General features: G+C 48.6%; 3 protein-coding genes across 7 annotated transcripts; 1 reads left to right on the top strand and 2 right to left on the bottom strand.

The window, feature by feature from the left end:
- Positions 1-2,092: 2,092 nt before the first annotated feature.
- Positions 2,093-41,946, bottom strand: mpp4b (MAGUK p55 scaffold protein 4b). The gene is made up of 20 exons (XM_078227741.1): positions 41,893-41,946; positions 40,073-40,150; positions 37,964-38,044; positions 36,948-37,079; positions 34,043-34,124; positions 31,197-31,282; positions 29,520-29,594; positions 27,833-28,029; positions 25,365-25,429; positions 23,524-23,541; positions 23,396-23,434; positions 22,075-22,095; positions 19,916-19,930; positions 17,160-17,201; positions 16,439-16,609; positions 11,933-12,013; positions 10,349-10,442; positions 6,915-7,023; positions 5,380-5,514; positions 2,093-2,284 (listed from the first exon to the last, which is right to left on the bottom strand). Exons 1-20 carry the CDS (start codon positions 41,944-41,946, stop codon positions 2,093-2,095), a joined length of 1,767 nt encoding a protein of 588 aa, XP_078083867.1.
- Positions 41,947-54,233: 12,287 nt separating this feature from the next.
- On the top strand, positions 54,234-67,775 carry LOC144503936 (tripartite motif-containing protein 3-like). Its single transcript, XM_078229083.1, has 3 exons — positions 54,234-54,315; positions 61,560-62,881; positions 66,453-67,775. Exons 1-3 carry the CDS (start codon positions 54,279-54,281, stop codon positions 67,161-67,163), a joined length of 2,070 nt encoding a protein of 689 aa, XP_078085209.1. The 5' UTR covers positions 54,234-54,278; the 3' UTR covers positions 67,164-67,775.
- Positions 67,776-67,809: 34 nt separating this feature from the next.
- Positions 67,810-191,125, bottom strand: als2b (alsin Rho guanine nucleotide exchange factor ALS2 b). 5 transcript variants are annotated; one of them, XM_078229079.1, is made up of 36 exons: positions 190,987-191,065; positions 187,434-187,487; positions 180,715-180,799; positions 179,498-179,652; positions 177,482-178,786; positions 170,680-170,848; positions 169,697-169,793; positions 167,786-167,863; positions 165,671-165,856; positions 155,600-155,771; positions 154,160-154,349; positions 152,781-152,846; positions 148,627-148,789; positions 144,610-144,741; positions 138,206-138,232; positions 133,063-133,191; positions 130,252-130,322; positions 128,799-128,865; positions 127,173-127,372; positions 126,548-126,613; positions 121,159-121,257; positions 115,786-115,950; positions 109,006-109,119; positions 100,780-100,891; positions 99,468-99,545; positions 96,976-97,109; positions 94,581-94,745; positions 91,089-91,206; positions 89,645-89,802; positions 89,100-89,198; positions 87,013-87,192; positions 85,840-85,885; positions 83,960-84,021; positions 80,270-80,419; positions 73,137-73,233; positions 67,810-71,908 (listed from the first exon to the last, which is right to left on the bottom strand). In XM_078229079.1, the coding sequence occupies exons 3-36, from the start codon at positions 180,732-180,734 to the stop codon at positions 71,870-71,872; spliced, it is 5,109 nt and encodes a 1,702-aa protein (XP_078085205.1). In that variant the 5' UTR covers positions 180,735-180,799; positions 187,434-187,487; positions 190,987-191,065; the 3' UTR covers positions 67,810-71,869. The 5 variants fall into 5 exon arrangements, with proteins under 5 accessions (XP_078085205.1, XP_078085204.1, XP_078085206.1 ...); XM_078229078.1 differs by lacking the exon at positions 187,434-187,487 and having other exon boundaries at positions 190,987-191,125; XM_078229080.1 differs by lacking the exons at positions 138,206-138,232; positions 187,434-187,487 and having other exon boundaries at positions 190,987-191,125.
- Between the last annotated feature and the right edge of the window lie 39,230 nt (positions 191,126-230,355).

Consider the following 230,355-nt stretch of genomic DNA (forward strand, 5'->3'; position numbering starts at 1 on the left):
CGCATCTAGGTTTCTACATGACATTTTGGTCAAAATGTTTTTACTCATCAGGGGAAAGTCACTCAGCTCTGGAAAATTTCCATTTGATCAAACAATGCCACCATCAAAAAATACAGAACAAAGCTCCCTCTACACTGTCCCCATCAAACACTTCCAGGACAGGTACAGCACGGGATTAGATACAGAGTAAAGCTCCCTCTACACTGTATCCATCAAATACTCCCAGGACAGGTACAGCACGGGGTTAGATACAGAGTAAAGCTCCCTCTACACTAAGCCCTTAAAACACTCCCAGGGCATGTACAGCCCGGGTAAGATACAGAGTAAAGCTCCCTCTACACTGTCCCCATCAAACACTCCCAGGACAGGTACAGCACGGGGTTAGATACAGAGTAAAGCTCCCTCTACACTGTCCCCCATCAAACACTCCCAGGACAGGTACAGCACAGGATTAGATACAGAGTAAAGCTCCCTCTACACTGTCCCCATCAAACACTCCGAGGACAGGTACAGCACAGCGTTGGATGCAGAATAAAGCTCCCTCTACACTGTCCCCAATCAAACACTCCCAGGACAAGTATAGCACGGGGTTAGATACAGAGTAAAACTCCCTCTATACTGTCCCCCATCAAACACTCCCAGGACAGGTACAGCACGGGGTTAGATACAGAGTAAAGGTCCCTCTACACTGTCCCCATCGAACACTCCCAGGACAGGTACAGCACGAGGTTAGATACAGAGTAAAGGTCCCTCTACACTGTCCCCATCAAACACTCCCAGGACAGGTACAGCACGGGGTTAGATACAGAGTAAAGCTTCCTCTATACTGTCCCCATCAAACACTCCCAGGACAGGGACAGCACGGGGTTAGATACAGAGTAAAGCTCCCTCTACACTGTCCCCATCAAACACTCCCAGGACAGGTACAGCACGGGGTTAGATACAGAGTAAAGCTCCCTCTACACTGTCCCCCATCAAACTCTCCCAGGACAGGTACAGCACGGGGTTAGATACAGAGTAAAGCTCCCTCTACACTGTCCCCATCAAACACTCCCAGAACAGGTACAGCACAGCGTTGGATGCAGAATAAAGCTCCCTCTACACTGTCCCCAATCAAACACTCCCAGGACAAGTACAGCACGGGGTTAGATACAGAGTAAAACTCCCTCTATGCTGTCCCCCATCAAACACTCCCAGGACAGGTACAGCACGGGGTTAGATACAGAGTAAAGGTCCCTCTACACTGTCCCCATCGAACACTCCCAGGACAGGTACAGCACGAGGTTAGATACAGAGTAAAGGTCCCTCTACACTGTCCCCATCAAACACTCCCAGGACAGGTACAGCACGGGGTTAGATACAGAGTAAAGCTTCCTCTATACTGTCCCCATCAAACACTCCCAGGACAGGGACAGCACGGGGTTAGATACAGAGTAAAGCTCCCTCTACACTGTCCCCATCAAACACTCCCAGGACAGGTACAGCACGGGGTTAGATACAGAGTAAAGCTCCCTCTACACTGTCCCCCATCAAACTCTCCCAGGACAGGTACAGCACGGGGTTAGATACAGAGTAAAGCTCCCTCTACACTGTCCCCATCAAACACTCCTAGGACAGTACATTTGGGTTTAGATACGGAATAAAGCTCCCTCTACACTGTCCCCCATCAAACACTCCCAGGACAGGTACAGCACGGGGTTAGATACAGAGTAAAGCTCCCTCTACACTGTCCCCCATCAAACACTCCCAGGACAGGTACAGCACGGGGTTAGGTACAGAGTAAAGCTCCCTCTACACTGTCCCCCATCAAACACTCCCAGGACAGGTACAGCACGGGGTTAGGTACAGAGTAAAGCTCCCTCTACACTGTCCCCCATCAAACACTCCCAGGACAAATACAGCACGGGGTTAGATACAGAGTAAAGCTCCCTCTACACTGTCCCCCATCAAACACTCCCAGGACAGGTACAGCACGGGGTTAGATACAGAGTAAAACTCCCTCTACACTGTCCCCATCAAACACTCTGAAGGCAGGTACAGTCTATTTTCTACAAATTCACTTATCCACCCCTGACATCTGATTGAGAAGGAATTAAGCACCGGTGTCTGTATCGAGCCAAGCTGCTGGTACCCAATGTGGCTCAGCCTGGGCTCGCTGTACAGCACACAGCAGCTGCGTGTGTGTCTCTGGGAGCTCATCATTCACAATCACACAGTCAAACAAGTGTCCAAAATACTCCAGCATCTTCTCAGAAACATCCTCCATCTCTTGTAATTCTTCTTCCTGTGAACACAAAGTAAAAGCTTTTATCTTCATAAAAAATAGATATGGAGAGAGCGCATGACAATGGTACGGGGGAGTGAGAGGGAAAGATACAAGGAAAGCGAGAGTGAGGGGGGGAAGGCGGGATCAGGCTGTTGAGTTGGGTAATCAGCCATGATCGTAATGAATGGCAGAGCAGGTTCGAAGGGCCGAATGGCCTCCTCCTGCTCCTACTTTCTATGTTTCTATGATACAGGCAGACAGAGAGAGAGATACAGGAAAAGCAAGAGTGATACAGGGAGAGAGAGCGAGCGGGGTGGGGGGGGGGTTGGTGTGTGGCGGTAGAAAGAAAGAGATACAGGGAGATGAGAGTGATATGGGAAGAGAAAAATATAGAGAGAAGGGGAGAGAGTGATACAAAGCAACCAAGAGTGATACAGGGAGAGAGAGCGGTTCTTTTTTAAATTCATTTGTGGGACATGGGTGTCGCTGGCTGGCCAGCATTTATTGCCCATCCCTATTGCCCGAGGACAGTTGAGAATCGACCACATTGCTGCATCGAGTGAAAGATACAGGGAGGGAGAGAGAGGCATGGAGAGTGAGGGATTAATGCAGGGAGAGAGACAGTGGCACTGGTATTTACAGGAGGGCAGTGTTGATGGTATTGGGGGGGGTGGGGGGAAGGGTGATGTAGTTTGAGAAACGTGGATGAATGGATATACCCCAGATCCTGCCGAATTTAATGGCAGACCTGAATTAACATTCCTATTCTCTGTTTCCTGGCCACGTCCAGCCAGACTGAATGTTGGGTGGGTAAAGGCCTCAGATTACAGAGGTATCTTTGACTATAGTGCCTGTGAATATAGTCAGCTGCCCAGGATCAACTTCTATATTGGAGATTTAGTTTCAAAATCTCCCATGTTATAAGTCCTCGGAGGCGGAAGTCCCTTCAACAAGATTCCTTTATTTACAAGATCCAGCAACACTATACAGAGCGCGCTCAGTGTACAGTCTACATCCGGAGTGCCAGAAGAACTGACACTCCTGTTTACCTACAGAGCATGGGGCTCCCTGATTGGACCATCAATTTGGCCCATTTTTATTATCCAAACAGTTATAAATACAAAAATGCATTACGCCAGTGTTAATAACAAACATGTCATTTAAATACAATGGTACATAGAAACACAGAAGATAGGAGCAGGAGGAGGCCATTCGGCCCTTCGAGCCTGCTCTGCCATTCATCACGATCATGGCTGATCATCCAACTCAATAGCCTAATCCTGCTTTCTCCCCATAACCTTTGATCCCATTCGCCCCAAGTGCTATATCCAGCCGCCTCTTGAATACATTCAATGTTTTGGCATCAACTACTTCCTGTGGTAATGAATTCCACAGGCTCACCACTCTTTGGGTGAAGAAATGTCTCCTCATCTCCGTCCTAAATGGTCTACCCCGAATCCTTAGACTGTGACCCCTGGTTCTGGACTCCCCCCACCATCGGGAACATCCTCCCTGCATCTACCCTGTCTAGTCCTGTTAGAATTTTGTAAGTCTCTGATGAGATCCCCCCCCTCATTCGTCTGAACTCCAGCAAAAACAATCCTAACCTAGTCAATCTCTCCTCATACATCAGTCCCGCCATCCCCGGAATCAGCCTGGTAAACCTTCGCTGCACTCCCTCGACAGCAAGAACATCCTTCCTCAGAAAAGGAGACCAAAACTGCACACAATACTCTAGGTGTGGCCTCACCAAGGCCCTGTATAATTGCAACAACACATCCCTGTTCCTGTACTCGAAACCTCTCGCAATGAAGGCCAACATACCATTTGCCTTCTTTACCGCCTGCTGCACCTGCCTGCTTCAGTGACTAGTGCACAATGACACCCAGGTCCCGCTGCACACTGCAAATAACATACCACAATAACAAGCAGCTCACAGCCACAGTAAACCAGCGAGATGCTATTTAAACATTACTGACGGCTAACGCAGTCCTTTAACCAATAACGAACAACTACTCCCTTGCACTAAGGGTTGGGGTTGTCGGTTATCTTTGAATTTCCAGGGCATTGAACAAACAAAGAACAAAGAACAATACAGCACAGGAACAGGCCCTTCGGCCCTCCAAGTCCGCGCCGCTCCCCGGTCCAGGATTGAATCCTGAATCCAGGATCCCCGCCCAATTTTCCAGCCTATCTACATACTAATATCCTATCCACCGAGCTGTCCCTCACAGCTACGATGCTTTGTTCATCACAACCTTGCCCTCCATATTTTCCCCTACCGAGGGGTCCACTCTCTCTCCGAGGCTGACCCTTGGAGGGTCACTCCACAGTACAACAACAAACATCTCCATCACAATACAATGACCATTGTGAGTCATCTGCAGCCCTCCAGGGCTTCACCCTCCCGGATCTTTGCCCTAATTTGGCCCTTAATCAGGGACATCTTTTGATGCCAACCAAATAAACAAAATCAAATTAACTTAAGGACAACTCGAAAAAGGGGCAGCTCCCTAAAAAGGAGGGGAACCGCCTGAAACAAAAGACAAAGTGGAAAGGAAACTTAAAACATCAAATTAAAATGTGATTAAAAGGTCAATACACCCCAGTCCCTGCGGTGCCCAGCGGGCACGGAGAGTATCAACTGTGCCCTCGGACACCTCATGCCCCCTCTCCAGGGTTACCCAGCTGCAAATATAGCCGCCGTCGAGGGGCATACAGTCGGGTTGGACGACCCCCTCGATTGCCCGCTACCTGAACCTGTAGATGGCACATCTTGCCAGGCCCAGGAGGAGGTCCTCCTCCTTCCCCGCCCCTCCTCTGCACCAGGTGGCCCTTAAGAGATGTCTTTTCACACCAAGCAAATAAACTAACTCAAATTAACTTGGGGACAAATTAAAAGGGGCAGCTCCCTAAAAAGAAGAGGGAACAGCCCAAACCAAAGGGTGGCCCTTAATCAGGGAACTCATATTCAAGCAAGCCAGCCTCAATTGCCTGATTAAAACCGTTACACACATTCGCTCTTAATCATTAGGGTTAATTGGACTTGCAACATGGAAAGGTTATTTTTATGTTGCTGTCGTGGCAGGACCAGGGATACTGGGAGGACTCACCTTGAAAGACCTGTTTACATAATACTCAGTGATGATGTGGCTTTTCGCTCGGGTTTGCTGCAGGCGCCAGATGCTTGGAGGTTTGATAAATATGATGAAGGGTTTTAATTCCTTTGTCCATGCCTCTGGGATTCTCTGTGAAGGAAGAAGTGGAAGCACTTATCAGTGCATGGGTCAATCTACCCTGTGGCAGCAAACCACCCAGAACGGGTAAATTTACACTCCCAACCCAGCCAGCCCAGCGCTGACATAACCAGCCCACCATCTCACTCACGCTGTTCGTGAGGTTTGTATATTATAAAGCCTCACCATAACCTCTGTAGATTATACTGCATTAAGGGTGGCACGATGGCACAGTGGTTAGCACTGCTGCCTCACAGCGCCAGGGACTCGGACTCAATTCCAGCCTCGGGTCACTGTCTTCGTGGGTTTCCTCCGGGAGCTCCAGTTTCCTTCCACACTCCAAAGATGTGCGGGTTAGGTTGATTGGCCATGCTAAATTGACCCTAGTGTCAAGGAGATTAGCAGGGTAAATGTGTGGGGTTACGGGAATAGGGCCCTGGGTGGGATTGTAGTTGGTGTGGACTCGATGGGCTGAATGGCTCCTTCTACACTGTAGGATTTTATGATTCTATATAAACTCATATAGCTCAAAAGGAGGCCATTCGGCCCGCTGTGCCGGTGCTAGCTCTTTGAAAGTGCCATCCAATTAGACTCACTCATCTGCTGCTTTCCACAGCCCCGATTTTTTAGCCCACTTTTAAAATATTTATCCGAATCCCTTCGGGGTGGCACAGTGGCACAGTGGTTAGCACTGCTGCCTCACAGCGCCAGGGACCCGGGTTCGATTCCTGGCTTGGGTCACTGTCTGTGTGGAGTTTGCACGTTCCCCCCGTGTCTGCGTGGGTTTCCTCCAGGTGCCCTGGTTTCCTCCCACACTCCAAAGATGTGCGGGTTGGGTGGATTGGCTGTGCTAAATTGCCCCTTAGACTCAGGGGGACTAGCTTGGGTAAATGCATGGGGTTATGGGGATAGGGCCTGGGTGGGATTGTGGTTGGTGCAGATTTGATGGGCTGAATGGCCTCCTTCTGCACTGTAGGGATTCTATGAAGGTAATGACTGGATCTGGCCCCATCACTCTTTCTGGTGCTGCCTTCCAGTTCGAAAACTCACTGCATGAAAAATAATTCTCCTCAGACCCTGACATCTTATTTGGCCTTTCCAATTATCTTCACATTGAGATGCACACCTTGAATGCTCCATTTTGTTAAATATTCTACTCATTTTTCAACAACCAGGATGTTTGAACGCAGTAAACAGTCTCAGAGCAGCGGGTTGAGCAGACGGCAAATGGGCCCGGCAGCAGAGACCACGGGTAACGAGTGGGGACCGGGCTAAAGAGCTGGCTATCTCGAAGGCTTGGTGAGGTGTACCCGAACAGGCGCCAGAGTGTGGCGACAAGGGGAATTTCACAGCAACTTCATTGCAGTGTTAATGTAAGCCGACTTGTGACACTGATAAATAAATAAACTTACCTGTGCTTCCAGGTCAATGACACAAATCAAACCCAAGTCCAGAATCAAGCGCACAGCCTCCCTGCTGGTGCCATAGAGGTGACCTTTGTATTCGCCGTACTCCAGAAACCTGCAGCGAGAAGGACATCCTTCACAAATTAGAATGATTTCAGTCACAGCTTTCATCCAGCTTTCACAATCAGTGTCTGACGACCAGAATTAGATTTGATTTATTATTGTCACATGTATTAACATACAGTGAAAAGTATTGTTTCTTGCGCGCTTTACAGACAAAGCATACCGTTCATAGAGAAGGAAAGGAGAAGGTGCAGAATGTAGTGTTACAGTCATAGCTAGGGTGTAGAGAAAGATCAACTTAATGCAAGGTAGGTCCATTCAAAAGTCTGACAGCAGCAGGGAAGAAGCTGTTCTTGAGTCGGTTGGTATGTGACCTCAGACTTAGAAACTTAGAAACCCTACAGCACAGAAAGAGGCCATTTGGCCCATCGAGTCTGCACCGACCACAATCCCACCCAGGCCCTACCCCCAAATCCCTACATATTTACCCACTAATCCCTCTAACCTACACATCCCAGGACACTAAGGGCAATTTAGCATGGCCAATCAACCTAACCCACACATCTTTGGACTGTGGAAGGAAACCGGAGCACCCGGAGGAAACCCATGCAGACACGAGGAGAATGTGCAAACTCCACACAGACAGTGACCCAAGCCGGGAATCGAACCCAGGTCCCTGGAGCTGTGAAGCAGCAGTGCTAACCACTGTGCTACCGTGCCGCCCATTGTGCTACCGTGCCGCCCATCACTTTTGTATCTTTCTCCCGACGGAAGAAGGTGGAAGAGAGAATGGTCGGGGTGCGTGCCCCTCCCCCGCCCCAAACAGCAGAGTGGCACAGTGGTTATCACTGCTGCCTCACAGCGCCGGGGATCTGGATTCTGGGCTCTGCCACACTATTCTATAACTTAAAACCCTGGTTAAAAACCTCACTGTTCTGACTGAGGGGGTCCGTCCCTTGCTTGGGGGGGCCAGGTTGTCCACTCTGAGCTCCAAAGCTGTCAGCACAAACACATGTTAGGGGTGGCACAGTTGTTAGCACTACTGCCTCACAGCGCCAGGGACCCGGGTTCAATTCTCGGTTTGGGTCACTGTCTGTGCACCTAACCAGCACGCCTTTTGGACTGTGGGGGGAAACTGGAGCACCCGAAGGAAACCCACGCACACATGGGGAAAATGTGCAGACTCCACACAGACAGTGACTCAAGCCGGGAATTGAACCCGGTTCCTTGGCGCTGTGAGGCAGCAGTGCTAACCACTGTGCCACCGTGTTGACCGAAGATACTGAAACTCAATTAATAGAGAATAATGAGGTTGGCGAGGTTTGCTGTTGTCCTGTGCAGAATGACTGATTTACAGGCTGATAATCAAGCTGTTTGGCTATGCTATGCACATTCCTTCCATGGATATTCATGGGGCAGCACAGTGGCACAATGTTTAGCACTGCTGCTTCACAACGCCAGGGAGCCGGGTTCAATTCCCGGCTTGGGTCACTGTCTGTTTGGAGTTTGCACGTTCTCCCCGTGTCTGCGTGGTTTCCTCCGGGTGCTCCGGTTTCCCCCCACAGTCCGAAAGGCATGCTGGTTAGGTGCATTAGCCATGCTAAATTCTCCCTCAGTGTACCTGAACAAGCGCCGGAGTGTGGGCGACTAGGGGAATTTCACAGTAACTTCATTGCAGTGTCGATGTAAGCCGACTTGTGACACTAATAAATAAAATATTCAAGTATATGGGACAAGTGCAGGAAAATGGGATTAGCGCGCCTTGAGTGGTAGATATTGTCAGTGCAGACTCGATGAGCTGAATTGCCTTTTCTGCACTGTATGACTCTATGGCTATCAAGTCCTGAAGTGGGACTTAAACCCAGAGTTTGTGGCCCAGAGGCAGGGACGCCAGTGTTAAGCAACCCAAAGACAGATTTCAGGGATTTGTATTGGGATGGGTAAAACATTCAAAGTAAGGTATAGTTTTAGGTAGGTTTAATTTCATATCTCTATGACTGGAGGGATTGAAAACCCCAGAAGCCCAAAGATGTGCAGGTTAGGTTGATTGGCCATGGTAAATTGACCCTAGCGTCAGGGGGACTAGCAGGGTTATGAGGAGTTATGGGGATAGGGCCTGGGTGGGATTGTAATCGGTACAGACTCGATGGGTCAAATGGCCTCAGGGATTCTATGATTCTATGAAAAAAAAACAGTTCCTGTTGAAAACCAAAGCGATCTACCCCGCCGACAAGTTTAGAAGTCAGGGAGGAAGTGTGGGGCCGACGCACTCTGTGATGCTGTGTGACGGGGTGTTTGTTTTAGTGGGCTGTGAGGGAGCTGGGGGAAAGGTCTGCCTCTGAGTTCTGCTCAAGGCGGAGAAAGGCTATAGCAATGGATTAAACATAAGCCAGACAGACCCAGAGAACGGTGAATAGAAAATAGACTTCGGAATACTGAAGTTAAGTTAGTCGAGAATAATGAGGGGGGCATGTTGGCAAAATGGTTAGCACTGCTGCCTCACAGTGCTAGAGACCTGGGTTTGATTCCCGCCTTGGGTCATTGTCTGTGTGGAGTCTGCACATTCTCCCCGTGTCTGCATGGGTTTCCTCCGGGAGCTCCAGTTTCCTCCCACAGTCCAAAGATGTGCAGGGTTGATTGGCTGTGCTAAATTGACCATTAGTGTCAGAGGGGTTTCATAGAATCCTACAGGAAGACGTTGTGTCTGCACCAACCACAATCCCACCCATGTCGTATCCCCATAACCCCATGCATTTACTCTAGCTAGTCCCCCTAAGGGGCAATTTAGCTTGGCCAATCCACCTAACCAGCATGTCTTTGGACTGTGGGAGGAAACTGGAGCACCCGGAGGAAACCCACACAGACACGGGGAGAACGTGCAAACTCCACACAGTGACTCAAGCTGGGAATCGAACCCAGGTCCCTGGCGCTGTGAGGCAGCAGTGCTAACCACTGTGCCATCGTGCTGTGGGATAAATACATAGGATTACGGGGATAGGGCATGGGTGGGATTGTGGTCGGTACAGACTCGATGGCTGAATGGCCTCCTTCTGCACTGTAGGGATTCTATGATTGTATGAAGGTATGCTCCAGAAGAAATCAAGGATGAGAGAAACAAGAGCTTTAAGTTAAATTTAACTAGAGTTAAAGTTAGGAGAAGAGTTTCGGAGAAGAGCAACTGAAAGTTAGGGTTAGAGTTAGAGCTCTGATGAAGGGTCATCCTGACTCGAAAAGTTGGCACTATTCTCTCTCCACAGATGCTGTCAGACCTGCTGATGTTTTCCAGCATTATTGCAATGGGCCTCACTGGTTGCCCCACCAGCACCGCCCAGCCTCCAGTGTAAGCCCAACCCCCAGTCACTGAAGTGCCTCCTCACCTGTGGCTGAGTGCCATGGCTTCAAATGTTTCCCGGGAAACAAAGTAATATTCTCGCCCATCGTCCTCGTAGCTGTTTGGTGGCCGGGTGGTATCTGCAAGGACAGAGGGAGGCGAGTCACTAGGCTGAACCCAGCTGAGCATGTGTACACACTGAGTGTGGACTAGTAAATCCAGCATCTGTTTGAGGGTCATTCTCCCCCCAATCTCATCCTCTTACTCATTCTTTCCACAGAGCTGGAGTATTGTGGACCGTCATGGTCTCCTTAACTGAGGAAGGGTTTACCTGCCCGAGAAAATAATTCACTGGATTGATCCCTGGAATCAAAGGGATGTACCTGCGTCAAAGCGATGGGAAGCCAATTGAGATGGTTCGGCAGGTGCATGCATCTCTTGGGATCAAGTGAATGATGAATGGGTATCAGGGGCTAACAGATTCCCAACCAGTGAAAGCTGGCAGTGTCTTTCCAAGGTGATGGTCAGTCGCTTTGCAGCTGCTTTCCACAGGAGAACAGAAGGAGTTTGGAAAGATATAGGCTGAGGGGCGAACATTGGAGGGGAGAGGGCCTGGTGCAATAGGCTGAGGGGCATTCATGGGGGAGTGGGGGGGGAGAGGGCTTGGTGCTAGAGGCTGAGGGGTGTACATTGGAGGGGAGAGGGGCCTGATGCTATAGGCTGAGAGGGATGCATTGGAGGGGAGAGGGCCTGGTGCAATAGGCTGAGGGGCATTCATGGGGAAGGCGGGGGGCGGGGGGGGGAGAGGGCCTGGTGCTACAGGCTGAGGGGAATATGTTGGAGAGGAGAAGGCCTGGTGCTACAGGCTGAGGGGTGTACATTGTGGGGGGAGAGGGTCTGGTGCTATAGGCTGAGAGGGATATGCTGGAGGGAAGAGGGCCTGGTGCTACAGGCTGAGGGGCATTCATTGGGGGGGAGAGGGCCTAGTGCTATAGGCTGAGCGGCGTTCATGGGGAGGGGGAGAGGGCCTGGTGCTATAGGCTGAGGGATGTACATTGTGGGGGGGGGAGGGCCTGGTGCTATAGGCTGAGGGGCGTACATTGGGAGGGAGGGGTGCGGGGGGCCTGGTGCTATAGGCTGAGGGGGATACGTTGGAGGGGAGAGGGCCTGGTGCTATAGGCTGAGGGGTGTACATTGGGGGGGGGGGGAGGGCCTGGTGCTATAGGCTGAGGGATGTACATTGTGGGGGGGGAGGGCCTGGTGCTCCAGGCTGAGGGGTGTACATTGCCACTTTAAACCCAGAGGCAGCAGCTCATGAAAGGGCTAAAATCAGAAGCTCGGAGATCACCCACACCCACAATATTGTTTGACACGTGAGCGATGGAGGAGCAGCGCCGAGGGAGGGATACCAGGGAAAAGGGAGCGGTGCAGTTGTTAGAGGCACTATTATCAGAGAGGGCAGGAGCAGGGAAAGGCCTCATCACTGCCACGAGTCGCTGTCCCTAATTACCCAGCAGCTGTGTGTTTGCCCAAATTAAATCCCCCCTCACCCCCGGCGTGCACCAAGCAGCATCCCAGCCAGTTGTGCAGAGACTCAGATTGTGCTGCCGCACAAGATATCCTGACTTACGTGGCACTGGACTTTGGAAGCGACGTGGATCAGACTCGATCAATCTTCTTCTCAGTTCATTCACCCCGACTCCTGAGGGACCTAGATTGTCAGGAAAATAAGGAAACCAAGCTGGTCTCTGGGTCTTAAGTTCTTGTCACAATGTTCCCAATTATCCCAGGACATTTTTCCCCAATTGTATGCACTGACTGAGTAAAGTAAATGTTAAAGTTTATTTATTAGTCACAAGTAGGCTTACATTAACACTGCAATGAAGTTACTGTGAAATTTCCCTAGTTGCCACACTCCAGTGCCTGTTCGGGTACACTGAGGGAGAATTTGGCACGGCCAAATAACCTAACCCGCACATCTTTGGACTGTGGGAGAAAACCGGAGCACCCGGAGGAAACCCACGCAGACACGGGGAGAATGTGCAAACTCTGCACAGAAAGTGACCCAAGCCAGGAATCGAACCCAGATCCCTGGGGCTGTGAGGCAGCAGTGCTAACCACTGTGCTACCGTGCCGCCCATGTCACACTGCTAACACTGTTAGCTACCTTTGGAAATTCAGAAGCATGCTAGGGATAAACATTCAAACTCCTGCTCATCATCATAACTTTGGTTGAAGGATCATAAGAACTCTTGGGGGAAAAAAGCCTCTCTTTTCTCATTTCACTGAAAAATGAGACATGCTGTTGAATCTTTTCACCACACACTCATCAGGACAGACACAAGAATGCCAAATTTGAAAGGGAGCTACAATTTCTTCCGCGTGAGGGAAGGGTGCTGATTGGTTGGCAAGTTGATTGGTCGAGGCATTGGCATGGAGAATGCACCAGGGAATTATTGTCCCCCGTGCTTTTGTTTCATTCAAAGAAAATGAAATGCTTGGTCATGTTCTTTCTGCTTGCTGAACAACCTGGCTAAGAATTACACTAACAGCCAATTTAAGATTATCAGTCGGGCTTGCAACATGGCTCACTACCGTGAGGATGGAGTTTAAAAACAGCGAGGTTATGTTGCAGCTGTATAAGGTGCTGGTGAGGCCACACCTGGAGTACTGTGTGCAATTTGGGTCTCCTTACTTGAGAAAGGATATACTGGCACTGGAGGGGATGCAGAGGAGATTCACTCGGTTGATTCCGGAGTTGAGAGGGTTGGATTATGAGGAGAGAGTGAGTAGACTGGAACTATACTCACTGGAACTCAGAAGAGTGAGGGGAGATCTTATAGAAACATTTAAGATTATGAAGGGAATAGATAAGATAGAAGCAGGGAAGTTGCTTCCACTGGTGGGTGAAACTAGAACTAGGGGGCATGGCCTCAAAATAAGGGGCAGCAGATTTAGGACTGAGTTGAGGAGAAACGTCTTCACCAAAGAGTTGTGAATCTGTGGAATTCCCTGCTCAGTGAAGCAGTTGAGGCTACCTCATTGAATGTTTTTAAGGCAAGGATAGATACATTTTTGAACAGTAAAGGAATTAAAGGTTATAGTGAGTGGGCGGGTAAATGGAGCTGAATCCATGAAAAGATCAGCCATGATCTTATTGAATGGTGGAGCAGGCTCGGGGGGCCAGGTGGCCTACCCCTACTCCTAGTTCTTATGTTCTTATTAAGATGTGCAGGTTGGGTGGATTGGCCCTGGTAAATTGCCCCTTAGAGTCCAAAGATATATAGGTTAGGGGGATTAACCTTGATAAATTCACAGGATTGCAGGGATAGGGCAGAGTTGCTGCAGACTCGATGGGCTGAATGGCCTTTTTCTGCACTGTAGGGAATCTACGGTTCTATGTTTATGGTTCCCAGCCGCAAGTGACCCTTACATAAAGGATACATATATGTTTATGCTGGTACCTGTCCTCTGCAGACAAAAGGAACATGTCCAGACATTGCGCCTTTTTTGAATTAAACAAAAGGTTCCCTGATCCATTCTCTAGGGCAATATCTCAGCCAATCAGAGTCCACTTGCCAATCAATCGCACCCATATCTCATGCAGTATAAATTGTTGCCCCTTTGAAATTTGGAATTCTTGAGTTTGTCCTGATGAGTGCAAGAAGCTTGTTCAGCATGTCTCTCTTTTTAGCAATACTCAAGTTTGTACTACCAAGCCAGTACTTTCTTCTCTGTTGTCCAGCTCAATGGGACTGGGCTTGATTGGGTCCACTCTTATCTATCAAGGTGAGTTCTCCCAATATCCCTGGTCCTGCGGCTACAGCAACATAAAAATAACCTTTCCATGTTGCAAGTCCTATTAACCCTAATGATTAAGGGCGAATGTGTGTAACAGTTTTAATCAGGCAATTGAGGTTGGTCTGCTTGAATATGAGCTCCCTGATTAAGGGTCAAATTGAGGCAAAAATCCAGGAAGTGAGAACATCCAGAGGGCTGCAGATGACTCACAATGGTCATTGTATTGTGATGGAGATGTTTGTTGTGGTACTGTGGTGTCCCCCCCAGAGGGTCAGCCTCAGAGTGAGAGCAGACCCCTCGGAAGGGGAAAATATGGAGAGCAATGCCCTGGAAATTCAAAGATAACCGACAGCCCCAACCCTTTCTTAGTGCAAGGGAGTAGTTGTTTGTTATTGGTTAAAGGACTGCGTTAGCCGTCAGTAATGTTTAAATAGCATCTCGCTGTTGCTGCGAGCTGCTTGTTACTGTGGTATGTTATTTGTACCATTGTATTTAAATGACATGTTTGGTGTTGATATTCATGTAATGTATTTTGATTGGTCATGCTAAATTGCCCCTTAGTGTCAGGAGGACTAGCTAGGTTAAATGCACGGGGCTATGGGGATAGGGCCTGGGTGGGATTGTGGTCAGTGCAGACTCGATGGGCCGAATAGCCTCCCTCTGCACTTTAGGATTCTATGATTCTTTGATTCTATCCAATTTTAGCCACAGCAACTCGAACACGTGAGTTAGGTTTCACATTATAAATTCTCCCAACATTTACCCTGTCTCATGCCCTAAGAATCTTCAATGTTTCAATTATATCACTTCTCATTCTTCTGATTTCCAAGGAGTACAGACTCAACCAGTTTAATCTTTCCTCATATGGCAATCCCTCCATACCCGGGATCATCCGAGTAAACCTCCACTGTGCTGCCTTCAGTAACAGCATATCTTTCCTTAAATATGTGGGCAGCACGGTGGCACAGTGGTTAGCACAGCTGCCTCACAGCACCAGGGGCCTGGGTTTGATTCCCGGCTTGGGTCACTGTCTGTGTGGAATCTGCATGCTTTCCCCGTGTCTGCGTGGGTTTCCTCCGGGTGCTCCGGTTTCCTCCCATAGCCCGAAAGACGTGCTGGTTAAGTGCGTTGGTCGTGCTAAATTCTCCCTCAGTGTACCCGAACAGGCACCGGAGTGTGGCATCTAGGGGATTTTCACAGTAACTTCATTGCAGTGTTAATGTAAGCCTGCTTGTGACACTAATAAATAAATTTTAAAATAAAATAAGGGGAACAAAAGTGTGTTCCACATGGGGCCTCACTCGTACCTTGTACAGAAATCATAGAAAATCATAGAAACCCTACAGTGCAGAAGGAGGCCATTCGGCCCATCGAGTCTGCACCGACCACAATCCCACCCAGGCCCTACCCCCACATATTTACCCGCTAATCCCTCTAACCTACACATCCCAGGACTCTAAGGGGCAATTTTTTTTTTAACCTGGCCAATCAACCTAACCCGCACATCTTTGGACTGTGGGAGGAAACCGGAGCACCCGGAGGAAACTCACGCAGACACGAGGAGAATGTGCAAACTCCACACAGACAGTGATCTGAGCCGGGAATCGAACCCGGGACCCTGGAGCTGTGAAGCAGCAGTGCTAACCACTGTGCTACCGTGCCGCCCAAATGCTTCTTTGTTTTTATACTCCAGCCCCTTAAAATGAAAACCCCTTGTCCTTTTTTAAAATTCATTTGTGGGACCTGGGTGTCGCTGGCTGGTCAGCATTTATTGCCCATCCCTATTTGCCCTTGTTCAGAGGGCAGTTGACAGTCAACCACATTGCTGCGGCTCTGGAGTCACATGTAGGCCAGACCGGGTAAGGATGGCAGATTTCCTTCCGTAAAGGACATGACTGAACTAAGTGGGTTTTTCCTGACAATTAGCAAGGGTTTCATGGTCATCAGTAGATTCTTAATTCCAGATATTTTTTATTGAATTCAAATTCCGCCATCTGCCGTGACGGGATTCGAACCCGGGTCCCCGGAACATTAGCTGAGTTTCTGGGTTAATAGTCTAGCGATAATACCACTAGGCCATCGCATGCTGTGGGTCTGCGTACTTCCCCGGGTGTCCTGTCCTGTGGGACTGGGTCTTTCCCCCGGTGCCTTGCCCTGTGGGACTGGGCCCTTCGCCTCGTGCTCTGTAGGGATTGGACCCATCACCCAGTGTCCTCCAACCGGGACCCAGTCTGTCCCCTGGAGTCAATGGGGAAATGGCCACCCCTTTCAGCCCCCCGCGAGTTTAGGAAGCCTCCACTTGGGAAGGGTTTCATCTGGATGATTAGTTACTCACCCACCAGGATGACGAGCCTGTGCCTGTCGGTGTGGTTGCGCTGGTATCTCATCACCTCCTCGTACGGTGACACCATGCTGGTGTAACAGCTGCTCGGGCAGCGGGTGGAGCCCAGCAACTGGCTGCTCTTGGACTTCCTGCGGCAGAGTCTCATACTCCTCCTGAATCCGGCTGCGAGGGGGCAACGGCAACAGGTTAACGGGCGGGAGGGTAAGTCTCACGGAAAGATGTTAAAGGCGCTATAGCAAAGCAAGTCTTTGCCCCTGGTGACAGCGCCAGGTAATGGGGTGAGTCCCAAACATGCACCGACCCACTACAGCCCCCACCATCCCAGCCAATGGAAAGATAGTCGCTTTGTCACGTCAAATGGGGAGGCAGACAATGGCCTCCTTTCACATTCTCCCTCTTTCCCAGACAATATTTGTGTGGGGGGGGCATCTCTCCACATTCCCCCACCCCTCTCCACTACCCACCTTTCCCAGACCAATATTTGTGTTGGGAAAGGGCAAATTTGAGATTAGAAACAAAACCTTGGTTGAAGAAGTTAAGGGTGCGCGTGTTGAAGCCAGAGGGAAGCAGCGACAGTCTGGGTGAACGTCTGATCCCTCTGCCCGGGGACACCCCATCCAGCCGCAGCGAGAGTGAACTGAAAGACCGGAAGCAGAATGGGAGACAAACGGAAAGCAGCCACACAGAGGGGAGTGAGCAAGCAAGGACCCACCAATGTACAATCCTTGGTTATATCCATTGAATTCAGCATCTTCTGTACACCAGGAAGATAACACCAGGAGAGAGCAGAACAGGATCAATGTTAGCATAGAAACATAGAAGATAGGAGCAGGAGGAGGCCATTCGGCCCTTCGAGCCTGCTCCACCATTCATCACGATCATGGCTGATCGTCCAACTCAATAGCCTAATCCTGCTTTCTCCCCATAACCTTTGATCCCATTCGCCCCAAGTGCTACATCCAGCCGCCTCTTGAATACATTCAATGTTTTGGCATCAACTACTTCCTGCGGTAATGAATTCCACAGGCTCACCACTCTTTGGGTGAAGAAATGTCTCCTCACCTCTGTCCTAAATGGTCTACCCCGAATCCTCAGACTGTGACCCCTGGTTCTGGACACCCCCCCCACCATCAGGAACATCCTCCCTACATCTATCCTGTCTAGTCCTGTTAGAATTTTATAAGTCTCTATGAGATCCTCCCCTCATTCGTCTGAACTCCAGCGAAAACAATCCTAACCTAGTCAATCTCTCCTCATACATCAGTCCCGTCATCCCTGGAATCAGCCTGGTAAACCTTCGCTGCAACTCCCTCGAAAGCAAGAACATCCTTCCTCAGAAAAGGAGACCAAAACTGCACACAATACTCTAGGTGTAGCCTCACCAAAGCCCTGTATAACCACACATCACTGCTCCTGTACTCGAAACCTCTCAATCAGAGCCTAAATCACACGAGGTTAGATCTCAAATTCCATATACAAAAACCTACTTGCGTACGTTAGACCTTGGAGACCCAGCAAGTATCAGGGGTAACTGGGACTGTGAAGATTTGGATCAGCTGATCCCATCTCAATACTGATTCACTTGATTAAGGAACCAAAGATTTTTATTCTCGGCCCATTCCCCATATTTTCATCCCTCCACCTCCCCTCCATCCTCTGCCCCCACTCGTCCTTCCTGGAGGCACCCACGTCTGTGGGTTTTGTCCTCAGATACTGGACCACCCATCGGGTGCGACCATACAACTGACCCATTGTGCATTGGACTGGTCACACAAACCAGCTTCCCATCCATTGACTCCGTTTACACTTCCCGCTGCCTCGGAAAAGCAGCCAGCATAGTTAAGGACCCCACGCACCCCGGACATTCTCTCTTCCACCTTCTTCCATCGGGAAAAAGATACAAAAGTCTGAGGTCACGTACCAACCGACTCAAGAACAGCTTCTTCCCTGCTGCCATCAGACCTTTGAATGGACCTACCTCGCATTAAGTTGATCTTTCTCTGCACCCTAGCTATGACAGTAACACTACATTCTGCACCCTCTCATTTCTTTCTCCCTTATGTACAAAGAACAAAGAAAAGTACAGCACAGGAACAGGCCCTTCGGCCCTCCAAGCCCGTGCCGATTATGATGCCCTAAATAAACAAAAAAAACCTTCTGCCCTTACTTGATCCGTATCCCTCTATTCCCTCCCTATTCATCTACCCATCCAGAAGCCTCTTAAATGTTACTAATGTGTCTGCTTCCACCACCTCCTCTGGCAGCGCGTTCCAGGCACCTACCACTCTCTGCATGAAAAACATCCCCCGCACATCTCCCTCAAACTTTCCCCCTCTCACCTTGAACCTGTGCCCCTTGTAATTGACAATTGACACTTCCACCCTGGGGAAAAAGCCTTTGATGAAGGGTCATCCAGACTCAAAACGTTGGCTCTATTCTCTCTCCACAGATTTTCCAGCATTTTTCTGTTTTTCATAGAAATCATAGAAACCCTACAGTGCAGAAGGAGGCCATTCGGCCCATCGAGTCTGCACCGACCACAATCCTACCCAGGCCCTACCCCCATATCCCTATACATTTACCCACAAATCCCTCCAACCTACACATCTCAGGACACTAAGGGGCAATTTTTTTAGCATGGCCAATCAACCTAACCCGCACATCTTTGGACTGTGGGAGGAAACCGGAGCACCTGGAGGAAACCCATGCAGACACGAGGAGAATGTGCAAACTCCACACAGACAGTGACCCGAGCCGGGAATCGAACCCAGGTCTCTGGAGCTGTGAAGCAGCAGTGCTAACCACTGTGCTACCGTGCCGCCCCTAACTGTTTTGTTTCTAACAGGTTTGTTTCAGATTCCAGCATCCGCAGTATTTTGCTTCTATCTCTGACTATCCACCCTGTCTATGCCCCCCTTATGTACTCTATGAACGGTATGCTTTGTCTGTATAGAGCGCAAGAAACAATACTTTTCACTGTATCCCAATACAGTAAAGTAAAGTTTATTAGTCACAAGCAAGGCTTACATTAACACTGCAATGAAGTTACTGTGAAATTCTCCGAGTCACCACACTCCGGCGCCTGTTCGGGTCAATGCATCTAACCGGCACGTCTTTCAGACCGTGGGAGGAAACTGGAGCACCCGGAGGAAACCCATGCAGACACGGGGAGAACGTGCAAATTCCGCACAGACAGTGACCCAAGCCGGGAATCAAACCCAGGTCTCTGGTGCTGTGAGGCAGCAGTGCCAACCACTGCCACCGTGCCACCCTACATGTGACAATAATAAATCAAATCAAATCAAATCAAAATGACTGGTAGCGTCAGAACGCCAGCATTGTTGGTACCAGTGTTGCTGTTGTTATTTTTACTGGGATTTGAGCTTTTTGAACTGGTTTTACCTTCTGTGAATGACTGTGTGGTTTTAAAGTGGCCGCAGGGGCACAGATAGAGTTTTGTAGACTTACCTTCTTTTAGTTCCTCTTCAGAAAGCAAACAAGAGGAGGAAATTAGGAAAAATAATAAATCAGTTAACGATAGCATTTCTGCCCACCAACTAAAGACCGTTTATAAACACTGTTCCTCCCCAGTCTCAACAGTGGCCATATGTTTTGAGTAACACGTTGGGGAGGTGATGGCCTAGTTATATTACCGCTCGACTATTAATCCAGAAACTCAGCTAATGTTCTGGGGACCCGGGTTCGAATCCCGCCACGGCAGATGATGGAATTTGAATTCAATAAAAAAAATCTGGAATTAAGAATCTATTGATGATCATGAAACCATTGTCGATTGTTGGAAAAACCCATCTGGTTCACTAATGTCCTTTAGGGAAGGAAATCTGCTGTCCTTACCCAGTCTGGCCTACATGTGACTCCAGAGCCACAGCAATGTGGTTGACTCTCAACTGCCCTCCAAGGGCAACTAGGGATGGGCAATAAATGCTGGGCCCAAACACCAGGGACGTACTTTCTTCCGTTGGGAAAAAGATTCAAAGGTCTGAGGACACGCACCAACCGCCTCAAGAACAGCTTCTTGAGTCGGTAGACTTTAGCAACCCTGCTGCTGTCAGACGTTTGAAAGGACCTACCTTATATTAAGTTGATCTTTCTCTACGACCTAGCTATGACTGTAACACTACATTCTGCACTCTCTCCATTCTCCGATGTAATCTATGAACGGTATGCCTTGTCTGTATAGCGATAAGAAACAATACATTTTCACATTTTCCCAATACATGTGACAATAATAAATCAAATCAAAAAACACTCTGTTCAAAGCACTCCGGTAAATCAGTCTGGAAAGGCTTCTCGGGGTTACAGGCTCTACTTTGAACTCTTTCTACTATCATGGGTGGCACTCATTACTCACTAACTTGCCGCTAATTGTCTTTGGTGTGGACTAGTTTGAGTTGATGGGCAGTCCTGTGCCAGCGTCTGTGTGCACACTGATTCTGCACAGACTGTAAATGGCAGTGAGGTTGTTACGGAGGATCAGATAGAATGTACATGACATGTAGAGGTGATTCAGCGTAGCCAGTCCATGCCAGCGTTCACACTCCAATCCAGCCTCCTCCGATCCATCCCCATCTAACTCCAGCATCACCCAGGAAGTGGTACTGAGTGAATTGTGGGCTGACAAGTCCCCAAGCCTTGATAGACTTCATCCTAAAGTCTACAGCAGATCCCAGATATAGCGGTTGAGAGCTTTGGAACCATAAGTCCAGAGTCAGCTGTTCTACCCAAGCACGGTACACTCACTATGACTTTTCTTCAGCAAGCTTACCCCAGGAAAGTTCTCCGGGCTGCTGAGGGTACCATCAACCTTATTATCTGGGCCACTAGGACAGGGGGGAGAATAAAGAAGAACAAAGAACAAAACAAATTACAGCACAGGAACAGGCCCTTCGGCCCTCCAAGCCTGCACTGACCATGCTGTCTGTCTGAACTAAAACCCCCTACCCTTCCAGGGACCATATCCCTCTATTCCCATCCTATTCCTGTATTTGTCCAGATGCCCCTTAAAAGTCGCTACCGTATCCGCTTCCACTACCTCCCCAGAAAGCGAGTTCCAGGCACCCACCACCCTCTGTGTAAAAAAACTTGGCTCGTACATCTCCTTTAAACCTTGCCCCTCACACCTTAAACCTGTGCCCCCTAGTAATTGACTCTTCCACCTGGGAAAAAGCTTCTGACTATCCACTCTGTCCATGCCCCTCATAATCTTGTAGACTTCTATCAGGTCGCTCCTAAACCTCTGTCGTTCCAGTGAGAACAAACCAAGTTTCTCCAACCTCTCCTCATAGCTAATGCCCTCCATACCAGGCAACATCCTGGTAAATCTTTTCTGTACCCTCTCCAAAGCCTCCACATCCTTCTGGTAGTGTGGCGACCAGAATTGAACACTATATTCCCAGTGCGGCCTAACCAAGGTTCTATAAAGCTGCAACAAGAGTAACAGGATGGAGTGGGGAGAGGAGCAGGGAACCTGACATGCCTCCCTATCATAAAATTGCGGCATTAACTACGACCCCAAAATATAGCTTAACATTGGGAGACGTTGGGCTGTTTGCAGTTTATGGGAAGTGTGGTTGATACTGTAAATGAAACACGTGAAGCTCAGTTACCTGATTCAAAGGTTTCTTCGTCTGCGGAGATAAGAAAGAGGATTTTAACACAGCATTTGGAAATGCATATATTTGGATGATGTTCTAACTCGGGGCCGCTGGCAAGAACACTGACTCTGGAAGTTTTGGAATTTATGCACGTATTTCCGATATTCAAACCCATAATGCAATCAACACAAAGCCAAAAATCTCCCTCCCCAAAGCACCACCCCCCCCCCAACCAAACCACCCCTTCCACCATCAGCCATGATTGGTTGGTGGCTCTTAACTGTTGATGCTCCAGTAAGATGGGCACCCAATTGACTCACAGACTCATCCTCCAGGTTTGTTCACCTTTCCTGGTGGGTGGCACAGTGGTTAGCGCCGCTGCCTCACAGCGCCACAGACCTGGGTTCGAAACCGGCCTTGGGTGACTGTCTGTGTGGAGTCTGCATGTTCTCCCTCAATCCCATCTACCTACTATCTCCCCATATCCCTCAATCCCACCTATCCACCCTCTCCCCATATCCCTCAATCCCACCTACCTCCCCTCTCCCCATATCCCTCAATCCCACCTACCCACCCTCTCCCCATATCCCTCAATCCCACCTATCCACCCTTTCCCCATATCCCTCAATCCCACCTATCCACCCTCTCCCCATATCCCTCAATCCCACCTACCCACCCTCTCCCCATATCCCTCAATCCCACCTACCCACCCTCTACCCATATCCCTCAATCCCACCTATCCACCCTCTCCCCATATCCCTCAATCCCACCTACCTCCCTTCTCCCCATATCCCTCAATCCCACCTACCCACCCTCTCCCCATATCCCTCAATCCCACATACCCACCCTCTCCCCATATCCCTCAATCCCACCTATCCACCCTTTCCCCATATCCCTCAATCCCACCTACCCACCCTCTCCCCATATCCCTCAATCCCACATACCCACCCTCTCCCCATATCCCTCAATCCCACCTATCCACCCTTTCCCCATATCCCTCAATCCCACCTACCTCCCCTCTCCCCATATCCCTCAATCCCACCTACCCACCCTCTCCCCATATCCCTCAATCCCACCTATCCACCCTCTCCCCATATCCCTCAATCCCACCTACCTCCCCTTTCCCCATATCCCTCAATCCCACCTATCCACCCTCTCCCCATATCCCTCAATCCCACCTACCCACCCTCTCCCCATATCCCTCAATCCCACCTACCCACCCTCTCCCCATATCCCTCAATCCCACCTACCCACCCTCTCCCCATATCCCTCAATCCCACCTACCCACCCTCTCCCCATATCCCTCAATCCCACCTCAACATCTTTTGATTACCTGTTTCAACAAACTTCTCAGCAATTGCCATGTCTTCTTCTGAAAACCACAGAAATGAGACATGAATGAGTTGGGATCTTCAGGACAGGAAGCGCAGTGTGACAGTTCAGCGTGTGATTGGTACTCACCCTCTTCTACTGGGCTCACTGCACAGACCCCGGCCGCAGCAGGAAGTGAAACAGATCACACTCAGTACACAAGCTCTTACAGACAGTGAGCACAACAAGACACAAAGTCAACACCACCCTCAGCACCTTGAAAGGAGATGGAGATCCCATAGCCAGGACCCACTCCTCAATCTTAGGGGAAATCTTTATGGTCAACGTGAGGTCTATGTATCTGAAAACAGCAAAGTGAGGGTATAACCGAGAGGTGGTGAGAGCAGACACAATCGGAACACCCTTTGTCATTTATTGGAGAGAAACCAATGCCTAAGAATGCTGTACCATCCCCGCACTGACTGTAACACCCTCGCACTGACTGTAACACCCTCGCACTGACTGTAACACCCTCGCACTGACTGTAACACCCTCGCACTGACTGTAACACCCTCGCACTGACTGTAACAGCCTCGCACTGACTGTAACACCCTCGCACTGACTGTAACACCCTTGCACTGACTGTAACACCCTCGCACTGACTGTAACACCCTCGCACTGACTGTAACACCCTCGTGCTGACTATAACACCTTCGCACTGACTGTAACAGCCTCACACTGACTGTAACACCCTTGCACTGACTGTAATACCCTCGCACTGACTGTAACACCCTCGCACTGACTGTAACACCCTCGCACTGACTGTAACACCCTCGCACTGACTGTAACATCCTCGCACTGACTGTAACACCCTCGCATTGACTGTAACACCCTCGCACTGACTGTAACACCCTCGTGCTGACTATCACACCTTCGCACTGACTGTAACAGCCTTGCACTGTCTGTAACACCCTCACACTGACTATAACAGCCTTGCACTGACTGTAACACCCTTGCACTGTCTGTAACACCCTCACACTGACTATAACACCCTCGCACTGACTGTAACACCCTTGCACTGACTGTAATACTCTCATGCTGACTGTAACACCCTCGCACTGACTGTAACACCCTCGCACTGACTGTAACACCCTCGCACTGACTATAACACCTTCTCGCTTACTGTAACACCTTCATGCTTACTGTAACACCTTCATGCTTACTGTAACACCCTCCCACTGACTGTAACACCCTTGCACTGACTGTAACACCTTCACACTGACTGTAGCATCTTCGTGCTGACTGTAACACCCTCGCACTGACTGTAACACCTTCATGCTGACTGTAACACCTTTGTGCTGACTGTAACAACCTCGCACTGACTGTAACACCCTCATGCTGACTGTAACACTCTCATGCTGACTGTAACACTCTCGCACTGACTATAACACCTTCGCGCTGACTGTAACCCCCTTGAACTGGCTGTAACACCCTTGAACAGCTGTAACACCCTTGAACTGGCTGTAACACCCTCACGCTGACTGTAACACCTTTGAACTGACGATAACACCCTCGCACTGACTGTAACACCCTTGAACTGGCTGTAACAACTTCATGCTGACTGTAACAGTCTCACACTGACTGTAATACCTTCGTGCTGATTGTAACACCCTCGCACTGACTGTAACAACCTTGAACTGGCTGTAACACCTTCATGCTGACTGTAACACCCTCCCACTGACTGTAACACCCTCGCACTGACTGTAACACCCTTGCCCTGACTGTAACACCCCCACTGTGACTGTAACATTGTCACGCTGACTGTAACATCCTCGTGCTGACTGTAACACCCTTGTGTTGACTGTAACACCCTTGCACTGACTGTAACAATCTTGAACTGACTGTAACACCCTTGTGCTGATTATAACACCCGCATACTGACTGTAACACCCTCACGCTGACTGTAATGTCTGTTTACTGGTGCTACTCACAGAGTGTTGATTTGTTACAAGTGTGCAACGGGAAAGAGTGCGACCACCAGAACTCTCTCTGTTTCCTGGGGAGACAACGAAGAGGAGAGTGAGGAAAGTGCACACAGCAAACAGAATTTCAACGTGTTCACGGGCGAGCAGTGCAAGTTTTAGCTGTCAAACCAAAACTGTGACACAAAATAATTCCAAATATCTGGGGCATCAGGCGACGACAGGAGAATGAATGTCAGAGAGGATGAGCTTTGATGGGAGAGTTAATATACCAGAGGGATGGGCTTTCAATATTTGCCATGAACCCAAGTGGAACTCCCCTATTCTTTTTGAAATAGTGCCGCAGGATCTTTTAGGACCACCTCAGAGAACAGGTGGCTCCTTGTTGATGGGAGATAGTCATGGAGGTCCTACTGCACAGAAAAAGGCCCATCAGCCCATTGCGTCTGTGCTGGTCAAAGACAAACCACTTAATTATTCTAATCCCATTTCCATCACTTTGCCTTGACATCGCAAGTGCGCATCTAAATATTTCCTAGCTGGTATGAGGGTCTCTGCCTCCACCACCCTTTCAGGCAGCAGGTTCCAGACTCCCACCACCCTCTGGGTGAAAAGGCTTTTCCTCACATTCCCCTCTAAATGTCTTGCCCCTTAAATCTGTGCCCCCTGGTCATTGATCCCTCCACCAAGGGGAAAGGGTTCTATCTAAGCCCCTTCATAATGTTGTACATATGAAGGTGAGTCTTTCTTGCTCTGTTAGCACAGGGTAAAACGGAGCTACAAACATATCTGCTTTATTTTTCTTCTTCCTGAGTTCCCTGCCCGAAGGCAGATCACTTTGGAAGGAGGAATGGAGGCATAGACTATTTTCTAAATGGGGAAATGCTTAGGAAATCAGAAACACACAGGGACTTGTGAGTCCTTGTTCAGGATTCTCTTAAGGTTAACGTGCAGGTTCAGTCGCCAGTTAGGAAGGCAAATGCAATATTAGCATTCATGTCAAGAGGCTATAATACAAGAACAGGGATGTACTTCTGAGGCTGTATAAGGCTCTGGTCAGACCCCATTTGGAATATTGTGAGCAGTTATAGGCCCCGTATCTAAGGAAAGATGTGCTGGGCTTGGAAAGGGTCCAGAAGAGGTTCACAAGAATGATCCCTGGAATGAAGAGTTTGTCGTATGAGGAACGGTTGAGGACTCTGGGTCTGTACTCATTGGAGTTTAGAAGGATGAGGGGGGATCCTATTGAAACTTACAGGATACTGCGAGGCCTGGATAGAGTGGACGTGGAGAGGATGTTTCCACTGGTAGGAAAAACTAGAACCAGAGGGCTCAACCTCAGGCTAAAGGGATGATCCTTTAAAACAGAGATGAGGAGGAATTACTTTAGCCAGAGAGTGGTGAAACTGTGGAACTCTTTGCCACAGAAGGCTGTGGAGGCCAGGTCATTGAGTGTCTTTAAGACAGAGATAGATAGGTTCTTGATTAATAAGGGGATCAGGGGTTATGGGGAAAAGGAGAATGGGGATGAGGAAAATATCAGCCATGATTGAATGGCAGAGCAGACTCAAATGGGCCGAGTGGCCTAATTCTTCTCCTATGTCTTACTGTCTTATGGTCTTATGGACCCACAGTGCCACGGGTAAGGCAGGGAGGCAGGTCCTGAGTCCACCCAGCCAGAAGAGGTCTGATCCTCCCATGTTGTCCACACCAATCTGACCCACACCAGCCGAGCAGCCAACTGAGCCAACCGAACCCTTGGAGACTCCAGGTTACTGTGGTAACAAACGCTTTTACAACTTGTTGCCCGGAGCTATGGATGGTGACGGTGGAGGCTCAAATTTATTTTCTGTCAAGTGACCAGGAATCTCTCAGACCCTCTCGGGAGTGGCACGATGGCACAGTGGTTAGCACTGCTGCCTCACAGCGCCAGGGACCCGGGTACGATTCCTGGCTTGGGTCACTGTCTGTGTGGAGTTTGCATGTTCTCCCCATGTCTACGTGGGTTTCCTCCGGGTGCTCCGGTTTCCTCCCACAGTCCAAAGATGTGTGGGTTAGGTGGATTGGCCATGCTAAATTGCCCCATAGTGTCCTGGGATTGGTGGGGTAAATGTGTAGGGTTGTGGGGATAGGGCCTGGGGTGGGATTGTTGTCGGTGCAGACTCGATGGGTCGAATGGCCTCCTTCCGCACTGTAGGGATTCTATGATTCAATGATTCTCTCCCATTCTTACTATTGGCCATTGGTGTGTTAGAAGGGTTTACAAGTTGATAATCAATCTATTACCTTGGACATTAAGTCCTGGAATGGGACTCGAACCCGAAATTCCTGGCTCAGAGGCAGGGATGCTCCACACTGCGCTACAAAACCTCCAACGCTGCTTACATTGAGCAGTAAATCAGTGAGAGGGACTGAGAGGCACCAGTTGTGCCTTTCCACCAGTCCTGCTGTCACCCATTCGGGGATGGTGGCCTCACCTCTTCAGCAGGTTGTTGGAGGGAACCAGGCCGGCGCATCTCGAGGGGGTTGTGATATTCTTGGCCTGCCACCACTGCGCATCATTCTGGTCGACAATCTGCAGGATGTCTCCCCTCCTGAAGGTCAGACCGGCTTCCGGGCAGGGAATTACGGGATCGTACTGCGGGCAGTAATCCACCAGGGCTCTGACATAAAGCTGCAGGAGAGGAGGAATTGCAAATGTGTCTTTAAAAAATATATTTTTAATCATGTTTCTTGTAAGGGGCATGTTTAAATTTCAGCTTTGTTTTACACGGTGCCAATGTGTCTGCACCAGGCAGCTCCATGCTGAGAATCCAGGATAATAATTGATCTTGGCCAATAGGATGTTTGTTTAATCTGGGTTAATGCATTTTTGTTTGTTTTGGTTTCTCTCCAGGGTTTTGAGAGGACGGTTTTGATTAAGTTGATTGTCAGGGACAGTCATGTGTTAATGGGCGGAGGTAAACTTGCAGGAAAAGCACACAGATCTCTATTTTAGAACAGCCTGGAGCAAGAGGCATCTTTCTGTTGCTCTCTCTCTCTCTGGAGGCGGCTGTTTGGAGCTGTCAGAAGACAGGTGTCTCTCTGTTTCTCTCTCTCCTCTCTCTCTCCAGAGATGTTCAAAGGCTCTAGGACTGTTATGAAGTAAAAGCACGTAAGCCTGTGTTGTTTGCTAACTGATTTTGAAGAGGAGTTTAAGTCTATGAGAAATATTGCTTAAATTGGAACTAATAGAGATAGGTTAGCACTTTAGAATTGCATCTTGTCATGTTTAAGTATTTCAATTGGTAAAAGTTACACTAATTCATTTGTTATAGTTAAACTGTACTGTTAAAGTAAAGTTTGTTTTGAAAAATGCTCCCTAGTGAGTCAATATGACTGTAACACTACATTCTGCACTCTCTTGTTTCCTTCTGAGGATCGTGGGATTATATTCATTGGAGTTTAGGAGGTTGAGGGGAGATCTGATAGAAACTTACAAGATAATGAACGGCTTAGATAGGATGGACGTAGGGAAGTTGTTTCCATTAACAGGGGAGACTAGGACGCGGGGGCACAGCCTTAGAATAAAAGGGAGTCACTTTAGAACAGAGATGAGGAGAAATTTCTTCAGCCAGAGAGTGGTGGGTCTGTGGAATTCATTGCCACAGAGGGCTGTGGAGGCCGAGACGTTGAGCGTCTTCAAGACAGAAATTGATAAATTCTTGATTTCTCGAGGAATTAAGGGCTATGGGGAGAGAGCGGGTAAATGGAGTTGAAATCAACCATGATTGAATGGTGGAGTGGACTCGATGGGCCGAATGGCCTTACTTCCGCTCCTATGTCTTATGGTCTTATGGTCTTCTCTATGAACGGTATGCTTTGTTTGTATAGTGCGCAATAAACGATACTTTTCACTGTAAGTTAATACATGTGACAATAATAAATCAAATCAAATCAATAGGATCATACCTGGAGTTAAACACCTTATCCTTACACTAATAGAAAATCTTTTGAGATCTAGTCAGGCTTCATAACATACTTTGGGGTTTTGGGTTAGAGGAGAAGGCAGAGAGAAGACAGATTCGGGGAATAGGGTCAAGGATGATGTAAATGCCATCTCAGCACTGGGTACCATAAAATAAACTGGTCTCTGAGGGGCAGTCAGTGCGACACAGGCCTTACCATGTTTTGGGAGGAGCTGGTTAGCCGATGCGACACTGGGATAAGCTTGAACACAACGCTGGCTTCAGACTTTGCCTACCGAATAGACAATGGATTAATGGTCGCTTCTATCAAACACGGAGTACAAATGTTACACAACAGGAATAAAAACAGTTCCTCAGTAAGGTTTTGGACAAACAACAAAGTACAGCACAGGAACAGGCCCCTTGGCCCTCCAAGTCTGTGCCATCATGATGCCCTTACTCGGTCCATATCTCTCTATTCTCTCCCTATTCATGTACCCATCCAGATGCCTCTTGGGGAGGCACGGTGGCACAGTGGTTAGCACTGCCACCTCAAAGCGCCAGGGGCCCGGGTTCAATTCTGGCCTCGGGTCATTGTCTGTGTGGAGTTTGCACATTCTCCCCGTGTCTGCGTGGGTTTCCTCCGGGTGCTCCGGTTTCCTCCCACAGTCCAAAGATGTGCAGGTTAGGTGGATTGGCCATGCTAAATTGACCTTAGTGTCAGGGGGATTAGCTAGGGTAAATGCATGGGGTTGTGTGGATAGGGCCTGGGTGGGATTGTGGTCGATGCAGTCTCAATGGGTAGAATGGCCTCCTTCTGCGCTGTATGATTCTATGATTCTATAATTCTCTTGAATGTTGCTAATGCTTCCACCGCCTTCACTGGCAGTGCGTTCCAGGCACCCACCACTCTCTGTGTGAAAAACCTACCCCGCACATCTCCCTTAAACTTTCCCCCTCTCACCTTGAACCTGTGCTCCCTTGTAAATGACACTTCCACCCTTGGAAAAAGCCTCTGACTATCCACCCTGTCTGTGCCTCTCATCATTTTGTAGACCTCTATCATGTCTCCCCTCAGCCTCTGTCTTTCCAGTGAAAACAATCCTAGTTTATTCAAACTCTCCTCATAGCCAACATCCTCGAGACCAGGTAACCTGGTGAAACTTCTTCCACATCCTTCTGGTAGTGTGGCGAACAGAACTGCACGCAAAGCTCCAAATGCAGCCTAACCAAGGTTTTATAAAGCTGCAACATGATTTCCCAAATCTTTTACTCAATGCCCCGGCTGCTGAAGGCTCAGCCTTTGGAGGGGGGAACCTTTGTCCAACTCTATCCAACCCCCAAGTTGTTGCTTGCCTCCACTGACCCTTGTCCCGTCATCCCAAAGATTCTGACTCTCACTGGGGTGCGGGTCTCCCTCCTCTCCTCAAGGTGCTGACTCGCACTGGGGTACAGTAGAAGTTCCCCGCTCCCTTCCCCCCGGCTTGAGTTCTGTCTCGTGGGGATAGGGGATTAAGATCAACGCCAGTGAGGTAGGTTTTCACGGCAGTGTGTTACTGAGACGTAAGACCAGGTTGTACCCAGTAGAACAGCAATGAGTTATCTCCAATGTCAGAGAAGGATTCGGAGGAGCCAACAGGCTTCAGGCTGGGCCCCCCTCCCACCCCATCGCCCCACCCCCGAGACTCCTGTTGTGGATGAGGAAGGGATTGGCAGGGACTTTACAGTTGGAAATCCAGCCTCACGGGTTCCACATGTCGAGACTGAGTGGATTACTGATGGATAATCAGTGCTATGGGAATGCAGGCAGTGCCCTTTGGAGAGGGGGTAATTGTGGAAGCCGGAAGGATAGCCAGCAACACAGAGAGCTATTCAACTCGCAGGAAGCTGTTACCAGGAACTGGATGATATGTTCAGGCTCCAGCCCAGCGACCGGTATCCCGTTAACTTCCACCAGCTGATCGCCAGCAAACAGCAGCCCTGGAACAACAAACGGCAAATCTGTCAGTGCGGAGCGGAGGACAGGGTATACAGCACTGGGCCAAGTGTCTACAGCCAACATCACAACCCACACCCCAGCCCCCCCCCCCCCTCACCCCATCCCCCCCTCTCACACCCCGACTCCCTCCTCACACCCCAGCCCCCCCCTCACACCCCAGCCCCCCCCCACACCCCAGCCCCCCCTCACACCCCGACTCCCTCCTCACACCCCAGCCCCCCCCTCACACCCCAGCCCCCCCCCCCACACCCCAGCCCCCCCTCACACCCCGACTCCCTCCTCACACCCCGACTCCCTCCTCACACCCCAGCCCCCTCCTCACACCCCAGCCCCCCCCTCACACCCCATCCCCCCCTCTCACACCCCAGCCCCCCCCACACCCCAGCCCCCCCTCACACCCCGACTCCCTCCTCACACCCCAGCCCCCTCCTCACACCCCAGCCCCCTCCTCACACCCCAGCCCCCCCTCACACCCCGACTCCCTCCTCACACCTCAGCCCCCTCCTCACACCCCAGCACCCCCCTCACACCCCAGCCCCCCCTCTCACACACCAGCCCCCCCCTCACACCCCAGCCCCCCCCTCACACCCCAGCCCCCCCCTCACACCCCAGCCCCCCCTCACACCCCGACTCCCTCCTCACACCCCAGCCGCCCCCTCACACCCCAGCCCCCCCTCACACCCCAGCCCCCGCTCTCACCACCCCAGCCCCCCCTCACACCCCAGCCCCCCTCTCACACCCCAGCCCCCCCCTCACACCCCAACTCCCTCCTCACACCCCAGCCCCCCCTCTCACACCCCAGCCCCCCCCTCACACCCCGACCCCCCCTCTCACACCCCGACCCCCCTCTCACACCCCGACCCCCGCTCTCACACCCCGACCCCCCCTCTCACACCCCGACCCCCCCTCTCACACCCCGACCCCCCCTCTCACACCCCGACCCCCCTCTCACACCCCGACCCCCCCCTCACACCCTGACCCCCCCCCCCCACACCCCAACCCCCCCACACACCCCAGCCCCCTCCTCACACTCCAGCCCCCCCTCATACCCCAGCCCCCCTCTCACACCCCGACCCCCCCCTCACACCCTGACCCCCCCACACACCCCAGCCCCCTCCTCACACTCCAGCCCCTTCCTCACACCGCAGCCCCCCCTCACACCCCAGCCCCCCCTCACACCCCAGCCCCCCCCTCACACCCCAGCCCCCTCCCTCACACCCCAGCCCCCTCCCTCACACCCCAGCCCCCCCTCACACCCCAGCCCCCCCCTCACACCCCAGCCCCCCTCACACCCCAGCCCCCCCTCACACCCCAGCCCCCCCTCACACCCCAGCCCCCCCCTCACACCCCAGCCCCCCCTCACACCCCAGCCCCCACTCACACCCCAGCCCCCCCCTCACACCCCAGCCCCCCCTCTCACACCCCAGCCCCCCCCTCACCCCGACCCCCCCTCTCACACCCCGACCCCCCCTCTCACACCCCGACCCCCGCTCTCACACCCCGACCCCCCCTCTCACACCCCGACCCCCCCTCTCACACCCCGACCCCCCTCTCACACCCCGACCCCCCCTCTCACACCCCGACCCCCCCCCTCACACCCTGAACCCCCCCCCACACCCCAACCCCCCCACACACCCCAGCCCCCTCCTCACACTCCAGCCCCCCCTCATACCCCAGCCCCCCCTCTCACACCCCGACCCCCCCCTCACACCCTGACCCCCCCACACACCCCAGCCCCCTCCTCACACTCCAGCCCCTTCCTCACACCGCAGCCCCCCCTCACACCCCAGCCCCCACTCACACCCCAGCCCCCCCCTCACACCCCAGCCCCCTCCCTCACACCCCAGCCCCCTCCCTCACATCCCAGCCCCCCCTCACACCCCAGCCCCCCCCTCACACCCCAGCCCCCCCTCACACCCCAGCCCCCCCTCACACCCCAGCCCCCCCCTCACACCCCAGCCCCCCCCTCACACCCCAGCCCCCCCTCACACCCCAGCCCCCACTCACACCCCAGCCCCCCCCTCACACCCCAGCCCCCCCTCTCACACCCCGACCCCCCCCTCACACCCTGACCCCCCCCCACACCCCAACCCCCCCACACACCCCAGCCCCCTCCTCACACTCCAGCCCCCCCTCATACCCCAGCCCCCCCTCTCACACCCCGACCCCCCCCTCACACCCTGACCCCCCCACACACCCCAGCCCCCTCCTCACACTCCAGCCCCTTCCTCACACCGCAGCCCCCCCTCACACCCCAGCCCCCCCTCACACCCCAGCCCCCCCCTCACACCCCAGCCCCCTCCCTCACACCCCAGCCCCCTCCCTCACACCCCAGCCCCCCCTCACACCCCAGCCCCCCCCTCACACCCCAGCCCCCCCTCACACCCCAGCCCCCCCTCACACCCCAGCCCCCCCCTCACACCCCAGCCCCCCCCTCACACCCCAGCCCCCCCTCACACCCCAGCCCCCCCTCTCACACCCCAGCCCCCCCCTCACACCCCAGCCCCCTCCTCACACCCCAGCCCCCCCTCTCATACCCCGACCCCCTCCTCACACCCCAGCCCCCCCCCTCACACCCCAGCCCCCTCCTCACACCCCAGCCCCCCCTCTCATACCCCGACCCCCTCCTCACACCCCAGCCCCCCCCCTCACACCCCGGCCCCTATGACTGCCCCCACACTGCCCACACGCTCTCGGACAATTAACCCACCTCCACGCTTTAGTCCTTGTGAGTTACTCACCGCTGCGATCAGCGAGGCCTCCACGGATCACTCGAGCTATCACAATGGATCCCGTCACTTCGTGGCGTTTAATAGTTGCGCCCTGCATTCAGATACACAAAGGAGATTAGAAATTTGGGGCTTGCTGCAGATCTCTCCCAGATTCACTGTAGCCAATTAACACCATGTGGTCATTGCAGAATCTAATGCACTCGCCCAGCAGTACAATCACCCAGAGCTCCACAATCACTTTAGAACAAAGAGAATTACAGCACAGGAACAGGCCCTTCGGCCCTCCAAGCCTGTACTGACCATGCTGCCCATCTGAACTGAAACTCTCTACCCTTCCGGGGACCATATCCCTCCCATTCCCATCCTATTCGTGTATTTGTCCAGACGCCCCTTAAAAGTCACTATTGTGTCTGCTTCCACTACCTCCCCCAGCGGCGAGTTCCAGGCACCCACCACCCTCTGTGTGAAAAACTCATCACATACATCTCCTATAAACCTTACCCCTCGCACATTAAACCTGTGCCCTCTAGTAATTGACTCTTCCACCCCGGGAAAAAACTTCTGACTATCCACTCTGTCCATGCCCTTCATAATCTTGCAGACTTCTATCAGGTCACCCCCTCAACCTCCGTCGTTCCAGTGGGAACAAAACAAGTTTCTCCAACCTCTCCTCATAGCTAATGTCCTCCATACCAGGCAACATCCTGGTAAATCTTTTCTGTACCCTCTCCAAGGCCTCCACATCCTTCTGGTAGTGTGGCGACCAGAATTGGACACTATATTCCAAGTCCGGCCACCCCAAGCCTCCAACCGATCTATATCCTGCTGTATCCTCTGACAGTCCCCATCGCTATCCGCAAATCCACCAACCTTTGTGTCGTCTGCAAACTTACTAATCAAACCAGTTACATTTTCCTTCAAATCATTTATATATATTACAAACAGCAAAGGTCCCAGCACTGATCCCTGAGGGACGCCACTTGTCACAGCCCTCCATTCAGAAACGCCCCTTCCACTGCTACCCTCTGTCTTCTATGATCGAGCCTGTTCTGTATCCATCTGTATTTAGCTGTCTCTTCTTCCCGATTTAATGGGAAGTTTGTGGATGTCGGCTTGGGATGGGGTGAGTGATGTGAGGGCGATCACCTTGAGGTGAAATCAGCAGCCAGTTTGCTTTGCTGCCTCTGATGCACCCATGGCTATATTGCTACACTGAAGATTGCTCACATATCAAAATTCCCAGAGCCAGCCTTTTGCTCAGGATCTGGCCAAAACCCTTTAGTCCCGGTGAGGCAATAGGCAGGTCAACGGCTGAGACTCAGGCCTACTCTCCCTCTCACTATCTCTCCCTCAAGTGGGGAATAACCTAACTTGGAAAGACGGGCAGCACGGTGGCACAGTTGTTAGCACTGCTGCCTCACAGCGCCAGGGACCTGGGTTCGATTCTCAGCTTGGGTCACTGTCTGTGTGGAGTTTGCACGTTCTCCTCGTGTCTGCGTGGGTTTCCTCCAGGTGCTCCAGTTTCCTCCCACACTTCAAAGATGTGCGGATTCGGTGATTAGCCATGTTAAATTGCTCCTTAGTGTCTAAAGAAGTGCGGGTTAGGTGGCTTGGCCTTGCTAAATTGCCCCTTAGTGTCAGGGGGGCTAGCAGGGTAAATATGTGTGGTAACGGTATAGGGCCAGGTGGGATTGCTGTTGGTGCAGGCTCAATGGGCCAAATGGCCTCCTTCTGTACTATGGGGATTCTATTCTATGATCACATTGGCCCATAAGGTCCTGGTCCCCCAGTGTCACATTTGGTGGGGGACCCCAATGATGCTCTGGGTAATCTCTCTGGTAGGTTCCCACAGAAGGATTTACCCAGCAATTGCCCAGAAATGTTAACTTCCCCTGGACAATTGTGCTGGGCTGGGAACCATTGACAGCAGAGACTTAAATCACTAACTTTGGGTGGTTCTGCCAGTTTTACCCTGATCATTACTCTGAAAGAGTTAGAGAAAAAAACCACTTGTAACTCCAGAGTAACTATCTAAACACCCAGACCCAGCTCCACACAGGACACCAGACACAGTCACAACCCCCTCCACCCCCCCAGCGGATCCCCCATACCAAGCCCACCCCCACCCTCCCTTCCAGTCCACCCATGCATGTGACTAACACATACATGTAACCATCCCATATATGACTAACCCACACATGTGACTAACCCATGCACATGACATGTGATGCATACATGTCACTAACCCACACATGTGACCACTAACCCACACATGTGACTAACCCATGCACATAACATGTGATGCATACATGTCACTAACCCACACATATGCCTAACACATGCATATAACTAACACATACATATAACCACCCCACACATGAAGTTAAAGCAGAGAATGAGGGTATGAGAGTGAGACTGTGCATTTGAGAGAGAGAGAGAGAGATGCTGAGTGAGAGGATGAGAGAGATTAAGGTGCTGAATTTGAGCATTTTTAAAAAACATATTTTCTTGTTGATACAAGACAGTAAATCATAGAAACATAGAAATCCGACAGTGTAGAAGGAGACCATTCGGCCCATCGAGTCTGCACCGACCACAATCCCAGGCCTTATCCCCACAACCCCACATATTTAACCGTTAACCTACACATCCTGGACTAAGAGGCAATTTAGCACGGCCAATCAACCTAACCCGCACATCTTTCGGACTGTGGGAGGAAATCGGAGCACCCGGAGGAAACCCACACAGACACGGGGAGAACGTGCAGACTCCACACAGACAGTGACCCAAGGCCGGATTCAAACCCAGGTCCCTGGCACTGTGAGGCAGCAGTGCCGACCACTGTGCCCCCGTGCCGCCACCCTTAAATTAAAGTAGTACAGTCCTATATCTCCTTTACATCACACAGTCTTACCAAAGGGTGCTTGTTTTTCACCAGGCACACTATCCTCAAGGCTTCCTCATCCTCCGGGATGTTATCTGGCAGAGGGGGCAGGAGGGGCTCATAGTCTTCCTGAGCCACTGTGTCGTGGGCAGAGAGGAGGGCCTGTCAACCAATCAAACAATCAGCTGTTAACCTTTTGCGGCAACATCAGCAGGCACTCCACTGCGCCCAACGCAAGAAGCAGAACTGAAACTGAAGAGGTTATGTTAAACTTGCATTGAATTCTGAGTAGATCATATCATAAAAATAATGGAGCATTTGTTGCCCATCCCTCATTGTCCTCAGAAATATTCTAAACTCCTGATCCCCATCTCCTTGATGTCAATCCAGCTGAGAGAGAATGCTTCCTCTTTGTGGACAGAAACACAACTAGAGACCATCAAAAGAAGAGTGACACCCAGAAATACAGGTTAAAATAATCTAACATCAGCAAAGACTGGTTGGATGGAAGGGCCTGTTGTAACTCTGTGTAAACCTGTGGATGTGAGTTTGTGTAAGAGTGTTCATGAGTGTGAAAGTGAATTGGAGTAAGTATAAATGATTGAAAATTAAAATAACCTTATCGATACGACCTACAGTAAACATTTCAGTCAATCCAAACTGGTTGAATAATAGAATCATAGAATCCCTACAGTGCAGAAGGAGGCCATTCGGCCCATCGAGCCTGCACTGACAACAATCCCACCCAGGCTCTATCCTCGTAACCCTACATATTTACCCTGCTAATCCCTCTAACACTAAGGGGCAATTTAGCACGGCCAATCAACCTAACATGCACATCTTTGGACTGTGGGAGGAAACCAGAGCACTCGGAGGAAACCCACGCAGACACGGGGAGAATGTGCAAACTCCACACGGACAGTGACCCAAGCCGGGAATTGAACCCGGGTCCCTGGTGCTGTGAGGCAGCAGTGCTAACCACTGTGCCACCGTGCCGCTCATAATAAATCATTTAAAGACAGCAAATTAATACCAAAACTTCCTACCTGAAAATCAGGTTTTCCAAGGAGCCAGTGTAGTTCTCGGATGTCCATGGAACGAGATGTTTCTCGAAGCATCTCTGTCACCTGTAAAGGTGAACACAGGATATTCACTGATACACACAGAAACCCAAACAGACCTGTCCATACACAGACCCAACGCACGCGCGCACGCACACACATATGCACACACACACATACATACTCACACACACGAATACACACACACTCTCACACACATACACGCACACATACGTGCACACACACAAGCACACACACATAGACCTGTGAAAGGTCAATTTTATGCATGAACCCGGAACCAGCCCCATATTGGTGCCTGGGATTCTTCCATTCATCTGGATAAGCAATATGTGCTCCCCAAAGCAGCCTGCTCCTAATCTGGATTCCATTTAGACTATCAGATCAAACACTCCCAGGACAGGTACAGCATGGGGTTAGATACAGAGTAAAGCTCCCTCCACACTGTCCCCCATCAAACACTCCCAGGACAGGTACAGCACGGGGTTAGATACAGAGTAAAGCTCCCTCTACACTGTCCCCCATCAAACACTCCCAGGACAGGTACAGCACGGGGTTAGATACAGAGTAAAGCTCCCTCTACACTGTCCCCCATCAAACACTCCCAGGACAGGTACAGCACGGGGTTAGATACAGAGTAAAGCTCCCTCTACACTGTCCCCATCAAACACTCCCAGGACAGGTACAGCACGGGGTTAGATACAGAGTAAAGCTCCCTCTACACTGTCCTCATCAAACACTCCCAGGACAGGTACAGCACGGGGTTAGATACAGAGTAAAGCTCCCTCTACACTGTCCTCATCAAACACTCCCAGGACAGGTACAGCATGGGGTTAGATACAGAGTAAAGCTCCCTCTACACTGTCCCCATCAAACACTCCCAGGACAGGTACAGCACGGGGTTAGATACAGAGTAAAGCTCCCTCTACACTGTCCCCATCAAACACTCCCAGGACAGGTACAGCACGGGGTTAGATACAGAGTAAAGCTCCTCTACACTGTCCCCATCAAACACCCCCTGGACAGGTACAGCACGGGGTTAGATACAAAGTAAAGCTCCCTCTACACTGTCCCCATCAAACACTCCCAGGACAGGTACAGCACGGGGTTAGATACAAAGTAAAGCTCCCTCTACACTGTCCCCCATCAAACACTCCCAGGACAGGTACAGCACGGGGTTAGATACAGAGTAAAGCTCCCTCTACACTGTCCCCATCAAACACTCCCAGGACAGGTGCAGCACGGGGTTAGATACAGAGTAAAGCTCCCTCTACACTGTCCCCCATCAAACACTCCCAGGACAGGTACAGCACGGGGTTAGATACAGAGTAAAGCTCCCTCTACACTGTCCCCCATCAAACACTCCCAGGACAGGTGCAGCACGGGGTTAGATACAGAGTAAAGCTCCTCTACACTGTCCCATGAAGATGCCTCAGCGACTGTTACATCGTGTCTGACCATTCCCCATGCCTCACTCCACCATAATGACTGTCCTATTCCTGCCAATAGGACAGAATCTGGCACAGTTTTCCACTGTGGGTTAACCCTCAGTTAGTAGCGTGTGACTGCCCCAATGAGGATATTACTGAGTGATATCTGGCAGTAGCTTCACTGTGTGAAAGTCCCGGGAATCCTTTCACAACAGAATGTGTCAGATGAGATGAAGATGAAGAAATCCAGGCGTTTTGTGATTTTGTATCTGTGTGGAGTTTGAACATTCTCCCTGTGTCTGTGTGGGCTTCCTCCGGGTGCTCCGGTTTCCTCCCACAATCCAGAGGTTGTGCGGGTTAGGTTGATTGGCCATGCTAAATTGACCTTAGCATCAGAGGGATTAGCAGGGTAAATATGTGTGTATACGGGGGATAGGGCCTGGGTGGGATTGTGGTTGGTGCAGACTCGATGGGCTAAATGGCTTCCTTCCGCACTGTAGGCATTCTATGACTACATTCAGGGGATTTTCACAGTAACTTCACTGCAGTGTTAATGTAAGCCTTACTTGTGACTAATAAATAAACTTTTGGCTTTATTCTTGGCCCCAAGAATTGTTATGAATTGTCTTAAAGAGCTTTTCCTCACCTCTTGGCAAAGTGCAGAGGCCTGGGGCATGACTGGGGGAGGTCTTCTTCTCCGGTACTGATGCAGGCTCTCATAAACCTGGAGAAACAAGGAGAAACCATCGAATATCCAAGGAATTTCCAAGACTTGTGTACAATCAGCCTCATGACTGTTTTTCATTTATCTCCTTAAAAGTGTGCCGTTTAGTGGGTACTGTGCTGCCTTCCCTTGTTCTTCCTACACTTGTTGCACTGGAGGAGATGTAGGGTAGCGGTAAATTCACTGTGCTACCAATCTTGAGGCTGATGCTCTGGGAACTTGGGTTCAAATCTCACCACAGCAGCTGGTGGAATTTGATTCAATTAAAAAATCTGGATTTACAAAATTAATTTCAGTGTTGGTGACCATGAGGCTGTCACCAATTGTTGTAAAAACCCATCTGGTTCACTAATGCCCTTTAGGGAAGGAAACCTGTCATCCTTCCCCAGGCCTACAGGGGCAATACGGTGGCACAGTGGTTAGCACTGCTGCCTCACAGTGCCAGGGACCCGGGTTCGATTCCCGGCTTGGGTCACTGTCTGTGCAAAGTCTGCATGTTCTCCCCGTGTCTGCGTGGGTTTCCTCCGGGTGCTCCGGTTTCCTCCCACAGTCCAGAGATGTGCGGGTTAGGTTGATTGGCCATGCTAAATTGCCCCTTAGTGTCAGGCGGATTAGCAGGGTAAATGTGTGGGGTTACGGGGATAGAGCCTGGGTGGGATTGTGGTCGGTGCAGACTCGATGGGCCGAATGGCCTCCTTCTGCACTGTAGGGATTCTATGATTCTGAAGGTTTACATTAACACTGCAATGAAGTTACTGTGAAAATCCCCTAGTTGCCACACTCCGGTGCCTGTTCGGGTACACTGAGGGAGAATTTAGCATGGTCAATGCACCCTAACCAGCACGTCTTTCAGACTGTGGGAGGAAACCGGAGCACCCGGAGGAAACCCACGCAGATACGGGGAGAATGTGTAAACTCCACACAGACAGTGACCCAAGCTGGGAATCGAACCCAGGTCCCTGGCGCTGTGAGGCAGCAGTGCTAACCACTGTGCCACCGTGCCGCTCAAAGTACAAATTCAAAACAACAGCATGTTTTATGGTGACATGATTAAATTATCCATTGGATGAGACAAGGGGCAGCATCATTAACTCTGCAATGGGGCTGCTCACTTTAAAAAAAGATTCTTTCATGTGGATGTCGCTGGCTGGGCCAGCATTTATTCCCCATCCCTAGTTACCCTTGAACTGAGTGTCTCGCTGGGCCATTTCAGAGAGGCTGTTCAGTGTCAACCACATTGCTATGGCTCTGGAATCACATGTAGGCCAGGCCAGGTAAGGATGGCAGATTTCCCTCCCTAAAGTTCATTAGTGAACCAGATGGGTTTTTCCGACAATCTGTGGTTCAACTCGTTGATTCAACTCGTTCATTCCTCGTTGAATATGTTTAAATCACGGGTAGATAGTTTTCTGATCAATAAGGGAATTAGGGGATATGGGGAGCAGGCGGGTAAGTGGAACTGATTCGCTTCAGATCAGCCATGATCTTGTTGAATGGCAGGGCAGGCTCGAAGGGCCAGATGGCCTACTCCTGCTCCTATTTCTTATGTTCTTAACTCCACCAGAGGTGCTGAGGTAGGATTTGATCCTAAGATCTCAGGTTAACGTCTGCACGAGCAGTTCAGTGACATTACCACTACGCCACCATCTCCCCCCCTGGTATCGGGAGGGCAGGGCCACACTGTAAGTGGGGAAACTCAAACAGGTTTTTCCAACGCTATGGTTTCTCAGTGAGCTTTTTACCTTTAGCAGTGACTGCAGCAATCGCGTGTTTAGCAATCCGTGCAAGACATCCATTGCGCGACTGTTACCGTCCGGAGAGATCGGTTTCTCAACTTCTGTCCTCCGAGGAGCGGAGAAGGATCTGCGGAGAAGGGAACAGGTTGAGGTTCATTGTGGGAGACCCGATTTGTATTGTCTGAACTGTTATCCGTCGCACACTTTAACCAGATGTTTCTCTTGTCCTGTGTGACCTCCAATGAGTGAAACTGACCCTTTATACACGGGGACTCCCACTGTAACTGTGACAGGAAACTGACTGACCCCTGACTCTGAAAATGATGAAAGACTGGCTGTTCTTGGTGTTACGATGCAGAGATTGTGCCCCTTTTGAGAAGCCACACCGAATCCCCCAAAGAGGAATCGCTCACCTCGTAATCTGTTAAAAGTGTGTGGGAAGGTGTGAACTGTTCTTCATTAATGTTAAGTGGGTAACTCACAGAAATACCCCACACTCACTTTAAGTGAATAATTAACAAGTTATTTATTTAACCAACCGGGAACTTTAACTAAACAAGTAGCATATTGATTGAAGTAAGATACTCCTGGAATGCTGTTCAAATAAATGCAAGGATCATTCATTACCAAAAAATAATAATATTAACTTAGTCACTCTCAAAAAAATATATACAACCAGGTGTTTTGGCTTTTTTTGGCACAAAGGTTGGTGGATTTGTGGATAGCGATGAGGACCATCAGAGGATACAGCAGGATATAGATCAGTTGGAGACTTGGGCGGAGAGATGGCAGATGGAGTTTAATCCGGACAAATGTGAGGTAATGCATTTTCGAAGGTCTAATACAGGTAGGAAATATACAATAAATGGCAGAACCCTTAAGACTATTGATAGGCAGAGGGACCTGGGTGTACAGGTACACAAGTCACTGAAAGTGGCAATGCAGGTGGAGAAGGTAGTCAAGAAGGCATACGGCATGCTTGCCTTCATCGGCCGGGGCATTGAGTTTAAAAACTGCCAAGTCATGTTGCAGCTTTATGGAACCTTAGTTAGGCCGCACTTGGAATATAGTGTTCAATTCTGGTCGCCACACTACCAGAAGGATGTGGAGGTTTTGGAGAGGGTACAGAAAAGATTTACCAGGATGTTGCCTGGTATGGAGGGCATTAGCTATGAGGAGAGGTTGGAGAAACGTGGTTTGTTCTCACTGGAATGACGGAGATTGAGGGGCGACCTGATAGAAGTCTACAAGATTATGAGGGGCATGAACAGAGTGGATAGTCAGAAGCTTTTTCCCAGGGTGGAAGAGTCAATTACTAGGGGGCAAAGGTTTAAGGTGCGAGGGGCAAGGTTTAAAGGAGATGTACGAGGCAAGTTTTTTACACAGAGTGTGGTGGGTGCCTGGAACTCACTGCCGGGGGAGAGTGGAAGCAGATACGATAGTGACTTTTAAGGGGCGTCTTGACAAATACATGAATAGGATGGGAATGGAGGGATATGGTCCCCGGAAGGGCAGGAGGTTTTAGTTCAGTCGGGCAGCATGGTCGGTCCATGCTTGGAGGGCTGAAGGGCCTGTGCTGTAATGTTCTTTGTTCTTTTGAAAAACCTTTGGAGTCCTTCTGTCGATTCCGCTGTCTGTAAGCTCTTTCTGACTTTGTACCCTTCGTTAGGTAGATGGAGAGTTCTCTCAAGGGATATTGTAAGCTGGCAGGGAGCTGCTCTTGTCCTCTCTGCGGTGGCAGCCCTTCAGTTCAACTGCAGGCAGGCAGTTGAGTTCCTCTTTAAACCCTGATCATCTAATCAATTTTCCTACACTCGGATTGGTCTGATATTGTCAACAACAGCAAATTCAAATTTGATAGGTTCCGATAGCTGAGTGTCTTCTTTAAACTGATAGGTTGTCCAAATTCAAAAGCCTGCAAAGCCTGTTACCAAAGCAACCCTGATGCTTGGTCTTTGTCACACTCTGTGTACGCCGTGTCCACCTGCATTTTAAACATCCAAGCACTGACACAAAACTAGCTTTTAAAGGGATCACACTTCACAAACTTAACTTCACAACATTGGTCTTTGCCATCTTTCTTATTGACACTGTGAGAGTATCAGAGGTAATGAGAGTAGGAGAAGGCCGTAAGGGCCTTTGAGCCTTCCCCATTCTTCATGACTCATCAACATCAGCTCTGCAGTCCCGAAATTCCTCCATATCCCTTAATTCCTCAATATCCAAAAATCTCTCGATCCCTGATTGAATTTACTCAACGAATATTCGTCCGCAGGATTAGGACATTTCAAAAACCAGGAATATTCCTCTTCATAAAAGCAAAATACCGCGGATGCTGGGATCTGAAACAAAAACAGAAAATGCTGGAAAATCTCAGCAGGTCTGACAGCATCCATGGAGAGAGAATAGAGCCAACATTTCGAGTCTGGATGACCCTTGGTCAGAGCTGAGAGTGAAGAGAATCAGCGGAGATTTAGACAAACGGAAATTCTGTCGGAGACTTTTGAGAAAGGCTAAGCATATTGGGCCTGTACTCATTGGAATTTAGACAAATGATAGGTGACCTTATTGAAACCTTATCTCCAAGGCACAAGTCAGGAGTGTGGTGGAATACTCTCCACTTGCCTGAATGAGTGCGGCTCCAACAACACTCAACAAGTTCTCACCATCCAGCACAAAGCAGCCCCACTTGATTGGCACCCTATCCACAACCATCCACTCCCTCCACCACCGACGCTCAGTAGCAGCAGTGTGTACCATCTACAAGATGCACTGCAGCAACTCACCAAGTCTCCTGAGGCAGCACCTTCCAAAACCATGAACACTACCATCAAGAGCAGCAGATACCTGGGAACACCACCATTTGGATGTTCTCCTCCAAGTCACTCACCATCCTGACTTGGAAATATATCGGCCGTTCCTTCACTGTCGCTGGGTCAAAATCATGAAGCACTCTCCCTAACAGCACTGTGGGTGTACCTACACCACATGGACTGCAGTGGTACAAGAAGGCGGCTCACCCACCACCTTCTCAAGGGGCAATTAGGGATGGGCAATAAATGCTGGCCCAGCCAGCGAAGCCCATATCCCGTGAATGAATAAATAAAATTAAGATCTGGGGAGACGTGACAGGGAAGATGCTGGGAGGATGTCTCCCCTTATGGAACGTTAGCAGGGACATATATTCCGAATGGCTCACACACCACACCAACAAGGTCCTTAATCCCAAAGCCAGTTTTACAGATGCATCATAGAAAGCATTCTTTCTGGTTTTATCACAGCTCCTGCTCTGCCCAAGACCATCAGAAATTACAACAGGTCGTGAATGTAGCCCAGTCCATCACGCAAACCAGCCTCCCATCCATTGACTCTGTCTACACTTCCCGCTGCCTCGGAAAAGCAGCCCCATATTAAGGACCCCATGCACCCCGGACATTCTCTCTTCCATCTTCTTCCGTCGAGGAAATGATACAAAAGTCAGAGGTCACGTACCAACCGACTCAAGAACAGCTTCTTCCCTGCTGCCGTCAGACTTTTGAATGGACTTACCTCGCATTAAGTTGATCTTTCTCTACACTCGAGCTATGACTGTAACACTACATTCTGCACTCTCTCCTTTCCTTCTCTATGAACGGTATGCTTTGTCTCAATAGCGCGCAAGAAACAATACTTTTCACTGTATGTTAATACATGTGATAATAATAAATCAAATCAAAATCTAATCCATCAGCCTCTCAAGGAAGGTCCAGATATCCAGTGAGCAGTCAGAGGGTGATTTGGGATTGGACTCCAGGATGGGATGGGATGGGGCGGCTCAGTGTACATTTTTGAGAGAGCGTCCATCATTTTGTCATCAATTCGGTGACCCCAGAGGGGTGACTCCTTTCCGACTAACGCTAGCCAACCAGTTGGTGAAATCCAGCTGCCATAGCAACCACGTCCAAGGCCTGTTTGACAGCACAGCTGCTCTAATCCTTTGAGTAATTAATCCCGACACAGCCTCAGCTTCACATCAGTTAATCAACTCAATCTCACAGAGGCCTAATCGATGAACTAATCTCACCAGGCGTTAAGGTGGCTCAGTTATTGCCGGAGAGTTCTCCGTCTAAAGGAGGAATATCATTGACAAAGAGCGCGCGGTGACATGGGAAAGACGTCAGGATCCAGAGATCACATCAGCGTAATTGTTACGTTGCTGGACCAGTCCACAGGTTCAAATCCCACTGCGGCAATCGGAAAATCGGAATTCAGTGTAAAAACCTGGAAATAAGGTGCTGGGCCAGGTGGGAAGGAGAGTCACAAGATAGAGCCAGAGAATGAGGGAGTAACGGAGGTGGTGGAGGACATTTGAGACATTTAAGACCATAAGATATGGGAGCAGGCACGGTGGGACAATGCTTAGCACTGCTGCCCCACAGCGCCAGGGACCCGGGTTCGATTCCCAGCTTGGGTCACTGTCTGTGTGGAGTCTGCACGTTCTCCCCATGTCTGTGTGGGTTTCCTCCGGGTGCTCCGGTTTCCTCCCACTGTCCAAAGATGTGCAGATTAGATGGATTGGCCATGCTAAATCGCCCCTTCGTATCAGGGGGAATAGCTAGGGTAAATGCATGATGTTACGGGGATAGGGCCTGGGTGGGATTGTGGTCGGACTGTGGGTGGGACTGTGCCTCAGAAAAGCAGCCAGCATAATCAAGAACCCCACACACCCCGGACATTCTCTCTTCCACCACCTTCCGTCGGGAAAAAGATACAAAAGTCTGGGGTCACATACCAACCGACTCAAGAACAGCTTCTTCCCCGCTGCTGTCAGACTTTTGAAGGGAATTATCTTGCATTAAGTTGATCTTTCTCTACACCCTAGCTATGACTGTAACACTACATTCTGCACCCTCTCCTTTCCTTCTCTATGAACAGTATGCTTTGTCTGTATAGCACACAAGAAACAATACTTTTCACTGTGTGTTAATACATGTGACAATAATAAATCAAATCAAGTCAAATAAAGTAACTTAACTGAGAACAGAGCAAGAGTCACTTGTTGATGAGCGTTCCTCTTCAAACTGTCCCTCTCTAGTTAAACCGCTACCAATTCAATTGTGCTCAGACTGGGAAAAGCACCGGGACACGGATAGGGGGACAAACCAACTGTAATGTGGCCGCAGTCCCTCCCTCCTCACGCTCTCTCCATTTACCATCCTGCACACATCACAGATTTTTGACTAAAAGCTCAGAACTACTTACCAGCGACAGGCCCCGGGTTAGGTTATAAACCTGATTGAATCAATATCTGCTATTGCTCTCTTACTGTGTTCCTGCACACTGCTTTCACCACAGCTGCACAGAGACTGCAGGCACAGTAATCCCTTAATGCTCTCAGGATCCTCAATCCTTTCTCAGATACACATCCAACATTAGCTGGCTGCAAGTCAGCACAACTTAAAGCTAACAGACTCCCCTGCTCCCACACTCAGCACGCTGAGCGCAAATACTCAACAGTTTCTAAAGTAGAATGAAACACAACTCTACCACTGAGATTCACACCATTGCTATCCAACATCCAACCTTTACTTAAATAGGAGTGTTTGATGGGGACAGTGTAGAGGGAGCTTTACTCTGTATCTAACCCCGTGCTGTACCTGTCCTGGGAGTGTTTGATGGGGACAGTGTAGAGGGAGCTTTACTCTGTATCTAACCCCGTGCTGTACCTGTCCTGGGAGTGTTTGATGGGGGACAGTGCAGAGGGAGCTTTACTCTGTATCTTCGTCCTTGACGAAGGAGCAGCGCTCCGAAAGCTAATGGTATTTGCTACCAAATAAACCTGTTGGACTTTAACCTGGTGTTGTTAAACTTCTTACTGTGTTTAACCCAGTCCAACGCTGGCATCTCCACATCGTGTTTGATGGGGACAGTGTAGAGGGAGCTTAACTCTGTATCTAACCCCGTGCTGTACCTGTCCAGGGAGTGTTTGATGGGGACAGTGTAGAGGGAGCTTTACTCTGTATCTAACCCCGTGCTGTACCTGTCCTGGGAGTGTTTGATGGGGACAGTTTCTGTCTCCACTGATGCTGTCAGACCTGTTGAATTTTTCTGGCACTTTCTGTTTTGATTTTAAAATATTTGCCTGTCTTTATTTCTCCTCAGTACGCTACAGTACGTTACTGTGCTGTCCAACATGTCAGTTGCTTCATCTCACAATCACTCTGTTGAAAGTAGTCCAGTAAGAAGTTTAACAACACCAGGTTAAAGTCCAACAGGTTTATTTGGTAGCAAAAGCCACACAAGCTTTCGGAGCTGCAAGCCCCTTCTTACTGTGTTTACCCCAGTCCAACGCCGGCATCTCCACATCGAAAGTAGTCCAGGCAGTGATTCTGGGCAAACTTCAGCAATTGTGTCCCAGTGCAGCAACCTTCACTTGTCACAATCTACAGCTCAGCCTTCAACACTATCATTCATACGAAACTCATCTCCAAACTCCGAGGCCTGGGCTTCGGCTCCCCCTTCTGCGACTGGATCCTGAACTTCCTAACTCACAGACCACAATCAGTAAGGATAGACAACAACACCTCCTCCGCGATCATCCTCAACACCGGTGCCCCACAAGGCTGTGTTCTCAGTCCCCTACTATACTCCTTATACACCTATGACCATGTGGCCAAATTTCCCTCCAACTCAATTTTCAAGTTTGCTGACGACACCACCGTAGTGGGTCGGATCTCAAACAATGACGAGACAGAGTACAGGAATGAGATAGAGAATCTGGTGAACTCGTGCGGCAACAATAATCTCTCCCTCAATGCCAACAAAATGAAGGAGTTTGTCATCGACTTCAGGAAGCGTAAAGGAGAACATGCCCCTGTCTACAGCAACGGGGACAAAGTAGAAATGGTCGAGAGCTTCAAATTTTTAGGTGTCCAGATCACCAACAACCTGTCCTGGTCCCCCCATGCCGACGCTACAGTTAAGAAAGCCCACCAATGCCTCTACTTTCTCAGAAGACTAAGGAAACTTAGCATGTCCACTACGACTCTCACCAACCTTTACAGATGCACCATAGAAAGCATTCTTTCTGGTTGTATCACAGCTTGGTATGGCTCCTGCTCTGCCCAAGACCGCAAGAAACTACAAAAGGTCGTGACTGTAGCCCAGTCCATCACGCAAACCAGCCTCCCATCCATTGACTCTGTCCACACTTCCCGCTGCCTCGGGCAAAGCAGCCAGCATAATCAAGGACCCCATGCACCCCGGACATTCTCTCTTCCACCTTCTTCCGTCGGGAAAAAGATACAAAAGTCTGAGGTCACGTACCAACCGACTCAAGAACAGCTTCTTCCCTGCTGCCGTCAGACTTTTGAATGGACCTACCTCGCATTAAGTTGATCTTTCTCTACACCCTAGCTATGACTGTAACACTACATTCTGCACTCTCTTGTTTCCTTCTCTATGAATGGTATGCTTTGTCTGTACAGCGCGCAAGAAACAATACTTTTCACTGTCGGCGAATACATCTGACAATAATAAATCAAATCAAATCAAATCGTGGCTGCCCCCAATGCCTGGACAGGTGACTCACTCAGCAGCAGATCGCTCTGCATCCCCTCCTCAACACTGAGACCAGTGGAGAAGTGGTTTCAGCTGCGTGGCTGGAGTCTTAGTCTAGGTGAACCAGGGCCGCAGCAGGCTGCAGAGTGACCCATCATGTGTGTGCAGAATCCCTCCAAGCAGCCTCTGAGCTGGGTCAGTATCCCTGTCCCGAGGCGGGGAAAGGCCAGTCTTCGATCCATTGCACTGACTCTGCTTGCCAGGAGGACCCTACCTTGGGACAGCTACCAGATGGGCGGCACCATAAGACCATTAGATATAGGGGCACAATTAGGCCATTCAGCCCACCTGCTCCGCCATTCAATCATGGCTGATATTTTTCCCATCCCCATTCTCCTGCCTTTTCCCCATAACCCCTGATCCCCTTATTAATCAAGAACCTATCTATCTCTGTCTTAAAGGCACTCAATGACCTGGCCTCCACAACCTTCTGTAGCAAAGAGTTCCACAGATTCACCACTCTCTGGCTGAAGAAATTCCTCCTCATCTCTGTTTTAAAGAAGCGTCCCTTTAGTCTGAGGTTGTGCCCTCGAGTTCTAGTCTCCCCCATAGTGGAAACATCCTCTCCGCGTCCACTCTATCCAGGCCTCTCAGTATTCTGTAAGTTTCAATTAGATCCCCCCTCATCCTTCTAAACTCCATCGAGTGCAGACCCAGAGTCCTCAACCGCTCCTCATATGACAATCAATGCTGCCCCACAGTGACAGGGACCCGGATTCGATTCCCAGCTTGGGTCACTGTCTGTGTGGAGTCTGTAAGTTCTCCTCATGTCTGCGTGGGTTTCCTCCGGGTGCTCCGGTTTCCTCCCACAGTCTGAAAGACGTGCTGGTTAGGGTACATTGGCCGTGCTAAATTCTCCCTCAGTGTACCCGAACAGGCACCAGAGTGTGGCGGCTAGGGGATTTTCACAGTAACTTCATTCAGTGTTAATGTAAGCCTACTTGTGACACTGATAAACTTTCAACTTAGAAAGAATGTTTTCTCCAGTCAGTTCTAGAGCTTGTCATAACATACCCCTGACAACAACCAATAGAGTTGGCCCTGGGACATCGGGTAGCTCGCTGTTTCACAGTTTCTACTTTGCCATCTGATGTGGGACATTTCTAACCAATTAATAAGATTTTTAAACAGAATACATTAGGGCACTAACAGGACTACCAGATAAGAGTTAAATGATTTTTGAAACATGTTAATAAGCTAATGAGAAAATAGTTTACGCATATGTTAAAGCAGAAAGAGAGTTACACAAGTAATTATGACTTTAAAACATATATACTGATATTTTAATGCATTTTAAGTATTGTGTGAATCATTTCAGCCGAAAGCAAGGCATGATGGTAAAGGCGAATAGTTCAGAGCCAAAGGCCTGGGAAGCGTCTAGGGTAACCAGGCAACAAGGAAGCGATTTAGTCAAGATAGGAGTTAGCATCCGGATTTATGGATGAATGAGATATCATTATGCTGGATGGTAGAATGCAATTGGCTGAGGTGAATGTCAGGGATTATTATTGCTGTACATATATTAAATGTAATTGATTTTAAACTAATATAAAGCAGGAATGATTGGTAAGAAAAACTATAATCGATCTGTTTTTGATTGTATATGTCAGATTCATTGGGGAGGTTCTGTCGCTCTATCTCAGAGCGACTTAATCCTTTTGGTGATCTCCTTTCAGCTGCTTGTTTGTCTTTTAAATAAATGTTACGTCTCTGTACAGAGATATCTGCCTCTTGAGTTTTGTATTGTCTAATGTTAAGGCAGTACCGGTCATCTTGATTTACCCCTCTCTGGAATCCCTCCCAGGGAACTCCTCTCCCTCCGAGCTTTTTCTCTGGTACCCCTTTCTGTCACAACCTCTCTCACTTCACCTGCTGTACGAACCCTGCTCCATTTCTTAGACTGTGTGGCCCTCTCTCGCTCCCTGAATTTCTATCTGTGTCTCTGTCTTTCTCTGTCTGTGAGTCCCTCTGTCTAGATTGCTGTGTGCAAATAACACAAAACTTGGAAGTATTGTAAACTGTGAGGAGGACGGTGTGGAACATTAAAAGGACAGAGAGAAGTTGGTGGAATGGGCAGAGAGGTGGCAGATGAAGTTTAATGTGGAGAAATGTGAAGTGATTTATTTGGTAGAAAGAACATAGTGAGACAATATAAAATAGGGGGCAGGAGCAAAGGGACCTGGATGCAGATGTTTTGATTTTGATTTGATTTGATTTATTATTGTCACATGTATTAACATACAGTGAAAAGTATTGTTTCTTGCGCACTATACAGACAAAGCATACCGTTCATAGAGAAGGAAAGGAGAGAGTGCAGAATGTAGTGTTACAGTCATAGCTAGGGTGCAGAGAAAGATTAACTTAATGCGAGGTCGGTCCATTCAAAAGTCTGACAGCAGCAGGGAAGAAGCTGTTCTTGAGTCGGTTGGTACGTGACCTCAGACTTTTGTCTCTTTTTCCCGACAGAAGAAGGTGGAAGAGAGAATGTCGGGGGGTGGGTGGGGTCCTTAATTATGCTGGCTGCTTTTCCGAGGCAGCGGGAAGTGTAGACATTGCCAATGGATGGGAGGCTGGTTTGCGTGATGGATTGAGCTTCATTCGCGACCCTTTGTAGTTTCTTGGGGTCTTCGACAGATCGGGAGCCATACCAAGCTGTGATACATCTGGAAAGGATGCTTTTTATGGTGCAACTGTAAAAGTAGGTGAGAGTCGTAGTGGACATGCCAAATTTCCTTAGTCTTCTGAGAAAGGAGAAGCATCGGTGGGCTTTCTTAACTATAGTGTCGGCATGGGGAGCATTGAAGGTGACAGGACAAGTTTAAAGTTTAACTTTAAACTTTAAACTTTATTTATTAGTGTCACAAGTAGACTTATATTAACACTGCAATGAAGTTACTGTGAAAATGCCCTAGTCGCCACACTCCGGCACCTGTTCGGGTACACAGAGGGAGAATTTAGCACGGCCAATGCACCCTAACCAGCACGTCTTTCGGACTGTGGAGGAAACTGGAAAACCCGGAGGAAACCCACGCAGACATGGGGAGAATGTGCAAAATCTGCACAATGACCCGAGGCTGGAATCGAACCCGGGTCCCTGGCGCTGTGAGGCAGCAGCGCTAACCACTGTGCCACCGTGCCGCCCCTGAAAGTTACAAGCGCAGTTAATAAAGCAAACAGCATCCTTGGTTTTATTAATAGGCGCACAGAGTACAAGAGCAAAGAGGGATTTTGAACTTGTATTAGATATTAGTTTGGCCTCATCTGGGGCATTGTATTCAGTTCTGGATGCTGCACTTTAAGATGGATGTGAAGGCATTGTGGAGAGAGCAGGAAAAATTCATGAGAACAGTTCCTGGGATGAGGAACTCCAGTTGTGATGATAGATGGTCAAAGTTCAGACTATTTTCCTTCAAGAAGCTAAGCTACAAGGAGATTCGATGGAGGTGGACAGAATCACGATGGGTGTGGACAGAATAGAAAGGGAGAAACTTTTTAAAAATTTATTCATGGAACGTGGGCATTGCTGACTGGGGCAGCACTTATTGCCCATCCACAAGGACATTCAAGAGTCAACCACATTGCCATGGGTCTGGCAGACATATAGGCCAGACCGTAAGGATGGCAGATTTCCTTCCCTAAAGAACATTCGTGAACCAGATGGGTTTTTCCAACAATCGACTCGTAATAGAAACATAGAAAACTACAGCACAGAACAGGCCCTTCGGCCCCACAAGTTGTGCCGAACATATCCCTACCTTTTAGGCCTACCTATAACCCTCCATCCTATTGAGTCCCATGTACTCATCCAGGAGTCTCTTAAAAGACCCTATTGAGTTTGCCTCCACCACCACTGACGGCAGCCAATTCCACTCACCCACCACCCTCTGTGTGAAAAACCTACCCCCCAGCACCTTAAACCTGTGTCCACTCGTAGCAGCCATTTCCACCCTGGGAAAAAGCCTCTGAGAGTCCACCCGATCTATGCCTCTCAACATCTTATATACCTCTATTAGGTCTCCACTCATCCTACGTCTCTCCAAGGAGAAAAGACCGAGCTCCCTCACCCTATCCTCATAAGGCATGCCACTCAATCCAGGCAACATCCTTGTAATCATCAGTAGACTTTTAATTCCAGATTTTTGTTATTGAATTCAACCATCTGCTGTGGTGGGATTCGGACCCGGGTCCCCAGAGCATTTACCCTGGGTCTCTGGATTAATAGTCCAGTGACAATATCACTACACCACTGCGTCCCACTCGTGAAAAGATCGAGAACAAAAGGGCACAGATTTAAAGTAATTAGCAAAAGAAGCAATCGTGAAGGTCTGGAATGTTCTGTCTGAGGGTGCAGTGGAGGCAGTTTTATAACAGTTTTTAAAGTTTAATGTTTAGTTTATTTATTAGTGTCACAAGTAGGCTTACATTAACACTGCAATGAAGTTACTGTGAAAATCCCCTCGTCGCCACACTCTGGCGCCTGTTCGGGTACACTGAGGGAGAATTTAGCATGGCCAATGCACCTAACCAGCACGTCTTTCGGACTGTGGGAGGAAACCGGAGCACCCGGAGGAAACCCACGCAGACACGGGGAGAACGTGCAAACTCCACAAGGACAGTGACCCAAGCTAGGAATCGAATCCGGGTCCCTGGCGCTGTGAGACAGATTTAATCAAGCGAATTGCGAAAGGAAATGACACTGTTGCCTGAAAAGGAAGAAGGTGCAGGGTTACGGAGAGAAGGTGGGAGAATGGCACAAGGTGCATTATTCATTTGGAAAGCCAGCACAAGACCGGATGGTCCGAACGGCCTCCTCTGTGTCACAACAATCCGGTATTTCTCTGTTTCTCCCCTGTCTCTCTCTCTCTGTGTTTCTCTCTGTGTGTCTCTGTCTGCTGTTCTGTGTGAGTGCATGACTCTTTTCGACATCCTCTCTGTGTTTCTCCCTCTCTGTATGCAGCCTCTCCCTCCCCCTCTGTTTGTCTCCGCTCCCTCCTCCTCCTCCGTGGGAGGTGATCCGTGGAGGAAGCAGATCTGGTGTCTGTCGGTCGGATCAGGTGTAAAGCTTCTCCTCTTACGGAATAGGCTCACCAGCGAATACTTGGATACCGGGAGCAGGTCGAGGTACAACAGGGAGGGTTGGAGAAAGCTCGCTCCCCCGACAGGCTACAGGGGCAACAGCATAACCAGCCCGAGGGCAGCGGCGAGTGGCATTTACATTTCTATTTGAAGGAAGGATATTTCCTTTGGTTGGTGAATACATAATTTATCTGTGAATTGGTTTTGTACTCGTGTGTGTGTGTGTGTGTGTGTGGGAGGGATTAGCAGAGTTCTGCTAGATTTCACACTTTTTATTTCGAGCCTGGTGTGATGGGTTGGCATTTTTCTCAGCACCCGGCTGTGTTACACCTCCTCGCTCTGCTCTTAAAGGGACCAACGTCCCTGTGAAGCATTCTGAAGTTGTTCCAATGGATTTTTACCCCTCGTCAGCCCGGCTTCCTTAAATTCGTTCTCACATGTCAACCTGTAGAGTTTTACAACACAGAAAGAGGCCCTTCGGCCCATCGTGCCTGTGCCGTCCATCAAGCACCTATCTATTCTAATCCCATTTTCCAGCACGTGGTCCATAGCCTTGCATACTATAGCTTTTCAAACGCTCCCTGCTAAGGTCGGCATGTTTAACGGCCTTAATCATTTTTATCCCTTAATCATGGAATAGAATCATAGAATCCCTACAGTGCAGTGCAGCCCATCGAGCCTGCACCAACAACAATCCCACCCAGGCCCTATCCCCGTAAAAAAAAAACATGGTGGCGCAGTGGTTAGCGCTGCTGCCTCACAGCTCCAGGGACCCGAGTTCTATTCCCGGCTTGGGTCACTGTCTGTGCGGAGTCTGTACGTTCTCCCCGTGTCTGCGTGGTTTTCCTCCGGGTGCTCCGGTTTCCTCCCACAGTCTGAAAGACGTGCTGGTTAGGGTGCATTAGCCGTGCTAAATTGCCACGTATTTACCCTGCTAATCCCCCTGACATTAAGGGGCAATTTAACACGGCCAATCAATCTAACTCGTACATCTTTGGACTGTGGGAGGAAACCGGTGCACCCGGAGGAAACCCACGCAGACACAGGGAGAATGTGCAAACTCCACACAGACAGTGACCCAAGCCGGAAATAGAACTCGGATTCCTGGCGCTGTGAGGCAGCAGCGCTAACCACTGTGCCGCCATGTCTTTTTAATTTATCAGTGTCACAAGTAGACTTACATTAACACTGCAATGAAGTTACTGTGAAAATCCCCTAGTCGCCACACTCCGGCACCTGTTTGGGTACACTGAGGGAGAATTTAGCACGGCCAATGCACCTAACCAGCACGTCTTTCCGACTGTGGGAGGAAACTGGAGCACCCGGAGGAAACCCATGCAGACATGGGGAGAACGTGCAAACTCTACACAGACAGTGACCCAAGCCGGGAATCGAACCCGGGTCCCTGGCACTGTGAGGCAGCAGCGCTAACCACTGTGCCACCGTGCCGCTACTTGGCCATGGATTTGATAAAGCTGCGTCGCTGGCACGGCCGTCTCAGAGGTCGTTTAGGAATCAGTCACCTTAGTGTGGGACTGGAGTCACACGCAGGCCAGACTGGGTAAGGACGGCAGATTTCCTTTCCTAAAGGGACATGAGTGAACCAGATGGGTTTTTTAATACAATCTGACCACTGCACAGTCACTCTTACTGAGACCAGCTTCGTACTGTATCCTGACATTTCAAACTCTGAATGTGAGTCTGATTGCAGGATTTGAACTCAGGTTTGCTGAGTTCAGTCCAAGTCTCAGGGTCACTGGGTCTTTGAACACAATCGCAGCACCACTACCCCCAGATGGGGCTGGTGACAATGCCAGGAATTTGCCCTCTGCCAGCCTGGTAAAGGTGTTGGTGACTATTATTTAAATTCCAGCTGGACAAGAGCAACAACAAATTTCATTTTCTAGCGCCTTTAAGATCATAGACTATCCCAAGATGCTTCACAGGGCTGAAATTTGACACAAAGTCACGTAAGGAGTTTTGGTCTTCTTACTTGAGAAAGGATAAGAACATAAGAACTAGGAGCAGGAGTAGGCCATCTGGCCCCTCGAGCCTGCTCCGCCATTCAATAAGATCATGGCTGATCTTTTTGTGGACTCAGCTCCACTTACCCACCCGCTCACCATAACCTTTAATTCCTTTACTGTTCAAACATTTATCTGTCCTTGCCTTAAAAACATTCAATGAGGTAGCCTCAACTGCTTCACTGAGCAGGGAATTCCACAGATTCACAACCCTTTGGGTGAAGAAGTTCCTCCTCAACTCAGTCCTAAATTTGATCCCCCTTATTTTGAGGCCATGCCCCCTAGTTCTAGTTTCACCCGCCAGTGGAAACAACTTCCCTGCTTCTATCTTATCTATTCCCTTCATAATCTTAAATGTTTCTATAAGATCCCCTCTCATTCTTCTGAATTCCAATGAGTATAGTCTACTCAATCTCTCCTCATAAGCCAACCCTCTCAACTCCAGAATCAACCTAGTGAATCTCCCCTGCACCCCCTCCAGTGCCAGTATATCCTTTCTCAAGTAAGGGGACCAAAACTGTACACAGTACTCCAGGTGTGGCCTCACCAGCACCTTATACAGCTGCAACGTAACCTCGCTGTTTTTAAACTCCATCCCTCTAGCAATAAAATTCCATTTGCCTTCTTAATTACCTGCTGCACCTGCAAACCAACATTTTGTGATTCATGCACAAGGACACCCAGGTCCCTCTGCACAGCAGCATGCTGCAATTTTTTACCATTTAAATAATAGTCCATTTTTGCTGTTATTCCTACCAAAATGGATGACCTCACATTTATCAACATTGTACTCCATCCGCCAGACCCTCACCCACTCACTTAGACGATATCCCTTTGCAGACTTTCAGCATCCTCTGCACACTTTGCTCTGCCACTCATCTTAGGGTCATCTGCGAATTTTGACACATTACACTTGGTCCCCAACTCCAAATCATCTATGTAAATCGTAAACAATTGCGGTCCCAACACTGATCCCTGAGGCACACCACTAGTCACTGATCGCCAACTAGAAGAATACCCACTTACCCCCACTCTTTGTTTTCTGTGAGTTAACCAAACCCCTACCCATGCTAATACATTACCCATAACACTGTGCACCTTTATCTTATGCAGCAGCCTTCGGTGCGGCATCTTGTCGAATGCCTTCTGGAAATCCAGATACACCACATCCACGGGTTCCCCATTGTCCACTGCACATGTAATGTTCTCAAAGAATTCCACCAAATTAGTCAAACACGACCTGCCCTTCATGAACACATGCTGCGTCTTTCCAATGGGACACTTTATATCCAGATGTCTCGCTATTTCTTCCTTGATGATAGATTCAAGCATTTTCCCTGCTACAGAAGTTAAGCTAACCGGCCTATAGTTACCCGCCTTTTGTCCACCTCCTTCTTTAAACAGTGGCGTCACATTTGCTGTTTTCCAATCTGCGGAAACCACCCCAGAGTCCAGCGAATTTTGGTAAATTACCACTAGTGCATTCGCTATTTCCCCTGCCCTGTCTTTTAGTGCCCTGGGGTGCATTCCATCGGGGCCAGGAGACTTGTCTACCTTTAGCCCCATGTACAGGCACTGGAGGGGGTGCAGACGAAATTCACTTGGTTGATCCTGGAGTTGAGAGGTTTGGCTCATGAGGAGAGACTGAGTAGACTGGGGTTATACTCATTGGTATTTAGAAGAATGAAGAGGGATCTCATAGAAACATATAAAATTATGAAGGGAATAGATAAGATAGAAGCAGGGAGGTTGTTTCCACTGGCGGGTGAAACTAGAACTAGGGAGTATAGCCTCAAAATAAGGGGGAGCAGATTTAGGACTGAGGAATAGAGTCATAGAGGTTTACAACATGGAAACAGGCCCTTCGGCCCAACTTGTCCATGCCGCACTTTTTTTTAAACCCGTAAGCTAGTCCCAATTGCCCGCATTTGGCCCATATCTCTCTATACCCATCTTACCCATGTAACTGTCTAAATACTTTTTAAAAGACAAAATTGTACCCGCCTCTACTACTACCTCTGGCAGCTTATTCCAGACACTGACTACCTTCTGTGTGAAAAAATTGCCCCTCTGGACACTTTTGTATCTCTCCCCTCTCACCTTAAACCTATGCCCTCTAGTTTTAGACTCCCCTACCTTTGGGAAAAGATGTTGACTATCTAGCTGATCTCTGCCCCTCATTATTTTATAGACCTCTATAAGATCACCCCTCAGCCTTCTACGCTCCAGAGAAAAAAGTCCCAGTCTATCCAGCCTTTCCTTTTAACTCAAACCATCAAGCCCCGGTGGCATCCTAGTAAATCTCTTCTGCACTCTTTCTAGTTTAATAATAGAACATAGAACAGTACAGCACAATACAGGCCCTTTGGCCCTCGATGTTGTGCCGAGCTTTGTCCGAAACCAAGATCAAGCTATCCCACTCCCTATCATTCTGGTGTGCTCCATGTGCCTATCCAATATTCGCTTGAAAGTTCCTAAAGTGTCCGACTCCACTATCACAGCAGGCAGTCCATTCCACACCCCAACCACCCTCTGAGTAAAGAACCTACCTCGGACATCCCTCTTATATCTCCCACCATGAACCTTATAGTTATGCCCCCTAGTAACAGCTACATCCACCCGAGGAAATAGTCTCTGAATGTCCACTCTATCCATCCCCTTCATCATCTTATAAACCTCTATTAAGTTGCCTCTCATCCTCCTCCGCTCTAAAGAGAAAAGCCCTAGCTCCCTCAACCTTTCCTCATAAGACCCTCCAAACCAGGCAGCATCCTGGTAAATCTCCTCTGCACTCTCTCCAATGCTTCCACGTCCTTCTTATAGTGAGGTGACCAGAACTGCACACAATATTCCAAATGTGATCTCACCAAGATCCTGTACAGTTGCAGCATAACCCCACGGCTCTTAAACTCAAACCCCCTGTTAATAAACGCTAACACACTATAGGCCTTCTTCACGGCTCTATCCACTTGAGTGGCAACCTTCAGAGATCTGTGGATACGAACCCCAAGATCTCTCTGTTCCTCCACATTCCTCAGAACCCTGCTGTTGACCCTGTAATCCGCATTCAAATTTGTCCTACCAAAATGAATCACCTCGCACTTATCAGGGTTAAACTCCATCTGCCATTTTTCGGCCCAGCTCTGCATCCTATCAACGTCTCTTTGCAGCCTACAACAACCCTCCACCTCATCCACTACTCCACCTCATCCACTACTCCACCAATCTTGGTGTCATCAGCAAATTTACTGACCCTCTCCAAGTCATTGATAAAAATCACAAATAGCAGAGGACCCAGCACTGATCCCTGTGGTACACTGCTGGTAACTGGTCTCCAGTCTGAAAATTTTCCATTCACCACCACCCTCTGTCTTCTATGAGATAAACACAGTAAGATGTTTAACAACACCAGGTTAAAGTCCAACAGGTTTATTTGGTAGCAAAAGCCACACAAGCTTTCGGAGCTCCAAGCCCCTTCTTCAGGTGAGTGGGAATTCTGTTCACAAATAGGGCATATAAAGACACAGACTCAATTTACATGAATAATGGTTGGAATGCGAATACTTACAGCTAATCAAGTCTTTAAGATACAAAGAACGTGCTGTACCTGTTCTGGGAATGTTTGACGGGGGACAGTGTAGACGGAGCTTTACTCTATATCTAACCCCATGCTGTACCTGTCCTGGGAGTGTTTGATGGGGGATAGTGTAGAGGGAGCTTTACTCTGTATCTAACCCCGTGCTGTACCTGTCCTGGGTGTGTTTGATGGGGACAGTGTAGACGGAGCTTTACTCTGTATCTAACCTCATGCTGTACCTGTCCTGGGAGTGTTTGATGGGGAGAGTGTAGAGGGAGCTTTACTCTGTATCTAACCCCGTGCTGTACCTGTCCTGGGAGTGTTTGATGGGGACAGTGTAGAGGGAGCTTTACTCTGTATCTAACCCCGTGCTGTACCTGTCCTGGGAGTGTTTGATGGGGACAGTGTAGAGGGAGCTTTACTCTGTATCTAACCCCGTGCTGTACCTGTCCTGGGAGTGTTTGATGGGGACAGTGTAGAGGGAGCTTTACTCTGTATCTAACCTCATGCTGTACCTGTCCTGGGAGTGTTTGATGGAGCCCCAATTGGAAATCTTGGGAAACAGAAAATAGATGTTGAAAAATAGGTTTTGTGTGATGTTTTTTCCCAGCAATACTTTGCTGCCCTTTTGAAGGCACTGCTTGGGGTTCAGGTCCCTGTCTCTCCTGACAATGCTCTCACTGAGATATTCAACCAGGAAAGCATCACAGGTGACACAAAAGAGAAAGTGCTGGAAAATCTCAGCAGGTCTGGCAGCATCTGAAAGGAGAGAAAAGAGCTGATGTTTCGAGTCCAGATGACCCTTTGTCAAAGCTAAAAGGCACAGAAAGTGGGAGGTATTTATACTGCAGGGGGAGGGAATGAAAGATGAATCATAGCCACAGAAACCAGGGGAAAGGCTGCTAATGGCAGCCCATAGAGAGAATAGAAGGTGTGAATGGCCAAACGGCAGAGAAGCTGAAATCAGAGGGTGAACTGTGACAGATGAAGATGTGGGGGGAGGGGGAAGATGGGTGGGAGAGAGGTAAAATTGAGAAAAAGGGGGATAAAATAGGGGGAAAGAGTTGGGGGGAAGAAGAAAAGAAAGACAATAAAGAAATAAAAGATGGGGAACAGTTAAAAATGTTCAAAACAGTGGACACAATCCTGCCGTCAGCTGATGTTTGCCCCCGAATGGTTTGGGTTCTTGGGTACCAATCAGCTGTAGGACCCCTGGCCTGCCAGCCTGAAGATGCTGAGATCAAATACATCCCCCACTGGAAGAGATTCGCTCCTTCGGAATTCCTTCCTGGGTGTTCCAACCTTTCAGTTCAATTGGGCATTGTGTGTGTGTGTGTGATGGGAGTTACAAATCAGCTGGGGGCAAGTTGCTGTAATTCTGCTTCTGTCCTCTGCAGGATACAAGGAGCGGGAAATGAATCCTCACCTAGTCGAGCAGCTGTTGACCTGTTCAGTTTGCCTGGAGCGTTACACCAGACCCCGGTTCTTGCCCTGCCAGCACACTTTCTGCCAAGAGCCCTGTTTGAGTGGCCTGGTGGACCCAGACGGCCGCCAGGTGAAATGCCCCCAGTGTCGGAGGGTCCACGCCATCCCCAGGGAAGGGGTCACCGGGTTCCCGAGCAACAGGACCATCCTGGGATTCCTGGACATCTCCATGGGGCAGGTCAGCAGTCAAGCCAACATCAGGACCCTAACCTGTGGTTCCTGCAGCCTAGGAAAGGAGCTTACCACCTGCCACCACTGCCAGGATCAGCTTTGCTGCTCCTGCCACCGTGCCCACATGAAGCGGGTGCAGTGGGACCTCAGGAGCCTGGTGTCCCAGTTGAGAAGGTCCATCCCTAAACTCTCTGATGCCCTCGGGTCCCTAGAGCGGAGGTCCGCGTCACTCCAGGAGAACGGAGAGGCTGTGCGCACCAAGATTCGCCGCAGCGCCGAACGGCACATCACCGAGCTAAAGGAGCGGGAGCGGGCATTAATTCTGGAGGTGGACAGCATGGTACGGAGCTCGGGTAGGGCCCTCCAGAGCAAGCAGGAGGATCTCGAGCTTGGCTTGGCCACGGTGACCAGCCACTGCGACTGCGTCGATAGCAGCCTGGCCAGAAGCGGCAACCTCTCGACCACCGAACTCTGGCAGCTCCACCAACAGTCCAGAGAGCTGATCGACCAGGTGAGGCAGTTGGAGAAGCCCCAACTGGAGTGGCCACAACTGCTGACGTTTGTACCCAGCACGGCTATCTACCCTAACGGCATCAACTTCGGAACTGTAACCTGGGTTATGAAAGACTCCATACCAACGCCAATCATCTCTTCCCCTTTGCCTAGGGGTCAGGAAATTCAGAGGTCATACCCAAGCGTCACCTCAATGCCAAATAGTGTGGAAATGTTTCCGCCACTGCCTCTTACCAACTCTTCCGGCCTCCTCCTCAAGGCACCCACTAGCATTTTAACCTCAAGGACACAGTTAGGCCAAAGGCCTACCACTCTCGGCCCCACAGACACCCCGACTCTGGCAATTGAACCTCAGGGCATTGGCAGCCACCTGCCGGCCTTCAGGCTGACTGACCACAGCCTCCTGCTCCACTACCAAGGGAAGGGCCACATGAAATGCAAGATTGGGTCGAAGGGCAGTGACCTGGGACATTTCACCTGGCCCCGGGGGGTGGCTGTGACCCGGGGAGGTGAGCTGGTGGTGGCAGACAGCAGTAACCACAGAGTTCAGGTACGGAGCCGCTGACTCGGTCAGACTGTCAGGCAGACAGGTAAAAGGAGCGGGTGGGTGAGGGGAAATAATGTGAACCAATTCTTACAGAATAGTGGCACTCACCTGAGAGGCCGTGTGGCCAATTCCTGATTCTATATCTTATCGTCTTATGTACATGTAAAATGGAGACATACGGTACACATAATGGCCACATAATCTGGTATATGGAATTCAGAGTGAGCTGAGAATTGGTGGTACACGCAGTGTATACAGTCTCAATGGTACACACAGTGTTTACGGTATGAATGGTACACAGTGTATACAATATCAATGGTACGCACAGTGTATTCAATATCAATGGTACACACAGTGTATTCAATATCAATGGTACACACAGTGTATTCAATATCAGTGGTACACATAGTGTACACAGTATCAATGGTGCACACAGTATCCAAACAGAGGAAGTAGTAGAGGTGGGTACAATTTTGTCTTTTAAAAAGCATTTAGACAGTTACATGGGTAAGATGGGTATAGAGGGATATGGGCCAAATGTGGGCAATTGGGACTAGCTTAGTGGTAAAAACTGGGTGGCATGGACAGATTGGGCCGAAGTCAGTTTCTAGGCTGTAAACCTCTATGACTCTAATATCAATGGTACACACAGTGTATACAATATCAATGGTAGAATTTCAATGGTACACACAATGAATACAGTATGAATGGTACACACTGTGTATTCAGTATACACTGGCATTATCAGTGGTAAACACAGTAAGAAGTTTAACACCAGGTTAAAGTCCAACAGGTTTATTTGGTAGCAAAAGCCACACCTTTACCCCAGTCCAACGCCGGCATCTCCACATCATGATTATCAGTGGTACGCACAGGGACAAGATTTATGAGCATTTAGAGAGGTTTAGTATGCTCAAGAATACTCAGCATGGCTTTGTCAAAGGCAGATCGTGCCTTATGAGCCTGGTGGAGTTCTTCGAAAATGTGACTAAACACATTGACGAAGGGAAAACAGTAGATGTGGTTTATATGGATTTTAGCAAGGCGTTCGATAAGGTCCCCCATGCAAGGCTTCTAGAAAAAGTGAGAGGGCATGGGATCCAAGGGGCTGCTGCCCTGTGGATCCAGAACTGGCTTGCCCAAAGGAGGCAGAGAGTGGGTATAGATGGATCTTTTTCTAAATGGAGGTCGGTCACCAGTGGTGTGCCCCAAGGATCTGTTCTGGGACCCTTGCTGTTTGTCATTTTCATAAATGACCTGGATGAGGAAGTGGTGGGATGGGTTGGTAAGTTTGCCGACGACACGAAGGTTGGTGGGGTTGTGGATAGTCTGGAGGGAAGCCAGAAGTTACAGAGGGACATTGATAGGATGCAAGACTGGGCGGAGAAGTGGCAGATGGACTTCAACCCAGATAAATGCGTCGTGGTCCATTTTGGTAGGTCAAATGGGATGAAGGAGTACAATATAAAGGGAAAGACTCTTAGTACTGTAGAGGATCAGAAGGACCTTGGGGTCCGGGTCCATAGGACTCTGAAATCGGCCCCGCAGGTGGAGGAGGTAGTTAAGAAGGCGTATGGTGTGCTGGCCTTTATCAATCGAGGGATTGAGTTTAGGAGTCCGGGGATAATGATGCACCGGGGATATAAGACCCTCGTCAGACCCCACTTGGAGTACTGTGCTCAGTTCTGATCGCCTCATTACAGGAAGGATGTGGAAAAGATTGAAAGGGTGCAGAGATTTACAAGGATGGTGCTTGGATTGAGTGGCATGCCTTATGAGAATAGGCTGAGGGAGCTCGGTCTTTTCTCCTTGGAGAGACGTAGGATGAGAGGAGACCTAATAGAGGTATATAAGATGTTGAGAGGCATAGATCGGGTGGACTCTCAGAGGCTTTTTCCCAGGGTGGAAATGTCTGCTACGAGAGGACACAGGTTTAAGGTGCTGGGGGGTAGGTACAGGGGAAATGTTAGGGGAAAGTTTTTCACACAGAGGGTGGTGGGCGAGTGGAATCGGCTGTCGTCAGTGGTGGTGGAGGCAAACTCAATAGCGTCTTTTAAGAGACTCCTGGATGAGTACATGGGACTTAATAGGATGGAAGGTTATCGGTAGGCTAGAAGGTAGAGATATGTTCGGCACAACTTGTGGGTCCGAAGGGCCTGTTTTGTGCTGTAGTTTTTCTATGTTTCTATTATGCCTCTTCCCATCTTTTCTCAGCTGAATCTCCTTTCAGAAGCGGTGATTTCCTTCTCTCTCACCATCTTCTGCAGTTTGCTCCTAAAAAGCTCGATGTAATCTGAGGGAATTCAGCCCACACACGAGAGTTTGATTTCAGTGTGTGATCTTTAATACTGTTATGGTTCAGATTAGAAACTCCCCAAAGTGAGTTATGGAGCCCGCACAAACCATATGTTTTGCAGGTTGAATTTGGCTAGGATAAGCATGATAAATTTCACTTCAGGTTTGATTCAAATGACCCACTAGGGAGCTTTTATCAAACAAATTTTATTTAAGAATATAGTTAACATGTATAAGAAAGAAAATTAGCAAGAACTTTTAACAATTACAAACAAGAAAACAGAAAGAAAGCAACCACAATAATGTATTAACCCATAATTGAATATTAAAGCTGTTCCGACAAACCAAACCCTTTCAGAGCCAAAACCCTTTTCACAGGCTTAACGCAGCATAGATTAAAATCTCACTTGACTGGATTTGAGTCTTTTCAAAGCCTACACTTTCCTTCCAGAAGGCAAAACATTGCCTTGAGATAACCAGCAGAATTTCCAAATAAAACAGGGAGCGAGAGAGAGAGAGAGAGTTCAGCTTTTTTCTTTCTTGATGCCCCTGCTAAAACTCAAAACTAAACTGCAGCCTCAGAACTCTCAAAACTGAAACCTTAAACTCACTGGAAAGAAAAAAAACTGTCCATGTACACATGATCTTTTCTCCTAACAATGCAGGATCGTAAAACTAACCCCAGAGTAAACACAAATGTGGACGTGGAAAGGATGTTTCCACTAGTAAGAAAAATTAGAACCAGAGGACACAACCTCAGACTAAAGGGACGATCCTTTAAAACAGAGATGAGGAGGAATTTCTTCAGCCAGAGAGTGGCGAATCTGTGGAATTCTTTGCGGCAGAAGACTGTGGAGGCCAGGTCATTGAGTGTCTTTAAGACCGGGATATATAGGTTCTTGATTAATAAGGGGATCAGGGGTTATGGGGAAAAGGCAGGAGAATGGGGATGAGAAAAATATCAGCCATGATTGAATGGTGGAGCAGACTCGATGGGCCGAGTGGCCTAATTCTGCTCCTACGTTTTATGGTCTTATAACTCCACTTAAGTAGCAATAATAGGACAATTCCAGTCAAGTCGGCAACAGTGAGATCACTGAAACTGTAGCTAAGAAATATTGTTTTAAAAAAAAACTTTCTTAAAGGGCCACTAACATCACAATAGAGAATCAAGCTTTGTAATAAAGTTTGAGCTTGTTGTTTGTAATTCCCGCCCTGCCTCTCTGCCACCCTAACCCGAGGGAAGCCCTGTTAAGCCTCCTGTTATTTTCTCAAACAGGTATTTGACCGGAGAGGCCGTTTCCTGCGAAGCTTTGGGTCGTACGGTAGTGCCGAGGGGGAGTTTGATTGCCTGGCGGGCGTGGCTGTCAGTAACCAGGGCTGGATTGTGACCGCTGACCGTTATAATCACCGGCTGCAACTCTTCCACGGATCCGGCCGCTTTCTCCGCGCCTTTGGCCGCGAGGGTTCCGGTGATGGACAGTTGAGTTACCCGTGGGGCGTTGCTGTCGATCGCCGGGGCCTGGTCTACGTCTGTGACAAGGACAACCACCGGTTGCAGCTCTTCACGCTGGACGGCCGATTTGTGCGTACGTTTGGCCGCCGCGGGGCGGGCGACGGACAGTTGGAGCAGCCCCACTACGTGGCCCTCGGTCCAGCCGACCGGGTGGTGGTCAGCGACAGCGGCAATCACCGTGTTCAGATCTTCGACATGTCCGGGGGATTCCTCGGCAAGTTTGGCAGCGAGGGCACAGCCCTTGGACAGTTCAAGTACCCCCGCGGCGTGGCCCTAGACCACCAGGGGAACATCCTGGTGGGAGACAGTGGCAACAACCGAGTCCAACTCTTCCGGCCGGATGGAACGTTCCTGCAGGCATTCGGGAGCTGGGGAACCAGGGACGGACAGGTCAAAGGTCTGGAGGGTGTGGCATTCTGGGAAGGGGACATCATTGTCAGTGACCGTGAGAATCACAGGATCCAGATATTTTAGACGGAATGTGGGGGGCGTGTGGCTGAGGGAATGTCTGCTGGGGGAAGGGCTAAAGCCATATCGGAGTTACTGGATTAAAGAATAACTTCATAGACCAAATCTGAACTACCTTACCTCCTGGAACAGAGTACACAGCTAACTTTTCCCTTCCTGATACATTATAGTATCTGAAGCTCCAACATCCAACTCACCAACTTGGAACTGACGTTTCTCCAGCTGCAGATGTGGTTGCTATTCATAGAATCCCTACATTGCAGAAGGAGGCCATTTGGCCCATCGAGTCTGCACCAACTCTCTGACAGAGCATCTTGCCCAGGCTTTCTCCCCCATGCTATCCCTGTACCCCACACATTTACCATGGCCAATCCACCTAACCTGCACATTTTTGGACACTAAGGGGCAATTTAGCATGGCCAATCCACCTAACCTACACAACTTGAGTGTCCAAGGAAACCAGAGCACCCGGAGGAAACCCACACAGACACGGGGAGAAAGTACAAACTCCACACAGACCACAATCCCACCCAAGACGGAATTGAACCCCGGTTCCTGGAGCTGGGAGGCAGCAGTGCTAACCACTGTGCCACCCACAAATGGTTCTTTTTTGTTAATGTTCTTTTAAAAAAAATAATAGAACACTAAAATGTAAAGGCTAAAATGATTATAATTATCAAATGACAGAAAAACACAAAGCAATCTTTGTCACAAGTCGATTGTCACACAAATTAAAGAGACATAAGTATTTGCAGGTACAAAGCAGCAAGATGTCTGAGAAGGTGTGAGTTACACTTTATTACAGCCAGTTTGCGTCACAATAATCCAATGTACTGTGAAACGCCTCAAAATACAGTCAATTTTAAAGTGGATCTCTGTACATGTATTAGATTTATATTTCATTTCTTCAACAATCTTCACAAGACTACAAAATATTAAACCATTTATTAATAAATAGGACACTGCAATACAATTTGACAATATCTTACAGGACCGACTCTGTAAAGCTTTCTCACTGCATCAGTATTAAAAGCTGGATTCCTGTGACCCAGAGATTCTGTATGTGCTTCATATAGTCTGGCTTTTCCTGATCAAATCAAACAGGTTTGCTTTTTCAGTTATTTGCCCCACTCATTGGGGCTACCTTCTCGTGCCGTCTCACCTAACAGACGGCACCTCCGGGAGTGCAGCCGTCCCTCTGAACTGTACTTAAGTGCCAACTTGGATCAAGGGCTCTCGAGGGAGACTCGAACCTACAACCTTCTGACTTGAGGGAGCTATGCCACCCTCTGCGAAACAGTTACAACACTGAGGTGTCAGTTCTATGGCCCACTCTTCCCAAGGGGGATTGAAGATTGGAGAATTTGCTTTTAAATTTTTGGTACTCGAAAGTACAGAGGAAGAAAACTTACAGGATTCAGGAATTGAAGTGTCTCCCACACACCTCGCACAGAGAAAGACTGAAACAGAGGGCAGGCAGGGCAATCTGGGCAGGGAGTTTGAACAGGCAAAGAGGTTGAACTGGTTGTAAGCCGTCCACAATCCCCCCTTCGGTCTTTTCTTAAAAAGAAAATGGGAGATTCCACGACTTTACATCTCTCACCAGTATAAGTGGCAGGACACAAAGGGAAAAGGGGAGAGAGAATCACTTCGCATTTCCAATCACAGAATCCCTAAAGTGCAGAAAGAAGCCATTCGGCCCATTGAGTCTGCACCGACCACAATCCCACCCAGGCCCTATCCCCATAACCCCATGCATTTACCCTAGCTACTCCCCCTGACACTAATGGGGCAATTTAGTATGGCCAATCCCCCTAACCCGTACATCTTTGGATTGTGGGAGGAAACTGGAGCACCTGGAGGAATCCCACGCAGACACAGACAGTGACCCAAGGGAGGAATTGAACCCAGGTCCCTGGCACTGTGAGGCAGCAGTGCTAACCACTCGTGTGGATTAGGAGTGAACAGAAGCTGTTCTCTATGGAGGGGGACCAGTCTGCCTTTAGGAGATATCGGACAACCTATTTCCTCAGATGGGTATTTAGCCTTCCCACACCTTGCTTTGCGCGCACACACAGGTGGCAGCCTGTTCCCGATTGGGGAAGGGGATTAACTGTGACCCGCCTCTCCACATTTACACACACTGGGCACCCTGTTCCCTATTGGACAGATAATCACGTGACTGACGACAATGGCGATCTTTCAGTGCAGAGGAGATTCACAGCGACGAGCATATTGAAGGGAGCTGCCACCCTGAGAGACAACAGCACCCCACCAACCCCCCGAAACCCCAAGAGAGCTCTGACAACTCTGCACCCCGGGGAGAGAACAGCACATAATTTCAGACTTGTAAAGTAAAAATAAAGTATATTTATTAGCCACAAGTAGGCTTACACTAACACTGCAATGACGTTACTGTGAAAATCCCCTAGTTGCCACACTCCGGTGCCTGTTCGGGTACACTGAGGGAGAATTTAGCATGGCCAATGCACCCTAACCAGCACGTCTTTCAGACTGTGGGAGGAAACCAGAGCATCCAGAGAAAACCCACGCAGACACGGGGAAAACATGCAAACTCCACACAGTGACCCAAGCTGGGAATCAAACCCGGGTCCCTGATGCTGTGAGGCAGCAGTGCTAACCACCGTGCCACCATGCTGCCCTTTGGTACATGTCCAAAGCATAGTTGGTAGCACTTGGCATGGCTCAGTCCCATCTGCCGCAGTTCAGATAGCAAATCACAGGAAGGGGATGGTTGCCTTTCAGGACAGCACGGAGGGTGAAGCAGAGAGTGGCAACTTAGAGAGAAAACTGCTTTGGGAATTATGAAGGGGATTCGTGCAGTTGATCTCAGGAAGACAGATGTTTGAGGATTCTGTGAAAGATAATCAGGAAACTGAATAAATAAGGAGCCCTGTTACAGTCAACTTTAAGAGAAAATCTCTCATTGAGTGTCTTTAAGAGATGGATAGGTTCTTGATTAATAAGGAGATCTGGGGTTGTGAGGAAAAGGCAGGAGAATGGGGATGAGAAAAATATCAGCCATGATTGAATGACAGAGCAGACTCGATGGGCCGAGTGGCCTCATTCTGCTCCTATGTCTTATTGCCTTAAAAGGCAACTGACATCTGGACCTAACCCAAAGGCCCCTTAGCAACAAACCTCAAACAGGACAGATGTGTTCATGGGGTAACACACAGGGCGAAAGAGAGGGGTCGAAGCAAATTGTGGACAGGTTTTAGCATATTTTCTGGTTTCTAAATTTCCTCTCTTGTCACCCCCCCCCATCCTTCCCCGTTTATACTCGGAGCAGGGAAGGGGAGAGGTGGGGGAACATGACAGGAAGAGAGTCTTACCTCAGCCAATCAATAATTTAAATTAAACCACACAATCTGTTCTGGAAATGTTTCAGTGAGTGAATCCCACAGTTCCACAACCCTGTGCGAAAGGGTCGCCGCTTCTCTCTGTATAAATCGCTCCCAGTTAAACCGATACCTATGGCATCCCATACCCTCAACATTTGAAGCATTGAGGACAATCTATCGAAGGTGCAGGTTTTACCAAGAAGCTAGATCATTGATGCCTCAACATTTTCCCAATGCTGGGGGGCCCCAGACTGTGCATGGTATCCCACCTGTGCTCTCATTCTGCTTTCATCGTGATTTGCTGATACATTTGCTGTCCGAGGTCCTACATGGACAGGTGTGTTGGGAAATATTAATCTCCCCTTCTCACCAAACCCCTCCCCTACACCGCAGGGGGCTGAGAAATGTTCGTCCCTAACAGCACGCGGACTGTCCCCTTGGCTCCGGAACAGGGATCTGGGCTCATTTCCCCAATCAGAACATAAACACAGTGCTATCAACCACTTCATTCCTCAGTTCAGGTGGATTGGATAGGACGTATTCTAGAGTAACAACCTTCCTTTATTATCCAATGAAGTGCCACATTAAATAAATTCCAAGTAAAACAAGTCGAAAAGTCAACCACAATTCTTCAGTTTTAAAACTCTGCGGATCAAATGTTGTCAGGTTGGGAGCGTGTCCCCGTGCAAGAGAATGAGAGAGTGCGGGAGCGAGTCAGCATGCAAGTGGATGAGTGTGAGGGAGAGCAAGTGAGGAGTGAGTGGGCGAGCGAGGGGAGAGAGAGAGAGAGAGAGGAGGGAGGGGAGAGAGAGAGAGAAAGAGAGAGAGGGGAGAGAGAGAGAGGACGGAGGGGAGAGAGAGAGAGAGGAGGGAGGGAGGAGAGAGAGAGGGGGGGGGAGAGAGAGAGAGAGAGAGAGAAAAAGAGGAGGGAGGAGAGAGAGAGAGAAAGAGGAGGGAGGGGAGAGAGGAGGGAGGAGAGAGAGAGAGAGAGAGGAGGGAGGAGAGAGAGAGAGAGAGAGAGGAGGGAGGAGAGAGAGAGAGAGAGGAGGGAGGAGAGAGAGAGAGAGAGAGAGAGGAGGGAGGAGAGAGAGAGAGAGAGAGGAGGGAGGGGAGAGTGAGAGAGAAAGGGATGGGGGGGGAAGAGAGAGAGAGAGAGTGAGCGCGAGACAGAGAGAGAGGGAGGGAGGGAGGGAGAGTGTGTGCATGCAAGGGTGAAGATTTATTGTGTGTCTGTGTGTGTGAATTTGCACAGTCTGCACCCAGAGGCCACTGATCCAAATGTGGCATTGGGTCCATTTGAGTGCGAGAGGGGAGCAGAAGTGGGGACAGAGGGGGAGTTGCATTGTCCTATGTGAGCTTCTCATGTTGAATTTGATAATAACAGGCCTGTAGATCAAAACAATAACATTCAACTGTTAGTTACAAACATTCTCTGAATAACTGCAAACCTCCCAGCTCCATTTCCAAATCCCCCCCATTCACAGCAAGTTCCCTCAGGTCACTTGCTAGCGCTGAATGGGTAAGTTCTATTCCAGTGTGTTAGCCCCAGGGGACAGGCTCCCTCCTGGCAACAGGCACCATCTTTCCCCCCCCCTTTCACCAGCTGACACCCTCACTCGCTCCCTCCCTCTCCCGGCGACACCCTCACTCCCCCCGCTCTGTGACAACCTTGCTTGCCCTGACTGACATCTTTTCCCCCCCCCTCCCCCCGTCCGGGACACTCTTTCCCCCCCCTCTCCCCCCGTCCGGGACACTCTTTGCCCCCCCTCTCCCCCCGTCCGGGACACTCTTTGCCCCCCCTCTCCCCCCGTCCGGGACACTCTTTGCCCCCCTCTCCCCCCGTCCGGGACACTCTTTGCCCCCCCTCTCCCCCCGTCCGGGACACTCTTTGCCCCCCCTCTCCCCCGTCCGGGACACTCTTTGCCCCCCCTCTCCCCCCGTCCGGGACACTCTTTGCCCCCCCTCTCCCCCCGTCCGGGACACTCTTTGCCCCCCCCTCTCCCCCCGTCCGGGACACTCTTTGCCCCCCCTCTGGGACACTCTTTGCCCCCCCTCTCCCCCCGTCCGGGACACTCTTTTCCCCCCCTCTCCCCCCGTCCGGGACACTCTTTCCCCCCCCTCTCCCCCCGTCCGGGACACTCTTTCCCCCCCCTCTCCCCCCGTCCGGGACACTCTTTCCCCCTCCTCTCCCCCTCCGTTCCCCACCCGGGACACTCTCCCCCCCCCCCCCCCCCATCCCCCTCCGTTCCCCACCCGGGACACTCTTTCCCCCCCCTCTCCCCCCGGGACACTCTTCTCCCCCCCCCTCTCCCCCCAGGACACTCTTCCCCTCTCTCCCCCTCCGTTCCCCACCCGGGACACTCTTTCCCCCCCGGGACACTCTTTCCCCCCCCCTCTTCCCCCAGGACACTCTTCCCCCCTCTCCCCCTCCGTCCCCCACCCGGGACACTCTTCCCCCCCCTCTCCCCCTCCGTTCCCCACCCGGGACACTCTTTTCCCCCCCCTCTCCCCCTCCGTTCCCCACCCGGGACACTCTTCCCCCCCCTCTCCCCCTCCGTCCCCCACCCGGGACACTCTTCCCCCCTCTCCCCATTCCCTGCGATACGGCACTAACCTTCAGTGTTGTGAACATGATGCCTTGCTCTCCGTGTTGTACCGAAGGATCCATCAGATCCTCAATCAGGTGAACTTCCGAGCCTAGATTCCGGATCCTACAGGAAGATAATGCCAGGTTAGAGAGCAACTTCCAGCCTTTTCCAACATGGAGCGTGAGGGAGCTCAGACTAAACTAATCCCTGGTCTGATGCAGACAATAGCAGGTTTGGTTTGATTTATTATCGTCACCTGTATTAGTATACAGTGAAAAGTATTGTTTCTTGTGCGCTGTACAAACAAAGCATACCATTCATAGAGAAGGAAATGAGAGAGTGCAGAATGTAGTGTTTCAGTCATAGCTAGGGTGTAGAGAAAGATCAACTTAATGCGAGGTAGGTCCATTCAAAAGTCTGACAGCAGCAGGGAAGCAGCTGTTCTTGAGTCGGTTGGTATGTGACCTCAGACTTTTGTATCTTTTTCCCGATGGAAGAAGGTGGGAGAGAGAATGTCCGGGGTGCGTGGGGTCCTTGATTATGCTGGCTGCTTTTCCAAGGCAGCGGGAAGTGTAGACAGAGTCAATGGATGGGAGGCTGGTTTGCGTGATGGTTTAGGAGAATATTCCACGCAGCACAGACCAGACTGTTTGGGACCAATTTAAATATCCTCCTCTCATGCTGGTGCACGCGGGGGTGCACGTGCGTGTGCGCAGGATGTGTGCACGTGTGTGGGAGTGCGCGTGTGGGGTATGCGTGCGTGTGTGGGGTGCATGCGCTACAGGGGAAGCGGTATGGGGGCCACAAAACTGCTGAAGGTTGAGTTTGGGCTCAGTGGGAAACTCTCTGATCTCAGAGTTAGGAAGTTCAGATCCCAATCTAGGATTTGTACACATGATCAAGAGTGCAGCACTGTTAAACCAAAGCCCCCTCTGCCTTCTCAGGCACGTGCAGAAAAATCCAGTGGCTCCATTGCAGAGAGGAGCTGGGGAGTTATCCTTGGTGTCCGGGCCAACATTCATCCCTCAATCAACATCACCAAAAAACAGATTGGTAATTATCAGAGTGCTGTTTGCGGGACGTTGCTGTGCGTGAATCGGCTGCCATGTTTCCGACATTACAACAGAGACTTTACAGCCAATTAAACAGAGGTGTTTTGGGACATCTGAGCTTGCCAGTGACTGTGGCAAAATGTACGCTTTCTTGCAACGAGGGTAACTGCCGGAGAGAGAGGATGGCGGCGAGAGTGTATCCGGCAGACTTTCTGCAGTTAATCCCCACCCAGTGACTGTAGAGGGCAAGGATAAGAGTGAAGGGCTGGGAGGGTACCTGCTGGAAGGATGGGGGCCGTGACAGAAGGGAGAGAACAGGATCTATCACTGCAGCAATGCCCCACTCTCCTGCCCACATCTATCCCTCGCGGGCACAAGAGGAAGGAGCAGCTCGGCAGAGACCAGGCAGCTTCTGCTGGAACTATGTTGTGACACTTTCCATCCGGGGGAAGGAGAGGAAGCGAGCACAAACACAATGGTCTCACGCACCTCACGAGCTGCCCCCAGACAAGGACAAAGAATAAAGAACAGTTCAGCACAGAAACAGGCCCTTTGGCCCTCCAAGCCTGCACCAATCACATTGTCCTATCTAGATCAACCGCCTGTATTCCTCTACTCCTCGCCTATTCATGTGTCTATACAGATAAGTCTTAAATGTGGCTAACGTAACTGCCTCAACCACCTCACCTGGCAGCGTATTCCAGGCCCCCACCACTCTCTGTGTTAAAACCCCCCCCCCCCCCGCATATCTCCACTGAACCTTTCCCCCTTATCTTGAACTTGTGCCCCCTTGTAATTGTCCTTTCTGCCCTGGGAAAAAGCTTTCAATTTTTCACCCTATCCATACCCCTCATAATTTTATAAACTCCTATTAGGTCGCCCCTCAGCTTCCATCTTTCCAGGGAGAACGATCCCAGGAGGGGGTAGGATGGTCTGTACAAAGCTTCGAGTGGCACTGACGGAGGTTCTGGATCTATCTCTGTAAGAGGGAGAATCCTAATAGCTTAGTAAGATTTTCAAACCATTAGACATTAAGGCATTGATAGAACTACCAGCACTGAGTTAAATGACTTTTAAACAGGTTTATGAGCTAACAAGAAAGCAGTTTACATACATGAGATGTAGTAAGAGATTTAAACAAGTGATTATGATTTTAAAGCACATATGCTGATATTTTGAATGTACTGTGTTTTTTAAGGTACATTGTTCACTTTAGCCAAGAGCAATTTGCTGCAAAGCATCATGGTAAAGGGCATTAGGGCAAAGCCATATTCTAAGAGAATGTTTAAACCTCGAGAATATGCAAGATTTATCAGTACAGTTTCAGATGGAGAGAACTTTTAAAACACTTAATCTTATTTCATGAATAGGGTTTATTCACTGTCCAGATAAGATGGATATATGGCCAGACATGGAGTCATGTGTTAATCTGGTTTGGCAGTGACCTACAGGGGAACATTCATTTGAACTTTGGGCTGAGGCTACTAGTCAAACAGGGGAAGTGGGGTCAGCCAAAACAGGAGTTCGCTTCTGGATTCTACGGAGTAATAGAATGCCATTATACCAGAGGTTAAGATGCGATTGGCTAAGGTACATGACAGGTATTATTGTTGATTTATGTATATTGATAATGATTGATTTAAAGTTAATGAAAGACGGGAATAATTGATAAGAAAAGCCTATAATTGATCTGTGTTGAATTGTATATGTCAGATCTTCATTGGACAGTTCTAACTGCTCTGCCCTGACCCTGTGATGGTCTCTCCTAGCAGCTGCTGGTCTAAATAAAAGTTACGTCTTTAAACTGAGACACTGAACAAAGAACAAAGAACAAAGAAAATTACAGCACAGGAACAGGCCCTTCGGCCCTCCAAGCCTGCACCGACCATGCTGCCCGACTGAACTAAAACCCCCTACTCTTCCAGGGACCATATCCCTCCATTCCCATCCTATTCATGTATTTGTCCAGACGCCTCTTAAAACTCATTATTGTATCTGCTTCCCCCGGCAGTGAGTTCCAGGCACCCACCACCCTCTGTGTAAAAAGACTTGCCTTGTACATCTCCTTTAAACCTTGCCCCTCACACCTTAAACCTATGCTCCTAGTAATTGACTCTTCCACTCTTGGAAAAAGCTTCTGTCTATCCACTCTGTCCATGCCCCTCATAATCTTATAGACTTCTATCAGGTCGCTCCTCACCCTCTGTCGTTCCAGTGAGAGCAAACCAAGTTTCTCCAACCTCTCCTCATAGCTAATGCCCTCCATACCAGGCAACATCCTGGTAAATCTTTTCTGTACCCTCTCCAAAGCCTCCACATCCTTCTGGTAGTGTGGCGACCAGAATTGAACACTATATTCCAAGTGCGGCCTAACTAAGGTTCCATAAAGCTGCAACATGACTTGCCAATTTTTAAACTCAATGCCCCGGCCGATGAAGGCAAGCATGCCATATGCCTTCTTGACTACCTTCTCCACCTGCGTTGCCACTTTCAGTGACCTGTGTACCTGTACACCCAGATCCCTCTGCCTATCAACACTCTTAAGGGCCATTTACCGTATATTTCCTACCTTTATTAAACCTTGTGTATTTCCTATCTTTATTAGACCTGGCTTCGTGAGTCTTGTGTTGTCTGAAGTTTAGGCAGTACCGGCCACCTCGGAAACCCTACCACCAACTCTGAGCACACTGCCCAAGCCCGAAGCTGCGCTTGCCACCCAATAGCAGCAGAGGTAGCCCAGTCACACTTCCTGCTCCAGCCCAGAACCCTGCAGCAATGCTTTCCACTCAGGGGACATCACCAGAAGCTTGGTCCGATCCTGTACCACACTGCAGCCTCATTTGATATCGCCCCCAAGGGGGCTTGGTCTTCAGAATGACAGATAATTCATGCCTGAATGATGATGCAGCAAGTTAGAGAGAGAGGCGATGGCCAAGTGGCATTATCACCAGACTATTAATCCAGAAACTCAGCTAATGTTCTGGGGACCCGGGTTCGAAGTAGATGGCGGAATTTGAATTCAATAAAAATATCTGGAATGAAGAATCTACTGATGACCATGAAACCATTGTCGATTGTCAGAAAAACCCATCTGGTTCACCAATGTTCTTTAGGGAAGGAAATGTGGTGGCCATTACGGAGACTTGGATGTCTCAGGGACAGGACTGGGTGCTTCAGGTGCCGGGTTTTAGATGTTTCAGGAAGGACAGGGAGGGAGGCAAGAGAGGGGGGGGGAGTGGCACTGTTGATCAGGGATAGAGAAGGTGGACGCCGTGGAGGGATTGACTACGGAGTCTCTGTGGGTGGAGGTTAGGAACAGGAAGGGGTCAGTAACTTTGCTGGGTGTTTTCTATAGGCCGCCCAATAGTAACAGAGATGTTGAGGAGCAGATGGGGAAACAGATCCTGGAGAGATGTAGGAATAACAGAGTTGTTGTGATGGGAGATTTTAATTTCCCAAACATAGATTGGAATATCCCTAGGGCTAGGGGTTTGGATGGAGAGGAGTTTGTTAGGTGTGTCCAGGAGAGTTTCCTGACACAGTATGTGGATAAGCCTACTAGAGGAGAGGCTGTACTTGATCTGGTGCTGGCTAATGAACCTGGACAGGTGGAGGATCTCTCGGTGGGTGAGCATCTTGGGGATAGCGATCATAATTCTATCTCCTTCACGATAGCATTGGAAAGAGATAGGATCAGGCAGGCTAGGAAAGTGTTTCTCTGGAGTAAAGGGAAATACAGTGTCATCAGGGAGGAAATTAGACGGGTAAATTGGAAGGAGGCATTCTTGGGGAAAAGTACCGAAGGAAAGTGGAGGATTTTCAAGGAATGTTTGTCTGGAGCTCTGCATGACAACGTTCCGATGAGACAGGGGGGTGTTGGTAGGGTACGGGAACCGTGGTGCACGAAGGTTGTGATGAACCTGGTGAATAAGAAAAGAGAGGCGTACAGAAGGTTCAGAGAGCTAGGAGGTGTTAAGGATTTAGAGGAGTATACGGGATGTAGGAAGGAGCTTAAGAAGGAAATTAGGAGAGCGAGAAGGGGTCATGAGAAGACCTTGGCGGGTAAGATTAAGGAGAATCCCAAGGCTTTCTACAAATATGTCAAGAGTAAAAGGATGAGATCGGAAGGCATAGGGCCCTTAAAAGGTGAAGGGGGAAAAGTTTGTGCGGAACCGTTAGAAATGGCGGAGGTGCTTAATGAATACTTTACCTCGGTATTCACGGTGGAAAGGGATCTGGGTGGTTGTACTGCTGGTTTGCGGTGGACAGAAAGGATCGAGCATGTGGACATAAAGAAAGAGGATGTGTTGGAACTATTGAATGGCATCAAGGTTGGTAAGTCGCCGGGACCGGATGGGATGTACCCCAGGTTACTGTGGGAGGCGAGGGAGGAGATTGCGGAGCCTTTGGCGATGATCTTTGCATCGTCGATGGAGACGGGAGAGGTTCCGGAGGATTGGAGGATTGCTGATGTGGTCCCTATATTCAAGAAAGGGAACAGGGACAGCCCGGGAAATTACCGACCGGTGAGTCTAACCTCAGTGGTTGGTAAGTTGATGGAGAGGATCCTGAGAGACAGGATTTATGATCATCTAGAGAAGTTTAGTATGATCAAAAGTAGTCAGCACGGCTTTGTCAAGGGCAGGTCGTGCCTTACGAGCCTGGTTGAGTTCTTTGAAAATGTGACCAAACACATTGACGAAGGAAGAGCGGTGGATGTGGTCTATATGGACTTCAGCAAGGCGTTCGATAAGGTCCCCCATGCAAGACTTCTTGAGAAAGTGAGAGGGCATGGGATCCAAGGGGCTGTTGCCTTGTGGATCCAGAACTGGCTTGCCTGCAGAAGGCAGAGAGTGGCTGTGGAGGGGTCTTTCTCTGCATGGAGGTCAGTGACCAGTGGAGTGCCCCAGGGATCTGTTCTGGGACCCTTGCTGTTTGTCATTTTCATAAATGATCTGGATGAGGAAGTGGAGGGATGGGTTGGTAAGTTTGCCGACGACACCAAGGTAGGTGGTGTTGTGGATAGTTTGGAGGGATGTCAGAAGTTGCAGCGAGACATAGATAGAATGCAAGACTGGGCGGAGAAGTGGCAGATGGACTTCAACCCGGATAAGTGTGTAGTGATCCATTTTGGCAGATCCAATGGGATGAAGCAGCAGTATAATATGAAGGGTACCATTCTTAGCAGTGTAGAGGATCAGAAGGACCTTGGGGTCCGGGTCCATAGGACTCTTAAATCGGCCTCGCAGGTGGAGGATGCGGTCAAGAAGGCGTACGGCGTACTAGCCTTCATTAATCGAGGGATTGAGTTTAGGAGTCGGGAGATAATGCTGCAGCTTTATAGGACCCTGGTTAGACCCCACTTGGAGTACTGCGCGCAGTTCTGGTCACCTCATTACAGGAAAGATGTTGAAGCCATTGAAAGGGTGCAGAGGAGATTTACAAGGATGTTGCCTGGATTGGGGGGCATGCCTTATGAGGATAGGTTGAGGGAGCTTGGTCTCTTCTCCCTGGAGAGACGAAGGATGAGAGGTGACCTGATAGAGGTTTACAAGATGTTGAGAGGTCTGGATAGGGTAGACTCTCAGAGGCTATTTCCAAGGGCTGAAATGGTTGCTACGAGAGGACACAGGTTTAAGGTGCTGGGGGGTAGGTACAGAGGAGATGTCAGGGGTAAGTTTTTCACTCAGAGGGTGGTGGGTGAGTGGAATCGGCTGACGTCGGTGGTGGTGGAGGCAAACTCGTTGGGGTCTTTTAAGAGACTTCTGGATGAGTACATGGGATTTAATGGGATTGAGGGCTATAGATAGGCCTAGAGGTAGGGATATGATCAGCGCAACTTGTGGGCCGAAGGGCCTGTTTGTGCTGTGGCTTTCTATGTTCTATCTGCCGTCCTTACCTGGTCTGGCCTACATGAGACTCCAGAGCCACAGCAATGTGTTTGACTCTCAACTGCCCTCGGGCAACTAGGGATGGGCAATAAATGCTAGCCAGCCAGCGACGCCCATGTCCCACGAATGAATAAAAGGAGGTCAGGCTGGGATGAGAGTGTAATCAGGGTGGTGTGGAAAGGGGTTACTTAACACAGAGTTATTGAAAAGTCTCACCTCGCTCGGAGCACCACATACAGAAAGACAGGGAAAAGATCATCCATGGACCAGAGGAAGTCTTCTTGCAGCATATTCAGGACCTCCTGCGTGATCTCCTCGAAGGTCTGCTGGATAACATTCAGCTTGTCCGCGGGGGTGAAGGTGGTGCTGTGGGGAGAAAGGGCAGGTTGACATTCCCCATGTAAAGCCAGCCACCCAGTTATGAAACCCAACCACCCTCCATGTTGTTTTACGATGGAGACCAGTCCAGGAGGTGACACTGCGACCAATGCCTCAGATGCAGCACAGGAGGCGGCCGTTTGGCCCACTGTGCGGAAATGGGCTCTTTGAAAGAGCAATTCGATCCATCTCATTCCCCTAGTCACCTTCTTGTAACCCTGAAAATTTCTCCCCTTCAAGCATGTTCAAAATTCCTTTTGAAAGTTCCCATTGAATCTGCATCCATTGGCCTTGTAGGCAGCGCACTGTGTAAAATATTCTCTCATTCCCTGAAGGAAGGTAGTATAAAAAGTTCTCATTCTCTAATAAGTAGACGAGGTTAAGGTGAAGATTACAAGGTGCCTTTTATATAGAATAAAGATTCACCATGTGCCTAGTACAACATGTAGAGATATTGTCTGTATAACCACGTTAACCAAGTATAATGTAATTAAACTGTATTCTTGATGAGTGCCTTGTGAACCTTGGCCAACTGATGATCTAACTGCTCAGAACGACGGGAAGTAGACGGTAACAGACAGACCGAATTCTTTGGGACAATGGGGCATAGAGAGAGCAGTTCTCCTCATCAGCTTGGGTTAGGCAGCCGCAAGTTAATCAGGGCTTTGAAATGTACAGGAGTACATTCACTCGTGGTTAGCGACGCTGGTACAGTTTTCCATGCTGATAAAGGGGGCCGGATTCAGGCAAGAGAACGGACTCTCTTTACCAATTAAAATTTGAAGGGGTCAGATAGAATATCCTTGAATCTACCGGATTTACATAGTTAGGTTTCTTAGTAATGCGGGAGGAACTTTCGGGTGCAGTGGATTAATGAGCTCCTGATCTTGCTGGCAGGTGGAGCATTATTGACTAAGGTAATAACGTGTCATATTATAATTGGACCATCCAGTTTGAGTGACAAGCTGGGCAGGAGATCTAAGTGTTAAGAAGTATATCTATCTCACACATATACTGTTATGTCAGAGAGGGTACTCACTGACTACCTTTTCTCCTGATGTGTGCATTACTAATAAACTCTTTTTTCTAAAAACTACATGCTGTCTTTCGTGGTCTCTGTGTTTGTTGAGTGAGGTCAGCTGAGTATAAGACCCCCCCAGAGGGACACCTCAGAAAATTCCTCTTACATTCTTCCTCCCCTGCAGTTTTCAACCAATTCTCTTCAATCTGTGTATGCTGGTTACCCACCCTCCTACCTATGGAAACAGTTTCTCCTTATTTACAACCTCAATTTTGAATATCTCTATTAGATCCCCCGTTAACCATCGCTGCTTCGAAGGAAACAACCCCAGCTTCTCCAGGTAACTGGAATCCTGTCAATCCAAGTTCCATTCAAATAAATCTCCCTACTTTTTCTCCAAGGCCCCGACTCCTTCCTAAAGTGCCAACATTCGCTGTTTAACTGTCGTACGATGGTGGTATAGGGGTATTGTCACTGGATTAGCAATCCTGAGGTCCAGGCTAATGCTCTGGGGGACACAGGTTCAAAGTGGGATATGGGCGTCACTGGCTGGCCAGCATTTATTGCCCATCCCTAGTTACCCTTGGAGGGCAGTTGAGAGTCAACCACATTGCTTGTGGCTCTGGAGTCACATGTAGGCCAGACCGGGTAAGGACGGCAGATTTCCTTCCCCAAAGGACATTAGTGAACCAGATGGGTTTTTCCGACAATCGACAATGGTTTCATGGTCATCAGTAGATTCTTAATTCCAGATATTTTTTTATTGAATTCAAATTCCACCATTTGCTGTGGCGGGATTCGAACCCGGGTCCCCAGAACATTATCTGAGTTTCTGGATTAATAGTCTAGCGATAATACCACTAGGCCATTGCCGCCCCAGACTGTGGAAGAAAATGAGTCTCAGTAACGGTGACCATGGCAACTACCGATTGCAGTGAACCAGATGGACTTTTCCTTCAGGGAAGGAAATCTGCTGTGCTTACCCGGTCTGGCCTACACGTGGCTCCAGAGGCACAGCAACGTGGTTAACTCTTAACTCCCCTCTGAAATGGCCGAGCGAGACACTCAGTTCAAGGGGCAATTAGGGATGGGCAACAATGTTGGTCCAGGCAGCGACGCCCACATCCCATGAAAGAATAAGAGAGAAAAAAACATGTTGCTGGGGTCATTCCTCCCTCTGGCCAATTTTGCTCCCGCATTGAGATTCCTCAAGTCTTCGCCCCCCAGTATGCTCACCCACATATTTCCAGCTCCAGGTCAGAGTGCGAATTGTACAAGGATGAATGAGCCAGAATAGAATGGGCATCAGAAAATTGGTCTCATTGTACAAGACAAAAGGTACCAACGTGATCGCTGGACTGGAGGCCGGAGGGGGGATTTTCCACATTTCCTTCTGCTACACTTGGCCTCGAGTAACCTTTCTCCCCCTCCCCCAGAGGACGGTTGGGCTCCGAGTGGGTAGGTAGTGTCTGCATTGAGACTACATTGTACAGGATAGAAGGGTGAACTGTTGCTTTGTTCATTCAGATTCTTGATGTGGAGATGTCAATGTTGGACTGGAGTAAGCACAGTAAGAAGTCTCGCAACACCAGGGTAAAGTCCAACAGGTTTATTTGGAATCACGAGCTTTCGGAGCGCTGCTCCTTCATCAGGCAAGTGGACTCACTTGTGTTGTGAGACTTCTTACCATTCAGTTTCAGACAATGGGGATTGGTGTATCAGGTTAAAAGTTACCTGTTAATCACCTAACCGCCACTTATCACGGGGCTGCCTCATTCAGCGAGGTGAAAAGCTGGGAGAGAGAATTTGCACCAGGGCACAGTAAATTGCTTTTTAATCCATTTAAAGCCCATCCTTTTTTTATGCAACTTTTTGGGGCAGCACGGTAGCACAGTGGTTAGCACTGCTGCCTCACAGCTCCAGGGACCCAGGTTCAATTCCCGGCTTGGGTCACTGTCTGTGTGGAGTTTGCACGTTCTCCCAGTGTCTGCGTGGGTTTCCTCCGACAGTCTGGAAAACATGCTGGTTAGGTGCATTCATCTGAACAGGCACCGGGGTGTGGCGACTAGGGGAATTTCACAGTAACTTCATTGCAGTGTTAATGTAAGCCTTACTTGTGACTAATAAATAAACTTTACTTTTGAATGCATCAATTTTAAGTTCATTTATTAGTGTCACAAGTAGGCTTATAATAACACTGCAATGAAGTTACTGTGAAAATCCCCTAGTCGCCACACTCCAGCACCTGTTCAGTTACAGAGGGGGAATTTAGCATGGCCAATGCACCTAATCAGCACATCTTTCAGACTGAGGGAGGAAACTAGAGCACCCGGAGGAAACCCACACAGACACGGGGGAACATGCAGACTCTGCACGGACAGTGACCCAAGCTGGGAATCGAACCCGGGTCCCTGGCGCTGTGAGGCAGCAGTGCTAACCACTGTGCCACCCGTGCCGAAACCGCAAAGTTTTCCGGTCACAGAAGCATGCGCTGGCACAATCTTTACCTGATCTGCTGTAAACTCTCAATAGCAGAAGCGTAGCAAACCTCCTTGGTGATGGGCTGTACCTGGAGAGGACAAAACCGGACATCGTTAAAAAGGGAAAGGGTGAGAGACTGTGCAATCCGTACAGACACCAGTTACCCGGTGGTTTCTCCGCACTGCCAGCGACAACAAGCAGAGTGCCAGTGCTGAGACTAGCATGTTTCCCCTGCACGCAGGGACGGGCACCTGATGTCGAGTAAGCATTTCTGGCTGAACTGTGTGTCAGAATGTGGCAGCTTTTGTCTGCAGCTAATCTGGCACAGCCCTGTCTGCTCCGGACACGTTCCAGACACTCAGCGAAATATTGCTGCCGTTCACATTGGCGGGAACTTCCAGTCCCGCCGACAGTGCACCAGTTTCCCAGTGACAAGGGGTGCAGTCAACAGGAAACCCCATTGACAATGGTGGAACCGTAAGATCCTGCTGCTACGAAACACTCTGCGGAGAGGGGAACATCCCACCCAGAGTTCTTGAATTGTCACAGAATAGAATCAGATCCCTACCATGAGGCCATTCAGCCCATCAAGTCTGCACCGACTCTTATCCAGGCTTACCCCCTAACCCCACGTATTCATCCCACTAATCCACCTAACTGTGGGACACTAAGGGTCAATTTAGCATGGCCAATCCACCTAACCTGCACATCTTTGGAGAGTGGGAGGAAACTGGAGCACCCGGAGGAAACCCAGGCAGACACGGGGAGAATGTGCAGACTCTGCACAGACAGTCACCCGAGGCTGGAATTGAAGCAGTGCTAACAACTGTGCCGCCCACTTAAGGGGATAGGGTTGGAGGGAGGGGAGGAGAGAGGGTTGAAGGTTACTCCACATAGCTAACATCTCCTGTCTGTTGTGTTACTGGGGGAAGGGTCAGTGCAGTGCACTCTCCCACACCGAATGTCACCACTAGGAAGCTGGTGCCATTCTTGAACAGATTTTCTTTTAGATATTAGTTCACGGGATGTGGTCTTCGCTGGCTGGGCCAAGCATTTACTGCCCATTCCTTATCGCCCTCAAGGTGGTGTCAGCCACTTCAATCACTGCAGTCCCTGCGGTGTAGATACACCCCGTGCCTACTCCTCTGTGAAGAGAGGATGTGGGGGAGGCAGGGTGAGGGGGAATTGGATATTGGGGACAGTACGAGGGTTAGAGACAAAAGATATCACAGTTGACGGCGATGCAACTGGATTGGAGATGGACAAGGGACGAGGTAACAGAGCCAGCGAACGGGCTGGGGATCCCTTCACAGAGACTGAGCCAGAGAGTCATCCAGACTCGAAATTTGGCTCTATTCCCTCTCTACAGATGCTGTCAGACCCGCTGAGATTTTACATCCCCACGCTGCCAAGTTCCAGGTTAAACAAAGCGGTCAGCGGTGAAGTCTCCCTCTGGGCCACACTCGGAGGTTAAGGTTACACTCCAACCCTCAGCGGGTGCAGATCTCCAGGAAGGAAAGCTTCACTCCCAACACAAATCCATTCTCTCCTTTTCATTCAGCCATGACTGGACATCAGGCATTACCTGCCGAATCCCACTCAATGTCCGAGGAAGATTCTCTGAGCGAACCAGAGAATCCCTACAGTGCAGAAGAGGTCATTCGGCCCATCGAGTCTGCACCGACTCTCTGACAGAGCATCTTACCCAGGCCCACACCCCACCCCATCCCCCTGACCCCACACATTTCCCATGGTCAATCCACCTAACCTACACATCTTTGGAGTGTGGGAGGAAACCGGAGCATCGGTCTCCTCCCGCAGTCCAAAGATGTTCAGGCTAATGGAAAGAGGGATGTAAATGACAGGGAGAATAGGGGAAGGGGAATGAGGAAAGGTTCTTCTGTACCTCCTTCATCTCGCCAAGGATGGAGACAGCGACTGGGCAGAACTTTCTGAAAGAAAGGAAATCAGGAGGAGAGTGGTTAGTGCTAACCGGCTGTGGTAAAACATTGTCAATACATGGTAAATTATACTGGACCACAGAGTCATTAACAGGAACAATACAGGGGAACCAGTGAACCTGAGAGAGACGCCTATGCAAACCCTGACCGCTCTGTCAGGCAGTCAGCACAAACACACACTGGTCACCCGACAGCTGTCTGCCTTTCCACCGAATATGGAGGATTTGGCAAAAGTACAGCTGGCAGAATCTCTCCGGTGCTTTGATGTGCCGGCTATAGGTTTCCCAAGTCTGTGAAACATGCAGAAGCTCAGGCATCACAGGAAATTATAACAGTCTCACGTTAGATACAGAGTAAAGCTCCCTCTACACTGTCCCCATCAAACACTCCCAGGACAGGTACAGCACGGAGTTAGATACAGAGTAAAGCTCCCTCTACACTGTCCCCATCAAACACTCCCAGGACAGGTACAGCACGGAGTTAGATACAGAGTAAAGCTCCCTCTACACTGTCCCCATCAAACACTCCCAGGACAGGTACAGCACGGAGTTAGATACAGAGTAAAGCTCCCTCTACACTGTCCCCATCAAACACTCCCAGGACAGGTACAGCACGGAGTTAGATACAGAGTAAAGCTCCCTCTACACTGTCCCCATCAAACACTCCCAGGACAGGTACAGCACGGAGTTAGATACAGAGTAAAGCTCCCTCTACACTGTCCCCATCAAACACTCCCAGGACAGGTACAGCACGGAGTTAGATACAGAGTAAAGCTCCCTCTACACTATCCCCATCAAACATTCTCGGGGTTAAACAGTTTGATAGAAATGTTAACCTGACTGCCTCGATGTGTTTGTAACTTTGCCAGGTCAACATGTGCTGCCTTTTTTAACCCTGATTTAATCGATCAATTCTCCATTCAACCCCTTCCCAAAACTAACAATGTCACCATGGTCTATGTACCAGAGATTAGTCTGTCAGACTGGCATTCAGTGCCATATAGAGGGTCCAGCTTTGGCACAGGGATCCTGGTCCCATCATTCGCACATTCCTAATCCAGTCGCACTAAATTCAAGGTTTTGTTATTTTAACAGGTGTTCCTTTCATCCAATACTCACTGCTGCACTCCCAGGAACCCCAGCAGGGATAGGTCTGGCTGCTTGTTGAGTCGGAGCACACACTCCCAGTAAATGTCCTCTTCCCGCTCATTGTCCAGGGCGTACAGCGTGAAGAGAGGGGGGTACAGCCGAGGCAACAACACTGGGAGGAGGAGGCCAGGGCTCGTAATCACAGGGACCCTGCCAAGGGCAAACAGAGAGGTTAACCCACAGTCACATCCACCCAACTCACCACCTACTGCCCGCTCCACCCACTGCCTCCCTGCCCACCCCCGCCCCCCACCTTGCCCTCTCCCACCCGCCCCTCACCCACCTCACCCTCTCCCGCCCACCCCGCTCTTTCCCGCCCGCTCCCCACCTACCTCACCCTCTCCCACCTGCCCCCCACCTCACCCTCAGGGAGGATGTTCCCAATGGTGGGGGAATCCAGAACCAGGGGTCGCAGTCTGAGGATTCGGGGTAGATCATTTAGGATTGAGGTGAGGAGACATTTCTTCACCCAAAGAGTGGTGAGCCTGTGGAATTCATTACCACAGGAAGTAGTTGATGCCAAAACATTGAATGTATTCAAGAGGCGGCTGGATATAGCACTTGGGGCGAATGGGATCAAAGGTTATGGGGAGAAAGCAGGATTAGGCTATTGAGTTGGATGATCAGCCATGATGGTGATGAATGGCGGAGCAGGCTCGAAGGGCCGAATGGCCTCCTCCTGCTCCTATCTTCTATCTTTCTATGTTCACGATGGTGGAGGAATCCAGAACTAGGGAGTCATAGTTTGAGGATAAGGGGTAAACCTTTTAGGGCTGAGGTGAGGAGAAACGTTTTTGCCCAAGAGGTGGTGAATGTGTGGAATTCACTACCACAGAAAGTAGTTGAGGCCAAAGTGTGTTATTTCAAGAAGAAATTAGATATAGCACTTGGGGCTAACGGGATGAAGGGATAGGCGGGGGGGGGGGTGAGATCAGGATAGTAAATATGATCAACCATAATCATACTGAATGGTGGAGCAGCAGGAAGGGCCGAATGGCCTCCTCCTGCTTCCATTTTCTATGTTTGACCTCTCCTCTTGGGGGGAAAACAAGTTTTTCCTGTCTACCCCATCGAGGACCCTCAATTTTATACACCTCACTCGAGTCACCCCCTCAGCCCCCTCTGTGGAGGTTACGGCTGTTTTCCTTGGAACAATCGTCCCTCACAGCTGCAACTTCCCAGCCCTGCCAACATGATAGCTTTCCCCTTCCCGGGAACAGAGAGACCCAGCCTCCATCCGGCACTGCGCCAGGGGTCTAACATGCAAGCTGCCAACTGTTGGGTAGGGACTAGGCAGGCCAAGACTGTGCCCAGGTGCACTGTGTTGCTGCACTGCACAGTGTTACCAAAAGGGGGCAGGGTTGCTATAATGCCCTAACTAGGATGTGGAGATGCCGGCGTTGGACTGGGGTGGACACAGTAAGAAGTCTCTCAACACCAGGTTAAAGTCCAACAGGTTTATTTGGAATCACGAGCTTTCGGAGCGCTGCCCCTTCATCAGGTGAGTGGAGAGGTGGATTCACAAACACGACATATACAGGCTAAGACACAATTGCAAGATAATGGTTGAAATGTGAGTCTCTATAGGTAATTAAGTCTTTACAGGTACAGACAGTACTAGTGGAAAGAATGATAAATCCCTCATTCCAACCATTCTAGGAGCTTTTGCCTGTACAGAGAGAAACTGAAACCAAAACAGCAACCTGTGCAACACCCTAATGACATCGCCACCAAATCATGTGATCAGCCGTTAAAGCAATGGTGCAACCATTCAAATATATAACAATTGCCCAGAACAGCATCTGTCTGGAGAACCAGCAACCACTCTGTGTACGGTGCTGCTGTGGCACTTCCCCCATGGTTGGACAGCTCTGCAGTGGTTTCCCAGGCAACTGGTGTCCATCATTAAAATGAAGCAGTTCTGAGCTCCGTGGCCTCTGCCATTATCACCGGGGCGCCTCAGTGACACAACCCTGCCAGCCAGGGTCAACTATAAAGATTTATATATTTTTAAAAAGGCACTGCCACTCCCAATAATGACTGGTCAGGTGACTTACCCATGGTCAACCAAGTCTCTTTCCTCATTGCTGCCCTCTTTGCCGCTGTGCATTCCTGGGATCAGACTGTCCCCGTCTGGGAGGTCCGGAAAGAGAAATCTGAAAGAAACACAGGGAGTGAATCATTCAAGTGGCACGGCGGCACAGCGGTTAACACTGCTGCCTCACAGCACCAGGGACCTGGGTTCAATTCCGGCCTCGGGTCACTGTCTGTGTGGAGTCTGCATGTTCTCCCCGTGTCTGTGTGGGTTTCCTCCGGGTGCACCGGTTTCCTCCCACAGTCCAAAGATGTGCAGGTTAGGTGGATTGGCCGTGATAAATTGCCCCTTTGTGTCAGGGAGATTAGCAGGATAAATGTGCAGGGTTGCGGGAATGGGGCCTGGTGCAATTGTGGTCGATGGGCCGAATGGCCTCCTTCTGCATTGTAGGGATTCGATGATTATCCGCTGGTTCTTGGTTAATGGTTAAACCGGTTGTTGAAAACCGTTCTGGCCCCCGGCTATCAAACGGCCTGTGACAGTGGCGGGAAACACAGTCACTCTTACCTGACCAGCTGGAAGATGCGAGTTAGGTAGGACTTGATTTCGTTGACTGCTTGCTGCAGGAGTCGGCGGTTCGCACCCACCCCCACGTAAGTCATTCGGTACACGGCCACCAGTGTTTCCAGCAGGTTCCCCAGTGGGTGCAGAGGGGTGTCACATGCCTGTCCAAAGGAGGAGCAACAGGGATATATAGGTCAGTTGCAAGCGAAGTAGGTTCGATTTTGGAAAGTGGAGCATGTTTGAGACAACTGAAGTGAAACAGCCAAACAAAGCAGCATTGCCTGAACATGTTCCTTTTGCCTGCAGAGGACAGGAGCCCTGCATGTGTTGCTTACAAAACTCCGAACCTAATGTCTGGACGTGATGTGATTGGGACAGCATTAGCTGAACAATCCTGAGTATGCAAAGAATTGCACTAACAACTAATTTATCCATCGGGTTCACTTATGCTTGCTTGAAGCTACATCTACGCATACGCAAGGACCTGTCCTCCGCAGACAAAAGGAACATGGCCAGGCTTTGCGCTTTTAAAAAATTAAACAAAAGCCTGGGGGGAGCAATCGTTCCCGAGTGCATTCTCTGTGGCAATGCCTTGACCAGAGTCGACTTTCCAACCAATCAGCACCCTCTTCTCATGCAGTATAAATTGTTGCTCGCTTTGAAATTTGGTATTCTTGCATCTAACCTGGTGAGTGCAAGACAAAAGCTTTGACAGCATGTCTCTTTTTGTTAGCAATTATGTTATGTACTACTTATCGGGTGTCTAAATAAAGGGCAGCAGTTAGCTTCTAGCTTGCAATCCAAAGATGTGTGGGTTAAATGGATTGGCCATGCTAAATTGCCCCTTAGCGTCCCAAGATGTGTAGGTTAGGGGATTAGCCATGGGGAATGTGTGGGGTTATGGGGATAGGGCAGGGCAGGGGGCCTGGGTAAGATACGCTGTCAGAGAGTCGGTGCAGACTCGATGGGCCGAATGGGCTCTTCTGCACTGCAGGGATTCTATGAATACACACAGGGGAAAGCAAATGCGAATTGTATGTGTACACACTCCCAACACACAGAGTTCTCCAGGAGAGGAAAGGAGTGATGTGCAGGGACAGCTGTAACTGTAACAGTTACTGGCAAGCGCTGTCTGCTACCAAATCCCCAAGTGGTGCCTACAAATTTATAAGCCGTTTGAAGAACTTCATAGCAGCATTGTTAGCTCACAGACAGTAAAGACTTTGCCATCACTTGGGTGTCCTTCCCAGTTAATTCTCCCAGTTCTGTCGATTCCAATCTGGAGTCCAGTATTTTCTCTCCCGTTTACGAAGGGCGTCTCAGAGAAATGTACACAGCGCTTTTAAAAAAAAAAACGTTTCCGCCCCATTACTCTGCGCGCGTCCATTTGCTTAGATGACACCCCCAGAATGATCCTACGACAACTCAGACGGCTAAGTTTCAATACCTTAATTAAATACCTCCTGATGGTCTCGTATTTCTCCAGGGTGATGGGGCCCACAATCTGAGGGATAACCTCCAAACTCTCCAAGGTTTGTGTGTGAGATCGGCTCCGGAAATCGGGGCTGAGAGTCAAAAGAAGAGACAACAGGCCTTTGAAAATCTCACTGCCGGCAAAATGTGGAGAATGAGTCCGATAGAAATGAGCATCTTGAAAAAGAATATCGGTTTGAGATGTGTGGGAGATGCTAGCAGAGCGCACTTACTGCCAACCTCTACTTGCCTTATGCATAATCAAGAGCCAATTACAGACTGCGGAACAACAAATTGTATTTATATGGCGCCTTTAATTCAATGAAACATTCCAAAGGTGCTTTACTGTTGTGAAGTTGAGTTTGCGAAGTGAGGTCCCTTTAGAAGCTGGTTTTGTGTCAGTGCTTGGATGTTTAAAATGCAGGTACACAGGGTGCACAGAGTGCAACATTTGTAACAAGAACCAAGCATCAGGGTTGCCTTGGTAACAGGCTTTTGAATTTTGACAGCCTGTCAACTTAAAGACACGCAGCTACCAGGAACCTATCAAATTTGAATGTGCTGTTGTTGCCAAGATCAGACCAATCCTGGTGCAGGAAAATTGATAGGTCATCAGAGTTATAAAAAGAGGAACTCAACCGTCTGCCTGTAGTTCAACTGAAGGGCTGCCGTCTCTCAACACCTACAGAGGGAAAGAGCAGCTCCCTGACAGCTTAAAATATCTCTTGAGAGAGCTCTCCATCTATCTAACGAAGGGTACCCAATCAGAAAGAGCTTACAGGCAGTGGAATCGACAGAAGAACTCCAAAGGTTTTCCAAAGTCACAAACACCTGGTTGTATATTTTTTGAGTGACTGAAGTCTGTTTTTTTTTGGGAACGAATGGACCTTGTACTTATTTGAACAGCATTCTAGTAGTAGCTTTCTTTAATCGATATGTTTAGTTAAAGTGCCCAGTTGGTCAAATAGATAACATGTTAATTATTCACTAAAAGTGAGCGTCAGGTATTTCTGTTAATGAACCTCTAAAGTTGAATGAAGAACAGTTCACACCTTCCCAAACGCTGAACAGATTACGAAGCGAGGGATTCCTCTTTGGGGGATTTGGTGTGGTTTCTCAAAAGAGGATCAACCTCTGCATCGGAACATTCATAGAAGCGTTACAAAGCAAAATTTGACACCAAATTTTATAAAGCAGTATTAGGGTTGATGGTCAAAAGCTTGGCCGCAGAGCTAAATTCTAAGGAATGACTGAATGAAACAAAGGTGGAGATTTAGGGAAGGAATTTCAGGGCAGCTGAAGTCATGGCTGCCAACGGTGGAGAGATCAGGAATGCTCGAGAGGCCAGAATTAGGGAAAAGCAGAGGCTTGTGGGGCTGGAGGAGGAAGTTACGGAGATGGGGAGGAAGTCATAGAAGGATTTGAAAGAATTTTAAAATCAAGGCGTTGGTTAACAGGGAACTGCAGTCACATGAAGACTAGACCAGCTTAGGCTGGGTAGATTGTCGCTGTTGTGATGTCGGATTTAATGAAATAGGGCCGTTTTTCTTGGAAAAGAGAAGGTCAAAGCAAGATTTGATCGAGGTATTCAAAATCGTGAAGAATCTGGATAGAACAGAGAGGCAGAAACTGTTCTCACTCATGGAAGAATCGAGAATGCGAGGGCACAGATTTACGGTAATTGGCAAAAGAAGCGAAGATGATATGGACCTTTCGAAAGCGAGTGGTTAGGATCTGGAATGCACAGAGTGTGGTGGAGACAGATTCACACAACGAGTGGTTAGGATCTGGAATGTACTGTCCGAGAGTGTGGTGGAGACAGATTCACACAACGAGTGGTTAGGATCTGGAATGTACTGTCCGAGAGTGTGGTGGAGACAGATTCACACAACGAGTGGTTAGGATCTGGAATGCACTGTCCGAGAGTGTGATGGAGACAGATTCACACAACGAGTGGTTAGGATCTGGAATGCACTGTCCGAGAGTGTGGTGGAGACAGATTCACACAACGAGTGGTTAGGATCGGGAATGCACTGTCCGAGAGTGTGGTGGAGACAGATTCACACAACGAGTGGTTAGGATCGGGAATGCACTGTCCGAGAGTGTGGTGGAGACAGATTCAGTCGAGGTTTTCAAAAGGGAGTTGGATCGTTATGTGAAAAGGGAAGTGCGTGCAGGGTTATGGGGGAGAAGGTGGGGGTGTGGGACGAGGGCCATTGCTCGTTAGGAGATCTGGTTCAGATGCGATGAGGTGCACTGCCTCCTTCTGTGTTGCAATGACTCTGAATGCCCATGTGAAAATTTCCCTCAGTGTTGCACTGAAGCGTCAGCCTGGATTATTTGCTGAAGCCTCTAAGGGGGCACGAATCGACAAGTTGCTGATACAGGTGAGAGTGCTACTGACTAAAGTCAGTGGAACTGAATGGAGTAATAATGCCAGGGGCTTTACCAATAACCAACTGGGTAAGAAGTGTAGGACTGGGCAGGGCAGGAGCGGGTACAGACATTGACAGCAGCTAAACATTTCTAAACAAACAGTGTTTCAGGAGCTGCAGCAAGTCACTGGTTTAACTTCCAGGGCATGTTTCCTGCCTCGCGTCTGAATGCCAATCATGCTGTGGCACGTGCCCATCAGACCGAGACTTTCTAACTGAGGTCAAGATGAGTTTGTAAAGATTTAAAAGATTCGTAAAAAAATGCTAAAGGGTAAAAACAGTGCGTGGTCCCTTTAAAAGCTGGTAACTAGGACCAAGCATCAGGGTTGCCTTGGTAACAGGCTCTGCAGACAGTTGCATTTTGACAGCCTATCAGTTTAAAGAAGACACTCAGTGATCAGGAACCTATCAAATTTGAATTTACTGTTGTTGACACCATCAGACCAATCCTGGTGCAGGAAAATGCCGAGGTCAAGGATATAAAAATAGGAACTCAACTGCCTGCTTTCAGTTCACTTAGTTAGCAGAAAGTTCAGTTCAGTGAAGTTGAACTGTAAAGCTGCCACCTCTCAAGACTTGGGGAGGGTAACAGCAGCTCTCTGCCGGCTAAAGAAATATCTCACGAGAGCTCTCCATCTATCTACCAGAAGGATACCAAATCAGAAAGAGTTTCCCGACAACTCCAACGATTTTTTTCCAAAGGCACAAAACCTGTTTATATGTTTTTTTTGAGAGTGACTAAGTTAGTGTTCGTATTTTTTGGTAATGAATGATCCTTGTATTTATTTGAACAGCATTCCAGTCGAACCATACTTTAATTGATATGTTACTTGTTCAGTTAACGTTCCCAACTGGTTAAATAAAATAACTTGTTAATTATTCACTTAAAGTGTCAGGTATTTCTGTTAATGAACCTCTAAACGTTACTGAAGGACAGTTCACACCTTCCCAAACACTAACAGATTACATAGCGAGGTAACAGAGATTAATCTCTGCATTGTAACACTAACCCGCAGTCCGCCAACACCCACCTGTCCTTGTGCTGGCGCCTACTGGTGGTGAGGCAAACTGCAATGTTATCCCAGGCCTTCTGGACGCTGCCCTGGCCAGCACACACACAGCCAAGCTGGCTCCAGCACTCGTCAAACACTGCCTTCCATTTTTCGTCAGGGTGCACTGCCAGTTTACCCAACTTCCTGTGAACACAGTACAATGCACGGTGACTAGCAGAGACAGAACCGGCAGCAAGGGCGCGAGGTACAGGAGCTGAGATCAATCACCAAGTACCAACTTCCTTAGGTACTCGAAGCAGAGTTGACAGAATCTCCGACCTAAGCTGAATTAAATATCAGTCCCAGAGAGAGTGAGACAGACAGAGAGTGAATACAAGCCTCACTGACCCCAGAATCAGAGGGGCTGAGGCTCACAGAACGGCATTCTCCGTTGGCCGTGGGCAGGATCTTACGAGCCTCAGGCGGGGTGAGGCGGCAAAAATCTCAAATAGCAACACTTATTGTGTGGAACAGTCTAAAAAAGGCTCCCCCTGCTGGAAGGTGAGAGTGTGAGGCAGGTCAGGCTTGGCAGTTAAGTAAAGTTTTATTTATTAGTGTCACAAGTAAGGCTTACATTAACACTGCAATGAAGTTACTGTGAAATTCCCCAAGTCGCCACACTCTGTTCAAACACACTGAGGGAGAATTTAGCATGGTCAATCCACCTAACCAGCACGTCTTTCAGACTCTGGGAGGAAACCGGAGCACCTGGTGGAAACCCACGCAGACATGGGGAGAACGTGCAGACTCCACACAGATATTGGTGACCCAAGCCAGGAATTGAACCCGGGTCCCTGGCGCTGTGAGGCGACAGTGCTAACCACTGTGCCACCGTGCCCTCGGTGGTGGTAAATAGCCTGCCCAGCAGACTGGCCTTTGCTCATGGGCTTGAGGTGTTGGTGAAACTGTTCCCCTGCAGAAAGAGACCTACAGGACAGGTAGGGACACAGGTAGAGATTGAGGGGCACGAACAAGATGGATAGGGAGCAGTTGTTCCTTTTAGTTGAAGGGCCAGTTACGAGGGGACACAAGTTAAAAGTGAGGGGGGGGGGGGGGTTTAGGGGGGATTGGAGGAAAAACCTTTTTCCCCAGAGGATGGTGACGGTCTGGAATGCGCTGCCTGGGAGGGTGGTGGAGGCGGGATGCCTCACATCCTTTAAAAAGTACCTGGATGAGCACTTGGCGCATCATAACATTCAGGGCTATGGGCCAAGTGCTGGCAAGTGGGATTAGGTGAGCAGGGCAGGGCCTTTCATGCGTCAGTGCAGATTCGATGGGCCGAAGGACCTCTTCTGCACTGTAGTATTCTGTGACACAATCATACAGATAATATGGGCTTCCAAGCACAATGTACAGGCACCCACTGCCTGTAGCCAACCTGTAGGGAGTTGGGGGGAGGGGAGGGGGGAGAAATCAAAGAAATATTCCATTTCAATTCTTAGCTGCGCTTACAGACAGTCGCAATTGCCGGCTACACAGCAAGATCCCTTCTGTACAACCGCTCGTTCACCAAGAACTGGACAAGCACGACAGAATCCTCTACTCCCCATCTGGCTAAGATGAGAAACATCTTCCTCACCCAGCGAGTGGTTGGGGTCTGGAATGCGCTGCCTGGAATCGTGGTGGAGGCAGGTTCAATCGAGAGAAACGAGAGGGCATCAGATTATTAAATGAATAGAAACAATGTGCAGGGGCATGGGGAAAGGCAGGGGAATGGCACTAAGTCAGGATGCCCTTTTGGAGAGCTGGTACAGACTTGATGGGCCGAATGGTCACTTTCTGCCCAGTAACAATTAGAGTCGAGTCACAGCATGGAAACAGGCCCTTCAGCCCAACTTGTCCATGCCACCCTTTTTTTTTAAACCACTAAGCTAGTCCCAATTGCCCGTATTTGGCCCATATCCCTCTATACCCATCGTACCCATGTAACTGTCAAAATGCTTCTTAAAATACAAAATTGTACCCGCCTCTACTACTACCTCTGGCAGCTTGTCCCAGACACTCACTACCCTCTGCATGAAAAAATTGCCCCTCTGGACACTTTTGTATCTCTCCCCTCTCACCTTAAACCTGTGCCCTCTAGTTTTAGAGTCCCCTACCTTTGGAAAAAGATATTGACTATCTAGCTGATCTGTGCCCCTCATTATTTTATAGACCTCTATAAGATCGCCCCTCAGCCTCCTACGCTCCAAAGAAAAAAGTCCCAGTCTATCCAGCCTCTCCTTATAACTCAAACCATCAAGTCCCGGTTGCATCCTAGTAAACTGATTATATTTGATTATCACAGTTGAAATTATTAAGGACAATCTACTAAAGGAGACTGAACTCAGAAGCAAAGCAAGACAGGGTTTTGGTTTAAAACAATACAACTTACAACACACGGGACTTCTCCTGGTCAGACTCGTACAAATTCGGTTTGAAGTATGTTCCAGCAACTTTAATCCCTGCGCCCCACTCTCCACTGAACGTTCCCTCAAAGTAGTCGCCGTTTTGCATGGTCAGGACTCCCTGCAGATACAAAGATCTGGATAAGTCACAGGTATTCACATAGCAATCAGACATCTCCAGTTAAAAGGCACAGCATCTAACTCAGGATGTCCAAGATTCATGTCTCCTTAGACAGTAAGAAGTCTCACAACACCAGGTTAAAGTCCAACAGGTTTATTTGGTAGCACAAGCCACTAGCTTTCGGAGCGTTGCTCCTTCGTCAGGTGAGTGGGAGTTCTGTTCACAAACAGGGCAGATAAAGACACAAACTCAATTTACAAAATAATGGTTAGAATGCGAGTCTTTACAGGTAATCAAGTCTTAAAAGGTACAGACATGTGAGTGGAGAGAGGGCCAAGCACAGGTTAAAGAGATGTGTATTGTCTCCAGCCGGGACAGTTAGTGAGATTTTGCAAGCCCAGGCAAGTCGTGGGGGTTACAAATAGCGTGACAAGATCCCGGTTGAGACCGTCCTCATGTGTGCGGAACTCGGCTATCAGTTACTGCTCAACGACTCTGCGTTGGTGTGTCGTGAAGGCTGCCTTGGAGAACGCTTACCTGAAGATCAGAGGCCGAATGCCCATGACTGCTGAAGTGTTCCCCAACAGGAAGAGAACAGTCTTGCCTGGTGATTGTCGAGCGGTGTTCATTCATCCGTTGTCGTAGTGTCTGCATGGTCTCCCCAATGTACCATGCCTCGGGACACCCTTTACTGCAGCGTATCAGGTAGACAACGTTGGCCGACTTGCAAGAGTATGTACCGTGTACCTGGTGGATGGTGTTCTCACGTGAGATGATGGCATCCGTGTCGATGAGCCAGTACGTCTTGCAGAGGTTGCTGTGGCAGGGTTGTATGGTGCCGTGGTCGCTGTTCTCCTGAAGGCTGGGTAGTTTGCTGCGGACAGAGTACCCTTCGTCGCCCAGTACTTCCCCGGAGCGGAGAAGCTACGACATCTTCTCCGGAGCCTTCAACACGTCATTGATGAAGATGAGCATCTCGCCAAGGCCACCCCCACACCCCCACTTCTTGCCTTCAAATAACCGCACAACCTCAAACAGACCATTGTCCGCAGCAAATTATCCAGCCTTCAGGAGAACAGTGACCATGACACCACACAACCCTGCCACAGCAACCTCTGCAAGATCTGCCAGATCATCGACACGGATGCCATCATCTCACGTGAGAACACCATCTACCAGGTACACGGTACATACACTTGCAACTCGGCCAACGTTGTCTACCTGATACGCTGCAGGAAAGGATGTCCCGAGGCATGGTACATTGGGGAGACCATGCAGACACGACGACAATGGATGAATGAACACCGCTCGACAATCACCAGGCAGGACTGTTCTCTTCCTGTTGGGGAACACTTCAGCGGTCACGGGCATTCGGCCTCTGATCTTCGGGTAAGCGTTCTCCAAGGCGGCCTTCACGACACACGACAACGCAGAGTCGCTGAGCAGAGACTGATAGCCAAGTTCCGCGCACGAGGACGGCCTCAACCGGGATCTTGGGTTCATGTCACACTATCTGTAACCCCCACGACTTGCCTGGGCTTGCAAAATCTCACTAACTGTCCTGGCTGGAGTTAATACACATCTCTTTAACCTGTGCTTAACCCTCTCTCCACTCACATTGTCTGTACCTTTAAGACTTGATTACCTGTAAAGACTCGCATTCCAACATTATTTTGTAAATTGAGTTTGTGTCTTTATATGCTCTGTTTGTGAACAGAACTCCCACTCACCTGAAGAAGGAGCAGCACTCCGAAAGCTAGTGGCTTTTGCTACCAAATAAACCTGTTGGACTTTAACCTGGTGTTGTGAGACTTCTTACTGTCCTTAGACAGTAACAGAGGGTTTCAGGGTCCCGGTAAAGTCTCCGTCCACATCCCCATTAAATTCCACATTTCTGAACCATAGAACCCTCAGAGAATCATAGAATCCCGACAGTGCAGAAGGAGGCCATTCAGCCCATCGAGTCTGCACTGACCGCAATCCCACCCAGGCCCTATCCCCATAACCCCATGCATTTACCCTAGCTCATCCCCCTGACACGAAGGGGCAATTTAGCGTGGACAATTCACCTGCACATTTTTGGAGTGTGGGAGGAAACTGGAGCACTCGGAGGAAACCCACGCAGAGACGGGGAGACTCCGCACAGACAGTGACCCGATTGGGAATCAAACCTGGGTTCCTGGAGCTGTGAGGCAGCAGCGCTAGCCACTCTGCTGCCCAACTTACCCCCTTATTCTATTCTGCTGCCCGATTGGTCTCCGAGACATGAGAATAATTTGCCTGGGATTTTACCCCGTGTTGCTCAGTTTAAGCTTGTTTAAAAGTAGCCTGCTTCACATTCACACCGACAGGCTTTACCTTCCCATTTAAGATCCAGTCATCTGAAAACTCTCCTTCGAAGCTGGTGTCATCCTCGGAAAGCAGGATACCGTAACCCTGGACAAGAGAAGCAGCCACACAATGATTGATCAGAACATACAGAGTAAGCGCCCCCTCTTCCCCCTCCACAGAGTGAACCTCCCCTCGCCCCCTCCACAGAGCGAACCCCCCCTTGCCCCCTCCACAGAGTGAGCCCCCCGCCACGCCCCCTCCGCAGAGTAGGCCAGCCCCCCTCACCCCCTCCACAGAGTGAGCCACCCCCCCTCACCCCCTCCACCCCTCCCGCTCCACAGAGTGAGCCCTCCTCGCCCACAGAATGAGACTCCCTCTGCCCCCCACCCCCTCCACAGAATGAGGCTCCCTCTACAGAGTTAGCCCCCCTCTTCCCACCGCCCCCTCCACAGAGTGAGCCCCCCCGCAGAGTGAGGCTCCCTCTCCCCTCGCCACAGGACGGGAAGGTCCACATTTGGATCAACAATTTACCAGTTGGAGCAGCTGCTTCAGGCTGCCAGGGGCTGAAGGGGAGGGGACGGCCAACAGGAATGGATACTGAGGCCTGGATAGAGTAGACCCGGAGAGGATGTTTCCACGAGTGGGAGGGACTAGAATCATAGAATCCCTAAAGATGGCCGTTCGGCCCATCGAGTCTGTACCGACTACAATCCCACCCAGGCCCTATTCCCATAACCCCACACATTTACCCTGCTACTCCCCCTGACACTTGGGGCAGTTTAGCATGGCCAATCCACCTAACCCACACATCTTTGGACTGTGGGAGGAAACCGGAGGAAACCCACGCAGACACGGGGAGAACGTGCAAACTCCACACAGACAGTGACCCAAGGCTGGAATTGAACCTGGGTCCCCAGGGCTGTGAGGCAGCAGTGCTAACCACCGTGCCGCCCCAGACTAGAAATTAAGGGCACAACCTCAGAGTGAAGCACAACCTCAAACTGAGATGAGGAATTTCTTCAGCCAGAGAGTGGTGAATCTGTGGAACTCATTGCCACAGAGGGCTGTGAAGGCCAGGTCACTGAATGACTTTAAGACAGAGACAGATAGGTTCTTGATCAATCAGGGGGTCAAGGGTTACAGGGAGAAGGCTGGAGAATGGGGATGAGAAAAATATCAGCCATGATTGAATGACGGAGCAGACTCGATGGGCCGAGTGGTCTAATTCTGCTCCTATACCTTATTGCAAGGCCAGTCTCAGAGGCGGATGTGAAGTTCAGATCCAGCAGGGAGAGTGCGCAGGTTTGCATCGAGCCCAGTGACGTGGAGGAAAACTCACCACCATCTTATTGTTGCTGAAGGCCCCCTCGTAATACAAGCCAAACTGAGTGACCACAACTCCGTTGCCATGGCGAGCGTCATCGATCCACGTGCCCATATACTTCTCACCTCTGGAACAAGCAAGACAGCTGTGTTTGTGCGAGGAAAACAGCTCCTTGGTTAATCAAGGTTGTGATTGGATGAAATCTGGCCGCTCCCCCTCCCCTCCCTCCCCCCACAAAAAAAACAAAATGGCTCCCCGCACAGCTGCAGACGTCTGAAAGTAGAATGTCCAAGTCTGTCAGTATTTGTAGAAGATAGGCAGGGCAGCAGGAAAGGGCTCTCTGACACATATAGGCAGTAACTGAGCAAAACAGAAAGGGAAGAGCAGATGACAGCAAGGGAGAGCACAAGGAGTGAGGGAGGACATGAAACAGAGATTTGGGGGGGGGGGGGGGGGAGCAGGCACAGAATTCCGATAGCAACATGCCAAATAAACCCAGCGACACGGAAACATCGCTTCCGTGAAAGAGCCAACATCAAAACCCGTGCTGACTTCTGTGTACGGATCCACCTACCTTAACCCAGGTGCTTCAAGTACATGGCCTATACATTATCATGGCTGATCATCCAACTCAATAGCCGGATCCCCCCTTCCCCCCTCCCCATATCCTTTGATCCCCTTCACCCCAAGAACTCTGTCTAACTCCTTCTTGAAAACATACAATGTTTTGGCCTCAACGACTTTCTGTGGTCGCGAATTCCACAGGCTCACCACTCTCTGGGGTGAAGAAATGTCTCCTCATCTCTGTCCTAAATGGTCTACCCCGAATCCTCAGACTGACTCCTGGTTCTGGACACCCCGCTGTCAGGAACATCCTCCCTGCATCTACCCGGTCTAGTCCTGTTCGAAATTTATCGGTTTCTGAGGGATCCTTATGTCTGCTTAGCTCTGTTTGCTTCACTAATGCAAAGACTCCATTTTAAGATAATTCTGCCTATGCAATTACGTTTAAATGCTAAGCTTTTAAAGCGAACTTGACCACATTTTAAAACATTAGCTAGAACAGTTGACTGCATTTTTTGAAAGTACAATGCCAGCAGTAACAGACCTTTTCATAAGCCAAAACAAAGATTTCATAGAAGCTTCTGCAAGTTGTTTATGCAGCTTGAGACAGCATGTGCCGAGCAACTTCATCACACAGACAATGAATCTCATATATTGTAGTTTTTAGCTTATGGTTTCAGTTTTGGGTCAAGTCTGTTCGAGACCTGTTCAGTATGTTTGGAGTTCTTTGACCAGTATAGGACTGGCTTTTGCCAGTATCTCTCTCTCTTTCTCGTTTGTTTTCACTTTCTGTAATGTGTTCATTTTAAGATTATTTCAATCAAAGAAATTCAACTGTGATTCAATGCTGTTTTAGTCCATTCTGAGGAATAAATTGATCCTACAGTTGCTACGAGATCCCCATCATTCCTCTGAACCCCAGTGAACCCCAGGGGCGGCACGGTAGCACAGTGGTTAGCACTGCTGCTTCACAGCTCCAGGGACCTGGGTTCGATTCCTGGCTTGGGTCACTGTCTGTGTGGAGTTTGCACATTCTCCTCGTGTCTGCGTGGGTTTCCTCCGGGTGCTCCGGTTTCCTCCCACAGTCCAAAGATGTGCGGGTTAGGTTGATTGGCCATGCTAAAATTGCCCCTTAGTGTCCTGAGATGTGTAGGTTAGAGGGATTAGTGGGTAAAATATGTAGGGATATGGGGGTGGGGCCTGGGTAGGATTGCGGTCGGTGCAGACTCGATGGGCCGAATGGCCTCTTTCTGTACTGTAGGGTTTCTATGATTTCTATGAATATAATCCTAATCAACACAATCACTCTTCAGTCCTGCCATCTCAGGAAATCAAATCAGGCAAACGTTCTGTGCACTCTCGCCATAGCAAGAACATCCTTCCTCAGATATGGAGACCCAAACTGCACACAATATTCCGGGTGTGGCCTCACCAAGGCCCTGAATAATTGCAGCAAGACATTCCTGCTCCTATACTCGAATCCTCTCACTATGAGGGGCAATATACCATTTGCCTTTTTTTTTCTGCCTGCTGTACCCGCGTGCTTACCTTCTTTAACCCAGGTCGACCCTTTCGACAGTTATAATGGAATCTGATTCTAACTCAGGGGGTGTGTTCCAGGTCATTAGAACTCTTTTTCGCGCCTCTTCCCTAGCTGCTGAAACCCCGTCTGTAGGACCCTGACCTTCCTTCTTTCCTGTGTAAACAGTTCCAATGTGGACCCCAACCCCCACCCCTCTCCTTGCAGAATATCCTGCTGCCTTCCAGTGAAGTCCTTTAGCCTGGCACCAGATTGCAGGAATGTCCGTCTGTTGCCGATTACCAAAACAAAGGAGATAGTCATCGACTTCAGGAAGCGCAGTGGAGGGCATGCCCGTCTACACCAATGGGATTGAACAGGAAAGGGTTGAGAGTTTCAAGGTGTTCAGATCACCAACAATCTGTCCTGGTCCCTCCACACAGACGCTATAGTTAAGAAAGCCCACCAATGCCTCTACCTTCTCAGGAGGCGAAGGAAATTTGGCACGTTGGCTACGACTCTCACCAACTTTTACAGAACCCACGCACCCCGGACATTCTCTCTTCCACCTTCTTCCGTCAGGAAAAAGATACAAAAATCTGAGATCACGTATCAACCGACTCAAGAACAGCTTCTTCCCTGCTGCTGCCAGACTTTTGAATGGACCTACCTCGCATTAAATTGATCTTTCTCTACACCCTAGCCAAGACTATAACACTACATTCTGCACTCTCTCCTTTCCTTCTCTTTGTCTATATAGTGCACAAGAAGCAATACTTTTCACTGCACACTAATACATGTGACAATAATAAATCAAATTGAATCCCTTAGGATGTCCCCCCACCACTGTGCTGTGGATGGGAGCTATACTACACACCCAGAGGTGCTGATACTCTCATCAGTATTCAGTGCTCAAAAACTGGCTGGGCAAGCTTCACACACCCGGCTTTGAGATGGCCGCTTACTTATTATCCTCCTAGTCATAGAAACCTTACAGTGCAGAAGGAGGCCATTCAGCCCATTGAGTTAGCACCAACAACAATCCCACTCGGACCCTATTCCCGTAACCCCACATATTACCCTGCTAATCCGCCTGACACTAAGGGTCAATTTAGCATGGCCAATCCACCTAACCCGCACAGCTTTGGACTGTGGGAGGAAACCCACGCAGACACGGGGAGAACATGCAGACTCCACACAGACAGCGACCCAAGCCTGAATCGTACCCGGGTCCCTGGCGCTGTGAGGCAGCAGTGCGAACCACTATGTCGCCCCCATTGCAGGATGAAATCCTCCCGGAAGGTGCAAGCCAAGAAAACGTTCAGGCCGGAATCTTAGCATTGTTCACGTTGGCGGATTTCCCCAATTTCACCCTCCCCCCCCCCAGCCATGGTGATCAGAGGTTTGGCTGGCCACCAAATTCTCCGACTTAGCCGCAGTGGCATTAACGGCAGGTGAGACCGTGCCCTGAAGCTTTTCCCTGCCTCCCAATAACAGCAGCCCCTCCTGGAGTTCAGAAACGCGGGGGTCAAGCAGAAGCTGTTTGCCAGGACGTGCATGGCACGGACGGTGCAGCAACAGGTCTCAGCTGTCCAGCCACTCGACAAAAATAACCATTTCTTTACTGAGCATTTTCACTCCTTTCCTCGTTCTGTTTTACCGCAACACCTTGAAATTACTCAACCCCTGTCCCTCCTGCACCCCACAGTGCAGAAGGAGGCCATTTGGCCCATCGAATCTGCACTGACCACAATCCCACCCAGGTCCTATTTCCGTAACCCCACAATTTACCCTGCTAATCCCCCTGACACTAGGGGCAAGTTAGCATGGCCAATCCACCTAATCCGCACATCTTTGGGCTGAGGGGGGAAACCAGAGCACCCGGAGGAAACCCACGCAGACACGGGGAGAACGTGCAAATTTCACAGACAGTGACCCGAGTCTGGAATTGAACCCGGGTTCCTGGCGGTGAGGCAGCAGTGCTAACGACTGTGCCACCAGTCTTGGAAGCTCAGAAAGTGACACATTTACACTCGCTAGAAGTGACACATTCAGATACAGGGACCTGCTCAAGTCTTGCGACATTTTTAAAAAGTTTGCGTTGGGGCTTGGGGAGCCTGTCGTTCTCCCCCCCATTGCTATCTCCATGGCAATGCCTTGGCCAGATTCCTTTTCTCCTGTGGTATAAATTGTGATAGCTTGAAATTCGGCATTCTTGTGTTTGTCCTGACGAGTGCAAGAGGAAAAACTTTGACAGCATGTTTCTTTTTCTCTAGCAATGTAAAATTCTGTGCCATCAAGCAATTTCAAATGCACTTGATCAGCCGCAGCACTTTGGACGCTCCGCAGAATTGGATGGCGCTATAGAAATTCAAGTCTTCCTTTCTCAGGGAGGACTTTGGAAGTGACGGAGTTGGGCAGGAGGACAGGACATTTGCAGGAGACATGCTCGTTACGTTGGGGCAGATGGCTTTGGGATGGTACATGGAAAATAAAGTTTATTTATCAGTTACAAGTAGGCTTACATTAATACTGCAGTGAAGTTACAGTGAAAATCCCCAAGTCACCACACTCCGGCGTCTGTTTGGGTACATTGAGGGAGAATTCAGCATGGCCAATGAACCTAACCAGCTCCTATTTATTGACTACAGCTCAGCCTTCAATACCATTATTCCCATGAAACTCATCTCCAAACTCCATGACCTGGGCCTCGGCACCTCCCTCTGCGACTGGATCCTGAACTTCCTGACCCACAGACCACAATCAGTAAGGACAGGCAACAACACCTCCTCCACGATCATCCTCAACACCGGTACCCCACAAGGCTGTGTTCTCAGCCCCCTACTATACTCCTTATGCACCTATGACTGTGCGGCCAAATTCCCCTCCAATTCGATCTTCAAGTTTGCTGACGACACCACCATAGTGGGTCAGATCTCAAACAATGACGAGACAAAGTACAGGAATGAGATAGAGAATCTGGTGAACTGGTGCGGCAACAATAATCTCTCCCTCAATGTCAACAAAATGAAGGAGATTGTCATTGACTTCAGGAAGCGCAAAGGAGAACATGTCCCTGTCGACATCAACGGGAACGAAGTAGAAATGGTCGAGAGCTTCAAGTTTTTAGGTGTCCAGATCACCAACAACCTGTCCTGGTCCCCCCCATGCCGACACTATAGTTAAGAAAGCCCACCAATGCCTCTACTTTCAAAGGAGGCTAAGGAAATTTGGTATGTCAGCTACGACTCTCACCAACTTTTACAGATGCCCCATAGAAAACATTCTTTCTGATTGTATCACAGCTTGGTATGGCTCCTGCTCTGCCCAAGACCGCAAGAAACTACAAAAGATCGTGAATGTGGCCCAATCCATCACGCAAACCAGCCTCCCATCCATTGGCTCTGTCTACACTTCGCGCTGCCTCGGCAAAGCAGCCAGCATAATTAAGGACCCTATGTGCCCCAGATTTTCTCTCTTCCACCTTCTTCCGTTGGGAAAAGGATACGGAAATCTGAGGTCACGTACCAACCGACTCAAGAACAGCTTCTTCCCTGCTGCCATCAGGGAACGGATGTTTGAATGGACCTACCTCGCATTAAGTTGATCTTTCTCTACACCCTAGCTATGACTGTAAACTACATTCTGCACTCTCTCCTTTCCTTCTCCATGAACAGATGTCAGAGGTAGGTTCTTTGCTCAGAGTAGTAAGGGCGTGGAATGCCCTGCCTGCAGCAGTAGTGGACTCGTCAACATTAAGGGCATTTAAATGGTCATTGGATAAGCATATGGATGATAATGGAATAGTGTAGGTTAGATGGGCTTTAGATTGGTTTCACAGGTCGGCGCAACATTGAGGGCCGAAGGGCCTGTACTGCGCTGTAATGTTCTATGTTCTATAGGGACAGACACCACATAGACAACAATCCTGAACCGTATGCGAGCCCCCCCCCTCCCCCAGTTGTGATCCATGTCTCAGAGCGCCACTCGCCATTGTCCTATATCTCTCACCCCTCAATTTATGTCCCCTCGTGCTAGCCAACACCATCCGAGGAAAAAGGCTCTCACTGTCCACCCTATCTAATCCTCTGATCATCTTGTATGCCTCTATTAAGTCACCTCTTAACCTTCTTCTCTCTAACGAAAACAGCCTCAAGTCACTCAGCCTTTCCTCATAAGACCTTCCCACCATACCAGGTAACATCCTGGTAAATCTCCTCTGCACCCTTTCCAATGCTTCCACATCCTTCCTATAATGCGGCGACCAGAACTGTACGCAATACTCCAAATGCGGCCACCCCAGAGTTTTGTACGGCTGCAACATGACATCATGGCTCCGAAACTCAATCCCTCTACCAATAAAAGCTAACACACTGTATGCCTTCTTAACAACCCTATCAACCTGGGTGCCAACTTTCAGGGATCTATGCACATGGACACCGAGATCTCTCTGCTCATCCACACTACCAAGTATCTTACCATTAGCCCAGTACTCTGTATTCTTGTTACTCCTTCCAAAGTGAATCACCTCACACTTTTCCGCATTAAACTCCATTTGCCACCTCTCAGCCCAGCTCTGCAGCTTATCTATGTCCCTCTGTTACCTGCAACATCCTTCCACACTGTCCACAACTCCACCGACTTTAGTGTCATCCGCAAATTTACTAACCCATCCTTCTACGCCCTCATCCAGGTCATTTATAAAAATGACAAACAGCAGTGAGTCACCCGACTTGAGGGGATCAATGGGAACGGACAGAGAGTGATCACCCCAGAGGGTGGCGTCCTCCCTCAGGCAGATTGATTGGCACCATATCTACAAACATTCAATCCCTCCACCACCGACGCTCAGTAGCAGCAGTGTTTGCCATCTACAAAATGCATTGCAGCATCTCACCGAAGCTCCTTAGGCAGCACCTTCCAAACCCACAACCACTCCCATCTAGAAGGACAAGGGCAGCAGATACCTGGGAACACCACCACCTGGAGGTTCCCCTCCAAGTCACTCACTATCCTGACTTGGAAATATATCCCTGTTCCTTCACTGTCGCTGGGTCAAAATCCTGGCACTCCCTCTCTAACAGCACTGTGGGTATACCTACACAACAGGGACAGCAGCAGTTCAAGGCGGCAGCTCACCACCACCTTCTCAAGGGGCAATTAGGGATGGATAATAAATGCTGGCCTCGCCAGTGTCACCCACATCCCAAGAATGAATTTTAAAAATAAGAAGCAATGCTGGGATATTTTTAGGGAGGGAGGGGAGGGAATTATAGCTGCAGAGAGCTGTTTAATGGCCAGGGTGAACGGACTGGGTAAAGTTCACCATTCTGTGAAGCTGAATCAGACACAGGAAGCACAAAACCTCACTTAATGAGTCCAAAAGCGACCACAGGAGCAAAAGAGAGCAGAGGTTGCGCACCCAGACACAAAGGCTCTGTAGGCAGCGGGCCAGCTGGTTCAGCCGGTCAGGCTAGACAGGAACAGGAAGAGCAACAAGACAGCTAACCTCAATCAGATGGCATTTGGAGAACTGAGAGTTGTCCCGCTGCCCTTCAGCTGAGAGGGGGTGGGGGAAGAATCCAGCCAAACTTTCTGACGCTAATCTACTGGACAAAGGCTCAGATACTCACAATGGTTGAATCAGCAATTCACACTCACTGAGGCGGTTCACCACAAGACAAAATGGCGGCCAGGGGGCCGCAATGTAACCAAGCAGGGGTGGGATTGGATCAAAAACAGAAAATGCTGGAAAATCTCAGCAGGCCTGACGGCATCTGTGGAGAGAGAATAGAACCAACGTTTCGGGTCTGGACGACCCTTTGTCAGGGATATCGATCTGGATTGGGAAGAAACCAGCAATGGACGCGCGACAATCTGGCAACAGATTTATTAACACCAGGATCACAAACGGTGCGATGTTTTTGGACGCCTGTACTTTGAATAAAATACCTGGCTCCCACCTGTAATGAGTTACAGTCCCCAACTGCTGATTAGACCCCAGTCTGGTGCAGGGCCTCACTCGGGCAAGGGTTATGTTTCCGTTCAGCCGGGTCAGGCTGCTGGACAGGGTGCCATGCAAGGGGGAGGTGTTCCATGCATGGAGGGGAGGGGGCGGGGAGAAGAGGGGTAAAGAAACGGACAGTGCCTGGGCTCACCCTGTGCCTCCCTCTGGCTGCTCAATGAGGTGCGCTGACGGTGGCGCCTGGGATGTCCATGGCCAGGACCACCCCACCCTCCTGGCTGGGGGAGGACGTGTGACAGCGGGCGTCCTGCAAGGGGACAAGAAGAGTCAGAGAAGTAAAAAGCGGAGAGAAAATAAAACAAGAGTGGATTCTGCTCACCGCCCAGCCTCTCCACGCATTTCCGCTGTCCTCACCCTCTCGGGGGGTGGGGGACAGTCCCGACCACCCGGACCTTCCCCTGGCTTCTCCCGAACACTTTCCCCAAGTGGCAACCCTTGCACGAGCGCTTGGAAATAGGAAAGCTATTCCACTGCAGGGAGCGTCGTAGACAAACCCTTCCACAGCTGAGGTAGACGGACCCACAGGGGTCAGGGAGTGGAGAGCCAATGTCCTCCTGCTTAACCCAGGCCGACCGTCAGACCCCTGACTACTGACGGAGCACAGGTCAGAGGTCAAGCAAGGCCTTTGGGCTAACCCAGCTGCCAACGGTCGCCCCACCAGAGACAGGAGCTTTCTTCCTGTCCTCCCGGGAGTGTCGCTCTCAAAGGGGTCCACGTGGAAGTCGATGCCAGGAGTTCACGTGAACACGACAAGGATAAATGGAAAAGGCTTCGGAGGCAAGTCACGAGAGAGTCAGGCCGACTGTTGTTGACTCAACAGGAGAAGAACAAACATAGGAGGAGTTATTACAGGGGCGCTGACTTTAAACAGGAGCCGGACGTCCGGCTTACCAAAAAGAGATGAAGGCTAAAAAGACAGATGTAAACTTCCGGAACGCTGCAGGCCTGCTGGGAATGTCCGGACTGTATGGAGCAGGAAGCAAATGGTCAGTCAGCCCTGATATCCCATTGGCCGCAGCGTTTAACAGATAACTCTTAGAGTGGAGGCGGAGGGCGCTGGGAATGGAATTACTGCGGAATTGGAATGTTGGCCTCTGGGAGTTCATTCTGGAGCCGGTCACCTGGGGTGGGAGCTGTGGTAGGATTGGTGAGGAGTGGGTTTAATAGAAGCAGCTCAGTTTGCTCCCTATCCCATTCCCATCTCTGGATCACATCCAGGAATCGGATTGGCACAGTGTACGGCATGTGATTAGACCCGTATGTTATTACGCATCATTAACTTCCGCACAATCCTTTAGGGTTCTCAAAAGTTGGTGGAACTGATGATTTTCAAACAATTTGGAGACTTTACACCCAAGGTCTCCGGAATCAGGAGCAGGGGTAGGCCATTCGGCCCTGCTCTGGCACTCGATAAGATCATTCCTGATTGTGGTCTCAACTCCACATCCCTGCCCACTTCCCATAACCCTCCCCATAACCCTCCCCTCCCTTGTCAATCAAAAATCTGACTCATTTAGCCTTAAATCTATTTAAGGATCCAGGATTCACTGCTCCCTGGGTAAGAGAACTCCACAGACTAAAGTCCCTCTTGACAGAAAAAAAAATTCTCATCTCAGTCTCAATGAGAGACCCATAATTTTTAAACAGTGTTCCCTAGTTCCAGGACAGCCCCCCACCCCCCCCCTCCCCCTCCACCCCACATAGAAACATAGAAGACAGGAACAGCAGGAGGCCATTCGGCCCTTCGAGCCTGCTCCACCATTCATCACGATCATGGCTGATCATCCAACTCAATAGCCTAATCCTGCTTTCTCCCCATAACCTTTGATCCCATTCGCCCCAAGTGCTATATCCAGCCGCCTCTTGAATACATTCAATGTTTTGGCATCAAATACTTCCTGTGGTAATGAATTCCACAGGCTCACCACTCTTTGAGTGAAGAAATGTCTCCTCATCTCCGTCCTAAATGGTCTACCCCGAATCCTCAGACTGTGACCCTTGGTTCTGGACTCCCCCACCATCGGGAATATCCTCCCTGCATCTATCCTGTGTAGACCTGTTAGAATTTTATAAGTCTCTATAAGATCCCCCCTCATTCATCCGAATTCCAGTGAAAACAATCCTAATCTAGCCAATCCCTTCTCATACATCAGTCCCGCCATCCCTGGAATCAGCCTGGTGTGTTAAGTCCCCTTAGCATCTTATGTGTTTACTTAAGGTGACCTCTCATTCCTCTAAACTCCAGTGGATACAGGCCCAACCTTTCCTCACAAGACAAACCCCTTCGTTCCAGGAATCAAAGCAAACTTCCTCTGAATTGCTTCCAATACAAAGTATTGGCCTCAAAATACTATCCCATTCCATTTTCCAAAACTTCAGGACGCAGAGCGAATAAGCAATACCACGCAGGTATCCAGTGCTGTACAGACACACGCTGTGATCGTGCACTCTGCTACAGATGTGTCTTTAGCCTTGTATCCTTGTACTCTAGTCTCCCATACTCCCACCCAACTCACCTTAGTCTGGGGGTTCCGGTGATGATCCTTCCACGTGGCATCACTGTAGCACTGGCAGTGCCCACCACTCCTGGTGGCAGTGCCAGCAATGGAGAGCTGCCCCTCACTGGGAAGTCTGGTGGGAATTTGGCCCTGGTGGAGGGTGGAACCCTGACACTCCGGTGCCTAATGGGGACTTAAACACTATTTGGAGTATTGTGAGCAGTTTTGGGCCCCATATCTAAGGAAGGATGTGCTGGCCTTGGAAAGGGTCCAGAGGAGGTTCACAAGAATGATCCCTGGAATGAAGAGCTTATCATATGAGGAACGGTTGAGGACTCTGGGTCTGTACTCGTTGGAGTTTAGAAGGATGAGGAGGGATCTTATTGAAACTTACAGGATACTGCGAGGCCTGGATAGAGTGGACGTGGAGAGGATGTTTCCACTAGTAGGAAAAACTAGAACCAGAGGGTACAACCTCAGGCTAAAGGGACGATCCTTTAAAACAGAGATGTGGAGGAATTTCTTCAGCCAGAGAGTGGTGAATCTGTGGAACTCTTTGCCGCAGAAGGCTGTGGAGGCCAGGTCATTGAGTGTCTTTAAGACAGAGATAGATAGGTTCTTGATTAATAAGGGGATCAGGGGTTATGGGGAAAAGGCAGGGGAATGGGGATGAGAAAAATATCAACCATGATTGAATGGCAGAGCAGACTCGATGGGCCAAATGGCCTAATTCTGCTCCTATGTCTTATGGTCTTTTGAGTGCCCCGAAAAAGGCCGCAGTGGGGTTGCCACCGGTGAACGGTCCCGAGATTGTAAAATTCGCCTACTTTTTTCCCAGTTGATATGTTTGCCTTGCCTGCCACCTCAGCCCAGTGTAAACAATCCCACGGCAATATTCCAAGCACAACAGAGGAATTGTGTGCTGGCCAACACTTACCCTTCAAACATCTTCACTGAAACAGATTCTCTGGTCATTAGCTCATTGCTTTTTATGAGACTTGGGTAACAACCGCATTCTCTACTTGACGACAGTAAATCCAATTAAATACTCTACGTGCAGTCCGAGTGCTGTAGAACATTCCGGATTGTGTCTGGAATGCAGCCGCCACACACACTAACCGATAGTGCGGTGGAAATACATTCAATATCGTGGTCTTCGAAATGAGATTCTCATCTTCGTGTTCCAATAGGATGGGAGCAGGAAGAGGTCTGTGAGCCCTGCTCTCCCATTCAATAAGATCATCACAGAATCCTTACAGTGCCCGAGGAGGCCATTCAGCCCATTGAACGGCACCCATTCTCTGACAGAGTATCTTAACCAGGCCCTCTCCCCATAACCCTGGCAATTTAGCACGGCCAATCCACCCAACCCGCACATCTTTGGAGTGTGGGAGGAAACCGGAGCACCCGGAGGAAACCCACGCAGACACGGGGAGAATGTGCAGACTCCGCGCAGACAGTGACCCAAGCCGGGAATCGAACCCGGGTCCCTGGCGCTGTGAGGCAGCGGTGCTAACCATTGTGCCGCCCACATAACTGACCTGGTTATGCTCTCAACTTCACTGTCTGCCCCCCATTAGCCTCAAATCCCTTAGAGTTAGAGAGGTTTACAGCACAGAATCAGGCCCTTCGGCCCAACTTGTCCATGCCGCCCATTTTTATCACTAAGCTAGTCCCAAATCTCTGTTTGGCCCATATCCCTCTATACCCATCTTACTCAGAGTCATAGAGATTTACAGCATGGAAACAGGCCCTTCAGCCCGACTTGTCCATGCCACCCTTTTATTTAAATTAGTCCCAATTGCCCACATTTGGCCCATATCCCCCTATACCCATCTTACCCGTGTAACTGTCTTAATGCTTTTTAAAAGACAAAATTGTACACGCCTCTACTACTACCTCTGGCAGCTTGTTCCAGACACTCACCATCCTGTGTGAAAAAATTGCCCCTCTGGACCCTTTTGTATCTCTCCCCTCTCACCTTAAACCTATAACCTCTAGTTTTGGACTCCCCTACCTTTGGGAAAAGATATTGACTATCTAGCTGATCCATGTCCCTCATTATTTTATAGACCTTAAAAAGATCACCTCTCAGCCTTCTACGCTCCAGAGGAAAATAGTCCCAGTCTATCCAGCCTCTCCTTATAACCCAAATCATCAAGTCCCGGTGGCATCCCAGTAAATCTCTTCTGCACTCTTTCTAGTTTAATAGTATCCTTTCTAGAATAGGGTGACCAGAACTGTACACAGTATTCCAAGTGTGACCTTATCAATGTCTTGTACAACTTCAACAAGACGTCCCAACTCTGGATTCAATGTTCTAACCCTTGTCGATCAGAAATCTGTCCAACCCAACCTTGAACATATTCAAAAAACCAGCCCTCGACTGCTCTCTGGGGGAAGAAAGTTCCACAGACCAATTACTCTCGAGAAAGAATTTCTCCTGATCTAATCCCATCAGTGCCCGTGCCTTCAGCTGTCTAGGCCGTAACCTCTGGAACTCTCTTCCTAAAGCCCATCTCCATTCCTTTAGGATCAACCCCAAAACCCACTTTGAACCTTATGTCATCCTTCTGAATCGTTGGCATGGCATCCATTTTTTGTGTTCGATCATGTCTGTGAAGCACCTGGGAATAGAAGACAGGACAGTACGGCACAGGAACAGGCCCTTCGGTCCACGACGTTGTGCCGTTCTTCTTCAACATCAAGGACAAATCACGAAAAAGGAACGTTTTGAAGTTCACACCTCCAATTGTGGGAATGGCTTTTGGAAAGGAATGTCACATTCTGTTCAAACCGACAGTGGAAAGCGCATCTAGCAGGAGCTGGTGGGATGACAGAGGTAAGCGGAGCCTCTCTAGGTCGGCTTCAAGAGGAGCGATGATTGGAACAATTCATCTCCTGTGGAAGATCTTGTCCCATACTGGAGAAAGGCAGTTTCGCAGTGAACTGGGGCATTAACAATGAATACGACAGGGCAACTACTCGATGAGATTGAGGAGGACAGATCTTTAACTCAGGAGTGTGATTTTCATTTCCCTCCATTTAGCTCCCTTTCACTCCCCGCACCCCACTTTCATTTTTAAAATTCATTCGTGGGACATGGGCGTCACTGGCTGGCCAGCATTTATTGCCCATCCCTAGTTGCCGGAGGGCAGTTGAGAGTGAACCACATTGCTGTGGCTCTGGAGTCACGTGTAGGCCAGACCAGGGAAGGATGGCAGATTTCCTTCCCTAAAGGACATTAGTGAATCAGATGGGCATTTTGACGATCGACAATGGCTTCCTGGTCATCAGTAGGTTCTTAATTCCAGATTTTTACTCATAGAATCGTAGAATCCCCACAGTACAGAAGGAGGCCATTTGGCCCATCGAGTCTGCACCGACCACAATCCCACCCAGGTCCAATTCCTGCAGCACCACACATTTACCCTGCTAATCCCCCCGACACTAGGGGCAATTTCCCATAGCCAATCAACCTAACCCGCACATCTTTGGAGTGTGGGAGGAAACTGGAGCACCCGGAGGAAACCCACGCAGACACAGGGAGAAAGTGCAAACTCCACACAGACAGTGACCTGAGGCTGGAATTGAACCCGGGTCCCTGACACTCAGGCAGCAGTGCTAACCACTGTGCCACCGTGCCGTAGGGATTCTATATCTGGTCAAATGTTGGCGTTTTACCAATTGATTCTGATTTGGTGAGATTATTGAATTTTTAAAAAATTCCACCATCCACTGCGACGGGATTTGAACCCGGGTTCCCAGAACATTGGCTGAGTTTCTGGATTAATAGTGTAGTGATAATACCACGAGGCCATCGCCTACTCCTTGGTCTGCTCTCTCTGGAGATGTGCTCTTTAGATATGCTTTCTCCAGAAAGCAATGTGACCTTTTGACTTTTGAGCACTGCCCAGTTGCAAATCCTTTTGCATCAACAATCATTGAATCATAGAATCCCTTAGTGCAGAAAGAGGCCACTCAGCCCATCAGGTCTGTACTGACCACAATCCCATCCAGGCCCATAACCCCACACATTTACCCTGTTAATCCCATTGACACTAGGGGCAATTTAGCATGACCAATCAACCTAACGCGCACACCTTTGGACTGTGGGAGGAAACCGGAGCACCCGGAGGAAACCCACGCAGACACGGGGAGAATGTGCAAACTCCACACAGACAGTGACCTGAGGGCGGAATTGAACCCAGGTCCCTGGTGCTGAGAGGCAGCAGTGCTGACCACTGTGCCACTGCGCTGCCCTACTTCGCAACAGAGGAAATGTTACAGCTCAGAACTCCAATTGCAAATCAAACAAAGTGCAACACAAGTAAAGCATGAACAGGGAAGCCGTGAAACACCGTTTATCACACATCACGCTCGACTCCTTCAGAAGGCAAAGAATGTTGCATTACCTTGTGATATCGTCAAAAACACCGTAGCCCATTTTCTTGTCCTGTGCCCACTGTCCGATGAACATACTGGGGCAGGACGATGTCAGCTTGCCGCTGCGGAGTAAACCGTGACCGTGACGCATGTTGTCTTGGAAACCGCCCTCGTACACCTCTCCCGTGGCGTATCTGTGATGGAGGCGAGGCAGAAAGGGAGAAGGTTAATCAACTCAATAAATCACAACCACTTGGTAAAACACCAACCGGTGACCAGATATCATAGAATCCCTACGTGCAGAAAGAGGTCTCTCGGCCCATCGAGTCTGCACCGACTCTCTCTGACAGGCCCTATCCCTGTAACTCTACACAATTACCATGGCCAATCCACGGTGCAAATTAAGTTACAGCAACTGTGGCAGACCGCTCTGTCAGCGAGAATGGAAAGTGCTTATATGCAGACAAGGCCTGGGTGAGATCAGCGGTTGTTTCTTGAGAAGAGTGACTAATCTCACCTTGTGTCAGTTTCTTAAACATTATGTTCCCTGCCGTGGCCACAGGAACCAAAGATAAGTACAAGAACTCATACCAAAAGCAAGATATGGCGGCATATTATGCTGATGATGGATTAAAAGGAGAGGTTTTTCTATTGGATAAGAAAAAGGACAAAGAGCTATTCTATGATTGGTGGGCTGAGTGTGCGGCACAGTGGTCAGCACTGCTCCCTCACAGCGCCAGGGACCCGGGTTCAATTCCCGGCTCGGGTCACTGTCTGTGTGGAGTTTGCACATTCTCCTCGTGTCTGCGTGGGTTTCCTCCGGGTGCTCCGATTTTCTCCCACACTCCAAAGATATGCAGGTTAGGCTGATTGGCCTTAGTGCCAGAGGGACTAGCTAGGGTAAATGCGTGAGTATGGGGATAGGACTGGAGTAGGATTGTGATTGCTGCAGACTTGATGGGCCGAATGGCCTCCTTCTGCACTGTAGGATTCTATGATTCTATGTATGTAAATTAAGGATTAAAAAGTTGCTCATTTCTCATTTGCTGTAATGAACTATAACTGCAATACAACCGTTTGAATTGATAGAACACCTAGCAGTGCATCCCACTGCCTGTGTGTCCTCCACATGCACAGTAATAAAGCTTGGAAGATAGAAACATAGAAAAACTACAGCACAAACAGGCCCTTCGGCCCACAAGTTGTGCCGAACACATCCCTACCTTCTAGACCTACCTATAACCCTCCATCCTATTAAGCTCCATGTACTCATCCAGGAGTCTCTTAAAAGACCCTATTGAGTTCACCTCCACCACCACTGAAGGCAGCCGATTCCACTCGCCCACCACCCTCTGTGTGAAAAACTTACCCCTAACATTTCCCCTGTACCTACCCCCCAGCACCTTAAACCTGTGTCCTCTCGTAGCAGCCATTTCCACCCTCGGAAAAAGCCTCCAAGAATCCACCCGATCTATGCCTCTCAACATCTTATACACCTCTATTAGGTCTCCTCTCATCCTTCGTCTCTCCAAGGAGAAAAGACCGAGCTCCCTCAGCCTATCCTCATAAGGCATGCCACTCAATCCAGGCAACATCCTTGTAAATCTCCTCTGCACCCTTTCAATCTTTTCCACATCCTTCCGATAGTGAGGCGACCAGAACTGAGCACAGTACTCCAAGTGGGGTCTGACGAGGGTCTTATATAGCTGCATCATTATCCCCGGACTCCTAAACTCAATCCCTCGATTGATAAAGGCCAGCACACCATACGCCTTCTTAACTACCTCCTCCACCTGCGGGGCCGATTTCAGAGTCCTATGGACCCGGACCCCAAGGTCCTTCTGATCCTCCACAGTACTAAGAGTCTTTCCCTTTATATTGCACTCCTCCATCCCATTTGACCTGCCAAAATGGACCACTACGCATTTATCTGGGTTGAAGTCCATCTGCCACTTGTCCGCCCAGTCTTGCATCCTATCTATGTCCCTCTGTAACTTCTGACATCCCTCCAGACTATCCACAACCCCACCAACCTTCGTGTCGTCGGCAAACTTACCAACCCATCCCACCACTTCCTCATCCAGGTCATTTATGAAAATGACAAACAGCAAGGGTCCCAGAACAGATCCTTGGGGCACACCACTGGTGACCGACCTCCATTTAGAAAAAGACCCATCTATACCCACTCTCTGCCTCCTTTGGGCAAGCCAGTTCTGGATCCACCAGGCAGCAGCCCCTTGGATCCCATGCCCTCTCACTTTTTCTAGAAGCCTTGCATGGGGGACCTTATCGAACGCCTTGCTAAAATCCATATAAACCACATCTACTGCCTTCCCTTCGTCAATGTGCTTACTCACATTTTCGAAGAACTCCACCAGGCTTGTAAGGCACAATCTGCCCTTGACAAAGCCATGCTGAGTATTCTTGAGCATACTAAACCTCTCTAAATGCTCAAGATGGAGTACTCTTAGTGCCATAGTCTTGGACACTCATATCTAAGTCGATGACACCTACTGTGGAAGGAAACTCTGCCCAGACAAGTTACCCAAGTCTGGAATCGAACCTGGGTCCCTGGTGCCGTGAGGCAGCAGTACTGATCACTGTGCCACCCCTTTCAATTGGATTCCTTTATCTCAATTAGGTCACCCCTTCTGAAGCACAGAGAACACAAAACCAGTTTACATAATGCACCTTCACCTGGTAGGAAGGGGCTGTCCTATGAGCAGACTGGGTTCCTACCCATCAGAATTTAAAAGAATGTGGGGTGATCTTACTGGAACATATAAGATCCCGAGGGGGCCTGACAGGATGGATACTGAAAGGATGTTTCCCCTTGAGGGGAGACTAGAACCAGGGGACACAGTTTAAAAATGAGGTGTGTCCCAGTTAAGGCAGAGATGAGGAGAGTTGTATTCTCTCATTGGGTCATATAGTCTGTGGAATTCTCTTCCTCAGGGCAGTGGGGACTGGGTCATTGAATATATTCAAGGCTGAGTTAGACAGATTTTCGATTGACAAGAGTCATAGAATCCCCACAGTGCAGAAGGAGGCCATTCTGCCCATCGAGTCTGCACCGACCACAATCCCACCCAAGGCCCTATCCCCGTAACCCCACGTATTTACCCTGCTAATCCCTCTGACACTAAGGGGCAATCTATCCTGGCCAATCCACCTAACCCGCACATCTTTGGACCGTGGGAGGAAACTGGAGCACCCGGAGGAAACCCACGCAGACACGGGGAGAACGTGCAAACTCAGCACAGACAGTGACCCAAGCTGGGAATCGAACCCGGGTCCCTGGCGCTGTGAGGCAGCAGCGCTAACCACTGTGCCACCGTCGAGGGTTATGGAGGGACAGAGTGGAATTGAGACCACCAATCAGATCAGCCATAATTTTATTGAATGGTGCTGGAGACCAGAGGGGCCGAATGGCCTCGCCCTAATCATTCTTGTGTTAACCCGAGCTCCAGAATGGCACCCACTACAACAGGGGCTTCAGCTGTTCAGCCCCACCCTCAACCCACCGCAGGCGAGTGGGAATCGCGACCTGTGTGTCCTTCAGGAACTGACCCGTCTACACCCATCACGCGTGCCCCTACCCCCCGCACCACCATTCAATAAGAACACGGCTGCTCTGACTGTTGTCTGAATGCCACAGTCCCTTCTCCCCCCGATAATAAAGAACCTCTTTACCTTTGCCTTAAAAAATATTCAATGGCCCTCCCTGACTGTTCCCTGGGGGAGAGAGCATTGCAAAAACTCAAAATATTTCTCCTCATATCTTACAAGGAAGCCTCCTTTATTGTTTTAAAAACGGTTTTCCCGCGCTCCAGCTTTTGCCACCTGGGGAAACACCCTTCCAACATCCATCCTGTCCAGGATCCTCTCATAAGATCCCCCTCACCATCCCAGGGATCAGTCTCCTAACTGTTGGTCTTTGCAGCGCAAGGATTGCATAGGGTGTTGGTGAGGCCACACCTGGAGTATTGTGTGCAATTTTGGTGTCCTTATCTGAGGAAGGATGTCCTTGTTTTAGAGGGAGTGCAGTGAAGGTTTACCAGACTAATTCCTGGGATGGCAGGTCTGTCATATGAGGAGAGACTAAGTCGGTTAGGATTACATTCACTGGAGTTTAGAAGAGTGAGAGGGGATCTCATAGAAACTTATAAAATTCTAACAGGGTGAGACAGGATAGATTCAGAAAGAATGTTCCCAATTGTGGGGGAGTTCAGAACTAGGGGGTCATAGTTTGAGGTTAAGGGGGTAAACCTTTTAGAATTGAGGTGAAGAGAAATGCTTTCACCCAGAGGGTGGTGAATGTGTGGAATTCACTCCCACAGGATGTAGTTGAGGCCAAAACGTTGTGAGATTTCAAGAAGAAATTAGATGTAGCTCTCGGGGTTAAAGGGATCAAGGGATATGGGAGGAAGGGAGGAATCAGGATATTGAATTTGATGAAGATGTGTGGGTCAGGTTGATTGACCATGCTAAACTGCCCCTTAGGTGTCAGGGGAGTGGAAGGGTAAATGTGTGGTGTGATAGGAATAGGGCCTGGGTGGGATAGTGGTCGGTGCAGACTCGGTGGGCCGAATGGCCTCCATCTGCACCATAGGGATTCTATGATTCTATCAGCCATGATCAAAATGGACGACGGAGCAAGCATGAAGGGCTGAATGGCCTCATCCTGCTTCTAGTTTCTATGTGACTAATCTGCACATTCTACAATAGCAGACAGGGACTTGCAGCGTGTTATATACTCTGGTCTTTTGCTTTTGTCAATATGGGCGACTTAGTGGTTACACTGCCAAGGGCTGAGATTCAAAACCCCGCTGATAATGTGGGTGATGTGGGGATTGGCACTGTGAAAGTTTCAGCCTAGTTTAGAGGCCTTTCGGGAAGGCACCCACCGCCCCAATCCACCCGGCTCCTGGCCCACACCATGTAACTGATGCTTGATGCCCTCAATTGGGGGGGAACCCATCGCAGCTGCTCACCTCAGCGAGTAGCTCGAAACGGAATCTGGCCTGTTTCTCAGCCCAGTTCCTGCACCCACACACTCGTGACACCTTTTGCTCTGAAGCCTCTTCTGTTGAGTTCACCTTCGGTTAACAAATGAGGGGAGGGGGGAGCGAGAGTTGCTGTTATATAATCCCCACCATCAAAGCAGTGCTGGAACTGGGGAGGGGTCTGGATTCAGACAATACATCGCAGATTGCCAAGGGATTGGCCATCAGGATGCCCCCATCATGAAACCAATCACTGGGCAGAACCGAGAGCCACCACCTCACTAATCCAACCCCGGCGACCCCCCACACCAGGAACCCAAACCACTACCTCTTAACCATCAAACATAGGACCGGATTCCAGGGCCAACCGATAGCGGATGTGAGACTTGTACGTACTTGTAGATGGCATGGCCATGCATCTTGCCTTCTTTCCAGTGGCCCTGATAATGATCATTCTTCTTCATAGCTTTGTTGGGGATGATGTACTCTCCATACCTGTGAAGACAAATCATAACCTTCACCAGCATTCTCACTCACTCACTTCAAAAGGAGCTTCCTCAAACCAAGGGAACACTGACCATGTTATGCCAGGCCACACTCATCACAGCTCAATGGCAGCTGGCAAGCTGAACAATGCCCATTAACACCAGACATTCCAAACTAGACTGTCCAACCGATGCCACCACTGGCAGGTGTGGCCGGCACATGGCAGTGTGTGGATGAAAGGCCAGATTCACCCATGTTCCACATGGTGACCAGCCCTGTGACTCAAGACATCAGCGTCAAGATGACAAATCATCACCCCCCACCCCCGCCCCCCTTCTCACATGTGGAGCAAGGCCCCACATGTACTAATCATAGTGCAGTAGGAGGCCATTCGGCCCATCGAGTCTGCATCGACCACAAACCGACACATGTATTTACCGTAGCTAATCCCCCTGACATTATGGGGCAATTTATCATGACCAATCCACCTAACCCGCACAACTTTTGGAGTGTGGGAGGAAACCAGAGCACCCGGAGGAAACCCACGCAGACACAGGGAGAATATGCAGACTCCTGACAGACGGTGACCCAAGCCGGGAATCGAACCTGGATCCTTGGAGCTGTGAGGCAGCAGCGCTAACCACTGTGCGGCCCCACTTAGAACATAGAACATAACAGCGCAGAACAGGCCCTTCGGCCCACGATGTTGCACCGACCAGTTAAAAAAAAAACTGTGACCCTCCAACCTAAACCAATTTCTTTTCGTCCATGAACCTATCTACGGATCTCTTAAACGCCCCCAAACTAGGCGCATTTACTACTGATGCTGGCAGGGCATTCCAATCCCTCACCACCCTCTGGGTAAAGAACCTACCCCTGACATCGGTTCTATAACTACCCCCCCTCAATTTAAAGCCATGCCCCCTCGTGCTGGATTTCTCCATCAGAGGAAAAAGGCTATCACTATCCACCCTATCTAAACCTCTAATCATCTTATATGTTTCAATAAGATCCCCTCTTAGCCGCCGCCTTTCCAGCGAAAACAATCCCAAATCCCTCAGCCTCTCCTCATAGGATCTCCCCTCCATACCAGGCAACATCCTGGTAAACCTCCTCTGCACCCTCTCCAAAGCCTCCACATCCTTCCTGTAATGTGGGGACCAGAACTGCACACAGTACTCCAAGTGCGGCCGCACCAGAGTTGTGTACAGTTGCAACATAACGCTACGACTCCTAAATTCAATCCCCCTACCAATAAACGCCAAGACACCATATGCCTTCTTAACAACCTTATCTACTTGATTCCCAACTTTCAGGGATCTATGCACACATACACCTAGATCCCTCTGCTCCTCCACACTATTCAAAGTCCTCCCGTTAGCCCTATACTCAACACATCTGTTATTCCTACCAAAGTGAATTACCTCACACTTCTCCGCATTAAACTCCATCCGCCACCTCTCGGCCCAACTTTGCAACCTGTCTAAGTCTTCCTGCAAACTACGACACCCTTCCTCACTGTCTACCACACCACCGACTTTGGTGTCATCAGCAAATTTGCTAATCCACCCAACTATACCCTCATCCAGATCATTAATAAATATTACAAACAGCAGTGGCCCCAAAACAGATCCCTGAGGTACACCACTTGTAACCGCACTCCATGATGAATATTTACTATCAACCACCACCCTCTGTTTCCTATCCGCTAGCCAATTCCTGATCCAATTTCCTAGATCACCCCCAATCCCATACATCTGCATTTTCTGCAGAAGCCTACCATGGTGAACCTTATCAAACGCCTTACTAAAATCCATATATACCACGTCCACTGCCTTGCCCCCATCCACCTCCTTGGTCACTTTCTCAAAAAACTCAATAAGGTTAGTAAGGCACGACCTACCTGCCACAAAACCATGCTGACTATCACCTATCAATTCATTACTCTCCAAATAACTATAAATCCTATCCCTTATAATTTTTTCCAACATCTTGCCGACAACAGAAGTGAGACTCACCGGTCTATAATTCCCGGGGAAGTCTCTGTTCCCCTTCTTAAACAATGGGACAACATTCGCTAACCTCCAATCTTCTGGTACTATACCAGAGGCCAACGACGACCTGAAGATCAGAGCCAGAGGCTCTGCAATCACTTCTCTTGCCTCCCAGAGAATCCTTGGATAAATCCCATCCGGACCAGGGGATTTATCTATTTTCAGACCCTCCAGAATATCCTGCACATCCTCCTTATCAACTGTAATACTGTCTATTCTACTCCCTTGCAACCCAGTGTCCTCCTCAGCTATATTCATGTCCCCTTGCGTGAACACCGAAGAGAAATATTGGTTCAATGCTTCACCAATCTCCTCCGGTTCCACACATAACTTCCCTCTGCCATCTATAACTGGCCCTAAACTTGCCCTAACCAACCTTCTGTTCTTGACATACCTATAGAACGCCTTAGGATTCTCTTTAACCCTATCCGCCAAAGTCTTCTCATGTCCCCTTTTAGCCCTTCTAAGCTCGCTCTTCAACTCCCTCTTAGCCAATCTAAAGCTTTCTAGTGCACTACCCGAGTGCTCACGTCTCATCCGAACATAAGCCTCCTTTTTCTTTTTAACCAACAAAGAAACTTTTTTGGTGCACCACGGTTCCCTAGCCCTACCAATTCCTCCTTGCCTGACAGGGACATACCTATCACAGACTCGCAGTAGCTGCTCCTTGAAAAAACTCCACATGTCGGACGTTCCCAGTCCCTGTAATCTCCTAGTCCAACCTATGTTTCCTAATTCTCTCCTAATAGCCTCATAATTACCCTTCCCCCAGCTAAAACCATTGGCCCGAGGTTCATGCCTATCCCTTTCCATCACTAAGGTGAACGTAACCGAATTGTGGTCACTATCACCAAAATGCACACCAACTTCCAAGTCTAGCACCTGGTCTGGCTCATTTCCCAGCACCAGATCCAATATAGCCTCACCTCTAGTTGGCCTGTCTACATACTGAGTCAAAAAACCTTCCTGCACGCTTTGAACAAAAACTGACCCCTCTAACGAGCTAGAGCTATAACAATTCCAGTCAATATTAGTCAAGTTAAAATCCCCCATAACAATTGCCCTATTACTTTCACTCCTAAGCAGGATTGACTCCGCAATCCTTTCCTCAACCTCTCTAGAACTTTTAGGAGGTCTATAAAAGACTCCCAACAGGGTGACCTCTCCTCTCCTATTTCTAATCTCCGCCCATACTACCTCAACAGATAAGTCCTCATCAAACCTCCTCTCTGACACTGTGATACAATCTCTGACCAATAATGCTACCCCTCCCCCTCTTCTACCTCCTTCCCTACTTCGACTAAAACATTTGAACCCCGGGACCTGCAGCATCCATTCCTGCCCCTGCTCTATCCATGTCTCTGAAATAGCCACAACATCGAAGTCCCAGGTACTGATCCACGCTGCAAGTTCACCCACTTTATTGCGAATACTCCTGGCATTGAAGTATACACATTTCAAACCCTGCTCCACCCCACCTCTGCAATGCCGTGCATTGCAGTCCCCATCCATGCATCCCTCACTTTCAGCCCCACTACTCAGGATCCCTCCCCCCCCCCGAATCAGTTTAAACCTCCCTGCATGGCCTTAGCAAATTTACCCCCCAGGATATTGGTCCCCTTCTGATTAAGGTGTAGACCATCCTTCTCATAGAGGTCACACCTTCCCCAGTACGAGCCCCAATTGCTTAAGTACCTGAACCCCTCCCTCCTGCACCATCCCCTCAGCCATGAATTCAAACCTTCCCTCTCCCTATTCCTCTCTAAACTATCCCGTGGTACAGGCAAGAGTCCAGAGATAACCACTCTGTCAGTCTTGGCCTTTAGTTTCCACCCCAACTCCATAAATCCCTGCCTAATATCCCCTTCCCCTATCCTCCCTATGTCGTGTGTCCCCACATGTACAATAACTTGTGGTTTATCTCCCTCCCCCCTAAGAGTCCTGAATACCCTGTCAGACACATCCCGGACCCCAGCCCCTGGTAGGCAACACACCAACCCTGAGTCCCTACCTTTAGTTCCGACCCTCCTATCTGTCTCCTTAATTGTGGAGTCCCCAATCACAAGGCCCAGTCTTTTACAGCCCCTAACCACCTGAGCTTTCTCACTCGGCTCACCCCCAGAGATCTGCTCTCTATGCTCAGTTGATTCCTCCTCAACTGTAGCCTCCAGCACCGAAAACCTATTATGGAGGGGAACCGCCCCAGGGGATTGTCTTCCCGATTGCTTCTTACCCCTCCTCCTGGCATTGACCCAAGCCTCATTTCTAGGAGTTACTATTTCTCTATAACTCCTATCAACTTCCACCTCCGCCTCCCGAATTATGCGGAGTTCCTCTACCTCCCCCTCCAGCTCCTTTACACGCTCCTCCAGAAGCTGCAATCTAATGCACTTCTTACAACTAAAATCTCCTGAAACACTACTGGATTTCCTCACCACATACATCCCACAGGAGATGCAGCATACTGCCTGAACTGCCATCCCTGAAGCCATTACCAGCAAGAAAAAAAAGAAAACAAAAAAAAAAAACTTCCCCACACTTCCCCAACTGTCACTCTCCACTGCAGCCCGAGCAACACTTGGGCCTCATTAAATAGAAGGGGAAAGACGCCACATTTCGATAGCAACCTTTCACACCCTGGGGCCTCTGAAAATAAAGTACCATCATGGCTGCCAAAGTGGGCAAGATGGCAGCCAATGCACACATGGCAACGAGAGGAATGACTAGACAACTTGCTCCAGTGACGTTTGGTGAATGGGCAATGTCGGCCAGGTCACTTGGAGGCTCCCTAAAGTACCCTGGGGCCGGCCAGCCAGCCGGCCGCACACACAATATTGACTCCAAAGACGGCAGTGTGGCACACCCTCAGTACTGCACCAGAACGTCCATCCTCAGATATGGACTCGAAGCTCCTGGAATCTGCTGTCAAGGAGCCAGGGCGGATTCCCTACAGGCATTCATCACAAATATACCAAGTGTGACAGGATTTTGGTGTTGGACAGAGAGAGGACATGTCGCCTTTTCCTCTTTCTCTGCCTCTTGAATTCAACTCAGCCAACCCTTCTTGTCCCCTGTGGTGCCTTGCCCTGGGTATTAGATTGCAGGGGGCGGCAGTCTGCTCAACACCCCACGGGGGCGCACATACCAGCGGGAGCAGCTCCAGCTGATTTCCACTCCCACCTCCAGCCCGCAGACGGTTACCTGAAGCTCAGAGGAATTTCTGCCTTCACTCCTTTCACACTTACCCATCCTCTAAACCATTTCTGAAGTCGCCGGTGTACATTCTCCCATCAGGCCACTGCAGCACGCCCCTGGCATGGAGAGAACACACGGGTCACAGACACGCTCGGTCACATCAAACACGCGACGATCAGAGGCTGGCCCACAATTTCCCATCCCTTCACCAACAAATCGCCTCCTCCGCCGTCCCCACTGTCACTCCACCCCCACACCCACCCACCCCTACCCAACCCCCATCCACACCCCCCCCCCCCCCCCACCCATCCACCCACACACCCCCACACGGGAAGGTGCTGAATCTCTCTGGGTACTGAGTCCAATGGTAATGTCTTCATTCCAGCTCCTTGGTCAAGAGACCATCCTCCAGTGTGCCTCCCCTCAGCAGCCCCCCAGCACCCTCCCCACTGTTCTACCCCACCCCCTAACCCCCGCCCACCCTTAACATTGACCATATGTGTAGCCCTGACCCTCACAGACCATGCGTGTAACACCGGCCCTCATTGCATGTGCGGCACTGACCATGCATGTTAACACTGACCCTCACCACGTGTGCAACATTGATCATGCATGTTAACACTGACACTCACCACGTGTGCAGCACTGACCATGTATGTTAACACTGACACTCACTTGCCATGTGGTTTTCCAGACAGCCAGCGTCCTTCGTAAGTTGCCTCCTTCAACCGTGGCTCTTTGTAGAAGGTGTAACTGGCTGTACGCGAGATGGGGGGTTCTGCTCGGACCGTGCTGCCCAGCCCCAGGGTCAGGTAATCCTGGGCACCACTCAGCGCCTGATCCACTGTCTGGTTAATCGCTCTCAACCACTTTGTCTGAAACAGGATCAGAAACAGTGAGTTCTGCAGTGGAGTCTGGCCACCAATCCTGGAGAAAATCATCGCTGGATTCGTCATACTGCGGGAAGGCAATTATATACCTCGGAAAAGGCATTGTGCAGACAGGAGGTTAAAACTTATTTATTAGTGTCACAAGTCAGCTTACATTAACACTGCAATGAAATTACTGTGAAAATCCCCTAGTCGCCACACTCCGGCGCCTGTTCGGGTACACTGAGGGAGAATTTAGCATGGTCAATGCACCCTAACCAGCACGTCTTTTGGACTGTGGGAGGAAACCCACACAGACACGGGGAGAACATGCAGACACCACAAAGACAGTGACTCAAGCTGGGAATCGAACCCGGGTCCTTGTCATTGTGAGGCAGCAGTGCTAACCACTGTGCCGCCCTTGGGGAGACATTTTCTCAGATTTCCTGGAAGGAAGGAATAATTTAAACGATGTTTTCCCAGGTTATCTGCACCGAAGAATCAACAGGAGATGCCGGTGTCTTTTATTGAGCTGATTTAATCAGAGATACATTTATTACTTCTCTGTGGTTACCGTGTGGGGGACTGGTGTATTCTCGGGGGCTGCAGTGTTTAAGGGAGATGATGGTGTTATCAGCATGGGGAGGAAGCAGCAGCTGGACCAGTGGCTTTGACAGAACACAGTCTGTAACACGGGATTCAAATCTCACTCAGAACGAGGGGCTGAAAACGTCATCTGGATTTCTCACGGAGTTCATTCGTCGGGAAAAAGATACAAAAGTCTGAGGTCACGCAAGTGGCCGTGAATGTAGCCCAATCCATCACACAAACCAGCCTCCCATCCATTGACTCCGTCTACACTTTCTGCTGCCTCGACAAAGCAGCCAGCATAATTAAGGACCCCACCCACCCGGACATTCTCTCTTCCACCTTCTTCCTTCGGGAAAAAGGTACAAAAGTCTGAGGTCACGTATCAACCGACTCAAGAACAGCTTCTTCCCTGCTGCCATCAGACTTTTGAATGGACCTACCTCGCATTAAGTTGATCTTTCTCTACACCCGAGCTATGACTGTCACACTACATTCTGCACTCTCTCCTTTCCTTCTCTATGAACGGTATGCTTTGTGTAGCGCAAGAAACAATAAGTTTCACTGTATACTAATACATGTGACAACAATAAATCAAATCAAATTATAAACAGACACAGATTTCCCTCCAGCTGCTCTCTATAATCCTGACACTGGGCTGAAATCTGTCGGTCTGCTACCCAGGGTCACACGAAGGTGACCATCAGGGTAATCTCAGGACCAGGCTGCTCACTCCCAGGATTAATGACACAAAACGCCTCCATCGACTGCTGCTCAGAAACACCAGATCCCCGGCCACAACTTCACCCTCACTCCCTGCGCCAATAAAAACTTGACACCTCACCTTCTCCTGCGGTGTAGCTGCGGTCAGGATAAACTGTTCTTCAGCTGTGGTTATTTTCAGGGCATTCCTGCAGGGAAAAAGAGATGGGATGAGAGTGAGCACAAGGGTGTGCAGGGAGACAAAGAGGGGCAGAAATGGCAGCCGCACACACACAGGAGAGAGAAATAGAGAGAGTGAAACAGGAAAAAAATACACAGAGCAGAGAATGTGAGATAGAAGTGAATGAGAGAGAGAGAGAGAGAGAGAGAGCATAATGGAGAGCCAGAATGAGAGGGAGTTACAAATGGAAGGGAGCAAAGGTTCCCATCACCAAGAACAATCAGCCGCTCCCATTTATTGCTGTATGGCTGGAGAGTGGGACCAGTGACCCTCCCATTGAACCCAATGTCAGGGTGCCATTCAAGTGAGAGTGCGGAATGTGTAACTGCTGTGTGCAGGGGAACTCTCTCCCCCCCCTCTCTCTCTCTCTCCCCCATGCATTCTCCGAGACAGTGCCCGACAGAGTGACCAGGAGGTCTTGTGGTGCAGTGGGTTAGCGTCCCTGCCTCTGAGCCAGAGGTTCTGGATTCAAGTCCCACTCTGAAACTTGAGGGTCACGGAAGGTGCGTCCACAATACGGCCAAACAGGTTGAAGATCAACTTGCAAATCCTTTCAAACACACACCGAAAGCAGGCAGCAAAAGTGGGAGATATTCCTGTTCACGTGATGGAAAGAACATTGGAGCCTCCACCATCACCATCCATAGGTGTAGACAACACCATGCGTGTATTGCCAAAGCAACTCAGACTCCCCGAGTGATGCGTGGCTACTTGACTGTTTAAACAATTCATAGCTTCAGGAAAAAAGTCCAGGATTCAATTCCAGCATTTGTTTTTGGGACAGAAATTGTTTTCAAAGAAATCAGGCCTTCCAATCCCGGCCAGGTTTCGGGGCAGGCGACGGCCTAGTGGTATTATTGTTAGACTATTAATCCAGAAACTCAGCTAATGTTCTGGGGACCCGGGTTCGAATCCCACCACGGCAGATGGTGGAATTTGAATTCAATAAAAAAAATCTGGAATTAAGAATCTACTGATGACCATGAAACCATTGTCGATTGTCACAAAAACCCATCTGGTTCAGTAATGTCCTTTAGGGAAGGAAATCTACCATCCTTACCTGGTCTGGCCTATATGTGACTCCAGAGCCACAGCAATGTGGTTGACTCTCAACTGCCCTCGGGCAACTAGGGATGGGCAATAAATGCTGGCCAGCCAGCGACGCCCGTGTCCCACAAATGGAAAAAGGTGAAAGATGTAAGGGGTTCCCTCACCACCCACTGTGCTGCAAACTGGCAGGGAGCACACACAAGAGACCAAACAAGAGAAACATGGCTCCCTTCACAAGGAGGGTACGGATGGAATCACACACGGACTTCACGTGGGTTGGCGAACAATCCCCTCGGATACTCACGGACTGCCATTTTCTTCAAAGTGGGGCTCAACCCAAAGCGTCACGAGAGGAAATATGTGATGCGTCGAGAACTGAGAAAAAAAAAAGAGAAAAAAGGCGCCTTACAAACAAAAATTAATGAACGCACGCAGGAATCGTCAACGCGAAGTATGCCCTGCAATCCGTGGCAGAGAGCAGCCAGTAATGGCTGATAGAACGCCAGGCAGATTTATGAGGCGTAGTTTCACTCGGTGGACAGGGTCGCATCGCTTATTGGACCCGCCTGGTTTTGGCGCCAATTCATCAGTAATCCAGCATTGCTATTAAGGGAGGCAGTGGCCTCGTGGTATTATCAGAAAGTTTATTTATTCGTGTCACAAGTAGGCTGACATTAACACTGCAATGAAGTTACTGTGAAAATCCCCCTAGTCGCCACACTCCGGCACCCTGTTCGGGTACACTGAGGGAGAATTTAGCACGGCCAATGCACCCTAACCAGCCCGTCTTTTGGACTGTGGGAAGAAACCGGAGCACCCGGAGGAAACCCACGCAGACACAGGGAGAACATGCAGACTCCACACAGACAGTGACCCAAGCCGGGAATCTAACCTGGGCCCCTGACGCTGTGAGGCAGCAGCGCTAACCACTGTACCACCGTGCCGACCATTAATCCAGAAAGTCAGTTAATGTTCTGGGGACCCAGGTTCGAATCCCACTACGGCAAATGGTGGAATTTGAATTCAATGAAAAAAAGGAATTAAGGATCTACTGATGACCCTGAAACCATTGTCGGAAAAACCCATCTAGTTCCCTTTAGGGAAGGAAATCTGCCGTCCTTACCTGGTCTGGCCTACATGCTATTCCAGAGTCACAGCAATGTGATTGACTCTTAACTGCCCTCCAAGGGCAACTAGTCGCCATACTCCGGCACCCGTTTGGGTACACTGAGGGAGAATTTAGCACAGCTAATGCGCCTAACCAGCACGTCTTTTGGACTGTGGGAGGAAACCGGAGTACCCGGAGGAAACCCACGCAGACACAGGGAGAACATGCAGACTCCGCACAAACAGTGACCCAAGCCAGGAATCGAATCCAGGTCCCTGGTGCTGTGAGACAGCAGCGCCAACCTCCACTCTATCAACTCCACTCAACCACTGTACCAAATTTCTTAGTAACCACACCCAACCTAAACCGATCAACTCAATCCTTGAAAATTCTAATTGACCCAGCATCCACAGCTTTCTGGGGAGAACGTTTCAGATTACAAATATCCCACGTGTTAAAAAAAAGGTCAAGTTAATCTTTTAATCTCCATCGTCACTGCACTAAATGGTGCTGCGCTGTCATGCCTCCAAGGCTAAAATATCCTTCCCGAGGTACCATGTGACAGGCTCAAAACTGAACACAGGGCTCACAGATGGGGGTCTATAACCAAGGTTCTGTTCCAATGATACTGGGATTCTTTACAGGAGTGGCTCAGAGAGAACTTCCATCCAATTTCAACGCCAATTCTTTTTTAAAAATTAATTCATGGGACACGGGCGTCGCTGGCTGGGCCAGCATTTATTGCCCATCTCTAGTTGCCCGAGGGCAGTTGAGAGTCAACCACATTGCTGTGACCCTGGAGTCACATGTAGGCCAGACTGGGTAAGGACGGCAGATTTCCTTCCCTAAAGGGAACTAGATGGGTTTTTACGACAATCGACAACGGTTTCACGGTCATCAGTAGATTCTAAATTCCAGATATTTTTTATTGAATTCAAATTCCACCAACTGCCGTGGCGGGATTCGAACCCAGGTCCCCAGAACATGAGCTGAGTTTCTGGATTAATAGCCTAGACCATCTCCTCCCCCTCTAAATACAGCAAGTGTTGCAGCTAAGTACAGACGGACCCATGCTCTGGAACGAGGCAGGTTGGGCATTTGGGGGAAATCGGAGATGCGGGAATTAATTCTTCTTAAAGCTGCCACAAACTGAGAAAGTCTCATTGCTAAAGATCAAACGGAGGTTACAAACTGCACCAGCTGATTATGTTACGATTGAGCAACTAGAGAGGTTGAATAAACTGGGATTGTTCTCCCTGGAAAGACGGAGGCTGAGGGCCGACCTGATAGGAGTTTATACAATTTTGAGGGGTGTGGATAGGGTGAACAGTTGGAAGCTTTTTCCCAGGGCAGGAAGGACAATTACAAGGGGGCACAAGTTCAAGATAAGTGGGGAAAGGTTCAGTGGAGATGTGCGGAGGGAGTTTTTTTTACACAGAGGGTGGTGAGGGCCTGGAATGCACTGCCCAGTGAGGTGGTTGAGACAGATACATTAGCCACATTTAAGACTTATCTGGATAGACACATGATGGGGAATAGAGGGATACAGGTGATTGGTCTCGATAGGACAATGTGATCGGCACAGGGCTGAAGGGCCTGTTTCTATGCTGCACTGTTCTTTGAATCCTACAGCCCATCAAGTCTGCACTGACCACAATCCCACCCAGACTCTATCCCCATAACCCCGTGTACTTACTCTAACTAGTCCCCTGACAGGGGCAATTTAGCATGGCCAATCCACCTGACCCGCACATCTTTGGACTGTGGAAGGAAACCGGAGTACCCGGAGGAAACCCACGCAGACACGGAGAATGTGCAAACTCCACACAGACAGTGACCCGAGCCAGGAATCGAACCCGGGTCCCTGGCGCTGTGAGACAGCAGTGCTAACCACTGTGCCACAATGCCAGCCCACCTCCCCCCACTCCACAGATCAGTGACACACTGCTCCCTTTCCCCTGGGTTGGTGACTGACCTTCCCCATTCGCCCCTCTCAGATGGACTCACCTGGGCGTGGACTAGTGCATCATTGAAAAGGATGAACCAGTTAATGGAGAACCTGCCAGCGTGCTGTAGCGTCAGTCCCCGGTTGCTGCTCTCACAGATGAGACGGCGTTCCGGCTTCCTCAGGGAATCCTTGGCAGGAAAAGAACAGATTATTGCAAAGAGCGTTGCTGGGAGCAAGCTCAGCCCGTGCCGGTGCCCGGAAACGGGCAGACACTAATCGCACACCCAAACAGCGTAACGGAAATGAATACGACAGAACCCAATCAGACCCAATCAACCCCACTGAACCATGACACAGTGGGGATAAACCTACCATCCAGCCACCCCAGTGTCATTTGGTCTATTTATCCCCCTTCCTGCTGAGAACCAGCAAACAAATGTAAGTTAATGTCTCCAGTTGCACAATACTGTCTCAATTAGATTTATGAACAGCTGTTTGGTAATATTGCTGAAAAAGCGAGAGACATATTAAATAGAAACATAGAAACTAGCAGCAGGAGGAGGCCATTCGGCCCTTCGAGCCTGCTCCACCACTCATTTTGATCATGGCTAATCATCAAATTCAATATCCTGATCCCCCTTTCCCCCGTATCCCTTGATCCCTTTAACCCCAAGAGCTATATCTAATTTCTTCTTGAAATCAGACAATGTTTGGGCCTCAACTACTTTCTGTGGGAGTGAATTCCACACATTCACCACTCTCTGGGGGAAGAAATTTCTCCTCACCTCAGTTCTAAAAGGTTTACCCCTTATCCTCAAACTATGACCCCCCTAGTTCTGGACTCCCCCACCATCGGGAACATTCTTTCTGAATCTACCCTGTCTAACCCTGTTAGAATTTTATAAGTTTCTATGAGATCCCTTCTCACTCTTCTAAACTCCAGTGAATATAAGCCTCTCCTCATACGACATACAATAAAAAAAATTGTTGAAGATTTTTGTCTTGCACAGCTGCCTCAGTGCCAGGGACCCGGGTTCGATTCCCGGTTGGGTCACTGTCTGTGCAGAGTCTGCACATGCTCCTCGTTTCCTCGGGGTGCTCCGGTGTCCTCCCACAGTCCAAAGGTGTGTAGGTTAGGTGGATTGGCCGTGCTAAATTGCCTCTTAGTGTCAGGAGGACTAGTTAGGGTAAATGCATGGGATACAAAACCTGTTTGTGGAAAGTGTCCCTTTACTGTGAGCACAGCACAGGCATTGACCTGACGTCATTCACATGGCTCTCAGTAGGGAAGGCGATGGCCTAGTGGTATTATCGCTAGACTATTAATCCAGAAACTCAGCTAATCTTCTGGGGACCCGGGTTCGAATCCCGCCACGGCAGATGGTGGGATTTGAATCCAATAAAAACTATCTGGAATTAAGAATCTACTGACAAACCATTGTCGGAAAAACCCATCTGGTTCACTAATGTCCCTTTAGGGAAGGAAATCTGCCATCCTTATCCGGTCTGGCCTACATGAGCCTCCAGAGCCACAGCAATGTGGTTGACTCTCAACTGTCCTCCAAGGGCAACTAGGGATGGGCAATAAATGCTGGCCCAGCCAGCGACGCCTGTGTCCCACAAATCAATTAAAAAAACCCACTGGCTGACAAAGAGTGATGCTTCTTTGATTGGTGGTAACATACAGGGGTGTTATCATCCATCTCCGCTTCCTCTCCTGAAAGCTCCCACTCTTTCTGGGAAACCTTCCCACACAACCCAGATACTCAGCCACTCATCCCAGTGTTAAGCTGGATAGCCAGCAGACTATTCAACCAAGATGTTTTGTTTTTTTACATAGAGGATGGTGGGTGCCTGAACTCGCTGCCAGGGAAGGTAGTGGAAGCAGATACAATAGCGACTTTGACAAATACATGAATAGGAAGGGAATAGAGGGATATGGTCCCCGGAAGGGTAGGGGGTTTTAGTTCAGACAGACAGCATGGTCGGTGCAGACGTGGAGGGCCGAAGGGCCTGTTCCTGTGCTGTAATTTTCTTTGTTCTTTGATGGGGAAAAAAAGTCTTTGTTTTATAAGTTTTTATTAAAAAAAACTTTAAATTTATTTATTCTTGTCACAAGTCGGTTTACATTAACACTGCAATGAAGTTAGTGTGAAATTCCCCTAGTCGCCACACTCCGACTCCTTTTTGGGTACACTGAGGGAGAATTTAGCATGGTCAATCCACCTAACCAGCACGTCTTTCAGACTGTGGGAGGAAACTGGAGCACCCGGAGGAAACCCATGCAGACACGGGGGGAATGTGCAAACTCCACACAGACAGTGACCCAAGGCTGGGAATCGAACCCAGGTCCCTGGCGGTGAGAGGCAGCAGTGCTAACCACTGTAGAAGAAGGAAACAGGGATCAGCGGGAGCCTGTCGCGATTTTCAGACATTCACTTCTCCAACAGGAGCCCCAGCCAAGAGTGATCGGAAAACAGGAACCCCAACAGACTTGGCTTTGCTTCCCGGCACAGGGTCACGGGGCAAAAATGTGGCCTGCTGCCCTGGTGGATGTCTTGCATTGCACCTTGGCACACGGTCCTCACCAAGAGAGCTATCACCAGCTACAGGCAGACACCGCCTGCGTGCTGCCCACACAGATCTGAGTCTGGTTATAATTCTGCAAAATGCAGTCTGGACGAGGCAGGATTTCTGCAGGTCGATGATTATGAGACAGCGTTTGGATCAGTCTGAGGTTAAATAGGGCAATGAAGAGAAAGAAAACATTCCAGCTCTCACCTTTCATTTGCATCTCCTGCTGCCAGTGGACATAAATACCACGTCTGGATAATCATAGAAATCCTACAGTGCAGAAGGAGGCCATTCAGCCCATCGAGTCTGCACCGGCCGCAATCCCACCCAGACACTATCCCTGTAACTCCACATATATACCCCGCTAATCCCTCTAACCGACACATCCCGGGACACCAAAGGGTAATCTATCATGGCCAATCCACCTAACCCGCACATCTTTGGACTGTGGGAGGAAACCAGAGCACCCGGAGGAAACCCACACAGACACGGGGAGAACGTGCAAACTCCACACAGACAGTGATTCCCACAAGCTGGGAATCGAACCTGGGTCCCTGGCGTTGTGAGGAAGCAGTGCTAACCACTGTGCCACCCATAAGACATCATGTCACCTGCTTGTCTGGAGCACTTCATCATCTGTCCCTTTAATGACTTACCTCAGATACCCTGCAGAGTGGGGGAGGGGGGGGCGGGGGCTGGGCAAGATGCTCTTCAGAGAGTTGGTGCAGACTAGTTGGGCCGAATGATCTCCTTCTGCACTGTAGGGATTCTATGGTACCCGGTGCTGAATTGATTTAGCATCCAGTGCGTCAGATTGGCTCCCACACTGCTGAACCTGCTTGCTGCATCAACACCTGAGCTCAACATCAGAAGCGTCAAAAGGCCATCCACAGTTGGTATATCTGTATTCATCACCTTTACCGTATCACTCCCTTCCCTGTGGCCAGTCGGATATCTTCATTCTCCAGAGTTGAGCCAAAGAGCTAACCTGCCCCTTCATTCTGGAGCCTGTGCTTGTCCAGCATTTGACCTCTATTGCGGACACACCCCATGACAGACCAGCTGACCCCCCGCAGGCACACCCTGCAGCAAACCAGCCACTCACCGCCCCCCAACCCGCCCCCAGCACACCCCTGCGCACCCATTCCGTGACATACTAGTGCCCCCCCTCACCTTGCGGGCACACCCTGTGACAGGCCAGCCCCACCCCGTACATTGTTACAGGTCGACACTCAATGTTCATTCTGGACTCAGAGGACGCTCGGCCCTGGTGTGAGATTCTAGGGTGTCCACCAATCTCTGCACCACTGTCTGAGAGGTCAGTGAGAGAGACTCAGATATATTTCCACATTTACAGAGTCAGCACCTCATTACAACCAGTTTGGATTTCAGCTACTCAGTAAAGCCTTGTACATGCTTCCATGCCGACACTATAGTTAAGAAAGCCCACCAATGCCTCTACTTTCTCAGAAGACTAAGGAAATTTGGCATGTCAGCTACAACCCTCACCAACCTTTACAGATGCACCATAGAAAGCATTCTTTCTGGTTGTATCACAGCTTGGTATGGCTCCTGCTCTGCCCAAGACTGCAAGGAACTACAAAAGGTCGCGAACGTAGCCCAATCCATCACGCAAATCAGCCTCCCATCCATTGACACTGTCTACACTTCCCACTGCCTCGGCAAAGCAGCCAGCATAATTAAGGACCCCACGCACCCCAGACATTCTCTCTTCCACCTTCTTCCGTCGGGAAAAAGATACAAAAGTCTGAGGTCACGTACCAACCGACTCAAGAACAGCTTCTTCCCTGCTGCTGTCAGACTTTTGAATGAACCTACCTCGCATGAAGTTGATCTTTCTCTACACCGTAGCTATGACTGTAACACTACATTCTGCACTCTCTCCTTTCCTTCTCTATGAACGGTATGCTTTGTCTGTATAGCGCGCGAGAAACAATACTTTTCACTGTATCCCAATACATGTGACAATAATAAATCAAATCAAAATACACATTTTCCACCAACCCCAAGATGGCGTGCCATTCTTTTTCTTTTTCCCCCACACTAAGTACCATCGAGTGAGAATGTGACAGGCACTTTTCAGAGGCAGACTTGCACTGGGTTCGGCTGAGGTTCTTTTGAAGCAGTGTCACCGAGATGCCTGACAGCCAGAGGAGGTAATGGATGGCAGGCCCCACCCAACACCGAGTCTGACCCATGCCCAGAGATGTCAGTCTGCCTTAGCCCCTTCTCCCCTTTCCATAAAGTGTTGGGACATCACAAACTGTACCCCGTGCAACAATATTTTAATGCAAGGCAATGGGGCTTCTGCACAGCTGAAAAGCAGTCAAGACGTGCGTCAAATGTTAAATCACAGCAAGCCATAACAACCTCCGAGCACACTTGTATATGTTAAGAAGCTGTCAAACATAAGGAGAAAAAGGGGAGGGATGGAATGTAACTTTAAACTTACTTGCTTGGGAGTCAGCGCTAGTCAGGTCTCCCTCCAAGGAGATGTTAGCACAGGGAGCTAATGTCTAGAGAAGGGATGCTGCATTCTCATTAAGCACATCTCTCATGATAGGCCACACACACAAAAAAAACAATTCCATATATACTTATACTCACAGCAGAAAAATGTCGCGTCAGAAAAGCCTAAAAAAAGTTAAACTCATATTAACCCTTGCAATGCTGCAGCAGGAAACATCAGATGTTTCACACACACACACACAAAGACGACAAACGAAGGGCAAAACTGTCTTTGTGGGGGGTTTGGGTTCCATTCACGTTGGGTAAAAGTACTGACACTCATTGCCATCTCTCGCGAGTCACAAAACATTTTTTAAAGTATAATTCAATGGGGTTAGACAGGACAGGAGAGCTCCAAGCCATGGTGTGCTCTTCATGCTCTGTGTGGGAGGCCGGGAACGTTTTCGGTGCCCGGGGCCAGTATCTGAAACCCTTCTCCTCACTATTCAGCCATATATTCATCTTATGTATCCTGCTATTTCTACTCTGACTTGCACGTGCCACAGGTAGTAACTCTGAGATCACTACCTTTTGAGGTCCTACTTTTCAGCTTGCTTCCTAGTTCCCCATGTTTTGCTTTTAGGACCTCATCCCTTTTTTGTACCCATGTTGGTTGGAAGTGCCTCCAGCTGCAGCTCCTGGAAGCCTGCGTTTTGGAGCTGGAGTGGCGGCTGGAGCATCCGAGATGCGGAGAGTATTGTGGATAGCACGTATAGAGAGGTGTTCACACCACAGGCTCAGACTCCACAGGCAGGAAGGAAGGGAATGGGTGATCACCAGGCAGAACAAGAGAGCTAGGCAGGCAGTGCAGGAATCTCCCGTGGCTATTCCCCTGCAAAACAGATATAACTCTTTGGATACTGTTGAGGGGAATGACCTTTCAGGGGAAAACAGCAACAGTCAAATGCATTGCACCACGGTTGGATCTGTTGCAGAGCGGAGGAGTAAAAAGTGTGGGAGTGCAATAGTTATAGGGGATTCAATTGTAAGGGGAATAGACAGGCATTTTTGTGGCTGCAAATGAGACTCCAGGATGGTATATTGCCTCCCTGGTGCTGGGGTCGAGGATGTCTCGGACATTCTGAAGGGGGAGGATGAATAGCCACGTTGGTACAAATGAAATAGGAAAAAAAAGGATGAGGTTCTAAAAGCAGAATATAGGGAGCTCGGAAGCAAGCTGAAAAGTAGGACCTCAAAAGGTAGTGATCTCAGGTTTACCACCTGTGCCACATGCTAATCAAAGTAGAAACAGCAGGATACATAGGATGAATATGTGGCTGAAACGATGGTGTGAGGGGAGGGTTTCAGATCCGTAGGGTATTAGGACTGGTTCTAGGAGAGGTGGGACCTGTACAAACTGGACGGGGTTACACCTGGGCAGGATTGGAACTGATGCCCTTGCGGGGGGGTAATTGCTAGACTGGTTGGAGAGGGTTTAAACTAATATGGCAGGGGGGTGGGAACCTTTGTAAGGATTCAGAGCAGGGGGAATTAGGAACCAGAGAAAAGGACAGCAAGGAGAACAAGGAAAGTGATAGGCAGAGAAATCAAGGGCCAGATTAGGACAGAGTAAAAAAAACATAGTAGGAAAAGGAAAAGAAATGTTAAAAGTGCACACCTTAAGGTTTTGTACCTGAATGCTCAGAGCATTCGAAACAAAATGGATGAATTAGTTGCACAGATAGATGTAAAGGGGTATGATATAGTTGGCATTACGGAGACATGGCTCTAAGATGAGCAAGGATGGGAACTAAACATTGAGGGCTATTCAGTGTTTAGGAAGGACAGGCGAAAAGGAAAAGGCGGTGGAGTTACAATGTTGATTAAAGATGATATTGATACAATATTGAGGAAAGAGATTAGCATAGATGATGTGGAATCTGTATGGGTCGACTTAAGAAACAACAACGAGCAAAAACATTGATGGGGGTGGTTGACAGACCCCAAATTGTCTGACAGGAAATCAGAGATGCCTGTGTGAAAGGAACATCTGTGGTTATGGACAACTTTAATCTGCATATAGATTGGGAGGGTCAAATTAGTCACAGTGCAATAAAGGAGGAACTTCTGGAGAGCATACAGGATGGTTTTCTGGAGCAATACGTTGAGGAATCACAAAGCCATCTTGCACTGGGTGTTGTGCCATGAGAAAGGATTAGTTGGCAATCTAGTTGTGAGAGAACCCTTGGGGATGAGTGACCATAATATGGTGGAATTCTTTGTCAAGGTGGATAATGATGTAGTTGATTCTGAGACCAGGATCCTGAATCTCAACAAAGGGAACTATGATGGTATGAGACAAGAATTGGCCATGATGGACTGGGAAACATTACTGAAAGGAAAGACAGTGGATAGGCAATGGCAGGCATTTAAAAAACAAATAGGTGAACTCCAGAAGTTGTTGATTCCTGTTTGGCGCAAGAGTGGATAGGGAATTGTAGCCAAACCATGGCTTACAAGGGAAATTAGAGATAGTGTCAGATTCAAGGAAGAAGCATACAAATTGGCAAGAAAAAGCAATAGGCCTAAGAATTGGGAGCAGTTTAAAATTCAGCAAAGGAGGACTAACGGATTGATTCAGAAGGGAAAATTAGAGTATGAAAGTCAGCTAGCGGGGAACATAAAAACTGACTGTAATAGTTTCAAATGTAAAGAGAAAAGAGTGACCAAACAAATGTAGGCCTCTTAGAGTCAGAAATGGGAGAATTCATAACAGGGAACAAAGAAATGGCTGAGGAACTAAATTTGTGTTTTGCTTCAGTCTTCACAAAGGAAGACATGAATAATGTACCAGAAGTGCTGAGAGAAACATGTTTTAGTGAGGAGCTGAAGGAAATCAGCATTAGCAGAGAAATGGTTTTGGGGAAATTGTTGGGATTGAAGGTGGATAAATCCCCAGGTCCTGATAATCTTCATCCCAGAGTACTTAAGTGGCCCTGGAAATAATAGATCCATTGGTGGTTATTTTCCAAAATTCTTTGGACTCGGGAATAGTTCCTACAGATTGGAGGGTAGCTAATGTAAGCCTGTTATTCAAAAAGGGAGGGAGGGAGAAAACAGGGAACTACAGACCAGTGAGCCTAACGTCGATACTGGGGAAGTTGCTAGAGTTTATCAAGGATTTTGTAACTCGGCATTTGGAAGGCAGTGGTATAATCAGACAAAGTCAGCATGGATTTACAAAAGGGAAATCAGAAAAGACGAATCTATTGGAAAATTTCGAGGGTGTAACCGGTAGAGTTGACCGAGGAGAACCAGTGGATGTGGTTTATTTAGACTTTCAGAAGCCTTTCGACAAGGTCTCACATAACAGACTACTATGTAAAGTTAAAGCACATGGGATTGTGGGTAATGTCTTGAGATGGATAGAAAGCTGGTTAGCAGATAGGAAGCAATGAGTTGGCATAAATGGGTCTTTTTCTGATTGGTAGTCAGTGACTAGTGGGGTACAGGGATCTGTGCTGGGACCCCAACTGTTCACATTATATATTAATGATTTGGAAGAAGGAACTGAATGTATTATCTCCAAATTTGCAGATGATACAAAGTTGGGTGTGAGGAAGAAACAGAGATGCTTCAGCGTTATTTGGACAGGCTGAGTGTGTGGGTATCTGCATGGCAGAATAAATGTGAGGTTATCCACTTTGGTAGCAATAATAGATTACTTGAATGGGTGTAAATCGAGAGAGGTGGATTCAATGAAACCTTGGAGACCTCGTGCATCAGTTACTGAAAGTAAGTGCGCAGGTACAGCAGGCAGTGAAGAATGGTATGTTTCCCTTCATAGCGAGAGGATTCGAGTATAGGGATAGGGATGTTTTGCTGCAATTGTATAGGGCATTGGTGAAGCCACACCTGGAGTATTTTGTGTAGTTTTGGTGTCCTTATAGTACAGAGAAGGTTTATCAGGCTGATTCCTTTAAGTGCATTTATTAGTGTCACAAGTAGGCTTACATTAACACTGCAATGAAGTTACTGTGAAAATTTCCTAGTCGCCACAATCCGGCACCTGTTCGGCTACACCGAGGGAGAATTTAGCATGGTCAATACATCTAATCAGTCCTTCTTCGGACTGTGGGAGGAAACCGGAGCATCCGGAGGAAACCCACGCAGAAACGAGGAGATTCGGACTGTGGGAGGAAACTGGAGCACCCAGAGGAAACCTATGCAGACACGGGGAGAATGAACAGATTCCACACAGACAGTGACCCAAGGCTGGGAATCGAACCTGGGTTCCTGGTGCTGTGAGGCAGCAGTGCTAACCACTGTGCCACCCTTAACCTCTCCCTGCAATTTTACACTCTACCTACACTGCTGACGATGTCACTAATCTTTGCATCATCAGCAAACTTGGCTGCGTGGGTATCCCGTCTTCCAGGTCATTGGCAAATCTGGGAACAGCGGAGGCCCCAACACAGATCCTCGTAAAATCCCTCCTGCCCATTATCCCTATTCTGACCCCTGTCGTTCAGTCAATTATTTGCCTTCAGTTCCATGAGCTTCAACTTTGGCATCGATCAGCTAGATAGTCAATTTCTTTTCCCAAAGCTGGGGGAGTCTAAAATAGAGGGCATAGGTTTAAGGTGAGAGGGGAGAGATACAAAAGTGTCCAGAGGTGCAATTGTTTCAGAGGGTGGTGAGCGTCTGGAACAAGCTGCCAGAGATAGTAGTAGAGGCGGGTACAATTTTGTCTTTTAAAAAACATTTAGACAGTTACATGGGTAAGATGGGTATAGAGGGATATGGGCCAAATGTGGCCAACTGGGATTAGCTTAGGGGTTTAACCAAAAAAGGGCGGCATGGACAAGTTGGGCCAAAGGGCCTGTTTCCATGGTGTAAACCTCTGACTCTTTAGCTATTCGTTAGAGGGAGTCCACGGAAGTCCAAATAACATCCTTAGATATTCCTCTGTCCACTACACTAGCTACCTCCTCGGAAAGGTGATCAGGTTTATTAGGCATGAACACTCTCCCCTCTATTACACACGTGTGTGGTGTCTCTGAGGGTGAAAAGGCTTTGAAATAAACAGGCCACATGAAAGGAACATTGAGTGTGATCACTGGCCATGACATTTCCTACACTAAAACTAGCTTTCCCTGAACAAATAAAAATATTCCAGTTTTCAGTCTCGCTCTCCTTAGTCACGGGGATATTACTTCCAACAGATGCGAGGCTGGCTCAGATAGACATGCTGCTCTCAATCCCCAGGATAAGTCAGATCCAGAGCTGGATAAAGGGCTATTAATACACAGAGACTGGCGAGTGATCAGTTCCATCAGCCAAACATAGACGCATTACAATCTTTTCCTTCTGCGTCTACCTTACAGGAATTCTTCACTCAGTCATTCCCAGATCAGTATCCCTCGGTCTGCAATTTAGACTCCATCCCAAAACCCTGGAAACACAATATCACCCGGCTCCCATTCACTTCTTGCACAGGCATTTCTTATTGGGTAACACGCTGATTTCCAGTAACATCCATCCAATCATTTTCAGCCCACTGCGGATCCCATCACCACTTCCAATGCCAACTTCCCTGTCACTGCCCATTCCAGCACCAAGCCCACACCCCTTCCCTTCCCAGCAGCAACCCCACACCAACCTCACCCAGGGCCAACCCACACCAACCTCACCCAGTGCCAACCCACACCAACCTCACCCAGTGCCAACCCCACACCAACCTCACCCAGCGCCAACCCCACACCAACCTCACCCAGCGCCAACCCCACACCAACCTCACCTAGTGCCAACTCCACACCAACCTCACCCAGCGCCAACCCCACACCAACCTCACCTAGTGCCAACTCTACACCAACCTCACCCAGCGCCAACCCCACACCAACCTCACCCAGCGCCAACCCCACACCAACCTCACCCAGCGCCAACCCCACACCAACCTCACCCAGCGCCAACCCCACACCAACCTCACCCAGCGCCAACCCTACCCAGTGCCAGCCCCACATCAACCCCACCCAGTGCCAACCCCACACCAACCCCACCCAGTGCCAACTCCACACCAACCCACCCAGTGCCAACCCCAACGCCCCCCTCTTCACCCAGCGCCTATTCCAATCCCCTCCACCCAGTGCCCCCCTCACCCTGCACCCATCCTGACATCCCCAAGCTAGTGCCAACTCCACCCCCCACGCCAACCTCACCCAGTGCCTACCCCAATTCCCCCATCACCACAACCACACCCCGTGCCAATCCACCCAAGCCAACATATTGCCACAGTAGAGTTGCACAATAGCAAGTGCCTGAGGGTGAACAAACACACAAGTCAGCGAGCTAGCAAACCATCGAGAGAGCAAGAGGCAGCGAGTGAAAGAGTGCAGGAGCTTGCACAGCGGCAAGAAGTCAGCAGCAACACAGATAGACTTGTGTACCAGGCTGAGGTCCCAGAAAGATTAACAAGAGCAGCACATAAGCCACGAGATGACATGAACCACATTCTCCAAGGGCTAAGGTTAACGTGTTCAGAGTGCGATTAGTGCGGGGCGTACCGTCATCTTCCCTGGGAATGTTTTCCAGAAGTTGTAGGTGTATTCAGCCTCTTTCTGCTTCTTCTTCAGATACAGGCCAAGGGCTTCACACTGACAGCTGACTTCCTGCAGCTTGTAGTATTCCTTGGAAACCTGCCACAGGACACAAAGCAAGACAGAGTTACCCCGTTCAACCTGACAGCCAACTCCTCCCCCATCCCACACAACGGTGCTCAGAGACATTCCGCGTGTACCAGAGGCTGCTGCACTCCCTCACCCGGGTGCTCATTATTTAAGTGCAGACAGGCACAGGCTGTTCAAATGCAAGGATCGAGTGCAATCGAATTGACACAACTCCCACTGGTACTGAATAATGGCTGAAGGGTTGGGGAAAGAGGAGAAAAAGTCAGGGTGATCTCCTCCTCTCAAGCCTAGAGTCGGGAGGATGTTTCCACTATCCATACATCTGCCCCAGCTGAGGGTACAAAAGAAACTGCCTCCAAACCACTCCCATGCTGGCTTGTTCACACACAGCAACACCTTTGCATTATTACCCATCAAAGATGTGCAGTTAGGTTAATTGGCCATGCTAAATTGCGCCTTCGTAGGATTAGCAAGGTAAATGCATGGCGATAGGGCCTGGCTGGGATTGTTGTTGCTGCAGAATCATACATACAATCCCTACAGTGCAGAAGGAGGCCATTCAGCCCATCAGGTCTGCACTGACAACAGGCCCCATCCCTGTAACCCGACGTATTTAACCCACTTATCTCTCTAACATACACATCCCAGGACACTAAGGGGCAATTCAGCATGGCTAATCAACCTAACTTGTACATCTTTGTAGCATGGGAGGAAACCGGAGCACCTGGAGGAAACCCACAGACATGGGGAGAACATGCAGACTCCACACAGACAGTGACCCAAGCCGGGAATCAAACCCGGGTCCCTGGAGCTGTGAGGCAGCAGTGCTAATCACTGTGCCACCATGCCGCCCACTCGATGGACCAACTGGTCTCCTTCTGCACTGCAGGGATTGTCTTGAATGTAAGACAGAAAATTGCCTTCCCAATTAAAACCTTGACTCTTCAACAATCTGCAAACACCCCTCACCCAACCAACAACACAAACCTGGATTGGGAACAGCCAACAACCAACACAAACCCAGAGTGGGAACGGCACATCAAGAGTGAGTGTGTGTCCCCGGGGTTTAAAAGTGCAAAGTGAAAAGCCAGGAACCAGGTTTCACATCAAATTGACTGCCGCTCAGAAATGCCCAAGCCATTAACTTTGCGGATATAACCAGTCATCCCAAAGCCACTGCAGACACCTGGTTCACAGCCATCTTCATAAGTTCGTAAGATATAGGAGCAGAATTAGGCCATTCGGCCCATTGAGTCCGCTCCGTCATTCGATCATGGCTGATATGCTCCTCATCCCCATTTTCCTTCCTTTGCCCCATAACCGTTCAACCCATTACCAATTAAAAATCTGTCTAACTCCTCCTTAAATTTACTCACTGTCCCAGCATCTACCGCACTTTGGGGGAGCGAATTCCACAGATTCACAACCCTTTGGGAGAAGTAGTTTCTCCTCAACTCTGTTTTAAATTTGCTACCCTTTATCCTAAGACTGTGACCTCTCGCCCTAGAATGTCCCACAAGAGGAAGCATCCGCTCCACGTCTACTTTATCCAGACCTTTTATCATCTTGTGAACCTCAATTTGATCTCCCCTCATTCTTCTAAATTCCAGAGAGTATCGGCCTAAACTGTTCAATCCCTCTTCATACGACAAACCCCTCATCTCTGGAATCAATCTAGTGAACCTCCTCTGAACTGCCTCCAATGCCACTACATCTTTCCTCAAATAAGGGGACCAAAACTGTGCACAATACTCCAGGTGCGGCCTCACCAATGCCTTGTATAGTTGTCAGAGTTCTCTTGGGTAACAGCAATCTAAAGGCACTCAGTCAACCCTTTACACAAACAGCGCTGGACACCATGCATCCAATGCAAGGTCTTTAATTACTTGTGCACAAGGAGAACTCTCCACGGCCAAATCTGAATGACCGGAGCGGTTCTGAGGTTGCAGAGAAACAGCTCAGCAGTTATAGTCAATTACAGTCAATCAGGAACAAGAGATATTTCACATCTTTCATTGACACACATATTGGCCAATTAAATCCCAGCTTTTCGCCCTTTCTCATTCGATGAAAAATTGACTTCTGCTAATCCTTCATTTGCATAGCACATCCCCATATCTTGCCTTTGGTATTTGTTATGGAAAAAATCTGGTCTTGTTCACCCTCTGGTGAAGGCCGAAAAAGGAAAATATTATGGGGGCCTGTGAAAAAATAGCAGATACTGACTCCTTATGAAGGTCAGTAAGCTGATAAACATTTTCCACTACTGTACAGAGAAAGCATGAAATCTTAATTTGAACACTTTAACTTCCGCACAATTTAACTTCCAAACTATGAAACATCAATTTGAACATTTTAACTTTTACATTGCAACAATACTTCCTTACCTTCATATTCTATTCCTTTAGCTATAAATGCCAACATTCCATATGCTTTCTTTATTATCCGCTCAGGATAAGATGCTGACCCATTAGGAAGAGGGAATCATGGTTCTTGCTTCCCAAGTGTGGAGCAGAATCATTGAAATGCTTCAAAAAAAATCACAAAGGGTTTCAAGTCTGCACGTGGGTGTCCTGTCTCAACCAGGATTACCCGACACAGTGCCAGGGAGCTAGGGGAGACCTAAAGGAGCCTGCAGCCCAGTGCTGGCAGCTCCTGTCCTTTCCACCACTGTCACTACAGCTCTCTCTCACCATTGCACTGACAACCTTTTTTTTTAAACAGAGGCTCCTCGTATCATCATAACAGAAAAAGCAAAATATTGCAGATGCTGGAATCTGAAACAAAAACAGAAAATGCTGGAAAATCTCAGCGGGTCTGGCAGCATCCGTGGAGAGAGAATAGAGCCAACGTTTCTCTCTCTCCACAGATCTTTTTTGTTTATTCATTCGTGGGACATGGGCGTAGCTGGCTGGCCAGCATTTATTGCCTATCCCTAGCTGCCCTTCGAGGGCAGTTAAGTTTTTTTTAAAAAGTTTATTTATTAATATCACACGTCGGCTTACATTAACACTGCAATGAAGTTGCTGTGAAAATCCCCTAGTCGCCACACTCCGGCGCCTGTTCGGGTACACCCAAGGGTCAATTTAGTATGGCCAATGCACCTAACCAGCACGTCTTTCAAAGTGTGGGAGGAAACCGGAGCACCCGGAGGAAACCCACGCAGACACGGGGAGAATGTGTGAACTCCAAGCTGGGAATCGAACCCGGGGCCCTGGTGCTGTGAGGCAGCAGTGCTAACCACTGTGCCACCATGCCACCCCAAGAGTCAACCACATTGGTCTGGACTACATGTGACTCCAGAGCCACAGCAGATAAGGACAGCAGGTTTCCTCCCCTGAAGGACACTGGTGAACCAGATGGGTTTTTCCGACAATGGTTTCATGGTCATCAGTTGATTCTTAATTCCAGGTATGTCAGACCTGCTGGGACGGCATGATGGCACAGTGGTTAGCAATGCTGCCTCACAGCGCCAGGGACCTGGGTTCAATTCCCGGCTTAGGTCACTGTCTGTGTGGAGTTTGCACATTCTCCCCGTGTCTGCGTGGGTTTCCTCCGGGTGCTCCGGTTTCCCCCCCACAGTCCAAAGATATGTGGGTTAGGTGCATTGGCCATGCTAAATTGACCCTAGCGTCAGGGGATTAGCGGAGTGAATGAGGTTACAGGAACAGGGCCTGGGTGGGATTGTGCACCGTGCAGACTCGATGGGCCGAATGGCCTCCTTCTGCACTGTAGGATTCTATGATTTCCCAGCATCCTCTATTTTTGTCTCTCTTATCATCAGTTGGTGAGATGAGGACCCAGTTTCAGTTCAGGAAAAGGTCAGGCTTTCATGACAGCTGCCAAGCTGGAGCAGTTCACCTTGACGCCGAGCAAGCACAAAACGTCACTTACCACCTCGAAACAGGTCGCGAGTTTGAGCAGCACGCGTGCATATTCATGCAGGTGCCTGATGGGCAAGTAGAAGAGGGTGTGCAAGAGGTCAGCCGCGTGGATACTCTCGTCCGTCACTTCAGACAACTGCTGGAGTGTCTGCAGGTTCCTGTTGAACAGCTCCCTGTGTCAAAGATACAAAACAACCACACTTACTCCACAGTGGATCAGGCACAGAGCTTAAACTTAATGCCCCCTTATTACTGAACCGGGGGTGCATGCAGCAAGGAGCACCTATAGAAAGAGGGAGCACTATTTCACAGGATGTCTGTCGGAGGTTTACAGTAACGTCAACCCCGCTCCGCTCCCCCGTACTCCTGAGGTTTTAAGTTTATTTATTAGTGTCACAAGTAGGCTGACATGTAGTTACTGTGAAATGCAATGAAGTTACTGTGAAAATCCCCTAGTCGCCACACTCCGGCGCCTGTTCGGGTACAGAGGGAGAATTTAGCATAGCCAATGCACCCTAACCAGCACGTCTTTCAGATTGTGGGAGGAAACCGGAGCACCCGGAGGAAACCCATGCAGACACGGGGAGAACGTGCAAACTCCTCACAGACAGTGACCCAAGCCAGGAATCGAACCTGGGTGCCTGGTGCTGTGAGGGAGCAGTGCAAACCACTGTGCCACCACTTCCAAGTTCCACTCCAAGCCACATAATAACATGCCCGCTCATTATCGCTGCATCAAAATGCCAGAATCCCCTTCCTGACAACAGCATTGTGGGAGCACTTCACCTCATGGAAGGAGTTCCAATCACCACTTGCTCAGGGCAATTAGCCTTGGACAACAGAAGACAACCTTTGGAGCCCTGGCCACATACACGAGGAGAGAGCAGGACAGTGGCATTAGGCTGGGATTCTTACATTGGCTATGGGGAGAGAGCAGGGCAGTGGTGTTAGTTAGGGAATGATACTGGGCTATGGGGAGAGAGCGGGGCAGTGGTGTTAGTTAGGGAATGATACTGGGCTATGGGGAGAGAGCGGGGCAGTGGTGTTAGTGTGGGATTTATACTGGGCTATGGGGAGAGAGCAGGGCAGTGGTGTTAGTTTGGGATTGATACTGGGCTATGGGGAGAGAGCAGGGCAGTGGGATTAGTTTGGGAATGATACAGGACTATGGGGAGAGAGCAGGGCAGTGGGATTAGTTAGGGAATGATAGCACAGTGGTTAGCACTGCTGCTTCACAGCTCCAGGGTCCCGGGTTCGATTCCTGACTCCGATCACTGTCTGTGTGGAGTTTGCACATTCTCCTCGTATCTGCGTGGGTTTCCTCCGGGTGCTCCGGTTTCCTCCCACAGTCCAAAGATGTGCGGGTTAGGTTGATTGGCCAGGTTAAAAATTGCCCCTTAGAGTCCTGAGATGCGTAGATTAGAGGGATTAGCAGGTAAATATGTGGGGGTAGGGCCTGGGTGGGATTGTGGTCGGTGCAGACTCGATGGGCCGAATGGCCTCCTTCTGCACTGTAGGGATTCTATGATTCTATAATACTGGGCTATGGGGAGAGTAGAGTTCTGGTGATTAGTTTGAGATGGAAAGAGGCCTATGGAGAGGACAAGATTTTGACAATTAGTTGGAGATTCTCTGAGATCCAGGGGAAGTTGTGGACACTATGAACTGAACTGATTCTCACTTTCAGATATCCACGGACACAATCGGTAAATTGTTATTCAGTGACTATTTGCAAACTTGGGTTTAAAAGGCTGCGGAAGGAAGGCCCAGGAAGAAGCAGAGCTCCACGTCCAACCAAACCACTATTTCTTGAAGAACGATCTTGCTTACCCACCCACACTGCATCCCTCCAATCCCTCCCACACACCTTATCCCTCCTGTCCCATGCAAACACCACATCCTTCCACTGCCTCACTCTCTCTGCAAACACACACAGAAAGGGCTGGAAAACCTCACCAGCATCAGTGGAGAGCAAAACATAGTTAACAACGAGTCACAATGACTCTTTTTCAGAACTTAAGTATCGAACATTTACATTTCAATGTACTTTCTTTGCAATTTATTCCACAACGAGGTTATGGGGTTAGGGAGTGGGCCTGAGTGAGATGCTCCTTTGGAGAGTCAGTGCAGACTCGATGGGCTGAATGGCCTCCATCTGCGCTGTAAGGATTCTATGAACTCAGTTCTGCTTTGGCTGTCTAAGTTTCCCCCTAACTGCTCTTCATATTCCCAACTATCAGATTTCTCCTCATGTTCTCCCAAGGTTCAAACCAACTTACCTACCCTTTCCAGGCAATATGAGAATAAAGTGTGCGTACTATGGCTAAACAGGTCACCAAAGGTGGCGATTACAAAGCATGATGGAATAGGACAGCCAACTGTGTGTAAAGACTGAGACAAGCAGCCTTAGACAGTGGTTAGCACTGCTGCCTCAGCGCCAGGGACCCGGGTTCAATTCCGGCCTCGGGTCAGTGTGTGTTCTCCTCGTGTCTGTGTGGGTTTCCTCCGGGTGCTCCGGTTTCCTCCCACAGCCCAGAGATGTGAGGGTTAGGTTGATTGGCCATGCTAAATTGCCCCTAGTTTTTAGGGGGATTAGCAGGATAAATATGTGGGGTTACGGGAATAGGGCCTGAGTGGGATTGTGGTTGGTGCAGACTCGAAGGGCCGAATGGCCTCTTTCTGCACTGTAGGGATTCTATGATCGGGAATACACAGGAAATAGGCCATCCCGAAGACAATGGACACTTTCTGGTCAAACATAGAATCATAGAATAGAAACCTGACAATACAGAAGGAAGCCATTCGGCCCATCAAGTCTGCACCAACCACAATCCCACCCAGGCCCTATCCCCATAACCCCATACATTTACCCTAGCTAGTCTCCCTGACACTAAGGGGCAATTTATCATGGCCAATCCACCTAACCTACACACTTTTGGACTTCGGAAGGAAACCGGAGCACCCGGAGGAAACCCACGCAGAAACGGGGAGAACGTGCAAACTCCACACAGACAGTGACCCAAAGTGGGAATTGAACCCGGGTCCCTGGCGCTGTGAGGTAGCAGTGCTAACCACTGTGCCAACCATGTTTACTAGACAAAGGGGCGCCTTAGTCCCTTATCTGGGAGGGAGGTATGCGACCCAGGTGCCTCCAGCACCCACAGGCATGGCCGCTTGGTACACACCCCGAAATCAGTGTGGCAGCGCCTGATTGATGATTGGTCGTGACCGAGGGCCCGCCCGAAAGGGTGCGAAGGATAAAGGTGCTACGCAACACACTACCAGCAGCAGCGACTCTAGAGACCAACCACCGTGAAGGATGACCCTGGACCATCCAGAGGAGAAGGAAGAACAGACCAGACTCAGAGGAAGAGGATCAGACCGGACCAAAGACCAGACCATACCGAGGAGACTGCAGAGACCGATATGTGGATACAGGCCAATATCTGCTTGGCTACTTATCAGCCACTCGCAGTTAAGTCAAATTCCAGCGTTAAGTTTGAAACTTCTGATTGTTCTGTAAAAGTAACTCGTGTAACTAATATTAATTGTGAATTAATAAAGGTTATTGCATTAATAAGAAGTTGACTCGCAGTGCTTTGTTCACCGTATAAGGGTTAAAAAACACACTGCGTGGCCAGGCACAACAGTACATCCCCTCACCCTTACAGCGCTGCTGGAAATTGAACGTCACCGAGTTCAGGAACAACCAGAAGCAGAATTGCGTTAAAAAGCTTTTGCTATTTCAATCCAGTGTCCACGGCTGCCCTTTGGAGTCAGCCTAGACACAGACTCAAACTGGTAAATAACAAATTGAAAGGTGAGGATTCACTAACTACGCTAGTTTTCTGATTGCAGGGAGTGTGGAACATAGGAACAGCGGTAGGCCATTCAGCCCATCGAGCCTGCGCCATCATTCAATCTGATCATGGCTGATCATCCACCGAGTATCACTGAATTCCGACAGGAGGTGACCACTCAGGGGAAGCATTTTACCGGTGTCCACCCTGCCTATCCCTTTAATTATTTTGTAGTTTACAATGAGATCACCTCTCCCTCTCTGAAACTCTGGAGAACACAGGCCCAGATGTTTTACACAAGGCAATGAGGCCCTTACCCACTGTGCCATACAGCTTCAAGTAGATAACATTTAGTGATACTTACACTGTTGGCTTGGCCAATGCTTGAAAACCACCAACTACCAGAAAGTTGCCCACGGAGCTGGAGTACCTGAAACCAGAGCGAGAACAGCATGGTCAACAGAACTAACAACAACTTCATGGAAAGGAACAGGTACCTGAATGAAATGCTGGAGCAAAGTGTTCGCAACCGGCACAGACTGGGCGGCACGGTGGCACAGTGGTTAGCACTGCTGCCTCACAGCGCTAGGAGCCCGGGTTCGATTCCCGCCTCGGGTCACTGTCTGTGTAAACTCCGCACATCCTCCCCGTGTCTGTGTGGGTTTCCACCAGGTGCTCCGGTTTCCTCCCACAGTCCGAAAGACGTGCTGGTTAGGTGGATTGATCATGGTAAATTCTCCCTCAGTGTACCTGAACAGATGTCGGAGTGAGGGGACTAGGGGATTTTCACAGTAACTTCACTGCAGTGTTAATGTAAGTCTACTTGTGACGAAGAAATAAATAAACTTGATCATTCCTGGCCTGTCCAATTTGATGAACTCCCCATATCCCACCACAGCAACAGATCCAAACAGCACCTTTAATGTAACAAAACGTCCCAAGATATATCAATATAAAAGAAAATCTGATAAATGAACCACAAGAAGATATTTGGTGCAAGAGGTCAAAAGCTTAGTTGGAGTAGTTTTTAAAGGAAACATCTTGAAAGGTGAGAGGTCAGTGAGGGCGGAGTTTTGGAGGTTAGTGTTCAGACAGCTGAAAACATGGCCGCCAATGGTGGAATGATTAAATTTAGGATGCCCAAGGAAGACAGTAGATTAACAACCTACGTAGGTCAGTGAAGACGAGGGCGATGGGTGAACGAGGACTGGGCGAGAGTTCAGATGTTGGACGTTGTTTGTGTGTGGGGGAGCGGGGGGGGGGGAAAAGAGTTTCGGATCACCTCAAGTTTACGCAGCCCCCCAGCACCTTCTACTTCATAGAACCATGCAATCCCTACAGTTGAGAAGGAGGCCATTCAGCCCATCGAGACTACACTGACCACAATCCCACCCAGGCCTATCCCTGTAACACCGGGTATTTACCCTGCTAATCCCCTGACACTAAGGGTCAATTTACCATGGCCAATTCATCTCACCCGCATATCTATGGATTGTGGGAGAAAACTGGAGCACCCGGAGGAAACCCACGCAGACAACATGCAAACTCCACACAGACAGTGACCCAAGCCGGGAACTGAACCTGGGTCCCTGGAGCTGTGAGGCAGCAGTGCTAACCACTGTGCCACCGTACCGCCCCGTTGAGGTATGAAAACCTTTGCGCTCAGATCCCTGTCTCCCCCTCCCCCCCTGACAATGAACACATGCATCACCCGCAGGAGCAGTAACTGGGCTGTGTACTTGCTCTTTGAACGTGTCCAGGAAGATGCTCGCGTGCTCCAACATGACGAGCGTCTTGACATCCTTTGAACCGTGCAGGAACTTATTCAAGGTGACGCTGTGCTGTCCAATCAGATAGCAGAGTTTGCTATATTTGCTGGCTGTGTCTTGCAGTAACTGGCTCAGTGTCAAACCCAAAATGGAAGACAGGTTATCTGTAAAGCACAATACACGATTAGCAAGGCACGTTGACAATCTTTAGTACATCCAAGCGAGTCATTACATTACACAATCCTCACTCTGGAGTTCCCGCCCTGGATCCACAGTCAGGCTGGCAAGCTGCACCCTGGACCACTGACAGTGATTCCATTTGTAAGAGAGTGGCTATAATCAGACAGATCTCTACACAGCCCTGGGAGGTAATAGAGAAACCAACACTCACTCAAGATTAATACCAAGCCCATCCTACTGCTGTGGACTTCACTATTTCATTTGTTTTAAAATTGGCAACCGCTTCTCTCTATTCAGGGCCTATTCCAAGCTTTCCCCATCCCGGGACTGGGTATCCATATTGCAGCATTGATTACTGCTCAATATTTCTCACTTCAAGTCTTAATAGCCCCTCAATCTGTCACTGTATAACACTGGGGTACAGTACTGGTGGGAATGGGTCTGTCACTGTATAACACTGGGGTACAGTACTGGTGGGGATGGGTCTGTCACTGTATAACACTGGGGTACAGTACTGGTGGGGATGGTGTCTGTCACTGTATAACACTGGGGTACAGTACTGGTGGGGATGGTGTCTGTCACTGTATAACACTGGGGTACAATACTGGTGGGGATGGTGTCTGTCACTGTATAACACTGGGGTACAGTACTGGTGGGGATGGTGTCTGTCACTGTATAACACTGGGGTACAGTACTGGTGGGGATGGTGTCTGTCACTGTATAACACTGGGGTACAATACTGGTGGGGACGGGTCTGTCACTGTATAACACTGGTACAGTACTGGTGGGGACGGGTCTGTCACTGTATAACACTGGTACAGTACTGGTGGGGACAGGTCTGTCACTGTATAACACTGGTACAGTACTGGTGGGGACAGGTCTGTCACTGTATAACACTGGGGTACAGTATTGGTGGGGACGGGTCTGTCACTGTATAACACTGGGGTACAGTATTGGTGGGGACGGGTCTGTCACTGTATAACACTGGTACAGTACTGGTGGGGAGGGGTCTGTCACTGTATAACACTGGGGTGCAGTACTGGTGGGGACGGGTCTGTCAATTCAGAATGTTTCAATGTGGTTTTGTTTGGCTCAGAATGCTTCATCTCAGAGCACCTCAAATCAGGATAATCTCTAATCGTACTAAGGAGGGGATTGTGTATTTTCAGATTAAATTGCTGCCATATACATTGTGTGGAGTGCTGGAGAGGGTCAGAAAGAACATGGAAATTACCCAAGCCCAGCAATGGTTTGAGGATCTGGTTTTTCACATCGCTCAGGTTGCAGTGGAACCTCCTCTCTGCGGATGCGAGCTCGTGTAAGCTGGCGATGTAGCCCATTACGTTCCTGTCCGACAGCGCCAGACACATCTGGCCCCCCGCAAACAGACTGCTCACGTAGCCGAGCTGTAACCAAACAGACCACAATGTCATTGAAGATGGCAGGCTGGTACAAAAGATTAAATCTCACCAGGATCAAGGGTGAACTAGCTAGATAGATTCTGAACTGGCTTGGCCATAGAAGACAGAGGGTAGTGGTGGAAGGGTGTTTTTCTGAATGGACGTCTGTAACAAGTGGGGTCCCGCAGGGATCAGTGCTGGGACCTCTGCTGTTTGTAATATATATAAATGACTTGGAAGTAAACGTAGCTAGTCTGATTCGTAAGTTTGCGGATGATACTAAGATTGGCGGAGTTGCGGAAAGTGATGAAGATTGTCAGAGAATACAGCAGGATATAGTTGGCTAGAAAATTGGGCGGAGAAATGGAAGATGGAATTTAATCCAGACAAATTTGAGGTGATGTATTTTGGTAGATCCAATTCAGGTGGAAGCTATAAAATAAATGGCAGAACCATCAGTAGCGTCGACACACAGAGAGATCTGGGAGTACAGGTTCACAGATCCTTCAAAGTGGCAGCACAGGTGGAAAAGGTGGTGAAGAAAGCATATGACACGCTTGTCTTCATCGGACAGAGCATCGAGTATAAAAATTGACAAATTATGTTATATGAAACATTGGTTAGGCCATATTTGGAATACTGTGTCCAATTCTGGTCACCACGCTGCCAGAAGAACATAGAGGCTTTGCAGAGAGTGTTTACCAGGATGCTGCCTGGTATGGAGGGTATTAGCTATGAGGAGAGATTCAATAAACTGGGATTGTTCTCCCTTGAAAGATGGAAACTGAGGGGCAACCTGATAGGAGTTTTTAAAATTATGAGGGGTATGGATAGGGTGAAGCTTTTTCCCAGGGCAGAAATGACAATTACAAGGGGGCACAAGTTCAGGGTACGGGGGGAAAGATTCAGTGGAGGTGTGCGAGGGAAGTTTTTTTTTTTTTACACAGAGGGTGGTGGGGGCCTGGAATGCACTGCCAAGTGAGGTGGTTGAGGCAGACACGTTAGCGACGTTAAGACTTATCTTGATAGAAACATGAACAGACGGGGAAGAGAGGAGTATAAGCGGCTGGTTTAGATAGGTAAATGTGATCTGTGAGGCTTGGAGGGCCAAAGGGCCTGTTCCTGTGCTGTACTGTTCTTTGCCGACAGGAACCACTGACTGTTCAACATGCCCACTATCCACAAGGCCGGGCTGCTGCTGGGATTGTGGACAGGAGCGGGGACACAAGTACGACAGTCAGTTCTAGAAAATCAAAGCCCAGAGACTTTTCTTGCTTCAGGAGCAAGAAACAGTTACTGAAGGAGAAGAAAATACTATTTAAACTCCAGAAATAGGCTGCTGAGCCTGTGTGTGGTTTGCCTCATTTATGCAAAGGCTTTGTGTTAAGATATTTCTGCCTATGCAATTATATTTAAATGCCAAGCTTAAAAAATTAACCAACTCAGCTTTAACTTGACAACATTTTAAAACGCAGAAGGCATGCTGGGTTAGCCAGAAAATTTTTTGAAAGTACAATGCTAGAAAGACAGGCTTTTCATAAGCCAAAGTTTTTCAAAAACCACATCTGTGAAGCCTGTGTCGCCAAGTCAGAGACAGCATGTGCCAAACAATTTCAATGACAAAAATAATGAACAACACATATTGTAGTTTCAGCTCTATGTTTTGAGTTCAGCCAGTAGTCTATTTGAGTTGTTTTGATCAGTACAGGATTGGCAGAAGAAGCCAGTCTCTCTTTAGCTTTCTCTTTCCTCCTGCTGTTCGCTTTTGTAATGATTTAATTTTAAGTTCTGTTCAATAAAAGAAATTCATCACATCAGTGCCATCTTTGTCTATTCAAAGAAATGAACGGACCCTCCATCGGGTTAAACCGGACCCGTAACTTTAACCGTTTCTCTCTCAGGTCTGACCTGCTGAGTCTTTCCCGCACTTGGGTTTATTTCGGATTTTCAGCATCGGCGGTATTTTGGCTTTGCTGAGGGCAGTAAGATACCTCAGTACTCGGCTAGTCCACGAGTAAGCCTTGACCGAATCTGGACATTTCAAATCATCTCGAAGCCCGTGAGATGCTTTCTTTTTTTTTTGAAAGAATAGTCACTGCTGTAACGTAGTCAAAACACAGCAGCAAATTTACACAAGATTCCACAGGTAACAAGGAGTCATGTCTTTTTGAAGTGAAGGTGGGATAAATGTTGGCCGCGACACCAGGGAGGTGTCCTGGCAAATAGCGAATCTGGTGCGATGACAATAATCTCTCCCTCAATGTCAGTAAAACGAAGGAGATTGTCATCGACTTCAAGGAAATGTAGTGGAGAACATGCCCCTGTCGACATCAACGGGGATGAAGTGGAAATGGTTGACAGCTTCAAGTTTCTAGGTGTCCAGATCAGCAACAACCTGGTCCCTCCGCACCGATGCTATAGTTAAGAAAGCCCACCAACGTCTCTACTTTCTCAGGAGGCTAAGGAAATTCAGTATGTTTGCTACAACTCTCATAGATGCACCATAGAAAGCATCCCTTCTAGAAGTATCACAGCTTAGTATGGCTCCTGCACTGACCAAGACCGCAAGAAACTACAAAGAGTTGTGAATGTAGCCCAATCCATCACTGACACCAACCTCCCATCCATTGACTCTGTCAACACTTCCCGCTGCCTCGGTAAAGCAGCCAGCATATTAAAGGACCCCACGCACCCCAGACATTCTCTCTTCCACCTTCTTCAGTTGGAAAAAAGATACAAAAGTCTGAGGTCAGGTACCAACTGACTCAAGAACAGCTTCCTCCCTGCTGCCATCAGATTTTGAACGGACCTACATCGCATTAAGTTGATCTTTCTCTACACCCTAGCTTTGACTGTAACACTACATTCTGCACTCTCTCCTTTCCTTCTCTATGAATGGTATGCTTTGTCTGTATAGCACGCAAGAAACAAAACTTTTCACTGTATACCAATACATGAGACAATAATAAACCAAAAAGATACAAAAGTCTGAGATCGCCTACCAAACGACTCAAGAACAGCTTCTTCCCTGCTGCCATCAGACTTTTGATTGGACGTATATTAAGCTGATCTTTCTCTACATCTTGCTATGTAACACTACATTCTGCACTCTCTTCTTTCCTTCTCTATGTACGGTATGCTTTGTCTGTATAGTGCACAAGAAACAATACTTTTCACTGTATCCTAGTACACGTGACAATAATAAATCAAATCACTTTTGTCTGAAGGATGGAACATTCTCGTGTTTCTGAAATTCTTTCAAATTTCCTCACTTATCACTGGGTCAAAATCCAGGAACTCCCTTCCCAACACCAAGGGTGTTCCTAACACCACATGGACTGCAGTGGCTCAAGAAGGCAGTTCACCACCACCTTCTCAAGGGGCAATTAGGAGTGGGCAACAAATACTGGCCTGGCCAGCGACACCCACATCCCATGAATAAACAAAAGACACTCTTACTCTTTCAATGTGCAATAGAACAACAAGTGTATAGATAAGGAATATAAATATAGGAGACACAACAGCAATGGAAAGTGTGAGTAGGAAAACCGCCACCCCAAACTTGAAGAGAAAATCTGTATGAAGAGTTAGGAATCAAGCCAAAATACCACTATCCTACCCAATCCACGCAGGAGGGGGAAGAACTCTGCTGCCCCCTCAGTACGGGAGAAAAACTGCAATGCTTCAAAATAGATTGCCTCACAACACACCCAGCTACGGGGGGGAAACACACTCAGGGCCAGTGATCAATCCAGTCACATGCAAAACATCACTGCAAAGCAAGACAGGTCATCTGACCACTGCAAAGCCTGGATGTTCTATTGTGTTAATTACTTGGAGCAGAGATTAATACACTGTGTGCAATGAAGTAATTCCACCTCACTCCCAACAGGCTGCAGCTGTGTCCTGGTCTACTAATGGCCAATAAATGGGCTTCCAGTTATTGGGAACAGGCTACAGGTGTTCCTCCCTGTTGTAACAGGTTGCAGTGTCACTCTCCAGGGAGCAGCTGGTCGAAAGGGCAGATAACCCACATGGTGCCTGTGAAATCTCCCTTCAAAACATCAGCTGATTACAATCCTTCAGGGCTAAATGTGGAAGCAGCTCCTTTTTTTAAAAAAGTTTATTTGTTAGTGTCACAAGTTGGTTTACATTAACACTGCAATGAAGTTACTGTGAAAATCCCCCTGTCGCCACACTCCGGCACCTGTTCGGGTAACACTGAGGGAGAATTTAGCATAGCCAATGCGCCCTAACCAGCACGTCTTTCAGATTGTGGGAGGAAACCAGAGCACCCGGAGGGAACCCACACAGACACGGGGAGAACGTGCAGACTCCGCACAGACAGTGACCCGAGCCGGGAATTGCTGTGAGGCAGCAGTGCTAACCACTGCTGCCCATATTGGCTGAGAAACTGGGACCAAGGGGCAAGTCACGGAGTAAAAGATGCAACTGGAGTTTAAACAGTCCAAAGATGTGCGGGTTAGGTGAAAGGCCTCCTATGAGTATAATTTGAAGGTATAAAAATAGGATCAAGAGGCAATATGCAGGTTAGGTGAATTGGCAATGTTAAATTACCCCTTAGTATCCTAGGATATATAGGTTAGTGGGGAAGATATGTAGGTTTATGGGGGTAAGCCTGGCTAAGAGGTTGCTGCAGATTCGATGGGCTGAATGGCCTCCTTCTGCACTGTAGGGATTCTATGGTTCCAGTTAAAGACTTGACAGTGATTTAGGGAGAAAGCAGTGATAAAGAAACACAGTATCTGCAGTGATTTTGTAAATTGATGCCTTAGGACAGGATGACCCTTCCCTTAAACAGAGTAATTCTCTCCTATTTTTATACCTTAGAATTAAACTCAGAAGGTCGTTTAGCCATCCCTGTCTGCTTTATTTAAATCCCTATCGAAACATCCCTTTACACTGTCCCTGTAACTATTAAAACATTGTCCCCTTCAAATGTTCGGAATTCTCTCTTCAAAGCTATTGGAGACATTGGGTGGGATTTTCCGGCCGCGCTCGCCCCCAAGGTTGGAAATTCCCACCTGAGGTCAACGGATCTTTGTGATCCGGCCCTACTTGCTACGATTCCCGTGTTGGCTGGGATGGGGACATTCTGCCCATAAGAATTATACAGTGCAGAAAAAGCCCTTTGGCCCATAGTATTGGTGAAAGCAGATTCAACAACCCTCCAGGCAATGCATCATAGACCACAACAACAGGGTGGGGACCATAATCTGCTCTTTCATTTGCCAATTACCCTGTGTTTTTAAATCTGCCTTCTCTTGACCCCTCCGTCACTGGAAACAGTATCTCCTTATTTACTTGCTGAATGATTAGGGACACTTGCCAAATCTCTGCTCCGAGGAGAACGGGTGGCACAATGGTTAGCACTGCTGCCTCACAGCGCCAGGGACCTGGGTTCGATTCCCGGTTTGGGTCACTGTCTGTGCGGAGTCTGCATGCTCTCCCCGTGTCTGCGTGGGTTTCCTTCCACAGTCTGAAAGACTTGCTGGTTAGGTGCATTGGCCGTGTTAAATTCTCCCTCAGTGTACCTGAACAGGCGCCGAAGTGTGGCGACTCGGGGATTTTCACAGTAACTTCATTGCAGTGTTAATGTAAGCCTACTTATGACACTGATAAATAAACGTTAAAACTTTTAACCTTAAACTTTAACACGTTCAGTTAATGTCAGCGCTTTGTGTAACTGAATTCTTGTCCGTGGGTAGCATTCTAACAAATCTCCTCTGCAGCCTCCTGAGTGTCCTGATGTCCTTTCTAACAGCGCAGTGCCCAGAATTGAAGCCATGACTTTTTCCGGGGCTCAGTCAGTGTTGTCTCGAAGATTAACATAAATTTGAAACTTTTTGGTCAGACCCCATTTGGAGTACTGTGAGCAGTTTTGGGCCCCATATCTAAGGAAGGCTGTGCTGGCCTTGGAAAGGGTCCAGAGGAGGTTCACAAGAATGATCCCTGGAATGAAGAGCTTGTCATATGAGGAACGGTTGAGGACTCTGGGTCTGTACTCATTGGAGTTTAGAAGGATGAGGGGGAATCTTATTGAAACGTACAAGATACTGCGAGACCTGGATAGAATGGATATGGAGAGGATGTTTCCATTAGTAGGAAAAGCTAGAACCAGAGGGCACAACCTCAGGCTAAAGGGACAATCCTTTAAAACAGAGATGAGGAGGAATTTCTTCAGCCAGAGAGTGGTGAATCTGTGGAACTCTTTGCCGCAGAAGGCTGCGGAGGCCAGGTCATTGAGTGTCTTTAAGACAGAGATAGATAGGTTCTTGATTAATTAGGGGTTTATGGGGAAAAGGCAGGAGAATGGGGTTGAGAAAAATATCAGCTATGATTGAATGGCAGAGCAGACTCGATGGGCCGAGTGGCCTAATTCTGCTCCTATGTCTTATGGTCTTTTTGTGCTCTCTGCTGCTAGTTACAAAACTAAAGATCCCATGGCCTTTTAACAGTTTTCTCAATCTGTCCCATCAGCTTCACCAGGTCTCTATTCCTGGACCCATTTTAAAATTGTATTGTTAGTTTATATTGTGTCGTCACTTTTTCTACAAAGACATCACCACTCTCTGCATTAAATGTTATCAACCATTTGTTTTCCCTTCAGTAATCAATTACTCTGTCCCCCTGGAGTTTGTTACTATCTTTCTCATTGTGGAAGGGGATTTCTAACCAGTTTATAAGATTTATTGGCAAAATGCAGTCTTTCATAGGACAAGAGATCAGTCAGGGGTTAAATAATTCTTACACGAGTTAACACGGACAGTTTTACACATGTGAATGCAGTAAGTGAATCAAAACAAATAGTTATGATTTTAAAACATATATGCTGATATTTTAAATGTATTTTAATGTAATGTACGGTTTAGTCAAACAAAGTTGCCGAAAAGCATGGGAGTCAAAGTCAATAATTTGAAGCCAAAGGTCTGGGAACCGGTTAGTCAGCAAGTTTTATCGGGTGGCATTCCTAAGAGGGGACACATTGTGCAACATGAATGAACAGATGTATTCATTGCCCAGACACATGGATAGATATGCCCCTGGACGCAGGAACACGTCTATTCAACTTGGCAGTGAGCCGGTGGGAACGTCCATTGCCAGGCGACAGAGGTGTAGTTAGAGCCAAGAGGGGAGATTACCTCCGGAATCAGTTGGACGAATAAAATATCACCATGCTATTAAGTATCATATAGTTGGCTGAGGCACTTGACGGAGATTTGTATTGATGTATCACTGTTAAATGGAATTGATTTTAAGCCAATGAGGCAGAATTTTTGATTAGAAAAAAGTATAATTGATCTGTTTTTGACTCTACACTTCAGACCTTTCGGAGAGATTCTGTCGCTCTGTTCCAGAGCTATTTAACTCTTCGTGAGTCTCCGGTCGGCTGTACATCTGTATTCTCTTGTTCTATGCTTTATGTTCAATAAATGTTAACGTCTTTTGCACAGAGATATTTGCCTTTCGAGTTTTGAATTGTCTGAGTTTAAGACCTTTTCAAATTTCCCCACACCCCTGTTTATTTTTTTTTAATGATGTCGGGATGCCGGCGTTGGACTGGGGTAGGGACAGTAAGAAGTCTCACAACACCAGGTTAAAATCCAACAGGTTTATTTGGAATCACGAGCTTTTGGAGTGCTGTTCCTTCATCAGGTGAGAGAGGTAGGTTTCACAAACACAGCAAATATAGACAAAGACACAATTGCAAGATAGTGATTGGAAGGTGAATCTTTACAGGTAATCAAGTCTTTACAGATACTGACAGTGCGAGTGGAGAGGGGGATAATCTCAGGTTAAAGAGGTGTTAATCGTCGCAAGCCAGGACAGTTAACTGAACCGAAAGCTCGTGATTCCAAATAAACCTGTTGGACTTTAACCTGGTGTTGTGAAACTTCTCACTGTCCTTTTTTAGGTTTTGTGTCATCTACAAAGCTTGACATGTGTTCATGACTTGGATACATATATTTAACAATCAGAATGAGCAAGTCCAAATACCTGGCAAAACCATTGCATTCTTTCTTCTGATCTGAAAACCAATTATTTTGTTGCATCCTGTCACAGGACATGGGTGTCGCTGGCTAGACCAGCATTTATTGCCCATCCCTAATTGCCCCTTGAGAAGGTGTTGGTGAGCTGCCTTCTTGAACCGCTGCAGTCCATCTGATGTCGGTACGCTCACAGTGCTGTCAGGGAGGACGTTCCAGGATTTTGACCCAGCGACAGTGAAGGAATGGCCGATATATTTCCAAGTCAGGATAGTGAGTGGCTTGGAGGGGAACTTGCAGGTGGTGGTGTTCCCATATATCTGCTGCTCTTATTCGTCTAGATGGCCGATTGATTTGGGTTTAGAAGGTGCTGTTGTAGGAGCCATGGTGAGTTGCTGCAGCGCATCTTGTAGATGGTACACACTGCTGCTGCTGTGCATCAGTAGTGGAGGGAGTGAAAGTTGAAGGTTGTAAAGGGGATATCAATCAATTGGGTTGCTTTATATGGCCAGTCCAGTTCATTTTCTGGACAATCGGTACCTCCAGGATGTTGATAGTGGGGGATTTAGCAATGGTAAAGCTATTGAATGCCATGTCCCATGCATTTATACAGATAGCCTGCCTTGTATTTCACTCCTTTCTGATCCCCTTCTATTTCAAAGCTATTCTTACTCTAACACCATGAATCATAGAATCCTATCGTACAGAAGGAGGCCATTCGGCCCATTGAGTCTGTACCGACCACAATCCCACCCAGACCCAATTCTGGTAACCGCACACATTTACCCTGCTAATCTTCCTGACACTAAGGGGCAATTTAGCACGGCCAATCCACCTAACCTGCACATCTTTGGAGTGTGGGAGGAAACCGGAGCACCCGGAGGAAACCCACGCAGACACGGGGAGAACGTGCAGACTCCACACAGACAGTGACCCAAGCCGGGAATCGAACCTGGGTCCCTGATGTTGTGAGGCAGAAGTGCTAACCACTGTGCTACCGTCAACCTTCTCAGTAACTTCCTCCACAACACCATGTTGCAGTTGGAAGCGGAAAAACTTCCATTATTACTTTTAACGTCCTGATTTGTGTCATGTATCCCTGGGTGTTTGAGGATTTGGGTGGGGTTTAATCAAAATATCTAACTTATTTAAAACTGATGCAACTCTGCACAAGAACTCAAGGATGAGAAACCTGATTTGGTCGTTCGCAGTTGATCTCACTCCCCAAACCCAGCATCCAATTCAACTACTCCTGATGTACAGGTCTCCATAGAATCCCTGGAGTGCAATGGGAGACCATTCAGCCCATCGAGTCTGCACCGACTCTCCGAGAGAGGATCTTTTCCAGCCCCCCCTGCCCCCCCAACCACCCTGCCAACCAAATATCCCAGTCAAGATCCCGATATTTTCCCAATTCTGCTGCTTTTCCTAGCAAATCCTGGGGCGGCACAGTAGTTAGCGCTGCTATCTCACAGCGCCAGGGACCCAGGTTCAATTCCCGGCTTGGGTCACTGTCTGTGTGGAGTTTGCACGTTCTCCCCATGTCTACATGGGTTTCGTCCGGGTGCTCCGGTTTCCTCCTACAGTCCAAAAGATATGCGGGTTAGGTGGATTGGCCATGCTAAATTGCCCCTTAGTGTCAGGGGGATTAGCAGGGTAAATGTGTGGGGTTATTGGGATAGGGCCTGGGTGGGATTGTGGTCGGTGCAGACTCGATGGGCCAAATAGCCTCCTTCTGCACTGTAGGATTCTATGATTCTATCGTTACTTAATGCAGTTGTAGAAAATCTGTCTCAAGATCTGTTTTAAAGATGGTATAATTTTCCTTGACAGAACATTCCGGATTCACCACATAAACGCTGTTGAACAATAAGGAATGTTGTGAGTTTGACTTGCCTGACTGCAGGATGACAGAAGCAGTGGCTGCTGGGTGCAGGAATGGCTGAGATCAGCGTTCCCGGCTTCTGGCAGCTCCTGTTGTCCACTGTAATAGATGCTGGGCTGGAAAGAAGCCCCATCGGCCAAAAATAGGGAATGTCCTTGTCCCGCTGCCACATCCCACACACGGACACCCTCTGGAATCTGTACCAGGAAAACACTTGCAGGTCAGTTTAATTCTGAGTGGTTATGAGGTTTCCGGACTAATGTTCGACAGTAGCCCGACATCTGTAAACTTACTCCTACGTTCGCCTCCTCCCTCACATCTGCCAAATGTGTCGGGCGTGCAGTTCCACAAAGAAGGCCCCATCACCGGGGCGACACGGTGGCACAGTGGTTAGCACTGCTGCCTCTCAGCGCCAGGGACCCGCGTTCAATTCTGGCCTTGGGTCACTGTCTGTGCAGAGTCTGCACATTCTCCCCGTGTCTGCGTGGGTTTCCTCCGGATGCTCCGGTTTCCTCCCACAGTCCAAAGATGTGTGGGTTACGTGGATTGGCCATGCTGAATTGCCCCTTAGTGTCAGGGGGATTAACAGGGTAAATGTGTGGGGTTATGGGAATAGGGCCTGGGTGGGATTGTGGTCGGTGCAGACTCGATGGGCCGAATGGCCTCCTTCTGCATTGTAGGATTCTAAATTCTAAACCAAGGGGAGAGAATAAGACTGAGGGATGCAGAGAAAGTCAGACTTCTGGGAAAGGTTCAGAGGTCAGGTGGGCAAGGCCAGGGATTGATCTGAGAATGAGCAGAAGCATTTGGAGACTGGGAAACGCATACAGGTCAATGAGGATGGAGGTGATGGGTGAGTGGGGCTGAGTGAGAGACTGGATGCAGTCAGAGGATCGTTTAGCTTCAACAGAGGATGAAAATCACCAGGGCTAGGTGCTGATTTCAGACTTCGACAAATAATAGGGCAAATGGGCAGCCTCTCAGTGCCAGGGACCCGGGTTCGATTCTCAGCTTGGGTCACTGTCTGTGCGGATTCTGCACATTCTCCCCGTGTCTGCGTGGGTTTCCTCCGGGTGCTCCGGTTTCCTCCCAGTCCGAAAGACGTGCTACTTAGGTGCATTTGCCGTGCTAAATTCTCCCTCAGTGTACCCGAACAGGCGCCGGAGTGTGGCGACTGAAGGATTTTCACAGTAACGTCATTGCAGTGTTAATGTAAGACTACTTGTGACACCAATAAATAAACTTTTAAACAATAGTTAACCCTCGACTTTCATCACTAAAACCTAGCATTGGCAGAAACAAAACCTGATCCTGTTCCCAAATAAAAACTGCCCTTTAGAACAATACAGTGACAAGCAGAGGGAGTCCTAGAGGACTTTTTCTGCTCCAGCTATAAAAGGGGACTGAGGCCCTACTGAGACCACCTAATTCAATGCAGACCGAGGCTCTTAACTGGACAGGCGTGTCTCTGCAGTTCAATGCCTTCTATGTTATTTTTTTTATTCATTCGTGGGATATGGGCATCATTGGCTGGCCAGCATTTATTGCCTATCCCTAGTTGCCTGTATTGAGAGGGCAGTTGAGAGGCAACCACACAGGTAAAGGGAGGGGAAAAGGTTCAGTGGAGGTGTGCGGGGGGAAGTTTTTTACACAGAGGGTGGTGGGGGCCTGGAATGCGCTGCCAAGTGAGGTGATTGAGGCAGTTACGTTAGCCACGTTTAAGACTTATCTGTATAGACGCATGAACAGGCGTGGTATAGAAGGATATAAGCAGTTGGTCTAGATAGGACAACGCGATCGGTACAAGTTTGGTGGACCGAAGGGCCTGTTCCTGTGCTGTACTGTTCTTTGTTCTGCTGTGGATCTGGAGTCACATGTAGGCCAGACCGGGTAAGGACGGCAGATTTCCTTCCCTAAAGGACATGAGTGAACCAGATGGGTTTTTCCGACAATCGATTCATGGTCATCAGTAGATTCTTAATTCCAGATTTGTAAGCCCTGTGCGATTCTCAGAAAGTGGGGATTTACCTGGTCTGCCTATATCAGCAGCTTATGTGCATGTCTTATAACAATTTTAATACAATTTTTGTCCATATTTCCAAGTTGACAGCTTGGCTGAGCCATACCTTGATGAGGCGAGGCATGACGGTGGGTGACTCTGTGTGGCCAAGTTGTCCGTAGGCGTTACTGCCCCACGAGTAGACCTGGAGGAAGAAGATTGAGGACCCACAGAATCAGTGTGAAATCTTTAAGCTTCTACCTGCGTACATAGGATACAAACTTCACAGGACAAAAGACTCTTGAGGTTTGGTATGTATTCCCCCACCTCGAGAGCCTTGTGGAGATGATGATGGTCGTTGCATTTCCTCCTTGGTCCAGTCAAGGCAGTGTTACCAGCAAGGGAGGTTTGTCTAAATGAGCTGATCGGTGCCCAATCCCAGGCTTTTCTACACTTAGGGCATCTGATCCTGAGACCAATAGGTAAAAGATTAACACTCATCTGTCCTCCCAATCCCTCGATCCCATCACTCCCCAGCTTTGGTCACATGTTCCCTCACATTTATCCCACATTCATGTTATGTCTGGAGGGGGAGGGGGGGCGGTTTGTCTTAGTTTGCTCGTTGTTATAAAGCGGGGGTGCATATACGCCCCCTTCCCGCCCCCCGAGAACTAACACCAAAACCCCCAAAGAGGAGTACCTAGCCCTATAATCTGTAAAAAGTGTTTGTGAAATGGTGTGACCTGCTCTTCAGCAACTCCTAGTGGTTAAATAGAAAATAAATCCTCAACACTCTAACAATTTATTTATCTATCAGTGAAGAAATTAACTAGACTAGTCACTAACCAAATAAATCCCTTCTAACTATTAACTATTCCCAAATAAAACAAGATTCCAATGGTATGCTGTTCCAATAAGTACAAATCCCACTCATTAACAAAAAATAGAATTTACCCACTCTCTAAATTACAACCAGGTTTTGTGCCTTCTGGAACATTCTGGGCTTTCTCTGTTGATTCTTCTGTCTGGAACTTCCTTCTTCTTTGGTACCTTTGCTATCTATATGGTGTTTTCTCTAAGACATGGATGAAGCTGTGAGAGCCAGCGATTCTCCCCCCCCCCCCCCCCCCTCTCTCATGAGAGTTAAGAGTTGTGAGCTGTTAGCTCCGGCAGGTGGCAGTTGCTCTACCTCTGTGCCCCACTGCCTCCTTCTTTTATACCTGTGATGACATATCAATATTTCCCACAATAGGATTGGTCCTAAGTTTTTTGTATCTAAGTGCCTGATTCAAATTGATTGGCTAAATTCAAAAGCTTGTTGTCTTGGTAACACTGCTGCTTGGCCTTTCGATACTAATGTTTCAGTTTGGGCTCTCTGTGTACTTGCTTTTTAACTCTCTAAACACAGAAAAAGCTCCACCTTTTAACGGGTCCAGGCAATGCTTTCCCCCCCCCTAGCATTTTACAATGTTACAAACACTAAATTCTAATTTCCTACCTCCCAAGTTACAGATACTCCACCCAACGTCGCAGCATCGTTCAGTCAGGGCCCATTTGTATCGCCTTTCCTCCTTCCTCCTATTTTTCCACTTCTCCAATCTCACTCTCCGTCTTGTCTCCAAACCACCACCCTACCCCCCCCCCCCCCCCACCCCCAACCCCTTTCGGGGCAACTGCCACATCCCTCAGATACTCTCTTAACAATATGTGCCTCTGCTCTGCCATTCACACATTCCGATCACTTAATGGACACTTTTAACATCTTTCTCAGCCTTCTTCATCATCACTATTTACATTCCCTTAGTCCAATTACACTCCCCCCCCCCCCTCCCCCCCGACCCTCATAGAATAAATCTTCACTGATTTTCTTTGCTCTCAACACTGGGTCACCCAGACTCAAAACGTTGTCTCTATTCTCTCTTCGCAGATGCTATCAGACCTGCTGGGATTTTCCTGTTTTTGTTTCAGGGCCCTCTCTGGCTCTCCTGCGGATCAGACACACGCGGGCAAAAGTGCAGCAGGTGGGTGTAGATCTTACCTGCGACTGGGCCGTTAAAGCCAGCGAGTGATAGGCGCCAGCCACCACCTGGACCACTTCTCTGCTGCTCAGACTCTTGATGCACAGGGGATGAAGCCTAGAGGCAGGACGAGAACATTGTCATTGCCCACTCAGCTCTCGAGTAATCACACCTAGCGACAACCTGACATTGTGCGCAGTATTTCGAGATCCTCTGAAGGCCCAGTGCTTTCTAGCCCCAGTTTCAGGTATTCACTATGACACCTCATTTGCCATCCCGGTCTGTATATGGAGGGGTTTGCAGTCCCGGTCTGTATATGGAGGTGTGTGCGGTCCGGGTCTGTGTATGGAGGTGTCTGCGGTCCGGGTCTGTGTATGGAGGGGTTTGCAGTCCCGGTCTGCGGATAGAGGGGTTTGCAGTCCCGGTCTGTATATGGAGGTGTGTGTAGTCCCGGTCTGTATATGGAGGGGTTTGCAGTCCCGGTCTGTATATGGAGGTGTGTGCGGTCCCGGTCTGTATATGGAGGTGTGTGTAGTCCCGGTCTGTATATGGAGGGGTTTGCAGTCCCGGTCTGTATATGGAGGGGTTTGCAGTCCCGGTCTGTATATGGAGGGGTTTGCAGTCCCGGTCTGTATATGGAGGGGTTTGCAGTCCGGGTCTGTGTATGGAGGTGTCTGCGGTCCGGGTCTGTGTATGGAGGTGTTTGCAGTCCAGGTCTGCGTATAGAGGGGTTTGCAGTCCCGGTCTGTATATGGAAGGGTTTGCAGTCCCGGTCTGCGTATAGAGGGGTTTGCAGTCCCGGTCTGTATATGGAGGTGTGTGTAGTCCCGGTCTGTATATGGAGGTGTGTGCAGTCCCGGTCTGTATATGAAGGTGTGTGCAGTCCCGGTCTGTATATGAAGGTGTGTGCAGTCCCGGTCTGTATATGGAGGTGTGTGTAGTCCCGGTCTGTATATGGAGGGGTTTGCAGTCCCGGTCTGTATATGGAGGGGTTTCCCATTACCTGGGAAGGACGTCTCCGTGGCCCAGCTGACCCTCTTTGCCTCGTCCCCAGCTCCATAACTCGGACTGTAGTGAAGGTAAGTGTGCGTCAGCCTCGCTGCCGGGTGTGGGAGTCAGGCTCACCGACCGGATTCTTGCACGCCCAGCTTTCCTAAGGAGCCTCGGGGAGACTGAAAGAAAAAGACACGCTTGTTTATAGGTGCCAGGTGAATGCAGGAGTGCTGACTGCACTGATGCTCTGATACCGCTATGCACGACTGTGATTTAAACGCTCTTGGTTCAAGTGCGGCAGATCAGCCTCACGCGGCCCTGTTTTCTATCATCTGGAGTTGTTCTTTATCTGTTCAATATTTAAACAACAACCTATATTTATAAAGCACCTTATAATATAATGAAACATGCCAAGGTGCTTTACAGGACTGTTCTCAAACAAAGTGTGACACTAATCCACATATAGAATCCCTATCGCGCAGAAAAGGCCATTCGGCCCATCAAGCCTGCACCGACTGACAGAATATCTTACCCCGGCCCTCTCCCCTGCCCTATCCCTGTAACCCTCACACATTCACCATGGCTAATCCATCTAACCTACACATCTTTGGATGGAGATATATGGAAGATATTGAAGATAACAAATGGAGATGTTAGGTCAGATTACCTCTTGGTTAATTTTCAAGCGGTGTCATAAAGGGGGATTGCAAAGGAGATAAACATAGAATTCCTACAGAGCAGAAGGAGGCCATTTGGCCCATCGCATCTGCACCGACCACAATGCCACCCACGCCCTATCCCCATGTATTTACCTTAGCTAGTCCCCCTGACACTAAGGGGCGATTTACCATGGCCAATCCACCTAACCCAAACGTCTTTGGGCTGTGGGAGGAAACCAGAGCATCCAGAGGAAGCCCACGAAGACACAGGGAGAAGGTGCAGACTCCACACAGACGGTGACCTAAGACGCGAATCGAACCCGGGTCCCTGGTGCTGTGAGGCTGCAGTTCTAACCACTGCGCCATCGTGCTGCCCACAGAGAGGTTTAGGGAGGGAATTCCAGAGCTTGGGGCCCAGGTAACTGAAGGGCACCAATAGCAAAGCAATTCTCATTGAGAATTCACGGCAGGCAGGAATTCAAGGAGTGTAGAAATCTCAGGATTGTGGGGCTGGAGGAGATTACAGAGGTGGGGTAGACTGAAACAGTATACCATGCTAGTCTACCCAAGCCAGTGCCTCTTGTACATGCTGCTGGCCATCAGCACTATCTCTGCATTTGACAGGTAACAAGAGAAGGGAAAAATAGATATTTGTCAGTAGGGGCGGCACAGGGGTTAGCACTGCTGCCTTACAGCGCCAGGGACCCCGGGTCAATCCCTGGCTTGTGTGACTATCTGTAGAAATCATAGATATTTGTGGAGTCTGCACATTTTCCCTGTGTCTGCGTGGGTTTCCTCCAGGTGCTCCGGTTTCAAATCAAATAGAATCAAATAATCCTACAGTGCAGAAAGAGGCCATTCAGCCCCTCGAGTCTGCAACAATCACAATCCCACCCAGGCCCTATCCCCATAACCCCATACTTTTACTCTAGATAGTCCCCCTGACACTGAGGGGCAATTAAACATAGCCAATGCACCTAACCTGCACAAGTTTGGACTGTGGGAGGAAACCGGAGCACCCGGAGGAAACCCACGCAGACACGGGGAGAACATGCAAACTCCACACAGACAGTGACCCAAACTGAAATCGAACCTGGGTCCCTGGCACTGAGAGGCAGCAGTGCTAACCACTGCGTCACCCTCTTTCCTCCTACAGTCCAAAAATGTGCGGGTTAGGTTGATTGGCTATGCTAAATTGCCACTTAGTGTCAGAGGAATTAGCAGGTTAAATACTTGGGGTTATGGGAATGGGGCCTGGGTGGGATTGTGGTCGGTGCAAACTCGATGGGCCGAATGACCTCCTTCTGCACTGTAGGGGTTCTATTGGAGGGATTTGATTTAAGAAAAAGGGTGAGAATTTTAAAATTAAGGCATTGCTCGACAGGGAGCCGTTGTGGATCAGTGAGCATAGGGTGGGACTCGCTCTGAGATATGACATGACTAGCTGAATTCTGGATGACCTGGTTTACAGAGGGTTGGTTGAGGGAGAGCAACAAGGACTGCATTGAGTCTAGAGGTAACAAGACATAAATGAGGGTTTCAGCAACAGACGAGTGGAGGCAGGGGTGAGGTTAGGCGGTTTTCTGGAGGTGGAAACAGCTGGTCTTAGTGACAGTATTAATATGAGATCTGAGCTCATCTCAGGATCAAATATGAAATCAAGGTGGCAAACTGGCTTAATCACAAACTGTTGCCGAGCAGAGAGGACTCAGGAGGGTTCTGGAATCAAGTTTGGATCAAAGTTCAAAACAAAATGGCTTCAGTTGTCCCAATATTTAACATTTTTTTCATTCATTCACAAGATGTGAAGGGGAGGCGATGACCTAGTGGTATTATCGCTAGATTATTAATCCAGAAACTCAGCTAATGTTCTGGGGACCCGGGTTTGAATCCCACCACGGCAGATGGTGGAATTTGAACTCAATAAAAAATATCTGGAATTAAGAATCTACTGATGACCATGAAACTTGTTGGAAAAACCCATCTGGTTCACTAATGCCCTTTAGGGAAGGAAATCTGCCGTCCTTACCCGGTCTGGCCTACATGTGACCCCAGACCCTATATGTGACTCTTAACTGCCCTCTGAAATGACCAAGCAAGCCACTCAGTTCAAGGGCAACTAGGGATGTGCAATAAATGCTGGCCAGCCAGTGACACCCATGTCCTACAAATGAATAAAAGGACTGAAATGTGGGCGTCGCTGACTAGGCCAACATTTATTGCCCATCCCTAATTGCCCCTTGAGAAGGTGGTGGTGAGCTGCCGCCTTAAACTGCTGCGCTCCATGTGGTGTAGGTATATGCACAGTGCTGTTAGGGAGGGAGTTCCAAAATTTTGACCCAGTGACGGGTGATAGATTTTCAAGTCAGGATGGGGAGTGACTTGGAGGGAACTATCCCAAATATCTGCTGCCCTTGTCCTTCTAGATGGTAGAGATCGTGGGTTTGGAAGGTGCTGCCTAAGGAACCTTGGAGAGTTAGTGCAGGGCACCTTGTAGATGATGCACACGGCTGCCACTGTGTGTTGGTGGTGGATGTTAGAATGTAACTGGTGACAACTTTGTATTAGATGTAATGTGGCCAATGGTAACAAGCTGTAAGGGTTAGCTGACCCAGTAAACCATAGAACCAATTACAGAATGATGTGATGGTCAGCTGACTCATTATAAATAAGAACCTGTTGGGAATTGTGGAGAGCTTGGAGTGGCCCAGGGCGAGGCCCCAAGTTTGGAATAATGAAGTTTCTTTATTCAACGCTTTCTTTGATTTACAAGTTGGAGCAAGTTTTGTTATATCTTTATTGTCTGCATTTGAGGAGTTCTTTCTGAAGAAACAGTGGAGGGATTAAATGTTTGTAGAAGGGGTAGCAATCAAGCGAGGCTGCTTTGTCCTGGATGGTGTCGAGCTTCTTAAGTGTTGTTGGAGCTGCACCCATCCAGGCAAGTGGGGAGTATTCCATCCCACTCCTGACTTGTGCCTTGTAGATGGTGGACAGGCTTTGAGTGGGGGTGGAGGTGGGGGTCAGAAGGTGAAGAAATTTCTGCTCATCCAGCACTGGATAAGCAAGTCTGATAATTTAACAAAAATGGGGGGGTGGTAGGGAGCTGGAGCTGGGTGTGGTCAGTGTACAGGAGAAAACTAACGCTGTGATTTTCGATGATGTGGCTGAGAGACAGCGCGGTGATGAGAAATAGGAGGGGCCCAGGATAGATCCTTGGGGAACACCAGAGGCAACGGTGCAGGAGCAGAAAGAGAGGCCATTGCCAGTGCTTCACTGGATATGATTAGGTAGATAAGAATGAAACGGGGGGGGGGCAATCCCGTCCAGTAGTGAAAGGAGACAGGACAGTTAAAAAGTGTCTGAGGGGTAAAAAGAAAATAATTGCAGACAAATATAGCTCACTCAGGAATAGAACCAGAGTATCGCTGAGGTATTTCAGCTGTTTGATTTGGAATGTGGCAGAATAAACAGCTGAGCAGACTGATACTTGGGCACTAAAGTATCGGATAGCCATACTGAATTATAAAACTGAGCTAAAATCTTAATGTATCGTCAGATATCCATGAGTATCCGTCTATGTATCAGTGATTCGCGGATCCTCAAAACTGGTCAATATCATTTATTAGTGTCACAAGTACATTAACACTGCAATGAAGTCGCTGTGAAAATCCCCTAGTCGCCACGCCCCGGCGCCTGTTCGGGTACATTGAGGAAGAATTTAGCATAGCCAATGCACCTAACCAGCACATTTTTTGGGCTGTGGGAGGAAACCCATGCAGATACGGGGAGAACGTTCAAACTCCGCACAGATAGTCACCGAAGCCAGGATTCAAATCTGGGTCCCTGGCGCTCTGAGGCAGCAGTGCGAACCACCGTGTCACCATATTAAAAGAGTACAAATAATCATAGAATCCAGGGCAAAGCAGCCCCTTCCACAATTGTTCAATCCCTCCACCACCTGATGGACAGCGGCAGCCATGTCTACCATCCACAAGACGCACTGCAGCAACTCACCAAGGCTCCTTAGGCAGCACCTTCCAATCCATCTGGAAGGACAAGAGCAGCAGGTGTCTGGGAACACCACCACTTGGAAGTTTCTCTCTAAGTCACTCACCATCCTGACTTGAAAATACATCGGCCGTTCCTTCACTGTCGCTGGGTCAAAATCCTGGAACTCCCTCCCTAACAGCATTGTGGGTGTACCTATACCTCAGGGATGGCAGCGGTTCAAGAAGGCAGCTCACCACCACCTTCTCAAGGGGCAGTTAGTGATGGGCAATAAATGCTGGCCAGCCATTGACGCCCATGTCCCGTAAATAAATGAAAAAATTATCCAAGACAGTCGATTGACAACTGTTACAAACTTCACTATTCTGAGAAATGCAAGAAAGGCATGTCTGTATTTGCATTATTTAAAAAAGAATTCCAAAACACATTCCCTCGCTAGCTTTACGTTGTAACCTGTACCCACAGACTGTGTCCTGTTTGGCCAAACTCTGCCAGACACAGATGTGACATTCCTTTGAATATATATTGGAACACAGAATACTTAAACATCAATCTCCCAGAACTAAATTAGGTCTGATGTGGAGATGCTGGTGTTGGACTGGGGTGGGCACAGTAAGAAGTCTCACACCAGGTTAAAGTCCAACAGGTTTATTTGGAATCACGAGCTTTCGGAGCGCTGCTCCTTCCTCAGGTGAGTCCTCCACAGGCCAGCCAGTGACGCCCAGGTCCCACGAATGAACTTGTTGGACTGGAAATGGGTTAATATTGGCACCAACAGATGGAGGCAACTGCTGACCTTCCAACCTTGCTTCAATCCACGTAATCGAATATTGGGAGTCAACTTGAGGATTACCCAACATCAGTAATCTGTTGGAGAGAAGGCGGACTACAGAAAGGGAAGGCCCTGTTACGGCAGACTCCTTGACTACTTCAGGGGAGGGACAACTTGGTGCAGCGCACTCCTGACATCTTTGTATGTTCATACGTTCGGGGATGCGATCTGCCAACTGTGAGCAAATTGATTCTCGATACACTAAACTCGTCAATTCGATAACCCAGAACAAGTGTCAGGTATCGGGTATATTCATTTCAGGGAAATAAGAATAGTTTAGTTCGACCACAACTGAAACTTTCGCTGGTGATTACTCCCATTGTCCTCCTAACAATCAATCTCCTGCTCTGTCCAAGACCGCAAGAAACTACAAGCGTTGTGAATGTAGCCCAATCCATCACGCAAACCAGCCTCCCATCCATTGACTCTGTCTACACTTCCCGCTGCCTCGGGAAAAGCAGCCAGCATAATTAAGGACCCCACGCACCCCGGACATTCTCTCTCCCACCTTCTTCCATCAGGAAAAAGATACAAAAGTCTGAGGTCACGTACCAACCGACTCAAGAACAGCTTCTTCCCTGCTGCTGTCAGACTTTTGAATGGACCTACCTTGCATTAAGTTGATCTTTCTCTACACCCTAGCTATGACTGTAACACTACATTCTGCACTCTCTCCTTTCCTTCTCTATGAACGGTATGTTTTGTCTGCACAGCGCGCAAGAAACCATACTTTTCACTGTATGTTAATACATGTGACAATAATAAATCAAATCAAGTTCAACAGAGAAAATCACGGGTGTGGATCAGGGGGAGAGACGGTCGGCGGGTGAGGGGGGGCACGGTCGGCGGGTGAGGGGGGGCACGGTCGGCGGGTGGGGGGGGCACGGTCAGCGGGTGAGGGGGGGCACGGTCGGCGGGTGAGGGGGGGCACGGTCGGCGGGTGAGGGGGGGGCACGGTCGGCGGGTGAGGGGGGGCACGGTCGGCGGGTGAGGGGGGGGCACGGTCGGCGGGTGAGGGGGGGGCACGGTCAGCGGGTGAGGGGGGGCACGGTCGGCGGGTGAGGGGGGGGCACGGTCGGCGGGTGAGGGGGGGGCACGGTCGGCGGGTGAGGGGGGGCACGGTCGGCGGGTGAGGGGGGGGCACGGTCGGCGGGTGGGGGGGAGGCACGGTCGGTCCATTATGATTGGCAGAGGGCATCTACACAAATCATCCATCTGCCCTTTGCAGCGATGCTGCGGTTTTGGGACGATAGTTCCATTTGGACTGGTGACCTCTGCCTGAACCCCACCCTTGGCTTGCCGTGGTGCAGTACCTTGCGACAGAAGGCCTGGCAGAGACAGCCGGCGGCACATGCCTTCGGAGCCTTGCTCGCGGATATCCCCCAGGCTGAAGCTCTTTTTGTCGGGCATGCACTCCTCCATCTTCACCAGCTCCCCTCTGGTCTCCTTGTGCTGGATTCCGCTGCTGGCTGGGCTGCCGATGCAAGCGGCAACTGCACCCGGCGCCGGGTAGTAGTAATTCACCACTTTCCTGAGCGAGAGGGCTTCGTAGGTGGCGGCCACTCTCTCCCCCACCACTGAGGCGCAGGAGACCACCAGGTTGTTGAATGTGGAAGGGGCTGCAGACGAAGGGCTGGTGGGCTGGGTGCCCTCGAACGAGGGTAAGGGTGGCACGCAGGCAGGATGGGCGTTCTTCACTGAGCAGTCCAGCTGCGAGTTGTCCGACAGCTTTCTGAGGTACGCCTTCACCGCCTCTTCGTCGGGGTAGTGTGAACTCCGGGGCTTGGTGCTGTTTGCAGCCTCTCCGGGCTCCCGTGGCAGGTCGGGAGGTGCTCCCTCCCCAGCGGTACCCGGACCCCCTGCCCGTTCCGCCTCGTCGGCGGTGTCCAGCGCACGCTGGGGCTGAACGGACTGGGGAAGCTGGGAGCTGGCTGCCTGACGGTGAGGAGGCAGCTCGGGAGGGGGCTGGTCGGCAGGGGTGGGGGCAGAGGGCTCGGAGCTGGACAGCGCCATGCCCAGCGGGCAGTAGTGGCTGTCCGAGATGATCACGTGGTCTTCCTTGTCCGTCATGGTCAGCAGCAGCTGGTGACAGTGGCGGCATTTCTCTGAATTCTGCCTCTTCTCGTGCGGCCAGGGCCTCTGGACCAGCGCCAGGCTGTGGTGGGCACCGCAAGCGATCTGCATGACCGTCCGGCCGGCCAGGTGCTGCAGCTTCTGGGGCTTGGCCACGGGGAAGGCGGTGGTGACCAGGCCAAGTTGGCAGCCGCTGCCCCAGGCCCAAACCTCTCTCTTGGACGACAGGGCCAGGGTGTGCTGCTCCCCGCAGGCCAGCTGCACCGTCTTGGCCAGCTCGGGGGGGCTGGTTTCGGGGTCGCAGATTGTAACCAGAGTGGGGTTTGGGACCTGGCTCGGACCCTGGACTGCGCACTGGCAGGACGCATTCTCTCCCCACATGTACACGGCTCCATCCTGTGTCACTGCTCCGCTATGGAGGCTCCCGGCTGCCACGCTCGCCACGCGCAGGCCAGCTAATCCCGGCTCCAGAACGGGCACTGCCGAGTGACGGAGCTCACCCTCCGGTCTCCAGGGAAAGCGTCCAAAGCTGCAGACGTCTCCACCTGAAAAGAGAAAAGGATTTCAGGCTCCAGTTCACCAAAAGTACCCCGAGAAACGCCCCCAAGGTGTTACAGTGCTGGACAAGGTGATGGAGGTCAGGAGGGGTGAAGTGTGCACAGAGGAGGGATTGGGAATGAAACTTGGTGTCAAAACAAGCTTATATTTAATGGGAGAACAGCCAGGGGAGCGTTGGAACAGCCAACTATTGGGTTCCAAAGAGGACCATTATTGAACTTGAAACATGGGCGGCAAGGTGGCACAGTGTTTCGCACTGCTGCCTCGCAGCGCCAGGGACCCAGGTTCAGTCCCGGCCTCGGGTCACTGCCTGTGTGGAGTTTGCACATTCTCCCTGTGTCTGCATGGGTTTCCTCCGGGTGCTCCAGTTTCCTCCCACACACCAAATATGTGCGGGTTAACTGGGTTGGCCATGCTAAATTGCCCCTTAGTGTCCCAGGATGCGTGGATTAGAGGGATTAGTGGGGTAAATGTGTGGGGTTGTGGGAATAGGGCCTGGGTGGGATTGTCAGTGCAGACTCGATGGGCCGAATGGCCTCCTTCTGCGCCGTAGGGATTCTATGATTACTGGCCTTGTGGATTTCTACACTCTGCCCATCCCACTCATTATCCAGGCTGTTGGTATTTCCCCGTCGTTTCTCTGCCAGCCGGGCTTAGGCCTAAGGCTCCCCCACCTGCCCCCGGCCCAGTCTGCTCACCTTCTACCAGGAGCACGCCGTGTTCTGTCCCCAGGGCAACCTGCAACACCACCTTGCCACCCAGGCCAGGTAGATGCTCAGGGATTCCGGTGTTACCACACGCTGTCCAGACGTGCAGAATGCCTCGCTCCTGGGGGCTCTCTTCCTCTCTCGGGCTGAACAACATGAAATAAAAGAACAATTGAAACTCTCACAACACAAGTGGAACCACTGCACATTTTATTTTTGTCATTTTTAAACAGAAGCTTCCTTTGCTCTCTGGGGTCTAAACTCTTCCTGGTTGGATTGCCGTTCTTTTCCTGCTATTTATGTTTTTAGTTTTATTTTTAGCCATGAGGTGGCTGTCAGGTAAGATCCCTACCCACCTTGCTCTCCTAGACTCCAGCGGCACAGTGGTTTGCACTGCTGCCTCACAGCTCCAGGGTCCCGGGTTCAATTCCCGGCTTGGGTCACTGTCTGTGCGGAGTTTGCACATTCTCCCCGTGTCTGCGTGGGTTTCCTCCCACACTCCAAAGATGTGCGGATTAGGTGTGCATTGGCCATGCTAAATTGCCCCTTATTGTCCCAGGGTGCATAGGTTAGAGGGATTAGTGGGGTAAATATGTGGGGTGACCGGAATAGAGTCTAGGTGGGATTGTGGTCAGTGCAGACTCGATGGACCGAATGGCCTCGTGCACTTTAGGGATTCGATGAATTGAAAACCGTTTGGATCGGCAACCGTGCAGAGCAGTCTCGGTGTGGGTGGGACCACACCGGCTCAGTGTGTTGTCCCATTTCCTTTATGAAGGGGCGATATTCTCTGTAATTCCCAGCTCAATGCCTGGGAGCCTCTTCCTGTGCCCCTCTGTGTCTGGTCAGCCCGGAGACTTTCAATGGCACCTTTGGACGGCACGGTGGCACAGTGATTCGCACTGCTGCCTCACAGCGCCAGGGACGTGGATTTGATTCCCGGCTTGGGTCACTGTCTGTGTGGAGTTTACACATTCTCCCCGTGTCAGCGTGGGTTTCCTCCGGGTGCTCCGGTTTCCTCCCACCATCCAAAGATGTGCGGGTTAGGTGGATTGGCTGTATTAAATTTCCCCTTAGTGTCAGGGGGTTTAGCAGGGTAAATGCATGGGGTTATGGGGATAGGGCCTGGGTGGCATTGTGGTTGGTGCAGACTTGATGGGCCGAATGGCCTTATTGTGCACTGTAGGGAGTCTATGATTATATGATACCTTGTGTCCTGGCTGTCCATCAGTAAATCCTCCCCTCACTCTGCCTGTGCAGTCCAGCTCGCCATAGAATTCCATACAGATGAACCTTGAGAGAAGAAAATATTCATTTAAATGGGGCAACGAGTCACTCTGTCCGTGAGGCCAAGCACACTGCTGACCTCCCACCCTCCGTGTCCGATATAGAAAACAGTCCCTCTCCTCAGGTATTCCCCCCACTCTCTCTCAAACCTGCTAACCTCATTCCCACTCTTTCAAAAATGTATCCTTGCCTCTTCTGTCCTTGAAAACTACTTCCCCCGTCTCCAAAACCTCTTTCTTCCCTGTCCAAGTTACCTGCAAGTCCAAGTCTGAATCTCTCCAATCAGAATTCCCACCTGCACAAACGCTCCTTATCGAAGTCACGAGTGATGGTCTACGTGACTGGCCATAGGTCAACAACTTCATTTATCTAGCGTTTTTAATATACGGGGACCTTATGAAACATTATAAAATGGCCAAAACCATTATCAAAGAGGTCGGTTCAGCTACAACTCTCACCAACATTTACAGATGCACCATAGAAAGCATTCTTTCTGGTTGTATCACAGCTTGGTATGGCTCCTGCTCTGCCCAAGACCGCAAGAAACTACAAAAGGTCGTGAATGTTACCCAATCCATAATGCGAACCAGCCTCCCATCCATTCACTCTGTCTACACTTCCCGCTGCCTCGGAAAAGCAGCCAGCATAATTAAGGACCCCACGCACCCGGACATTTTCTCTTCCACCTTCTTCCGTCAGGAAAAAGATACAAAAGTCTGAGGTCACGTACCAACCGACTCAAGAACAGCTTCTTCCCTGCTGCTGTCAGACTTTTGAATGGACCTATCTTGCATCAAGTTGATCTTTCTCTGCACCCTAGCTATGACTGTAACACTACATTCTGCACTCTCTCCTTTCCTTCTCTATGAACGGTATGCTTTGTCTGTATAGTGCGCAAGAAACAATACTTTTCACCGTATCCCAATGCATGTGACAATAATAAATCAAATCAAAATCAAATCAATGGGAATTGATTTGGGAGGAAAGTGCAGTCGGGAGACGGAGCAGGGAGGGAATTCCAGAGCGAGGGGTCGAGACAACTGAAGTCGCAGCCACCAGTGGTGGAATGATTAAAGTCGGGATGCTCAAGAGGCCAGGCTTGAGAAGGATAGATCTCTCAGAGTTGTAGGGCAGGAGGAGATTACAGAGATAGGAACCAGACAAGGATGGCACGGTGGCACAGTGGTTAGCACAGTTGCTTCATAGCGGGGTTAGATTCTCGGCTTGGGTCACTGTCTGTGTGGAGTCTGCGCATTCTCCCCGTGTCTGCGTGGGTTTCCCCCGGATGCTCCGGTTTCCTCCCACAGTCTAAAGATGTGCGGGTTAGGGGGTTAACGGGATAAATGCGTGGGGTTGCGGGGATAGTGCGGGAGGGGCCAAGGTGGACCTGGGTAAGATGCTCTGTCAAAGAGTTGGCGCAGACTCGATGGGCTGAATGGCTTCCTTCTGCACTATAGGGATTCTATGTTTCAGCTGGACAATGAATGAGAGATACTGGAGGAGGATGGTGTGGACAACTGTTTCTACAAGTTCACCCGAAGTGACAGTCACTAAGCCCCGGCTATCTCCACCTCTGTAACATTTTTAAAATTCATTCGAGGGGCATGGGCATCGCTGGCTGGCCAGTATTCACTGCCCATCCCTAGTTGCCCTTAAGAAGGTGGTGGTGAGCTGCCTTCTTGAATCGCTGCAGTCCACGTGCTGTGGGTTGTCCCACAATGCTGTTAGGGAGGGAATTCCGGGATTTTGACCCAGCGACAGCGAAGGAACGGCAATATATTTCCAAGTCAGGATGGTGAGTGGTTTGGAGGGGAACTTGCAGGTGGTGGTGTCCCAATGTATCTGCTGCCCTTATCCTTCTAGATGGAAGTGGTCGTGGGTTTGGAAGGTGCTGCCTAAGGATCTTGGGTGAATTGCTGCAGTGCATCTTGTAGATGGTACACACTGCTGCTACTGAGCGTCAGTGGTGGAGGGAGTGGACGTTTGTGGATGTGGTGCCAATCAAGTGGGGCTGCTTTGTCCTGGATGGTGTCGAGCTTCTTGAGTGTCGTTGGAGCTGCACCATCCAGGCAAGTGGGGAGTATTCCATCACACTCCTGACTTGTGTCTTGTGGATGGTGGACAGGCTCTGGGGAGTCAGGAGGTGAGTTACTTGCTGCAGCATTCCGAGCCTCTGACCTGCTCTTGTAGTCACTCTGTTTATGTGGTGAGTCCAGTTGAGGTGCTGGTCAGTGGTAACCTCAAAGATATTGACAGTGGGGGGGTTCAGTGATGGTTACACCGTTGAATGTCATGGGGCAGTGGTCAGAGTCTCTCTTATTGGTGATGGTCATTGCCTGGCATTTGTGTGGCGTGAATGTTACTTGCCACTTGTCAGCCCAAGCCTGTCCAGATCTTGTTGCATTTGAACATGGACTGCTTCAGTCATCCAACTCTGGCCCTGCCTCAGCTCTTCTGCTGCGGAAACTCTCATCCATGCCCTTGTTACCTCCAGACCCGACAATCTACCACACTCCCCATCAGCCTCCTACTTTCTACCCTCTGTAAACATCAGGTTATCCAAAGCTCAGCTGCCTTGTCCCCGAGCCTGCACCAACTCCTGTTTATCCCTCACCCTCTGCGTTGACTGGCCGACACTGGCTCCCAGCCCCTCAGTGCCTCCATTTTAAAATTCCCATCTTCGTTTTCAAATCCCTCTGTGGCCTCATCCCTGCGTATCTCCATAACCTCATCCATTCCAATAACGCTCCGAGATCTTGGCATTCCTCCAACCCTGGCTTCTCTGCACATTCCCCCTGTTTTTTTTCACATCAGGGGTAGCCATTCCTTCAGCTGTCTGGGTCCAAGGCTGTGGAATTCTTTCTCAAAACCTCTCCAGCTCCCTATCCTCCTTTCAGTAGGATACCTCTGTGAGTCAGTTGTCCTAACTTGATTTGACATCAGTTTTTTTACATGCAAACATAGGAGCTAACAGCAGGAGGAGGCCACTCAGCCCATCGAGCCTGCTCCATCATTCAATAAGACCATGGCAGGTCTGATTGCACCACACAAGCCTAGCCTATCCAAATCTTCGCCATAAGATGGCCCGCTATGAGTTTAGCAAACTGCTTCTGCATTTACATCCATCCTTCCATAAGGAGACCAATACTGTACACAGTCCTCCAGATGTGGTCTCATCAATACTCTGTACAATCAAAGCACAGCCTCTTTGCTTTTATATTCAACTCCCCTCACAATAAACGATAACATTCTATTCGCTTTCCCAATAACTTGCTGTTCCTGTTGTGATAACCCCCCCCACGAGGTCCATGGGGATTCACTGATTGATCTCCCTTTGGGGCTGGTTGAGTACGAGTTCACCTGGTAACAGGCAGTGGCCTGCCCATCTGGAACTTATTACCTGAGCTTTTCAGAAGGCAGGCCCTGGACTGGGCCTGCTGAATTGTAGTCACAGGCAGGGACCAGTGTGTGTACACCACAGTAGTGTTTCACTCACAATCCTGACTTGGAAATATATCGGCCATTCCTTCACTGTCGCTGGGTCAAAATCCTGGAGCTCCCTCCCTAACAGCACAATGGGTGTACCTACACCACACAGACTGTGACAGTTCAAGAAGGTGGCATACCACCATCCTGACAAGGGCAATGAGGGTGGGCATCAAATGCTGGCTTAACCAGTGATGTAACTTGCACTCACATTGTAACTCTACTCACATTGCCTGTACCTTTAAGACTTGGTTACCTGTAAAGACTCGCATTCCACCCATTATCTTGTAAATTGAGTTAGTGTCTTTATATGCCCTGTTTGTGAACAGAACTCCCTCTTACCTGAAGAAGGGGCTTGGGGCTCTGAAAGCTCGTGCTGCCAAATAAACCTGTTGGACTTTAACCTGGTGTTGTGAGGCTTCTTATTGTGCTTACCCCAGTCCAACGCCGGCATCTCCACATCTTAACCAGTGATGCCCACATTCTGTGAAAGAATTGTTTTTAAAACTGCCCTCTAAAATGGCCCAGCAAAAAAGGATAAGAGTAATAAAAGCAGACTGACTCTTCCTAACAGCGCTGTGGGAGTACCGTCAATAGACAGACATTAGTTCACGAAGGCAGCTCTCTATTCAGAATCACAGAATCCTACAGTGCAGAAGAGGCCCTTCGGCCCATCGAGTCTGCACTGACGCATGAAAGGCCCTGACCTGCCAACCTAATCCCACTGGCCAGCACTTGGCCCATAGCCCTGAATGTTATGATGTGCCAAGGGCTCAACCCGCCTCCACCACCCTCCCAGGCAGCGCATTCCAGACCCTCACCATCCTCTGAGTAAAAAAGTTTTTCCGCAAATCCCCCTAAACCTCCCACCCCTCACTTTTAACTTGTGTCCCCTGGTGACTGACCCTTCAACTGAGGGGAACAGCTGCTCCCTATCCACCCTGTCCATGTCCCTCACAATCCTGAACACCTCGATCAGGTCGCCCCTCAGTCTTTTCTGCTCCAATGAAAACAACCCAAGCCTATCCAACCTCTCTTTATAATTTAAATGCTCCGTCCCAGGCAGCATCCTAGTGAATCTCCTCCGCACTCCCTCCTGAGCAATCACATCCTTCCTATAATGTGGCAACCAGAACTGCACACAGTGCTCCAGCTGTGGCCTCACCAAAGTTCTATACAACTCCAACATGACCTCTCTGCTTTTGTAATCTATACCCCAATTGATAAAGGCGAGTGCGCCATATGCCCTTTTCACCACCCTATTAACCTGCCTGTCCGCCTTTCGAGATCTGTGGACAAACACGGCAAGGTCCCTTTGTTCCTCGGAATGTCCCAGTGTCAGACCTTTCACTTCTTTGTCAAATGACTCTCTTCTCAAGGGATGGGCAATAAATGGTGGTTTTGCCAGTGATGCCCACAGTACAAAACTGAATTTAAAACACATACACACCCCGCACACACACTCCCCGCACGCACACACACACTCCCGCACGCACGTGCGCATGCATACACACGAACGCACGCGCACACACACACATGCGGGCGTGCGCACACATACACACCCCCCCCCGCACGCACATACACGCACGTGCACATGCATACACATGAATGCATGCACACACGCGGGCGTGCGTGCACATACATGTGCATACACATGTGCACACGTGCACACACACGTGCACATGTGCATGCACACACGCACGCACATACACGTGCATTTTCAAAGAACACGGTATTCTAATTTCTCTCAGGATTTCACACTCTCCCACCTGCCTCCTGGGCCTTCCATGTTGTGTGTGTTAATGCCCGCCAGGTTATTTGACTCCAGCGGGGTGCATAAACAAAGGGAGAGGTCAAACACTGCCTGTTAGAGACAGACTAGAACGGTGCACTGCAGGAATGTTCCACGTTGAGCCTCCATTCCCTGGAAGCTGCCACTACACAACAGACCACAGCAAGCTTTCACACCAAAATATTAACTGGAAGTTAAATTGGGCAAAAAGTAACCGAAGAGGCAGATGTGATATCCAAAAGGTCTTCGATAAGTATCGTGCCCTTCTGACTGTCAATGTTGGTGGAGTCAGCAAGCCGGCCACTAAACAGAAAGCAGCGGGTCAGGGTTAAACTACTCAGACAGATAAATGGATGGAAGTAATGTTCCCCGGGGATCAGTGCTGGCACCACTGTTGTTCAAAACTTCGACAGCTTGAACTCGGGAATACAAACACAGAAACGAGGCCATTCGGCCCTTCAAGCCTACTCTGTCATTCAGTCAGATCATGGCTGCTACTCTCTCTCAATGCCATATTCCTGCATTCCCCCCATACCCTTGGATGCCATTAAAATAAAATAAAAATCTCTCTCGAATACATTCCCTGTATTCAATAACATGGCCTCCACAGTCTTCTGTGGCAGTGAATTCCGTGGTTCACCAGCCTCTCAGTGAAGACATTTGTCCTCATCTCAGTCCTAGATGGTCTACCCTGTATCCTGAGACTGGGCCCCCTGGTTCCAGATTCCCCAACCAGGGAAAACATCCTCCCAGCATCGAGTCTGTTCAGCCCTGTTAGAATTTTATACGTTTCAATCAGATGAATTCTCATCCTTCTTGGCACAGTGGTTAGCACTGCTACCTCACTGCGCCACCGACCTGGGTTCGATTCCCAGCTTGGGTCATTGTGTGGAGTTTGCACGTTCTCCCCATGTCTGCGTGGGTTTCCTCCGGGTGCTCCGGTTTCCTTCCACAGTCTGAGAGATGTGCTGGTTAGGTGCTAAATTCTCCCTCAGTGTTACCCGAATAGGCGCCGGAGTGTGGCGACTAGGGGATTTTCACAGTAACTTCATTGCAGTGTTAATGTAAGCTGACTTGTCACTAATAAATAAACTTAAACTTCCAGTGAGTACAGGCCCAGTTGAACCAATCTCTCCTCATCAGAACTGGAAGACACATTTCAAAATTTCCAGTCCACACCAAACTTGGGTGGAAGCAGACTACTGCAGATGCTGGAAATCTGAAAGAAAACCAGAAATGCTGGAAATAGTCAGCAGGTCTGGCAGCTTCTGTGGAGAGAGTCTGTTTTTAGACCAGATTAGGGTGGGTAGTTAACACAAAGAAAGGACATGTCAACATGCAAGAGGACAGGAAAAAACTTGCAGCCTGTGCGTCTGTGGAGGTGGATTTTGGGAGGGTGAATAAGGAGATCGCCCACTGCTTGGAAAATATGAAGCAAAATAAGATTCTGCAGTAAAGGGATATCGGGTGACTTACTCCATGACAAAAAGTCAAATACAGAAATACAAACAACACACAAAAATACAAAGCAGCAAAGCCACGTTAAACTTGTGCATAACTTTGCTAAGAGCACAATTAAGAGCATTATGAACACGACAAAATGGATATGCAAAGGTGTAAAAGTAATTTGTAATGGTGACGAAGAACCAGAATAACTCTGAGGAAAGGCTAAAGAGACAAGGGCCCATGTCTCTGTACAGGAGAAAGCGGTGCGTTGACCGGATAGAAGTCTTCAAGATAATACCCCCACCCGAGAGGTAGAACAGGGCAATATTAACACTTAACCCCACCACTACTGTACCCCAGTGTTTTAGAGTGACAGACCCGTCCCCACCAGTACTGTACCCCAGTTTTATACAGTGACAGACCCGTCCCCACCAGTAGTGTAGCCCAGTGTTATACAGTAACAGACCTGTCCCCAGCAGTACTGTACCCCAGTGTTATACAGTGACAGACCCGTCCCCACCAGTACTGTACCCCAGTGTTATACAGTGACAGACCCGTCCCCACCAGTAGTGTAGCCCAGTGTTGTACAGTCACAGAACCGTCCCCACCAGTACTGTACCCCAGTGTTATACAGTGACAGACCCATCCCCATCAGTACAGTACCCCAGTGTTATACAGTGACAGACCCGTCCCCACCAGTACTGTACCCCAGTGTTATACAGTGACAGACCCGTCCCCACCAGTACTGTACCCCAGTGTTATACAGTGACAGACCCGTCCCCACCAGTACTGTACCCCAGTGTTATACAGTGACAGACCCGTCCCCACCAGTACTGTACCCCAGTGTTATACAGTGACAGACCCGTCCCCACCAGTACTGTACCCCAGTGTTATACAGTGACAGACCCGTCCCCACCAGTACTCTACCCCAGTGTTATACAGCGACAGACCCGTCCCCACCAGTACTGTACCCCAGTGTTATACAGTGACAGACACGTCCCCACCAGTACTGTACCCCAGTGTTATACAGTGACAGACCCGTCCCCACCAGTACTGTACCCCAGTGTTATACAGTGACAGACCCGTCCCCACCAGTACTGTACCCCAGTGTTATACAGTGACAGACCCGTCCCCACCAGTACTCTACCCCAGTGTTATACAGCGACAGACCCGTCCCCACCAGTACTGTACCCCAGTGTTATACAGTGACAGACCCGTCCCCACCAGTACTGTACCCCAGTGTTAGACAGTGACAGACCCGTCCCCACCAGTACTGTACCCCAGTGTTATACAGTGACAGACCCGTCCCCACCAGTACTGTACCCTAGTGTTATACAGTGATAGACCCGTCCCCACCAGTACTGTACCCCAGTGTTATACAGTGACAGAACCGTCCCCACCAGTACTGTACCCGTGTTATACAGTGACAGACCCGTCCCCACCAGTACTGTACCCCAGTGTTATACAGTGACAGACCCGTCCCCACCAGTACTGTACCCCAGTGTTATACAGTGACAGACCCGTCCCCACCAGTACTGTACCCCAGTGTTATACAGTGACAGACCCGTCCCCACCAGTACTGTATCCCAGTGTTATACAGTGACAGACCCGTCCCCACCAGTACTGTACCCCAGTGTTATACAGCGACAGACCCATCCCCACCAGTACTGTACCCCAGTGTTATACAGTGACAGACCCGTCCCCACCAGTACTGTACCCCAGTGTTATACAGTGACAGACCCGTCCCCACCAGTACTGTACCCCAGTGTTATACAGTGACAGACCCGTCCCCACCAGTACTGTACCCCAGTGTTATACAGTGACAGACCCGTCCCCACCAGTACTGTATCCCAGTGTTATACAGTGACAGACCCGTCCCCACCAGTACTGTACCCCAGTGTTATACAGTGACAGACCCGTCCCCACCAGTACTCTACCCCAGTGTTATACAGCGACAGACCCGTCCCCACCAGTACTGTACCCCAGTTTTATACAGTGACAGACCCATCCCCACCAGTACTGTACCCCAGTGTTAGACAGTGACAGACCCGTCCCCACCAGTACTGTACCCCAGTGTTATACAGTGACAGACCCGTCCCCACCAGTACTGTACCCCAGTGTTATACAGTGATAGACCCGTCCCCACCAGTACTGTATCCCAGTGTTATAGTGACAGACCCGTCCCCACCAGTACTGTACCCCAGTGTTAGACAGTGACAGACCCGTCCCCACCAGTACTGTACCCCAGTGTTATACAGTGACAGACCCGTCCCCACCAGTACTGTACCCCAGTGTTATACAGTGACAGACCCATCCCCACCAGTACTCTACCCCAGTGTTATACAGCGACAGACCCGTCCCCACCAGTACTGTACCCCAGTGTTATACAGTGACAGACCCGTCCCCACCAGTACTGTACCCCAGTGTTATACAGTGACAGACCCGTCCCCACCAGTACTGTACCCCAGTGTTATACAGTGACAGACCCGTCCCCACCAGTACTCTACCCCAGTGTTATACAGCGACAGACCCGTCCCCACCAGTACTGTACCCCAGTGGTATACAGTGATAGACCTGTCCCCACCAGTACTCTACCCCAGTGTTATACAGCGACAGACCCGTCCCCACCAGTACTGTACCCCAGTGTTATACAGTGACAGACCCGTCCCCACCAGTACTGTACCCCAGTGTTATACAGTGACAGACCCGTCCCCACCAGTACTCTACCCCAGTGTTATACAGCGACAGACCCGTCCCCACCAGTACTGTACCCCAGTGTTATACAGTGACAGACCCATCCCCACCAGTACTGTACCCCAGTGTTATACAGTGACAGACCCGTCCCCACCAGTACTGTACCCCAGTGTTATACAGTGACAGACCCGTCCCCACCAGTACTGTACCCCAGTGTTATACAGTGACAGACCCATCCCCACCAGTACTGTACCCCAGTGTTAGACAGTGACAGACCCATCCCCACCAGTACTGTACCCCAGTGTTATACAGTGACAGACCCGTCCCCACCAGTACTGTACCCCAGTGTTATACAGTGACAGACCCGTCCCCACCAGTACTGTACCCCAGTGTTATACAGTGACAGACCCGTCCCCACCAGTACTGTACCCCAGTGTTATACAGTGACAGACCCGTCCCCACCAGTAGTGTACCCCAGTGTTATACAGTGACAGACCCGTCCCCACCAGTACTGTACCCCAGTGTTATACAGCGACAGACCCGTCCCCACCAGTACTGTACCCCAGTGTTATACAGTGACAGACCCATCCCCACCAGTACTGTACCCCAGTGTTACAGAGTGAGAGATGTGACGGTGAGTGTGTTTCTGGGGTGCAATGCTGGGGGAGTCTGTCTGGGGGAGGGGGGGGGGGGGAGTCTGTCTGGGGGTGTCTCTCTCTCTCTCTGGGGGGGAGTCTGTCTGGGGGAGTCTCTCTCTCTCTCTCTGGGGCCTCACCTGCCGCTCTCCCATGCTCGATCCTCGGTTCTCCCCCCGGATTCCCCGCCGCTGGGTCTGCTCGATCCTCCACCAGAGGCCGGCGCGGCCTAAACTGCAGCCGAGAGAGGCCAGAACACACGGGGCAGCGCAGCAAGCGCGTTTCGAAATGGGGAGGCAGAGAGAGAGAGGCTGCAGGGTGGCTGATGCTGCCAAGCTGCTGCAGGGTGGCTGTGTTCCCATTGTGTTCCTCTCTTTACATTGTGTTCCCTGTTTAATTCGGTTCCTGGATTACACTGAGTTCCCATTTTTACACTGTTTTCCTTGTTTAAATTCTGTTCCTGGATCACACTGTTTCCCTGAAATTACACTTTGTTCCTCTTTCTACGTTGTGTTTCTGGAATTAAATTATGTACCTGTGTTTACACTGTGTTCCCCTTTTAAGTTTAAGTTTATTTATTAGTCACAAGTAAGGCTTACATTAACACTGCAATGAAGTTACTGTGAAAATCCCCTAGTTGCCCCACTCTGGCGCCTGTTCGGGTACACTGAGGGAGAATTTAGCACGGACAATGCACCTAACCTTTCAGTGCATTTCAGTCTTTTGGACTGTGGCAGGAAACTGGAGCACCCGGAGGAAACCCACGCAGACACGGGGAGAACGTGCAGACTCCGCGCAGACAGTGACCCAAGCCGGGAATCGAACCCGGGTCCCTGGCGCTGAAGGCAGTCGTGCTAACCACTGTGCCACCGTTTTGCATTGTGTTCCTGGTTTGAATTGGGTTCGTGGATTACATTGTCTTCCCCTTTTTACATTGTGTTCCTGGTTTGAATTGTAAATATAGAAACATAGAAACCAGAAGCAGGCTCTTTGAACCTGCTTCGCCATTCATTTTGATCATGACTGATCATCAAATTCAATATCCTGCTTCCCCCCATATCCCTTGATCCCTTTAACCCCAAGAGCTATATCTAATTTCTTCCTGAAATCACACAACATTTTGGCCTCAACTATATTTGGTGGTCGTGAATTCCACACATTCACCACCCTCGGGGTGAAGAAATTTCTCCTCACCTCAGTTCTAAAAGGTTTACCCCTCACCCTCAAACTATGACCCCTAGTTCTGGACTCCCCCACCATTGGGAATATTCTTTCTGAATCTACCCTGTCTAACACTGTTAGAATTTTATAAGTTTCTATGAGATCCCCTCTCACTCTTCTAAACTCCAGTGAATATAATCCTAACCGACTTAGTCTCTCCTCATCTGACAGACCTGCCATCCTAGGAATCAGCCTGATAAACCTTCGCTGCATTCCCTCTATAGCAAGGACATTCTTCCTCAGATAAGGACACCAAAATTGCACATTTCCAGCTCGGGTCACTGTCTGTGCAGAGTCTGCACATTCTCCCCGTGCCTTCATGGGTTTCCTCCGGGTGCTCCGGTTTCCTCCCACAGTCCAAAGATGTTTGGGCTAGATGGATTGGCCATGCTAAATTGCCCCTTATTGTCAGGGGGACTAGCTAGGGTAAATGCATGGGGTTATGGGGATAGGGCCTGAGTTGGATTGTGGTCAGTGCAGACTTGATGGGCCGAATGGACTCTTTCTGCACTGTAGGGATTCTACAATTCTATGATTCTATCATTCAATATTCGAGGTGTGGTCTCACTAACACTCTATGCAATTGCAGCAAAACATCCCTATCCCTATACTCGCTATGAAGGCCAACATACCATTTGCCTTCTTTACTTTCAGTGTACCTAAGTGCTTACTTTCAGCGACTGATGCACGAGGACTCCAAGGTCTCGTTGAGTATCCACCTCTCTCAATTTACACCCATTCAAGTAATAATCTGTCTTCCTATTATTGCTTATAATTATTGCATCTAATTGTAGTCCCTGGATTACATTGTGTTCCTGCGTCTACATCAGGTTCCTGTGTCTCCGATGGTGAGGGAGTCCATAACTAGGGGTCATAGTTTGAGAATAAGGGGGAAACCTTTTCGGACTGAGGTGAGGAGAAATTTCTTTACCCAGGGAGTGCTGTATCTCTGGAATTCACTGCTACAGAAATAGTTGGGGCCAAAACGTTGTGTGATTTCAAGAAGAAATTAGATATTGCTCTTGGGGCTAAAGGAATAAAAGGATATGGGTGGGAAGACGGGATCAGGATATTGAATTTGATGATCAGCCATGATCAAAATGAATGGCGGAGCAGGCTCAAAGGGCTGAATGGCCTCCTCCTGCTTCTAGTTTCTATGTTTATATCTCTATGTTTGCCTGTGTTTACATTGTGTTCCTGGAGTACATTCTGTTCCTGGATTACATTGTGTTCCTGGAGTACATTGTGTTCCTGGATTATATTGTGTTCCTGGAGTACATTCTGTTCCTGGAGTACATTCTGTTCCTGGATTACATTGTGTTCCTGGAGTACATTGTGTTCCTGGATTATATTGTGTTCCTGGAGTACATTCTGTTCCTGGAGTACATTCTGTTCCTGGATTACATTGTGTTCCTGGAGTACATTGTGTTCCTGGATTATATTGTGTTCCTGGAGTACATTCTGTTCCTGGAGTACATTGTGTTCCTGGATTATATTGTGTACCTGTGTTTACATTGTGTTCCTGGAGTACATTCTGTTCCTGGATTACATTGTGTTCCTGGATTACATTGTGTTCCTGGATTACATTGTGTTCCTGGAGTACATTCTGTTCCTGGATTACATTGTGTTCCTGGATTACATTCTGTTCCTGGAGTACATTCTGTTCCTGGAGTACATTCTGTTCCTGGAGTACATTCTGTTCCTGGAGTACATTCTGTTCCTGGATTACATTGTGTACCTGTGTTTACATTGTGTTTCCCTTTAGTTGGAGGCTGCTGTTTGGAGGCAAGGAAGGAAATTGCAGTGGCTCTGACCCAAATTTTTAATTCCTCCTTGGCCACCGGGGAGGTGCCAGAGGATTGGAGAACAGCTAATGTAGTTCCACTATTTAAGAAAGGTTGTAGAGTCAAACCAGGGAATTAAAGACCAGCGGGTCTCACGTCTGTGATTGGGAAACTACTGGAGAAGATTCTGAAGGGGAGAATCTATCTCCATTTGGAGAGGCAAGGTTTGATCAGGGACAGTCAGCATGGTTTTGTCAGTGGAACGTCATGCCTAACAAATTTGATTGAATTTTTTGAGCATGTAACCAAGTGTGTGGATGAGGGTAGTGTGGTTGATGTAGTTTACATTGATTTCAGCAAAGCCTTTGACAAAGTCCCACATGGAGACTTATTAAGAAGGCTAATGCACATGGGATACAGGGTGATCTGACAAGGTGATGTTGCCTCTTATCTGCCGCACAGTCTGTTTTAACCTTTATATGGTGGACAAATAACTACAAGTAGATGTCTTATTAGTACAACCAATATTCATTTAAACCCACACAATCAATAATCACCCACCCAACCAATGATAAGTTACCTTACAGGAAAATACTAAAGTTCAAGTCCAATACAAGACCTTGATTTAACTTTGCGTGACTGGCAAGTACCCAAGCAGATATTGGCCTTTATCTATGCGCTGGTCTCGGTAGTCGTCTGCGTAGTCTGATCCTTTGGTCTGGTCTGGCACTCTGACTCTGGACTTCCTTCCTTCCTTCTTGGGTGTGGTGGCTCTCCTCGTGCTGGTTGTCGCTGGCGATGGTCACCGTTGTTGTAGCTCGTTCATGGGGTCAGAGAGAGAGAGAGAGCGAGAGAGAGAGCAAAAGAAAGAGAGAGAGAGATTCCTGGTTGTGCAGCACCCTTTATACCCTGTTGGGTTTCACGCCCCTTTTGGCCATTGCCAATCAATCGATCAGGACTTGATCACCCTGATCGATAAGAGTCCAATCAGGTGCTGCCACACCGATCTCTGGCTGTGTACCCAACGGCCATGTCTGTAGGTGCTGGAGGCACATAGGTCACACACCTCCCTCCCAAATAAGGGGTCACGGTGCCCTCATGTCTGGTAAACAATCCAGGGTGACCAGAAAGTCTCTTTCATCCTGGAGATGAAACAACCCAGTGTGACCATAAAGTCCCTTTCATCCTGGAGATGACCCATATCCTGTTTATTTACTCGTCAGGGTTGCAGCCCGTTTATCTCTGTCTTTTAAACTGTAGCCTGTCGTTTTAGTTCTTGCCCAATTGTCCCAGAGTGCTTTGCAAATCGCCATTTTAGATGGCCCGTTTGGCCACAGTGGATACATAATTACTTAGCGGTAGGAGACAGAGAGTGGTGGCAGACGGCTGCTTTAGTGACTGGAGATCAGTGACCAGTGGCATACCACAGGGGCCCCCTATTTTTCGTCATTTATATCAATGACATAGATGGCTATGTGGGGGGTAGGATCATACGTTTGCCGATGACACAAAGATTGGCCGGGTGGTTAACAGTGAGGTTGAGTGACTTGGGTTGCAGGAAGATATTGACCAGATGGTCAAATGGGTGGAGAAGTGGCAGATGGAATTTAACCCTGAAAAGTGTGAGATGATTCACTTTGGAAGGAGTAATTTGACAAGGAAGTATACTGTGAAAGGTCTGACACTGGGAAGTTCCGAAGAACAAAAGGACCTTGGTGTGTTTGTCCACAAATCACTGAAGGCGGAAAGGCAGGTTAGTAGGATGGTGAAAAAGGCACATGGGATACTCGCCTTTATCAATCGGGGTATAGATTACAAAAGCAGGGAGGTCATGTTGGAGTTGTATAGAACTTTGGTGAGGCCACAGCTGGAGCACTGTGTGCAGTTCTGGTCGCCACATTATAGGAAGGATGTGATTGCGCTGGAGAGGGTGCAGAGGAGATTCACCAGGATGCTGCCTGGGATGGAGCATTTAAGTTATGAAGAGAGGTTGAATTGGCTTGGGTTGTTTTCTCTGGAGTAGAGAGGATTGAGGGGCGACCTGATTGAGATGTACAAGATTATGAGGGGCATGGACAGGGTGGATAAGGAGCAGCTGTTCCCCTGAGCTGAAGGGTCAGTTACGAAGGGACACAAGTTCAAAGTGAGGGGTGAGAGGTTTAGAGGGGATTTGAGGAAAATCTTTTTTTACCCAGAGGGTGGTGACAGTCTGGAGTGCGCTGCCTGGGAGGTGGGTGGAGGCGGGATGCCTCACATCCTTTAAAAAGTATTCGGATGAGCTCTTGGCACATCATAACATTCAAGTCTATGGGCCAAGTGCTGGCAAGTGGGATTAGGTGGACAGGTCAGGGCCTTTCATGCGTCAGTGCAAACTCGATGGGCCAAAGGGCCTCTTCTGCGCTGTAGTATTCTGTGATTCTGTGAATTGTGTTCCTGTGTTTTTATTCTTGATTTGATTTTTGATTTGATTTGATTTATTATTGTCACAAGTATTGGGATACAGTGAAAAGTATTGTTTCCTGCGCGTTATACAGACAAAGCATACCATTCATAGAGAAGGAAAGGAGAGAGTGCAGAATGTAGTGTTACAGTCATAGCTAGGGTGTAGAGAAAGATCAACTTAATGCGAGGTAGGTCTGTTCAAAAGTCTGACAGTTCTGTTCCTGGATTACATTGTCTACCTGTATTTATATTGGGTTCCTCTTTTTACATTGGGTTTCTGGTTTGCAGTGTGTTCCTAGAATTAAATTGTCTACCAGTATTTACACTGTGTTCCTCTTTATACAATGTATTCCAGGAATTACATTGTCTTCCTTGATTATATTGTGTTCTTGGATTACAATGTGATCCTGGATTACGTTGTTGTTGTGTTTTGGAGAAATGACGCTGGGAAGCAAAAATAACAAAGCTTTCTATACAAGTTTGTGTTCACTTATATGGATGCTCCTTCGCCGTGGCAATTTCCACGGTGAACATCACTTCTGGGAAATAGATGGATATATTAACAAACAGTGCTTAGAGCTGCTGCCGAGAATCAATATTAATATGTAATATTTCCTCCCTCTTTAAACTGTACATCCCCAACAAATTCAAACAAGTGCAACAATAATTAATAAACAATAATCAATAATTCAGATGGTCTGGAGATTGTTGCTTTTGGAATGGCTGACGGCAAAAACTCCAGCATCTTCCTCTTTGCACAAACGTCAGCAATGTTGACTGGGGTGGATGTAACTAGAGTTTGACTGTGTGTTTAGTCTGCAGGTCAAGTGTTCCTTCCCACAGCAGTGCCTATTAGTGTCAGGGTTACCCTGTGTTCCTGTGTTTACCCTGTGTTCCTGTGTTTACATTGTGTTCCTGTGTTTACCCTGTGCTCCTGTGTTTACCATGTGATCCTGTGTTTGCCCTGTGTTCCTGTGTTTGCCCTGTGTTTGCCCTGTGTTCCTGTGTTTACACTGTGTTCACATTGTGTTCCTGTGTTTACATTGTGTTCCTGGGTTTACACTGTGTTCCTGTGTTTACCCTGTGTTCCTGTGTTTACACTGTGTTCCTGTGTTTACATTGTGTTCCTGTGTTTACCCTGTGTTCCTGTGTTTACCATGTGTTCCTGTGTTTACCATGTGTTCCTGTCTTTACACTGTGTTCCTTCTTTGGACACGGGTGAGGTCCCTGAGGATTGGAGGATAGCAAATGTGGTCCCGTTGTTTAAGAAGGGTAGCAGGGATAACCCAGGAAATTATAGGCTGGTGAGCTTGACGTCCGTGGTAGGGAGGTTGTTGGAGAGGATTCTTAGAGACAGGATGTATGTGCATTTAGAACGGAACAATCTCATTAGTGACAGACAGCATGGTTTTGTAAGAGGGAGGTCGTGCCTTACAAATTTGGTGGAGTTTTTTGAGGAAGTGACAAAAACGGTTGATGAAGGAAGGGCCGTGGATGTCGTCTATATGGATGGCAGGTTGGTTAAGAAGGTAAGGCTCATGGGATACAAGGAGAAGTGGCTAGATGGGTGGAGAACTGGCTTGGCCATAGGAGACAGGGGGTAGTGGTCGAAGGGTCTTTTTCCGGCTGGAGGTCTGTGACCAGTGGTGTTCCGCAGGGCTCTGTACTGGGGCCTCTGCTATTTATGATATATATAAATGATTTGGAAGAAGGTGTAACTGGTGTAATCAGCAAGTTTGCGGATGACACGAAGATGGCTGGACTTGCGGATAGCGAAGAGCATTGTCGGGCAATACAGCAGGATATAGATAGGCTGGAAAATTGGGCGGAGAGGTGGCAGATGGAGTTTAATCCGGATAAATGCGAAGTGATGCATTTTGGAAGAAATAATGTAGGGAGGAGTTATACAATAAATGGCAGAGTCATCAGGAGTATAGAAACACAGAGGGACCTAGGTGTGCAAGTCCACAAATCCTTGAAGGTGGCAACACAGGTGGAGAAGGTGGTGAAGAAGGCATATGGTATGCTTGCCTTTATAGGACGGGGTATAGAGTATAAAAGCTGGAGTCTGATGATGCAGCTGTATAGAACGCTGGTTAGGCCACATTTGGAGTACTGCGTCCAGTTCTGGTCGCCGCACTACCAGAAGGACATGGAGGCGTTAGAGAGAGTGCAGAGAAGGTTTACCAGGATGGTGCCTGGTATGGAGGGTCTTAGCTATGAGGAGAGATTGGGTAAACTGGGGTTGTTCTCCCTGGAAAGACGGAGAATGAGGGGAGATCTAATAGAGGTGTACAAGATTATGAAGGGGATAGATAGGGTGAACAGTGGGAAGCTTTTTCCCAGGTCGGAGGTGACGATCACGAGGGGTCACGGGCTCAAGGTGAGAGGGGCGAAGTATAACTCAGATATCAGAGGGATGTTTTTTACACAGAGGGTGGCGGGGGCCTGGAATGCGCTGCCAAGTAGGGTGGTGGAGGCAGGCATGCTGACATCGTTTAAGACTTACCTGGATAGTCACATGAGCAGCCTGGGAATGGAGGGATACAAACGATTGGTCTAGTTGGACCAAGGAGCGGCACAGGCTTGGAGGGCCGAAGGGCCTGTTTCCTGTGCTGTACTGTTCTTTGTTCTTTGTTCCTGTGTTTTCCCTGTGTTCCTGTGTTTTCCCTGTGTTCCTGTGTTTACATTATGTTCCTGTGTTTACATTATGTTCCTGTGTTTAAACTGTTTTCCTGTGTTTATCCTGTGTTCCTGTGTTTACCATGTGTTCCTGTGTTTACACAGTGTTCCTGTGTTTACATTGTGTTCCTGTATTTACACTGTGTTCCTGTGTTTACCCTGTGTTCCTGTGTTTACCCTGTGTTCCTGTGTTTACCCTATGTTCCTGTGTTTATATTGTGTTCCTGTGTTTACACTGTGTTTCTGTGTTTATACTGTGTTCCTGTGTTTACCCTGTGTTCCTGTGTTTACCCTGTGTTTACCCTATGTTCCTGTGTTTATATTGTGTTCCTGTGTTTACACTGTGTTTCTGTGTTTATACTGTGTTCCTGTGTTTACCCTGTGTTCCTGTGTTTACCCTGTGTTTACCCTATGTTCCTGTGTTTATATTGTGTTCCTGTGTTTACACTGTGTTTCTGTGGATACACTGTGTTCCTGTGTTACCCTGTGTTTACACTGTGTTCCTGTGTTTACACTGTTCTCCTGTGTTTACCCTGTGTTCCTGTGTTTACCCTGTGTTCCTGTGTTTACCCTATGTTCCTGTGTTTATATTGTGTTCCTGTGTTTACATTGTGTTCCTGTGTTTACCCTGTGTTCCTGTGTTTACCCTGTGTTCCTGTGTTTACCCTATGTTCCTGTGTTTATATTGTGTTCCTGTGTTTACATTGTGTTCCTGTGTTTACCCTGTGTTCCTGTGTTTACATTGTGTTCCTGTGTTTACCCTGTGTTCCTGTGTTTACAATGTGTTCCTGGATTATATTGTTTTACTGGATTATTATTTTTTTACTGGTCCTGGAGTGCATCTTTTTCTTAGATTGCATTGTGGTCCTGGATTACACAGAGTGACAGTGGGTCATATTCTCAGTTACCCGTGTGTTCCACTGGGTCATGTTTTCCGTTTCTTGGAACATGGAGTTCCTGGCTTACATTGCATCCCTGGATTAATTTGTATTCCTGGATTTTCCTGAGTTCATTCTCTTTAATTGGATTAATTGAATTGTTTATTTATTTAATTAGTCAGCTAGTGTGTGTATTTTTTTGGCCTTTACTTTAACAGCAGTTTTTCAAGTTTAAAGTGAAAACTAGAAGTGGGCAGCAAAGGAGTCTGGGAAGGGTTTTTATTTTAACTTTAAAAGTCAGTTACCTGGGAGGTTCCCCCTCATTGATCCACTGGAGCAAGCTGAGAGGGGTGATTGAAAAGCAGCAGTGCTGGTAAGAGATTAATTGGATTAATTGAATTGTTTATTTATTTAATTAGTCAGCTAGTGTGTGTATTTTTTTGGCCTTTACTTTAACAGCAGTTTTTCAAGTTTAAAGTGAAAACTAGAAGTGGGCAGCAAAGGAGTCTGGGAAGGGTTTTTTAAGCGCGTGAAGTATAAAAGGTAGGCTGCAGTATACAGCGGGCAGCGTCGGGAGTGGGCAGTGGAGTGTGTGGGAAGCAGAGTGTGAGCTATAAGACTTTGGCTCACAGGGCTTGAGTGTGTGGGAAGCAGAGTGTGAGCTATAAGACTTTGGCTCACAGGGCTTAGGCTGAAAGGGCGAGTAGGGGTGAGTTTGAATTCATTTTTGCACTTTCTACCTGGTACTGGCAAGGTATCTCGAGGGGATGGGTGTGCAGGCAGTGCAATGTTCCTCTTGCACTATGTTTGAGGTGAGGGACGACGACAGTGTCCCTACTGATTACACCTGTGGGAAGTGCACCCATCTGCAGCTCCTCCAAAACCGTGTTAGGGAACTGGAGCTGGAGTTGGAGGAACTTAGGATCATCAGGGACGCAGAGATGGCCATAGACACAAGCTTTAGGAATACAGTTACTCCGAGGATTGAAAACAGATGGGTGACGGTGAGAGGGGCTGGGAGGAAGCAGTCCGTGCAGGGATCCCCGGTGGTCGTTCCCCTTAGCAACAAGTATTCCGCTTTGGATATGGTTGAGGGGGATGACATACCAGTGGGGAGCCGCAGTGAGAGGATCTCCAGCACTGTGTCCGTCTCTGTGGCTCGGGAGGGAAAGGGGGAGAGCGGGAGGGCGATAGTTATTGGGGACTCGTTAGTTAGAGGGATAGATAGGAGGTTCTGTGGCAGCAAAAGAGACTCACGGATGGTATGTTGCCTACCGGATGCCAAGGTCCGTGATGTCTCAGACCGTGTTTTCCAGATTCTGAAGGGGGAGGGGAAACAGTCACAAGTCGTGGTGCACATTGGTACCAATGACATAGGTAAGAGAAGGGACGGGGATTTAAAGCAGGAATTTCTGGAGCTGGGCTGGAAGCTGAGAGCCAAGACGAAACATGTGGTCATCTCTGGTACGTTGCCGGTACCACGTGATAGCGAGTTGAGGAACAGGGAGAGAGTGCAGTTAAATATGTGGTTGCAGGGATGGTGTAGGAGGGAGGGTTTCAGATACGTGGATAATTGGAACACGTTCTGGGGAAGGTGGGACCTGTACAAACAGGACGGGGTGCACCTGAACCAGAGGGGCACCAATATCCTCGGAGGGAAATTTGTTACGGCTCTTCAGGGGGGTTTAAACTAATTTGTCAGGGGAGTGGGAAAGGGAGTTGTAGTCCAGAAGTCAGTGAGGGTGGTGAGGTATTGGGGAAGGTATCAGGGTCAAGGGTGGGTACTGGTAGACAGGAAGGTGGGTTGAAGTGTGTCTACTTCAATGCAAGGAGCATCCGGAACAAGGTAGATGAACTTGGGGCATGGATTGGTACTTGGGACTACGATGTTGTGGCCATTACGGAGACGTGGGTAGAACAAGGACAGGAATGGTTGTTGGACGTTCCGGGGTATAGATGTTTCACTAAGTGTAGGGAAGCTGGTAAAAGAGGTGGAGGAGTGGCATTGTTAATCAAGGATATTTTAACGGCTGCGGAAAGGCACTTCGTGGGGGATCTGCACACTGAGGTAATATGGGCTGAAGTTAGAAATAGGAAAGGAGCGGTCACGTTGCTAGGAGTTTACTATAGGCCCCCAAATAGTAATAGAGATGTGGAGGAAGAAATTGCTAAGCAGATTATGGATATGTGTGGGGGTCACAGGGTAGTTGTCATGGGGGACTTTAACTTTCCAAATATTGATTGGAACCTTTGTAGGTCAAATAGTTTGGATGGGGCAGTTTTTGTGCAGTGTGTGCGGGAGGGTTTCCTGACACAATATGTGGATGGGCCGACTAGAGGTGAGGCCACATTGGATTTGGTACTGGGAAATGAACCGGGCCAAGTGTTAGATTTGGTTGTGGGAGAGCAATTTGGAGATAGTGACCACAATTCGGTGTCTTTTGTTATTGCAATGGAGAGGGATAGGGCCGTACGGCAGGGCAAGGTTTACAATTGGGGGAGGGGTAATTATGATGCGATTAGGCAAGAATTAGGGGGCATAAGTTGGGAACAGAAACTGTCAGCGAAAGGAACTAATGAAAAGTGGAATTTTTTCAAGGAACAAATACTGGATGTCCTTGATAGGTATGTTCCTGTCAGGCAGGGAGGAAATGGCCGAGTGAGGGAACCATGGTTCACAAAAGAGGTGGAATGTCTTGTGAAAAGGAAGAGGGAAGCTTATGTCGGGATGAGGAAACAAGGTTCAGATGGCTCGATTGAGGGTTACAAGTTAGCAAGGAATGAGCTGAAAAAGGGGCTTAGGAGAGCTAGGAGGGGACATGAGAAGTCCTTGGCGGGTCGGATCAAGGAAAACCCCAAGGCTTTTTACTCTTATGTGAGGAATAAAAGAATGACCAGGGTGAGGTTAGGGCCGGTCAAGGACAGTAGTGGGAACTTGTGTATGGAGTCAGTAGAGATAGGCGAGGTGATGAATGAATACTTTTCTTCAGTGTTCACCAAGGAGAGGGGCCATGTTTTTGAGGAAGAGAAGGTGTTACAGGCTAATAGGCTGGAGGAAATAGATGTTCGGAGGGAGGATGTCTTGGCAGTTTTGAATAAACTGAAGGTCGATAAGTCCCCTGGGCCTGATGAAATGTATCCTAGGATTCTTTGGGAGGCAAGGGATGAGATTGCAGAGCCTTTGGCGTTGATCTTTGGGTCCTCGCTGTCCACGGGGATGGTGCCAGAGGACTGGAGAATGGCGAATGTTGTTCCTCTGTTTAAGAAAGGGAATAGAAATGACCCTGGTAATTATAGACCGGTTAGTCTTACTTCGGTGGTTGGTAAATTGATGGAAAGGGTCCTTAGGGATGGGATTTACGACCATTTAGAAAGATGCGGATTAATCCGAGATAGTCAGCACGGATTCGTGAAGGGCAAGTCGTGCCTCACAAATTTGATAGAATTTTTTGAGGAGGTAACTAAGTGTGTTGATGAAGGTAGGGCAGTTGATGTCATATACATGGATTTTAGTAAGGCGTTTGATAAGGTCCCCCATGGTCGGCTTATGATGAAAGTGAGGAGGTGTGGGATAGAGGGAAAGTTGGCCGATTGGATAGGTAACTGGCTGTCTGACCGAAGACAGAGGGTGGTGGTCGATGGAAAATTTTCGGATTGGAGGCAGGTTGCTAGCGGTGTGCCGCAGGGATCAGTGCTTGGTCCTCTGCTCTTTGTGATTTTTATTAATGACTTAGAGGAGGGGGCTGAAGGGTGGATCAGTAAATTTGCTGATGACACCAAGATTGGTGGAGTAGTGGATGAGGTGGAGGGCTGTTGTAGGCTGCAAAGAGACATAGATAGGATGCAAAGCTGGGCTGAAAAATGGCAAATGGAGTTTAACCCTGATAAATGTGAGGTGATTCATTTTGGTAGGACAAATTTAAATGTGGATTACAGGGTCAAAGGTAGGGTTCTGAAGACTGTGGAGGAACAGAGAGATCTTGGGGTCCATATCCACAGATCTCTAAAGGTTGCCAGTCAAGTGGATAGAGCTGTGAAGAAGGCCTGTAGTGTGTTAGCTTTTATTAACAGGGGGTTGGAGTTTAAGAGCCGTGGGGTTATGCTGCAACTGTACAGGACCTTGGTGAGACCACATTTGGAATATTGTGTGCAGTTCTGGTCACCTCACTATAGGAAGGATGTGGAAGCGCTGGAAGGAGTGCAGAGGAGATTTACCAGGATGCTGCCTGGTTTGGAGGGTAGGTCATATGAGGAAAGGTTGAGGGAGCTAGGGCTATTCTCTCTGGAGCGGAGGAGGCTGAGGGGAGACTTAATAGAGGTGTATAAAATGATGAAGGGGATAGATAGAGTGAACGTTCAAAGACTATTTTCTCGGGTGGATGGAGCTATTACAAGGGGGCATAACTATAGGGTTCGTGGTGGGAGATACAGGACGGATATCAGAGGTAGGTTCTTTACGCAGAGAGTGGTTGGGGTGTGGAATGGACTGCCTGCAGTGATAGTGGAGTCAGACACTTTAGAAACATTTAAGCGGTTATTGGATAGGCACATGGAGCACACCAGGATGATAGGGAGTGGGATAGCTTGATCTTGGTTTCAGATAAAGCTCGGCACAACATCGTGGGCCGAAGGGCCTGTTCTGTGCTGTACTGTTCTGTGTTCTATGTTCTATGTTCTTTGGGAACGAATTTCAAAGGTTCACCACCCTCTGAGATAAGAAACCTCTCATCTCAGTTTGAAATGGCCAACCACCTTACCTGAAACTGTGTTCCAGAGTTTTACTCACGCCAGCCAGGGGAAACGGGCTCTCAGCTACACCTGCCAACGCTGTCCTCACCTCTGAAAGGTTACAAAGCAGGTAGATCTGGTGCTGCCGGAATGGGTGATTACACGTGTTCAATAACGCAGCTCAGAACAAGCCTATTAAAAAATAAATTTTGGTGGGTGGTGTCAGAGGAAATGTAGCAGCACCGATTGATAGACAGGAACCAAAGAGTTCTGGTGAAGAGCTGTCGCTTGCGCAGAGGAAGAACATAGACATGTTCCAATGGGGTTCAAATACGTGTTTTACCCAAAGGACAGTGAATAAGCAATTAATAGAATTGTGGCCCAGAACTTGCAAAGAGTGGCACTCACTGTTGAAATGCTGCCCCATCTCTTTTTACTTACCGCGGTAGAAATTGTAGAAAGAAACCCTACAGTGCAGAAGGAGGCCATTCGGCCCATTGAGTCTGCACCGACCACAATCCCACCCAGGCCCTACCCCCACATATTTTACTCGCTAATCCCTCTAACCTACGCATCTCAGGACTCTAAGGGGCAATTTTTAACCTGGCCAATCAACCTAACCCGCACATCTTTGGACTGTGGGAGGAAGCCGGAGCACCCGGAAGAAACCCACGCAGACATGAGGAGAATGTGCAAACTCCACACAGACAGTGACCCAAGCCGGGAATCGAACCCAGGTCCCTGAAGCTGTGAAGCAGCAGTGCTAACCACTGTGCTACCGTGCCGCCCCCGTAATGTGACAAAAATGTGTTTTGATGCTTCATTTTCCTTACAAGAATACAAGATAAACAGTATAGTTTGGACACAGAAGCTGGTGGCAACTATGCACAGGTCCCTTGTGGCTGCAATAATAACCTGCGTTAGCCCAGGCTACCGATGATGTCCCTCACACAGGCTCACACTTACTAAAGACATCAGCATACATATTTTTAAGTTTTAAAGTTTATTTATTAGTGTCACAAGCAGGCTTACATTAACACTGCAATGAAGTTACTGTGAAATTCCCCTAGTCGCCACACTCCGGCGTCTGTTCAGGTACACCGAGGGAGAATTTAGCACGGCCAATGCACCCTAACCAGCGCGTCTTTCGGACTGTGGGAGGAAACCGGAGCACCCGGAGGAAACCCATGCAAACACAGGGAGGACATGCAAATTCCACACAGACAGTGACCCAAGCTGGGAATCGAACCCGGGTCCCTGGAGTTGTGAGGCAGCAGTGCATACATATTCAAATAGGTCGACACTTAGTGTACCCACTATAACACTTTTCCTGCTTTAATTTCAATTCTCCTTTCAGGAAAGAAACATAATGAAATTCATTTCTCAACTATACGTCAGTCTTTGAGGAGATTTATGACTCGGCTGTGACCTGCGCAGTACCACTGGTGATTCTGTAGACACTGGCGAGGCTTGTTTCAGTGGAGCTAGACTTTTTGATTTGATTTGATTTAATTTATTATTGTCACATGTATTGGTATACAGTGAAAAGTATTTTTTTTTGCACAGTATACAGACAAAGCATACTGTTCATAGAGAAGGAAAGGAGAGAGTGCACAATCATAGCTAGGGTGCAGAGAAAGATCACCTTAGTGCATTCAAACGTCTGATGGCAACAGGGAAGAAGCTGTTCTTGGTACATGACCTCAGACTTTAGTATCTGTTTCCCGATGGAAGAAGGTGGAAGAGAGAATGTCCGGGGAGCGTGGGTCCTTAATTATGCTGGCTGCTTTGCTGAGCCAGCGGGAAATGTAGACAGAGTCAATGGATGGGAGGCTGGTTTGAGTGATGGACTGGGCTACATTCACAGCCCTTTGTAGTTTCTTGCGGTCTTGGGCAGAGCAGGAGCCATACCAAGCTGTGACACAACCAGAAAGAATGCTTTCTACGGTGCATCTGTAAAAGTTGTGGGCGCAGGAGTAGGTTGAGTTTTTGTGAATGAATGTCCCTCCATTCCCTCCTGCAATCGAGTCCACTGCATACCCCAGTACATTAGGAACCATTTCTGGTTGAGTTTCCACAATGACATTTGCTTCTGCCGTGCGGTCTGGAAACTCGGTTGTCTCAGATTTGTGGTGCAAAAGAATGTGATCCTGGTGTCTGCGAATGACTCTTCCATTGGTCAGTTTCACTCCCAACAACACTGGACCATTTTGATTGAGAAGGTTCATTCCAGGCAGCCAACGTTGGTTCCTGCCAAAATTCCTTTGTTGCGAAGTTGAGTTTGTGAAGTTGGAATTTGATGTTGATAAAGATGTAAAAAATTGTAAAAATGCTCGAAGGAAAAACATTGAGGTGTCCCTTTAAAAGCTGATGTTTTGTTTTGGTGCTTGGAGGGTTAAAATGCAAAGTACATCCAGACCAGACTGAAACATTTGTATCAAAAAGTTAGGCAGTAGTCTTGACAAGACAACCTGTTCGTTAAAATTTAGCCCAATCAATTTAAAGCAGGCACTCAGCTACCAGGAACCTATAAGATTTGAATTTGATGGTGTTGACAACATCAGACCAATCCTATTGTAGAAAAATTGATAGGTCATCATAGGTATAAGAGAGAGTGCGGGGTGAAAAACAAGAGAGTAACAGAAGAACTGCCACCTCTCTAGACTCGAGAGGGAGAGAGCAGCTCTCAACTCTGCCAGTTTCAGATATCTCTGAAGAGAACGCATCATCTAACTCGCGAAAGGTACCAAATCAGAAAGGTGCCAGATGGCCTACTCCAGCTCTTGGTTCTTATGTTCTTATATGATCCATGCAAGGCCCTGTAAAGTCTACTTGAAGTCGTGACTACAGACGATGGCCATTCCCATGGATGTCGTGGTGCTAATGTGCCATCTTCTTGTTGATCTGACACACAGAACAGGAGTTCACCTTGCTCCCCAAGTCCTAATCCACATTAGGCCACCAAACGTATGTCCTTGCTAAGCTTTTCATTTGGGAGGCACCTGGGTGAGTTTCATGGTCTTCATCCAAGACTTGTGAACGACCAGGGAGTGGGACGACCCACCTAGACCTCCAAAAGATACAGCCGTCCGGTACATAGAAACATAGAAAAACTACAGCACAAACAGGCCCTTCAGCCCACAAGTTGTGCCGAACACATCCCTACCTTCTAGACCTACCTATAACCCTCCATCCTATTAAGCTCCATGTACTCATCCAGGAGTCTCTTAAAAGACCCTATTGAGTTCACCTCCACCACCACTGATGGCAGCCGATTCCACTCGCCCACCACCCTCTGTGTGAAAAACTTACCCCTAACATCTCCCCTGTACCTACCCCCCAGCACCTTAAACCTGTGTCCTCTCGTAGCAGACATTTCCACCCTGGGAAAAAGCCTCTGAGAGTCCACCCGATCTATGCCTCTCAACATCTTATACACCTCTATTAGGCCTCCTCTCATCCTTCGTCTCTCCAAGGAGAAAAGACCGAACTCCCTCAGCCTATCCTCATAAGGCATGCCACTCAATCCAGCCAACATTCTTGTAAATCTCCTCTGCACCCTTTCAATCTTTTCCACATCCTTCCTATAGTGAGGCGACCAGAACTGAGCACAGTACTTCAAGTGGGGTCTGACGAGGGTCTTATATAGCTGCATCATTATCCCCGGACTCCTAAACTCAATCCCTCGATTGATAAAGGCCAGCACACCATACGCCTTCTTAACTACCTCCTCCACCTGCGGGGCCGATTTCAGAGTCCTATGGACCCGGACCCCAAGGTCCTTCTGATCCTCTACAGTACTAAGAGTCTTTCCCTTTATATTGTACTCCTTCATCCCATTTGACCTACCAAAATGGACCACGACGCATTTATCTGGGTTGAAGTCCATCTGCCACTTGTCCGCCCAGTCTTGCATCCTATCTATGTCCCTCTGTAACTTCTGACATCCCTCCAGACTATCCACAACCCCACCAACCTTCGTGTCGTCGGCAAACTTACCAACCCATCCCTCTGCTTCCTCATCCAGGTCATTTATGAAAATGACAAACAGCAAGGGTCCCAGAACAGATCCCTGGGGCACACCACTGGTGACCGACCTCCATTTAGAAAAAGACCCATCTATACCCACTCTCTGCCTCCTTTGGGCAAGCCAGTTCTGGATCTACCGGGCTGCAACTCATCTTTCTACTTTGCATTTTGTCTCAATTCATCATATCCCGTAACCGTAGGCCATCCCTGCATAAGGAATCTCTTCACCTGGGATAGCACAGAGTCCCGGTCCGTCCAGTGCTTAGTCTGTTTGGCTTTCACAGGAGAATTTGAAAGCCTCTCATGCAAGAAAATTGTCACTGGAGGAAATAATGCCATGGTGGCCATGTCTGGTCAAGCAAGACGTGTCTGTGTTTGTATTGTCCTTCCCTGCCCTGTACGCAATGTTACGGGTAAGCTGACAATGTGTGAGCCCAACACTGTATTCCTGCCAAAGGCATGGGGGGAATGCATCTGGTTTCACCCAAAGGACTCATCGATGGATTGTGGTCGGTGCATATGGCAAATGAATGACCAAAAAGGTATTAATGAAACCGTTCAACAGCAAAGATGATGCCTGGACCTTCCTTGTCTAACTGCGAATATCCCTTCTCAGCTGTTGTCAGCATGCATGATGCAAAACCAATGGCTTTTTTCTGACCCGTGCTCCATCAGATGCGAGAATGCTGCCCCAACACCGTAGGGCAAAGCGTCACATGACAGAATGAGTTCTCTGTGTTGATCGAAGTGAACTAGTTGGCCATAGCAACAGTTTCACATCCTTGAAAGCTTTCTTTTGTACTGCTCCCCAGTTCCAATGACTCCCTTTGTGGAAAAGTAGATACAGTAGCGCCAACACTGTTGAAATGTCTGGCAGAAACTTCCCTTTACCAAACTTGTCAACTAGGCATTATTCGAGCTTCAAGCTTTTAGGTGTCCAGATCACCAACAACCTGTCCTGGTTCCCCCACGCCAACACTATAGTTAAGAAAACCCACCGACGCCTCTAATTTCTCAGAAGACGAAGGAAATTTGGCATGTCCTCTACGACTCTCACCAACTTTTACAGTTGCACCATAGAAAGCATTCTTTCTGGTTGTATCACAGCTTGGTATGGCTCCTGCTCTGCCCAAGACTGTAAGAAACTAAAAAGGTTGTGAATGTAGCCCAATCCATCACGCAAACCAGCCTCCCATCCATTGACTCTGTCTACACTTCCCGCTGCCTCGGTAAAGCAGCCAGCATAATTAAGGACCACATGCACCCCGGACATTCTCTCTTCCACCTTCTTCCGTCGGGAAAAGTCTGAGGTCACATACCAACCGACTCAAGAACAGCTTCTTCCCTGCTGCCATCAGACTTTTGAATGGACCTACCTCGCATTAAGTTGATCTTTCTCTACACCCTAGCTATGACTGTAACACTACATTCTGCACTCTCTCCTTTCCTTCTCGATGAACGCTATGCTTTGTCTGTATAGTGCGCAAGAAACAATACTTTTCACTGTTTGTTAATACATGTGACAACAATAAATCAAATCATTTCCTCCAGAGACAATTTTCTTGTTTGAGAGACTTTTAAATTCTCCTGTGAATGCCAAACAGATTGAGAGTGGATGGACCGGAACCTTGTTCTGTCCCAGGTGAGGAGATTCCTTATGCAGGTGGCGAACAGCTGACACTGGCTTTTTATCAAGTTGAATCTCTCTGCCCAGCCTTAGTTTGCTCTTAGCAATCCTGAATTTTTTAACCAACTGTGCATTTTTGTAGCAATGGTGATTGTGTCCATGAATTTGCAATGATTTGCAGAGTCTCCACCCCCCCCCCCCCCATACCAAATACACTCCACTGCTTTTGTCCTTTTGTTTGCTGCCTCTTTTCTCACTTGATGCCCTGCACCCGCCTTTGAATAAAGTAAAAGTAAAGTCATCATAATCCCAGGTGACTCTTTGAGTGGGAGAGCTGACTGGTGGTGATTTAACCTGAGGATCACCACACCTCAGGCGAAGGACAAGATTAAGAAGGCAGAACTTCCTGAATAACCTCAGTTGGTATCGGAATTGAACCCGCGCTGTTAGTGTTACTCTGCATCACGAACCAGCTGTCCAGCCAACTGAGCTAAACCGACCCCAGGCCTTTTGAATATCTTTTGCATTGTTTACAGCCATTTGCATTCCCTGAAGCATTTCTAGAGCTTTCTTGAAAGTCAGTGTGGCTTCTCCCAACAGGCGATGTTGTATGCTGTCTTTATTCATGCCACAGACTAATCAGGGGCATAGCCAGGTTCTAAAGTTAGGGGGAGGAGCACATAAAAAAGGCGCCACGACGCGTACCAAATAATTTTAAATTCATTATACATTTTTATTTTGTATTTAAAATCAAAACATAAAAAAAACACGTGTGTTATTTAATTATTTTACATTTTAAACGTAAAATGAAAACAAAATGAAGCAATATGAGAAAGGTATGAAGCAACTACAACAGCCTCTTTCGTCGAGGCTTCATTCTAGCAAAGTTATCTATTACTTTATTATAATCTACCTCAGTAGCCAACTGTCTTTCAATGGAGACCAAAGCTAACCCAGACAATCTATCCTCACCCATTGTAGAACGAAGGTAGGACTTTATGTGTTGGAGCCGGCTAAAGGATCGTTCCGCAACTGCGCTAGTTATTGGTAAGGTCAGAAAAATGTGGTACAATGTGGACAGGTTAGGATAAATGGAACACATGTCATTGGCGATCATGAATTTTAGTACATTGTTGATGGTCAATTTCTCGACACTTGAATTTGCCTCACTGCTAGTGCTCATTATCTCTTTGTACATGTCTTTGAATGAAAGAAACTCTTGTACGGTTTCAGTTTGACTGTCGATGACGTCTGAGTCCGTGTCTGCTAAAAATTCTAATTTGTTCACATTATCCGTGTCGTCAAAATGCTTTGGATCTAAACCACTAAATTTGGAAGCCACATTTTTAAAGTGCTCAAATCTTTTACTTGTGCTATTTATAACAGAATCTCAGGACACTCGGTAGGATTCAACTATGAAGTTCTTTCGGGCATCAAATATTCCTTCATCTTCATGGAATCTTTTTCTTTTACGTTCTCTGTGCTGCTTGTATTAATATCACATTTTCGAGCCAACTCGGTTGCTTCATTCTCAATCTGTTTGAATTGAGATTCATACTCATTTCGCATGTTTTTCATATCTTTTTCAAAAAGCTGAATCAAATGAGAAGCCGTTACTAGATCTAGACTACTTTTCTGTAAATATATGGATAAATTGAAAGCCTTGTCCAGCACTTTACTCCAGAATATAAGAAAAACTAAGAATTCGTAAGTACTGAGCGTTTCCAGTGTACCCTTTGCCTCAGCGAGCTGGTTTTTATCTCACCATCCAGAATTCTTTGCAGAGCAACTACTAGTGCTGGTAAATTCTGCAAGACTGCCTCTACTGCTGACTTTCTGGACGCACATCTAGTATCACAAAGTTTCTTGAGAGTCAGTGCAAAAGATTCGATATGATTGCGTTGTTCTTCTTTTAGTCCTGAAAGACGAGGTAAACTGCCAGAAAAAAAGGCGTAGACACTTTGTAGAATTCCAAAAAACAACTTGGTTTGAATATTGGAGCTTACTACATCAATTAGAACCAAATTTAAATTATGTGCACAGCAGTGCGTGAAGAGTGCATTTGGAGCAACTTCCCTAATCTTTGTTTGGAGACCAGATATTTCACCCGACATGGTGCTTCCTCCATCGTAAGACTGACCGTAACACGCAGTTATTGACAGCCCTAAGTTTTTGATTGCTGGAAGGAGAATGTTGAAAAAATCTTCAGCCCTTGCTCTAGGTAATTCGCTGAATTGTATAAATCGTTCCACTGCATCACCGTTTACTGTTACATATCACAAGGATAAAGAAAATTGATCAGTTCTGCCGATATCAATAGTAGAGTCAACAATTATTGCAAAGTACTGAGCCACCTTGATTTCAGCTATTATCTTTGATAGAACCTGGGCTGATAAGGACTGTATCAGATCATTTTGTATGTCAGGGCTGAGATATGTTGCATTTCGATCACTCAGTAATAAATGTTGCTCCAGTAATGTATCATTTTTGGCAAACGCCTTAATAAGTTTCAAAAAATTGCCTTCATTTGTACTTGGGGAACCTAAACCTTGATACTCGCGATGACCACGGAATGCCAATCCTGTTTTCCCAAATAGAGAACCGCATCTATAATACGGGTTAGAATCATCTTATTTTTCTCTATTTCTTTCCTTTCCGCCGTTACAAGGCCAACCAAGACAGTTCTGTCGTTGAACAAATGAAATTTGGTAAGGAAAATATTTTTCTCGGCTTTTTTGTGACTTTCACTTTTTTCATGTTTTTCAATTTTGAGTGTACCTTTAACAAAAATCTTGCAACCAGTTTTTGGATCACTCCAACCATCCAACCGATTTGCAAAAAGCCAACAAGCAAAACAAAGCATAGGGTTTGCTCTTGGTGAGTAAGCCAGCCAGTACCTATCCATTTCACAACCACTTTTAACTTGTTTCTTGCACTGAAATGATGTCCAGCTTCATCTTTTGGAAAACTGTCCAAATTATCTTTAAGACCTGGCTGACAAGGGCCTAACTCAAGAAGAGCACGTACTAGATCAGGTGTTACAGGTGTTTCACAAAACAGGTGTGGATCTGTTGGGTATTCCGTATGTGTGTCAATGATCGCACATAGTCTTACTGTGTCATCTTCGTCCTCTGGACGATAGTCTGCTGAAGTGGTCACGTCTTCTAGGGGCTCCACTTCCACCACCTGTACAGCCGCAGCAGCCAGGGTGCTGTCACCAGCCCTTAGGACGAAAGTAGGTGTTAGCAAGTCTTTAGAGGGTTCCACCTCAGGTGCAACCACAACAGCCTGTGCACCGTCTCCATCTCCTGGGCTGAAGGTAGATAGCAAGTCTTCAGAGGGTTCCACCTCTGGCGCAGCGGACTTCGTGTGCTTGCCGAATGAAAAGTAGGCATCCAATCTCTGACATTTTGACGATTCTTTTTCTCGAATTGCAACTTTTTTCATCTTCTTTCTGTCCTACCCAGATAGTTTCTTCTTCTTAGTGTTTTTCTCCATGGCACTCCTCATCAGAAAAAAAAAATCTCTGATAGTTTTTCTCGGCAATCTTAACAATAGACATATTGTTATAAGAAAACGAAAAAGCAACTTCAACTTGCCTTTGCAATATATATGCCGTATATTAAATTGAACAACCCCGTAATCCATATCGCCTTTCTCACTTTGCTCCCGCTGAGCACGCGTGGCAGGGCGTGTGCACTTGTACCCTCCAGAAACTGGCAATCATGGCAATAATGGCAATCATGTCGCTTCCGTAAACTCATTAATTCATTGGCTATGCTCGAGACACAGCTAGCTCAAAATAACCAGTGCTTTTTCTGTGTCGTAGAGCCCAACTTGTCCATGCAGCCCTTCTTTTTTTAAACCCCTAAGCTAGTCCCAATTGCCTGCATTTGGCCCATATCCCTCTATACCCATCTTAGCCATGTAACTGTCTAAACGCTTTTTAAAAGGCAAAATTGTACTCACCTCTACTACTACCTCTGGCAGCTTGTTCCAGACACTCACCACCCTCTGTGTGAAAAAATTGCCCCTCTGGACCTTTTTGTATCTCTCCCCTCTCACCTTAAATCTATGCCCTCTGGTTTTAGACTCCCCTACCTTTGGGAAAAGATATTGACTATCCAGCTGATCTATGCCCCTCATTATTTTATAGACCTCTATAAGATCACCCCTCAGCCTTCTACACTCCAGAGAAAAATGTCCCAGTCTATCCAGCCTCTCTTTATAACTCAAACCATCAAGTCCCGGTAGCATCCTAGTAAATCTCTTCTGCGCTCTTTCTAGTTTAATAACATCCTTTCTATAGTAGGGTGACCAGAACTGTACACAGTATTCCAAGTGTGGCCTTACCAATGTCTTGTACAACTTCAACAAGTCCCAACTCCTGTATTCAATCTTCTGACCAATGAAACCAAGCATGCTGAATGCCTTCTTCACCACTCTGTCCACCTGTGACTCCACTTTCAAGGAGCTATCAACCTGTACCCCTAGATCTCTTTGCTCTGTAACTCTCCCCAATGCCCTACCATTAACTGAGTAAGTCCTGCCCTGGTTCAATCTGCCAAAATTCATCACCTCGCATTTATCTAAGTTTAACTCCATCTGCCATTCGTCAGCCCACTGGCCCAATTGATCAAGATCCCGTTGCAATCCGAGATAACCTTCTTCACTGTCCACTATGCCACCAATCTTGGTGTCATCTGCAAACTTACTAACCATGTCTCCTATATTCTCATCCAAATCATTAATATAAATGACAAATAACAGTGGACCCAGCACCGATCTCTGAGGTCACAGGCCTCCAGTTTGAAAAGCAACCCTCTACAACCACCCTTTGGCTTCTGTCATCAAGCCAATTTTGTATCCATTTAGTTACCTCATCCTGGATCCTGTGAGATTTAACCTTATGCAACAACCTACCATGCGGTACCTTATCAAATGCCTTGCTAAAGTTTGTGTAGACAATATCAGCTGCACTGCCCTCATCTACCTTCTTGGTTACCCCTTCAAAAAATTCAATTAAATTTGTGAGACTTGATTTTCCACTCACAAAGCCATTCTGACTGAACCTAATCAGTCCTTGCGTCTCTAAATGCCTGTAGATCCTGTCTCTCAAAATACCTTCCAACAATTTACCCACCACAGATGTGAGGCCCACCGGCAAAGATGTGAGGCTCACCGGTTTAGAGGGAATAAAGATGCAAGTACACAGAGAGCCCAAACTGAAACATTTGTATCGCAAGGCCAAGCAGCAGGGTTCCCAAGGCAACAGGCTTTCAGGCTTTTGAATTATTTGAATTCAACCTATCAATTTGAATTTGGCACTTAAATACCAAGAACCTATTAAATTTAAAACCGATGGTTTTGGCAACCTCGGAGCTATTGTGGAGGATACTGATCTGTCATCACAGGTATAAAAGGAAGGGGGCAATGCGACAGAGGAGGAGAACACCTGCTACCTGCCACAGCTCACAGCTCAAAGCCTCATCTAGATAGCAAAGAAAGAAGAAGAATCAACAGAGAATGTCCAGAATATTCTGGAAGATACATAAGAACATAAGAACATAAGAAATAGGAGCAGGAGTAGGCCATCTAGCCCCTCGAGCCTGCCCCGCCATTCAATAAGATCATGGCTGATCTGACGTGGATCAGTACCACTTACCCGCCTGATCCCCATAACCCTTAATTCCCTTACCGATCAGGAATCCATCCATCCGCGCTTTAAACATATTCAGCGAGGTAGCCTCCACCACCTCAGTGGGCAGAGAATTCCAGAGATTCACCACCCTCTGGGAGAAGAAGTTCCTCCTCAACTCTGTCTTAAACCGACCCCCCTTTATTTTGAGGCTGTGTCCTCTAGTTTTAACTTCCTTACTAAGTGGAAAGAATCTCTCCGCCTCCACCCTATCCAGCCCCCGCAATATCTTATAAGTCTCCATAAGATCCCCCCTCATCCATCTCAACTCCAACGAGTACAAACCCAATCTCCTCAGCCTCTCCTCATAATCCAAACCCCTCATCTCCGGTATCAACCTGGTGAACCTTCTCTGCACTCCCTCCAATGCCAATATATCCTTCCTCATATAAGGGGACCAATACTGCACATAGTATTCCAGCTGCGGCCTCACCAATGCCCTGTACAGGTGCATCAAGACATCCCTGCTTTTATATTCTATCCCCCTCGCAATATAGGCCAACATCCCATTTGCCTTCTTGATCACCTGTTGTACCTGCAGACTGGGCTTTTGCGTCTCATGCACAAGGACCCCCAGGTCCCTTTGCACGGTAGCATGTTTTAATTTGTTTCCATTGAGATAGTAATCCCATTTGTTATTATTTCCTCCAAAGTGTATAACCTCGCATTTATCAACGTTATACTCCATTTGCCATATCCTCGCCCACTCACTCAGCCTGTCCAAATCTCTCTGCAGATCTTCTCCGTCCTCCACACGATTCACTTTTCCACTTATCTTTGTGTCGTCTGCAAACTTCGTTACCCTACACTCCGTCCCCTCCTCCAGATCATCTATATAAATGGTAAACAGTTGCGGCCCGAGTACCGATCCCTGCGGCACGCCACTAGTTACCTTCCTCCAACCGGAAAAACACCCATTTATTCCGACTCTTTGCTTCCTGTCGGATAGCCAGTCCCCAATCCACTTTAACACACTACCCCCAACTCCGTGTGCCCTAATCTTCTTCAGCAGCCTTTTATGGGGCACCTTATCAAACGCCTTTTGGAAATCCAAAAACACCGCATCCACCGGTTCTCCTCCATCAACCGCCCTAGTCACATCTTCATAAAAATCCAACATGTTCGTCAAGCACGACTTTCCCCTCATGAATCCATGCTGCGTCTGATTGATCGAACCATTTCTATCCAGATGCCCTGCTATCTCCTCTTTAATAATGGATTCCAGCATTTTCCCTACTACAGACGTTAAGCTGACCGGCCTATAGTTACCCGCCTTTTGTCTCCTTCCTTTTTTAAACAGCGGCGTAATATTAGCCGTTTTCCAATCAACCAGCACTACCCCAGAATGCAACGAGTTTTGATAAATAATCACTAACGCATCCACTATTACCTCTGACATTTCTTTCAATACCCTGGGATGCATTCCATCCGGACCCGGGGACTTGTCCACCTTCAGTCCCATTAGTCTACCCAGCACTGCCTCTCTGGTAACATTAATTGTATTAAGTATTTCTCCTGCTGCCAACCCTCTATCGTTAATATTTGGCAAACTATTTGTGTCCTCCACCGTGAAGACCGACACAAAAAACTTATTTAAAGACTCAGCCATATCCTCATTTCCCACTATTAACTCCCCCTTCTCGTCCTCCAAGGGTCCAACATTCACTCTAGCCACTCTATTCCTTTTTATATATTTATAAAAACTTTTACTATCATTTTTTATATTAATTGCTAGCCTAGCTTCATAGTCTATCCTTCCTTTCTTTATCGCTTTCTTAGTCTCTCTTTGTTGTTTCTTAAATTTTTCCCAATCACTTGTTTCTCCACTATTTTTGGCCACTCTGTACGCAGCTGTTTTTATTTTAATACTCTCCTTTATTTCCTTCGTTATCCACGGCTGGTTCTCCCTTTTCTTACAATCCTTATTTTTTGCTGGAATATATTTTTGCTGAGAACTGAAAAGGATCTCCTTAAAAATCCTCCACTGTTCCTCAGCTATCCTACCTGCCAGCCTGCTCTCCCAGTCTACCTTAGCTAATTCATCCCTCGTCCTATCATATTTCCCTCTGTTCACACAGAGGACACTGGTTTGAGACCAAACTTTCTCCTCTTCCATCTGAATCAGAAATTCAACCATATTGTGGTCACTAGACCCAAGAGGGTCCTTCACAATAAGAACATAAGAAATAGGAGCAGGAGTAGGCCATCTAGCCCCTCGAGCCTGCCCCGCCATTCAATAAGATCATGGCTGATCTGACGTGGATCAGTACCACTTACCCGCCTGATCCCCATAACCCTTAATTCCCTTACCGATCAGGAATCCATCCATCCGCGCTTTAAACATATTCAGCGAGGTAGCCTCCACCACCTCAGTGGGCAGAGAATTCCAGAGATTCACCACCCTCTGGGAGAAGAAGTTCCTCCTCAACTCTGTCTTAAACCGACCCCCCTTTATTTTGAGGCTGTGTCCTCTAGTTTTAACTTCCTTACTAAGTGGAAAGAATCTCTCCGCCTCCACCCTATCCAGCCCCCGCATTATCTTATAAGTCTCCATAAGATCCCCCCTCATCCTTCTAAACTCCAACGAGTACAAACCCAATCTCCTCAGCCTCTCCTCATAATCCAAACCCCTCATCTCCGGTATCAACCTGGTGAACCTTCTCTGCACTCCCTCCAATGCCAATATATCCTTCCTCATATAAGGGGACCAATACTGCACACAGTATTCCAGCTGCGGCCTCACCAATGCCCTGTACAGGTGCATCAAGACATCCCTGCTTTTATATTCTATCCCCTTCGCAATATAGGCCAACATCCCATTTGCCTTCTTGATCACCTGTTGTACCTGCAGACTGGGCTTTTGCGTCTCATGCACAAGGACCCCCAGGTCCCTTTGCACGGTAGCATGTTTTAATTTGTTTCCATTGAGATAGTAATCCCATTTGTTATTATTTCCTCCAAAGTGTATAACCTCGCATTTATCAACGTTATACTCCATTTGCCATATCCTCGCCCACTCACTCAGCCTGTCCAAATCTCTCTGCAGATCTTCTCCGTCCTCCACACGATTCACTTTTCCACTTATCTTTGTGTCGTCTGCAAACTTCGTTACCCTACACTCCGTCCCCTCCTCCAGATCATCTATATAAATGGTAAATAGTTGCGGCCCGAGTACCGATCCCTGCGGCACGCCACTAGTTACCTTCCTCCAACCGGAAAAACACCCATTTATTCCGACTCTTTGCTTCCTGTCGGATAGCCAGTCCCCAATCCACTTTAACACACTACCCCCAACTCCGTGTGCCCTAATCTTCTTCAGTAGCCTTTTATGGGGCACCTTATCAAACGCCTTTTGGAAATCCAAAAACACCGCATCCACCGGTTCTCCTCCATCAACCGCCCTAGTCACATCTTCATAAAAATCCAACATGTTCGTCAAGCACGACTTTCCCCTCATGAATCCATGCTGCGTCTGATTGATCGAACCATTTCTATCCAGATGCCCTGCTATCTCCTCTTTAATAATGGATTCCAGCATTTTCCCTACTACAGACGTTAAGCTGACCGGCCTATAGTTACCCGCCTTTTGTCTCCTTCCTTTTTTAAACAGCGGCGTAACATTAGCCGTTTTCCAATCAACCGGCACTACCCCAGAATGCAACGAGTTTTGATAAATAATCACTAACGCATCCACTATTACCTCTGACATTTCTTTCAATACCCTGGGATGCATTCCATCCGGACCCTGGGACTTATCCACCTTCAGTCCCATTAGTCTACCCAGCACTGCCTCTCTGGTAACATTAATTGTATTAAGTATTTCTCCTGCTGCCAACCCTCTATCGTTAATATTTGGCAAACTATTTGTGTCCTCCACCGTGAAGACCGACACAAAAAACTTATTTAAAGACTCAGCCATATCCTCATTTCCCACTATTAACTCCCCCCTCTCGTCCTCCAAGGGTCCAACATTCACTCTAGCCACTCTATTCCTTTTTATATATTTATAAAAACTTTTACTATCATTTTTTTATATTAATTGCTAGCCTAGCTTCATAGTCTATCCTTCCTTTCTTTATCGCTTTCTTAGTCTCTCTTTGTTGTTTCTTAAATTTTTCCCAATCACTTGTTTCTCCACTATTTTTGGCCACTCTGTACGCAGCTGTTTTTATTTTAATACTCTCCTTTATTTCCTTCGTTATCCACGGCTGGTTCTCCCTTTTCTTACAATCCTTGTTTTTTGCTGGAATATATTTTTGCTGAGAACTGAAAAGGATCTCCTTAAAAATCCTCCACTGTTCCTCAGCTATCCTACCTGCCAGCCTGCTCTCCCAGTCTACCTTAGCCAATTCATCCCATATCCTATCATATTTCCCTCTGTTCAAACAGAGGACACTGGTTTGGGACCAAACTTTCTCCTCTTCCATCTGAATCAGAAATTCGACCATATTGTGGTCACTAGACCCAAGAGGGTCCTTCACAATAAGATCCTTAATTCTACCTACCTCGTTACACAATACCAGATCCAAAATAGCTCGTTCCCTCGTCGGTTCCGTAACATGCTGTTCAAGGAAACTATCCCGACAGCATTCTAAGAACTCTTCCTCCATTCCACCCTTACCGACTTGAGTCTGCCAGTCAATGTGCATGTTGAAGTCCCCCATGATTATTGCCGTTCCGTTTTTACACGCATCCCTTATCTGCTTGTTTATAGCCCTCCCTACCTCAACATTATTATTTGGGGGCCTATATACCACACCTACTAGTGTCTTTCTCCCTCTACTATTCCTCATCTCTACCCATAATGATTCCACGTTTTGTTCCTCAGAGCCTATGTCATCCCTCAGTACTACCCTGATATTATCTCTTATTAATAGCGCGACCCCACCACCTTTTCCTTCCTGTCTATTCTTCCTAAACGCCTGATACCCCTGGATATTCATCTCCCAGTCCTGGTCACCTTTCAGCCACGTTTCTGTAATGGCCACTAGATCGTACCCACTCGTGCTGATTTGCACCATCAACTCATTTACCTTGTTCCGAATGCTTCGTGCATTCAGGCAAAGTGTCCTTATTCCAGCTTTTATCTGGACCCGCTTTGATGAGTCGCGAACACCCTCTCCCTCTACTCCCTTATCTAAATTACCGCCTTCATTCACTTGCACCCTCTCCTCTACCATTAATTTTGTAATTCCCCTTACCCCTGCATCCTCCACCCCATCAATTAGTTCCTTGATCCTAGTCAACTCTTCTAGCTCCCCTCCCCCCAACCTATCTAGTTTAAATTCTCCCCAGTAACCTTAGCCAACCTACCGGCCAGGATATTGGTCCCCGTGTGATTCAAGTTCCACCCGTTTTTTGTATACAGATCACCCCTGCCCCTAAAGAGGTCCCAATGGTCCAGGAACCTGAATCCCTGCCCCCTGCACCAGTCCCTCAGCCACACATTCATCTTCCACCTCACTCCATTCCTGCCCTCACCTTCCCGTGGCACAGGCAGTAATCCTGAGATTACTACCTTTGCTTTCCTCTTTCTCAGCTGTCTCCCTAATTCCCTGTACTCCCTTTTCATGACCCCTTCTCCCTTCCTACCCACATCAGCGGTACCAATATGTACCGCTACCTCAGGCTCCTCTCCCTCCCACCTCAGGATTTCCGGGACGCGACTAGCGACATCCTGGATCCCGGCCCCAGGGAGGCAGACCACCATGCGAGAATCCCGCCTACCTCCGCAGAAACGCCTGTCTGTCCCCTTCACCATCGAGTCCCCGATTAATACCGCCTTCCTCCTCTTTTCCTTAGCCCTCTGAGTTACAGGGCTGGACTCCACTGCGGAGACACGGCCACTGCTGCTTCCCCCAGGCGGGCTGTCCCCCCCAGCAGTACTCAAGCAGGAGTACTTGTTGTGCAGGGGCAAATCCACTGGGGTGCTCTCAACCACCCTAGCCTTACCCTTCCTGGCCATCACCCACTTGGCCTCCTCCCGTTGCCCTGGTGTGACCACCTGATGATAGCTCTTGTCTATCACCTCCTCATTCTCCCTCATCAGCCTAAGATCCTCGAGCTGCAGTTCCAGCTCCCTAACACGGTCCCTCAGGAACCGCAGCTCGACACACCCCTCACAGATGTGGATGTCCGGGAGGCCAGATGCCTCCAGGACCTCCCACATCCTACACTGGGAACAACACACTGGTTTCACACTCATACTGGACACTTTATGTCAAGTAAGACAGTGAAAAGTTAATAAGAGTGTAAGGAAACAAAAACTCACCCCTGCTCGTCCAAGCCCTGTGAGCCAAAGCCCTGACAGCTCACTCAACTTCCCACTCACTCTGCTGCCCGCTGTATACTTTGGTGCGCTTTTAAACCCTCCAAAAACTTCCCCAGGCCTCTCCTGGCCCGACTTCCGGTTTTGAAAAAAACCTCCGATTTTAAACCCAAAATGAACTGAAAAAATAAATAATTAATTAAAGTCAGAAAACCCACTCTCTTACCCTCAGCCTGCTCCTGGGAACAAATCCCTGATATTAACAACTGATATTAAACCCAAACAACTGAGATTAAACCCAAACAACTGAGATTAAACCCAAACAACTGATATTAAACCCAGAACAACTGAGATTAAACCCAGAACAACTGATATTAAACCCAAACAACTGAGATTAAACCCAAAACAACTGAGATTAAACCTAAACAACTGATATTAAACCCAAACAACTGAGATTAAACCCAGAACAACTGATATTAAACCTTAATAAGATCCTTAATTCTACCTACCTCGTTACACAATACCAGATCCAAAATAGCTCGTTCCCTCGTCGGTTCCGTAACATAGTTACTCCATAGATACAAAACCTGGTTGTAATTTAGAAAGTGACAAAGTTCTATTTTTTTGTTACTAAGTGGGAATTGTATTTATCTAAACAGCTTTCCATTAGAATTGTGTTTTATTTGGTTTGTTAATAGTCTAGTTAACCTGTTCACCGTTAGTTAGATAAATAAAGTGTTACTTGTTGATTTTACAGAGAGCGTTGGGTAGTTATTTTGATTTAACCACTATAAATTGCTGAAGAGCAGCTCGTACTATTTCTCACACTCACTTTAACAGATTATAAAGCGAGATACTCCTCTTTGAGTGGGTAGCTGTTAGTTCTCGGGGTGGGGGGGATCAACCTTCCCTTCATAACATGAGGGATATGCAATGTGGCAGCTCCTGGAGTCTTTCCAATGCAGTGTGGGAGAAGTGAAGCCATGCCCACATTTTATGACACTTTGAGAACCAGGGAGAAGGGACGTGGGTGAGGGGCTAGGGTGGTAGGTGGAGGGGTGAGTCTGGGGGAGGGGGGAATCCAGTGGTTGGGTCAGGGGAATGGTCAGGTGGTCAAAGTGCAGGGGATTGGGTGTTCAATGGGGTTGGGATGGTAGTCAGGCAATTGGGTGGGTAGTCAGGGGATTGGTGGCCGGGGTTAGGGGAGCAGTCAGGGGATTGGGGCTAGTCGGAATGTGGGATGGTAGTCGGGGTGTCGGGGGAGAGAGGAGAGTTGGGGGGGGTCGGAAGTGCAGTTGGGGATTTTGGGTGGCTGAGTGTTGGGTGGTGGGGGCGTAGTCAGGGTGTGGGGGAGTGTTTGGCAGGTCCATTTAATGGAGTAACTATTCTGCTAAGGGAGGCAGAGCCATCCTAAGTCTCCAATTTAAATCAGAGTATGGGATGGTTCACACTGCAGGGCAATTGCCCATCAGAAGTTTAGATTTTCCAGGCAATTTCCGTGCTGTCCTTGCATGAGGACTTCTCGGGTGGGTGGGTTCCCCAGCGCACCTTCTGGGATCCCTCCAGGCTATAACCCCACAGGGAATGGAAATTCTGGGTCTTTGGGTTTTATATCTTGTTCACTAATATCCTTTCGGGAAGGAAATTTGCTGTCCTCACTGTTATGGGTCAGGTTAGAAACTCCAAAGTGTTTTATGAAGCCCGCCTGAATCATAAGTTTTGCATCTTGAATTTGGCTAGGGTAAGCATGATATGTTTCACTTCAGGTGTGATTCTAAAGACCCACTAGGGGGCTTGTATCAAATAAAGTTTACATAAGAATATAGTTAACATGTACAGTAAGAAAATTAGCAAGAACTTTTATTAATTACAAAACTACTTTAATCTATAACTCTTAATGAATATTTCTAATGTGTTCCAATTAAATCCAAAATCCAATAAACAAAACCCTTTAAACAGATTTATCACTGCACAGGCTAAAGCTCACATGATACTGGAATCCAGTTCCTTGGGTTGAATGCTGATTTCAAATGACCTTGAAAACTCAGAGCAGCTTGTAGTCATCAGCTCCCCAAAACACCAAAAACACAGATTCTTTACTGCAGGGTGGCAATAAGCTGTGCTTTCAGCTAACTGGTCAAACTCCCAAAATAAAAACAGAGAGACTTCTTTCATCTATGCTTCTAACACTGCAGCCAAAACGAAATGAACTTTGTCACCTGAGCTCCACACAGTTTTTTTTTCTCCTCCACCAATGACATCACCTAAGACTGTGAGCTGCAGAGATCATGATTAAATAAAAACATCTCTTAAAGGGACACTAACGTCACATTACCTGCTCTGATCTACATGTGACTCCATACCCACGGCAATGTGGTTAATTCTTAACAGCCCTCTGAAATGGCCTAGGAAACCACTCTGTTCAAGAGTGGCGTTTCCAGTGATGCCGACATCCCATGGAAGATTAAATAGAAAAAATAAATTAGCATGTAGACTATATGAGTAAAGGTGTTACTATCATTTTATATAAAATGTTGGTTAGGCCACAATTAAAGTAATGTGTGCAGTTTTAGCTACCCAATTTATCATCAACAAGAAAGTCACGGAAAATATATTATTGTCACGGACAATAATAAATCAAATCAAAGGAGACCATTCAGCCCACTGAGTCTGCACCAACCACAATCCCACCCAGGCTCTGTCCCCTTGATCCCACATATTTACCCTGCTAATCCCCCTGACACTATGGGGCAATTTACCATGGCCAATCAACCTAACCCGCACATCTTTGGACTGTGGGATGAAATTGTAGCACCCGGAGGAAACTCACGCAGACACGGGGAGAACATGCAAGCTCCGCACGGACAGTGACCCGAGGCCGGAATTGAAGCCTTGTAGATAGTGGACAGGCTTTGGAGAGTTAGGTTGTGAACTGCTCGCCACAGAATTTCTAGCTTCTGACTTGCTCTAGTAGCCTTGGCATTGATGTGGATGGTCTAGTTGGGTTTTTAGTCAATGGTGGCCTACAGAATGTTGATTATGGGGGCAATTCAATGATATTACTCCCATTGACTGACAAGGTGAGATGGTTAGATTCTCTTCCGTTCAATATGGTCATGACTTGGACCTTGTGGTGTGAATGTTACTTGTCATTTATCAGCCTAAGCCTAGACGTTATCCAGCTGTGCTGCATGGGGTGGCACGGTGGCACAGTGGTTAGCACGGCTGCCTCACAGCGCCAGTGACCTGGGTTCAATTCTGGCCTCGGGTCACTGTCTGTGTGGAGCTTGCACGTTCTCCCCGTGTCCGCGTGGGTTTCCTCCGGGTGCTCTGGCTTCCTCCCACAGTCCAAAGATGTGCGGGTTGGTTTGATTGACCATGGTAAATTATACTATAGTGTCAGGGGGATTAGCAGGGTAAATATGTGGGGTCAAGGGGACAGAGCCTGGGTGGGATTGTGGTTGGTGCAGACTCAATGGGCTGAATGGCCTCTTTTGATTTGATTTATTTTTGTCACATGTATTAGTATACAGTGAAAAGTATGATTTCTTGTGCGCTATACAGACAAAGCATACCGTTCATAGAGAAGGAAACGAGAGAACATAGTGTTACATACATAGCTAGGGTGTAGAGAAAGATCAACTTAGTGCGAGGTAGGTCCATTCAAACGTCTGACAGCAGCAGGGAAGAAACTGTTCTTGAGTGGGTTGGTACATGACCTCAGACTTTTGTACCTTTTTCCCGGCGGAAGAAGGTGGAAGAGGGAACGTCCGGGGTTCGTGGGGTCCTTAATTATGCTGGCTGCTTTGCCAAGGCAGCAGGAAGTGTCGACAGAGTCAATGGATGGGAGGTTGGTTTGCGTGATGGATTGGGCTACATTCACGACCTTTTATAGTTCCTTGCAGTTTTGGGCAGAGCAGGAGCCATGCCAAACTGCGATACAACCAGAAAGAATGCTTTCTAAAAGTTGGTGAGAGTCGTAGCGGACATGCCAAATTTCCTTAGTCTTCTGAGAAATTAGAGGCGTTGGTGGGGTTTCTTAACTATAATGTCAGCATGGGGAGGTCAGGACAGGTGATCTGGACACCTAAAAACTTGAAGCTCTCAACCCTTTCTACTTTGTCCTTGTTGATGTAGACAGGGGCATGTTCTCCTTTATGCTTCCTGAAGTCAATGAGAATCTCCTTCGTTTTGTTGACATTGAGGGAGAGATTATTGTTGCCGCACCAGTTCACCAGATTCTCTATCTCATTCTTGTCCTCTGTCTCGTCATTGTTTGAGATCCGATCCACTATGGTGGTGTCGTCAGCAAACTTGAATATCCAATTGGAGGGGAATTTGGCCACACAGTCATAGGTGTATAAGGAGTATAGTTGGGGGCTGAGAACACAGCCTTGTGGGGCACTGGTGTTGAGGATGATCGTGGAGGAGGTGTTGTTGCCTATCCTTACTGATTGTGGTCTGTGAGTTAGGAAGTTCATGATCCAGTCGCAGGGGGAGGAGCCGAGGCCCAGGCCAAGGAGTTTGAAGATGAGTTTCGTGGGAATAATGGTGTTGTCAATAAATAGGAGTCTGACAAAGGTGTCCTTGTTATCTAGCTGTTCCAGGGTTGAGTGCAGGGCCAGGGAAATGGCGTCTGCTGTGGACCTGTTGCGGCAGTAGGCAATCTGTAGTGGATCCAGGTAGTCCGGGAGGCTGGAATTGATTCGTGCCGTGACTAACCTTTTGAATCACTTCATAATGATGGATGTCAGAGCCACCGGCCGATAGTCATTAAGGCACGCTGCTTGGTTTTTCTTAGGGACCGAGATGATGGTCGTCTCCTTGAAACAGATAGGGACCTCAGATTGTTGTAAAGAGAGGTTGAAGATGTCTGTGAATACATCTTGCCAGCTGATCCACGCAGAATCTGAATGCTCGTCCGGGTACCCCATCCAGGCCAGTCGCTCTCCGTGGGTTGACCTTCGAGAAAGCTGCTCTGACATCTGCAATGGTAACCCCAGATACAAATTCATTCAGGGCTTCCAGGGTAGAGTGCATGCTCTCGCTAACCTCTTGCTCAAATAGGATGCATTTAGCTCATCAGGGAGGGGTGTATTGGAGCCGGCAATTTTACATGCCTTCGGCACTGTAGGGATTCTATGATGATTCTATGACAACATGGGTGGCTTTATTGTCTGAGGTATTATGAATAGAGAACATTTCCACCTGAACAGAGGATATTCAATATTTTTTCTACTTATGTAAGATTTTGAAACTCTGACTTGGAAGAGACCAGTCCCTCTGATACATCAAAGTTCATTGTATCTAACGCACGCTCAGCGCCGGCCGCCTGCTGGAAGTTGACATCGGCGTAGCCCAGCGAGCGGCGCATGATCATGTTCCGGCACACGCGGATGGAGAGGAAATGAGTGAGGAAGCTTCACCAATTCAAAATTATCTATCAGGGAGAGGGTAGGAAAAATGTTTTGTGCAGAGTGTTGTTTAAAATGTCAGCTTTGCCTCTGTTGGTAGCACTCTCTCTTCTCAATCAGTTCCAGGTTTTAACATAAACATCCCAGCTGACACTCCAGTGCAGTACTGAGGGAGAGCTGCACCGTCAGAGGTGTTGGTTGTTATGTTAAGCTGAGGCCTTACTTGTCTCTCATAAAATCATAGAATTCCTACAGTGCAGAAGGAGGCCATTTGGCCCATCGAGTCTGCACCCGACCACAATCCCACACAGGCCCTATTCCCATAACCTCATGCATTTACCCTGCTAATTCCCCTGATACTAAGGGGCAATTCAGCATGGCCAATCAACATAACCCACACATCCTTGGACTATGAGAGGAAACTGGAGCACCCGGAGGAAACCCATACAGATACAGAGAGAACGTGCAGACTCCACACAGTGACCCAAGCCGGGAATCGAACCTGGGTCCTTGGAGCTGTGAGGCAGCAGTGCTAACCACCGTGCCACCTCTCAAGTGAACATGAAAGATCTGAAGAAGAATCCAGACCAATATTCAACCCCTAACCAACATCTCAGAAATAGATTATCTGATCATTATCATCTTCCTTTTGCCGTGTGCAAATTGTCAGCTGTGATTTCTAAATTACAACAGGGACTACACTTCCAAAATATACACTTCCTGCTGCCTCGGCAAAGCAGCCAGCATAATTAAGGACCCTACGCACCCCGGACATTCACTCTTCCACCTTCTTCCGTCGGGAAAAAGATACAAAAGTCTGAGGTCACGTACCAACCAACTCAAGAACAGCTTCTTCCCTGCTGCTATCAGACTTTTGAATGGACCTACCTTGCATTAAGTTGATCTTTCTCTACACCCTAGCTATGACTGTAACACTACATTCTGCACTCTCTCCTTTCCTTCTCTATGAACGGTATGTTTTGTCTGTATAGTGGGCAAGAGACAATACTTTTGTGTCTTGTATCCCAATACATGTGACAATAATAAATCAAATCAAATATATTGACTGTAAAACCTTTAAGGATGTCTGGTGGTCTTGAAGGGGGCTAAATAAACATAACATGTCCTTTTTGTGTCGGGGAATGTTGGGAGGCAGAGACCACTGTGCATCCTTTAACGGAAAGCTGAATAAATACGTGATGGCAGGCAAAGAACACAGACACAGCTGTGAACCTAATATTTGGACAAATGCTACACTGAGGACCTGATGCCAACAGCTTGCGTGGCACAGTGATTAACACCTCAAGTGGTAGGAGTTTGGATCTCACTTCAGACAGCAATTGATGCCAGGTTGATTGCCCATTTGAAAATTGAGATTTAAAAAAAATCATTCATGGGTGTCGCTGGCTGGCTAGCATTTTATTGCCCATCCCTATTTGCCCTTGGAGGGCAGTTGAGAGTCAACCACATTGCTGTGGCTTTGGAGTCACATGTCGGCTAGACTGGGTAAGGATGGCAGCTTTTCTTCCCTAAAGGACATTAGTGAACCAGATGGGTTCTTCTGACAATCATTTCATGGTCATCATTAGACTTTTAATTCTAGATTTTTATTGAGTTCAAATTCCACCAACTGCCGTGGCAGAATTCAAACATGAGTTTCTGAATTAATAGTCTAGTGATAATACCACTAGGCCATCGCCTCCCCTGTTGATAGTTGTTCTGAAGAAAAGTTATATTACACTCAAAACGTTTAATATGTTTATCTCTGCTGCCAGACCTGTTGAGTTTTTCCAGCAGTTTCTATTTTTGTTTTGGATCTCCAGCATCCATGATTAGTGGCAAGCACTGCTGCCTCACAGCGCCAGGGACGCAGGTTCAATTCTGGCCTTGGGTTACTGTCTGTGGAGTTTGCACATTTGATTTCATTTGATTTATTATTGACACATGTATTGGGATACAGTGAAAAGTATTGTTTCTTGCGCGCTTTTCACGCAAAGCATACAGTTCATAGAGTACCTGGGAGAAGGAAAGGAGAGGGTGTAGAATGTAGTGTTACAGTTGTAGTTAGGGTGAAGAGAAAGATCAGCTTAATATAAGTCCGTTAAAAATTCTGATGGCAGCAGGGAAGAAGCTGTTCTTTAGTCGATTATCTTTGTGTCTACTTGGGTTTCCTCTGGGTGCTCTAGTTTCCTTTCACAGTCCAAAGATGTGTATGTTAGGTGGATTGGCCATGCTAAATTGCCCCTTAGTGTCCCATGATGTGTAGGTTAGGAGGATTAGTGGGGTAAATATGTGGGGCTGTGGAGATGCTTTGTCGGAAAGTTGGTGCAAGCTCAATGGGCTAAGTGGCCTCCTTCTGCACTGTCGGGATTCTATGTCCCCAGAGCATTAGTCTGAGCCTCTGGATTACTAGCCCAGTGATATTACCATTACACCACCAGCTCCCTGTATCTCCAGACTTAGTATTAATTCTTTGTGCCTATTTAGAAAAGCTCAGATTCCAGAATTTTAATAATGCGGTGTAGATTGGATGGGCTGAATGGCCTTCCTACCCTGTAGGGATTCTGTGATCCCCAGGATTGCGGCTATTGTAGGATGTGGGGGCAAGGGGTTATAGAGCAGCTGCCATCTCACTGAAGGGGAGCAGGCAGTACAGGATATAGAGGGGCTGAGTAGCTTTCCCCTTTGGCTATCCAGAACTAGAGGATTCTCACAGTAACTTCATCCCAATGTAATGT

This window comes from Mustelus asterias, chromosome 14 (genome assembly GCF_964213995.1).
Source record: "Mustelus asterias chromosome 14, sMusAst1.hap1.1, whole genome shotgun sequence".
Taxonomy (NCBI): domain Eukaryota; kingdom Metazoa; phylum Chordata; class Chondrichthyes; order Carcharhiniformes; family Triakidae; genus Mustelus; species Mustelus asterias.

Coding starts and splice junctions, on each gene's coding strand:
- mpp4b (XM_078227741.1), bottom strand. CDS start 41,946: ATGGATGTCTTGCACGGATTGCTAAACACGCGATTGCTGCAGTCACTG. Junction 16,610..17,159: donor TAACCAAGGATTGTACATTG/GTGGGTCCTTGC, acceptor GCCCCCTCGCAG/CCGGATTCAGGAGGAGTATG. Junction 2,285..5,379: donor ATGTAAACAGGTCTTTCAAG/GTGAGTCCTCCC, acceptor TTGTGTTCACAG/GAAGAAGAATTACAAGAGAT.
- LOC144503936 (XM_078229083.1), top strand. CDS start 54,279: ATGGTCCGAACGGCCTCCTCTGTGTCACAACAATCCG. Junction 54,316..61,559: donor CTCTGTGTCACAACAATCCG/GTATTTCTCTGT, acceptor TGTCCTCTGCAG/GATACAAGGAGCGGGAAATG. Junction 62,882..66,452: donor GCAGTAACCACAGAGTTCAG/GTACGGAGCCGC, acceptor TTTCTCAAACAG/GTATTTGACCGGAGAGGCCG.
- als2b (XM_078229078.1), bottom strand. CDS start 180,734: ATGGACAGCCAGGACACAAG. Junction 179,653..180,714: donor ATGGACAGCCAGGACACAAG/GTATCATATAAT, acceptor CATGTTGTTCAG/CCCGAGAGAGGAAGAGAGCC. Junction 167,864..169,696: donor CTTTAACGGCCCAGTCGCAG/GTAAGATCTACA, acceptor TTCTTCCTCCAG/GTCTACTCGTGGGGCAGTAA.